We start from the raw sequence: 288,358 nt of genomic DNA on the forward strand, positions 1-288,358 counted from the left end.
GAGCTTGTTGAATATCTTGTGTCCCAGGAACTGTGCCATATGCGGTGTACAGAGCAGACATCAAGTGATTTTTTCAAAGTTGTTTTTTCATGACATTTTTTAAAATTAAACTTACTAATTTATTACTTTAAGACAAGGACTTAAATTTCAGGTTATAGACAGCAAATGCTGACTTATTATTTTGTTTGGGAGATGAACACGAAGCTAAGGTTGTAAGGAAGCACTTCTGTCTTTTTAGTTTTTCTGTCATAGTCCATTTTCATTAAGCATCAATTCCCCTATGTAAAAAAATTAAAATCCTACGTTGAACTTTCCTATGAGGTTCTATTCATTTGGTCCGGTTTTGTTTATTTTAATGGATTGTAAAACTGGGATGATTTAATTAGATTAAAATAATATACTCAAGAAGAAAATTACCAACAAAATAAAATCAGTTGTCTATAACTTGGTTTTATTTCCACAGAGTGAAACACGAAATGACTATTCTTTTAGGTCTTGCTGGGAAACACATGCACAAAAGCACAGAGAATAAGAATTTCATTATGTTGGAGAGACAAGGATATGTGTATGGAAGGGAAAATAGCAGGTTCTGAAGTGAAGATATGTGATCTGGAGGTATGAAAAACGTTTTAAGACATTTACAGATACTCATAATAATAATAATACAAAATAGAAGTATATGGAGACATGCCGTTTGATTCTATTTATATGACATTCTGGAAAAGACAAACTCAAAGGGACAGAGACTAGATCAGAGGCATCTGGGGCTGGATGTGGGGAAAGAGGTTGGTTACAAAGGAGCCACACAAGAAAAGTTTTGTGTTGATGGAACTGTTATATCCTTTATTGTTGGGGTGGTTATACTAGGTACTTGTCAAAACTCACACACCAGAACAACAAAAAAGAATGAATTTTACTGCATGTAAATTGAATGAATAAAAATTAAAGTAAATTTTTAAAGAACAGGGAACTCTCACCTATCATGTTGGCAAAAATTCAATACATGCCATCGTCAAGGCTGTGGGGAAACATGCACCCTTATACAATGCTTGTGGAAATGCAAACTGGCATATATATGGAGGGTAACCTGACAATATCTAGCAAAACTACATACATATTTATCCTCTGATCCAACAATCCCACTTCTAGGAATCTACTCCAAACAATAAGAATATATGTGCATAAAATTATTCATTTTAGCACTATTTATGATTGAAATATTCTCAGAAATACCCAAATTTGGATATTTGAGTATCTTTGGAGGTTCAAATACAGTTTCAAATGCAGGAGACTGATATATACTATGGTACATTATTGTTTTACACCCTGGCCCCTGTATCTACACAGCAAGGAGAGACCAAGGAGAGACTGAGGCAGACCACTTAGGTTTTTAAAGACAGATTTTTAAAAATTTTTATTTTTTTTATTTTTAAAGATTTTATTTATTTATTTGAGAGAGAGAGAGTGAGTGTGTGAGCATGAGCGGGGTAGGGGCAGAAGGAGAGAAAGAAGCTGACTCCCCACTGAATGCAGAGTCTGACCTGGGGTTCAATCCCAGGAGACTGAGATCATGACCTGAGCCAAAGTCAGATGCTTAACTGATTACACAATCCAGGAGCCCCTAAAATTTTTATTTTGTTTTTCTTCTTGAAGTATAGTTGACATACAATGTTATATTAGTTTCAAGCGTACAACATAGTGATTTTACAATTCTATACATTATGCACTGCTCACCACCATGAGTGTGGTCACCATCTGTCACCATACCACATTATAAAAATATTACTGACTGAATTCCCTATGCTGTCCTGCTTATCTCTATGACTTACTTATTTTACAACTGGAAAGTTGTACCTCTTAATCCTTTTTACCTATTTCACCTATCCTCCCTCCATCTGGCAACCACCACCTTGTATTTATGGGTCTGTTTCTGTTGTTGTTTTTTTAAAATTTATTTATTAATTTTTTTTAAGATTTTATTTATTTATTTGACAGAGAGAGATCACAAGTAGGCAGAGAGGCAGGCAGAGAGAGAGGAAGGGAAGCAGGCTCCCTGCTGAGCAGAGAACCCGATGCGGGACTTGATCCCAGGACCCTGAGATCATGACCTGAGCCGAAGGCAGCGGCTTAACCCACTGAGCCACCCAGGCGCCCCTCTGTTTCTGTTTTTTGCTTGTTAATTTATTTTGGCTTTTTTTAGATTCCACATATAAGTGAAATCATATGGTATTTGTCTTTCTCTATCTGACTTATTTTACTTAGTATATACCCTCTAGGTCCATCCATGTTGTCACAAGTGGCAAGATTTTATTCTTTTTATGGCTAAGTAATATTCCACACTTTACCCATTTATCTATCTATGGACACTTAGGTTGTGTTTTTAATAAGCAAGGAACTCAGGAGGCTTGTTTTGGGGAGCTGCAAAACGAGTACAAATTCCTAACTGCCCACCAGAATCTCAAAAGTTTGTATAGAGGCCTTAATTGGGTTCAGTCATGTGTGCTGTCCAGGTGATCTCAACAATAACTTACTTTCTCAAGGCTGTGTGGTTGGAATAGCTCCCACTTGGAAAAAGCAGGCAGAGTGTACATTCCCAGAATGGGGTTTGGGTGAGGAATATATGATTGCCTGGGTCCAGCTCACAGGTCAACTGGCAGTCAAGTCCTCTTTATTACCTCCTCCAATATATGTAAACACCATGGAGTATTTCACAGGTATAAAAAAGGGAATGAGGAAGTGTTGTTTAAATGATATGGGTTTTCAAGATCTATTGTTAAGTGAAAAAAACCAAAGTACAAAAGAATATACATGTTATGTTACATTTGTGTAAAATAGAATAGGAAATAAGAAAATATACACATATTTGTCCATTTTTGCAAAAGGAAACACAGAAAAAGTTAAGCCAGAAACTAATGAAATTGGTTATCTACGGGAGGTGAAGGAAATGCAGTGGAACAGTTATGGGAGGGAATGACACTTCTCTAAGTATACAAGTTTGTATAGTTTTGACTTTTGTAACAATGTAAACACTTCTAAAATAATCCAAATATAAAACCTAATCATCTGGTTTTTCAAGATGAAAAAAATTCTAAAGATGAATAGTGGTGATGATTGTACAAAAATGTGGATGTACTTAATGCTACTAGACTGTACACATAATTATTGATGGTAAATACTATGTTACATATATTTTACCACAATTTTTAAAATAATTAGGAAACCTGTCTTGCTTAGTTGGTAGAGCATGCAACTTTTGATCTCAGGGTTGTGAGTTTGAGCCCCACATTGGGTGTAGAGCTTACTTAAAAAATAAATAGATAAAAATTTAAAAAAATAAAATTAGAGAAAAATTTAAATCACATCAGTAAGAACGTGGTAGAACTGTAATTGAATATAAATGCAAAAAGGAAGCTTGACACTATTTCAAATGAAAAACAACCACACTAAAGAAAGAAACTAATCTGAACGATTTATGAACACACCACTTTGATTATATTCCATTAGTCTAAAGAAAAAAAAGTACAAGCAAATCTGAAATTCTACTAAGTAGGTTTGTTTTTCATGGTAATATGAGTATAACAATTCTGAAAATTTATTTTGTATAATATAATATGCATAAACACTGATATTATTGAAAGCAAGGACTCTCACTATGGAAGAAAGGAGATACAAATATGAAATGAGGGAAAGTAGAAAAGAACTTTTGGAGTTTGGACTATAATTGGAGGTGTTAGTATAAATTTTCTTTCATAACATATATTCCTAGCTCAATTTGCCGAAAGGACTAGAAGCAATGACACTCCAATATCAATGAGCACACCTGGGACTGAATATATATTGCTAAATGCCATTTCTAAAGATTTATTTTTTTTTTATTTTTTTATTTGACAGATCACAAGTAGGCAGAGAGGCAGGCAGAGAGAGAGGAGGAGGAGGCAGGCTCCCTGCTGAGCAGAGAGCCCGATGTGAGGCTCGATCCCAGGACCCTGAGATCATGACCTGAGCCGAAGGCAGAGGCTTTAACCACTGAGCCACCCAGGCGCCCTAAATGCCATTTCTAAAAGAAATTAGGGCTTCTTCCAGGAATGGCTGGTTCCAGTGCGGGTGCAGGGAAAAGTACAAGATGCACCCTGAACATCTTATGTCAGAAAATAAATACGTGCTCAAAAAAAAAAAAAATGAAGTCATATCAAAAAATACGCATGAGACAGCTTGAAGGGAATCCTACTGATCACATCTGGGACTACTGATTACTAAAATAAATCATGAAAGTAATGGATAATTACTGAATCCACATGTCCATATGATAATGAACAAATAAATTGGAGAGGGGATAAAATTCCTCCCTACAGTAGAACAACCACTATTAAATATAGAATAATGAGAGAATTAGGAAATCACCAAACTTTCAAACTAATAATTAATTGATTTAGGCAAAAATCAACAATGGATACAAAAACTAGTGGGTGAAATTTTTATGAAAAACAGGATATTCATATAGTCTCTATGTATTTTTCACATTACTTATTTTATTACAAAGGGAAAAAACAGTAACTTTAGGAACTTGTAAGCCACTCTTTGGACCAAAGGATTAAATTTGGCAATAATGAGACAATAATGGGATATTGCATGCTTCCTCATAAGATGCCGTAAGTGCATAAACTGAATTTAATTATGAGAAAATATCAAGCACACACAATTTGTGGGAACTTTTATAATATAACTGGTCTATACACTTCAAAAATATTACAGAGCACAGAGCTGTGGAGTCAGGAGGTCCATTACCAGTTCTTCCACTTACAAGGAACTGATCTTGATCTACTAGTCATTTAAGGATTCTGTACCTCACTTCTTTCATAGATAAAACTGAGAGAATAAAGGTTTTCTGTAGTGAGGAAAAAAAATAATGCCACCAAAGACTAAGAAATTTTGTGGAACTACTCAATTCTGAGGGAGGCTAAAGTTACATGACAACTAAATTCAATATGGGGATCTGGATTGAATTCTGGTTAGAGACAAGGGAACAGTTGACGCAATTGGAATTGCTGTGTTGTATCAGTATTAAAATTTCTTAATTTGGTAACTGTACTATGGTTATGTAAGAGAATATCTTACTCTCAGGAAATGAACCCTCAAGTATTAACAGGTGAAAGTACATAATGTGGGAGCCTGGGTGGCTCAGTTGGTTAAGCCACTGCCTTCACCATCGGCTCAGGTCATGATCCTGCAGTCCCGGGATAGAGCCCCACGTGAGGCTCCCGGCTCCGTGGGGAGTCTGCTTCTCCCTCTGACCTTCTCCTCTTTCCCTCTCTCTCTCAAATAAATAAATAAAATATTTTTTTAAAAAAGCACATAATGTTTGCAAGTTACTCTCAAATGGTTCAGAACTGCCCCCCCATACCCCCGTAGAGAGAGAGAAAGAGAGAACACGTGTGGCAAAATATTATCCAAGTGGTGAACCTTGGCAATAGGTGTTTAGGTGTTCTCCCTCCACCACCAATATTTTATAATGAAAATATCCAAACATACAGAAAAAGTGAAATAATTGTACTCTGAACACCACCATCAAGATCCTAAAATCGATTCATTGCATTTGCTTTATCACGTATTTACCCACATAATTACGATTTTATTTTACTATTCTCGCAACTTTTCTCTAAATCTCAAAATTAAAAGTTAAACAAATTAGTATACAGTAGTAGACAAAAAATTAGAGAAGCGAAAGAACTTCGGGGGACTCAAAAGAACTGGTAGTGTGGAGCGAGACACAAGTTCAGACCTCTAAAACACCAACTTGAAGCTACTGTCTTTGATGATTCCGTCTAAATCAGTGTATCGGCTGTCTCCTGTGCAACCCTAAACCTAGCTGCAAGGTTCTTCAGTAAATACAGACGTACCTCGCTTGCCAAGCGTGAAACTACATTTCCCAAAAAGCCTTTCTTTCCTGTCTGTAAAGAGGATTACAATTTTTATAGGCTGGAGTTGTTTTTTTTTTTTTTTAGAGGTCTCGCGATATTTCATTAAATCTCATTAAAGAGCCCGGCTGAAAGCCATTTTGTTTTTCAGGGCTTTTTGCAAGGAGACTTGGTACCAAGTTGTAGCAAAGCGGCAGCTGTAGTTGCTCGGTTCTGTTTTCAGCTTCAGGATGTTTCCTATGGCCAGAACCGCTCTAAGTCGTCTCCGAGGTAAGCAAAAATTGTAAGCAAATAATTTCCAGCCGCCTTTTACACTTTTGTCTTAGTGGTTTCTCGTTCCCTTTCCCTCCACCTGCATCCCGACTTTCTAATTCTAAATGCGCAGACTCCCGCCTCGCCCCGAGTAGTTGGGAAGCTGTCCTTAGCATTAACTTAATCACCCCGAGTTTCTGTTTTGGTTCCCAGCTCACTTTCTGTCACCAGAGTCGTAGCATAGCCCTGTTTTTTGTTTTTGCATTTTACGTTCACTTACCTACGATTTCAGGGAAGGAGGTTCTTCGTGGACACTATTCATTCCTTCAGTAATTTCATAAATTTTAGTTTTGAGAGTATATTTACCCCCAGTGAACTTCCTCTCCAATTCCTGTAACTAACGGAAAGAAACTGGAAATCTAGCTCTTTCATTGCAAGGAGACAACCCAGGTGGTGGCCCTGCAGCTTTTATGTTGTTTGTTCGTTATTAAATGAGTATTAGCTTATTCGAAAACAGTTGTAATTTTTTTCTTATCTAAGAGTTTGGCAGGTAAAAGGGAATTTTGAGACCAGCCTTATGTATTGAGAATGCACTAGATTGGAAAGAGGAAATTAATTTCCGTACTGGATTTGCAGTGAAGGTGACCTTGAGTAACGTGAGCAGTTTTACATTGAAAGTGACCTTAAGCAATTACCATTTAGCGTCCTTAAACCTGTTTTTATTTCTACAGAGACATTAGTGGTATTACTAGATTGTGTTCTAAACACTCAAGCAGCTTTGACAGTCACCAAAAAAATAGTTGCCCAACTGGGTTTTTAATATTCCAAAAGTCACATCTGTTATTTCTTTCCCTTTGGGCAAATAATTTTTCTCTGAACCTAATTTTCCTGCTCTGTAAAACAGAGGGTTAGTAAATATTTGTTAACCTCATACAATTCTTGATACCAGTAGGTTGTAACTAAACCATTTCTTGTTACAGAAGAGAAGTCTAAAGAAATCCACTTTGGTGATTGAATTTTGGTGAACTGAATTTTGAGGTCATGAGATGTTGCAGAATTGTTTGGTAATTTTAATTTATTTGCCCTTTGAGCAGGTAGGGCCTTGTACCTTAGGAAAGGGAATTTTTTTTTTTAACCAATGTGGAATTCACACGCTCACTTTTTAACTGCTCTAGAGCAGAACATATTGTGAAATGTTTGTAAATTTGCTCATCCCAAGTGTGTCTAAAGGTGAAAAGAAAACCTATAAGGCAGTTAAGAGAAGAAATCATTAATGGTCAAATAACTATTCTAAAATAACCCACTGTATCACATAGAAGCCATTATATTCTTAAATGCTAGGGAGTGGGCAACATTGCTCTTTCTGTCTGTCTGTCTGTCTTTCTTCCTTTTGCTGTTTTTTAAAAAACTATGCTTTCCATTACAGGGGCGCCTGGGTAGCTCAGTCCGTTAAGCTTCCAGTCTGAGGTTTCAGCTAGGGCTGTGGTCTCAAGGGTCCTGGGATCCTCTGAAGTTAGGCTCCTTTGAACTCAGCCAGGAGTCTGTTTCTCTCCCTCTGCACCTCCTCCTGAGTGCTCTTTCTTTCAAATAAATAAATCTTAAAAAAAAAGATACATGCTTTCCGTTACATAAGTACCATTTGGTCTCTAAAACAGGATCGGGTCGCCTAGGTGGCTCAGTGAGTTAAGTGTTTGCCTTCGGCGGAGGTCATGATCTCAGAGCCCTGGGATGGAGCCTCCAGTCCTGTTCCTTACTCGGTGGGGAGTCTGCTACTCTTCTCTGTCTCACCCCCACCCCCATCCCTGGCCACCGCGCCTTCTCTCTCTCTCTCAAATAAAGTCTTAAAAAATATAATAATCTGTTACTTAGGAAGGAAAAAAGAATCTTTTGAAATACGCATTTTTGCAGTCTTGGCTCTTTGCTAAGCCCTCCTGAGAGCCCAAGAGGCAGTTTGAAAAATCATTCTATTAAAATAATAGTAAAGCAAAGTTTTAATGTCATTCTGCTCAAAAACCTTTGCCTCAAACAAAAAAGTGGCCTTTCATTATCCTTTGTGGTTTTTTTTTTTAAGATTTTATTTATTTGACAGAGATCACAAGTAGGCAGAGAGGCAGGCAGAGAAAGAGGGGAGGAAGCAGGCTCCCTGCGGAGCAGAGAGCCTGACGCGGGGCTCGATCCCAGAACCCGGGGATCATGACCTGAGCCAAAGGCAGAGGCTTTAACCCACTGAGCCACCCAGGTGCCCCATCAGTAATTATTTTTTGAAGATTTTATTTATTTGGGAGAGCATGAGAGAGAGAGAGAGAGAAAGAGGGTGGTGAGGGGCAAAGGGAGCAGCAGAATCCCTGCTGAGCAGGGAGCCTGACTTGGGACTGGATCCCAGGATCATAGAACCCTAATCTGAGTTGAAGGCAGACACTTAGCCACCTGAGCCACCCAGGCACCCTCATTAGTAATTTTTTTTTTTTTAAATCAGCATTACTCTAGTTTTTGGAGGTGTTTTTTTTTTTTTTTGCAATTTTATGGTGATAAACATTTAGTATGCTTTAATTTGAAATTCTTTTGAGTTTACCCTTTTATGTTGTAAGTTGCTGAGCACTGCACAGTAAACTAATGAAAATTTAAGTCCTAAATATTCAAATTAATGAATAAGAGCCCAAGTTAAAGAGGTTTATATGAGTGTTACTGACGTCACCTTTTCTGTTTTATCCCCCAAGATTTATCACAAAAATTTTCAGACATAGAGAAAATTTGGAAGAATTGTATGATACACACACTGCACTGCATAGATACAAGTATTTTGATACGTTTGTTTCTCACATATCTATACATGTGTCAAATTATATTATTTTTGATGCATTTAAAATATACTACTTTGCTTTTAGCTACAGTATGTTTTAACATTGTGTTGAACCTCAGAGTACTATAAATTTAACATCCTGTTGCTTTCCTGATTTGCAGTATCAATTACATGTTCTTTTCCTTATAATTGATAGATATGCTTCTGTATTTCCTTTTTTTTTTCAGTTCAAAGCATCCCACAAACAGTGGCAAGGCAGAGCCACCAGAAAAGGACACCTGATTTCCATGACAAATATGGTAATGCCATATTAGCTAGTGGAGCCACTTTCTGTATTGCTGTGTGGGCATATGTAAGTACTGTTGATTGATAATATTCTATATTAGATATTTTTCATTCCTGTTTATTTTATGTATTCAAAATGCTTTCACAGAGTAGTAGTATACATTTCTAGTTGGGAGGGACTTCAGGGATTTTCTGATGTGATTACCCAGTGCAGGAATTTCTTCCATAGCATTAAGCATTCATTTTCTTTCTTTCTTTTTTTTTTTTTTTTAAGTAATCTGTACACCTAGCATGGAGTTTGAACTCACAACCTGAAATCAGGAGTTACAAGCTCCGCCATTTGAGCCAGCCAGATGCACTAACCATCATTTTCTTTCAACAAGAAATTCTGATTCCATTTCCATGTATCATCCATTAGATACTAGAAACCAAAGATACTAGAAAATTAGATACTACTTTCCTGGATCTTCCCTTTCAAATTAAACATCCTTAGTTCTGTTAATCACTTTTTCTTACATAATTTCACCATCTTGGGTCACCTTCTTTCACTTAATTGGTGTCTTTTCTAAAATTCTGCCCGCAGAACTGAGTAAATTTCTGATGGATGAGACATACAATGACTTGCTTTCATTTTTTTTAGTTTTTTACATCTTAACATTTAACAGTTTTCTTACCAGTTGATGTACTTATTGGTTAAAAGTAGGATAAATATATTAGTTGCTCTTAGAGATATCTTTTAATCTTGCCTTAATAAGCAAAAATATTTATTCATGGGACTTTTCATTCTTGTTTTAACCTTCCTTAAATACACAGGTAAAATAGGTGTATGTATTTAAAAGAGTGATTAGATGTTGAACAAATGTGTGGTCAGGGGCACTTTTGGAAGTTGTGTTCCTTGATGGAAGGATATTATAAAAGTGTTTTTTTGCAGTATTTAGATACTTGTGGAGTGAAGCAGTGTTTGAGGAGGTAGTAAGAGAAATGTGAAGTAAAAATTGGAATTAATGAAATTAAAAATTCAATTGTTCAGTCATACTGGCCACATTTCAGTTGCTCAGTAGCAATATTTGGCTCTTGTTTTAGACAGTGAAGATCTAGATATTTCTTGCATCTCAGGAAGTTCTATTAAACAGTACTGGTCTAGAGAATTAGGACAGCAATTAGCTTTGGCCTACATGGAAGAGGCACTATATCCCAGCTGAATTTCTGTGTGTTTTTAACCTGTAGGGAAGAATACCTTTGTTACTTTTAAGAAATAGTCTCCAAGGGAGAGTAGACTCTAGTTTAAACATTTATAACTAATAGCATTTTAATTCTTACAGACAGCAACACAAATTGGAATAGAATGGAACCTGTCCCCTGTTGGCAGAGTCACCCCAAAGGAATGGAGAGATCAGTAATCATCCCAGTTGGTGTAATAACTGAATTGTTTCAAAACCAACTCATAACTGATGCCAAGTAAAAACACTCTGCACCCATTAAAATATGGCATGATTGAAGAAATAAAGTACATTTGAAACCTTTGTTGTCGGTTTGTTTATTTCTTTTGTAATGAAACTAAGCCTGATCACTTTTCATTTATTTAACCTTAAGTGTTACTATTTAAGTCAGATGCTTTACAATTTCTTAAATAATTTTTCTTTCAGAGATAATATGAAAGTAAAATCTGGCTGTCACTTGGAAGTCAACTTTATAGTAGGCTGAAATTACAGTTCATGAATAACTGATCACAGAATTAATTTAGGTCATCTTTGAGTGTCCAGATATTGATTATGCCTATTACTTTCATCTCTAATCTCTGTTTATATTTGTAATTGGTATTAGGGCCTTTTTACTCCTGCCAAGAGAACTTGGGGTGTCACCAGACCCAAGGGAAGACTGGTCCTGTCAAATGAACTCTTAGGATGTCTGAAGATTAGCTAGCTCTTTGGCTCCATCGGCACATTTATCTTCGAGCTTTGGGTCTTTCATTATATTTATTTAGGATGCTTATGATGCTATTAAAGAAAGCATCTTTCAAATACAGTTTATTGGTGTTAACCTCTGCTGTTGACTTTGTTAATTACACCAACTTTTTGATGCATGTATTATCCTGAATTCAGTATGACTTTGGATTTTGTATGTAAGATGCTAAGTGAAGAAAACATCTACACCATGTACTTCAGTACTTCCTTGTCTGAAGGTGTAAAAAGCCTCATGTTTGTTGATAGCTCAAATATGCAGAAAATGAAATTTCAGTGGAGTAATCTATGTTAGCTGAATTAGAGATTCCTGAGTTCACTTAACATATACAACAAGTTATCAGGTAAATGGCTTTTAGGACTCTCCAAATGAACCTGGTATAGAAAGGATTTATGCATAACCAAACATTTGAAAGATTTTTACTTATTACATGAAATACTAGAAGAATGCTCTCATGGCAATATTTTTCTCATAAATGCATCAAAGCCAGTAAGTAATTTCACTGAGTAGGCAGTAAGTAATATCACTGAGTAGGAAAAGTTGAATGTCCTTGGGAAATAAGTGCATTGCAAGATTAGTAACTACACGACAGTGCTGATATTTGATAAAATTTGAACACTTTATATCATATTTAGAAAGTATGTTAAAATAGGACTGAGGTGTTCAAATGCATGTAATCCTGAGATGTGATTAAGCAAAAATAAACACTTGTCTTTAAGGAAGTTTCAATGTTTCATTAGATCATTTACCTTTTTATTCCTGAATTGGCATTACTAATGACTACAAGTGATTTTCAATATGATTTGTACCACTTCTGTCAGGTAAGTGATAATTGTCAGCTCTTATAGGCAAAAAAGTATGTATGACCTTTAAAATAGTCTCTTTGTCCATTTGCCAATATATATGTTGTTTTGTGTGATAAAACTTGGTGGTGGTAGTTGGTTTTTGAACAGGCTTTTAAAGCTTAATTTGTAGTTAATCTTGTCCTGATCAGTAATTCTAAAACTACCTCAGGCATGGCCAGAAATGAAGCAGTACTGTAAGTCTAAATTAGTGTCATCACAATGTTCTGACCTTGCAGTTTTCCTAGTGTACAGAGAGTCAAAATTTTATCCTTTCACAAATACACTCAATTTATCCCCAAACACATTGCTGAGAGTTTTAATATCTATGGTGGGAAGGTTGTCAAATTAGTCTTCCTATCAAAAATCTGTACATTTGAAGAATTTAGGTAAGTGACTTCAGAAGCATTGCCAATCCTTTAAATGTTACTTGTTGGAGGGCTATCATATTTTTTTTAAAGTAAGGGTGAATATCATAAATCCTATTCTTAACTAAGTTAAGTTACTATGTGTTTTCTGTTCTTTTAAATTAATTAAACTTGGCTCTTCGGTGGGTCAGTTGGGTGGCTGACTCAGGGTTGTGAGATCAAGTCCCAAATTGGGCTCTGCTCAGTTTGAAGTCTGCTTGAGGATTCTCTCCATTCCCTTCCTCAGGCTCACTTTGGGTGCTCACTCTCTCAAATCTTAAATTCATTAAACTTATTTAGCACTAGGTACTATAATAATTATAGAGGTACAGATAATGTGCCTTCACCCTTGTGACCGATAACTTCATTGGAGATATTTTTTTTAATTTTTTTTATTTTTTTATAAACATATAATGTATTTTTTTAAAGCTTTTATTTATTTATTTGACAGACAGAGAACACAAGTAGGCAGAGAAGCAGGCTCTGCACTGAGCAGAGAGCCCGATGCGGGGCTTCATCCCAGGACCCTGGGATCATGACCTGAGCCGAAGGCAGAGGCTTTAACCACTAACCACCCAGGCGCCCCCATATAACGTATTTTTATCCCCAGGGGTACAGATCTGTGAATCGCCAGGTTTACACACTTCACAGCACTCACCATAGCACATACCCTCCCCAGTGTCCATAACCCCACCCCCGCTCCCTCCCCTCCTCCCCCCAGCAACCCTCAGTTTGTTTTGTGAGATTAAGAGTCACTTATGGTATGTCTCCCTCCCAATCCCATCTTGTTTCATTTATTCTTCTACCCCCCCAACCCCCCACGTGCCATCTCCACTTCCTCATATCAGGGAGATCACATGATAGTTGTCTTTCTCCGATAGACTTATTTCACTAAGCATGATACCCTCTAGTTCCATCCACGTTGTCGCAAATGGCAAGATTTCATTTCTTTTGATGGCTGCATAGTATTCCATTGTGTATATATACCACATCTTCTTTATCCGTTCATCTGTTGATGGACATCTAGGTTCTTTCCATAGTTTGGCTATTGTAGACATTGCTGCTATAAACATTCTGGTGCACGTGCCCCTTCGGATCACTACGTTTGTATCTTTAGGGTAAATACCCAGTAGTGCAATCGCTGGGTCATAGGGTAGTTCTATTTTCAACATTTTGAGGAACCTCCATGCTGTTTTCCAGAGTGGCTGCACCAGCTTGCATTTCCACCAACAGTGTAGGAGGGTTCCCCTTTCTCCACATCCTCGCCAGCATCTGTCATTTCCTGACTTGTTAATTTTAGCCATTCTGACTGGTGTGAGGTGATATCTCATTGTGGTTTTGATTTGTATTTCCCTGATGCTGAGTGATGTGGAGCACTTTTTCATGTGTCTGTTGGCCATCTGGATGTCTTCTTTGCAGAAATGTCTGTTCATGTCTTCTGCCCATTTCTTTTTTTTTTTTTTAAGATTTTATTTATTTATTTGACAGACAGAGATCACAAGTAGGCAGAGAGGCAGGCAGAGAGAGAAGAGGAAGCAGGCTCCCCGCTGAGCAGAGAGCCTGATGCGGGGCTCGATCCCAGGACCCTGGGATCATGACCTGAGCCGAAGGCAGAGGCTTAACCCACTTAGCCACCCAGGCGCCCCTCTTCTGCCCATTTCTTGATTGGATTATTTGTTCTTTGGGTGTTGAGTTTGGTAAGTTCTTTATAGATTTTGTACACTAGCCCTTTATCTGATATGTCGTTTGCAAATATCTTCTCCCATTCTGTCAGTTGTCTTTTGGTTTTGTTAACTGTTTCCTTTGCTGTGCAAAAGGTTTTGATCTTCATGAAATCCCAATAGCTCATTTTTGCCTGAAGGCAAACATTTAACTGACAGAGCTATCCAGGTGTCCCATGTGATGTAATTTTTAAGATTTTAAATTTGGGGTTGAATTTGTGACTTAACGTTGTGCACTAATTGGGTAACATAGGCCATTGGATGACAATTACAACTTAATGGCTGGGAAATTTAGTAGTCCTGAAGATATGTATGTGGATGGGTACAGAGGGGAAAGGAATAATTCTTTGTGAAATACTTAATTGTAGGGGCACCTGGGTGGCTCAGTGGGTTAAGCCTCTGCCTTCGGCTCAGGTCATGATCTCAGGGTCCTGGGATCGAGCCCCGCATCGGGTTCTCTGCTCGGCAGTGAGCCTGCTTCTCCCTCTCTCTGCCTGCCTCTCTGTCTACTTGTGCTCTCTCTCTCTCTCTCTGTCAAATAAATAAATAAATAAAATCTTTAAAAAAAAAAGAAATACTTAATTGTAGGCCTAAACTTTAGATCTCTGGGCAATTTTAAATGTTGCCTGTCAAGGCTTAGGAATTTGACAATAGGTGGGGTATAACTGGTTTACTTAACACTTAAATATGGTTAGTGTGTGCCACTTTCCTAAGCCTTTTACAAATAGTATTTTAATATTTATCCTTTGTGTACGGTTTTGAGTTTGGCAACATTATTAGACTTGGGGGCGCCTGGGGCGTCTGCCTTAGGCTCAGTTCAGGACCACAGGGTCCTGGGATCCTGCCCTGCTCCTCGAGATGTCGGCTTTTGCTTCTCCTCCCTATGTCTCTATCAGAGCATGCCAGTGCTTGCTCTCTCTGTCTTTCTCTCTCACAAACAAAGTCTATGTAAAAAAGACTTGATACTTATGGCAACTGTGTTCAAACAGTTCCAGCTGAAAATATAATTAATTTCCCCATACATCTCATGACAGATATTCAATTTAAGGCAATGCGAAAAGACCGCATCTCACTTTTAATTTAGTGAGATGGAGCCTGTTCCTCTTAATGTTAATTGTTTTAAAAATCTTAGGATTTTGCTATTTTTTAAAATGGAAAATGGGAAGACAGGATTAAAAATATTTTTCTCAAATGCTTTCTGTATCATTTATTGCATCATATCATTTATTGCATCATTTAATGCATCTGTATCATTTATTGCATCATTTATTGTAGATACTCTAATAATTCTTTGCATCCTTGGAATCCTCTAGGTTTTTAAGATGATGGACAAGCGAATGGATAAATGGACAGGTGGTTCAAAGCTTTAGACTGGCGATATGAAGGTAGCGTGAAGTGAGATGCCGGCCCCAATTCCAATATATACATAAAGATTATGAATAAGAAGTCAAATTTTTTGAGATAATTTTTGAATGGAGGGACGAGTGCAAGTTCATAGTTCTGGCATTTGCATTTGGAGTTAGGCTACACAGTAACATCACCCCGTTAATTTCATGCCGAGAAAGGCTGAACTATGCAGAAGATGATTTACAAAGACGTCTATGGTACTTAATGGCTTGAGGTTGGGAAGCTACAGATGATACAGGTTTTGGTGGGATTTTGTTTTGTTTTGTTTTGTTTTTGGTGATGGGAGGAAGGAGGCTTCTCTGCCGCGCCAAAGGCTTCCACGCGAGGGTGCGTGTCAACTCAGGGGCAGCAGGGGGCGGGAGAAGCTCAACACCGGGGCTCTTGTCCCTCTTCACGTGACGCGTCCCTTTTTGCATCTCAGGCCCTGCTTCCGGCCTGGGCGTCACCCGGAAGTAGGGGGAGTGAGGAAAGGACGGGTAAAGGCCGCAGGCTCGGGCGGCGGTGGGTGGAGGAAGAGAAGCCGTGGGAGTGCCGCCGCCACCGCCGCTGCCGACGCCACCGCGGCCGCTGTCCCCGACGCCGCCGCCCCCCTCCCCACGCCACCACTACTGTTTCTTCTCCTTGTGTGTGAGATTGGAACCTGCGCGTGGATCTGCCGTTGCCACGGGCTGCGTAGCTCGCGAGGTTTCAGCATAGGAAAGAAAAACCAGGTACGTCCTATGTGGGCTTCTACTGGAGAGGTGTTCTGTACCGTCAATCTCTACTACCGAGTGTAGCGGGGTTATTTTAAACAGGGACAGTCTCCAAACTCTCACTTCTTCACAACTCTGGTATTTACCACACTTAGTTTTACCTTCCCAGCAGGGAATAATGGAGGGGAGAATGAGTCCTGACCCGTGTCACTTTTCTTGTACCCTTCTGGGAAAGTGCCCTGATGATCCAGTGGCCTATGTTACCCAATTAGTTGAAGGTACAAAAAGGTCCGTACTGGTATTGGAAGTCATATGGACTGAAGACCATTAATGAAATGATGTAAAGAAGTATATTTTGCTTTTTGCTTTCTCTTGGAGCATAAGCTAAACTGAGAGAACACTCTCTTTTCCATTTCATTTTGTTCATTCTGCCCCCTTCCCGGTAAAGTTATTCTCCATCCCTGTGGCACCTTTATCTTTGACACTTTGTTGTAGACGTTGGGTTTATCCTAAGCACCAATAGCTCTTTTATTGTTTCACAAGTTTGTATTTTTAGCATCTGATTTTTGTTTTAGAGTGTGTTCATCTACAGTAATAGGGTTTTGTATTGAGTCTTAATGTGTGCAGGACATTGAATTGGGTGATATTGAGGTGTGGGGTGGTAGGGGGTATGCACAAGAAACAGCACAGAGTCTCTGACCTCAAATGAGTTTGCAATCAAGTTAATTGAGTTCAGTTATGAATACAGTGGGTTCTAGCAGCCCCACTAATTGAATAGACTGCTTATTTCATCCTTTTTATTTATTAACTTTTAAAACGATTTATTTATTTGAGAGAGAGAGAGAGATTGAGCAAACATGCAAGCAGGGAGAGGAGTAGAGGGAGAGGGACCAGCAGATTCTGTGCTGAGTTCAGGGCCCAGCCTGAGGTGGGGCTGCATTTGTGACCCTGAGATCCTGACCTGAGCCAAAAATCAAGAGTCCATTGCTTAACCAAGTGATTCACCCAGGCGCCTCTCTCATCCTTTTTAAAGGATATTTTGAACAGAGATTTTATTTTTAAAACTTTCTTGTGTCTATGTTCATGATATAAGAGAGTGCTTTTTGACTTGAGGGTCTCACAGTGCAGTAGGAAAGACAGATACACCCTTCCAATCTCACTAACCTTGTATGTTAGAGAAAGTGTTATGAGAGTTCAGGGAAGGTAGCATTTGAGGTGGGCCTTGAAAATGGATAGGATTTAACTTTGTAGGAATGGACGTAGGGGAGGGCATCCCAAGTAGAAGAAAAAATATGAGCAAAGGCTTGGGGGCCTGGAAAATGCTGGACATGCAACAACACACTGTACATAAACACCCCTATTTCTAACACAGCCACAGCCTCTAAGATAGTACTATTAAAGGGAAAAAAAATACAGAATCTAAAACTGGTAAGCTTAGAACCATATCCAGCTACCCTCCAGCCAATAAAAAAAGCTTATATATAGAAAAAATACATGAAATGACAAAAACAGTGTTAATGTATGAGATTTAATTCTGATGTAAAATCAAATTAAAAAAAATAAAGCTTTCTATATATTTTTTATTTAGGCTTTTATTTTAATTCCAGTTAGTTAACATAAAGTAGTATATTAGTTTCAGGTGTATAATATAGTGATCCAGCACTTCCATACATCATCAAGACAAGTGCACTCCTTAATCCCCATTCTCTGTTTACCCCATTCCCTCACCTCCTCCCTTCTGGTAACCATCAGTTCTCTATAATTAAGATTTGTCTCTTCCTTTTTTCCTTTTAAGGTTAGTCTTAACCTTAGACAAACCCAAGATTTGTCTCTTGATTTGTCTCTCCCTTTTTCCTTTTAAATCTTGCTATATTTTAATTCTTATTGACTCTTATGACTTAAATGTAATTTGGAATCAATTTTTAAATTGCTGGGAATGAATAACATTATCTGACGCCAGAAGCTGTTCCAGCATTTTCTCAAGGAATTTATGCATTTCCTTTTCTCCTCCAAATTGATTTCTCTACTAGTCTTCTTAACCTGATAGAAACTATTCTTTTCCATTCTTAGTCTTAGAAAGATCTTGATTCTTGGCCTCTAGGTAGGGCTAGATTAAACACAAATCCCTCCAAAGGGTAGGTTAACATCTCTGATCTCTAATGCAGAAGGTTGTTTTTCTTTGAAAAATGCATGGAGAAGTAGTAGAATTTATCTGAAAATGAGAGAGCGTGATGAGCAAGAATAACCAACTAACACATTACAATCTTTACTTCCGTGAGCGCTTTAAGGCAACACATTCCTTTTGTAAATGCCTCATTATAGTTTCTTTTTCTTTTTTTTTTTAAAGATTTTTTTTATTTATTTATTTGACAGACAGATCACAAGTAGGCAGAGAGGCAGGCAGAGAGAGACAGGAGGAGGCAGGCTCCCTGCTGAGCAGAGAGCCCGATGCTGGGCTGGATCCCAGGACCCTGGGATCATGACCTGAGCTGAAGGCAGAGGTTTTAACCACTGAGCCACCCAGGCGCCCCTCATTATAGTTTTTTTTATCTATATATTTAAAAATACTTGAAAAACTTTAATCAAGACTTTTTACACATCCCAATGAGTGAAAATAATGTTCATTTGACAGTTGGGAAATTAAATTGTGAGGAGAGATTTGTCTGAGGTGATATAGGTACTGGAACAGGTGGGAATAATATATGGGAGTTTCGTCTTAAAATTCCCTCTACTCATCTTTGTTAAAGGTTTTTACGGAGTTTTGCTTTTAAATTGTGATCTTTCTTAGGACATAAATCAAAATATGGATGGGGGAGTGGGCAGGAAAGACAGGCCACAGGCCTATTTTGGTTTAATTTACTATCTCAGCAATCATGATTTTTACTTATAAATCTCAGTCTTCAGATTGATTGAATGTGATATAACTTGCTTACTTACTTGGTAAAGTAGTATGGCAAGAAAATTATCACAATACTTTTAGAATGTGTTTCTTTAAAGTGAAAGGGCAGGATCTCTCTGGTTTCATAAATATGTTGCTAGTTTCTCCAGCACTGTTAGAAAATTGAAGTGATTTTCATATCTTTGTGGGATTAAATGTGTGGGGTATTGATAGATTACACTAGTTTTCACAGATATTTCTTTCCTTGAAGGGAATGAGGATAAAATGTCCCCATTTTGAGCCAGTTTAATTTTGTTTCATGCTTTCTGTTCACATGTAGAATTACACAGCTATGTTTTTTAAAACCTATTTTTACTCCATAATTCTCTAGTGCAGAAGTTCAATTTTCCAGACCTATACTCAGGAGTACATTTTCATAATTTACTAATTGAAATTAATGGGTTATTTCACATCCTAGGGAAATTGTTTTAACTTGGCCATTTAACCTTAGTTGATTTTGTTTTGGTTTAAAAAAGTGTTTTGTTTTATCCTGTTGTAATTGTTGCTGATCCCGCTTGTGCATTTGATGTGCCAGCCAAAGACTGGGAGAGAGTAATACTGGAATTACTTCCCTGTTTTACTCTGACCTGTGAGTTTGCAGGGCATTGTATAAACTTGGAATTATGAAGAAGATGGTTTCTACTCTCTTGAGTGTTCACCTGAAGTGTGCTACCTGTCATTCAGGAGAAAACATTAAGAGGGCTTCTGTTGAGACCTGAGAAACTGTCATCAGACATAAAAGAACAGGAGAAAGAACTCCACAGTGAAGAGCCCTTTAAAGAAAATTCTCAGGACTGTTTAGGAAAAATTTGTAGCGGACTCTTAGGGTCGTGAGGATACTTGAGAGTTGATCCTTGAGCTAACAAAAGGTTACAAAGAGCTTGGTTATGAAGGAGTTCCAAGTGTTAATTTCCTTTGTTGATCCTTGTACTTAACAATGGTAAGCAAAAAAGGAGGTATCTATTTTTTTGGTGAAAATAAGATTATTTGCTCTAAGAATTCTTTTTTTAAAAGATTTTATTTATGTATTTGGCAGTGAGAGAGGGAACACAAGCAGGGGGCAGGGGAGAGGGAGAAGCAGGCTCTCCGTCAAGCAGGGAGCCCGATGTGGGGCTCGGTCCCAGGACTCTGGGATCATGACTGGAGCCGAAGGCAGATGTTTAACGACTGAGCCACAGAGGTGCCCCTGCTCTAAGAATTCTAATTGAATTATTAAATCAATTAATAATGCTCTTAAGACGTACCTGGGTGGCTTACTCAGTTAAATGTTTGACTCCTGATCTCAGCTCAGGTCTTGATCTCAGGGTGGTAAGTTTAAGCCTTGTGTTGGGCTCCATGCCCAGCATGGAGCCTACTTAAAAAAAAAAAGTTAACAATCTAACAGAAAAATGGAAAAATAGAAATAATAATAATGCTATTAATATAAAGGATATTGTATTGATTATTAATATATTACTAAAACACTACTATTAATATTAAAGTATTTGTATACAACCAGTTTCCTCTTGGCCAGTAAATTCTTTCTCTTCTTTTACTATGCCGTTTCACTGTTACCTCTGAATATCAGTTTTTAGTTCAGACTTACAGCCACAATAGGTTGATATTAATTTCTCTTTTTAAAAGATATTATTTACTTATTAGAGAGATTGAGGGAGCGAGTGGGAGGATGGTCAGAGGGAGAAGTGGACTCCCTTTGGAGCAGGGAGCCTGACTCTGGACTCGATTCCAGGACCCTGGGATCATGACCTGAACAGAAGGCAGATGCTTAACCGACTGAGCCACCCAGACACCCTTGGTATTATTTTCTAATCATACCTGTAAGTGGGTTTTTATGTATTAGCAATCAAATTAGTGTCCTGCGTCTTCAAGTATTGTCCGTCTAAAGCAAAGTGTTTTATCTGGCTTCTCTCTTTCTAGCTAGGTGTTAATAGGATGAGTTTTAGTAGCCTTAAATTCACTGTATGATGATTGGAAAAAAGAATAATTTATTTAGTGCAGTGTATTATTTGACCTTGAATTTAGGGTATGATTAGGATTGCATAAGAGTGTGTCCACTGTGTTTATTACAAAAATAACCCACAAGTGCCTGTTTCTTAACTTTAGGGGAAGTGTTAAGTCATGGGATCTTGAATCTTCTTTCTTTCTTTCTTTCTTTCTTTTTTTTTTTTTTTTGGTGCACGTAAATGAAGGAGACCTATCCTTCCTCTGGTATGAGAAAAAAAATCTAGGACTTTGTAGTTTGCACTTTGGTAGGAGTTGAAATATTCTTTCATAGGGCCCAATTTTATTTCTAGACATAGCAAGTGGCTAAGCTGAGATTTAAAGCCAGTCAGTCTGGTTTTAGAACCTTGTTCTCACCTTACCTTAAAGGAACTGTATTTTTTAAAGTACATAGACATTAGAACAAAGTTAGCTCTGTTGGAATTAAGTTCCTTATTTGTCCTAAAGGGAAAAATATTGATCTTCTTTGAAAGTATTAGCAAATAGATTTGATGATAAAATAAATTATAGTATTGGTAACTCAAAATTTCTTTGGTACATTCAAACTAAATTCATAAGTAAGGACTCATAGTTTTGTTTTAAGGTAATTACATTATTTAAAGATATTCTAAAGGACCTAATGTTTAAAATGCTGTTGGTCTTATTTTGTTTGTATTTTCTAGGTCTCCCAGGAAGAGAAAAGAAATGGTCTGTGTGTGTGTTTCTTTTTTTGTAAAAGAAAGAAAAAAAGAAAAAAATGTTTATTCAAAACATATATTTCAGACATTAGGTAAATACAAAATGATTTAACAGTACCTACCTCAGAGGATTGTCAGTGAGTTAATACATGTGAAGTCCTAATAGCAGTGCCTGGCAGGTAGTAAACACACAATAAAGTTTAGTTAACATCATTCTTTTAAAAATTATTTACAGTAAAAGTAATGTTAGCAACCTATGTAATAAAATTATAAATTATAGTTTTATGGTACTATAAATTGGGTGGACAGTAGGAGGAATATACTAATATACAATCAGTATCTGGAAGTAATATTTAGTTTCCAAATAACACCACAGAAAATGGAAAACTCAGATTAGGAAGACACAGTAGCCTACATTACACCTACATTTCTAAACTTATTCTGACAGCTAGCAATTCAGATCACCCTGATGTACTCTTTCTGCTTTACCACTGACAAAACTCATAACAGTCGGCTTGTATAATTAGTGAGCTACAAACTGTGGGGCCATTGAGCTTCTCTGGATTATTTCTCTAATTGCCAAATGCTGAAACATACTTTTGAATGATTTCTGAGAGAGCGCCGAATCCTAACCACTAGACCATCAGGGAGCGTCATGATTTCTGAAATACAAAATATAGGCAGAGGGAAAGGCTTTGTGTAGGTCTGACCTACTCTGCAAAATAGCTGCATTCTTACAAAGTTGTATGTAAGTTGAGTTTTTATAAATTACATCAGCACACCAAGGAATACATGTTTATTGTGTGCTCATTGTATGTCTGGTGTTTATGTGGGTTCTGTAAGATATGCCAAGAAGCATAAGGCATATGCTCCAATGTCTAACCAGAGAAAGAAACCCAATACCAAACAATTACAGAGAAATTAGGTACTAACCTATGATGCTGATTCCAAGGGTATTCAGAATTCAAAAAGAAAGTGGATATGAGTATTTGACATGTTTTTCATGGAGGAGGTGGGTTCATTTACTAAGTCAGCAGTTACTTGAGTAGCTGCCATTTGCAAGGTACTGGGGATATGACTTTGTATACAACAGATGTGGTCCTGCTTTTCTGGAGTTTACAGATGAGTGAGGTGATAGGATTTAAATATGTGGAAGAGAGCATTCCAGGTGAGGGGACCAATCTAAACAAAATCATAGAAAGAAATGGCAATCATGGGCTATATGGCAGTGAGGGAACTTGTCTGATTGTAGTAGAGATTTTATGTTGGGGAAGAGTATTGGAAGGGATAGATGAGGGCCATCATTTGAATGCTTTGATTAGCTATTTAAGTCTGGGGTAAGTAAGGTGGGAACAGTCTTGTGGGATTAAACCTTTGACCTGTGGGATCTGACCCTATCTCTAGGTAGATAGTGTCAGAATTGTGTTAAATTGTAGGACACCTAGCTGCTGTCACAGCAAATTGCTTGGTAGGGGAAAACTGTCACAAATCTGGTGCCGGAAGTGTTGTTGAGTGTGATAGTAGTAAGAGAGTTAAGGAGAAACATGAGAAGAAAGACTGGGTTTTTCTTTTTTAAAATTATTTGTCAGAGAGAGAGAGAGAGATAGCACACAGGCAGGCAGAGTGACAGGCAGAGGGAGAAGCAGGCTCCCTGCTGAGCAAGGAGCCAGATGTGGGACTTGATCCCAGGACGCTGGGATCATGACCTGAGCCGAAGGCAGCTGCTTAACCAACTGAGCCACCTAGACGTCTCTGGGTTTTTCTAATACAGCCAGTTTTTGAATGCTTTGAGCAGGTATTTAATCTGCGGTAAATTCCTTGGATATGGTATTTCGGAGAGAGTTAGCATGCATGGGTTTTGGAGTCATAGGCCTCAATTTGATCACATTTTCATTCTAATTTGTTCCCTGAATTTAGAAATTTTTTTTTTTTTGAGAGAGAGAGTGCACATGTGAGGGATGGGGCAGAGGGAGAGGGAGAGAGAAAGAATCTTAACCAGGCTCCATGCTCAGCTTAATCTCATGACCCTGAGATCATGACCTGAGCCAAAATCAAGAGTCTTGACGCTTAACCAACTGAGTCACTCAGGTGTCCTCCGAGTATAGAATTTTGTATTATGTTTTCTTTTCTTTTTAAGATTTTATTTATTTGACAGAGGTCAGAATTAGGCAGAGAGGCAGGCAGAGAGAGAGAAGGGGGAAGCAGGCTCCCCACTGAGCAGAGAGCCCCCTGCGGGGCTCGATCCCAGGACCCTGAGACCATGACCCGAGCCGAAGGCAGAGGTCCAACCCACTGAGCCACCCAGGTGCCCCTGTATTATGTTTTCTTAGTGGCACAACTATGTAAGCAACAAAATGATATTTACACAGAGCAGCTGGGATCAGTAACTGCTCGTAGCACCAAGTAGCACTAGAGAGCAATGTGTAAATGAAGTGCCAGTGGGAAGTCCAAGAAGTCAGAAGTAGAAAGAGGTTAGGCAAGGAAAGAGGAAGAGATACATTCTGTGATGGTTGATAGAATGCCATCAGAAATATCTTCAAGCAGGGACGCCTGGGTGGCTCAGTTGGTTGGACGACTGCCTTCGGCTCAGGTCATGATCCCGGGGTCCCAGGATCAAGTCCCACATCGGGCTCCCAGCTCCATGGGAAGTCTGCTTCTCCCTCTGACCTTCTCCTCGCTCATGCTCTCTCTCACTATCTCTCTCTCAAATAAATAAATAAAATCTTTAAAAAAAAAAAATATCTTCAAGCAAAATAGAATACATTTGTCTAGCCTTTGTTTTCAGTCATGTTTCTTTATGAATAGTGTGTTTCCTTTGTCCAAGTATGAGGAAAAGAAACTTAACTGAAGTTTTTTGACTCGGCCACTTGAAGACCGAGTGGTCATTTTAGGTTTTGTTCTACAGTTGAAGCATCTGACTAGACCAGTGTGTCCTAGTTTTGTATTTTACCTCATCACAACTTTGTCAAAAGCTTATATAGTAAGTTTTGTTTATAATCTGTGTTAGTATTCTCTCAAGGTATGAGTGGATTGCCAAATGAATGCCTGTTATGACCTGCCTTTTGTCTCTTGTTACCTTTGGGTTTAATGTAAGTATAATCATGTTCTAAGAAGGTTTAACCGTATTATTCTGATATTTTCTAGAGTTTTTTTCCATCAGATAAGTAGAAATGATCACAGAAGACCATTTTTGTCTCATCCAAATCCTTTATTAGGGTGATCTCCAACCTTATTTTATGGAGGACCTTCTTTTTCTTTCTTTTTTTTTTTTTAAGTAGGCTCCACGCCCAGCATGGGGCTTGAACTCCCAACCTTGAGATCAAGAGTCATGTGCTATACTGACTGAGCCAGCCAGGTGCCCCTGGAGGATCTTGTTTTAATCTGATTCTTGAGATCAGGGTGGATATAGTCACTGAGTTCCTGAGAAGTAGTTGCTGGCTATACTGTTCTTGCTTTCACTCTGGGAATGTTAGCTGGGATAGCTGGAATGTATAGCAGAAAGGGGATATAGCAGAGTGGAGAAAACATTTTTGGAAACCACCTTGGAGTTCCATGAAGCAAGGTTTCTAGACCTACCTGTAGATCCTGAACTGCAGGTTGGAGACTTCTACTTTATTTCATCTAGGGCTATTGTCTTACACAACTCCAGGGGCAGCAGCCACATTGTTAGTATATAAATATTTTAAATATATATAAGTCTGTAAATGTTGTGATGTGGAGTTATACAATATGGCTGGCTAGCCTGAAACCTACCCAAACCACTTCTATTTCTAGCCCCTTTCTCTTCTCAGTACCTACAACATTCAGGAGCCATGGTAGTCCCAAGTTCATCACTTGAATTTCACTTCCCACCTTAAGGCTCTTCTGTAATCCAACAGATGAAATTTAGATCTTTCAGGATTTTAAGAAGGTCCATCTATTTTCTTACTCTATTTAAGTGTACTCATCAGTAAAATGATGATAATACCTGCCCTAACTAATAGGTTGTTAAGAGTATCAAGTGAAATAATGTATGCAAAAGTTCTTTATAAATTATAGAGTGCTACACAAATATAATATTCTTCCTTGATGTGTTGTCTTATAGTGGAAAGAGTACTGACTTTGAGACAGGAGTCTAGAATTTAAGTTCCAAATTATGCTATTAAGAAACTGTACTTTGGACAAATTATTTTGTGTTTCTGGGCCTTTGCTTCTTTATCTATAAAAGGAAACTAATAATGCCACTCCTCTCCACCTAGAAATCCAAGAGTTATTTTTTTTTTCTTATCCCACAGTCAGTCAGTCACCAAGTCTGTTGTCTAGTTCTTCTTTTTTTTTTCTTTTCTTCTTCCTTTTTTAAAAAGTAAGCTCTATACTCAACATAGGATTGAATTTACAACCCTTAGGTCAAGAGTCACATGCTGTACCAACTGAGCCAGCCAGGCACCCCTGTTGTCTGGTTCTTGATATTTTTTCCTCCTCGCTATCTCCATTTAATCCCTAATCATTTCCCTTCTGGGCTATATCCTTTTAAGGAATTATGGTAAGGGCACCATGGGTGGCACAGTTGGTTAAGCATCAGGCTCTTGGTTTCAGCTCAGGTTGTGTTCTCAGGGATTGTGAGATCCAGCCCTGCTTTGGGCCCTTTGCTCAGTGGGAAGTTGGCTTGTCCCTCTCCCTCTGCTAATCTCCTCCCTCACAACCGCTGCCCACTCTTTCTCTCAAAAATAAAAGCACAGACTGGATCAGACTTACTGGGTTCAAATTTCAATTATGTCACATACAAGCTGTATGACCTTGGGAAAGTTCCTTACCCTCTCTCTCAATTTCATCATCTATAAAATGGATATAAAATTAGTACCTATCCCATTAAGTTGTGAAGATTAAAATAGTAAAAAATATTAGGTATTATTATATATTATTATTTACTGACAAAAATTTTCATTGTAAGTGTTGAATGAAAGGAAGCATGTAATAAAACATAGTACATAATTTTTATTAAAAATGTGTGTATTTATACATATATGCACATAAAATAATCTCCTAAATTTACACACACACACTCCCCTAACTCAAAATGTTCATTTAGTTATCTCTTGGTAGTGGAATGATTTGTTGCTCTTTTTTAAATTTTTAAAAAGATTTTATTTATTTATTTGACAGAGTGAGAGACAGAGAGAGCGCGTGCGCATGCGCGTGAGTGCTCGCATGAGCTGGGGAGGAACAGAGGGAGAAGCACACTCCCTACTGAGCAGGGAGCCTGACGTGACCTGTGGTTCAGTGCCGGGACTCCGGGATCATGACCTGAGCAGAAGGCAGATGCTTTACCGACTGAGCCACCCAGGTGTCCCTGATTTGTTGCTTATTATTTTATTTGCTTATCTGTTTTTTCTATTTTTCTCCAGTTGGTGTTTATTCCTTATATTTTAAAGGAAAGAAAGGCATAAAACGTCTCTTCTGTGAAGTCTTCACTGAACTCCCTTCCTTCATCCTTTAGATCACCAGTATAACATGTATTGCTGAACTCCTTGAAGGCAGAGCCCATATCATATTTATTTACCTTTGTATCCCCAGTTGGGCCTAGCACAGAACCTAGAAGACAATAGGAGCTTGGCAATATTAGTAAGGTGAAGAAGAGATGGAATTAGGTGCCCAGCACTTTACATGTCTTACCTCATAATATTCCTGTCAACAGTCCCATGAATAAAAGCCATCTGTACTTTTTAAATGAGAAAACTGCACATCAGAGAGATTAAACAATTTGCTGAAAGTCACACAGCTACTAAGGGGCAGAATTTGGATTCAAATCCAAGTCTGTCTGGTGCCAAGGATGTTCTCTTTAATGTATATCAAATTAATGAACTGCTTAATGAATATACTTACTGTCTCTAATGAAACTTATGAAGCACTCCTTTATAAATAGAAATGTGTTATGTGAATGTAAAGATACATTATTGTTGTTTCTTTTGTGATATTCTATTCCCACCTGCACCCTCAGTTTTGACTGGGCAAAACTGCTTTCCTGCTCCCACATAATTTTTCCTCTCTCTACCCATATTGTCTTTTTATATTTTGTCTTTGTATATTGCTCATGCTCTACCTACTTTTGATTAATTTGGCTTATAATTATGATATGAAGCTTGTCAGGTTAATCCATCCATTTCCATCAAACTCGTTATTGTGCATGCATGTTGAGGAGACTGATTTTGCAAGTATCTGGCCAGGTATAATTAAAAAAAATATTTTATTTATTTATTTGACAGACAGAGATCACAAGTAGACAGAGAGGTAGGCAGAGAGAGAGGGGGAAGCAGGATCCCTGCTGAGCAGAGAGCCCAATGTAGGACTCGATCTCAGGACTCTGGGATCATGACCTGAGCCGAAGGCAGAGGCTCTAACCCATTGAGCCACCCAGGCGCCCCTGGCCAAATATAATTTGTTTTATGCGAAAGTATGGCAGAATCATCTTTGAACATAGGTGCTTAAACTCTTCTTAATTTTATCTGTTTACCTTTCTCTGTTCTATGTCCAACTTTAATTTCCTACATTCATAGCCATGCCTTTTTCAAAAGGAGGTGGTGTTTTTAGCTGAAAGATGTTAGAAGTATCTGACTTATTTCTGGGGTGTGTGTGTGTGTCTATGTGTGTGTGTACACGTACATGAACCCTTCATTAAAAGTAGATAAAAAGGCAGGTGAGGCAAGAGAAGAAGCACTTTGATAATTTATTTCTAAGAACCAAGAGAATATACTAAACTGAAATTTAGAATTTAGTTGTAGCTTGACTTCCTACAGCTTTTTTCAGGATTAAAAAATTGAATCCACTTTAAAGCAAACTAACTGCATCCACTTTGTGAAAATTTCACATCTGAAATTGGGGAGGGGGAAGCTCCCTTGTGGGTAAAGCATGTTTTTACTCTACCAAAACCAGCTTTCTAAGGATTTCAGCCTATTTTTGAGTATTAGTTTTTTAAGATGATGAAGTTCATCCTAGTGCTTTCTAAGAGAGCACAGAACCCCAGAACAGAGAAATGAATTCTGGTGGTGGGGGGAACTTCCTGCAAATCATAATGGATTTGTATTTTAAATTCCCCAAATAGTAAATGTTGTTGGCTATTTGTCTTGATTTCTGTTCAACAAATGTGCATTGAATTCAAATTAATCTTTTCCCCCAGCAATTCTGTGGATTTGATTAGCTATCAGTATTAGGGATTCTGCTTGCTGGTGGTAACAAAGCACTTGGGGGGCTCAGGTTCGCCAGTTCAAACCCCCCCTTTTTTTCTTTTTTGTTTTTTGCTCTTTGTGGGTTTTTTTTTTGTTGTTTTTGTTTGTTTGTTTTGAGTTCAAGCCCCTTGTTGGGCTTTGTGGAGACTACTTAAAAAACAAAAAACATGAATGTAATTAAAGTGAATATATTTAAAAAAAAACTAAAAAAACCAATCAACTAAACAAAAAAGAAAACCCAAAAAACAAAGCACGTGAAACTTCCCAGTTAAAAACTCTAAGGATATGGAATGATGTAGGCCTTCTCTGAATTCATTCTCAATCATCTGTATAAAAGATACCTGGCTAAAACAGTTGGTGTTGACAATTTAGACTTGCTATTCCCTTTTTAAAAACTTTTTAAAAGCTGAATTCCCCATATATTCCTAGAACATAATTATTCATCCTTATCTGTTCTTTTCTTGTAATTAAAAAAAAAAGATTTTATTTATTTATTTGACAGAGAGAGAGCACAAGCAGGGGGAGCGGCAGGCAAAGGAAGGGGGAGAAGGAGGCCCACTCCTAAGCAGGGAGCCCGACCCTGGGATCATGACCCAAGCTGAATGCAGGCACTTAACTTACTAAGCCACCCAGGTGTCACAATCCTTATCTGTTCTGATGGTGGTTGAACTTTGAACAGGAAAGGATGTTATCAGATTTTCACCTTCTTTAACCGAAGTGTATAAAACAGGACATTAAAGGAATTGAGGGGTTGGGTGTAGGTGGGGCTATAGATCTGGACTGTATTTACAGAGTGTCTGCTTATTTCATGCTGAAAATTGTTCTTTGGACCTTTGTTTGGTAAAAAGAAAATTTATGAAAAATATAGATAGTAGAATTAGTTAAAGTATTCTGAAAAATAAATACATACATTATTTTTAGGTTTTGGTCATAGCATATAAATATTTCATCTCTAAGAATTAAGACAAAATAGTTTTTCTACCAGTATTTTAACTGCTTTTTCAAAAAGATTTTATTTATGTATTTGACACAGAGAGAGATCACAAGTAGGGAGAGAGGCAAGCAGAGAGAGAGGGGGAAGCAGGCTCCCCACTGAGCAGAGAGCCTGATGTAGGGCTCTATCCCAGGACCCTGAGAGCATGACCTGAGCGGAAGGCAGAGGTTTAAACCACCGAGCCATCCAGATGCCCTTAACTGCTTTTTTTAAGTCCTGGGAAGATTGATTATATTCTTACCTGATAAGAAAGATACTTCTGCATAATCAGCAAGATGAGTTACCAGGCTATACCACATATACTATTACAACTTCTTCCAATACAAGTCAAATGTTAGTGTGCATGGGATTGGTGGTATAAATCTACCTGTTACCTTTTTGGTTTGGCTGATTTAATAGTATTAATGAAGCCAAAGTTACAGATCTCATCTCTGTGTGTGTACTTGTCTTCTGGTGTCATTAGCTATACCTCTAACTCTGCTGCACAGTTTTATGAATGCAGTTTGTTAGTTAAGAAGGAAACTAGCCCAGGGAAGATGTCAGTCAGTAAGATAGCCATCACCAGTGGCCATACTTTTTTTTCTCTCCTGATAGGAGGATCTATAATATCTAGATGTGTTTGTAATTTCAAACACAACATATACATTTTCACTTATCAATGGAGACTGCACTTAGAAATTTATTCCTTTGGACTTTCAGGATATTCTGCTCATTTCTCTGTGGTTTCAACTCCAGATCCCTTTTTGCCTTTATTCCAGATTGTTTTGCCTTAAAAAGCTTAATGGTCTAGGAGCACCTGGGTGGCTCAGTCGATTATGCATCTGCCTTCAGTTCAGATCATGATCTCAGGATCCTGGGATCAAGACCTGAGTCAGGCTCCCTGCTCAGTGGGGGGGGGGGGTCTGCTTCTTCTTCTCCCTCTGCCCACCCCCTGCTCATGTGCCCTTGCTCTCTTTCTAACAAATAAATAAAATCTTTTAAACAGAACAAAACAAAAATAAAAAACTTCATGGTCTCAGAGAACCAAGGAAAGTCTTGGCTCACTATATACATTTGTGGAAAGTAATAGGACTTTTTTTTTTTCAGCTCCATAAAGTGATCTCAACAAATGTCTCTAGAGTTATAGATCTACAGTTTTGGAATTGAAACCAAACAACTTTTTGGAGTTTAACAGGCTTAACAGGTTTAACAGGCTCATCTGTATTGAATAGGGAAGTTTTAAGTGAGCCTCTGGGGATCCCATGAAATCGAGCCTGTGCAATCAGGGCCTTTTGTGATCTATAGTACTTTTTAATTAAGCATCAGGGAAGAATGAGAGATTTCACAGAAGTGAATTTTCCAGATAACTGAAGTCTACCCTTTAAATTTTAGTCATTCAGAGGTCTTAAATGTGTCTTGGTCCAGTCCCTTACCAATGTATGAATCCTCCAAAGGTGTCCCTGAAATACATTAACTTTTTCTAAAGTAAAAATACTTTTTTTTGCCTTATTAGAAAATTAGTAAATGGTCAATGTAAAAACAAAATCTAGGCAATATTTAGGTATCTCTCGTTCCTGGGTTTTGTTTTTTCTTTATAACATTTATCACTACTTGATTTTATTTATTTCTTTGTTGGCTTACTGTCTGTCTCTCTCATGAGAATGTAAGCCCCATGAGAGTGTGAACTGTCTCTGTTCTTCATTGCTGTATCACCAGCATCTGGAATAGTACTTGAAACATAGTAGGAATTTAATAAATATTTGCTGATTAAATGAATGAAGAAAGTAAAAATCACCCTAATTCCATCATCCAGGTATTAGCCATTGTTAAGATTATGATAGAAATTCTTCTAAAAGTGGAGCACCTGGATGGTTCAGTCCGTTAAGCGTCTCCCTTTTCTCTTTGGCTCAGGTCATGATCCCAGGATTCTAGAATTTGAGCCCTACATCAGGCTCCCTGCTCAGCAGGAACTGCTTCTCCTCCCTCTGCCCCTCCCCACTGCTCATGTTCTCTCTCTCCCTCCCTTCCTTCCCTCCCTCTTTCTCTTAAATAAATAAATAAAAATCTTAAAAAAACCAAATTCTTCCAAAAGTATTTTTCTCTTACATATATATTCTGTATAATAATATATAAAATAGGGGCAGCTGGGTGGCTCTGCTGTTAAGTGTCTGCCTTCAGCTCAGGTCATGATCCTGGGGTCCTGGGATCAAGCCCCACATCAGGCTCCCTGCTTGGTGGGAGGCCTGCTTCTCCCTCTCCCACTTCCCCTGCTTGAATTCCCTCTCTCGCTCTGTGTCAAATAAATACAATCTTTAAAAAAAAATAATCAGACCCTGCCATTCATTAGCTTCTTGGAATTAGGCAAAGGAGCTCTCATTATCTCTCTGAACTTGAATTTCATCTTCTCCAAAAGGAGGACAGTTTAACATGGTTGTTAGGATTAAAATATTTTAAAATCCCTGGCATATAATAGTAACTCAGTAACTCTTAATTCCTTTTGCCTTTTATTCTCTTTCCTTTTACTTCATATTTCCACCTACTATCAGCATCATCTTCCCATTTTAAAATCTTTATTTGAAAAAAATCTTAAAAGTAGTATATGGGGTTAAACATGGCCACCCAACCACACATATTTAGCTCTTGTCCTTCTCAAACTCCACTAATATGAAAATAAAGAAATTTTAAAAGGCTTAAACCCACAAGGACAAAAAGAACAAGAGAGGGACATCAGCAGAGGAGTGGTTTGAACACATCATTGAAAGCTAGGAAACAGAAGAAGAGGGGCAACTTGCACTGCCCGTAGAGAGGGATATCAATGGAAGTGAGGTCTTTTATCTCATATTCCTCATGAGAGGCTCAGAACTTGAAGGTGAGTGATTTTTTTCTGAAAGGTGAGGAGGAGACCCATGGCTGAAAATAAAGGAAATATTTTTAAAAACTGACAGAATAGATTTGGACCCCTCAGGTCTTTTCTGTCTCCTCCTACACTAAGGTGATCCTCTTGCTTGCTTCCCCATCCCACCCTGGGGAGTAATGTGACTGTGGACAAGTTAACCTGTTTCTACCTCAGTTTTCCCGTCTGTAAGATGGGGGTAATTGTAGTATTTACCTCAAGATTGTTATAAGCGTTACATGAATTAATACATGCAAAATACTGTTCATGGTAACCCCTTGATGAATGTCAGTTGAGGAAGGAGGTTGTGCCCAAGGACTTACCTAGCTGCCAAAAGCAGCTCTAGAATTTAGATCATGCCCCATGGTGATCTGCAGGCCTTAACACTTAGGGTGGAAGATGGGGTCTGAACAGAGGCTTTGATCCTGCAGAAAGCACCTTTTCCCAGTCCTTCTCCTTTGTTCTCAACTCTATCTTAAGGAATGTTCTTGAACTGTAAGACTGGCTTCAGTTGGAGCATTGAGCTCTTATGACTCCGTTACTTAGCAAATGTTTATTGGGTGCCTGCTTTGTGCCAAGCACTACTCAGGCTGCTGGAATGACAGTTAGGTCAATAATATGTTAGCATTTATTGAGTGCTTACTGTGTGTTAAATTTTGCTAAGTGCTTTATATATCTTTTTTTAAGATTTTATTTATTCATGAAAGACAGAGAGAGGCAGAGGCAATGGGAGAAGCAGGCTGGACTTGATCCCAGGACCCTGGGATCATGACCTGAGCCAAAAGCAGACACTTAACTGAGCCACCCAGGCACCCAAATTGCCTTATATATCTTAAGTCATTTAATTCTCATTACAACCCTGTGGAACAGATGTTATTATCCCTATTTTACAGATAAGGAAACAGGCACAGAACTTAACTAACATGCCGAAGGACACAGCAAGCAGCAGAGAATAGGAATCAAACCTAGTCTGGCTCTCAAGTCTGTTTTTTTTTTTAAAGATTTTATTTATTTGTTTGAGAGAGAACGAGAATGAGAGAGAGAGAGCATGAGAAGGGGGAGGGTCAGAGGGAGAAGCAGACTCCCTGCCGAGCAGGGAGCCAGATTTGGGATTCAATCCCGGGACTCCAGGATCATGACCTGAGCCGAAGGCAGTCGCTTAACCAACTGAGCCACCTAGCACCCCAAGTCTGTGTTTTTAACCATTATACCTCCCTACTCTTATGGAGCTTACATTTTGGAAGGGAAAGGCAGATAGTAAATAAGGTAAATAGTAAACTAAATATACTAATAAATAATAAATAATATTTATTATAATATAAATTATTATATTACATATTATATTACACACATATATGCAGTATATTGTATATATACATACAATATATTACATATATGACACACATTACATATATGTAACGATATAGTATATAATATACAATAAATAATAAATAATAATAAAATAGTAAAGTAGATATTAAGTTGTGACAAAAGGTATGATAAAATGTAAAACGAGAAGGTTGTGATATCAAGGGACTGGCAGAGGGTAGCTTTTAATGGAAAGGTCATTGTTTATGAATACCAAATAAGGGAAGTGACAGTTCTCTAAGAATGATTACTTAGAGTGCACCTGGGTGGCTCATATGGTTAAGCATCTGCCTTGGGATCAGGTCATGATCTCAGGGTCCTGGGATCGATCTCCATTGGGGCTTCCTGCTTCTCCCTCTGCCTTCTCCCCTCTCCCTAACTCATGCATGTGAACTCTCTCTCTCTCAAATGAATAAAATCTTTAAAAAAATGAATTGATTACTTAGAGTATTGCTGTCTCTGCAGATTTGCAAAATGCCCTTTGTATGATTTGATTCCTAATGCTATACCCACATTTTGATATTGCTAATAAAAAACAGTAACATTTCGTGTACACTCATGGCTTACTCTGTATGAAGGACTGTACTGAGCAGTTTGCATAGATTGTTTCATTTTATCCTCACAGCAATGGTGTAATAATTCTTATTTTCAGCTGTGGAAAACTGAAGCTTAATGAGACAAAGTAAGAGGTCCAGGGCTTTAAATTCAGCAAATGGCAGAGCCAGGATTCAAACCAAGGTAGATTGATTCCAGAGCCCTTGCTCTTAGATTCTTTCATTTTATAGATGAAATGATTTGTCTAAGGTAACTCTTTTTTATAAACAATGATGGCAAAAAACCCACAATAACTGCTAAATTTCATAGAGATTCAAAGTATTCTAAGCATTCCTAAGTCTTCACAGTATCAGTGACCTTATATTTTGTAGCTTCAAGATGAGAAAAGCAACACATTTGAGTGAACAAGTTTCTAGTGCTATGATTTTATCACCCATATTGGAAATTTCATTCATATGAACTAAAATGTGTAAGTTATTTCAGCACAAAGCCAGAGTCAGGATTTGACATGAGGCCATTTGACTTTAGATTAGAGCTGTTGGGGTGCCTGGGTGGCTCAGTGGGTTAAGGCCTCTGCCTTCGGCTCGGGTCATGATCCCAGGGTCCTGGGATCTAGCCCCGCATCGGGCTCTCTGTTCAGTGGGGAGCCTGCTTCCTCCTCTCTCTCTCTCTCTCTCTCTCTGCCTGCCTCTCTGCCTACTTGTGGTCTCTGTCCATCAAATGAATGGATAAAATCTTAAAAAAAAAAGATTAGAGCTGTTATCCACTCCACTGCAAAGTAAAAGATAATGTAGCTTATCTTTGTTCAATGTATTATGGGAAACCAATCTAGTGAAATTACATTTAACATTCCCCAAGAAATGTTTATTAAATTATTTGTAGTTTCTTGATTGGGATGGCATTGAAAGTATAGATTGCTCTAGGCAGTATAGACATTTGAACTATTTAATCTTATGATCCATGAGCATGGAATGTTCTTCCATCTTTTTGTATTTTCAGTTTCTTTCATGAGTGTTCTGTAGTTCCTCGAGTACAGATCCTTCACCTCTTTGGTTAGGTTTATTTCCAGGTATCTTATGGTTCTTGGTGCTATAGTAAATGGAATTGATTCTATAATTTCCCTTTCTGTATTTTCATTGTTAGTGTGTAAGAAAGCAACTGATTTCTGTACATTGATTTTGAATCCTGCCACATTTCTGAATTGCTGTATGAGTTATAGCAGTTTGGGGGTAGAGTCTTTTGGGTATTCCATATAAAGCATCATGTCATCTGAGAAGAGAGAGAGTTTGACTTCTTTGCCAATTTGAATACCTTTTATTCCTTTTTCTTGTCTGATTGCTCTTGCTAGGATTTCTAGTACTATGTTGAACAACAGTGGTGAGAGTGGACATCCTTGTTATGTTCCAGATCTCAAAGGGAAGGCTGTCAGCTTTTCCCAATTGAGGTTGATATTCGCTGTGGGTTTTTCATACGTAGATTTTATGAAGTTGAGGAATGTTCCCTCTATCCCTGTACTTTGAAGGGTTTTAATCAGGAATGGATGCTTTATCTTGTCAGATGCTTTTTCTGCATCAATTGAGAGGACCATGTGGTTCTTCTCTCTTCTCGTATTGATTTGTTCTATCACATTGATTGATTTGCGAATGTTGAACCACCCTTGCATCCCAGGGATAAATCCCACCTGGTTATGGGGGATAATCTTTTTAATGTACTGTTGGATCCTATTAACTAGGATCTTGTTGAGAATCGTGGCATCCATATTCATCAGGGATATTGGTCTGAAATTCTCCTTTTTGATGGGGTCTTTGCCTGGTTTGGGGATCAGATTAATGGTGGCTTCAAAAAAAGAATCTGGAAGTTTTCCTTCTGTTTCTGCTTTCTGAAGCAGCTTCAGGAGAATAGGTATTATTTCTTCTTTGAATGTTTGGTAGAATTCTCCAGGGAATCCATCAGGTCTTGGGCTCTTGTGATTTGGGAGGTTTTTGATCACTGCTTCAATCTTGTTATGAGATACTGGTCTATTCAGGTTGTCAATTTCTTCCTGATTCAGTTTTGGAAGTTTATAGGTTTCCAGGAATGTATCCATTTAATCTAGGTTGCTTCACTTATTGTCATATAACTGTTGATATTAATTTCTGATAATTGTTTTTATTTCCTTGGTGTTAATCATGATCTTATCCCTTTTCATTTTTAATTTTACTAATTTGGGTCCTCTCTCTTTTCTTTTGGATTACTTTGGCCCGTGGTTTATCAGTCTTATTGATTCTTTAAAAAAACCAGCTTCTAGTTTTGTTGACGTGTTTTACTGTATCTCTAGTTTCTATCTCATTGATCTCTACTCTAATCTTGATTATTTCCCTTCTTGTTTGTGGGGTTCGCTTCAAAGTGCTGGAACAAACAATCCTAAAATTTGTATGAAACCGAAGAGACCCCGAATTGCTAAGGAAATGTTGAAAAAGAAAAGCGGAACTGAGGGCATCACGCTGCCTGGTTTCAAGCTTTACTACAAAGCTGTGATCACTAAGACAGCATGGTACTGACAAAAAAACAGATACATAGACCAGTGGAACTGAGTAGAGAGCCCAGATATGGACCCGCAACTCTATGGTCAAATAATCTTTGACAGCAGGAAAAAACATCCAGTGGAAAAAAGACAGTCTCTTCATTAAATGGTGCTGGGAAAATTGGACAGCTGTGTATAGAAGAATGAAACTTGACCATTTTCTTACACCATACACACAGATAAACTTGAAATGGATAAAAGACCTCAACATGAGGCAGGAATCTATCAAAATCCTAGAGAGGAACATAGGCAGCAACCTCTTCGACACTGGCCACAAAACTTCTTTCAAGACATGTCCCCAAAGGCAAAGGAAACAAAAGCAAAAATGAACTTTTGGGACTTCAACAAGATTGAAAGTTTCTGCACAGCAAAGAAAACAGTCAACAAAACAAAGAGGCAACCCATGGAATGGGAGAAGATATTCCCAAATGACACTACAGACAGAGGGCTATTATCCAAGATCTATAAAGAACTCCTCAAACTCAACGCACACAAAACAGATAATCCCATCAAAAAATGGGCAGAAGACATGAACAGACCCTTCTCCAAAGAAGACATACAGATGGCTAACAGACACATGAAAAAATGTTCATCATCATTAGCCATCAGGGAGATTCAAATCAAAACCACGCTGAGATACCACCTTATACCAGTTAGAATGGCCAAAATCAACAAGACAATAAATGACAGTTGGAAAGGATATGCAGAAAGGGGAAGCCTCTTACATTGTTGGTGGGAATGCAAGTTGGTGCAGCCACTTTGGAAAACAGTGTGGAGATTCCTTAAGAAATTAAAAATAGAGCTACCCTATGACCCAATTGGGGACTACTGGGTATTTGGACTACTGGGTATTTACCCCAAAGATACAGATGTAGTGGAAAGAAGGGCCATCTGTACCCCAGTGTTCATAGCAGCAATAGCCACAGTGGAAAGAATCAAAATGCCCTTCAATAGATGAATGGATAAAGAGGATATGGTCCATTTATACAATGGAGTATTATGCTTCCATCAGAAAGGATGAATACCCAACTTTTGTATCAACATGTACAAGACTGGAGGAGATTATGCTGAGTGAAATAAGTCAAGCAGAGAGAGTCAATTATCATATGGTTTCACTTAGTTGTGGAGCATAAGGAATAACATGGAGGACATTGGGAGATGGAGAGGAGAAGTGAATTGGGGGAAATCGGAGGGGGAGACAAACCATGAGAGACTGTGAACTCTGAGAAACAAACTGAGGGTTTCAGAGGAAGGGGGTGGGGGATTGAGTGAGCCTGGTGTTGGGTATTAAGGAGGGCATGTATTGCATGGAACACTGGGTGAGATGCATAAACAATGAATTTTGGAACACACACAAAAATTAAATTAAAAATTCTTTGTAGTTTCTTAAAACTTTAAAATTTTTATTTTAAAATTTTGTTTTCATTTAGTATTTTACTATTCCATTTACAGCTCTGTAAGGGGAGAAATATATCAGAAAAAAATACAATTTTCTCATTCTGAAAATTCTGAATGATTCTGCTTTGCCATAAGGGATAAGAAAAGACAGAAAAATGTGTACAAACACACAGACAAATATTATCTTTGAAGCTAAAAAATACCATATTTCAGTATTAAATGATAGGGACTAGGGTGAAAGGGTGAGGGCATGTGAAAAGTAATTTATGCCAGCTGTTTCTTTCATTGAATTAGCACTTATCTTGGGTTTGATACCCAACTGCACTCATATTGGGAACTTAGTGAAAACTACCTAAAGATTCCACTTTGAAGTTACAACCCATGTATGACTAAGATTTTCTGAGTACAAGCTTATCTGTAGGTCAGATAAACTTTAGGAGCTCTTGATGTCTCTCCTTTTACATATATTTTCTATTTATCATAATATGGATAAAAAGGTAAAGAGATTTGGAGGGGAATGGTCTGGAGTGAGAGTTCTGGGGTCAGATTGTCTGGTAGCTTGTGCTCAACTTCACTCCTTGGTTTACTGACTCAAGCATGACCTTGAACAGGCAACTTTGCCCTCCAAGTCTCAGTTCTTTTTATTGTGAAAGAAGTGTAGTATACTATCTGCCTTATAAGTATGAGGACTGAAAGAGACAACCATTCTACAAAGTTCTGGGCATGGTCCATTTTGTCTGGCTACCTCTCGTCTTGAAAATGGATCCTCATTCATCTTCCATGGATCCAAAGTGAAGCTTTGGCTCCATTGCTTTGGTTTCAGTACTGCTTGAAGTATTCTAACAAATGTATGCGAGCTTTGGAACATAGACATCCCTGACATGTTTTTGCCTGGTGGTAGTTTTTTCTTTTCATTATGGTAAAATTATATTATTATAACAAAATTTTACCATTTTAACCATTTCTAAGTGTACAATTTAGTGGCATTAACTATATTCATGTTGTTAAGCAACCATCATCACCATCTCTCTCTTGAGCTTTTCTCATCTTCCCAGACTGAAACACTGTACCCATTAAACAATATTCATGGCAGTTTTTGTTTATTTGTTCTCAGTCTTTGTGACTGAGGCTGCTAATTAGGAGAAATATTACTCTATACAAAGAAAGACATAAACAAAGAAATGTGATTAGAAATATGTATTATTCCAAAAGCATAACCCATACATGAAAAATATGGTTATTTGGACTTTATTTATTAAAATTAAAAACTTTTGGGGGCACCTGGGTGGCTCAGTGGGTTAAAGCCTCTGCCTTCGGCTCAGGTCATGATCTCAGGGTCCTGGGATTGAGCCCCACATAGGGCTCTCTGCTTAGTGGGGAGCCTGCTTCTCCCTCTCTCTCTGCCTGCCTCTTTGCCTACTTGTGATCTCTGTCAAATAAATAAATAAAACCTTAAAAAATTAAAAACTTTTGTCCTATGAAAGAAAATGAAAAGACAAGTCACAGATGGAAAGTATTTATAAATAACATTTCTGACAAAAAGTTGTATCAGAATAAAATTTAAAAACCCTCAAACTTCAAAATTCAAAATGAGAAAATAACCCAGTAACAAAATGGGCAAAAGCTCTGAATAGACACTTCATCTAGAAGATATACAAATAGTAAATAAAGTAAATACAAATTAGGCAGATGCAAATGAAAACCATTAAAGAAATGCAAATTAAAACCACAGTGATGATTTAACAAATGTTGATAGTGGGCAAGGATGTTGTGCATGGGAGGGAAAGAGTATGTGGGATATCTTATACTTTCCATTCAATTTTGCTGTGACCCTACAAGTACTTTAAAAAATATTTTAAAAAATGATGTGAGATACCACCACTATACACCTATTAGAAAACTGCAATACCATGTGTTAGCAAGGCAAAACAACTGGAACTTTCAGATATTCCTAGTGGGAATGAAAAATAGTACAGCCACTTTTGGAGACAGTTTGCTAGTTTTTTATGAAATTAAACATATATTTACCATATGGTTCAGCAATTCTAGGTATGTAGCTAAGAGAAGTGAAACCTATGTTCACACAAAAACCTGTTCATGAGTATTTAGAGCAGCATTATTCAGTATTAATCACCAAAAACTGGAAGCTATCCAGTTATTTCAACTGATAGATAAACAGATTGTCCTATACCCATACCGTGAAATACTACTCCATGACAAAAGAGGAACTGCCTGGGGGCGCCCGGGTGGCTCAGTGGGTTAAAGCCTCTGCCTTCAGCTCAGGTCACAATCTCAGGGTCCTGGGATCGAGCCCCGCATCGGGCTCTCTGCTCAGAGGGGAACCTGCTTCCTCCTCCCTCTCTCTCTCTCTCTGCCTACTTGTGATCTGTCTGTCAAATAAATAAATAAAATCTTTAAAAAAAAGAGGAACTGCCTGTTGGATTCATGCAATAATATAGGTAAATCTTAAAATGCATGTAATTAAGTGAAAAGCCAGATTCAAAAGACTATATAATGTGATTCCATTTATATGACAATCTGAAAAAGCAAAAGTATAAGGAAGAAAACAGGGCAGTGGGTGCCAGGATTTAGAGATGTAAGAAAGTTATTAAGTAAATTGGTTATTAAGGGGCAGCATGAGGGAATTTTGGAAGTGGTTCTTGTGTCCTCCCAACTCCCAGCCTCTGTTGACCACTCTCACCAAAGTAATAGGCATTGCATGATGATTCAGTAGAATGTTTGGGTAAGTTAATGATAAATTTTGTGAGCCAACTACCTACTTGAGCTCTTCAGACTGTTAGGATAAAGCTTTTATCTGCAGTACAGGCAGCCCAGGATGGAAGTTGCTGAAACAAGGTAAATGCTTTCCTTTTTTTTTTTTTTTAAAGATTCTATTTATTTTCCTTTTATAAATATTAAAGTATAAGGGAACACATAAAAGTTGTAGGGAACAAGATTTTTTTCAGAGAATGCTTTCTTTCATGATTTTATTTAAATTCCAGTTAATATACAGTGTAATATTAGTTTCAGGTACAGGATTTAGTGATTCATCATTTAAATACAACAACCAGTGCTCATCACAAGTGCCCTCCCTCCTTAATACCCATCACCCATTTAACCCATGCACCCGCTCACCTCCCCTCCAGTAACCTTCAGTTTGTTCTCTATAGTTAAGAGTCTGTCTTCTGGTTTGCCTCTCTTCCCCAGCCCCCTGCCATGTTCATCTGTTTTATTTCTTAAATTCCACGTATTAGTGAAATTCTATGGTATTTGTCTTTCTCTGACTTATTTTGCTTAGCATAATACTCTCTAGCTCCATCCATGTCATTGCAATTTTCAAAAGGCTCATTCAGTTTCAGTGCCTTTTAAAAAAAGATTTAAAAAATTTTAATCTCTACATCCAACATGGGGTTTGAACCTATAATCCTGAGAACAAGAGTTGCATGCTCTTCCGCCTGAGCTAGCCAAGTGCCCCAGTTTTAATACATTTTAAAAAGTAAATTTAAATTTTCTCATAAACATCAGGTATCCTACAACTCTTGTGAGACAGCCTGCTAGCTCTAGACATATCCCAGAATTCTTATAGGATTGGGTTAACCAAAGTGGGATTTGAAGTTATTTAAGGAATAAACGTGGGCAGCAGGCTGAATCATCTGTTTCCTAGGATTTATGTGTGTAACCCCACATGGATTGTCAGTCACTCTGTTTCAATAAACTGTATGTTCATGCAGTAAACTTCATAAAGTACAGCAAAAAATCCTAACTACTATCAGAACTACTGCTCTTCAAGATAACTGTTTACTTGTTCTTCCAAACTTCTTCCTGTGCAAACATGCACACTTGTGTCTGTTTCTTTTTAAAAACAAAAAATTTATTATTCAATATATTATTGCCTGTTTTTGTATATAAGAAAATTTAACTTTAATAACTATATGGTATTCCATTGAATACATGGGCCATCATTTATTTTACCAGTCCTCATTTTTTTAGTCATTTAACTTGTATTCATATTTTTTTGTGAAGAGTATTCTTTTTTTTTTTTTAAAGATTTTTAAAAAAGATTTTATTTATTTATTTTGACAGACAGAGATCACAAGTAGGCAGAGAGGCAGGCAGAGAGAGAAGGGGAAGCAGGCTCCCCGCTGAGCAGAGAGCCCGATGCAGGGCTCAATCCCAGGACCCTGGGATCATGACCTGAGCCGAAGGCAGAGGCTTTAACCCACTGAGCCACCCAGGTGCCCCTGTGTAGAGTATTGTTATATTTATATCTTTGAATATCTTTCTATTTATTTCCTTAGGATCCTCAAGGCAGTACTTTCAGATCAGAGAGAGGTACTTTTTTTAAGCTTATTTTTTATATCAAAGGCTATATATATATATATATATATATATAGTGATAAAATGTTACAATACAAAAAAGCATATAAAGTGAAAAGTAAAATTTTCTGACTTCCCATCCCCCTTCTCTGAGGAACTGTTAGCAGATTCTTGTGTATTCTTCAAAAATCTTCAGTGCATTTTCAAGCCTATGTAATATCTACTTTTTTTCTCTTTACATACATGAAATCATACTATATATGATCAAAACATATATATACATACATAATATATATTACTCTCTCTATATATACACACTATTTTGCAATTTCTATTTTTCATTTAACACATCTTGTACATCTTATCAAGAAATATTGACCTACCTTATTTTATAAAATGGCTGTATGATATTCCATTGTGTGGATATGCTGTATTTTATTTAAATTAGTTCCTTTCTGATTAACATTTAGGTTGTTTTCAGTTCTGTGCTATAATAATAAATCGTGCTTCAATGAATATCCTTGTATATATATCTTTATGAGCGTATCTTTTAGATAAAATTCCTAGAAGTGGAGTTGCTATGTCATAGGGCATGTGCATTATACATTTTGGTAAATAGTGCCAAAATGGCCTCCAGAAAAGTTGTACAAATATATACTCTCACTACCAGTATATAAACATGGTTAATACTTTAAAAAAATTTATTTATTTATCTGATGGAGATTCCAACTAGTCCGAGAGGCAGGCAGGGAGAGAGAGGAGGAAGCAGGCTTCCTGTTGAGCAGAGAGCCCGATGTAGGACTCGATCCCAGGACCCTGGGATCATGACCTGAGCCGAATGCAGAGGCTTTAACCCACTGAGCCACCCAGGCACCCCAACATTGTTAATACTTTATAAGACTTTTGATAACATACTTCCAGATTTTCATCCAGAAAGCTATCGTTTCACGCTCCCACTAGCAGTGTAGGAGAGTGCCTATTTAACACTTAACACCAGATGTTATTAAAATTCTTTCTAAGCTTTGTCAGTCTGTTATGTGAAAATGATTATCTGTTTGTTTTTATCTTCCATGACTAGTGAGACTTTGTGACCATTTGTATTTTTTTCATTTCTGAGTTGCCTGTTTATTTCCATTGTACATTTTTTATTTTGGATGTTCGTCTTTTGTTATAGATATGTAAGAGGTAAGGTATTAATCACTTGCCTGTCATATATATTGCTAGTTCATTTTCACATTTTGTTGTTTATCTTATCTGTGTTTTTTTCCCTAAGCAAGAGCTTTAATTTTTTTGTATCTTGCCTTTCATATCATGCTTAGAAAAAGGCCTTCTTTACCCTTATTTGCACATTATACTAATTTTTGCTTATAATTTCTTTCAGTACCTTTTGTATTTTATGTTTAAATTTGCAATGCATCTAGAGTTTATTTTAGTTTAGATATATAACATGGGTAACTAACTTTACTTTTTTCTAAAACGATTAACCAGTTGTCCCAATACAATTTGTTAAGTGAGCCACTGTTTTTTCACCTACTTGAGATGCTGTCTTGGGGTGCCCGGCTGGCTCAGTCCATAGAGCATGTGACTTTTGATCTCGGGGTTGTGAGTTTGAGCCCCATATTGGGTGTAGAGATTACTTAAAAATAAAATCCTAATAAAAAAAAAGAAATGCTGTCTCTGTTTTTATATATAGTAATATATAGTAAGTCATATTTTGGTGTATAAATATATACATATATACACTTTCCCTCATCATTCTTTCACAGTTTGTGCATTCTTAGATGTTTATTCTGTCATACGGTCCTTAGGATCATGGTTTTGGGTTTTACCTCAAAATCCCACTGACTCTCTTAAATGTATAGATTAATTTGGGCAGAATTAACTTGTTTTCACAATATCTTCATACACATTTCTTATTAAGTTTATTACTAAATATTAAATTTTTTTTTCAGGGAGACATTGAGGTGTTTTATGAATGGGATCTTTTACCATTATATTTTCTAAGTGATTATTGTCAGTGAATGAACAGTTAATTTTGATATATTTAACTGCCACCTCATTCAGTTCTCTAATACCTCTCTGTATTAACTTAACCTTAATAAACTCTGTAACTAGAGTGAATAGTTCAGGAAAACAAGCATATTATCTAATACAAAAATTTTTCTATAAAACATAAATTAATATAGACTTATCTGCTTACTTTACTTGCTTTTTTCATTAGATTCATATAAGAACCCTAGCTAAATTAGCTATCCATATTCCTATAATATTTAGGACTATGTCACAGTATGGTCTCTGTCTTTTCTGCACAAGAATCCTCAAAGGTGCTTGTTAAAAATGCAGATTCCTGGACATCTCTGCTAATGAGTTAAGATCTTTGGGTATAGAGCTTGGGGACCTGGAGTTTTAAGAATCCCCCCTAAGTAATTCTTTTTTTTTTAAATTTTATTTTTATTTTTTATAAACATATATATATATTTTTTTCCCCAGGGGTACAGGTCTGTGAATTTCCAGGTTTACACACTTCACAGCACTCACCATAGCACATACCCTACCCAACGTCCATAACCCCACCCCCCCTCTCCCAACCCCCCTCCCCCCAGCAACCCTCAGTTTGTTTTGTGAGATTAAGAGTCACTTATGGTTTGTCTCCCTCCCAATCCCAACTTGTTTCATTTACTCTTCTCCTACCCCATTAACCCCCCATGTTGCATCTCCTCTCCCTCATATCAGGGAGATCATATGATAGTTGTCTTTCTCTGACTGACTTATTTCGCTAAGCATGATACCCTCTAGTTCCATCCACGTTGTCGCAAATGGCAAGATTTCATTTCTTTTGATGGCTGCATAGTATTCCATTGTATATATATACCACTTCTTCTTTATCCATTCGTCTGTTGATGGACATCTAGGTTCTTTCCATAGTTTGGCTATTGTAGACATTGCTGCTATAAACATTCGGGTGCACGTGCCCCTTCGGATCACTACGTTTGTATCTTTAGGGTAAATACCCAGCAGTGCAATTGCTGGGTCATAGGGTAGTTCTATTTTCAACATTTTGAGGAACCTCCATGCTGTTTTCCAGAGTGGTTGCACCAGCTTGCATTCCCACCAACAGTGTAGGAGGGTTCCCTCCCCACTAAGTAATTCTTAAGTACACTGAAGTTTGGGAACCATTGGAGTGAAAACTGATGCTCTGGGAACAATTAAGTGACTTACCCAAAATTCACATAGGTAATTTATTCTTTACCCCAGGTTTCCTGACTCCAGGTCGAGTGCTCACTACATGTCTGTCTCTGTCTCTCTCTGTATGATTCCTAAAATAATAACAAGACTTTCATTTATATCCTTAGAATATAATTCTGGAATTAATTCTTTTCACTTTTTTTTCTGATTGCCTTAAAAGTTCTGTTGAGTAGGTATGAGAACTAACATCACATGCTATATAAACTAAATTTAAAATATCTTTATATTAGACACCTTAAAGCTTATGAGCATAAATTACTATATTCCTCTGCTTATTAATTAAGTACACTGTATTAAGAGAATTTGTTTCTGTGGGAACATGTCAGTTTATAAGCCTCAGAGTGGAAGTGATGTGAAAAGGTAGGAAGCCAGGTCTTTTCAGCCTTTAGAGTAGAAAGAATGGTCAGAAAAGTGATTTATCAGTTTTACCATTTTTAGGCAGGTTGAAATGACTGTAATATCTTGATTATCAAGACAGTATGACTCTGTCTTGATAATCAAGATATTTAGTTATTTTGCCCAAGGCAGATTTATTTATTGGTCTTATTTGTTGTTGTTGAGTCTGAAAAAAAGATTCTCTCAACTCCAAACCACCATATTATCTCCTAATGTCAAAATCTTCATTTTATGTGCAACACTCTGTAATTGCTTATTTGTAGGGTTTTAATGTAATTTGTGTGTCTTATTCCTAATTTTATAGGCTTTCTATATTACTAGTTTTAGAGAAGATTTAATTAATTTTGGTTATGGAAATTTTAGAAATTCCTTTGTTCCAAATTCATCCCTAAAGTCAGATTATTAGATTAATGCTGTGTGTTTTCCTGGCTATTCCAAAGATTCTCAACCGGACACTTTGGAAACTGGTTTGTTCATTTTTTCTCTTGAGGCGTTGCATAATTTTCTGATTACAGCTGGATTTTCCTAGGCTTTTAAAACTAACTGTAGTGAGATTTTTTTTTTATTGCTGCTGTTTATTTTAAACTGTCCTTCTGTGACTAAGGAAACTATATCCCAGTTTTTTTTTTCTGCTTCTTTGCAGTTTAAGATTACAGAATCATATTCTGCTCATTTTTTTTTTTCATGCCCAGCACTAAGATAATTCCTTTTTCCCGTAGGTTTTCTGTCAGTCTTCTCTTACTCCTCTTTTCTTCACTTCCTTTATTTTTTACAATCTCTCTCTCTTTTTTTGGTCATCCTTAACCTTTGGTTATTTTTAAAAACAGGAACTGTATGTGACTTCCTTCCTCTTTTGTGCTTGCCAAAAAATCTATCTGCAAATGTCTAAAGCTCTGGGAAAAAAATTTATGCATCCATTTCCAGCAAGAAAGATATGCTTGGCCGGTTTCATTTTTTTTTCTTTATTATTTTTTTCTGAAATCTAAAGTAATACATGCTTATTTTCATGAAATTATAATACAGAAGTATATAAAGTAAAAGGTTACCTCCTCAAAGGGCAATTGTTTTTAATCGTATGTGTCTTTCTAGACCTTTTGACCCTTTTCTATTCATGTCTATGCTTTCGTGTCAGTATACAGATTTAGCTCATCCTCTTTAACTGCTGTATAGTCTTCTACATGAATGCATCACAATTTATCTATTTGTGTATTGACATACATTTAGAGAGTCTCCAAGTTCTGATTATTCTAAGTATGCTTACCCTATAGCTTTCTACATCTGTATATTTTTGTAGGTTAGATTCTTTTAAGTAAAATTACTGTGTCAAGGATTATGTACATGTCATATCTTGATAGGTATTGCAAAATTGCCCTCCAAAAAAGGCTGTAATGATTTATGCTTCACGGACAGTATGGTAGAATATTTTTCTGTACCCTTGACCGTATTGATTAGATACATTGGTCTTTTAAATTTTTGTTAACATGACCAGCAAAAATCATATCATTGTTTTAGTTTACATCTAATTTGTAGTTCTCAAATTTGTATTTTTAAGTAGTTTAAGCATCTTTTCACTCAACTAAATTAGTTGTTAAATAAAAAGGTTTGTAAGCTTGCACAAGCCTTCAGGAAGAAAAAAAATGCACACATTTAAAGAAAGTGGGTAATCTTTTTTTCCCCTCTTTTCATACATATGCTTGAAATAAAATAGCATAATGTACAAATTGATTATCTTTTCAGATGCATATAAAGAAGTCCCACCTGGTAGACTTTAGCATGTGTTGGGCTGATAAACTAAGTATCTCTTTCCTAGGCTGTTCTTACCTGTTACCTGCCTGAACAGGCCATTGCTCAAATCTGCCAGTGAGAATGATTTAGCTTTGTGGGCAATTAAGTCATTCCAGATGGCTGGCTACTTAGTTTTTACTTCATAAATCTTTTTAAATCTGTATTTTAGATGTCTCATTTAGCTTACTACTATTTAACATCAACCTGTCATGAGAACTCTTTACTTATTCTGCTTTATAGGTCAGAGTCCCTGTAGGCATATGCACTAAATTGTCCAGAATTACACAATAAAATCACAGAGCTAAATAGTAGCAGAGATCTAATTTGCCAAGCTATCTCAGTAGGTTAGTACTGAAATGATAAGTTGTGACTGACTAAGATATGTTATCGTCAATGAAATTTCAAAAACTGTGGAGATTCTTTTCTCTCCAGTGATTATATTACAATACTGCCTTCAAATGAGAGATCTTATTTCCTAACTTTATTAAGACATATAATATTCTATATTTCTAAGGGTTACAAATTATATTTTTTCAGAAGTACAGATAATAGACTTAATTCTGACTTTTCCTATCAAAGGTGTGATTAAAAATAAATTTACAAATATACTGAGGTGGACTGGAGTTAGTCTTTTTTTCTTTCAGTTTTATTGAGATATAATTGACATATAGCACCGTGTAAAATTAAGGTGTACAGAATAATGACTTCACTTATATACATTGTGAAATGACTACCACAATAATTTTAGTTAACATCTATCACCGTGCATAGATACAAAAAAAAGAAAAATTTTTTTCCTTGTGATAAGAACTTTTAGAATTTATTTACTCTCTTAGTAACTTTCAAATATACTATGCAGCAGTGTTAACTATAGTCATAATGTGTGTGTAACCAACATTTATTTATCTAATAATTGGAGGTTTGTAAATTTTAACCACTTTTATCCAATTCTCCATCTCTTGCCACTGCTAACCATGACTCTCATCTTTTTTGGTCAAGATTCCTCATAAAGTATTTGTCTTTCTCTGTCTGACTTACTTTAGTTAGCATGTCAGTCAGGGATGCCTCCAAGGTACCTCTATGTTGTTGCAGATGGCAAGAGTTCCTTCCTTTTTTATAGCTGAATAATATTCTTGTGTGTGTGTGTGTGTGTGTGTGTGTGTAAATAATGCTTTCATGAACATTAGAGTATTGATATCCCTTAGACATAGTGATTTCATTTACCTTTCCCTCTTTTTAAAATTTTTGTTAAATTCTGGTTAGTTAATATATAGTGTAATATTGGTTTCAGGAATAGAATTTAGAGATTCATCACTTATATATAACAACCAGTGCTCATCACAAGAGCCCTCCTTAACACCCATCACCCATTTAGCCCTTGCTTCAACCACCTCCCCTCCAGCAAACTTCAGTTTGTTTTCTATAGTTAAGAGTCTCTTATGGTTTGCCTTCCTCTCTGTTTTTCCCCTTTTCCTATGTTCATCTGTTTTGTTCTTAAGTTCTTAAACCATATGGTATTTGTCTTTCTCTGACTGAATTATTTTGCTTAACATGATACATTCTGGCTCCATCCATGTCATTGCAAATGGCAAGATTTCATTCTTTTTGATGACTGAATAATATTCCACTGTGTGTGTGTGTGTGTGTGTGTGTGTGTGTGTGTGAGAGAGACACATCTCCTACCTCTTCTATATCTGTTATCAGGTGATGGACATTTGGGCTATTTCTAAAATTTGGCTATTGTTGATAATGCTGCTCTAAACATCTGGGTGCACATGTCCCTTTGAATTAGTATTTTCATATTCTTTGGGTAAATACAGAGTAGTACAATTGCTGGGTCATAGGGTAGTTCTATTTTAACATTTTGAGGAACGAGTATATAAGATATTCATTGTACCTAGTAGTGCAATTGCTGTTTTTAACTTTTTTAAAAAGATTTTTTATTATTGATTTGACAGCATGAACGAGTGCAGAAGCAAGAGGAGCTGTAGGCAGAGGGAGAGTCAGTAGCAGCCTCCCCGCTGAGCAGGGAGCCCAATGCAGCCCTTGAGTCTGGGAGCCTGGGATCATGACCTGAGACCAAGGCACACACTTAACCAACTGAGCCACCCAGGCACCCCTCTATTTTTAACGTTTTGAGGAACCTACATAGTAGTTTGTTGAGAATTTTTGCATCCATGTTCATCAGGGATATTGTTCTCTAAATCTCCTTTTTAGTGGGGTCTTTGTCTGGTTTTGGAATCAAGGTAATGCTGGCCTCATAGAAGTTTAGAAGTTTTCCCTCCATTTTTTTCTTTCCCTTTTTTTTTTTTTTAACATTTTGAGAAGAATAGGTGGTAATTCTTTAAATCTTTGGTAGAGTTCTCCTGTGAAGCCATCTAGCCCTGAACTTTTGTTTGTTGGGAGATTTTTAAAAAAAGATTTTATTTATTTATTTATTTGAGAGAGAGAGAGAGAGAGCGCAGGAGTAGAGGGAGATAAAATCTCAAGAGGATTCTGTGCGCAGGGCGCCTGACATGAGGCTCAGTCTCATGAATGCATGATCCTGATCTGAACGGAAATCAGGAGTCAGATGCTCAACCGACTGAGCCACCGAAGCACCCTGTTTGTTGGGAGATTTTTGATTACTGATTCAACTTCTTTGTTGGTTATCAGTTGGTTCAAATTTTGTTTCTTCCTGTTTCAGTTTTGGTAGTTTATATGTTTCTAGAAATTTATCCATTTCTTTCAGCTTGCCCAATTTGTTGGCATATAATTTTTCATAATATTCTCTTACAGTTAGTATTTCTGTGGTGTTGTGATCGCTCCTCTCATTTGCGATTTTATTTATTTGAGTCCTTTCTCCTTTCTTTTTGGTAATTCTGACTAAGAGGTTCTTAATTTTTTCGAAGAACCAACTCCTAGTTCATTGATCCATTCTTGTTTTTCTTGTTTCTGTATCATTTATTTCTCCTCTTATCTTTATTATTTCTCTTTTTCTGCTGGCTTTAGGATTTGCTCTTCCTTTTCTAGTTCCTTTAGGTGTAAAGTTAGATGTGTATTTGAGGCTTTTCTTGCTTCTTGAGGTAGGACTCTAGTGTTATGTACTTACGTCTTATGACTGTTTATTTATTTGACAAAGATCACAAGTAGGCAGAGAGGCAGGCGGGGGCGGGGGGAAGCAGGCTCCCCGCTGAGCAGAGAGCCTGATGTGGGGCTTGATCCCAGGACCCTGAGATCATGACCTGAGCTGAAGGCAGAGGCTTAACCTACTGAGCCACCCAGGCGCCCTGACTGTTTTTTTTTTAAATTAAGATTTTATTTATTTAAGAGAGAGAGAGAGAGAGAGAGAGTGCACAAGTGGGGGAGAGGGGTAGAGGGAGAGGAATAAGCAGACTCCTTGCTGAGCAGGGAGCCTGACTTGGGGCTTGATCCCAGGATCCTTGGATTATGACCTGGGTATAGAAGGCACATGCTTAACCAACTGAGCCACCTGTGTTCCCCCCTACTCCTTTGCCATGACCACTTATGCTGCGTCCCAGGGGTTTTGGACTGTCATGTTTTCATACTCATTTGCTTCCATGTATTTTTTTTAATCTCTTCTTTTATTTACAGGTTGATCCATTATTTCTTTAATAGGATGTTATTTAACCTCCATATGTTTGTGGTCTTTCCAAATTTTTTCTTGTGGTTGACTTCAAGTTTCATAGTCTTGTGGTCTGAAAATCTGCGTGATATGATCTCCATCTTTTTGTTTTTGTGGAGGCCTGATTTGTGACCCAGCGTATGATCTATTCTGAAGAATGTTTCATGTGCACTTGAAGAGAATATGTATTCTGCTGCAGTAGGGTGAAATGTTCTTCAGAACATATATCTGTTTTGTCCATCTGTTCCAATGTGTTATTCAAAGCCATTGTTTCTTTGTTAATTTTCTGCTTAGAAGATCTCTCCACTGCTGTTGGTGGGATGTTAAAAGTCCCCTGCTATTATTGTATTATTATCAATGAGTTTATGTTTGTTATTATTTTATGTATTTGGGTGCTCCCAAGTTGGGGGCATAAATATTTATAATTGTTAGATCTTCTTGTTGGATAATCTCCTGTATTATGATATAGTGCCCTTTTTCATCTCTTTTCAGTATCTTTGGTTTAAATTCTAGTTTGTGTGATAGAAGTATGGCTACTTGGGCTTTCTCTTTTGACATCCATTAGCATGATAAAGGGATCACCATTCATCCCCTCTCTTTTAATCTTCAGGTGTCTAGGTCTAAAATGAGTCTCTTATAGGGAGCATATAAATGGGTCTTATATTTCTATCCATTCTGATGCCCTGTGTCTACTGATAGGAACATCTAGTCCATTTACATTCAGAGTGATTATTGATAGGTATGAATTTATTGCCATTGTATTACCTGTAAAGTTGATGTTTCTGGAGATTTTTTCTGTTCATTTCTCATCTTTATCACTTTTGGTCCTTCTTTCCTACTCAGTGAGTCCCCTTTAATATTTCTTTCAGGGCTAGTTTAATGGTCATGAACTCCTTTAGTTTTTGTTTGGGAAACTCTTTATATCTCCTTCTGTTTATAATGATGGTCTTGCTGGATAAAGTATTCCTGGCTGCATATTTTTCCCATTTAGTATGTTGAGCGTATCATGCCATTCCCTTCTGGCTTGCCACACTTCTTTGAAATGATCTTTTTTGTTTTGTTTTTAATTTAATTTTATTTTTTCAGTGTTCCAAGATTCATTGTTTATGCACCACACCTAGTGCTCCATGCACTACATGCCCTCCTTAATACTCACCAGCAGGCTCACTTAACCCCGCACCCCCTCCCCTCCAAAACCCTCAGTTTGCTTCCCAGAGTCCACAGTCTCTCATGATTCGTCTCTCCCTCCAATTTCCCCTAATTCACTTATCCTTTCCTTCTCCTAATGTCCTCCATGTTATTCCTTATGTTCCACAAGTAAGTGAAACCATATGATAATTGACTTTCTCTGCTTGACTTATTTCACTCAGCATAATCTCCTCCAATCCTGTCCATGCTGATACAGAAGTTAGGTATTCATCCTTTCTGATGGAGTCATAATACTCCATTGTATATATGGATTATATCTTCTTTATTCATTCGTCTGTTGAAGGGCATCATGGCTCTTTCCACAGTCTGGCGACTGTGACCATTGCTGCTATGAACACTGGGGTACAGATGGCCCTTCTTTTCACTACATTAGTCATCAGGGAGATTCAAATCAAAACCACATTGAGATACCACCTTACACCAGTTAGAATGGCCAAAATCAACAAGACAGGAAAGAACAAGTGTTGGAGAGGATGTGGAGAAAGGGGAACCCTCTTACACTGTTGGTGGGAATGCAAGTTGGTGCAACCACTTTGGAAAACAGTGTGGAAATTCCTTAAGAAATTAAAAATAGAGCTTCCTTATGACCCAGCAATTGGACTACTAGGTATTTACCCCAAAGATACAGATGTAGTGATCTTTTTTTTTTAAAGATTTTATTTATTTATTTGACAGATAGAGATCACAAGTAGGCAGAGAGAGAGGAGGGGAAGCAGGCTCCCTGCTGAGCAGAGAGCCTGATGTGGGGCTTGATCCCAGGATCCTGGGATCATGACCTGAGCCAAAGGAAGAGAATTTAACTCCCTGAGCCACCAAGGCGCCCCATTTTTTTAAAAATACAATTTGTGGGGAGATCTGTTGCTAATCTTATTTGTCTTTCCTTATAAGTCGGGACTTCTTTTGTCTTGTTACTTTTAGGATTTTTTTCTTTATCTGTATATTTTAGAAATTTAACTACAGTGTGTCGTGGTGTTCGCCTGCTTTTGTTGATTTTTTTTGTGAGTTCTCCTCTGTGCGTGCTGGATTTGGATGTCTTGTTTCCTTCCCCAGATTCAGGAGGTTTTCAGCTATGATTTTCTCAAATAAATTTTCTCACTCTTTTCCCCCCTCTCTTCTTCTGGGACTGCTGTGATATGAATGTTATTATGCTTTCTGGAGTCACTGAGTTAGGCCCTAATTCTACATTCTTGATCCAGTATTTTTCTTCCTCTCTTCATCTTCATTATTTTCTGTACTTTAATCATCTATATCACTTATTAATTTCTTGCTTTTTCTATCTTTGAGGTCATTATATCCAGTTGGTTTTGCATATTGGTTATTGCATTTTTAAATTTCATCCTGAGTAGTTTTTAGGTCTTTTATCTCTGCAGTAAAGGAACTCCTGGTGTCTTATACTTTTCTCAAGCCCAGCTAGTATCCATATGATTGTTGCTTTGAATTCTGGAGCAGGCATATTACTTATATCTGTTTTGGTTAGATCCTTGGCCATGACCTTTTTTTGTTCATTCTTTTGGAGTGAATTCCTCCATCTTGGCATTTTGTCTAGGTATTTGTCTTTTTCCAGTGTGTTAGGAAATCCCATTCCGTGTCTTGCTCCTGAGTGTAGTGGCTGTATTAAGAAGTCACATACTATCCAGATCCTGACGTTTCAGGAAGTGTTTCTGGTATATGCTGTGTGCATTCTGCTGTTTTGTTTTGGCTGCTCTTTCCCTCAGGTTAGTCCTCTACAGTTTCTCCTAGCCTGCAGTGGGGAGTGTTTGGAACTTAGCTAGTGTGTAGCTGGTTTTATCTAGATGTGCTCTGGTCTGCTTGTTCAAAGAGACCTGATGCTATTTCAACTTGAACTGAAGCTTTGCAGCTCTCTAAGGTCAGTAGACATGGTGTATGTTGGGAGGTTTGTGCTGGTCTTTGCAGGGAGGGCCCTGTTGCTCTACCTCTCAGGCATATTTTCCTGGAAAAGCAGCACTTCCCAAAGTGCAGGGGTGTGGGGCTTGTTGTAAATGATTTTGTCCACCACTGTTGGGGCTATGCTGCTTACCAAAGTTAGTATATGTTAAGGGGCAGGGTAGAGAAATGTTGCCAGTCCTCCTCCTTGTCCAGGAGAGGAGAGTTCCCCTCTGCTCTCCGGGAAGCCCTTCCAGCAGAGTGAGTAATAACCCCTTGTGTGTCCCAGGCATCCCTCAGATCTCTGCCTTCACCCTGTCTGTGTCTGGGCCATCTGCCCACTGGACAGTGCAGTGCACCTGTGTTCTATCCCAGGCAGGCCAGCTGAGTTTTAAAACCCCAAACTTTAGAGACCTGGCCTGGCCCCAACCTGCACTTGTTTCCTAGGGAGGGTGTCGCTACACTGGGGCTGATGGAAATTTGTCCCAGAAGGGTAGTTGCACCAAGGCACAGGTATTCGGAGTTTAGGTAAAGCACAGCAATGAGCCAGCATGTAGGTTAGGCACCCTCAGTAGGTGTCTCTGCACTGTTGCTGAGGGGTAGGGGATGGTGCCCACAGGTTTATTTGTCCCCAGAGAGAGAATGCTATCTCTCCCAGATGTGCTCTAAGAATGAGGAACCGTCTCTCCCAGTAAGTCCCAGGGGTTCTCTAATTACCTTGTCTGCTTCTGGGCTTTCACCCTCTTTCTCCATGGGAATACTGCAACACCCTCAGGGCTGCATACCCACTTGCCATGGACTCTAAAACTCCAGTCTTTGAGCCCTGCTGGTTGTAAAAATTCACAAAAATCAGCCCCTCTCATTTTCCCAGTGAATGGCTTTGAGGAAGTGTTTTCCTTGTACGATCTCCAGTGTGCTCCTCTCTCTCTCTCTCTCTCTCTCTCGTCTCTCACTGACCAGGGTTCCTTCCACTTTGCTTCCTTCCAATGGCATTTCCTTCCTTCTGTTCCTTCCACTGGCAGCCCTTTATTCCCTGAAATCACATCTCCATACCTCCTGCCTTCCACAGTGTGGCTTCTTCTCTCCCTCCAGTTGTACATTTTGTTCTGTCAGTCCTCATTGATTTCTTCAGTATTCAGAATGATTTAACATTTATCTAGCTGTGTTTCAGGGATGCAGCAAGCTTAGGGTCCTCCTACCATTCTGCCAGTTTAGCACCTCTCCTCAATTTATAATTTTTATTTTTTTGTATTTTTAAACTTTTATTTATTTATTTGAGAGAGAGAGAGGGAAGGAGAAGGGGGAAGGGCAAAGGGAGAGGGAGAAACAAACTTCCCACTGAGCAGGGAGCCTGACGTGGGACTCACACCAGGAGGCTGGGATATTGACCTGAGCCGAAGGTGGATGCTTAACTGGCTGAGCCACCCAGGCACCCTTAATTTATAATTTTTAAACATATATTTCCTGTTTATTGGTACAATGGATTTCTTATTTTGTCAATTGTCTGATATGTATTTTATATATATATATATATATTTGATATATATACTTGCATATGATGAAATTCACCCTATTGAAGTATATAATTTAATGGTTTTTAGTATATTCATAGATTTGTGCAGCCATTACTGCTATTTTCAGAACATTTCATCACCCACCAGAAGCTCCATGCATATATATTTCTGTAGTTTGTTTACATGGTGATCTTTTACCACCACAATTTTAAAATTTCATATAATTAAATTTAAAAATCTTTTCCTATATGGTTTCTGATTTTGCCTTATTCTTTAAAAGGCCTTCCCTACTCCAGGATTTATAGTTGCTGTTGTTAATTAGAATTCATTTTTATATCTTTGTGGCATTTTCTCTTTTCGTTTTTTTAAAAGATTTTATTTATTTATTTGACAGACAGAGATCACAAGTAGGCAGAGGGAGGAGGCAGGCAGAGAGAGGAGGAAGCAGGCTCCCCTCCAAGCAGAGAGCCCAACGTGGGGCTCAATCCCAGGACCCTGGGATTTTTACTCTATTATCATGACCTGGGCTGAAGGCAGAGGCTGAACCCATTGAGCCATCCAGGTGCCCCCATTTTCATTTTTTTAAAAACAATATCTAAACCCAGTGTGGGGCTTGAATTCACGACCCCAAGATCAAGAGTTGTATTCTCTACTGACTGAGCCACCCAGGTGCCCTAGTACAAGGTGCTTTTTTTTTTTAATTTTTAAATTTTTTAACAGTTGGTCAAGTGATTTATATATTACATTTAAACTGTCAAAATAAAAGATTTAATATATCCTGTGCAAAGTAAAGCTATTTTAGCTTCAAAACATATGTAATATGGTAAGCAATAACACAGGAGATAATAAATTTGTGTCTGAACAGTCTCACCTAAATATGCATTTCTTTTTTTCCCCCCAATATTTGGTGGAATCCTACAAGTGCAAAATGAGCTTTTATACCATCAAGACTATGATTGAGCCTTCATATCACACAATCATGGTCATCAGTTATTCGTGCTTACTACTCTTACTGTCCCAGTTATGTTTGGCCAGGTTTTAGAGCACCCACTCACAATATTGCATTTCTGTATAGAAAAAGCTACCTGGCATTCACCTTCATTTGATTGAATTGCTTTAAATCAATTAGTTATTGTTATATTTTCATAGTACACAGTGCTGACTGGAATTTGAAAATGTGGTATATTTAGGTACTGTTGTTAACAACAGTCGCAAAAAGGGAGAAATATTCTACATGGATGACTTGTTTAATAAACTACAATGAATATGTGAAACTGTAAACAGTGATGTGGAATAATATGTAATGACATAGAAAGATGTCTATGATATAAAGTTTAATGAAAAAGAAAGACACGGGATGCCTGGGTGGCTTAGGTTAAGCGGCTGCCCTCGGCTTGGGTCATGGTCCCAGCGTCCTGGGATCAATCAGGTCCCGTGATGGGCTCCTTGCTCTGCAGGGAGCCTGCTTCTCCCTCTGCCTCTGCCTGCCACTCTGCCTGCCTGTACTCTATCTCTCTGACAAATAAATAAAATCTTTAAAAAAATAAAAGAAAGAAAGACACTATAGAGTACTTAGATACCAGAATACCTGACTGACTATGATTAAAAAAAAAAAAAAGAGTGGAGGGGCACCTGAGTAGCTCAGTTGGTTAAGCTGCAGACTCTTGATTTTGGCTCAGGTCATGATCTGAGTGGTGGGATCCAGACCCACCCACTGGGCTCCCTCAGTAGGGAGTCTGCTTGAGAGTCTCCCTCTCTCTTCCTCTGCCCCTCTCTACACTCATGCTTGCTTACTCTCTCTCTCTAAAATAAATTTAAAAAATCTTAAAAAAAAAGGAAGAAGAAAGAGTAGACACAAATACATGGTCTAGAAATCTAATGGCTAATTTGAATGTATCCCCAAACTGTATTCCTGCCTGTAATTGAAAACCCCAATAACTGTGACTAAAATAAGATTTATTTCTCTTGTAAGAAGAGGGTTGCTTAGACAATCCAGTCCTGGTGAGGAATCATCATATAATTAGGGCCCACTCCACTTCTATCTTTACTTTTCATCATTATGATTTTTATCTTCAATGTAGTCTCATTTACCATATGTCTTCTGAAGCTCCAGTCGTCTTGTCCACATTTCAGATTACTGCATTGGAGAACATGTTTGAGTACTTTATCTTTCTTGGTCAAATAGATGCATAAACATTGGTTCCCACTGATTTCTTATGTGTCACATTTTTACTTTTTACTCTTTTACTTCTAGAGTCCCCTCTCTGTGGTGAAGTGAAGGAACATCTATTAAAAGTTACCACCAATAAAATACCACTGTGTTAATAGTAGCTGCTCTATCTACTTTGCCTTGGCAGTTCTGGAAGCAGAGGCAGCATTTTCCTTAATTATTGACGGAAGGAGCTTCTTCAGGCAGTGGACATTTAGCTAGATTAATTCAAGAGTTGTAGTGGCTTGTTAGACTACCATAATATGATAGACAGATTGGGTGGCTTAAACAACAAAAAAAGGTTTTCTCACAGTTGGGAAGCCTAGAAGTTCAAGATCAAGGTGCCAACATGGTTGGTTTCTGGTAAGATCCCTCTTTTTGGCTTGTAGATAGATATCTTCTTGCTGTGTCCTCACATGGCCTTTTTCTCTGTGTCTACAAGTTTTTTAATAACTAAAACTTTGAAAGACATTTTAATGACTGGTACGGTAACTAGCATCTTTATCCTTTTAGTGATGGTTTTTATAAAATTAAAGACCTACTTGAAAAATTTGGTCAAACTGAGTTGTCATATTCAGCCTTACCAAACTTGTATTTATAGCTTTCTTGTTCTTAATCAGTTGTAGCAAATATAAAATAAGTGCTTTTTCATAATGGTTAAATACCGACAATTGATTTTAGTTTTCATATATATTTATGTTTTTCATCATGGTTTGTGGCACTATTTTGTCTTAGAACTAAAATCGTAAAGTGGATTTTTCCTTATGAAGAAAGTGACGTCATTGCAAGCAGTCTGTTATTTACCTACAGACTATCTCACAAGCTTGAATCAGATGATTATTTTGACAGGGGAAAAAGGCATTCCAACCACCAAACAATCTTAGAATCTGAGTGACTGCTTTGCCAATACCATATTATCCCATAATATGGTTGAAAAGTATCTGACACATTTCAGTGTCAAATCATTAAATCCTACTACCCTCTAGTTTTCTGGGGTAACAATCCCTCCTTGTCTGAGGCAATGGAAGTTTTGTCTATACTAAAAACATGTTTTTTCCTCTAGTCCATTATTGACATGGCAGCAGATGCTCAGCCCCTGGTGGAAAGTCACCTAGTACCTTGAAGACTATTTCTCAGTTTTTTTAGAACCTGTCTCCACCTACCTAGGTGCATTGCAGGATACCAGTATTTTTCAAGGATTTTCCCACTCTACCCTGACCTTTGGCTGGTTTTATTTTATGTGTTTTGCAAATATTGCCCTATTAAGTTAATCCCTTTGAGGCTATTCTTAGCTCTGGACTCCAGCCTGAATTGTCTGTATAAGGGTGAGTAAGTCTGAGTGTTCGCTCCCTTAATTTTAAAAGGAGGCTATTATCTATTTTTATTGCAGGATTCTTGTGAAATTCATGTATATGGTACTTTTCTCAGCTATTCAGTGCTATAAGAAGTTGAAACATTGGTATTGTTATCATAAGGACAGCTCTTTTGTAGTGAGGCAGTGATTAGTCCAGGAGTCATAAAAACGACCAGCAAAACACATTGCCTTTTCTTAATTTGAATGTTCTGTTCTTTATTCGACCTTATTAATATGTCTTAAGTATTGACTTCTAATCTTTTGGGAGTGGTCAAATTATGTTTTGAAACACGCTTGTCTACTCCAGCAGTTTCATCTGGAATATTCATCCTCTGTTTATATAATGACATTTGTCTGATGAAAGAGATTAGGCATTCAGTATTTTGAAAATAGGTTAAAGAGTGAGATCAGTTTTAATTTTAAATGCTTACACAATTTAAATGAAAGCGGTGCCATTATATAAAACAATAGAGAAGTTAATGTTTTCCCTTTTTGTTTCCAATTTAGAGGTGGTAGTGATTTTATTTTGCTATTTTTTTTTCTCAACACAAGCTGTAGGCTCAATGTGGGGCTTGAACTCATGGCCCCATGATCAAGAGTTACATACTCTTACAGACTGAGGAGCCAAGCACCCCTAGAGGTGGTAGTGATTTTATATAGAAGCCAATGGGTAGGAAACTATTAAATTGATTTGGAAATATTATGTAGATACCTTGAAGGCAACTGGTTTAATGTTTGCATAGCTAGAAATTGTCAATTTGTTTAACAACACAGGGAAGTTTTTATGACCCTGGAATAATAGGGGGATTTTGGATGTTTATATGTTTGAGTTTATCATTGGTCTCACTTACTGAATTATTTCAATTTTAGTAACCCTTCTCTTAATTTCTGCACATTCCCTATATTGTTTTTCTTTATTTCCCCCTAAAATGAGCTGTTTTTTTCCTCAGCTTTGTCAAGGTATGACTAACAAATAAAAATTGTATATATTTAAGGTATATAACATGATGTTTTGATATACATATACATTGTGAAGTGATTACCACAGTCAAGCTAATTAATACATCCATCGCCCCACATAGTTAACACTTTTTGTTTTTGAGAAAAATTAAGATTTCTCTTAGTAGATTTCAAGTATACAGTATTTTTAGCTACAGTCACCATGCTGTAAATCTCCAGATAGTCATTCTACATAACTGAAACTTTTACCTTTTTTAAAAAGTTTTTTTTTTAAGATTTTATTTATTTGAAAGAGAGAGAGAGAGTGCATGAGCAGGGAGGAGAAACAGAGGGAGAGGGAGAAGCAGACTCCCCACTGAGCAGGGAGCCAATGCAGGGCTCAATCCCAGGACCCTGAGATCACAACCCAAGTCCAAGGCAGACGTTTAACTGGCTGAGCCACCCAGGTGTTCCCTAAAGTTTTTATTTAAATTCCAGTTAGTTGGGGCACCTGGGTGGCTCAGTGGGTTAAAGCCTCTGTCTTCAGCTCAGGTCATGATCCCAGGGTCCTGGGATCGAGCCCCGCATCGGGCTCTCTGCTCAGTGGGGAGCCTGCTTCCTCCTCTCTCTCTCTGCCTGCCTCTCTGCCTACTTGTGGTCTGTCAAATAAATAAATAAACATTAAAAAAATAAATTCCAGTTAGTTAACGTATAGTGTAATATTAGTTTCAGGTGTACAATATAGTGATTTAACACATATAACACCCGGTGCTCATCACAAAAAGTGCCTTCCTTAATCCCTGTCACCTATTCCCCCACCCACTTTCCTTCTGGTAAACATTAGTTCGTTTTCTACAGTTGAGTTTGTTGGTTTTTTTTTTTTCCACTCTGATCATTTGTTTCTTAAATTCCATCTCTGAGTGAAATCATTTTGTATTTATCTTTCTCTGACTAACTTATTTTGCTTGGCATAGTACACTCTAGCTCCATCCATGTTGTTGCAAATGGCAAGATTTCACTCTTTTTTTTAATGGCTGAGTAATATTCCTGTGTGTGTGTGTGTGTGTGTGTGTGTGTGTGTGTACACTATATCTTCTTTATCCATTCATCAGTTGATGGGCATTTGGACGTATTCCATAATTTGGATATTGTTGAGAATACTGCTGTCAACATTGGGGTGCATGTATCCCTTTGAATTAGTGTTTTTATATTCTTTGGGTAAATACCCAGTAGTGCGATTGTTGGATCATAGAGTAGTTCTGTTTTTAAGTTTTTGAGAAATCTCCATACTGTTTTCCAGAGTGGCTTCACCAGTTTGCATTCCCATCAACAGTTTCTCCATGTCCTCACCAATACCTATTGTTTCTTGAGTTAATTTTAGCCATTTTGACTTGTGTGCGGTGATATTTCATTGTAGTTTTATTTCAATTTCCCTGATGATGAATGAGAAACATTGTACCCTTTGACCAACATTTCTTCATTTCCCTCACCCCCTGGGCCCTGGGAATCACCCTTCTAGTCTCTACTTCTGAGTTAGACATTTTTAGTTTCCACATATAGGAGAGATCATGCAGTTTTTGTCTTTCTGTGTCTGGCTTATTTCACTTAGCATAATGTCTACCAGGTTCGTTCACTTATTTTCCTTTGAAAAATATTTTTAAGAAAAGATTTTATTTATTCGAGAAGGAGAGCAGAGCAAGAGAGAGAGAACAAGTACATGGGGGAGGGGCAGAGGGAGAGGGAGAAGCAGACTCCCCACTAAGCAGGGAGCCCAACGTGGGACTTAATCCCAGGACACTGGGATCATGACCTGAGCGGAGGGCAGATGCTTAACCGACTGCACCATTCAGGCATCCTTTAAAAATTCTTATAATAAAATAATTTAGTCCAACAAAGTGTATAGAGAACCCTATAACATAAGTATGTATCTATTACACAGCCTAAGAAGTTGAACAGTATATATATAGTTGAAATTCCCCTTCGTGCTCAGTTTCATCCCTTCCTCCTTCCCCAAACTCCTAAATTTGGCATTTGTCATTCCCATGCACATTTTTATATTTTGACTAACATTACTATATATGCATGCATACAGGAACAATATATGGTATTGTTTTAAGTTCCTAGACTTTTGTATTCTTGTGAAATCTTTTTTCAAAATTTTAAAAAATTTTTTTGAGATAGAGCGAGAGAGAGCATGAGTGGGGAGCAGGGGCAGAGGGAGAGGGAGAAGACTCCCCACTGAGTGGGGAGCCCAACTTGGGACTTGTTTGCAGGTCCCTGGGATGATGACCTGAGCCAAAGGCAGGTGTTAAACTGACTGAGCCACCCAGGTACTCTCTTGTGAAACTTTTCTTATTGCCTCAGCTATGTTAATTAGATTTATCTATGTTGTTGCTCATAGTTCTAGTTTCTCAACTTCTGTCCTATTGACATTTGGGGCTAGATAATTCTTTGTTGTCAGTGGGTTTAAAAAAAAATCTTTTTTTAAAGATTTACTTATTTTTGAGTGAGAGAGAGAGAGTGTTCATGTGTGAGCAGGGGGAGGGGCAGAAGAAGGGAGAAAGAATCTCAAGCAGACCCGCCCCCCCCTCCCCCGAGTGTGGAGCCCCATGCAGGGCTCTATTTCACAATGCTGAGATCATTACCTGAGCATAAATCAAGTCGGATGCCCACCTGACTGAGCCACCCAGGCGCCCCTGTGAATGGATTCTTGTCTATTAAGGATGTTTAGTGGTATCCCTGGCCTCTACCCACTAGATGCCAGTAGCAGCTCCCCCTAACTCCCCCTCGCCACCCAGTTATAACCAAAAATGTCTCCAGACTTTGCCAGGTGTCCTTTTGGTGGTAATCTCCCCTCCCCCTAGTGAGAACCGTTATTTTTAGTTCATTAATTTTAGCTACTGTATCATTCTTCACTACACACACACACACACACACACACACACTCTACCATCACCACCTATTTGTCTATTTTCTGATTGATAGACATTTAGGTTATTGCCAGAGTTTTAACTAATTAGGAACACTGTTGCAATGAGCATTCTTGTTCACGTTTTCTCTGCACATGTGTGAGACTTTGTGTATGGTGATATGCCTAGGAGTGAAAACGTTAAATTCTAGTATATGAATATCTTCAGCTCTACCAGATAATGCCAAACAGGTTCCCTAATAGTTGTACTAATTTACTCTCACCAGCTGAATAGGAAAGATCCTGTTGCTCCACATCCTTACTGACACATGATATTGCTAGATTTTGAAATTTTTATCTACCTGATGGCTGTAAATGATATTCATTGTGGTTTTAATTTGCATTATCTTAATTATAGTTTATTAATCCAGAAATCTTTCCAAAATTATGAAGACCAATTATTTTAGGGGGATTAAAAATAATATTTGAGCTTCTGTGATCAGCTTTAAGAAGTGGTTTTGAGCAGACTTCATATATATGTGTCATGTTTGTACTCAATTCATTGAGTTTCTGTTTCTAAACCAGACATGATGATCCAGTCATAATGCTGTTCTTCCTCTTAGGAAATGTTATTACTAATGGTGATTACCATGTGTGTTTAGGGAGTGGCTCCAAATACTTTAATAACCCTTATTTCCCGCACTATTATTCGTTGCTGTTGTTCTCAGAGTTACTGGATTCCTAATTGCTGCATGCCAGATTTGTTCTTTGATATTGTGATCTCCCAGAAGCCTATACGCTTTACTATACCATATGAATTGTTTATGCTCTTACTCTGTTTTCTGAGTCATTTTGCTAAATACAATGGGAGGTTACAAAAGATGTTCCTGACTTTGTACCTATCCTTGAGACATTTAAAATTCAAAAGATGGACATTGCATTTGTTACAAAATCAGTTAGAGTTGTATATATAGGAGTAGCATGAGGGAGATGGAATTCTTCTGAGCTTTTGTGTGTAAATGTCAGTTTAAGTAGAGTTTTGAAGAAAAAATTCAGGTGAATTATGAAGGTAGGAGAAAAAATATATTATTCATAGATGATTTAACATGCTTAAATTAGGATATAGCCATAAATGTGGCTGTATTAATGTAATTTTTATTTGTGCTCAGAAATTCCTTCTTCCCCAGTAAATACTTCCAGGTGAATTATTTTTTAAAAGATTTTATTAATTCATTTGCCAGAGAGAGAGAGAGTGTGTGTGCACAATCAGAGGGAGCAGCAGGCAAAGGGAGAAGCAGGAGAGAGAAGCAGGCTCCCTGCTGAGCAGGGAGCCCAATATGGGGCTTGATCCCAGGACCCTGAGATCATGACCTAAACTGAAGGCAGATGCTTAACCGACTGAGCCACCCAGGCATCCCTATCCAGTTACTTTAAAAGTGCCTTTCTGCTTAGTCTCTCTCAGTTCCTCAGTGAGCCTGAGAGTTGTTCCAGTACTTTGGTCTGGGACATACCCCATAAGAAAACTGTATTTTGGTTTTACATTTCTAAATAACCACACAAACTGGCCTTCATCTGCTGAATGTATTATAGTCCAAAAGTTTGTTACCAGGGGCGCCTGGGTGGCTCAGTGGTTAAAGCCTCTGCCTTCGGCTCAGGTCATGATCTCAGGGTCCTGGGATCGAGTTCTGCATCGGGCTCTCTGCTCAGCAGGGAGCCTGCCTCCTCCTCCTCTCTCTGCCTGCCTCTCTGCCTACTTGTGATCTGTCAAATAAAAAAAAAAAATCTTTAAAAAAAAAAGTTTGTTACCAGTTCTGTAGTTTGAACTTGACATTTTCCAGTAGAATAATTCAGTTTTGGTAGTATGCCTTGATCAACCTTCAAAAGCTCTGTTTGACCCATAACACATCTGAGTTATACAGTACTAAGTCTGAGTGTTCTGTCCTGGAGTCAGGCATCCATGTGCTACAAGAGGAAAGAGAGCGTCTCCTTTTTAAGACCGAGGGCTGACTGTGGACAGCATTTTGATAGGATATGTTTGTTTTAGACGTTACTCTACTTTCCATTTTATACCCATTACTGCTAAGAAGAGTGACCCTCTCCCTAGTCCCTGATACCTTTATGTTGGCCTTCAGTACCTCACCTTTGGACTTTTCACCGGCCCATGAGTTCTCTTCATCTGAGGTATAATTTGTTCATAATTACCTGTCTTTCCTGTATAATCTGGGCTTCACAGGTATTAGGAGGTATAATTCTAGCTATGAGTCCATTAAACTAGCAAAGTGGAACTTGTATTTTAAAAAGAGAATATAGTGTCTCTTAAGGCAACTGACCTGGATTCTTCAAAACTCATTTCATGGGGGGAAAACAGATAGGGGCGGGGCTGTTTTAGATTAAATGAGACTAAAAGAAACACAACCAAATTCAGTGTGTGAACTTTGTCTGGATCCTGATTTGGGAAAAATAAAAACTGTAAAAGATGTTCTTGGGACATTTGAGAAAATTTATTAGCACCACACTCTAACCAATTGAGCCATCCGGCCTCTTGGGAAAATTTAAATAGAGAATTTGTATTAGATGACATACAATCATTAATTCTCTTAGCTTTTTTTTTTTTTAAGATTTATTTATTTATTTGACAGACAGAGATCACAAGGAGGCAGAGAGGCAGGCAGAGAGAGAGGAGGAAGCAGGCTCCCTGCTCAGCAGAGAGCCCGATGCGGGGCTCGATCCCAGGACCCTGAGATCATGACCTGAGCCAAAGGCAGAGTCTTATTAACCCACTGAGCCACCCAGGCGCCCCCTCCTAGCTTTGATAGTAATAGTGTGGTTATGTAGGAGTTCTTATTCTTTGAAAGTGAATGCTGGAGTATTTTGATTTCTAAAACTTACATTCAAATGTTTTAGAAAAAACAAGGCAAATATAGCAAAATGTTAACCATTGTTGAATTCATGCAGAGGATATACAGATAGATGTTCATTGTACTATTACAGCTTTTATGTGTGGTTGAAATTTTTCATAATAAAAGTTCAGGGAAAAAGGGAATATATATATTAATATAATTTCTAAATCTTGAATATTCATGATAGTGAATTCAGGCATATGGAGAATTTTTTTTTTTGATCTGCAGTAGCTAGTTCTAGTTCCTCTAAACTAATTGAGATCTCCTATTCTTCCCTTATTTCACTTATCATTCATTCAAAGATTCAGATTTTGTCCTATTGGCAGCAGCTGCTCTGACTAGAGGAAGGAAGATAGAGTTTCATAAGGCAGTGACAACTTATTTTTACATGTAGATTGTAAATCATAGATTATCAGAATGTAAACATTTTTGGCAGTGTGCTTCATTAGAGATCATGATTTTTTTTGACCTTGAATAAAGCCTGCTTCATGTCATTAAAAACAAAAATCAGACAAAATGTATTTCTGTACATTGAATAACTATTATAAGTCTCTATAAAAATAGGTAATAATTTAATACTGGTTTAAGAAGTAGTAATGGACATACCTGAATTGTTAACTGTTGTGTTTGTAATAGCTTTAGCTGTAACTTTAAAAGCAAATAACATGGGGGTGCCTGGCTGGCTCAGTCAGTAGAGCATGTGACTCTTGACTTCAGGTTTGTGAGTTTGAGCCCCACGTTGGGTGTAGAGATTACAAAAATAAAAGAAATAAACTTACAAAAAATAAAAGTAAATAACACAAGGCTTCCAGTTATGGAATGAATAAGTGTTAGTGGATAAAAGTTATAGTATAAGGAATACAGTCAGTGGTATTATAATATTATTGTATGGTGACAAATTGTAGCTGCACTTGTGGTGAGCATAGCATAATGTATAGACCTGTTAAATCACTATGTTGTATACCTGAAACTAATGTGACATTGTGTGTTGATTATACTCCAATAAAAATAAATATAAAAGATAAACAAAGTAAATAATGCAAATAGGCTAATAATTATGAATCAATTTCACATAAAGTCACACTATAAATTATAACTATTCATAATTAATGCAAGTTGAATAAAATTAAGACAGAATGTGGGCTTAGTGATGAATTTTTCTTTCAGCTTTTCTTTAAAAAAATTATTTATTTATTTTTAGAGAGAAAGAGCATGTACTTGCAAGTGAGGGGAGGGGGAGATGGAGACGGAGGGGAAGAAAGAGAATCTCAGACTCCCCGCTGAGCATGGACCCAGAAGCAGGGCTTTATCTCATGACCCTGAGATCATGACCTGAGCAGAAATCAAGAGTTCGATGATTTTTTAAAAAAGATTTTATCTCTTTTATTTATTTGACAGAGAGGTAGAGCCAGAGAATACAAGCAGAGGGAATGGCAGGGGGAGAGGGATAAGCAGGCTCCATACTGAGCAGGGAGCCTGACGTGGGGCTCGATTGCAGGCCCCTGGGATCATGACCTGACCCAAAGGCAGATGCTTAACCATCTGAGCCACCCAGGCCCCCCAAGAGTCAGATGCTTAGCCAACTGAGCCACCTAGGTACCACTCTTTCAGATTTTCTATGTTTTTACATTTTAAAAATGAATATATAGAAAATAGTATGAAGGTGCCTCAAAAAATTAAAAATAGAACTACCATATTCAGCATTTCCACTTCTGGGTGTTTATCCAAAAGACATGAAATCACAGTTTCAAAGATATCTGCACCCTATATTCATTGCTGCATTATTTACAGTAGCTAAGGTATGGAAAATACCTAAGGGTCCCTCAATGGGTGAATGGATAAAGTAAATGTGGTGTATATATACATAATATTATTCAGCCATTAAAAAAGGAAATTTTGGTGGCGCCTGGGTGGCTCAGTGGGTTAAAGCCTCTGCCTTCGGCTCAGGACATGATCCCAGGGTCCTGGGATTGAGCCCCACATCAGGCTCTCTGCTCGGCCGGGAGCCTGCTTCCTCCTCTCTCTCTGCCTGCCTCTCTGCCTACTTGTGATCTCTCTCTGTCAAATAAATAAATAAAATCTTTTTATAAAAAAGGAAATTCTGTGATTTGCAGCAATATGGATTGAAGGCATTATGCGAAGTCAGAGGAAAGCAAATACTATATGAGCACACTTATATGTGGAATCTTCTGAAAAAAAACAAACTCATAGATAAAGAGAACAGATTGGTGGGTTGCCAGATGTGGGTGTTGGAGCTGGATGAAATGGGTGAAGGTGGTCAAAAGATAGAAACTTTAAGTTCTGGGGATATAATATATAGTATGGTGACTATTGTTAACAGTACTGCATTGTATATTTGAAAGCTGCTAAGAGAGTAGATTGTAAAGGTTTCTGCCATAAGAAAAAAAAATTTAACTTCATGGTAATTGATGTTAAACTTATTGTGGTAATCATTTCACAATGTATACATGTATCAAATCATTTTATTGTACACCTAAAACTAATATAATGCTATATATAAGTTATATCTCAATTAAAAAATGACTAGAAGCAACAAAAATGAAATACATTGGACTTCATCAAAATTAAACACTTTTGGGCACCAAAGGACTCTATCAAGATGGTGGAAAGATAACCCACAGAATAGGGAAAATATTTGGAAATCATATATGTGATTAGAGATTAATATCCAGAATATATAAATAAATCCTGTAACTCAACAAAAAACTCAAAAGCCCAATTAAAAAATGGGTAAAGGAAAAAAAAGGAGTGCCTGGGTGGCTCAGTTGGTTAAGTGTCTGCCTTCATCTCGTCATGATCCTGGGGTCCTGGGATCGAGCCCCATGTGGGGCTCCCTGCTGAGCAGGGAGCCCACTTCTCCCTCTCTGCTGCTCCCCCTCCCTCTGCTGCTCCCCCTCCCTCTGCTGCTCCCTCTGCTTATGCTCTCTCTCTCTGTCTCTCAAATAAATAAATAAAATCTTTTAAAAAATGGATAAAGGGCTCACACAGCCATTTCTCCAAAAAAGATATACAAATGGCCAGTAAGCACATGAAAAGATGCTCAAAATCACTAGTAATCAGGGACCTGCAAATCAAAACCACAGTGAGATACCACTTAACATTTACTAGAATGGTTAAAATAAAAAAAAATCAGATAATAACAAGTGTTGGTGAGGAGGTGGAGATATTGGAACCCTCATATGCTGCTAGTAGGAATGTAAAATGGCACAGTTGCTTTGGAAAACTATGGCATTTCCTCAGTTAAAACAGAGTTCTCGGACCTAGTAGTTCCACTCAAGTATTACCCAAGAAAAATGAAAACACAGAAATTTGTACATAAATATTTATAGGAGCCTTATTCTTAGTAGCCAAAAGACAGGGGCAACCTAAATGTCGACTGATGAATAGATAAACAAAAATAGTATATCCATACCATGGAATATAATTCAGCCATAAAAAGGAATGAAGCACTGACACATTCTACAACATGGATGAACCTTGAAAACATTATGCTAAGTGAAAGAATCCAGTGACAAAAGACCACATATTATATGTGATTTCATTCATATGAAATGTCCAAAAGCGAAAAATCTATACAGACACAGAGATTAATGGTTGCCTGGCAGTGGGGGTGGGGGCCTTAGGAGGTGGGAGGGTGATAGCTAAAGGGTATCAGGCTTCTTTTTGAGGTGACAGAAAGGTTCTAAAATTGACTGTGGTAATGGTGGCACATACCTGTGAATGTAACGCCTATTGAATTTTACACCTTAAATGTGTGAATTATATGCGAACTGTATTTCAGTAAAGCTGTTTAAAAAATGGTTCTGGGAGAAGCTGACATCCAATGTAAAAGAATGTAACTTGGATCCCTGCTGCACACCATGTACAACAATTAACTCAAATGGATTTAAAGACCTAAATGTAAGAGTGAAACTACCAAACTCTTAGAACATAGAAGTAAATATTCATGGCTTTCAGTGTGGCAGTGGTTTCTTATATATGGGACATCAAAAGCACAAACAACAAAAGAAAAATTGATAAATTTGGTTTCATAAAAATTAAGTTTTTTTTTGTTTCAAAGGATGCCATCAAGAAAGTGAAAAAAACGAAGTACAGATTGTTAAACCTTAAAAATATTATGCTAAGTGAAAGAATTTCAGACACAAAGGCCACACATAGTGAATGAATCCATTTTTATGAAATTACCAGGATGGACAAATCCATAGAGATAGGAAGTAGATTCATTTTTGCCAGTAGATGTAAGAGGACTGAGGAGTGACTGCTGATGATGGGTATGGAGTTTCTTTTGGGGGAAATGAAAATGTTCTGCAGTTACATAGTCATGATCGTTGCATATCCTTGTGAATATTACTAAAAAACACTGAATTGTTTGTCTTAGGGTGAATTTTATAGTGTGTGAATTATATCTCAAAGAAGAATATATATATAATGAAAAATACGTGCTAAAAACCAATTAACACTTGAAAACAATTTATCCCCAAGGAAATTCTGTGGTTTTAGATATTTGGAAATTATATTGGTGGTCCACCTGTTCAAAGCTCCAGCGAAATCAGTCAAAGTAAGAAGAATCTACTTATTTGCTTTGTTAGGAGCGGAGGATGAGATTCAGCAGCAATTTCTCTTTGTTTCTCTGAGCTTAGCAAAGCCGAGATGATGTAGTAATTATTTTTATTCCACGTGGAATAAATTTATTGCAAAGAAATGTTTTAATAATTGTTTTTTATAAATTTAATTTATTTTGAATTGGTTTTGTATTTACATAATTCAAAATGCAGAAGCATTAGTTACCTCTGGGAGGTAACTAATGTTACTGATTATTTGTGAGTCCTTCTAGAAATATTTTTACACAGTGTTTTGATTTTTTAAAAAAATTTCCCTCCTGTAGTTTAGCATTTTTCAAAGAAATGACTTTTAGGGCAAAATAGAGTCAATGTAAATCTTGGTATTTGTAAACCCCCTTTTGAGTTCTGTAGTTGGCCATTGTTAATTTTGACAAATAAGTCTAAGAGAAACACTTTGGTGTCTCTAATTTTTGATTATGGCCACACTACAGGATCTTTATCCAAGGGCATGGAGACCCCCTAATGAATACTGGATTAATTTTATTCGACCCAAGACTTGTATTTTTATTTGTACTTCAATTTTAGGTAATAGCAGCTTCATAATAACTGGTTACTTCCTGCTTATTGGTTTGGTAACAGTTTTACTTTACTTCAGTATTTCTCTTCTCCCTCTTATACAAAACGGTATTTTCTACATAATTTGTGATCTTTTCAAAAAGATTTTTTTTGCAAATCTATACAATTTGCAAATTCTTTACATTGAGCTAATATTCTTCCAAATAAAATTTTTCCAAATGTCCACATAATTAAACATCTTCTAATTAACACCCCCTAATTTACCTAAACATGAGTAATCTGTAGTGCTCTAAAAGAGGCCCTCAGATCTGCACTGGGCAGTCTTTCTTTTTTCCTTAATAATTTCTTTTTTTTTAAAGATTTTATTTATTTATTTGACAGACAGAGATCACAAGTAGGCAGAGAGGCAGGCAGAGAGAGAGGAAGGGAAGCAGGCTCCCTGCTGAGCAGAGAGCCCCATGTGGGGTTCGATCCCAAGACCCTGGGATCATGACCTGAGCTGAAGGCAGAGGCTTTAACCTACTGAGCCACCCAGGAGCCCTGAATAATTTCTTAAGCCTGAATCTAGTGCTGCTTTTATCATAATCATTTCACTTTACCCTTTAAACAAAAGAGTTTTATAAAAATATGTTCTTATTTCTTTTCTTGTAATTTTCATTAATCTTCCTTCCTGTCTAGTAGTTTGGTTTAATTTTCTTTATTCTCTTTCTTCTTCTACTGTTTTGGAAGCTTTATATTCTATTTCTAGTCTTCTACTGGTTACCTTTAAATGTTTAACATGTATTCTTTTTTTTAAATTAAATTTTTGTGTGTGTGTGTGTGTTCCAAAATTCATTGTTTATGCACCAAACTCAGTGTTCCATCATGCAATACATGCCCTCCTTAATGCCCACCACCAGGCTCACTCCACCCCCCACCCCTCTCCCCTCCAAAACCCTCAGTTTCAGTTTGTTTCTCAAAGTCCACAGTCTCTCATGGTTTGTCTCCCCCTCTGATTTCCCCCAACTCACTTCTCCTCTCCATCTCCCAGTGTCCTCCGTGTTATTCCTTATGCTCCACAAGTAAGTGAAACCATAATTGACTCTCTCTGCTTGAGTTATTTCACTCAAAATCTAAGGTTTATCTCTTTTTGAACATTCCAAATAAGAGCAGGATTCTCAGAATGCCTCAGCTATAAACTCCCTTCCCTATTATTGTTTTCTATTATTTCAGGTCTACTGTGTGTGTTTGAAAAAATATATCCTGTGTTACAAAATTTAAAAGATATAGAAGAGAGTAGATCTTAATGTTATCACCACAAAAAAAAAATGACAAGTGATGTGGTAGAGGTGTTAGCTAACGGTGGTAATCCTATCACTACACACACATGCGCGCGCACACACACACACACACACACACACGCACGTATCAAACCAACACATTGTACACCTTAAACTTATACCATGTTATGTCGATTATATCTCAACTTTAAAAAGAGGTATAAAAGGTTATATACTAAACATTCTTTTTTCCACCCTTATCCGCTAACCATTTATTTCCTCTCACCAGAGGAAAACACTGTTTCCATGGGATATATTAGGTTGATTTATATGAAAATGGCAGTATTTGACTATTTTGATATGCAACAATGGCAGTTTCACGTGATTCAAATTAGTTATCAGTGGGGACAAAAGATTCTTGCCTTCATACAATTTTCATTCCAGTGGTACATGTATTAGTTGATTATTGCAGTGTAAGAAATTACCTAAAAATTCAGTGGCTAGGGGTGCCTGGGTGGCTCCGTGGGTTAAGCCGCTGCCTTTGGCTCAGGTCATGATCTCAGGGTCCTGGGATCGAGTCCCGCATCAGGCTCTCTGCTCAGCAGGGAGCCTGCTACCCTCTCTCTCTTTCTCTCTGCCTGCCTCTCCGTCTACTTGTGATCTCTCTCTGTCAAATAAATAAATAAAATCTTAAAAAAAATTCAGTGGCTTGAAACAAAAGGCAGCTATTGTCTTGGAATATTTGTGAGTCATAAATTTGGGAGTGGTTTTGCTGGGTGGTTCTGGTTCAGGGTATTTCACGAGATTGTAGGCAGTATGTTGACTGGAGCCTCAGGCATCTAAAGGCTTAATTAAGTCTGAAATACCAGCTTCTAAGATGGTTCACTCACAAGGGCTATTGACAGGAGGCCTCAATTTCTTGCCACATGAACCACTCCCTAAGGCTGCTTGAGTGTCCTTATGATATGGCAGATGGCTTCCCCCAGCTCGGGCCATTCAAGAGAAAAGACAAGGAGGAATCCACAGTGACTTTTACCCCTCTCCCATAGTGCCTGCCTTTTATGATCCAGTCTTGGGAGTTACACCTTGCCTATTCCACCATATTCTGTTCAGAACCAAGTCATTGAGCACAGGTCACACTCAAGGGAAAGTAGTTAAATTCCACCTCATTTTTCTTTTTTTGAAGATTTTATTTATTTGCTAGAGAGAAAGTGAGCAAGTGAGAGAGAGGGAGAACACAAGCAGAGGGAGAGGGAGAAGCAGACTCCCTGCTGAGCAGAGAGCCTGATGTAGGGCTCGATCCCAGGAGAGCCGAAGGCAGATGCTTAACCAACTGAGCCACCCAGGCGCCCCAAATTCCGCCTTTTGAAAGAAGGAGTAACAAAGAATTTGTGAGCACATTTTGAAACCACCACAGGAAAGCAGATAATGAGCAATGAACACAGTAAGTAAATTATGGAGTATATTAGAAGATAAGTTCTATGAAAAAAAGACAAAATAGAGCAGATGTAAGGGGAATCAGAGTGGATATGTATGGAAGGGATGTGGATTACAATTTTAAGCAGGGTGGTCAGTGTAAAACTCATTATGGGGATTAGATTTGGGTAAAGGCTTGAAAGAGATGAAGTTAGCTAAGCAGGTATCTGGAAGAAGAAAGTCTATTCCAAGGGAATAGCTAAAGCAGTGGTCATGAGATGAGAGTGAAATGAGATGAGAGAAAAGAATGCTGACCATATTTTATTTGTAGAATAATTTCAGTTGAGAAATTGGGGGGAAAGTTGAGGAAGGATTATTTCCATGGCTGAAATTAGTGAGTTCATTGTTTCTAATAGGAATGTAAAGAAGAAATCAAGATGGATCAAAGTATGGGTGTGGATTCGGTCACCATCTCTGTTGAGGGGATGACATGTAGTTCCTGTGTTTGGACCATTGAGCAGCGGATTGGAAAACTGAATGGTGTACATCATATTAAAGTAAGTTAGTCTTTGGAAATAAGTAAAGTCAAATGTTGATTGGAATTCTAGAAAATTACTTTAAACACTGAGATAGAAGCAGATATACTGACACATTTGGCAATAAAGACTGAGAAGATTAATATATTTTCTTTGCCCCTTTAACTTTTCTTTTTATAAAAAATAAGAAATTGTAGTTTTAACTTAAAGACATCTGAAGATGTCTTGACATTACCATGGTTGTATATTTATAGATTTATGTTTTATAAGCATAAATAAATATATATTACTCTTAATTTCATACTAAACTAAAATATATGTTTTCAGAGAAAGGGTGCTGGGCTTTCTTCTCTTATATAGCATGACAGTTATTATGTGAAATAATAATGTAATCTTCCTTAAGCACATGCATACAAGGTGTAACAGTAATTTTCTAAGCTTTTTCACTTCAATTTTTAAAATGTTTCTAGTTAAATATATATAATACATATATATTTAAGTAGTGTGTACATTCAGTATGGGACTTGAACTCACAACCCTGAGATCAAGAGTCACATGCTCTACCAACTGAGCCAGTCAAGCACCCCTTTCACTTCAATTTTTTAAAAAAGGTTTATTTATTTACTTTAGAGAGAGAGTGGGGGTGATGAGGTGGTGGGACTGGGAGTCAGAGAGAGAAACGTAGGCACACTCCACACTGAACACAGAGCCCCATGCAGGGCTCAATTTCATGATCATGAGGTCATGACCTGAGCCGAAACCAAGAGTTGGATGCTTAACCTACTGTGCCACCCAGGTGCCCCTTCATTTCACTTATCAATTGCAAAAATAAAATTAACTTTTTTCAGACCACCTTAACACATTCCTGCTATAATTCATCTCAGAATGTTGATGAGAAGAGTGGTTTATAAATATATTCTAATTTGTCTGTAATGAACCTGAGTTAGTAATATAACTATTATAAATAAATATATAATAAATAAATAAATAATAAATATAACTATTATAACTAAATAAATTAAATGGCTTTGTTTCACACCTTCTAACCATAAGAACCAAAAGTCCCAAAGTCAATACAAGACTACCCTACAGGGAATATAGTGATGCCACCTCCCCTACTGTCTAATAAAAAATTTTTGAATGTTTCCCATGTTCATTTTTTGACATAGACATGTGTTAAAGCTACAGAGGGTCTTACATATGACTTCAATAGTCTAATCTCCTCATTTTACAGATTACCAAATGGAAGCTTAGATTAATGAAGTGACTTGTGACACAGCTACCTATTACCAAAGCAAAACTAGAACTGAAGTTGCATGATTCCTGGGCCAGTGTATTTTCTGGTCATATAGTGTCTACAGATACAATTTAATTTGCATATGGTTCTCAAACTTGTCATGTCCGAATTATTCTCTCATGTAAATTCTGAAAAAATTAATCATCATAAAGGTGCCTTTTACCATGAAATTGGGATTAGCTTTGTGTACCTAGTTATATAAATTCTTATCAGAGTAATTCTAGTATTTTCAGTATGAAAAACCTTGAATTATGTTTGGTCATTACTTTTTAAAACTTTTTATTTTCGTGTTGTTAAAAATGTCTTTGATTAGGGGTGCCTGGGTGGCTCAGTGGGTTAAGCCTCTGCCTTTGGCTCAGTTCATGGTCTCAGGGTCCTGGGATCGAGGCCCACATCGGGCTCTCTGCTCAGCAGGGAGCCTGCTTCCCCCCCACCTCCGCCTGTCTCTCTGCCTACTTGTGATCATCAAATAAGTAAATAAAATCTTTAAAAAATGTCTTTGATTTTAAAAATGTCTTTGATTTTAAAGCCTTTGGAGTAAAAAAATGTTTTGGTTAATCTTTACTCTGTAATCCAGCTTTCTCAACTCAGCCTTTTGAGTCTAGCTTCCTTCACTTAGCATTATGCATTTGAGATCTATTTATGTTGTTTTTTGTATCACTAGTTTTTTCCTTTTTATTGCTGAGGGGTATTCCGTTGTGTGGATGTCCAACAATTTGTTTGCCCATTCACTTATTGGGAAACATTTGGATTGTTGCCACTTTTTTGTAATTATGTAATACAGTGCTCTGAGTGTTCACATGGGAGTATTTGTTTAGACATAGGTTTTCTCTTGGGAAGATTCCTAGGATTGAATTTGTTCTATCATATGCTAAGTGTATGTATCATTTGTTGAGGTGTCCGCAAGTGATTTATCATAGTGACTGTACTATATTTTCTTCACCAGCAATGTTTGTGGGCTCTGCTTTTTTTAGATTCTCTCTTAACACTTGGTATATCAGTCTTTTTAGCTATAGACATTCTACTGGGTATGTAGTGGTATCACACTAATTGCCATTTCCTTAATGGCTAATGATGTTAAGCATTTTATGTGGTTGTTAGGTATTTGTATAACTTCTTTGGTCAAATGGCTGTAAAAACTTTTCTCAAATTTTTAGCCATTATCTTTTTTTGTTTCCTTATTCAATTTTGATTATCCTTTATGTATTCCAAATATAAATCTCTTTTAGATATGTGTTTTGCAAATATTTTATTCAGTCTGCAGCTTGTTTTCATTCATTTAAAAAATATTTTATTTATTTATTTATTTAAAATTTCATTTATTTGGGAGAGAGAGAGATCACAAGCTGGGTCTGGATAGAAGGAGCAGCAGACTCCCCACTGATCAGGGAGCCTGACTCCGGACTTGATCCCAGAACCCTGGGATCATGACCCAAACTAAAGCAGATGCTTAACTGACTGAGCCAACCAGGAGCCCCTTATTTATTCATTTTGGGGAGAGAGAGAGCATGCATAAGTGGGTGGTAGGGGCAGAGGGAAAGCCTCTTCAAGTACACTCCCAGCTGAGTGTGGAGCCCAACACAGGGATTGATCCCATGGCACGTGAGACCATGACCTGATCCGAAAACCAAGAGTCGGATGCTTAATAGACTGAGCCACCCAGGCACCTCTCATTCTGTTTTTTAAAACTAAGTTTTTATTTATTTATTTATGAAAGATTTTTATTTATTTATTTTGAGAGAGAGAGAGAGACAGAGTGAGAGAGAGCATGAGAGGGGATGTCAGAGGGAGAAGCAGACTCCCCATGGAGCTGGGAGCCCGATGTGGGACTCGATCCCAGGACTCTGGGACCATGACCTGAGCCGAAGGCAGTTGCTTAACCAACTGAGCCACCCAGGTGCCCAAGTTTTTATTTAAACTCCAGTTAGTGGGGTGCCTGGGTGGCTCAGTTGTTAAGTGTCTGCGTTTGGCTCAGGTCATGATCCCAGGCTGGGATCGAGCCCCGCATTGGGCTCCCTGCTTGGTGGGAAGCCTGCTTCTCCCTCTTCCACTTCCCTTGCTTGTGTTCTCTCTCTGGCTGTCTGTCTCTTTGTCAAATAAATAGATAAAATCTTTAAAAAAAAATAAAAATAAATAAATTCCAGTTAGTTAACCTACTTTATAATATTATTTCATGTGCACAATATAATGATTCAGCATTTACATGCAACACCCGGTGCTCATCACAAGTGTCCTCATTAATCCCTGTCATGCATTTAACCCATCCACCTCTGGTAACCATCAGTTTGTTCTATATGGTTAAGAGTCTGTTTCTTGGTTTTCCTCTCTTTTTTCCCACATTTCTTTCGTTTCTTAAATTCTGCATATGAATGAAATCATACAGTGTTTGTCTTTCTCTGACTTATTTCGTTTAGCATGATACTCTCTAGCTCCATCCACCTCATTGCAAATGGAAGATTTCATTCTTCTTTGGCTGATTAACATTCCTTTTGTACATTCCGTATACACAAAATGTATATACACAAATAGACACGCAAACACACACACACACACACACGCACATACACACACACTACATCTTCCTTATCCATTTATCAGTGGATGGATGTTTGTCTCTTTCCAAACTGGCTCTTGTTGATAATGCTGCTGTAAACACCAGGGAGCATGCATTCCTTGGAATTAGTATTTTTGTATCCTTTGGGTAAATACATAATAGTGCAATTGCTGGATCATAGGGTAGTTTTGTTTTTTTTTTTTTTTAAAGATTTTATTTATTTAAGGAGAGAGAAGGCACACAAGCAGGGTCAGGGGACAGCGGGAGAGGGGGAAGCAGGCTCAATCCCTGGACCCTGGGATCATGACCTAAGCCAATCAGGCACCCCAGGGTAGTTCTATTTTTACGTGTTTGAGGAACCTTCACACTGTTTTCCAGAGTGGCTGCACCAACTTTCCATTTCTACCAACAGTGTAAGAGGGTTCCCCTTCCCCTGTATCCTCACTAACACATGTTCTTTCCTGTGTTGTTAATTTTAGCCATTCTGGCAGGTGTGAGGTCATAGCTCATTGTAGTTTTGATTTGTATTTCCCTGATGATGAGTGATATTGAGCATGTTTTCATGTATCTGTTAGCCATCTGTAAGTCTTTGGAAAAATGTCTGTTCAGGTCTTTTGCCCATTTCTTAACTGGATTATTGTTTTTTCTTTGTTGAGTTTTAACTTCTTTATGTATTTTGGATACTAATCTTTTGGCAGATATATCACTTGCAAATATCTTCTCCCATTCCATAGGTTGCCTTTTTGTTTTGTTGTTGTTTGCCTTGTTAGTTTGCTGTGCAGAAGCTTTTTATCTTGATGACGTCCTATTAGTTCATTATTTGCTTTTGTTTCCCTTGCCTCAGGAGACATACCTAGTAAGAAGTCACTACAGCTGGTGTCAAAGAGATTATACCTGTGTTCTCTGGGATTTTAATGATTTCCTGTCTCACATTTCGGTCTTTAATCCATTTTGAATTTATTTTTATGTATGCTGTAAGAAAGTGCTCCAGTTTCATTCTTTTGCATGTTGCTGTCCAGTTTTCCCAACATAATTTGTTGAAGAGACTCTTTTTCCCATTGGATATTCTTTCCTGCTTTGTCAAAGATTAAATGACCATATAGTTGTGGGTTCATTTTTGGGTTTTCTATTCTGTTCCATTCATCTATGTATCTGCTTTTATGCCACTACGGTATTGTCTTGATCACTGCAGCTTTGCTTTTTTTAATTATTTAAAAAAAATTATTTAAATTCAATTAACTAAAATACAATGTATTATTAATTTCAGAGGTAAGATGCCAGTGATACATCAGTCTTATATAATACCCAGTGCTCATTATATTACATGCCCTCCTTAATGTCCATCACTCAGTTACCCCATCACCCCACTCCCCTCACCTCCAACAACCCACAGTTTGTTTCCTATAGTTAAGAGTCTCTTATGGTTTGTCTCTTTCTCTCTGATTTTGTCTTGTTTTATTTGTTTTCCTCTCTTCCCTGATGATCCTCTGCTTTGTTTCTTAAATTCCACATGAGTGAAACCATATGATAATTGTCTTTCTCTGACTGACTGACTTTGCTTAACATTGATACCCTCTGGTTCCATCCGTGTCATTGCAAATGGCAAGATTTCATTTTTTGGATGGCTGAGTAGTATACCATTGTATATATATACACCACATATCCTTTGTCCATTCATCTGTTGATGGATGTCTGGGGTCTTTCCATAGTTTGGCTATTGTGGACATTGCTGCTATAAACATTGTGGTGAGGGGCCCCTTTGGATCACTACATTTGTATGTTTGGGGTAAATACCCAGTAATGCAATTGCTGGGTCATAGGGTAGCTCTATTGTCAAATTTTGAGGAACCTCCATACTATTTTCCAGAGTGGCTTCACCAGCTTGCATTCCCACCAAAAGTATAAGAGGGTTCCCCTTTCTCCATGTCCTCGCCAACATCTGTCGTTTCCTGATTTGTTAATTTTAGCCATTCTGACTGGTGTGAGGTGGTATCTCATTGTGGTTTTAATTTGTATTTCCCTGATACTTAGTGATGTTGAGCAATTTATCATGTGTCTGTTGGCCATCTGGATGTCTTCTTTGCAGAAATGTCTGTTCATGTCTTCTGCCCATTTCTTCATTGGATTATTTGTTCTTTGGGGGTTAAATTTGATAAATTCTTTATCGATTTTGCATACTAGCCCTTTATCTGATAAGACATTTGCAGATACCATCTCCCTTTCTGCCATTTATCTTTTGGTTTTGTTGACTGTTTTCCTTTGCAGTGCAAAAGCCTTTTATCTTGATGAAGTACCAATAGTTCATTTTTGCCTTTGTTTCCTTGGCCTTTGAGATGTATCTAGCAAGAAGTTGGTACAGCCAAGGTCACAGAGGTTTCTGCCTGTATTCTCCTCTAGGATTTTGATGGATTCCTGTCTCACATTTAGGCCTTTCATCCATTTTGAGTCTATTTTTGTGTGTGGTGTAAGGAAAGGTCCAGTTTCAGTCTTCTGCATTTGGCTGTCTAATCTTCCTAATACCATTTGTTGAAGAGACCGTCTTTTTTCCATTGGATATTCTTTCCTGCTTTGTCAAAGATTAGTCGACCAGAGTTGAGGGTCCATTTCTGGGTTCTCCATTCTGTTCCACTGATCTGTGTGTTTGTTTTTGTGCCAGTATCATACTATCTTGATGATTACAGCTTTGTATAGAGCTTGAAGTCTGGAATTGTGATGCCCCCAGCTTTGATTTTCTTTTTCAACAATCCCCTGGCAATTTGGGGCCTTTTCTAGTTCCATACAAATATTAGGATTGTTTATTCCGGCTCTGTGAAAAACGTTAATGGTATTTTTTTTTTTTAGAATGAGAGAGAGAACGCAAGAGTGGCGAGGGGGGTTGGTTGCAGAGGGAGAGGGAGAAGCAGACTCCCCGCTGAGCAAGGAGCCCAATGTGGGGCTTGATCCCAGGACCGTGAGATCATGACCTGAGCCGATGGCAGATGCTTAACCAACTGAGCCACCCAGGTGCCCCAAGTTAATGGTATTTTGATAGGGATTGTATTGAATGTGTAGATTGCTCTAGGTAGCATAGATATTTTCACAGTATTTGTTCTTCCAATCCATGAGCATGGAATGTTTTTCCATTTCTTTGTGTCTTCCTCAATTTCTTTCATGAGTCTTCTATAGTTTCTGAGTATAGATCTTTTGCCTCTTGGGTTGGATTTATTTGTAGGTATCTTATGGGTTTTGGTGTAATTGTAAATGGGATCAACTCCTTATTTCTCTTTCTTTTGTTTTCATTGTTACTGCATGGAAATGCAACGGATTGCTGTGCCTTTGTTTTATATCCTGCCTCTTTGCTGAAAACCTGTATGAGTTCTTGCAATTTTGGGGTGGAGTCTTTGGGTTTTTAATATAGAATATCATGTCATGTGTGAAGAGTGAAAGTTTGACTTCTTCTTTGTTGATTCGGATGTGTTTCTTTAATTTTTTGGTAATTGGTTTACATAATTGGCTGCCCCCATGTTAGGGGCATAAATATTTACAATTGTTCAATCTTCTTGTTGGATAGATGGTGTAAGTATGGCATAGTGTCCTTCCTCATGTCTTATTACAATCTTTAGTTTAAAATATAATTTGTCTGATATAAAGGTTGCCATCCCAGCTTTCTTTTGATGTCCCTTAGCATGATAAATGGTTTTCCACTCCCTCACTTCCAATCTGGTGGTGTCCTTGGGTCTAAAGCGAATCTAGCAGACTGCATATTGATGGATTTTGCTTTTTTATCTAATCTCATACCCTATGTCTTTTGAATTGGATATTTCATCTATTTACATTCAGAGTAATTATTGAAAGATATGAATTTGGTGCCATTGTATTACCTGTAAAGTCACTGTTTCTGTATATTGTCTCTATTCCTTTCTGATCTTTGTTCCTTTTGGGCTCTGTCTTTGCTTAAAGGATCTAAAGGTATCCCTTGCAAGGCTGGGTTAATGATCACAAATTCTTTTAGTTTATGTTTGTCCTGGAGGCTTTTTATCTCTCTATTTTTAATAACATTCTAGCTGGAAAAAGTATTCTTGGCTGCATATTTTTCTCATTTAGCACCCTAAATATATCATGCCAGTCCTTTCTGACTTGCCATGCCTCTGTGCATACTTCTGCTTCCAGTCTAATGTTTCTGCCCGAGTAGGTTATGGACCTCTTATCCCCAGGATGCTTTCAAGATTTTCTCTTTGTCTCTGAGATTTGCAAGTTTCACTAATATATGTCAGAGTGTTGTCCTATTTTTATTGATTTTGAGGGGGGTTCTCTGTGCTTCCTGGACTTGGATGCCTATTTCCTTCCCCATATCAGGGAAGTTCTCTGCTATAATTTGCTCAAATATATTTTCTGCCCTACTCCCTAGCCTCTTCCTCTCAGATCCCAAGTATTCTAATATCGCTTTGCTTTATAGTATCACTTATCTATCAAATTCTCCCCTCGTGATTCAGTAGTTGTTTATCTCTTTTTCTCAGTTTCTTTATTCTTCTATCATTTTATCTTCTGTATCACTAATTCTCCTTTCTGCCTTATTTATCCTAGCAGTCGGAGCCTCCATTTTTGTTTGCGTCTCATTAATAGCCTTTTTTTATTTCAACTTGATTAGATTTTTGTTCTTTTATTTCTCCAGAAAGGGATTATCTACTGTCTTCTATGCTTTTGTCAAGCCCTGCTAGTATCTTTATAATAATTATTCTGAACTCTAGTGCTGATATCTTACTTATGTCCATACTGATTGGGTCCCTGGAAGTACTGCCTCTTGTTCTCTTTTTTGAGGTGAGTTTTTCTGTCTTGTCATTCTCCCATCTTGCAGAAAGTGATTCTTTTTCTCTTCGTAGAGTTATAGCTATTCTTTTATTAGATCACCTGTTGAATTCACAGGTGTTCAGAATGGTTGTAATATAACTTGAAGTCTGGCTTAGCTTTTCTTTTTCAAAATTGTTTTGGCTATTTGGGGTCTTTTGTGGTACCATATACATTTTAGGATTGTTTGTTCTAGCTTTGTGAAAAATGCTTGTGGTATTTTAATAGGGATTGTATTAAATGTGTAGATTGCTTTGAGTAATATAGACATTTTAATAGTACTGGTTCTTCCAATCCATGAACTTGAAATATTTTTCCATTTCTTTGTGTCCTCTTCAATTTTTTTCATAAGTGTTCTGTAGTTTTCAGAGTACAGACCCTTTACCCCATTGGTTAGGCTTATTCCTAGGTATCTTATGGTTTTGGGTGCAATTGAAGATGGGATTGATTTCTTGATTTCTCTTTCTGCTGCTTTATTATTGGTGAATAGAAATGCAACAGATTTCTGTATGTTGATTTTGTATCCTGCAGCTTCACTGAATTCATGTATCAATTCTGGTGGGGTTTTTTTTTTTGGTGTATCTTTCAGGTTTTCTATATAGTGCATCATGTCATCTGCAAATAGTGAAGGTTTTATTTCTTCCTTGCCAATTTGGATACCTTTTATTTCTTTTCACTGTCTGATTGCTGATGCTACGACTTCCAGTACTATGTTAAATAACAGTGGTGAGAGTGGACATCCCTGTCTTGTTCCTGACCATGAGGAAAAGCTCTCAGTTTTTTCCCCATTGAGAATTGTATTAGCTATGGGCTTTTCATAAATGAACTTTATTATGTTGAGGTATGTTCCATATAACCCTACTTTGTTGAGGGTTTTTTTTTTTTAAATCATGAATGGTTGTCGTACTTTGTTAAGTGCTTTTTCTGCATCTATTGAGAGGATCAGATGGTTCTTACCCTTCTTTTTATGAATGTGGTATATCACGTTGATTGATTTATGAATATTGAACCACTCCTGCAGACCAGGAATGAATTCTACTCAATTGTGTACAGTGAGTCTTTTAATATACTGTTGGATTAGATTTGATAGTAGTTTGTTGAGAATTTTTATATCCATGTTCATCAGAGATATTGTCCTATGTGTAATTCTCTTTTTTAGTGGAGTCTTTGTCTGGTTTTGCCCTGTTTGTTGGGAGATTTCGATTACTGACTCAGTTTCTTTTTTGGTTATTGGTCGGTTCAAATTTTGTTTTTTCCTGTTTCAATTTTGGTAGTTTATGTACTTCTAGGAATTTATCCATTTCTTTCAGATTGCCCAATTTGTTGGCATATAATTTTTCATAATATTCTCTTACAGTTAGTATTTCTCTGGTGTTAGTTGTGATTTCTTGTCCTTTGTTTGTGGTTTTATTTATTTGGGTCCTTTCTCTTTTGTTTAAAGGAAATTTTCAGCTGTTATTTCCTTAGATAAATTTTTTGCCTCCTTTACTCTCTCTTCTTTTTCTGGTACTCCTATAATGTGAATGTTATTATGTTTGATGGAGTTACTGAGTTCCCTAAGTCTGTTCTCATATCTATAATTCTTCTTTCTCTCTTTGGTTGAACTTCATTATATTCCATTGTTTTCTCTTCTACATCACTTACTCATTCCTCTGCTTCTTTACTCCTCCTGTTCATTTTATGTAGTCTCTTTCAAATAGCAGTTACTGCATTTTTCATTTCTTGTTTAAAAAGATTTATTTATTTACTTTAGAGAGAAGGAGAGGGAGGGAGGGAGGGGGAGATAGAAACTGAAGCAGACTCCACACTGAATGTGGAGCCTGATATGCGGCTTAAGATCATGACCTGAGCCGAAACCAAGAGTCAGATGCTCAACTGACTGCGCAACACAGGCATCCTACATTTTTCATTTCTGAGTTATTCTTTTTTAACTCTTTTATCTGGCTGTGAGGGGCTTGTTGCATTCTTCTATTTTTTTTTCCTCAGGCCCAGGGAATATCCTTATGATTATTGCTTTAAATTCTCCACCAGGCATATTACTTATATCTTTTTTGCTTAGATTTCTGGCTATCACCTTATCTTATTGTTTCATTTAGGATAAATTCCTCTGTCTTGGCATTTTGTCTGGGTCTCTGTCTTCTGTGTGCTAAAACATAAAAACTTAAAAACCTTTTTATATTTTGTGCTCTGGACATAATGGCTTTATGACGATGAGGTCATTTACTGTCAGGGCCTGGCACTTCAGGGAGTGTCTCTGGTGTGTGCTGTGTGCACTCTGCTGCTGTGTTTTGGCTGCTCTATCCTTCTGGCCAGTTGTCTGCAGAGGTTCTCCTTGCCTGCAGTGGGCAGCATTTGGTCCTTGGCCAGAGTGTGGAGACTTTTAACTTGGTGTGCTCTGGTCTTCTTATGACATGAGACCTGATAACTACTTATGCTGGCCCAGAAGCCTTACAGAACTCTCTGGTCAGGAGACCTACGGTGGGCAGGGGCTTCCACTGGTCTTCTAGGGAAGGGGTTTCCTGTGCAGGGACTGAGGCAGACTTGACTGGGAAGGGCAGTACTGGCACAGCACAGCAGTATGAGACCTAGTGCAAGCAGGTGTGACAACCAGTGTCAGTGCTGTGTTGTTTGCTGTCTGGCTGTGTGTTTATGCTGCTGGGGAGGGAAATGGTGCCAGACAGGTCCTTTTTCCCCTCAAGAGGGGTCTCTGTGCTTATTGTTTGAGGGAATCATTCCCAGAAGAACAAATAATCTCCCTCTTGTGTTGCCTAGGCATTTTCAGTCAATGTTTTCACACTGCTTCTGGTGTGTTTGCCTGCCTTCTTTCCAGGAGCAATGCAGTGGCCTCTGGGCTCTATGCCAGCCATGCTTGCCAACTTTTAAAACTTCAAGCTTTAGGGACATGTTGTGGTCTGGGGCCTACAGTGTTCTTCTGGGGGAGGGTCTCACCATGCTGGGCATGAAGGAGGTTTGACTGAGAGGGGCAGTTGTGCCAGAGCACAGGGGCATGGGGCTTGGATCAAGTATGCTAGGCAGCCAGTGTTGGGACCAAGCATCCCTGGTTGGGTGGCTCTGTGTTTATGGTGAGGGGCAGAGGAGAAAAGAGGCATCTATCAGCTCTTTTGTCTCTGAAGAGGTATCTCTGTGAAGGCTCCCTCTCACAGACGTGCTCCAAGGAGACTGAATAACTTTCCCATGTGTGCCCCAGGTGTTCCTCAGATTGTGGTGTTTGCTTCTGGGTTGTTCTCTGCTTGCCTTCTCTCCAGGAGTAGGGCAGTACCCTCAGAGCTCTATCCCAGCCAAGCCAGTGACCTTTAAAATTCCAGTCTTTTCAGCCTTGCTGGTTGCAGAAACTCATGAAGATCAGCCACTCTCATTTTCCTAGCCAACGGCTTTGAGGAAGTGTTCCTGTGCATTCCCCTGTGTGTTCTTCTTTCTTTTGCCTTTCTGCATGATGAGGGCTCCCTCATCTCTGCAGCACCCGCAATCCATTTCTCCCCCAAACCACATCTCCATACTTCCTACCTTCCTTCATGTAGCCTCTTCTCTCTCTCTATTTGTGGAATTTGTTCTTTCAGTCCTCAGATTGATTTCTTGGGTATTCAGAATGATTTGATAACTATCTAGTTGTGTTTTAGGAACTAGATGAGCCTAGAGTCCTCCTACTATACCACCATCTTAGCTCCCCCTGTCTTTTCATTCTTTTAAAAGTGTCTTTCCCAGAGCAGATGTTTTTACTTTTGATGAATTCCAGTTTATCTACTCTTTTTCTTTATAGGTCTTGTTTCTGGTGTCATATTTAAGAAATCTTACCCAAGGTCTTACACAAGGTCACAAAGATTTTTCTTCTATGTCATCTAAATTTTATCATTTTATGTTTTATATTTAAGTCTATGATTCAGTTTTGTTTGAGAGAGAGAGGGAGAAGGAGAGAAAGAGATCACAAATGCGGAAGGGGGTTCAGAGGGAAAGGGAGAGAGACTCTTAAACAGGTTCCTTCTCCACTGTGGAGCCCGACATGGAGCTTGATCTCCCGACACTGAGATCATGACCCGTGCTGAAATCAAGAGTCATATGCTTAAGCGAGTGAGCCACCCAGGTGCTCCTCATTTTAAATGAATGTGTACACATTTAAGATGTGGATTGAAATTACTTTTTTATATGCATATCTAGTTTTTCCAAGAAGTACTGTTTGTGCTTCTTGGAAGTCTATTCTTTACGCATTGAATTGCCTTTGTACCTTTGTTGAATATCAGTTGACCACATATTTATGGGTATATTTTTGTATGCTCTGTTCCATTGATCTGTGTTTCTATGCATTTGCCAATAAATACCATATAGTTTTGGTTATTGTAGCATTATAGAAAAAATCTTAAAATCAGTCTGTTTCCTCAACTTTTTTTTTTTGAAGATTGTTTTAACTATTCTAGTTCCTTTCCATTTCCATATAAATTTCTATCAAAATTTCTGCTGGGATTTTGATTTGGATTGTGTTGATTCTGTAGATCGCTTTGGATAGGATTAAGATCTTTATTTTTTTAAGATTATTTATTTATTTATTTATTTGACAGACAGAGATCACAAGTAGACAGAGACACAGGCAGAGAGAGAGAGGAGGAAGCAGGCTCCTGACTGAGCAGAAAACCCGATGTGGGGCTTGATCCTAGGACCTGATAATCTGAGCCAAAGCCAGAGGCTTTAACCCACTGAGCCACCCAGGTGCCCCTAAATTTTTTTAAAAAAGATTTTATGTATTTATTTGTGAGAGAGAGAGAGAGAAGAGCACATGAACAGGGGAGAGGGGAAGTGGGAGAGGGAGAAACAGACCCCTCGTTGAACAGGGAGCCTGATGCAGGGCTTGATCTCAGGACCCTAGGATCATGACCAGAGCTAAAGGAGGTGCTTAACCAGCTGAGCCACCTAGGTGCCCCAGGATTAACATTTTAACAATATTGAGTTTTCTAATCTGCATATGATATATATTTTCATATATTTAGGTATTCCTTGGTTTCTTTTACCAGGGATCTATAGTTTTCAGCATGCAGATCTTGAATATATATTTTTTAGATTTATATTTAAGTAATTCATGTTTTTAAATAATATTTAAATGATACTGTTTCTTAAATTTTAGTTTCATTTGTTCATTTTAAACTTACAGAAATGCAGCTCATTTTTGTATGTTGACTTTGTATCCTGAAGTTCACTAAACTATCTTATTAAATCTATTGGGTTTTTTGTAGACTCCTTGGGATTTTCTGCATACGCAATTATGTCATCAGTGCATAAAGATAATTTTATTTCTCTCTAGTATGTATGACTTTTTATTTCTTTTTCTTGCTTTATTGAACTGGGTAGAACCTCCATTACAATTTTGAATAGAAGTGTTAAAAATGGACATCTTTGTCTTTTTTCTGATAATGGGGGTGGGAAACGTTCAGTGATTCATCATTAAGTATTGTGTTGGGTTTTTGCAGATAGCCTATATCAAATTAAGGAAGTTTCTTTCCATTCCTAGTTTTCTGAGATTTTTTGTTTTTAATTATGAATAGATATTGAAGTTTTTCAACTGCTTTTTTTGCATATAGGGATGATCGTATTATTTTTCTTCTTTAGGCTGTTAATGTGGTGAATTATATTGATTCATTTTCAAATGTTGCACCAGCCATATAGTCATAGGATAAAGCCTACTTGGTCAAAGAGTACATACATTTTTAAAAGTTTTTATTTAAATTCCAGTTAGTCAACATACAGTGTAATAGTAGTTTCAGGTGTACAATATAGTGATTGAGCCCTTCCATACAACACCCAGTGCTCATCATAGCAAGTGCATCCCTTAGTCCCCATCAAGTATTTAACTCATTCCCCACCCACCTCCCTTCTGGTAACTATCTGTTTGTTCTCTATATTTAAGAGTTTGTTTCTTGGGACGCCTGGGTGGCTCAGTGGGTTAAAGCCTCTGCCTTCGGCTCAGGTCATGATCCCAGGGTCCTGGGATCGAGCTCCACATTGGGCTCTCTGCTCCGCAGGGAGCCTGCTTCCCCCTCTCTCTCTCTGCCTGCCTCTCTGCCTACTTGTGATCTCTGTCTGATAAATAAATAAAATCTTTTTAAAAAAAAGAGTTTGTTTCTTGGTTTGCCTTTATTGCTCTTTTTTCCTTGACACTTTGCTCATTTGTTTTGTTTCTTAAATTCCACATATGAGTGAAATCATATGGTATTTGTCTTTCTCTGACTTATTTCACTTAGCATAATACTTTTTAGCTCCATCCATGTCATTGCAAATGGCAAGATTTCATTCTTTTTGATGGCTCAGTAATATTCCATCATGTGTGCATATACATATATACATATACATACACATACACATAAACATATGTATATACCACATCTTCTTTATCCATTCATTAGTTGATTGCACTATTAGGTATTTACTCAAAGAGTACAAAAATACTAATTCAGAGGGATACATGCAGCCCAGTGTTCATAGCAGCTTTATCTATAATAGCTGAATTATAGAAACAACCCAAATGTCCGTTGACTGAGCACTTAAGTTTTATTTAATTTATTTATTTATTATTTTAAAAAGATTTTATTTATTTATTTAACAGAGAGAGACACAGTGAGGGAGGGAACACAAGCAGGGGGAGTGGGAGAGGGAGAAGCAGGCTTCCTGCCGAGCAGGGAACCTGACACCCGGGTCGCTCCCAGGACCCTGGGATCATGACCCGAGCAGAAGGCAGACACTTAATGACTGAGCCACCCAGGTGGTCCTATTTATTTATTTTAGAGAGAGCCTGTGCACTCAAGTGGGGGGAGGAGCAGAGGGGGAGAGAGAGAGAGAGAGAGAGAAAGAGAAAGAGAGAAGCAGACTTTGCACCCAGTGGGTGGCCTGATACGGGCTTGATTGCATTATCCTGAGATCATGATCTGAGCCCTAATCAAGAGGGGATGCCTGTAGGGCTAAGTCAGTTAAGCCGCTGCCTTCAGTTCAGGTCATGATTCCAGGATCCTGGGATCAAACCCCACACTGGTCTCCCTGCTCAGCGAAGAGCCTGCTTCTCCCTCTCTCTCAGCTGGCTGCTCTGCCTACTTGTACTCTCTGTGTCAAATAAATAAATAAACCTTAAAAAAAAGTCAGATGTTCAACCAACTGAAGCACACAAGCACCCTGAGTACTTTTTTTTTTTTTCTGAGTACTTGTAGTGAGAAATTTCAAACAGAGAGAAAAGTAGAGAGCCTGGTGCCTACTACAAAGAATCTCCCTGTACCTATCACCCAGGAGAGTCCTTGCTGTTTATTTTCATGACATTCTCATCATTTGAATTTGATAATGTATTTTGCTGATGCTTTTAAGAGTTGATCGAGGCCTTTTTGCCTATTGTACTTTGTTAAAGTAGAAGTCTCTGACTAGCTCATGGATTTTCCTAGTATATCTCAATACCATTTCCAAGCCTTTCTGCTGCCCACCCTTTTTTCCTTGTTACTCTTCAGGATTGTCAGCGTTGTTTGGAGTGTAGCTAATGTCCACACTTTCATGCTTCATTCAGTTTGGCTCTCCTCCTGTTCTCCCCTATTTCTTTCCAGTTTGTATCTAAGGGTCCAAAGGAATTAACAGTATTGCCTTCTTGCCAAAAGTTTAGGAATTCCTACTATAATGAAAGTAATATATGGATGCTTTTCTTAAATATTATACTATGAATTGCTGACTCTTGAGAATGTTTATTTTCAGTATTTTCATCAATCCCCAGATGTGTCATTTTTAACTGAGTTGTTTCCTCATTTGTGTAATGTACTGATTATTTTAATTTTTACTTATTTTTAAAATTTCTTTTCAGTGTTAAGAGTTCATTGTGTATGCATCACACCCACTGTTCCATGCAATACGTGCCCTCCACAATACCCACCACTGGGCTCACCCAACCTCCCACCCTCCGCCCCTCCAAAACCCTCAGTTAGTTCCTCAGAGTCCACAGTCTCTCATGGTTCATCTCCCCCTCCAATTTCCCCCAACTCCCTCCTCCTCTCCATCTTCCTATGTCCTCCATATTATTCGTTATGTTCCACAAATAAGCGAAAACATACTATAACTGATTCTCTCTGCTTGACTTATTTCACTCAGCATAATCTCTTCCAGACCCATCCATGTTGATACAAAAGTTGTGTATTTATCCTTTCTGATGGAAGCATAATACTCCATGGTATATATGGACCACATCTTCCTTATCCATTCGTCCATTGAAGGGCATCTTGGTTCTTTCCACAGTTTAGCGACTGTGGCCATTGCTGCTATGAACATTGGGGTACAGATGGCCCTTCTTTTCACTACATCTGAATCTTTGGGGTAAATATCCAGTAGTACAATTGCAGGGTCATAGGGAAGCTCTATTTTTAATTTCTTAAGGGATCTCTACACTGTTTTCCAAAGTGGCTGCACCAACTTGCATTCCCACCAACAGTGTAAGAGGGTTCCCCTTTCTACACATCCTCTCCAACACATGTTGTTTACTGTCTTGGTAATTTTGGCCATTCTGACTGGTGTAAGGTGGTATCTCCATGTGGCTTTGATTTGAATCTCCCTGATGGCTAATGATGATGAACATTTTTTCATGTGTCTGTTAGCCATTTATATGTCTTCATTTTTCAAAGAGCTGGAGCAAACAATCCTAAAATTTGTATGGAATCAGAAGAGACCCCAAATTGCTAAGGAAATGTTGAAAAAGAAAAACAAAACTGGGGGCATCACGTTGCCTGATTTTGACCTTTACTGATTATTTTAATGTATTATTTAAGTTTTTGGCATCATTAAAACAACATTGTATTGGTGATAGTTCTATTTATTGAAGGTTTTCTGTAATTTTGCTTTTATACAATATTTGATACAATGATGGTGGAAGTTAATACAACTTTGGAATTTGATCAGCTGCATCAATCTTAAAATGGTTTTCCTATGAGTAGTTCAGATCCACATGCAAAAGGTACATTTTTGGATACACTATCCAGAATAGATGTTAATATTGTAAAGGGAGTTTTGTCCAGCTGGACATCAGATTTAGCACAGCATTTAAACTCAGGGATCAATGGTTTCTTTCTAATAATCAGAAGTGCATTATATTTTTACATGCTTGAGTCATTAAATTTGGACTAGAATATCTGGCATATCTAGATCAGATAGATACTTATGAGAGCTCTACCTTTAATTAATCTAAACGTTAATTTTTACCTATTCACATTGATTTCACCCAATTATATTTTGTATTTTTTTCACTAATCATACTATCCAACAATTAGATGGATATTTTCCAGTTTGTTGATTAGAAAAAAAGGATGGCAAAAGTATTTCTGCACCCTTCAGTCCCGCATCTTTAAAAATTAGTTGTTTAATTTCATTGAGTAATAAGTATGATACCTGCATTTGATTTACCTTCAAATGAAAGCAGTTAAAACTCCTCCACTTGATCTAAGATGGCTGATGCTGGGGGGCCAGAATAGAAGCTGAATCTTACTAATTGTGCTATCTTCAGTAAAGCTATTTTAACCATCCAAAAACTAGTTTGTATACTTTTTCTCTAAATGACTTAGGTACTTACTGTCCACTGACAAGTTAGTGGATTTTCCAGAACCCCCAACTCCTTGTATGGCAAACTATCTTAGATTAATATTTGTTTTCCCCAACGTATTCATGTATAACTAAAGGAAAGGATTCTGCTTTCTGCTTTAACATTTGCAAGTATATTCCTGTATAGATTTTCCAAAAAAGTCTTTCACCCCATTCATATGTAAGGCTGCTACACTGTGTCTTCCTAGAATTCCCCTGTGCTTCATAAGGACTGTTTAAGATCAGAAAAGTGCAATTGAATTGGATTAACTTATAAAGGAAAAGTAGCAGTGATATAATTGGAAAGCACTTTGTATTATCAACAGTGATTTATGTGGATCCCAGTGACAGATACTTAAGGCTCTACTTTCCAGGGCACATTCATAATTTGACTGCTAAAAATAAAAAGACACTTACCTTTTCTGCCTTTCCCAGCTCTGCCTCTCCTTCTTCAGTCCAAGGCCCTTATGATATTAGTGTATATTAGTAACCTTTCTTCTTTTTTCTTTCCTTTAAAAAATATTTTACTAAGTGTTTAGTCTTCAGGCCCAGAGACAGATTTATTGTGAAGCTTATGTTTCATAGCCTCTTGTTTGCATTGACCCCTTCTGAGACTCTGGAAGGATACTTAAAAGTTTGTTCACATGGTTATGTGTTTTTGTAAAAGTAAAATATCTTATCCACAAGCATTTATTAAGTCCATTGTTTATTTATACTTAGCCCTCTGGTAGACTTTTTCTTTGTGTTGAGTGTTACTGGATTTGCCATGAGCATTTTGGGGGATCCGACTTAAGGGAAGGTTGAGTTGGGAATGTTTGATTTGGGTTTAGTAGGGTATTTGGCCAAATATGGTTCTTAGTTACTTCTGTGTATAGTGAAGTTTTTGCTAGGAATTCTGGTTTAGGAATGTCTTCCAGTAATAACCCTACCAACCATATTGCCAACTCAATCAGTGTTATGACACAAAGGTGTAGGGCCCTATGTATAAATGGTAAATGATTGCTATCAATTAAAAGAGTTGGGGCACCTTGGTGGCTTAGTCATTTAAGCATCTGCCTTCTGCTCCAGTCATGATCCCAGAGTTCTGGGATCAAGCCCTGCATTGGGCTCCCCACTCGGCAGAGAGCCTGCTTCTTCCTCTCTGCCTGCTGCTCCCCCTGCTTGTGCTCTTCATCTCTCTCAAATAGATAAATTAAAATCTTTATTTTAAAAAAACCCTAAACAGCATTTAATACTAATTTCTATACAAGTAAACTCTGAAATTCTCTGAAATTTTATAGTACATATATGAAAGAAAATAGTTTCCCCAAATTTGACAACAGCTCTAAAAATTTATTATCTAGTTGTGACATTAAAAGGAACTTTCCTAAGCTATCACTAATAAAAACATATTTTGACATACAGGAATACTTAAATTATCTTTATTTTTTCTATGTAGAAAATGCCTTTACAAAGTTATTATCAAATGAAGCAGGAGAGTGTACAGTGAAAATATAGGAAAAGAAAATATAGAGGTGTATCACGATTTTATTGTGTTTTGTTACTCGTTCAGAATATTTACTTTTGTACAGAATTTTGTTATATATAGTTTTATATTATTTTTCTTTTTTTTTTTAAGATTTTACTTATTTGAGAGCGAGAGAGCAGAGAGCATGAGAGCAGGGCAGAAGGAGAAGCAGATTCCGTGCTAAGCAGGGATCCCAGTGCAGGACTTAATCCCAGGACTCTGAGATCATGACCTGAGCCAAAGGAAGACACTTAACCGACTGAGCCACCCAGGCTCCCCTAGTTTTATATTATTTTTCTTAAAGAAAGCCCTTAAAATGTTTGTATTTCAGAGGCCACAAAAGGTAGATTCACTTCTTTCTAGGCATCACATAGAAAATTGTCCTGTGAAAACGTAATTTATAGTCAGAACGCAGCTAAATATGTTAATAATACATAAACATTGGTCGCTTTTTTTATTGGTCACTTTTTTATAAAGATTTTATTTATTTATTTGACAGAGAGAGAAATCACAAGTAGGCAGAGAGGAGGCAGGCAGAGAGAGGGGAGAAGCAGGCTCCCCACTGAGCAGAGAGCCCGATGCGGGGCTCGATCCCAGGACCCTGAGATCATGACCTGAGCCGAAGGCAGAGACTTAACCCACTGAGTGCCCCTATTGGTCACTTTTTAAAGACTGTTACGGTTTCAAATTTCTGGATCATAGTTACAGTTGAGATTATAGTTAAGACTAATATGCAGTCAATTTAGAAAACAGATTTGGAGGGGCAATTGGGTGGCTCAGTTGGTTAAGTGTCCAACTCTTGCTTTTGGCTCAGGTGGTGATCTCAGGGTCATGAGATACAGCCTTACCTCGGGCGGAGTCAGCTTGAGATTCCTTCCCCTCCTCACTCTCGCTCCCTCTCGGCTCCTTCCCTGGCTTGTTGGCACTTGTGCTCTCTCTCTCTAAAACAAATAAATATCTTTGTGTAAGAGAATGGTCGAGTTTCATTCTTCTATACATAGCTGACCTCAGTGTGACACAGGAATCCATCAAAATCCTAGAGAAGAACATAGGCAGTAACCTCTTTGACATCGGTCACAGCAACTTCTTTCAAGACAACATCTCCAAATGCAAAGGAAACAAAAGTGAAAATGAACTTTTGGGATTTCTTCAGGACAAAAAGCTTCTGCACAGCAAAGGAAAGAGTCAACAAAACAAAGAGGCAATCCACAGAATGGGAGAAGATATTTGCAAATGACACTACAGACAAAGGGCTGATATCCAAGCTCTATAAAGAACTCCTCAAACTCAACACCCCAAAAACAGATAATTATGTAAAAAAATGGGCAGAAGACATGAATAGACACTTTTCCAAAGAAGAGATACAAATGGCTAGCAGACACATGAAAAAATGTTCATCATCATTAGCCAATTCAAATCAAAACCACATTGAGATACCACATTACACCAGTTAGAATGGCTAAAATCAACAAGACAGGAAACAACAAGTGCTGGAGAGGATGTGGAGAAAGGGGAACACTCTTACACTGTTAGTGAGAATGCAAGTTGGTGTAGTCACTTGGGAAAACAGTGTAGAGATGCCTCAAAAAATTAAAAACAGAGCTACCCTATGACCCAGCAATTGCACTACTGGGTATTTAGCCAAAGATACAGATGTAGTGAAAAGAAGGGCCATCTGTCCCCCAGTGTTCATTGCAGCAATGGCCACAGTTGCTAAATGGTGGAAAGAACCAAGATGCCCTTCAACAGATGAGTGGATAAAGAAGATATGATCCATATATACAATGGAGTATTGTGCCACCTTCAGAAAGGATGAATACCCAACTTCTGTATCAACATGGATGGGACTGGAGGAGGTTATGCTAAGTGAAATAAATCAAGCAGAGAAAGTCAATTATCATGTGGTTTCACTTACTTGTGGAACATAAGGAATACCATGGAGGACATTAGGAGAAGGAAGGGAAAAGTGAATTGCGGCAAATCGGAGGGGAAGACAAACCGTAAGAGACTGTGGGCTCTGAGAAACAAACTGAGGGTTTTAGAGGGGAGGTGGTTGGAGGAATGGGTGAGCCTGGTGGTGGGTATTAAAGAAGGACTGTATTGCATGGAACACTGGTTGTGTTACTTAAACAATGAATCTTGGAACACTGAAAAAATAAAATTAAATTTAAAAAATAAAATCTTAAAAAAAAGAAAACAGATTTGGAGAGGACATTTTTTCAACTAAGTCAAGGAGCTCTTGTGTTTGAAGTAAAACTCTGAAATGAAGTAATGTAATTGTGATGTCGAGTAGGGTTGTTTTATTGAAAACATGCTGCAGTAGAACAGATTTGAGCTTTAATTAACAGAATTGAAGGAGAGTTGAATAGTTAAGATGTCTCTAATTTTGTAGTAAGTAGAATTAATGTGATTATTTCTCTTTGCTCCATCAGCATTTAAATACATTTTGGGAATTGTGTCTTACCTCATAAAGTTTGTAATTGAGTATAATACTCTTGTTTGTCTTCTCTTTGTGAAGACTGTAGACTTTAAAGAGATTAACCCAAGGTTTAATTTAATCACTCAGTGGTTTGTTCAGGGGAAAAGTAAAATGGGCAGATAATGTGAAGGTCTTTCTCTGGAATCATTTGGCCTTTTTGAAAAGGGAAATGTAAAAACAAATTTAATTAGATATAAGTACTAAATGACTCCAAAGATTAATGCCTTATTACTAAATTGCTTTTGTCCTTGAAATTTATACTGCTATCATTTTTTATTTATTTTATTTTATTTTATTTTTTTAAATCTTTTTTTTAAGATTTTTTTTACTTATTTGACAGACAGATCACAAGTAGGCAGAGAGGCAGGCAGAGGGGTTGGGGGAGCAGGCTCCCTGCTGAGCAGAGAGCCTGATATGGGACTCAATCCCAGGACCCTAAGATCATGACCTGAGCCGAAGGAAATAACGAGTGGGAAATAACCCACTGAGCCACCCAGGTGCCCACTGCTAACATTTTAAAAAATTTAATTTAGTTTAATTTTTTTTCAGTGTTCCAAAATTCATTGTTTATGTACCACACCCAGTGCTCCATGCAATACGTGCCCTCCACAATACCCACCACCAGGATCACCCAACCCCCCATCCCCTTCTCCTCCAAAACCCTGTTTGTTTCTCAGAGTATGCAGTCTCTCATGGTTTATCTCCCCCTCCGATATACTGCTAACATTTTGAGTGCTTTTTCCCTTTACTCAGAAAAAGGCTGCAGTCCTTTTGACTAATTTAGACTATGCTTTTTTAAAAAAATGGCCACTTAGATGCTAGCAGTTACCAAATTCATCCTGTGGACCAATACATTGCTTGCTCCCCTTAACTATTTTTTTTTAAGTTGAAGTATAGTTGATATACATAACTTTTTTATTATTATTGAAAAAGTAAAACAGAGTAAAATCCCCCTCCCAACAGAAACCAGTTATCAATTTGCTAATATATGTATCCTTCCAGAAATAGACTGCGAATGTAAAATGGTTTATATGTATATATGTGTATCTATCTAGACATCTATCTGTCTATCAATGGAAGCGTATGTCCACTGAGAAAGAAGAGCTGAAAGAAAACAAAAGCATTTATTTGGGGTCTCAGAATTACAATTAGGGAAGCACAGATTTAAGTAGCAACACAAATTGTGTTCCCCTTGGGAACAAAAGTCAGTGGTTGAATGAGCCAAGATGCCCTTCAACAGACGAATGGGTAAAGAAGATGTGGTCCATATATACAATGGAATATTACTCAGCCATCCCAAAGGATGAATACCCAACTTTTGCATCGATATGGATGGGACTGGAGGAGATTATGCTGAGTGAAATAAGTCAAGCAGAGAAAGTCAATTATCATGTGATTCACTTATTTGTGGAACATAAGGAATAATGTGGAGGACATCAGGAGAAGGAATGGAAAAGTGAATTGGGGCAAATCAGAGGGAAAGACGAACAATGAGAGACTTTGGGCTCTGAGAAACAAACTGAGGGTTTAAGAGGGGAGGGGTTTGGGGGGATGGGTGAGCCTGGTGGTGGGTATTAAGGAGGGCACGTATTGCATGGAGCACTGCTTGTGGTACATAAACAATGAATCTTGGAACACTGCATCAGAAACTAATGATGTATTTTATGGGGACTAACATAGCACAATAAAAAAACAAGAAACAAAACAAAAAAACCCCCCAAAAGTCAGTGGTTTTTAATGACCAAGAGGAATGCTTGTATATACTGTTTGTAAAGAATTTTAATTGGTATTGGTGGCAGAAAACTAATTTTGGCTAAATATTATTTATTATTAAGGCTATTACTAAGCAAAAATCTATTAATGTAGTAGGTTGCAGATGTTTGTGCATAGTCCTTGGAATATTTGTGGTTTGGCCCAGTTCAGAAGTTTATGGTTCCACCAGGTGAGGACATGTATAAGGCCCATCTCCTTAATGGCCTTCTGGCTCCATTTTAAAACCCCTTGACATAAGTGACTCCATTTTCTTTCACCTTTCACATACACTATATATATTATCTATGCCTTGCTTTTCTCACTTAGCAAATATATCTTAGAGATTGTTCCATATCAACAATAGAGATGATTTTTTAAATTTCTATTTGGAACTTTCTTCGTAACTTTTCCTATGGCAAATGATAGAGCATTTGAACATTCTGTTTTTCAAACGTTGTATTAGAGTAAAACAGGCATTTTGCCTAATTCCTGGGTAATAGTTATCCATCCATGAAGATGTGGAGTCTTCTTATTCAAGAAGAGTTTGGTTTCTGATTTAGTTGAACTTTACTCCAAATTTCAAAATAAGATCAAACTCAATATAAAAATCTAGCAGCTGGGACGCCTGGGTGGCTCAGTTGGTTGAGCAGCTGCCTTTAGCTCAGGTCATGATCCCGGTGTCCTGGGATCGAGTCCCACATCGGGCTCCTTGCTTGGCAGGGAGCCTGCTTCTCCCTCTGCCTCTGCCTGCCACTCTGTCTGCCTGTGCTCGCTCTAGCTCCTCTCTCTCTGACAAATAAATAAATAAAATCTTTAAAAAAAATAATAAAAAAAAATCTAGCAGTAAAGGAATGGTATGGATAGGGAGTTTCATTATTTCCTTTGTATAACTTTGTATTTAAATATTTCATAATTAATAACCATGCATTAGTTGAATAATTTTTGAACAAATGAGTGATAATAGTAAAAATTCTGCTGATGCACTCAAGTTTACAGATAGTTTAGTGTATGAAAAACAATACTGCAACAACAATAAAATCTCTGCATCTTTTTCATTTTAAGATATTTAGTTTTTGAATTTTTTTTGTAAAATAGAAACTTTTATCCATTTTAACATATGTATCACATTGAATGCAATACATTAAGCAATAATAGGGAATACTATAAAGTAAAAGAGTTTTAAGGGAAATCTGTACTATCTGTTTGGTATTCTTTTTTTTCCCAGTGTTTCTTCAAATTCTGGTTAGTTGGGGCATCTGGGTGGCTCAGCTGGTTAAGCAGCTGCCTTCAGCTCAGGTCATAATCCCAGGGTCTTGGGATTGAGCCCCACATCAGGCTCCCTGCTCAGTGGAGAGCCTGCTTCTGCCTCTCCCTCTGCCTGTCGCTCTGCCTACTTGTGCTCTCTATCTCTCTGAAAAATAAATAAATAAATAAATAAAATCTTTAAAAAAGAAATTCTGGTTAGTTAACAGTGTGTTATTAGTTTCAGGTGATTCAGCACTTCCATACAACACTTAGTGCTAATCCAAACAAGTGCACTCCTTAATCCATCATCTTTTTAACCCATCCCCCTACCCACCTACCCTCTGGTAACCATCTCTTTGTTCTCCATAGTTCTTGGTTTGCCTCTGTCTCTTTTTTCCCCTTTGCTCATTTCCTTTTCCCCCTTTGCTCATTTGTTTTGTTTCTTATATTCCACATATGAGTGAAGTCATATGGTATTTGTCTTTTTCTGACTTATTTCGCTTAGCATAATGTTCTCTAGCTCCATCCATATTGTAAATGGCAAGATTTCATTCTTTTTTTATGGCTGAGTGATATTCCATTGTTTCACATGTTTATCCATTCATCAGTCAGTGGACACTTGGGCTCCATAATTTAGCTAGTGCAGATAATGCTGCTGTAAGCATCGGGGTACATGTATCCCTTTGAATTAGTATTTTTGTATTGTTGGGGTAAATACTTAGTAGTACAATTGCTGGGTCATAGGGTAGTTCTATTTTTAACTTTTTGAGGAACCTCCATACTGTTTTCCAGAGTGGCGGCACCAGTTTGCATTCCCACCAATAATGCAAGAGGTTTTCCCTCTCTCCACATCCTCGCCAACAACCATTATTTCTAGTGTTGTTGATTTTAGCCATTCTGACAGGTAATACAATAAGGTGGTACCTTATTGTAGTTTTGATTTGCATTTCCCTGATGATAAATGATGTTGATCATCTTTTCATGTGTCTGTTGGCCATCTGTATGTCTTCTTTGGAAAAATACCTATTCATGTCTTCTGCCCATTTTTTGTGTGTTTTTTTTGTGTGTGTGTATGTGTTGAGTTTGGTAAGTTATTTATATATTTTGGATTCTAATGCTTTATCAGATATGTTATTTGCAAATATCTTCTCCCATCCATTAGTTTGTCCTTCTGTTTTATTGATGGTTTGTTTCCTTTGCTGTGTAAAAACTTTTCATTCTGGTGTAGTTCCAATAGTTTATTTTTGTTTTTGTTTCCCTTGCCTTAGGAGACATATCTAGAAAAATGTTGCGATGGCTGATGTCAGAGAAATGACTGCCTATGTTCTTTTCTAGGATTTTTATGGTTTCAGGTCACATGTTTAGGTCTTTAATCCATTTTGAGTTTATTTTTGTGTATGGTGTTATAAAGTGGTCCAGTTTCATTCTTTTACATGTTGTCCAGTTTTCCTAGCACCATTTATTGAAGACGCTCTTTCTTTCTCATCGTATATTCTTGCCTCCTTTGCCATAGACTTGACCATATATGTGTAAGTTTATTTCTGGGTTTTCTTTTTCTTTTTAAATTATAGTTATAAATTACAGTTTTACCATAATTTATAAATTACTACTACTAATAAATTTACTGTAATTTATAAATTGCTCTATAAATTACAATTAACCACTGTATAGTACATCAATAGTTTTTGATGTAGTGTTCAGTAATTCATTAGTTGTGTATAATACCCAGTGCTCATCACAGCACATGCTATTTCTGGGTTCTCTATCCTGTTCCATTGATCTATGTGTTTGTTTTTGTGCCAGTACCTTACAGTTTATATTAATGGCTTTTAATTTTCAATATCCTATATTGAAGCATCAGAGTAGAGTGTTACTTGATTATTATATACATGTTATTTTTTTCAACAAAGAGTAATACAATTTGTATTGTAAAATATGTAATCTATATTGGGTTCCTCATATGTATTTTAAATAGTTTTTAGTTGAGTTAAAACTATTTGTGGTTGGTGAATGAAACATGTTAGAAATTCAAGATAACTGATGCATCATTTCACTTTTCTGACTAAAGTCTATATAAAATGATAGAATCCTTTCAAGCTCTGAAAAACCTCTGATTACCTTTATGTTGAGTTGTTATGAAAATGTAAGAAAATGAGCTTTAAACCAGTCTCTTAAGAAAATGAAACTCTTTGAGTTAGGGTATTTGTCCAAGGTTCTAGCTTTCATCCTACTTAAGAGCAAATTATATAGAAATCATATGCAGATAAAGTATACTGTGCTTGAATTTCATATTTTAGGCATTTCAGTAGATAAAGAATACCATACCCATTAAAATAGTGGATCTTTATAATTCCTATGGACATTTAGCACGCTCTACTCCATTAATGCTATTGAGACCACAGAGTATTTTGACTTATTTTCTTTTTCTTCTCTTCCACTCCTGCCTTTATCTAAATACAGTGAATAGTCTTCCACCTTAAGTCCTTCCTATGAGTCACATTCATAATTTGTAGACTGGTATATGTTTATTTTTAGAGGAACTATTGATTTAATGGAAGAACAGTTCTTATGGAAAATAGAAGTAACAACATTGGTTCTTTTTAAAATGTTATTATTTAAATTCAGTTAGCTAACATAGAGAACATCATTAGTTTTAGATGTAGAGTTCAGTAATTCATCAGTTACATGTAACATCCAGTGCTCATTATTATCAGGTGTCCTCCTTAATGCCCATCACCCAGTTACCCCATCCTCCCACCTGCCTCCCCTCTAGCAACCCTCAGTTACTTTCCCATGGTTTCTTTTCCATAGTTAAGAGTCTCATATAGTTTTTCCCTCTCTGATTTCTTCCCATCCCTTTTTTCCCTCCCTTCCACTACGATCCTCTGCATTGTTTCTTATATTTCTTTATTTAGGATTTTATTTATTTGAGGGGAGGAGAGTGAGCATGAGTCAAGTGGAGGGGCAGAGGGAGGAGTAGACTTCCCGCTGGGTAGGGAACCCGACACAGGGTTTGATCCCAGGACCCTGAGATCATGACCTGAGCTGAAGGCAGACGCCTAACCAACTGAGCCACCCAGGTGCCCATGTTTCTTATAGTCTTCATATGAGTGAAACCATGTGATAACTCTCTTTCTCTAACTTCTTTTACTCAGCATAATAGCTTCCAGTTCCATCCATGCCAATGTAAATGGTAAGATTTCATCCTTTCTGATGGCTGAGTAATATTCCATTGTGTGTGTGTGTGTGTGTGTGTGTGTGTGTGTGTGTGTGTATCACATCTTCTTTATCCATTCATCTGTGGTGGACATCTCAGCTCTTTCTGCAGTTTGGCTGTTGTAGACATTGCTGCTATAAACACTGGGTGCAGGTGCCCCTTCAGATCACTACATTTGTATCTTTGGGATAGATACCTAGTAGTGCAATTAATAGCATTGGTTCTTAATGAAAGATTGAGAGAAAAAGATAAGCTGTTGAAACTTTGGAACAGTGTGGTGAATAGGTGGAGCTGGTTTTCATTGGTGGGGATAATGTGAAAGAGTTAAGTCGACCCAGAGTCATACTGCTACCAGCAATTTCCGGGTTTCCAGAGTCAGTGCTTGTTTTTGCTTACCATTCTATCCCTCCTAACAGCTAGCACAGTGCCAGGCACACAAGAGACACTCAATAAATATTTGTTGAATAAATAAACGTTATTTTAGCTTCCTGCTGAAGGATTTGATATCCAGAATGGTATTGTGATAATCACTGTGTGAATTTCCTCATAAAAGAAACAAAGGTACCACTTGTTTTTGTTTCCTTTGAGACTTTAGGCTTGAAAGGTCTCTTTGATATCTAACTCTTAGATATCCTTAGATATCTAACATTCAGAGGAAAAGTTGAATGATGTTACCTCAAAGGGGAACATTTTATTTGTGCTAAGTGTGGTTGGCAAGCTTTAAAGCACACAAAAAGAAGTTACTAAATGAGGAAGTGTTTTTAATCTTCAGCATGAAAACAGCATAGGGTAATATAACTTTTCTGTGTTGTATTTTATATACATAGTTTTCTTATTTCCTTATGTCTTTTATAATTAGAAGATAGGCTAGTGCAGTAGAAATTACAGCAAACCGTCTAGTGAGAAAATGATTTTTGCTTATCAAGTCAGTTTTAAGAACAGTTTCTCATTGGGTATGTTGGTTAATTAACGTTTTTTTTGGGAGGTGGAAATTAGCTCAAAACCAAATCTTTTTAAAAAGATACCATATACAGTGTATTTAAACATAAAGAGAAAGGAAGTGTCCACCCTTTCAAAAAAGCTTGGTACTTTCTTATAAAAAAGTGTAATAGTACCTGGAGCAGTACTGTCCTGCAATGTACTGCAATGATGGAAATGTGCTTTATATACCCAGAACCATACAGCAGCCACTTAGCCACAGTGGCTGTTGAACACTTGAAATGTAGCCAATACAACTAACTGAATTTTTTTATCTTAATTTTTTGTTTAAAATAATTATACAGTAAAATTGACTTCTTTTTGGCATATGATTCTTTTTTTTAGTTTGGTGAAGTTTAACACATGTATAGATTCATATAACCCCCACCACAGCCAGGGTACTATAGTCTTGTCATGCCAAAATTGCTCCTATGCTGTCCCTTCATAGTCACTCCTTTTCCACACCTCGTCTGTTCTCCAGCTTCTTCTTTGGTTTGAATTTTAAATTTTTTTATTTTTTAAAAGATATTTATTTATTTATTTATTTGAGAAAGAGAGAGCGCACAAGAGGAGAAGGGCCAGAAGGAGAGGGAGAAAGACTCCTCATTGAGCAGGGAGCCTGATGCAAGGCTTGATCTGAGGACCCTGGGATCATGACCTGAGCCAAAGGCAGATGCTTAACCAACTGAGCCACCTAGGTGCCCCTGTTTAAATTTTTTAAAAGATTTATTTATTTGAGAGAGAGAGAGAAAGTGCACATGAGTTGGGGGGAAAGGTAGAGGGATAGAAAGAAGTGGACTCCCTGCTGAGCAGGGAGCCCAGCTCTGGGCTCAATCCTAGGACCCCAAGATTATGACCTGAGCTGAAGCAGACACTTAACTGACTGAGCCAACCAGGTGCCCCTGAATATTTAAAATTTTTAAAGTAATTTTCTTAATCAGAAAATCATTGACTTCATTGGACTCAGATTAGAGTTTAAAAGAAAATCTCTTTAGAGATACAAAAACAGAAAGCCTTCATTTTATAGTGACTATATTTATATTGCATCTCTTTGAAAAGTATATGTCTGAACTACATGTGGTTTGGGTATACTGCAGCTTATTCATGAGAAATGTTATGTGGTGTATTCCAAGACAAAATTTAAATTATTTTCCCACTTTTGTTTTGGATCACTTATGCTAGTGATCTCTTCCATAACTAAGAACAAGCTGACCAACTAGAATTATCAGTCTTAGAATCTCTTTTTTTTCCATGGGTGGATTTTAAGATTCCACCAAATACCTGGCTATTGATTACCAAGCTAAAGGAAGAACTAAAAATATTAAGTTCATTAAAATAAGTGAAAGATTTTACTATATAACTTACAGACACTTTAGAGTGAGATTTCCTACTCTTAGTTACTTTTTTAAAAAAGATTTTATTTATTTATTTGACAGACAGAGATCACAAGGAGGCAGAGAGGCAGGCAGAGAGAGAGAGAGGGGGAAGCAGGCTCCTGCTGAGCAGAGAGCCCAATGTGGGGCTCGATCCCAGGACCCTGGAATCATGACCTGATCCGTAGGCAGAGGCTTTAACCCACTGAGCCACCCAAGTGCCCCTCTTAATTACTTTTTTAAGTAGACTCCACACCCAGTATGGAGCCTAATGCAGGGCCTCAACTCACGACCCTAAGATTAAGACCTGAGCCGAGATCAAGGGTCAGACACTTAACTGACTGAGCCACCCAGGTGCTCTGATTCTTAATTACTTTTAATTATATTTTGAGGTTGCTTTTATTTATGGAACAAATATTTTCAACAGGAATCCATACTACTACTACTGCTGCTGCTACTACTTCTACAACTAATAATAATAATAATAATACCCATATTTAAAAAAAAGATTTTATTTATTGATTTGACACAGAGAGAGATCACAGGTAGGCAGAAAGGCAGGCGTGGCAGGGGGGTGGAAGCAGGCTCCCTGCGGAGCAGAGAGCCCAATGTGGGGCTCAATCCCAGGACCCTGAGATCGCGAACCGAGCGGAAGGCAGAGGCTTAACCCACTGAGCCACCCAGGCGCCCCAATAATACCCATATTTTTAAGAAGATTTTATTTAGAGAGAGGAAGAGAGAGAGAGAGAATAAGAGAGAGAGAGAGAGAGAGAGAACACAAGTAGAGGGAGCAGCAGAGGGACAGGAAGAAGCAGGCTCCCCTGCCGAGCGGGGGAGTGGGATGTGGGACTTGACTCCAGGACCTTAGGATCATGACCTGAGCTGAAGGCAGACACTTGACTGAGCCACACAGGCATCCCAATAGTGCCCATATTTTAATGGCCTTTAGAACATTAATACCCTACCGCCTCTCAAAATCAATGGGTGTAAAACTAAATTTATCATGAGTGTTCTGTAGTTCCTCGAGTACACATCCTTTACTTCTTTGGTTAGGTTTATTCCCAGGTATCTTATGGTTCTTGGTGCTATAGTAAATGGAATCGATTCTCTAATTTCCCTTTCTGTATTTTCATTGTTAGTGTATAAGAAAGCCACTGATTTCTGTACATTGACTCTGTATCCTGCCACGTTACTGAATTGCTGTATGAGTTCTAGTAGTTTGGGGGTGGAGTCTTTTGGGTTTTCCATATAAAGAATCATGTCATCTGCGAAGAGAGAGAGTTTGACTTCTTCATTGCCAATTTGGATACCTTTTATTTCTCTTTGTTGCCTGATTGCTGTCGCTAGGACTTCTAATACTATGTTGAACAAGAATGGTGAGAGTGGGCATCCTTGTCGTGTTCCTGATCTCAACGGGAAGGCTGCAAGCTTTTTCCCATTGAGGATGATATTTGCTGTGGGTTTTTCATAGATAGATTTGATGAAGTTCAGGAATGTTCCCTCTATCCCTATACTTTGAAGCTTTTTAATCAGGAACAGATGCTGGATTTTGTCAAATGCTTTTTCTGCATCAATTGAGAAGACCATGTGGTTCTTCTCTCTTTTCTTATTAATTTGTTCTATCACATTGATTGATTTGCGAATGTTGAACCATCCTTGTAGCCCAGGAATGAATCCCACTTGGTCATGGTGGATAATCTTTTTAATGTGCTGTTGGATCCTGTTTGCTAGGATCTTGTTGAGAATCTTAGCATCCATATTCATCAGTGATATTGGTCTGAAATTCTCCTTTTTGGTAGGGTCTTTGCCTGGTTTGGGGATCAGGGTAATGCTGGCTTCATAGAAAGAGTCTGGAAGTTTTCCTTCTGCTTCAAATTTTTGAAACAGCTTCAGGAGAATAGGTGTTATTTCTTCTTTGAAAGTTTGGTAGAATTCCCCAGGGAATCCATCAGGTCATATCCAGGATCTATAAAGAACTCCTCAAATTCAACACACACAAAACAGATAATCATATAAAAAAATGGGCAGAAGATATGAACAGACACTTCTCCAATGAAGACATACAAATGGCTATCAGACACATGAAAAAATGTTCATCATCACTAGCCATCAGGGAGATTCAAATTAAAACCACATTGAGATATCACCTTACACCAGTTAGAATGGCCAAAATTAGCAAGACAGGAAACAACATGTGTTGGAGGGGATGTGTAGAAAGGGGAACCCTCTTACACTGTTGGTGGGAATGCAAGTTGGTGCATCCTCTTTGGAGAACAGTGTGGAGATTCCTCAAGAAATTAAAAATAGAGCTTCCCTATGACCCTGCCATTGAACTACTGGGTATTTACCCCAAAGATACAGATGTAGTGAAAAGAAGGGCCATCTGTACCCCAATGTTTATAGCAGCAATGGCCACGGTTGCCAAACTGTGGAAAGAACCAAGATGCCCTTCAAGGGATGAATGGATAAGGAAGATGTGGTCCATATACACTATGGAGTATGATGCCTCCCTCAGAAAGGATGAATACCCAACTTTTGTAGCAACATGGACGGGACTGGAAGAGATTATGCCGAGTGAAATAAGTCAAGCAGAGAGAGTCAATTATCATATGGTTTCACTTATTTGTGGAGCATAACAAATAGCATGGAGGACATGGGGAGTTAGTAGAAGGGAGTTGGGGGAAATTGGAAGGGGAGGTGAACAATGAGAGACTATGGAATCTGAAAAACAATCTGAAGGGTTTGAAGGGGTAGGGGGGTGGGAGGTTGGGGGAACCAGGTGGTGGGTATTAGAGAGGGCACGGATTGCATGGAGCACTGGGTGTGGTACAAAATCAATGAATACTGTTATGCTGAAAATAAATAAAAAAATGATTAAAAAAACCCTAAGTTTATCATCTTTCTTTTCCTTCCACTCCAACCTCTTAACTTCCTCCAGTTTTCCTCCTCTATCTCTGATAATGTTTAATAGCAACACCATCTGTACATTGGTCCAAACCATAAACATATAAGTCATTGTAATCATCTCCTTTTTTCTCTATAATCTCCTTACTAGTTCCTGTCCTCCCAAATATATGTTAAAACTGCCCCTTTTTCTTTATCCCCAGTGTCCATGCCTTAATTAAGATCTTCTGTGTACCACTATTGCAATTGCAGTAGTCTCCTAACTGATCTTCCATCCTGTGTCACTCCATTCCACCCCCAAATGTCTCCAAAATGATTCCTCTCTAAAATGCTAATACAATCATTCTTCTCTAAAATGCTAATACAACCATTCCCCTGCTTAACTTTTCCATAGCCCCCTATTACCAATAGGATAAATTGCATTATTGGCATGGAAGGGCCCCATGATACATCGGTTGCCTAATTCTCTTGCTTATGATCTTTTATCTACTTTATCATTTGTCTGGAATTCCTGCCTCATGTGTCCTTGCTGATTTCTGTTTGTCCGTTTATATTATGGTGTTATCTCCTCTAAGAAGGCTTTTCTAACTCATATTCCCAGAGATGAATACATGTTTGTTTTCTGTTCTAGTATTGCTGCCTTTGACTGTATCATGCTCAGCTTTGTGTCTTGAGAATCCTGGTTCCTAGCCCATATAGTAGGTGCTCAAAAAGTATTAGTTGTTCTGCATTTACCTTTAACTCACTGCTGTAAAGAACTACTTTCTCATCTATTTACATATATGATCCTTATAATAACCCTAGAAGATTATAGGGCATGGTAGATGGTAAAATTAATGAGTGTGATTGCTTAATAAGTGGAGAATTTTCAATGGAATGCAAATCTTCTGACTCCCAGCCCGGTAATTGTGTGTTTGTGCATATGTGTTTGTGTGTATGACTACATCATTAATTTTTGTAAGGTGCCAGCCAAAGATATGCATGTAATCATGGTAGTAGTTAAATCATATACAGTAGCTGAGCTTTAGGAATCCAGTCATTGTTTTTATCATTGAATCAGGTGAGACAATAAAGATGTTCTTATTTTGAATAAAAGTAATACTAGGCTGTAGTAACTTAGAAGGTTATGGGAATATATGCTACAAAATCCTACAATACTACCTTTAAAGATTTTTAAAAAGATTTTATTTAATTATTTGACAGACAGAGATCACAAGTAGGCAGAGAGGCAGGCAGAGAGTGAGGAGGAAGCATGCTCCCTGCGGAGCAGAGAGCCCAAAGTGGGGCTCGATCCCAGGACCCTGGGCCATGACCTGAGCCAAAGGCAGAAGCTTTAACCCACTGAGCCACCCAGGTGCCCCATTATACTACCTTTAATCATGAACTAGCATGCTTATGTCTTTTCTTCCAAACAAAGTTATCTTACCATCTTAAAATTTAAACTTCATGTCATCTTTTATTTTCTGCAGCTGATCCTGTTTCCTTTATTATCTTTTGAATTGGTAGAGTGTGAAGTATTGGAATAATTTGTGAAAGGAGATAGTGAAGAAGAGTTGTTTGTACTTGGTTGTGAAATTCTAGGGTGTGTTTGTCCATGTGTATATTTCAAATGCCTAATCAGTACTTGAGTCACATACACCTACATATAACTTTATCATTCCTGTAAGTACAGAAGATATTTTCTGTTTCTTTCCTAAGAGAATGAGATGAGAACTAATAGAGAAACTTCATTTGATTGGATTATTTGTTCCATTCTTCTTGAATGTGGTATGATGATTGCTAACTTTTAAGGTCTAAGTCATGAAATTTAATTGAACTGACTTTTGAAATTTTCTTCCAAAAGGTTTCACTGGAGGAAAAAAATGCAACTATTATTTATGACCCTAGACTACACACTCCAAAGACCCTACTGGAAGCTATTGATGACATGGGCTTTGATGCTATTCTCCACAATCCTAATCCTCTCCCTGTTTTAACTGAGACTGTGTTTCTGACTGTTGCTGCTTCACTGGCTATGCCATGTGACCATATCCAAAACACATTGCTCAAGACCAAGGGTGTGACAGACATTAAAATTTCCCCTCAGCAAAGAACTGTAGTGGTGACGGTAATCCCTTCTATAGTGAATGCCAATCAGATAATAGAGCTGCTTCCAGATCTAAGTTTAGATACTGGAACTCTGGAGAAAAAGTCAGGAACTTGTGAAGATTACAGTCTGGCTCAAGCAGGTGAAGTCATGCTGAAGATGAAAGTAGAAGGGATGACTTGCCATTCATGCACCAGCACCATTGAAGGGAAAATTGGGAAGCTGCAAGGTGTTCAGCGAATTAAAGGTAATGCATTTTGTGTTATTTGCATGATCGTTTTGTGAGCTTAGTTTTCTGTTTTGGTCTTTGAGTTGTTTGCTTTCTTCTTAAGCATGGGTTTTGAAAACACTGGACTAGAATACTTATTGTTTTGTTGAAGTCTGGGGATCAGTGTGGTATACCCAGGGTTAATATAGGTAAAATTAATGATTATAATTAAAAATTACATGAATCTTAAACAAGCAGAAAAGGTAGCAGGAGTGGCAGTTCATGGAGTTTAGGGTTTTTAATGCAACATACCTGGAGTCCTCTCTACCTCTAAGATATTTTTATTCAGGCATGTGGAAACTTGGAGACCATAGATACAGTGGTCATATTTTTTTAGTTTTTTCCAGTCTGTGTCAGTAACATTTTCTGAAAAGAACTAAATTAGCTTAAGAGAGGATACTGACAACAAAGATAGAGAAACAATTATGTGTGGTATTAATTTGGTCTATAGAATGTTTTCCAAAGTGGCCTAGGAATAACTGATAAAATATTTCTCTTTTTATTAACTAGTTTCCCTGGACAACCAAGAAGCTACTATTGTTTATCAGCCTCATCTTATCACAGTAGAGGAAATAAAAAAGCAGATTGAAGCTGTGGGCTTTCCAGCATTCATCAAAAAACAGCCCAAGTACCTCAAATTGGGGGCTATTGATATAGAACGCCTAAAGAACACACCAGTCAAATCCTCAGAAGGATCACAGCAAAGGAGTCCATCATATACCAGTGATTCAACAGTCACTTTCCTTATAGATGGCATGCATTGTAAATCATGTGTATTAAATATAGAAAGTACTTTATCTACACTCCAATATGTAAGCAGCGTCACAGTTTCTTTAGAGAAGAGATCTGCCATTGTAAAGTACAATGCAAGCTCAGTCACTCCAGAAACCCTCAGAAAAGCAATAGAAGCCGTGTTACCAGGGCAATATAGAGTTAGTATTACAAGTGAAGTTGAGAGTACCTCAAACTCTCCCTCTAGCTCATCCCTTCAAAAGATCCCTTTGAACATAGCTAGCCATCCTCTGACTCAACAAACTGTGATAAACATTGATGGCATGACTTGTAATTCTTGTGTTCAGTCTATTGAGAGTGTCATATTAAAAAAGGCAGGTGTAAAATCCATACAAGTATCTCTTGCAAATGGCAATGGGACTGTTGAATATGATCCTCTACTAACCACTCCAGAAACCTTGAGAGAAGCAATAGAAGACATGGGATTTGATGCTGCATTGTCAGGTAATTATCATCCTTTTCTCAGATTCTGCTAATGTTTTTTATTTCCTGTTTTGGATTCTTTGGCTTTCATCAATAATAAATGACTAATAAGCACTGCAATTCCAGTTTTTGGAAGTAAGACCTATAGAAGTAGTCAGTGATGTATACAAAGATGCATAAGGCTATTTGCATAATTATCTGTAATAATAAATAACTAGAAATATTAAATCATGATGCATCCATATGATGAAATGCTATAGAGGCATAATAAATTATAGTACTAAAGATACTTAATGCCACAGGAAAGTGTCTGAGATATCTTGTTAAATGGAAAAAATAAAAGCTTAAAAACTTGTATATTCAGTATGATCAAAATTTTATAAACACATGTGTAAGTATTTATACCATGTAAATGTTATTTATGTATATAAGTGAATAAAGTTCCTGGCAGGACATAAACTAAAATTTTAACAGTGGTTATTATATGAGTGGTAGGGTAAAGGTGATATTTATTTCCATTGTGCTTGCCTATGTACTTTGTTTTTTGTGACAAGGATGTATGTGTTCATGTATAATGGGAGAAGCAAATGCTATTTTGAAAAGAAAAAAAAGGTAGGAATAAATAATAGAATTTTAACTGTAGCTTTAAATTTGGACATTCAAATGAAACTGACTCTAGAACTGCCCCAAAGTCTATTTCCTGACAGCTCTTACTGTGAACTGAAACCAAAAATGAATGTTCAATGAATTCGCTTATGGCAACTTGTTTTTTTGAACTAGAGTTGAACCTAGCATTGAATTAAACTGGAAATGCCCTAATGAAATTCTTGCTGTAAATAAAATAGAAAAATTATATAACTAATTTCCAGACAGTGTTAACTTTTGCTATTCTGATCAGAATGAAGGATATCAAATAGCTATATTCTTTTCTCAAGCACACTAAAACTGAGAAGCATAAAAAATTAAACACATGCTCAAATTATTATGGTAGACAAATGTCAGTGGAAGAAGACCCAGAGACATACTAAATATTCTTAATTTTTACACTCATGACAAGTGGCAGATATTATAGAATTTTCTTTTTTTAAATTTTTTTAAGATTCTATTTATTTATTTGGCAGAGAGAGAGAGAGAGATCACAAGTAGGCAGAGAGGCAGGCGAAGAGGGAGGAGGAAGCAGGCTCCCTGCAGAGCACAGAGCCCGATGCGGGGCTCAATCCCAGGACCCTGAGATCATGACCTGCGCCAAAGGTAGAGGCTTAACCCACTGAGCCACCCAGGTGCCCCAGAAATTATAGAATTTTCAATTTTTTAATGTAAAGATGTAGTTTGCATACCATAAAATTCACCCTTTTATTTATTTTTTAATTTCTTAAAGTTTTTAACTTTTGGAGTTTTTATTTTTTTATTTTTAAGGATTTTATTTATTTATTTATTTAATCTAATTTTATTTTATTATATGCTATCCCAAGGATGGCAAATGTAAGACATCTGTGGCGCCATCTCCCACATCACTTGTAGCTCTTTTTTTTATGTTTAGTTAGCCTACATATAGTACATCATTAGTATCATTAGTTTTTGCTGTAGTGATCAACAGTTCATTAGTTGCATATAATACCCAGTGTTTATCACATGTACCCTCTCCTTAATAATAGGCACTACATGTTAATACAGTTAATACCCATTACCTGGCTACCCCATCCCTCCAACCCTCTCCCTTCTGCAAGCCTCAGTTTGTTTCCTGGAGTCCAGAATCTCTCATGGTTTATCTTCATGTCTGATTTCTTCCCATTCAGTTTTCTCTCCCTTCCCCTATGGTCCACCACGCTATTCCTTATGTTCCACATATAAGTGAAACTGTATGATAATTGTTTTTCTCTGCTTGACTTATTTCACTCAGCATAATCCCCTCCAGTTTCATCCATGTCACTGCAAATGGTAGATATTCATCCTTTCTGATGGCTGAGTAATATTCCATTGTATCTATGAACCATATCTTCTTTATCCATTCATCTGTTAAAGGACATCTCATCTCCTTCCACATTTTGGCTATCATGGATATTGCTGCTTTGAAAATTCACCCTTTTAATGTATATAGTCCAGTGGTTCTTAGTATATTCAGAGTTTTGGAGCTATTACCACTATCTAATTTTACAAGATTTTCATCACCCCCAAAAGAAACCCCGTGCCCATTAGTAGTCACTCCTCATTTCCCTTCCCTTTCCCTCAGCTCCTGTTATTTACTGTTCTGTTTTTTGTCTTTATGAATTTGACAACTCTAGGTACCATATAAGTGGAATCATAGAATATTTGTCCTTTTGTGTCTAACTTCTTTCATTTAGTATATTGTTTTCAAGGTACATAAATAGTATTCCATTGTGTATATACATATACACCTCATTTTGTTTCTCCACCTGTCAGTTCATGGAAATTTAGGTTGTTTCCACTTCTTGGCTTTTATGAATAATGCTGCTATGAACATTTGTGTATGAGTTTTTACATGAATAATGTTTTTGTTTCTTCTGGGTATATACCTAGGAGTGTAATTTCTGGGTCATAGGGTGAATACGTTTAACTTTTTCAGGAGCTGCCCTATGTTTCCAAAGTGGCTGAACCACTTTACATTGCCACCTAGAATTCTCACTTTAATAAAGACAATCTCAAAAGACCAAAATTCTTGTACTCAAGAAAAGAGACATATAATTCCTTATTAGAAAATTCACATAGGATACCAAAATATTAAAGGGCCTCTAGTACTAAATGTCTGAACAAAGTATGGGAGATCCATAATTACAAAAGGAAATGATTATGAAACAAGAAGAGGGGTGCCTGGGTGGCTCAGTGGGTTAAGCCTCTGCCTTCGGCTCAGGTCCTGATCTCAGGGTCCTGGGATCAAGCCCCACATCGGGCTCTCTGCTCAGCAGGGAGCCTGCTTCCTCCTCTCTCTCTGCCTGCCTCTCTGCCTACTTGTGATCTCTGTCTGTCAAATAAATAAATAAAATCTTTAAAAAAAGAAACAAGAAGAAAAATTTTAATTGAAATATTGAAGTGAAACTGTATCAGGTAGCCATAAAAATGAATAAAATTGGTTTCAGCAAAATTTTGTTGTATCTATCATTCCTTAAAATTTTTAATTATTTATTTAGAGAGCACAAGCAGTGGGGAGGGGCAGAGGGAGCAGGAGAGAATCTTAAGCAGGCTCCATGCCCAGCATGGAGCCTGATGTGGAGCTCAATCTCACAACCCTGAGCCAAAATCAAGAGTCAGACACTTAACCAACTCAGCCACCCAGGTGCCCCCATTGCTTATAATTTTTTAAAATTTTCAAAATGACAGTATTTGAGGGGTGCCTGGGTGGCTCAGTTGTTAAGCGTCTGCCTTCAGCTTAGGTCATGATCCTAGGGTCCTGGGATTGAGCCCTGCATTGGCCTCCCTATGCTTCTCCCTCTCCCACTCCCCCTGCTTGTGTTTCCTCTCTCGCTGTGTCTCTCTCTGTCAAATAAATAAATAAAAAATCTTTTTAAAAAAAAGACAGTATTTGAAACTGATTCACATTTTTGCTCATATAATGTTGAATTAATCTTCAGAGTTTCTATTAAATTAAAATACTTTGGCATACATAATGCATTATGAACACCACATAAGTTTAGTTTACATTAATATCAGCCAGACAAGTTACTTACACTGTGATATTCCTATGCTTCTTAAATACAGGAACTTAAATATAGGAACTAAAATCATATCAGTTTATATCACATATTATATGAAAGTGAAATATTTTTTAAAAATCAGATCTGGTATCTGACATTGTAAGCAAGAACCTCACAGACTTTCAGATTGTACCTCTACATTGGAATTTATCCTATTCATTTGGGTCTGTATTTTTGCAGCTTCAAGTATGGTTCACAGATCAGCGGTAGAAGCACCATCACTGGGAGCTTGTTAGAACTAGACTCTCTGACCCACTGCATATCCATTAAATAAAAATCTACATTTTAATTTTAATAAGCTCTCCAGGTAATTCATATGCACATTATAGTTTGAGAATCCCTGGTATAAAATAATTTGCCATGGTGACCTCTATAAATAAAGTCTCTGAATTAAATCTGTATTAACATTGTTTATTTGCTATAATGATAATATAGTCATAAATAATATAATTTAAAATGGCATTTAAGAGTTTTTATATACAGATGTGAGCAGAGTAAAAGTAACTTTCCAACTACCTCACATGGCTTCAAAGATGGACTTGAGCAGTAGGAGAAATTCTTTTTTTTTTAAATTAATTTATTTTTAAAAATAAACATATAATGTATTTTTATCCCCAGAGGTACACGTCTGTGAATCACCAGGTTTACACATTTCACAGCACTTATCATAGCACATACCCTCCCCAATGTCCATATCCCTACCACCCTCTCCCGTCCTCCCTCCCCCCAGCAACCCTCAGTCTGTTTTTTGAGATTGAGTCTTTTATGGTTTATCTCCCTCCCAATCCCACCTTCTTTCATTTTTTCTTTTCCTACCCCCCAACTCCCCCACACTGCATCTCCACTTCCTCATATCAGGGAGATCATATGATAGTTGTCTTTCTCCGATTGGCTTATTTCGCTAAGCATGATACCCTCTAGTTCTATCCACGTCGTTGCAAATGGCAAGATTTCATTTCTTTTGATGGCTGCATAGTATTCCATGTGTATATATACCACATCTTCTTTATCCATTCATCTGTTGATGGACATCTAGGTTCTTTCCATAGTTTGGCTATTGTGGACATTGCTGCTATAAAACATTCGGGTGCACGTGCCCCTTCGGAGCACCATGTTTGTATCTTTAGGATATATACCCAGTAGTGCAATCGCGGGGTCATAGGGTAGCTCTATTTTCAGTTTTTTGAGGAACCTCCACACTGTTTCCCAGAGTGGTTGCACCAGCTTGCATTCCCACCAACAGTGTAGGAGGGTTCCAGTAGGAGAAATTCTGGTCAGACTAGTAAGAGCACTTGATAGTCTCTCTCCATGTCTATCATCTACCTCGTTTTCAGGATCCATGAATGCAACATGTTCAGTAACTTTTAACAATGGATTTTACCTCCACCAACTGTTGTCAAGGGCCCCAGGAATAGACTGTTTGACAAATAATTACCAGGAGCCTGTTGTGTGTCCTACATCTGTGAGGGGTTAAAACAAACACATTAATGACCATGATGAATAGGTAAAAAACCTTGGCACAGTGAACATCACCATAAAAAAATTGATAGAGTTGTGACTACAGTGGCCCATATTATTTGGATAAAAGGTTGATATCAAATGATTGCATTTTGTATTTCTGGTAGAGATCATTTAGAGTTTAAGATGCTATCAGAATGGTGGCTACCCATTTTCTGAATATCCATGTCAATGCCGATTCTGGCCTCACAGCCTATCACTATAACCCCTTCCCAGAAAGAGAGGGGCTGGCATGATTTGTCTTTATGACATACTAATTTTGGGTGGGCTGTAAAAGTTAAAGGAGATAGAGAAATATCAGGTGCTTTTTTTCTTCATTGTTGAATCTTTTTTTAATTTTATTTTTTAACATTTTAATGCAGGTGTAGTTAACTTACAGTGATACATTAGTTTCAGGTGTACAATATAATGATTCATCACTTCCATACTTCACCCAGTGCTCATTACAAGTGCACTTCTTCTTTTTTTTTGTTGTTAAAGATTTTATTTATTTATTTAAGAGAGAGAGAGAGCGAGAGCGAGCACAAGCAGTGGGAACAGCAGGCAGAGCAGGCAGAGGGAGAAGCAAGCTCCCTGCAGAGCGAGGAGCCCGATGAGGGACTGACTGGATCCTAGGACCCTAGGATCATGACCTGAGTTGAAGGCAGCTGCTTAACCGACTGAGCCACCCAGGCGTCCCCACATGTGCACTTCTTAATCTCCATCACCTATTTAACCCATCCTCCAAACAGTTCCTCTGGTAACCATCTGTTTATCCTCTATAATTAAGAATCTCTTTGTTAATTTCTTTTTTGTCCCTTTGCTCATTTGTTTTGTTTCTTAAATTCCACATATGAGTGAACTGAGTATTTCTCTTTCTCTGACTGACTTATTTCACTTAGAATAATACATTCTATCTCCATTCTTATCATTGTAAATGGCAAGATTTCATTTTTTATGGCTAAATATTCCATTGTGTATATGTGTTCATGTATACATATGTATATGCACTACACTTTCTATCCATTTATCAATTGATGGACAATTGAACTGCTTTCATAATTTGGCTATTGTAAGTAATGCTTCTGTAAACATTGGAGTGTGTTTATCTCTTTGAATTAGTGTTTTGTATTTTTGGGTAAATACCCAGTAGTGTGATTGCTGGATCAGAGGGCAGTTCTATTTTTAACTTTTTGAAGAACCTCTGTAATATTTTCCATAGTGGCTGCACCAGTTTGCATTCCCACCAGCAGTTCAAGAGGGTTCTTTTTGCATCACCTTCTTGCCAAAACTTAGTGTTTGAGTTTTTATTTTAGATTAGCCATCCTGACAGATGTAAGTTGATATGTCATTGTAGTTTTCGTTTGTATTTTCCTGATGATCACTGGTGTTGAGCATCTTTTCATGTGTCTGTTGGCCATCTGTAAGTCTTTGGAGAAATGTCTGTTCAGGTCTTCTGCCCATTTTTAGATTGGATTATTTGTTTTTTGGTTGTCTAATTTGGTAAGTTCTTTATATATTTTGGATCCTAACCCTTTATTGGATATGTCATATGCAGTTATCTCCTCCTATTCAGTAGGTCGCCTTTTAGTTTTGTTGTTTCCTTTGCTGTGCAGAAGCTTTTTATTTTGATGTAGTCCCAATAGTTTATTGTTCTTTTGTTTCCCTTGCTTCAGGAGGCATATCTAGAGAAAAATTGCTATGACCAGTGTCAAAGAAGTTACTGCCTGGGTTCTTTTCTAGGACTATTGTGGTTCTTGTCTCACATTTAGGTGTTTAATTCATTTTGAATTTATTTTTGTGTATGGTGTAAGAAAGTGGTCTGGGTTCATTCTTTTGCATGTCGTTGTCCACTTCTCCCAGCAGCATGTGTTGAAGAGACGATTTTTTCCATTGCATATTCTTGCTGCCTCTGCCAAAGATTAATTGACCCATATAATTGTGGGTTTATTTCTGGGCTTTCTATTTTGTTCTATTGATCTATGTGTCTGTTTTTGTTCTAGAACCATACTATTTTGATTACTACAGCTTTGTAATATAATTTGATGTCTGGTATTGTGATACCTCCAGTTTTTCTTTTTCAAGATTGTTTTGATATTCAGGGTTTTTTGTGGTTCTACATAAATTTTAAGATTGTTTGTTCTAGTTCCGTGAAAAATGCTATTGGCATTTTGGTAGGGATTGCATTAAATGTATAGATTGCTTAGATTAAATGTATAATATAGACATTTTAATATTATTTGTTCTTCCAATCCATGAACATGCAATGTCTTTCCATTTCTTTGTGTTGTCTTCAGTTTCTTTCATCAGCGTTTTATAGTTTTCAGAGCACGGGTTTTTTACTTATTTGGTTAAGTTTATTCCTAGCTATTTTATTATTATTATTATTTTTAAAGATTTTATTTGTTTATTTGACAGACAGAGATCACAAGTAGGCAGAGAGGGAGGCAAAGAGAGAGGAAGGGAAGCAGGCTCCCTGCTGAGCAGAGAGCCTGATGCGGGGCTCGATCCCAGGACCCTGGGATCACGACCAGAGCCGAAGGCAGAGGCTTTAACCCACTGAGCCACCCAGGTGCCCCTATTTTATTATTTTTGATGCAATTATAAATGGAATTGCTTTTTCTTTTTCTGCTGCTTCATTATTGGTATGTAGAAATGCAACAGGTTTCTGTACATTGATTTTGTATCCTTTGACCTTACTGAATTCATTCATCAGTTCTAGTAGTTTTTTGGTGGACTCGGGTTTTCTATATAGTATCCTGTCATCTGCAAACAGTGAAAGTTTTATTTTTTCTTTGCAATTTGGATGCCTGTTATTTCTTTTTGTTGTCTGATTGCTGTGGCTAGGACTTCCAGTACTGTGTTGAATAAAAGTGGTGAGAACAGATATCCTTGTCTTGTTCCTGATCTTAGGGTAAAAACTCTGTTTTTCACCATAGACTATGATGTTGGCTGTGGGTTTTTCGTATAAAGCATTTATTATGTTGAGGTATGTTCTCACTAGGCTAACTTTTTTGGAGGGTTTTTACAATGAATGGATGTTGTAATTTGTCATGCTTTTTCTGAACCTATTGAAATAATCACATTTTTTCCTTTTTTTTTGTTGATGTGATGTATCACATTGGTTGTACAAATACTGAACCACCCTTGCATAATCCAATTTTATTGTGACCATCAATCTCATCATTATCTTAAAAAGATATATAATATATGAAGTTAAATAGTCAGTAACCAATTAAAGAAAAAAATACTCAAATTCTTCTCATTTTTGTAACTTTTTTAGTTTTAATTTCAAACTTATAGAGAAGCTGCAAGAGTAATATAAAGAATTCCTGTTTGCCAATTTCTCTCAGATTTCCTCATTTTTAATATTTTACCACATCTGTTTTATCATTCTCTCTGTTGACATACACACACACACACACACACACACACAGATGCACACATACTACCTTTTTCTGAATCATTTGAGAGTACATTTCAGGAACGATGTTTTTAATTCTTTTTAAATCCATTTTCTGGTTAGGTATTTCTTCTTCATATTACTTCAGACACTGAACCCTCCAATTTTGAGGATGATATTGGAAACCCTTTCTTGAAATTTTTGGAATCTTTTCTGCTTGTTGTCTCAAGTGCAGGAAAGTCAGCCTGCCTTCCTTTTGAATTCACTTAAGCATAGGTAGTGTTACTACAGCCTATAGAAAATCTAATTGAAGAAAAGTGGTCATTTAATCCAGTGTGGCTTTTTAACACCTGCCTTGCGTCTGTGGAAGATGGAAGCTTTTGCTCTTCTGGTTACCCCACTCACTGGGGTAAATGGCACAATTTTATGGATCTTTGTTGAGAGGTCATGCCAAGGTAGCTAAAAGGGACTATTTTTATGACTTATTTTAATTTAGTGTACTCTACTTCCAGAGTGTGAAAATTACAGATTGTATTATAGGTTAGCTCTGGTACCTGAAATAACTGAATACTGAGCCTAAAGTAATTAGCAGTATAAACTTTTTTTTTCAGTGTCTGATTGCAGAATGAAGTCTTGATAGTAATTGTGAGAGAATGAAGTAAGCTCCTGGATGGATTTATATATTTTTTCAAAGCCACAGCTATTTCCTTTGGGCAAATGAGCTTCCTTTTTGAATTCTTTAAGATCACAGTAGTATTTGGTAAATTTTACCATCCGTTTTCTAAATAATGCTCCCACAATCTGAATGAATAAATATAGTTTTCTAAATTGATTTTCTTATGATCAGAGACGACTAATTTTGTAATTCGGAGTATCTAGTCAATTGTGATCAAAGTGTCTTTTGCTGTAACCCAGATTGGCTGTAGTGCCATCGCCTGGAAGAATGGTGGAAATGCAGAATCTCAGGCCCCATCGTAAAAGTCCTGAACTATAATCTGCATTTTAACAAAATCCCCCAGGTTGTCGTATGTGCATTAAGAGTAAGTAACAGTAAGAGTTATTATACTGATCTGTGAAGTCTATATCATTATTTATGAGTTAAATGGTCAGGCTTCTATTAAAGTTTCTGCAAGAGATGCCCTCTTTAGCATCCTAAAAACCAGCTCTGATGCAGGGGTTCCTCTGTGGGTTAGCCAAGTAGACCTGAACCAGTTTCTTTTTGCCCAAGGGGAAGAAAGAACGAGTTAGGTGCCTGAAAATTACCACATCACCTCTTTTCCTCCTTATCTCTGCAGGAGAGTATAAAATCAATAGCTTTGCAAGTGCATGGATGTGCTAGAGAGGATAACTTCTCCCTTCTTGGAGATGATTCATACTGCAGTGGATAAACTAAAACAGAACGGCAGATTTTCTGAGACTGCAGGGGAACTTCTGGTTGATAGGAATTTCCCATTGTTCCACAGTCCATAAACATTCTCTGGAGAGATTTTCCAAATATTCCTTTTATTTTATTTTATTTTATTTTAATCTTTTTGCCTATACACAAATGCTTCTAGCAGTTTTATTTGTAATTGCCAAAAACTGGAAACAATCTAGATGACTTTATTTACTTATTTATTTTTGTTATGTTCAGTTAGCCATTGTGTAGTACATCATTAGTTTTTGATGTAGTGTTCAGTGATCCATTAGTTATGTATAACACCCGGTGCTCATCACACCACGTGCCCTCCATCACCCTGTTACTCCCTCCCCCAACCGCCTCCCTTCTGAAACCCTCAGTTTGTTTCCCGGAGTCCAGAGTCTCTTATAATCTGTCTCCCTCTCTGATTTCTCCCCCTTCAAATTTCCCTCCCTTCCCCTATGGTCCTCTGTGCTATTGCTTATGTTCCACATATGAGTGAAACCATATGATAATTGTCTTTCTCTGCTTGACTTACTTCACTTAGCATAATCCCCTCCAATTCCATCCATGTCGATGAAAATGGTAGATATTCATCCTTTCTGATGGCCGAGTAATATTCTGTGGTATATATGAACCCTATCTTCTTTATCCATTCATCTGTTGAATGACATCTCCGCTCCTTCCACAGTTTGGCTATTGTGGACATTGCTGCTATAAACACTGGGGTGCACATGTCCCTTCTTTTCACCACATCTATAATTTGGGGGCAAATACCTAGTAGTGCAATTGCTGGGTCACAGGGTAGCTCTATTTTTAACATTTTATTTAGGTTTTTGGAGCATGTGCCCATGCACCTGCAGCAGTGGGGAGAGGCAGAGGGAGAGTTGGAAAGAGAATCTTAAGCAGCCTCCACACCCAGCATGGAGCTAACATGGGGCTCAGTCTCACAACCCTGAGATCATGACCTGAGCCAAAATCAAGAGTTGGATCCTTAACCGACTGAGCCACTCAGGCACCACCCCCCAAATATTCCTTTGCACATAACAAAGATTACTGCTGACTTACTCCTTGCCTTTTCTTCAATTGTCCTCAAAGACATTTTAATGTAAAAATATATTGTTTTTAAAATTTAGAGAATATAGAAGTGTCTATAGAGAAAATGTGTTCATCTGTCATTCTATTCTTGCCTTAACCCCAATCGTCAGAAATAGCCACCATTAATATTTGACTTCCCTGTACATGGTCTCGTATATACATATACGCAATTTTTAAAATTAGTATATATATATATGTGTGTATATAGATAGATAGATAGATAGATAGATTTTATTTGAGAGAGAGCATGCATGCAAAAAAAAAGTGAGAGAGAGAGACAGCACATGTAGGGGGGAGGGGCAGAGGGAGAGGAAGAAACGGACTCCCCACTGAGCAGTGAGGTCACATGGGACTCAATCCCAAGACCCCGGGATCATGACTTGAGTGGAAGGCAGGTACTTAACTGACTGAGCCTCCCAGGTGCCACTACACAAAAAATTTTCAAATGACATCATACTGCAGTGCTGTTTTACAAATTCATTTTTGCTCTCCTTACTATATCATGAATTAGTTTAATGCCAGTATGCAAGTCATTAACATGATGATAACTATTCATTATAAAAATAAGAGCTTTCCATCAACAACCTACTCTCTAGCTGGGGTTTGCAATAGAGAAAATAGCTAGAAGAACTTGGTATAACCAAAGTTTTGTTTATTCAGTTAGTTCAGATTTTCCAGAGTACTGGCACGGGCAGTATTGAAATTTGAAGTCACTTTCTGGAAAGTGTAAAAAGCAGTGTTGAGAGTTCTAGGTACACGCTGGTTTTAAAGGAATGGTTTGACAGTGCCTGGAGGTATGGATTGTGATAAATGACCAGGATGCAGCTGAAGAATACCTCAAATGAAACAAATCTTTCCCTCTCCACCAGATACAAATGAGCCATTTGTAATAATAGCTCAGACCTCATCGGAAATGCCGCTTTTGACCTCAACAAATGAATTTTATACCAAAATGATGACACCAATTAATGACGTGGAAGCAAAGACTACATCTAAGTGTTACATACAGGTCACTGGTATGACTTGTGCTTCCTGTGTAGCAAACATTGAACGGAATTTAAGACGAGAAGAAGGTAAGACAGTCTTGGAGCCGGTTATTTTGTGTATTGATTTGAGGACTCTCTCCTGTTTGACCTCTTAGTTGTTTTATAACCATTTTTGTGGTTCTTGCTAGGGCTTTATGAAGTCCTGCATATGAGTGATGTGCAGGACAACCTTGACTTTCTGACAGCCAGTTTTTGGGTTTTGTTCCCAAGTTCCAATCTTGTTTATCTCGCGATCAATACATTTAATATCAATGAAATTTATAGGAAAATAACAGAAGGAAATGTATAAGGTTACTATTCTCTATAGACCTTGGTTGCAATCAATGTTAAGAAACATACAAATTTTCTGATAAAGCTATGCTTAAAACTAATAACCACAGTCCGTAAGTTTCAGTATTACTGTACCTGGACCAAGAACCAGACCAAAACCAAGTTTGTTTAAAATTATAGTGTTCACTGATATTTGCTTATAGCAAAAATGTTAAAAAGTTACTCAGTATCGCCTATAAATTTTAACTCTAGGTTACAAAATCTTAGAAAATTTACAGCATACTTTTTTTATTTAGTTATACTCAAATGTTTTACTTTACAAATTTGCGTTCATGTTAATAGACTTCACACTGTGGTATAATAGATTTGTTAACCATGTAGTTATGCAGTTATGTTTAATGAGACTGAAATCATAGGTTTGGTACTAGCCCCAATGTCTTAAATAATACATGCCCTTGGTCACAAGGGCCAAATAGGTAAGATTAGTATCAGCTTATCCCCTCTATTGTGGGGCAATAACTCAAAGTATATAATAATAATATAGGGCTGGGGTCCATAGGCCTTATATATAAAGGCCTTATAACACACACACACACACACACACACGCCTTACCTTATATATACAGGCCAGAAAGTTATAACAAAGTGTATGTTATACAGAGCCATCTTCAGTTATTCCCTTATCTGCATTGTGTCATTTTTGCATGTCATTTCAATCTCCATTATATCTAATTAGAATGCAGTTGAGGCTGAAGCTTATATTACAATTTGAATGATTAAAAGGGGAAAGGAGGGAGGTTACAAACAAATGAAAACAAAAGAAGTTTGTAAAGTTCTTGTTTAATTTTAGAACCAATAATTTTTTTGCAATTCAGAAGTAGCCTTTTTCGTAAGATAAGCAATGCCTATGCCAATCATGAATCTTTTTTTTTTTTTTTTTAAATCCATTCTGCTGATTGATCCTTCCTGTGCTTCCTACTATCTATCCCCTTTACTACCTCTTTACCCAATCAAGAATACCATTGGCCTAGCTGGGGTTACTATATTCACTTTTTAAAAAATTATGTAACACTCGCTGTCTCTTAGTTTAGTTTGCATTATATTTATAAAAATGAATAGAGTTTTAATTATAGTTTGAAGTAAGAGTTTAAAAAGTTAGCCATAATTTATGTAAGTATGAAACCTATGTTTGAGAGTCCAATTTTCCCTTCTATTTCTGTTTGGCTATAGATTACATCCAAATGAAGCAAAAAGATTTTTTCTACTTTCTCTGTACCCTACTCTTATTACTGATGCTTTCCTATGAACTGGTCCTCTGAATTATTTGGTATCCACAAAGCACAGAATGTAAGCATTTTATATAGAAAACTTAGATTATATAGGTACTTTGTTTTCTTATTAAAAACTATTATTAAGTTAATACTATTTTCTTTTCTTTTTATCCAACCGTAGAGTTGACCTGTTGATCCCCATTGCCTGTCAGGTAGCCGCCAAGAGCCATAGATAACCAGAAAGAGCTGACACTTATGCTATGCAGAATTAATTTTCTTCCTGGCAATGTTAGCAATAGCTGGCTTAGAGAAGTAGGATGGTTATTAATAAAAGGCTTGTGCTAGAGAACATGATGACTGTGATAAAATGAACTCCTTTGTTTAATTAACAAGTTGTATGGCACTCCCCCCCCATGAATAAGAGCACTTTATATTAGTGTGTACCAGACAGTAAAATTTGATAATTTTAAGAAATCACTATTATTTGATTATGTTATAATGTACATGTTGGTACGTCTTGGATTCTTTGCTGTAACTGCAGTGATTTCCTTAAGTGCTTAAGTTCCTTTCTCTCTAGGTCTCTGTCTTATTGGTTTCTACAAATGCTTTATATTTACATGATAAGGTCTCAGCCTATTGTAATTCATAGGCCTTACTTGGATCCCGATTCAAAAAAAAAGAAACTGTGTTAGGCAAACTAGTAAACAATTGTAAGACAACTATGGAAATGTGAATTCTGCCTGGATATTTGGTGATAATGAATTATTTTAGGTATGATAAGGTATTATATGTACTTTTTAAAGAGAAGAGTCTATCTTTAAGTGATATGTATTTAAATATTTACATACGAAATGTTATCTGGGTTTAGCTTCAAAATAATCAGGGTAGTGTACAGGAAATAAGAGGATAGGAATATAGATGAAACAAGAACAGCCCCAGTATTAATTTTTAAAAAAGATTTATTTATTTTAGAGAGAGAGAGAGAACAGGGGGAGGGGCAAAGGGAGAGGGAGAGGGTGAGAGAGAATCCTTAAGTAGACTCCTCGCTTAGCACAGAGCTCAATGTGGGGCTTGATCCCAGGACCCCCAAGATCGTGACCTGAGCCAAATCAAGAGTTGATCATCTAACCTACTGAGCTCCCCAGGCACCCCCAGCCCCAGTATTATTGATAATTGTTGAAACTGGGCAATGGTTGTATCAAGTTTATTATGTTGTTTTCTCTTTTGAGTATATATAAATCAAAAATTTCCATAATAAAAAGTTTAAGAAACTAAGGCCCCATTTCAAATAGTTTTATTTGGTTTGGGTTCAAGACTGTATAAAAGCTAACTAATAACTAATAAATAACTAGCAAATTTCTCTAGGTTCACTTTAATCCCTTTATACATGAAAAAATACTAATAACATCACTCTTTTTATAAGGGTATTATCTCAATTGCTTTTCTTATCAATGCTTCTAGGAATATATTCTGTACTTGTGGCTCTGATGGCTGGCAAGGCAGAAGTAAGGTATAATCCTGCTGTTATACAACCCCCAATGATAGCTGAATTCATCCGAGAGCTTGGATTTGGAGCCACTATGATAGAAAATGCTGATGAAGGAGATGGTGTTTTGGAACTTGTTGTAAGTAATCATTTCTGTGTGATTAATAAAATTTACAGAAAAAACATAGGGAGGATTCAGAAAATAGTTCCAAAGATATTTAAGGGTTGGGAAAATAAGACATAAAAGAAAAATTAAGGAAACTGGAAAATAGAAGGATAAGATATAACTTAAGCATGGAATGTAAGATAATCATCTCTCTATTAAGAAACAAAAAAGAAGATTTAGGTTTGAATAAATAAATGGAAATCAACTTTTAAAATATAGTATGATTCCTACCTAGTAGCTAGAGAATAAATTCCAGATGCATCAAAGACTTAAATTTTATAGATGAAGCTATAAAACCAGGTGAAGGCATGTTGGTTTTAAAATGGTCATTTTTGCCAATCTAGCAAATTGAGTTTTATTTATATAACTTAAACAAATAAAACAAAAAATGTAATACTGTACCAAAATTAGTTCCAGCTCAATAAAAAATTTAAATGTCAAAAAACATGAAATCACTAGGAGAAATATTTAGAGCTCTTTCCCCCAGTACTTTATTATAAAAACTTGAGACATCAGGAAAGTCAAAAGAATCATACAGTGGAAACCCTTATACCTACCACTAGATTCTCCATTAACATTTTAGCGTATCTCTTTTACTATACATAAGTCTGTTAATCCATTGTGTAAATAATTTTAGACTCACAAAGTGGCAAAATGAGTAGAGAATTTATATGAAGCTTCTACCCAGCTTTTCCCACTAATAACATTTAACCTATTACTTAAAAAGTAGTATTAGAGTGACAATGGCCTTTCTAACTATCCTATAAAACCTATAAAGAAAAGATTGATAAATTCATATATATGAAAATTTCTTTTTGGAAGGAAAATACCATAAACAAAGTCAAAAGACAAAAATTGAATTTATTTCTTATCATAGATGAAGGTTAATTTTCTTAATATATGAAGAGGTATTATAAATCAATAAAAAAGTACTAATAACCCAAAAGAGAGATAGTAGAGGATATGAACTGACAATTCACAGAAAATCCAGAATGTTACCACTTTAAGCATATGAAAAGATGTTCACCCTCATTTGTAATAAGAATAAAGCAAAATAAAACTGCATTGAAATGCCACTTTTCATATATTAGATTGGTAAAGATAATAACAATTTTGTTAATACCAATTGATACAGGTTCTCAACAGGGGAATTTGGCAATGTCTAACAAAAGTAAAATTGCACATACCCTTTGCTTTAAAAGTTCCGCTCACAGAAATTATCCAACAGACATAGATGCGTATGTATGAAATGACATACTATGTTCATTATACTATTTTTTATAATAGCAAAAAATAAGAAAAAAACTAAATGTTAATACGGGGGGCTAGATACATAAATTACAGTATATCCATATAATATGATACTAAGCAGCTATTAAAAGAATGGGTGGGGTTTTATTATTACTTATTTTTTTATATTAAAATTTAAAAAAAATTATTTTTATTTTCTTGTTTTTATTTTTTTTTATTATGGTATGTTATTCACTATACATTGCATCATTAGTTTTTGATGTAGTGTTACATGATTCATTATTTGTGTATAACACCCAGTACTCCATGCAATACATACCCTACTTAATACCTACCACCAGGCTAACCCATCCCCCCACCACCTCCCCTCTAAAACCCTCAGTTTGTTTCCTGGAGTCCACAGTCTCTTATGGTTTGTCTCCCCCTCTGATTCCACCCTTGTCATTTTTCAATTCCTTCTAACGTCCTCCATGCTATTCCTTATGTTCCACAAAGAAGTGAAACCATAAAATAATTGACTTTCTGTGCTTGACTTATTTCACTCAGCATAATCCCCTCCAGTCCCAACCAAGCTGATGTAAACAGTGGGTATTCATCCTTTCTGATGGCTGAGTAAAATTCCATTGTGTATATGGACCACATCCTCTTTATCCATTCATCTGTTGAAGGGCGTTTTGGCTCTTTCCACATTTTGGCTATTGTGGAAATTGATGCTATGAATATTGGGGTGCATATGGCCCTTCTTTTAACTACATCTCTATCTTTGGGGTAAATAGCCAGTAGGGCAATTGCTGGGTCATGGTTAGCTCTAAAGTTTTTGAGGAATCTCCACACTGTTTTCCAAAGTGGCTGCACCAACTTGCATTCCCACCAACAATGTAAGAGGGTTCCCCTTTCTCCACAACCTCTCCAATATTTGTTGTTTCTTGACTTGTAAAATTTTGTCATTCTATCTGGTGTAAGGTGATATTTCCATGTGGTTTTGATTTTAATTTCCCTAAAGGCTAATGATGAACATTTTTTCATGTGTCCATTAGCCACTTGTATATCTTCTTTGGAAAAGTGTCTGTTCATGTCTTTTGCCCATTTTTTGACATGATTATCTGTTTTTTTGGGTGTTGAGTTTGAGAAGTTCTTTATAGATCTTGGATATCAGCCCTTTATCTGTAGTGTCATTTGCAAATATCTTTTTGCATTCCGTGGGTTGCCTCTTTGTTTTGTTGACTGTTTCTTTTGCTGTGCAGAAGCTTTTGATCTTGATGAAGTCCCAAAAGTTCATTTTTGCTTTTGTTTCCCTTGCCTTTGGAAACCTGTCTTGAAAGAAGTTGCTGTGGCCAATGTCAAAGAGGTTACTGCCTATGTTCTTCTCTAGGACTTTGATGGATTCCTGTCTCACACTGAGGTCTTTCATCCATTTAGAGTTTATCTTTGTATATGGAGTAAGCATATGTCAACTTTCATTCTTCTGTATATAGCAGTCCAATTTTCCCAGCACCATTTATTGAAGAGACTCTCTTTTTATCCAGTGGATATTTTTTCCTGCTTTGTCAGAAATTAGTTGACCATAGAGTTGAGGGTCTATATCTGGGCTCTCTATTCTGTCCCATTAGTCTATGTGTCTGTTTTTATGCCAATACCATGCTGTCTTGGTGATCACAGCTTTGTAATATAGCTTGAAATCAGGCAGTGTGATGCCCCCAGCTTTGTTTTTTCTTTTTCATTGTTTCCTTGGTGATTCAGGGTCTTTTCTGGTTCCATACAAATTTTAGGATAGTTTGTTACAGCACTTTGAAAAATGCCATTGGTGTTGAAAGTATAGATTGAAAGTATAGATTGCTCTGGGCAGTATAGATATTTTAACAAGGTTATTCTTTTGATCCATGAGCATGGAATGTTTTTCCATCTTTTTGTGTCTTCTTCAATTCCTTTCATAAGTGTTCTGTAGTTTTCAGAGTATAGATCCTACACCTGTTTGGTTAGGTTTATTACAAGGTATCTTATGGTTTTTGGTGCTATCATAAATGGAATTGATTCCCTAATTTCTCTTTCTAGAGTTACATTGTTAGTGTATAGGAGAGCAACTGATTTCTGTGCCTTGATTTTGTATCCCGCCACATTACTGAATTGCTGTATGAGTTCTAGAAATTTAAGGGTGGAGTCTTTTGGTTTTCCACATAAAGTATCATTTCATCTGCGAAGAGAGAGTTTGACTTCTTCTTTGACAATTTGAATACCTTTTATTTTTGTTGTTGTTGTTGTTGTCTGATTGCTTTTGCTAGGACTTCTAGTACTATATTGAATAATAGTGGCAAGTGTGGGCATCCTTGTCTTGTTCTTCATCTTAAGAGAAAGGCTCTCAGCTTTTCCCCATTGAGAATGATGATCACTGTGGGCTTTTCATAGATTTTTTTTTTTATGAAAGAGGAATGTTCCCTCTATGCCTACACTCTGAAGAGTTTTAATTAGGAAAGGATGTTGTAGTTTGTCAAATGCTTTTTCTGTATCCATTGAGAGGACAATATGGTTCTTCTCTCTCCTCTTATTAATGTGTTATATCACTGATTAATTTGAAAATTTTGAACCACCCTTGCATCCCAGGGATAAAACCCACCTGGTTGTGATGGATAATCCTGTTAATGTACTGTTGGCTCCTATTAGCTAGGATCTTATTTCCATATTCATTGGGGATATTGGTCTGTAATTCTCCTTTTTGATGCGGTCTTTGCCTGGTTTTGGGAATCAAGGTACTGCTGGCCTCATAGAATGAGTCTGGAAGTTTTCCTTCTGTTTCTGTTTTTTGAGACAGCTTCAGGAGAGTAAATATTATTTCTTCTTTGAATGTGTGGTAGAATTCCCCAGGGAATCCATCAGGCCCTGGACTCTTGGTTTTTTTGAGTTTTTGAACGCTGCTGCTGTTTATTGGTCATTGGTCTATTCAGGTTGTGAATTTTTTCCTGTTTCAGTCTTGGTAGTTTAAAGGTTTTTAGGAAGGCATCCATTTCCTCCAGGTTGCTTAATTTATTGATACAGAGTTATTGATAATTTATGTAATTGTTTCTATTTCCTTGGTGTTAGTCATGATCTCTCCCCTTTCATTAATAATTTTATTAATTTTGGTTCTTTCTTTTTTCTTTTGGATAAGTCTGGCCAGTGGTTTATCGATGTTATTAATTCTTTCAGAGAACCAGCTTCTAGTTTCATTGATCTGCTCTACTGTATTTCTGGTATCTATTTCATTAACCTTTGCTCTACTCTTAATAATTTCTCTTCTTGTGCATGGCTTAGGCTTCATTTGTTTTTTTGTCTCCAGTTCTTTAAGGTGTAAAGTTAGTTGTTGAATTCAGGATTTTTCTGTTTCTTGTTTTGTTTTGTTTTGTTTTGAGTGAGGCTTGGATAGCTATGTATTTACCCCTTAGGACCACTTTTGCAGTATCCCATGGGTTTTGGACTGATGTGTTTTCATTCTCATTGGTTTCCATGAATTGTTTAAGTTCTTCTTTGATTTCCTGGTTGACTGAAACATTCTTCAGCAGGATGGTCTTTAGCTTCCAAGTGTTTGAATTTCTTCCAAATTTTTTCTTGTGATGGAGTTCCAGTTTCAAAGCGGTGGTCTTTGAATATACAGGGAATAATATAATAATAATATACACGGAATATAATTTATATGTTATACTACTTTATTAATATATAAATATAGTAAATTATTAATATGTTATATAAATATTACAATATATTAATATATATTAAATATTAATACATAATAAACAATCCACTATATTAATATATATTAATAATTAATATAATAATATATAACATATAATATATGATTACTATAATAATATATTAATATATAATGTATATTGATATATATTTATATATATAATATAATAATAATATGCAGGGGATAATCTCAATCTTTTGGTATTGTTTGAGACGTTTTTGTGACCCATTATACAGTCTATTCCATGTGCGCTCACGAAGAATGAGTATTCTGTTGTTTTAGGGTGGAGTGTTCTGTATATATCTATGAGGTCCATCTGGTCCAGTGTGTAATTCAAAGCTCTTGTTTTTTTGTTGATTTTTTGCTTAGATGATCTGTCTGTTGCTGAGTTGGGAGTGTTGAGGTCTCCTACTATTAATATATTATTATCAATATGTTTTCTTATTTTGGCTAATAGCTGGTTTATGTAGTTGGCTGCTCCCATTTTGGGGCCATAGATATTGATAGTTGTTACAGCCTGTTGTTAGATAGACCCTTAAAGAATGATATCATGTCCTTCTGTATCTCTAACTACAGTCTTTAGCTTAAAATCTAATTTTTTTAATATGAGAATTGCTACCTTAGCTATTTTTTGAAGTCTGTGAGCATGAAAGATGGTTCTCTATCCCTATACTTCCAGTCTGGATGTATCTTTGGGTTCAAAATCAGCCTCTTGTAGACAGCGTATGGATGGGTCCTGTCTTTTTATCCAGTCTGCAACCCTCTGCCGTTTCATGGGAGTATGTATGCCATTCACATTGAGAGTGATTATTGACAGATAAGATTTTGTTGTCATTATGTTGCCTATGAAGTCCTTGTTTCTATATATTGTCTCTAAATTTCTGTTATGTATCACTCTTGGGGTCTTTCTCCTTTTATAGACCCCCCCCAATAGTTCTTGCAGGACTGGCATAGTGGTCACATATTCTTTCATTTTCTGCTGGTCCTGGATGTTATCTCTTCATCCATTCTGAATGACAGTCTTGCTGGATAAAGTATTCTTGGCTGCATGTTCTTCTCCTTTAGTACCCTGAATATGTCTTGCCATCCCTTTCTATTTTGCCAGGTCTCTCTGGACAGGCCTAATGTTATTCTGATGTTCCTCCCTCTGTAGTTAAGAAATCCCTTCCCCGTCAACACTTTCAAGATTGTTTCCTTATATCTAAGATTTGCAAATTGTACTATTATATGTTGTGGTGTCAGTCTATTCTCATTAATCTTGGGAGGGGTCCTCTCTGCCCCTTGCATAGTAATGCTTGTGTTCTTTCCCAGATTAGGGAAGTTCTCAGCTATGATTTGCTCAAATATATCTTCTAGTTTTCTCTCTTTCTCCATGCCCTCAGGGATCCCAATAATTCTGACATTAGAACGTTTCATGGCCTCATTTATTTCCCTAATTCTGTTTTCGTGGATTTTAAGGTGTTCCAGGCCTCCTTCTGTTCCTTCCTTTCTAGCAGTTTGTCTTGTAGATCACTAATTTGTTCTTCTGCCTTGTTTACCCTAGCCATAGAGTATCTAGCTTAGATTGCATCTCATTCATAGCATTTTTATGTTCGGCCTGATTAGCTCTCATTTCTGCCCTTAGAGAATCTATGTTGCTGTAATGGTTTTCTGCAGCCTAGCTATTGTCTTCATAACTGTTACCCTGAAGTTTATTTCTGACTTCTTGTTTATATCTATATCCATTAGGTCTAAGGGAGATTGTCTCTGGTTCTTTTCTTTGTTGGGAGTTCTTCCTTCTAGTCATTCTGTTGAGGGATGGTTGAGGGAATGTATAGAGTCAAAAATATCAACCATAATCCAGGCAAGGTGCACCCTGGGAAAGTTCATACCGATTGGAAGCCACCACCAAGAAAACCCAGCCAAAATGAAACCCAAGAATAAGATTTATAATGTTAAGAACAAAAAAAAAGGGGGGTGAGGGAATGTGGGGGCTATAATCTCTTAATGTGGGTGAGGTAGGGTGTTTCAGTTCTTCCTGGATGTATGTTGTTCTCTTTGTTAGAGAGCACTACTTCCCAGTGTTACAGGGAAATTAAAACTGTATGTATACATATATATACATACATATATATATATATGTATATATATATATGTATATATATATATATATACATATATATATGTGTGTGTGTGTGTGTGTGTGTGTGTGTATAAAGGTAGTATTGAATAGGGAAAAAAGGACTACATTGAAGTGTGTGTGTGTATATATATATATATATATATATATATGGAAAAGAGAAAAAAGTATATGTGAAACAGTAGAAGTTAGAAAGTTACTATGGAATATGTTGTATTAAGCATCTAGTTGAAATGCTAAGTGGGTAAAAAGAAAAAACAGAGAAGAAACATGAGAAAGAATAAAAAAGTTGTATCTAAGAAATGCACAGGGCCGTGAGACAACACCCAAAGTTCAGGATACTATTTCCCCCTGGTGTTGGGGTTTTACAATTTTATGGGGACCCCTTGGGTTGTCCTCCTCTTGTTCTTCCAGCTTGTGTTCTGGGGGAGGGCCCTGCTGCATTGCTTTTCAGGTAACCCTGCTTGGGTGGAGTTACCCTGCCCCCTATCAAGGGGCTGGGCTCCATGGAAACTAGTTTTTTGGGCTTTTGTTCTCCAGGGGCTTTTTGTGCCTTTTCCAAGGGTTGGAGCAAAGGAAAATGTCCATAGCTGGACCTCTGCCCCAGAAGAGAAGCCACATTCTGCTCTTCTCTGAACCCTCTAGAACACACAGTATCCCCCTCTGTAAGCGCCACTGAAAACTGAAGCCTCCCATAGGCAGTGCTCACCCCCAGCGATCCTCTCAGTGGTTGACCCAGATGCCTGCATGTCTCTGCCCCCTGGCCCTCCAAAATGCTGAGCAATTCTGGTCTGGGCAGGTGTGGCTGGTGGCAGCAGTGATGGCGTCCCCCTCCACAAGCACAGGTCTGAGCAAGCAGCCACTGGTCCTGACATTTTCCCCTTAAGCCCCTGGATTCTCTTTGAGTGCTGTTATCAGGACCTTCCCTTTCTGCAGCCACCACTCTACAAGTTGTCGCTCTTCCTCAGGAGTAGGACGCTTTTGCCCTGGGGTTTTGTGTTATTTTCCAGTGGCTTGCTTCTTGTGGTTCCCTCCCCGTTCTGTTTATCCTCCAATATCTATCTGCACAATACCAACTCTGTCCTTTGTACCTCTTGACTGAAGAACCTCTGCCTCCATAGAGATCTTACATCTCAGGCTGATTTTGTGGGTGTTCAGACAGGCTTGTAGCTATCCAGCTAAATTCCGAGGACTGGTTGAAGCGGGGTCCCCCATGCCTCTGCCATCTCGAGTCCCAACCTAAAACAATTTTTATTTTTTAATTTATATAATTTTTTAAAAGAGATTTTATTTTTTTATTTGACAGAGAGAGACACAGCTAGAGAGGGAACACCAGCAGGGGGAGTGGGAGAGGGAGAAGCAGGCCTCCTGAGAAGCAGGGAGCCCAATGTGGGACTCAATCCCAGGACTCTAGGATCACGACCTGAATGGAAAGCAGACACTTGAAGACTGAGCCACCCAGGTGCCCAAAAACAATTTTATTTTTAATTAATTTCTACATCCAACATGGAGCTCAAACCCACAACCCCAAGATCAAGAGTCATGTGTTTCACCAGCTGATCCAGGTGGGCATCTCCATTGATTTTTATTTTTTAAAGACTTTTAAAAAAAGATTTATTTATTTATTTTAGACAGAGAGATGGGGGGAAGGGCAGAGGGCGAGGGAGAGAGAGTCTCAAGGAGACCTCATACTGAATGTAGGACCTGACATGGGCCTCGATCTCACTACCTGGAGATCATGGCCTGGAGATCATGACCGGAGCCAAAGCCAAGAGTGGGATGCTCAGTTGACTGCCACAAGTGCCCTTATGTTTTACAGATTTCTGGAACTTAGGGTAATCTGGGTAGCTCAGTTGGTTAAGCATCTGCCTTTCGCTCAGATCATGATTCTAGAGACCTGGGATTGAGCCCCATGTCAGGCTCCCTGCTTAGCATGGAGTCTACTTCTCCCTCTCCCTCTGCTATACCTCTCTTGTACTTGTGCTCTCTCCATCAAATAAATAAAATCTTTATAAAATAAATAAAACTTAATAGCTTTATTGAAATATAATTCACATACCATAAACCTTGCCCTTTTAGGGTGTACAATTCAGTGGTTTTTATATATCCTCAGATTTGTGCAACTATCACCATATCTAATTTTAAGAGATTTTCATTAACCCAAAAAAAAAGAAACGTCTTGCCTGTTAGCAGTCACTCCTCATTCTTGATAGTAAGCACTTGAGTCTTCTTTATTCCCTTGGTCAGTCTAGCCAAAAGTTTGTCAATTCTGTCAGTTTTTTCAGAAAAACAATTTTTGGTTTTGATTTTCTCTATTCTTTTGTTAATTTCCACTCTAATCTTCAATTTCTTTCCTTTTACCTGCTTTACATTTAGCTTGCTCTTCTTTTCTAGTATCTTTTTTTTTCTTTTCTAGTATCTTACCAGGAAAGTTACGTTATTTATTTGAAATCGTTCTTATTTGTTAATATTGAACTTTACAGCTACATATTTCCCTCTAAGTACTGCTTTCATTTCAGTTATTATACTTTTCAATTCCAGACTGTCCATTGGGTCTTTTTAATAATCTCTCTCTCTTTATTGATATCATTTATTTGGTGAGATAGTGTTCTCATATTTTCCTTTAATTCTTTTTAAAAAATTATTTTTATTAACATATAATGTATTATTTGCCGCAGGGGTACAGGTCTGTGAATGATCAATTTACACATTTCACAGCACTCACCATAGCACATACCCTCCCCAATGTCCATAACCCAACCACCCTGTCCCTACTCCCTCCCCGCACATCAACTCTGTTTGTTTCCTGAGATTAAGAGTCTTTTATGGTTTGTCTCCCTCCTGATCCCATCTTGTTTATTTTTCCCTTCCTTACCCCCCAACAACCTCTTGCCCTGCCTCTCAAATTCCTCATATCAGAGAGACCATATGATAATTGTCTTTCTCTGATTGAATTCTTTCGCTCAGCATAATGCCCTCTAGCTCTATCCATGTCACTGCAAATGGCAAGATTTCATTTCTTTTTTTTCAAGATTTTATTTATTCTTATTTGTCAGAGAAAGAGAGAGAGAGAAGAAGCAAGGGTAGCAGCAGGCAGAGAGAGAAGCAGGCTTCCCACTGAGCAAGGACACTGATGGGGGACTTGATTCTAGGACCCTGGGATCATGACCTGAGCCAAAGGCAGCCGCTGAACTGACTGAGCCATCCAGGTGTCCCAAATTTGCATTTTGTTTGATGGCTGCATAGTATTCCATTGTGTGTGTGTGTGTGTGTGTGTGTGTGTGTATACACACATATATATATGTGTGTGTGTGTGTATGTGTGTGTATACAAATACACACATACCACATCTTCTTTATCCATTCATCTGTTGATGGACATCTAGGTTCTTTCCATAGTTTGGCTATTGTGGACATTGCTGCTATAAACATTCTGGTGCATGTAGCCCTTTGGATCACTACATTTGTATCTTTAGGGTAAATACCCAGTAGTGCGATTTCTGTGTCGTAGGATTGCTCTGTTTTCAACTTTTTGAGGAACCTCCATGCTGTTTTCCAGAGTGGTTGCACCAGCTTGCATTCCCACCAACAGTGTAGGAGGGTTTGCCTTTTTTTGCCTCCTCGCCGACATGTTGCTTCCTGACTTGTTAATTTTAGCCATTCTGACTGGTGTGAGGTGGTATCTCATTATCTCATTATGGTTTTGTTTTGTATTTCCGTGATGCCAAGTGATGTGGAGCACTTTTTCATGTGTCTGTTGGCCATCTGGATGTCATCTTTGCAGAAATGTCTGTTCATGTCTTCTGCCCATTTCTTGATTGGATTATTTGTTTTTTGGGTGTTGAGATTGATAAGTTCTTTATAGATTTTGGATACTAGCCCTTTATCTGATACATAGTTTGCAAATATCTTCTCCCATTCTGTCAGTTGTCATTTGGTTTTGTTGACTGTTTCCTTTGCTGTGCAAAAGCTTTTGAGCTTGATGAAGTCCCAATAGTTCATTTTTGCCCTTGCTCCCCTTGCCTTTGGCGATGTTTCTAGGAAGAAGTTGCTGCGGCTGAGATCAAAGAGGTTGCTGCCTGTGTTCTCCTCAAGGATTTAGATGGATTCCTTTCTCACATTGAGGTCCTTCTTCCATTTTGAGTCTGTTTTTGTGTGTGGTGTAAGGAAGTGGTCCAGTTTCATTTTTCTGCATGTGGCTGTCCAATTTTCCCAACACCATTTATTGAGGAGACTGTCTTTTTTCCATTGGACATTCTTTCCTGCTTTGTCGAAGATTAGTTGACCATAGAGTTGAGGGTCTATTTCTGGGCTCTCTATTCTGTTCCATTGATCTATGGTTCTGTTTTTGTGCCAGTACCATACTGTCTTGATGATTACAGCTTTGTAATAGCACTTGAAGTCTGGAACTGTGATGCCACCAACTTTGGTTTTCTTTTTCAACATTCCTCTGGCTATTCGGGGTCTTTTCTGGTTCCATATAAATTTTAGGACTATTTGTTCCATTTCTTTGAAAAAAAAAAAAGGATGATATTTGGATAGGTATTGCTTTAAATGTGTAGATTGCTTTAGGTAGCATAGACATTTTCCAATATTTGTTCTTCCAATCCATGAGAATGGAACATTTTTCCATTTCTTTGTGTCTCCCTCAATTTCTTTCATGAGTACTTTATAGTTTTCTGAGTACAGATTCTTTGCCTCTTTGGTTAGGTTTATTCCTATTATCTTAGGGTTTTGGGTGCAATTGTAAATGGGATCGACTCCTTAATTTCTCTTTCTTCTGCCTTGTTGTTGATGTATAGAAATGCAACTGATTTCTATGCCTTGATCTTATATCCTCACACTTTACAGAATTCCTGTATGACTTCTAGCAGTTTTGGAGTGGAGTCATTTGGGTTTTCCACATAAAGTCTCATATCATCTGCAAAGAGTGAGAGTTTGAGTTCTTCTTTGCTGAATTCAGATGCCTTGTATTTCTTTTTGCTGTCCGATTGCTGAGGCTAGGACTTCTAGTACTATGTTGAATAGTAGTGGTGATAGTGGACATCCCTGCTGTGTTCCTGACCTTAGTGGAAAAACTCTCAGTTTTTCCCCATTGAGGATGATATTCACTGTGGGTTTTTCATAGATGGCTTTGATAATATTGAGGTATGTACCCTCTATCCCTACACTTTGAAGAGTTTTGATCAAGAATCAATGCTGTACTTTGTCAAATGCTTTTTCAGCATCTATTGGGTGTATCATATAGTTCTTGTTCTTTCTTTCATTAATTTTATATCACATTGATTGATTTGTAGATGTAGAACCAACCTTGCAGCCTAGGAATAAATCCCACTTGGTCGTGGTGAATAATCCTTTTAATGTACGGTTGGATCCAATTGTCTAGTATTTTGGTGAGAATTTTTGCATCTGTGTTCATAAAGGATATTGGTTTGTAATTCTCCTTTTTGATGGGGTCTTTGTCTGGTTTTGGGATCAAGGTAATGCTGGCCTTATAAAATGAGTTTGGAAGTTTTCCTTCCATTTCTAATTTTTGGAACAGTTTCAGGAGTATAGGTATTAATTCTTCTTTAAATGTTTGATAGAATTCCCCTGGGAAGCCATCTGGCCCTGGGCTCTCATTTCTTGGGAGATTTTGGATGAGTACTTCAATCTCCTTTCTGGTTATGGGTGGTTCATGTTTTCTATTTCTTCCTGATTCAGTTTTGGTAGTTTATATATCTCTAGGAATACATCCATTTCTTCCAGATTGTCAAACTTGCTGGCGTATAGTTGCTCATAATATGTTCTTATAATTGTTTGTATTTCTTTCATGTTGGTTGTGATCTCTCCTCTTTCATTCATGATTTTAGTAATTTGTGTCCTTTCTCTCTTCTTTTTGATAATTCTGGTCAGGGGTTTATCTAGCTTATTAATTCTTTCAAAGAACCAGCTCCTCATTTCTTTGATTTGTTCTACTCTTCTTTTGGTTTCTATTTCATTGATTTCTGCTCTGCTATTTATATTTCTCTTCTCCTGCTGGGTTTAGGCTTGATTTGCTGTTCTTTCTCCAGCTCCTTTAGGTGTGGGGTTAGGTTGTGTACTTGAGACCTTTCTTGTTTCCTGAGAAAGGCTTGTATCGCTATATACTTTCCTCTCAGGACCGCCTTTGCTGTGTCCCAACGATTTTGAACAGTTGTGTTTTCATTTTCATTTGTCTTCATGAATTTTTTCAATTCTTTTTTAATTTTCTGGTTGACCTGTTCATTCTTTAGTAGGATGCTCTTTAGCCTTCATGTATTTGAGTTCTTTCCAACTTTCCTCTTGTGATTGAGTTCTGGATTCAGAGCATTGTGGTCTGAAAATATGCAGGGAATGTTCCCAATCTTTTGGGACCGGTTGAAACCTGATTTACGACCCAGGATGTGATCTATTCTGGAGAATGTTCCATGTGCACTAGAGAAGAATGTGTATCCTGTTGCTTTTGGATAGAATGTTCTGAATATATATGTGATGTCCATCTGGTATACTGTGTCATTTAAAACCTTTATTTGCTTATTAATCTTTTGCTTTGATCTGTCCATTTCGGTGAGGGTAGTGTTAAAGTCTCCTACTATTATTGTATTATTGTCAATGTGTTTCTTTGATTTTGTTATTAATTGGTTTATGTAGTTGGCTGCTCCCTTGTTAGGGGCATAGATATTTAAAATTGTTAGATCTTCTTGTTGGACAGACCCTTTAAGTATGATATAGTGTCCTTCTTTATCTCTTATTATAGTCTTTGTCTTAAAATCTAATTTATCTAATATAAGGATTGCCACACCAGCTTTCTTTTGATGTCCATTAGCATGGTAGATTATTTTCCACCCCTTCACTTGAAATCTGGTGCTGTCTTTGGGTCTAAAATGAATTTCTTGCAGACAACATATCAATGGATCTTGTTTTTTTATCCTTTCTGATATTCTGTGTCTTTTGATTGGGACATATAGCCCATCTACATTCAGGATAACTATTGAAAGATATGAATTTAGTGCCATTGTATTGCCTGTAAGGTGACTGTTACTGTATATTGTCTCTGTTCCTTTCTGGTCTGTTATTTTTAGGCTTTCTCTTTGCTTAGAGGATGCCTTTCAATATTTCTCATAGGGCTGGTTTGGTGTTTGCAAATTTTTTAAATTTTTGTTTGTCGTGGAAGCTTTTTATATTTCCTATTTTCAATGACAGCCTAGCTGTATATAGTATTCTCGGCTGCATATTTTTCTCATTTAGTGCTCTGGATATATCATGCCATTCCTTTCTGGCCTTCCAGGTCTCTGTGGATAAGTCTGCTGCCAATCTAATATTTTTACCATTGTATGTTAGAGACCTCTTGTCCCAAGCTGCTTTCAGGATTTTCTCTTTGTCACTGAGACTTGTACGTTTTACTATTAGATGACGCAGTGTGGACCTATTTTTATTGATTTTGAGGGGGATTCTCTGTGCCTCCTGGATTTTGATGCTTGTTCCCTTTGCCATATTAGGGACATTCTCTATTATAATTTGCACCAATTTACCTTCTGCCCCTCTCTCTCTTTTTCCTCTGGGATCCCAATTATTCTAATATTGTTTCTTCATATGGTATCACTGATCTCTCAAATTCTCCTTTCGTTGTTCAGTAGTTATTTGTATCTCTTTTGCTTGTCTTCTTTATTCTCCATCATTCGGTCCTCTATATCACTAATTCTCTCTTCTGCCTCATTTATCCTAGCAGTAGGTGCCTCCATTTGTTTATTGCACCTCATTAATAGCTTTTTTGATTTCTACTTGGTTAGATTTTAGTTTTTTTATTTCTTCAGAAAGGGATTCTCTAATATCTTCCATGGCTCCTTTGAGCTGAGCTAGTACCTTGAGAATCATCATTCTGAACTCTAGTTCTGACATATTACCTATGTCCATGTTAATTAAATCCCTAGAGGTTGGTATTGCTTCTTGTTCTTTTTTCCATGGTGAGTTTTTCCACCTTCTCATTTTATCCAGATAAAAATATATGAAGGAGAGAGTAAAATACTAAAAGGGTGCCAAAACCCCCAGAAAAATATACGCTACACAAATCAGAAGAGACCTGAAACTGGGGGGAGAAGAAAGGGGAGAAAAATTAAAAAATAGAAAATAAAAATGCATATATATATATACACACATATATATATATTAGACTGTTGACTAGAACAGGGCCACCCACTTGATTTTGGGTATATTCTGGTCTCTTAATAGAAATTGCCTCCCAAATATTAAGGAAAGAAATACTTATGTATATACAAACATAAGGGTAAATATGATGAAGGGACAGAATATGAATATAAAGATGAAAATTTATAAAGATTCTAAAAAAGGAATTGATAAGAGAAGTTGGTTAGAAAATGAAAAAAAGAGGAGAGAATGTGATCAGGCTGGATGCTAGATTTAGTGTAAATTTTGATCTATTAGAAGAAATTGTATCCCAAAATTTTAAAGAAAAAAGAGCTATATGTATTAAAAAATAATTTTAAATACAATGAAGGGATAAAATATGAGTATAACTGAAAATTTAAAAAGATTTTTTAAAAAAGATATTGATAAGATAAAATAGTTTAAAAATATTAAAAGAGGAAAGAGGAAAAGTTATAAAAAGTAGAATCAGAAAAAAATAAAATAAAAAAAATTTAACTTTGCAAGTCTAAAAGATCATGGGGGAAAAAGCCATGAATTCTCTGTGTTGCTTTCCCCTAGCTCTGTAGTTCCACAGTTCTCATTGAATTCGGTCTTGGTTGGATGTTCTTTTTGATCTTTTTGGGGAGGGGCCTGTTGCAGTTATTCTCAAATGTCTTTGCCTGAAGCGGAATTGCACCACCCTTGGCAGGGGCCAGGCTAAGTAATCTGCTTGGGTTAGCTCTTGGAGCTTTTGTTACCTGATCACTTTTCATAAAGCTTTAGAGGATGGGAATGAAGATGGCAGGCTCCCAATCCCTGGCCCCAGAGGAGCCCAGAGCTCGGGCCCCCACTCTCAATGTGCCTTCCATGAGAAGCAGTCCCTCCAGTCTCCCTGGTCTCCGGCCACAGTCTGTGCTTACCTGGCCTGTGACTGAGCATTTCTGTCTCTGGCGCATGGCCCCGTTTGGAGTTTCCAAGCCCAGCAGATTCCTGCAGCATGCTCTCACGCTGCTCCTCCTGGAGGAGGAAGGAGGGGGTCTCTCTGGATCTGCCATTTGTGGTGTCCCTGCTCGAGGAGCAGTGGCCCAACTATGCCTTGCGTCACTGTTTAAGGTAACCCCGAGCTGAGATCTCACTCCTTGGCTCTGGCTCCATGTCTGTTGCCAGCTTCTCTGCTCTGATACCTGGCAGCCCTGCCACACTGAGACACCCCTGGTCTTTCTGTGGCCCCGTGTGTCCTGAGGTCACACTGCCCCCGTGAGGGCTCCACCCCCACTTAGCCTCTGGAGCGACATCCCTCAGTGGAGCAGACTTCTAAAAGTTCTGATTTTGTGCTCTGCTGATCCAACACTTGCAAGGAGCCAGCCCCTCCCCTACAGTTTATCTTCCGGTTGCTTTGGATTCACTTCTCCACACATCCTACCTTCCAGGAAGTGTTTGATTTTCTGTTCCTAGAATTGCTGCTCTTCTTCTCTTCTATCTCCTGTTGAGTTTGTAGGTGTTCAGAATGGTTTGATAACTATCTAGCTGAATTCCTGGGACCTCATGCTATTTCAGTCTCCTATTCCTCCTCCATCTTGCTTCCTTTCCTCCCTTTAATTCTTTTTTTTTTTTAACGATTTATTTATTTTAGAGAGTGCAAGTTGGGGGAAAAACCGAGGGAGGGGGAGAGAGAGAATCCTCACGTGGGCTGCCTGGTGAGTGTAGAGCCGGACATGGCACTCGATCCCAGGATCCTGAGTTCATGGCCTGAGCCAAAATCGAGTCAACCACTTAACTGACTGAGCCACCCAGGTGCCACCATCTGATTTTCTTGAATACATGCTTCCTGGATTGCCAAAATCTTTTATTTAATTTCCAAATTTCAAAAAAAGTTGGTTTTGTCAGTTTTTGCCAGTTTTCTCATTGTTTTTATGGAGTAGATAATTTTCAAAGGCCTTTAGTACACCATTACTTATATTCTTTCAGTAGATATTCTTGAATAAAAACTTTGTAATTTGTTATATATCCTTTAATTACTTCTCAGAGTCTTTAAAGGGCTGTTTTTTGAACTTTTGTTCAATTTATCATTGCTTTTGGGGGGAGGGATTTGCTGAGCTGTACACACAGTCATTCCAGAAGTGCTGCTATTCCATTTTAGAATTTTTAAAATATTTATTTATTTATTTATTTGAGAGACAGAGATCAGAAGTAGGCAGAGAGGCAGGGAGAGAGAGAGGAAGGGAAGCAGGCTCCCTGCTGAGCAGAGAACCCGAAGCGGGGCTCGATCCCAGGACCCTGGGATCACGACCTGAGCCAAAGGCAGAGGCTTTAACCCACTGAGCCACCCAGGCATCCCTCTATTTTAGAGTTTAATACTAAGCTGAACTATAACCTCACCCAAGACATAAGGCAAAATGCATTTTTAGACAAAGGTATAATACTTTTGTCATCAATTAAACTTTGATAAAAGTAATACTGAAGACTAAGAAATCTAGGGAGAAACAAGACATTCAGTACAAGAAATGATTGATCCTTTATCACTGAGTAGTGATAGAGTAGTGACAGGAAGAGAGAGACTGACTTAATGAGATCCTCTTCTATTTAACCTGTTGCGGCTGGACCATATCTTTGTTCAATGTAATTTTATACAAAAACAGCATTCTAGTGAACATATATGGAGGATATTAATAGTGCAGATAAGACCTTTTGTGTTCATCCCATGTTATAATTCATGTTTAATGGAGGAAAAGTAGATTTCTGAATAACAAAACCTTTGTCTTTAACAGGTAAGAGGAATGACATGTGCCTCCTGTGTACATAAAATAGAGTCTATCCTCACAAAACACAGAGGGATCTTCTATTGCTCTGTGGCCCTGGCAACCAACAAAGCACATATTAAATATGACCCGGAAATTATTGGTCCCAGGGATATTATCCATATAGTTGAAGTAAGTGGTAAGATTTTGGATTTCTGTGTTCTTACCTATTCAGTCAGCACTCTGCTGAATCACTTCTAGTTTGTATCAAAGACAATGAAAAAATATGGTTCCTTTGATTGTTCTCAATTAACATGTCCCAAATTTAATATGAATATGTTTACAACCTTTTTTTTTTCTTAGTCTTTGTCAGGAAGAGTTAGGCAAAGGCATATTGGCACTATTAATCAGGAGTTGATTGAAGGTAGAATCATAAATCCTTTAAAAATATTTAGAAAATGACAGTAAAGTACAATTTGTTGTAAGAGTAATTAATTATTTAAAAAGCAAGCATCATGCTAGATGCTTTATTGTACCTAGATCAAAGCAAACTGTAATTTTAAAAAATTTGTGTATAGTTGACACAACGATGTTATATAGTTTCAGGAATATAACATAGTGATTCAACAACTCAGTAGTTATGCATGCTCACCATAAGTGTAGCTCCCATCTTTCACCATACAACTCTATTAGAGTACCATTGTCTATATTTACCATGCTGTACCTTGTTTTCCCATGACTTAGTCATTCCATAACCAGCAACCTGTATTTCCCACTCCCCTTCACCCATTTTACCCATCTCCCATCTACCTCCCCTCTGGCAATCATCAGATTGTTTTCTGTATTTATAGATCTGATTCTGCTGACAAACGATGTATTTTTAAGTATGAAATTTAAAAGACCAAACCCTTTTATTTGTCACAGACTTATCTCATGTTCTTCAGTGAATCAAGTGGTAGTACATGTGACAATGCTTTAAAAGTTTTAATGTGGTATACCCTTGGTGTTATAATGCTTGGAGCATATTAATATTCAGATAAGATCCTATTAATATAGATAATAATGCCATTAACATCTTTGTGAAGCTAGCATTATTGAGTATTTACTATGAGCCAGTTACCAAGATTGCAAAGCTTCAGCTCTTAATTTAATCTCACAACAGTGCTGTCATCTTCATTTTAGAGATGACAAAACTCAGGTTCAGAGAAATTAAGGTACTTACCCAAAATCACATAACTAGTAAGTGTCATAGCTGAGATTTGAGTTTATTCTCTCTTTACAAAAATAAGTATTTATTTATTTGTTTGAAAAAGAGAGAAAGAGAGAGAGCAAGCAGGAGGCGGGAGAGGGAGAAGCAGACACCCTGGCAGTCTGACACAGGGCTCAATCCTGGGACTCTAGGATCATGACCTGACCTGAAGGCAGATGTTTGACTGAGCCACCCAGGCACCCCAAGCTTGTTCTTTCTGACTGTAAAATGCATGCTTGCTTTTTTCACTGTGCTGTGCTACACTGCCAACAAATACAAGATGGCAGCATTTTCCCTAGTAGCTGAAAATATAGAGTATGTTACTGTCTGTGTGCGTGTGAGTCTTACATGTGTGTAGTTTTCTTTAATACTTTGTTTTATTGGGGAAAATTTGTGTTCATGTTCTTTTTCTGATAGAAGAAGAGTAGAAACTGCATCTGCAAAGACTTCAATAACATATTTAGTATGGTGCTAACTTTTGTGGCCTATTATTCAGTTTTCTAAATTTGTTCAGGGGATAGATGGATAGATAGATGTCAAAGCTAAAATTTAATGTATGTCCATACTAGTGGATGATGCTTGTCTAAATGTAAGATTTATGATTTTATTATTGAATTCTGTCTTTATTAAGTCATCAACACCATCAGCCTGACCAACTAACAGATTATGCTTTTTTCTTTTCTTTTTTCTAAAATTACTTATTAGACACTTTAGTTTACTTTTTGATATATTAAGAATCTTAGTGAACTTGAGTTAAATCATTAGTTTGAGAACAGTAGGCTAGACATTAATTAGAGTAAAGGATCTATTCATTTCTTTGTTAAAAGATTATAAACAAAAGTAATTAAGGGAAGGGAGTATATCTTCACCTTTGCAATCATCAGAACGACTTGCTTTCAGTAATTGAGTTGAATTGTTCTTAATGACAGTACCATGTCTTAGAATTTCTCTATGTAGTAGTTTTATATTCAGTGAAATAATTGTTTTCTCATGAATTTGCTTAGAGCTTAGGTTTTGAAGCTTCTTTGGTCAAGAAGGATCGATCAGCAAGCCACTTGGACCATAAACGAGAAATAAGACAGTAAGTGCTTTTGGTGCATCAATGAAAAACAGATTTTGACTCTTTGTTACAAATTTCTTTTAAGAGAGAGAAAGAGTGGGGAAGAGGCAGAGGAAGAGGGAGAGAGAATCTTGAGCAGGCTCCACACTCAGCACAGAGCCTGATGCAGGGCTCGATCTCATGACCCTGAGATCATGACCTGAGCCGAAATCAAGAATTGGACGTTTAACTGACTGAGCCATCCAGGTGCCCCCTTTATTACAAATTTAACATCCTGTTGACATGTCAGTTTTTACAATGTCATCCTTATATAGGGTGAAGTGGTCACAATTTGTATTTCCCTATAGTGCATAGAATCTTTAACCACCAGCTACTTACTAAAATGATGTTTCTTTTTTTACGTAAGGTGGAGACGCTCCTTCCTTGTGAGCCTCTTTTTCTGTATTCCCGTAATGGGGCTGATGATATATATGATGGCTATGGATCACCATCTTGCAACTCTTCACCATAATAAGAACATGAGTCAAGAAGAAATGATCAAAATTCATTCTTCTATGTTCCTAGAGCGCCAGATCCTGCCAGGACTGTCCATTATGAATTTGCTATCCTTTCTATTGTGTGTACCTGTACAGGCAAGTGAAATGTCAGCAAGTGTATATGTTAATAACGAAAAATAGCAAAATGTGACAGGCAAGGCTATTTTCAATATCAAAACAGATATTAGCCAGAAGTTTGATCATTTTATGCTAGATGCTTTATAAAAATAATCTTAAATTGAGTGGTTAAAGTAGATAATAAATTCTACTTAACTCCTAAGGATATTGTTTTACAACAAAGCAGAGAGAAAGAGTTCAATTCATATTTAGATATGAATTTAGCATTCATATCTGCTGTTGTATATAACTTTGTTTAAAGTTATAATTAAAAATATTTTATTTATATTTGTATTTAATATTCTATATTAAATATATTAAAATTAATTATACTACTATTATATTAAGTATATTTATAAATATTTTAATTAATAACATATTATATAAAATAAAATGTTAATGATAATTATCATAATTGTAATTATATATTTTATATATGTAGTTATATTATTATATTATAATTATAAATGATAATTATAATATTATGTTATTATTTTAATTATTTCTCCCTGGTACTGGTGTCCATTACTTTCTGTATGTTTTCAACTCTTCTTTTCTTTTTCTTTTTAAAAGATTTTATTTATTTATTTGACAGAGAGAGAGAGATCACAAGTAGGTAGAGAGGTAGGCAGAGGGTGAGGGGGAAGCAGGCTCCCTGCTGAGCAGAGAGTCTGATGCAGGGCTCCATCCTAGGACCCTGAGATCATGACCTGAGCTGAAGGCAGAGGCTTAACCCACTGAGCCACCCAGGCGCCCCTCAACTCTTCTTTTCAAATAAACTTTTACTATGGAACACTTACATCTCATAAATCTATTCCTTTCTCTGATCCTTATAAAAGGCAATGATGCTTTTAAGAACATCTTAGTATGTTTCTTCATACTAATGAAAAATAAACTTTTCAGTTGTTTACCAATGAAAACAGCCAGCCAGCAGTTCCAATAGCTTGTAATATTCCACTTAGGTTGAATTTTAGGCAGGGGAGCTGAGTTTTATGTATACATATATTTAAAAAAGTAAAAAAAAAAATGTAATTGTTTTCTTAGTTCTTGTTTTTGCTAGCATCTAAAAGAAAAATCAGAGAATCATCTGACTTTGTTATACTACGGAATATCTCCTGGATCTTAGAGGACAGCTGCCAAGGACGACTTCTGCAGTTTGCCTCAACACACACAGACCTGCTAAAATACAGACATTGTTATTTCAGCTTAAAATATTTCCTTAGTGTTTCTGGTTTAGATAAAAGCCAAAGGAAATTAATATTGAGACTGTATCTTTGTTCCTGAGCTATATCTGTGAATTTCTGCATTTTATAAAAAAGCAATAATTATTGTTCCTCTGTTACAGTTTTTTGGAGGCTGGTACTTCTACATTCAGGCCTACAAAGCACTGAGGCATAAAACTGCAAATATGGATGTACTGATTGTGCTGGCGACCACCATTGCATTTGCCTACTCTCTGGTTATTCTTCTGGTTGCAATGTATGAAAGAGCCAAAGTAAACCCTATAACTTTCTTTGATACGCCTCCTATGCTATTTGTATTTATTGCCCTGGGCCGGTGGCTGGAACATATAGCAAAGGTACAGTAAGAAAGGGTGACATTTGTTAAAATCTTGGACGGATAAGTGATCATATTTTTTAGACCAGTAATTGTTGGAAATATACATAGATTTATATAGTTAACAAAAGAAGTGCTTCTATTTCATAATGTTTTAAGTTAAATATTCCTGTAGAAGGTTTATAAAATTTATGGAATTAAAACTGTAGATAGTATACTATATCCATGCTTATTTCAAGAGAGAAACATTTGCTAAGTACTTACTTATATCATATTTTTAATAGAAAAATTGATGTGACCACAGGATTTAAAATAATGATGGAAAAAATATTCACCTGTAATCCCATGCTATAATGGAAATTACTTTCCAATCCTGTTCTACATACCTTTATATTTTTACAGAGTGGCAAACATTGTATACATATTAGTTTATCCTTAACACTAGAAAGTTTTTTCCCCATTTTTCCAGTCCAGATATAATTATTTGGTATTTTCTAAATAACATTTTGTCAAATCATTGTGCTATAACCCACTAAACCATTTTGGTTTTGTTCCCAATTAGACTGTTTCCAGTTTTAAATTTTAGATAATCCTGCATTAAACATATTCGTGTTTAATAGTAATTTCTGTTGAATTAGTATCTTAGGATAAATTACAAAGTATGTGAGTAAAGGGCATAAATCTTTTCATGGCTCATGCAACAAATAACATTCTTTTGGCAGTAAGAATATGTTAGTGAAGTAGTTTTACTACAACTTCACCAGCATTAACTCCTGTATAAATTCTTGCTAAGTTGGTAGGCATTAAATAGTATCATAAAGGTGCTTTTGTTTTTATTTCTTCCATTAATAGGAGGAATAAACATTTTTCTCCACATCAGGTATTTTACATCTTAAATGAATTGCCTAATGATGTCCATAAGCAAAGGACTTATGTGCCTGGGTTCCTGTTGTTTTTCCTGTTAATTTACATCACTTATTTATAAATTATACCTAATAGTCCATTTTATATTTTGTAGACTTCATATTTTTGAAGTGAAACATTTGCTAATTTGAACTAATTAGTATTCCTAAAGCTATCTTTTTGGCAAATGTTAAGTTTTATATCTTTATTTTAGGTAGAACCTGAGCTTTTTACTTCCTTAGCATTGTTAACATGTTTGTTTTAATTTGTAGGGCAAAACATCAGAGGCTCTTGCCAAGCTAATTTCACTACAAGCTACAGAAGCAACTATTGTAACTCTTGACTCTGATAATGTTCTCTTAAGGTATTTATTTTCATTCTTTACCCTTATCTTTTTAACTTCTTACAAAAAATATCAAATATACCCAGAAGTAGAGAGAAGAGTATAATGAACTTACATCATCTGTCTCCCAGATTTAACAATTATTCACATTTTGCCCAGCTTATCTTTGCATTCTATCTTTATATTGTTGCAGTAGTATTTTAAGTTCCAGTCATGTTGGTTTATTGCTAAATGTTCCTGTAGTATCTCTAAAAATAGGACATATTCCTATGTAACTATAATGCCATATTGCACTTAACAAAATTAACAGTACCTTAATATCATCTAATATGTATGTAGTCTGTATTCTCATTTCTCCTGTTGTCCCTAAAAAGTTATTTATTTATTGTAGAGAGAGGGTGGAAAGAGAGAGAGATTGTGTGAGAGAGTGAGAGAGAGTGCTTCTGCATGAGTTGGGGGAGGAGCAAATGGGGAAGAACAGCTGGGGGGCGGGGCAGGGGGGTGGGAAGAATCTCAAGCTGATCTTATGGTGAGCACAGAGTCTAGAGCCTGTTCCAGGGCTTTGATCTCACCCTGATATCATGACCTGAGCAAAAACCAAGAGTTAGTTGCTTAACCGAATGAGCTATCCAGGTACCCCGTCTCCAAAAGTTTTGTTTCGTTGTTTGAAATGGAAATCAAACAAGGTCTATGTGTCAAAGCATTTGACTGACATGTTTCTTTTAATCTAGAGCAGCTCTTCCCTTCTGTTTGCCCTCCCTCCCCACCATGCCTCACCACTTACTTGTGACTTGTTAGAGAACCATCCATCAATTGTCCGGTAGAATATCACACAGTCTGAATTTAACTCTTTGCTCTTTGTGGCATCATCTAACTTGTTCTATAGCTCCTGTTACCTGTAAACTGGAAGTTAGAGCTAAAGACTTGATAAGATTTCATTCTATTTTAAAAATTTTCATTCTTTTGTATTTCTTATTTATATAGTCGTAAAATTATGTAGGCAAATTTACACAACAAATAAATTGTTTTTTAAGATTTTATTTATTTATTTGTCAGGGAGAGAGAATGAGCACAAGCAGGGGGAGCGGCAGGCAGAAGGAGAAGCAGGCTTCCCACTGAGCAAGGAGCCCAATGTGGGACTCCATTCCAGGACCCCGGGATCATGACCTGAGCCAAAGGCAGACACTTAACTGACTGAGCCACCCAGGCTTCCTATAAATTTTTTAGTTAAATAAAACCCCTTATATTATTTTCTAAAGCTTTCATTTATTTATTCAGTCACTATTCAACAAATATATCCTTTGTGCCAGGTACTGAGCTATTCCCCAGCAATAAACCAGACTGATACTGTAGCTCCCAGCTTAAATGTTAGTTCTAGTTGCCATTGGTAACAATTATGGAACGACAGGCTTGACATGAACCAATAAACTTGCATGGAAAGATCAGGGTGAGAAGCATATTTTCCTAGTGCTTTTTATTTTAACTCCGATCCAGTGAAGAACAAGTGGATGTGGAACTCGTACAACGTGGAGACATCATTAAAGTTGTTCCAGGAGGCAAATTTCCAGTGGATGGTCGTGTTATTGAAGGCCATTCTATGGTAGATGAGTCCCTTATCACAGGTATGTTCTTTCAGAGAATCATGACATGAAAGTAAAGTGCACCCAACGTGTTAATTAAAAGAAGAATAAAAAGTGGAGAGCTTTTTTAGAAATTATGGAATGAGTAAATGATGAGTAAAGAGAATAGGAATTCTTTTAAAAATGGTATTAAATCAATTTCTGTAGATTTGCTTTGTGTTTTTCATTATGCTACTGAAAGCTCTTTTTTTTTTTCCACTGAGTATTGTTAATGACTAGAATGTGTAAGCAAAACCCAAGAACCTGGCAGGTTTTCCTGAGCAAATACCTGTTTATTTTCCTGACCTAAAGATTGGTCTGGTCTGATCTGGGATATGACTCTAGATTTTCCACATCAGGGCCTGCTCTAAGAAATTAGGCCTTGGAGTAGTTTTAGAGATCTTAGATAACTAAGGGCAGTCTGGAGCAGAACCAAAAGAATGCCTTTGCTGCCTGAACCCTCAAGATAGTCCCAGGAGACGCTCAGCTTATGGACTATAAGGAAATAATTTTGGACTCTTGTGTTTCTCAACAGGGTGCTATTGCCAGTTCAGATGGGACAATTCTTCTGAGGGGACTGCTTGTGCATTGTAATACATTTAGTATCCCCCGACCCAAGCCCACTAAATTAAGAGTAGCAGCACCCCATGCTCCAGCAGTAGTTATAAACAAGAACTCCCACATTTCTAAATGCTCCTTGGGAACATATTGAGGACCAGTGATCCAAGACTAGGGTGCAACTTTAAAAGTGTCTGTATATAAGAGCTGACTTAATAGATTTTTCTAGTTTAAGGTATGTGTCCTTGGGGTTGGCCCAGAACTGACATAAGAGAAAAGGGAGGGTAAGTTTCACCTAGGGATTTATCCAGATTCTGTTTCATGAACTAAAAACCGCCTTTCTACATATTTTTGACAATTAATACATAATAGCATGTTTTAAGATAATATGTATTTATGCTCCCTAAATCTGACTTCACTCCTTCTACAGGGGAGGCAATGCCTGTGGCTAAGAAATCTGGCAGCACAGTAATCGCTGGTTCCATTAACCAGAATGGGTCGCTGCTTATCCGTGCAACCCATGTTGGAGCTGACACAACACTTTCTCAAATTGTCAAACTTGTGGAAGAGGCGCAAACATCAAAGGTAACTTAATTTCTTGGGAAAAACAAAGTATTTTTTTAAAAGACTGCTAAGAATAAATCCTGATCTAGTGTTTATATTTTCTTTTAACTCCAGTTATATTAATATGGAGATTATTAAAATATTTGTGTGTAATACCAAATATACCCTGTATTCATTATCAAAAAAAGGAGACTGATACATGTATTATTGTTATTATTGTTGTTCTAGGCTCCTATCCAGCAGTTTGCAGACAAACTCAGTGGCTACTTTGTTCCTTTTATTGTTATTGTTTCCATTGCTACTCTTTTGGTTTGGATTATAATTGGATTTCTGAATTTTGAAATTGTGGAAACCTACTTTCCTGTAAGTGACTTGTAACAACTCTTTACATAAAACAGTTTGTGAATCTTTTGCATAAACTATTATTTAGAAAATAGCTTTAGTAATTACTAGTATCTTTATGGGCCTAGAATGGGAGGGTGATAATAATATTTGCATTTCATAAATACAAAAATTTCCCTCTGGAAGATTTTTTTCATTATTTTCATTACTTTTTAAATTATTTTCATTATGATTGTCCCAAAGTCAGTACTGAACTTTTATATCTTATACCTAGTCTCATTCCCAATAAGACTGCTTTCTCAAAGGACTACAGATAATATTGAGGAAAACCTTGGGATCTCAGCTCTGCCATATACCATCAGGGTGATCTTAGGTCAACTTAATGTCTCTCTGAGCTTCAGTTTTCTCATTTATAAAGTGAGATTCTAATAATGCCCATCCTGCATAACTTGCAGTTGTTGTGAAAGTTAAATAAGATAATATATTGGAAATACTTTGTAATTTATTAAGTGCTTTATAAATATATGAAAATATTAGTGCCACTTCCTCTGTAGTTCTATGATAGTCTCTAAAGTATGGTGTTGTAAAGTGGTAAAGTAGACCTAGATTGTGCCTCTTATTAGAGATATAACCTTTTTTAAAAAAATGTTTTGTTTTTTAAAATTATTTTTATTAACATATAATGTATTATTTGCCCCAGGGGTACAGGTCTGTGAATCATCAGGCTTACACATTTCACAGCACTCACCATAGCACATATCCTGCCCAATGTTCATAATCCAACCACCCTATCCCTACCCCACCTCCCCTGAAGATACTGCACAGGTTTTGTGCCCATGTGCATTGGAGAAATATCTCCTACATGCCCTATGGTGTCAGGTGAGGGGGCTTTGGCATTCCCAACCAGCTAGGCATTGTTGTCAGGATTCTGATGGCTCACAATTTTGGTCTGAAATTCATGTTGGAGACTGAAGAGCTTTGGCCCCTGGTCTTGGGCTTCACCATCATTCTAGCTGTCCTACAAAGTATAGCCCTTCCATTTTGCCCTGAAAGTCCTAGATTTTTGGTCATTAACAGAAAGGAAGAAGAGAGTGCCAAGAAGATCTTCTAGTGATTGCAGGGCACCCAGAATCTGACCCAGACAGAACATAAGGGAGATGAAAGATGAGAGTGCTAGGATGGCCCAAGAAAAGCAAGTCATTGTGCTAGAGCTCTTCAGCATGCCCAGCTACTGACAGCATATTGTCATTTCCACCATGCTCCAGCTCTTCCAGCAGCTCTCTGGAATAAATGCTGTGTTCTGTTACTGAATAGGAATCTTCAAAGATGCAGCTGTTGGGGAGCTGTTGGTGTGGATGTGATGAATACTGTCTTCATGGTAGTTTCTCTGCTTTTGATGGAAAGAGCAGGGAGGAAGACTATATCTGATTGGTCTTGGAAGGATGGCTTTTTGTTCCATCCTCATGACCATTTCATTGCTATTAAAGGATGAGTATAACTGAATGGGCTTTGTCTGTATCGCAGCTGTCTTGGTCTTCATGCCCTTTTTTGAAACTGTTTTTTTGTGGCCAAACTCTTCGGCTGGGGACCCCACCCAGCTGCAATGGCAGAGGGCTTTGTTCCAGCTGGACTTCCAGCTTGTTGGTTGGGCAGCTCTTCCCCCTCAGCTGCATTCTATTTAGGAGTCTGCCTGTGTTTGTATTGTCTTCACCGGCTTCCTTGTTATCTTCTTGGTCTTTAGTCCCTGAAACCCATGGCAGAACTTTTGCGGAAATTACATGAGTCTTTGCAGGGCAGGTGGAAGAGGCCAGTAGAACTGACAAATGGCCCATTCTGGAGATAAACAGCATCCTTCCTACCACCAAGGTCTAAGCTGTGCATCCATACCAACATGAAAAAGCAAACTCTCCCTGAATGACAGAGAGAGAGAGAGAGAGAGAGAGAGAGAGAGAGACTTCATCAGGTTGTAACCCAGGACTGTTTCTGAATGCTGCTACTTGATTCTTTTCTCTTCCCACATACTTCATGAGCACTCGGAGGAACCCAATGCTGGAGTTAGTTGTATCTTCAATGGCTTCTTAAACATTTTATTACTTGGACATTCTCTTCTGTTTAGGAGAGACTAAGGGAAACTTCCTTTGTTTCAAAAGGAATTGGCTGCTTGGCACATGACAACTTTGCCAGCTTTTTCTCCTTTGGGTTGTGAGTTGAGTATTGCCTCACAAGGACATACAGGAGTGTAAGAGTAAGGTACAGTTTCCTCTATCCCAGACTTAACAGGAAGTAGATCTACATGAGTGTGGAGGGCAAAGAGGGGTTAAATAAGAGCACCTTCCTCACTTCTGTACAGCTCTGCAGAGAAAATTAACTTGAGTTTTATTTATCTTCTGGTTTTATTACACAAATATTTAGTTCTTTAAGTGTATAGCAATTTTACCAAATAATGAGAACATAAGGAAATTGAGTTTAGAGGGAGGTGCTTAAAGAGAGATTATAGGGTGGAAGATTTGATACTGGAAAAGTCAAGGTACAATAAGGGTCATATACATTTTGTAGAGACAAGAGTCTCTACATTTAGAGAGAAATGTAGTATGTCATTGAAGTGTGCATGAGGTGATGTGTGAGATTTGCACGTTGCCTCTTAACAATTTCTGTCCTTCAGGTGGAAACTCTCAAGTTTAACTTCTTAGAAAAGTCATGTGCCTATACTAAGAAGCTACTGGTTTCATTTGGAACTTTTTTCTTTGTTGAAGATTATACATAGTATTACTTGAAGTCTAGGATGATTATGAAAATAGGCATTGTAGTTAATGGTGGTTGATGGATTCTGATTTTGGATGGAGTCCAGAGAAGGGAAGTTTAATTCTAGAAATCCTTTCTCCCCTCACTGGACCAAAAAAGTTCTTCCCCATGTAGTGGACTCTTTTTTTTTAAACTACTCCTAACTACCCATCTGGTGGGGGAGCCCTCCAAATGGGCAACTCAGTTTTGTTTTTTGGATTTTAATTGCTGATTTTTATTTTTTTGAAAGTTTTAATTTTAATTCCAGCTAGTTAATATACAGTGTTATATTAGTTTCAGGTATACAATATAATGGTTCAGTAATTCCATACATCACCCAGTGCTCATCACAAGTCCACTCCTTAATCTCCATCACCTGTTTAACTCATCCCTCCATCTACCTACCCTCTGGTAACTATTTTCTATAGTTAAGACCCTGTTTCTTGGCTTGCCTCTCTCTCTCTCTCTCTCTCTCTCTCTCTCTCGCTTTCCCCTGCTTTGTTCATTTGTTTTGTAACTTAAATTCTACATATGAGTAAAATAATAATGGTATTTGTCTTTCTCTGACTAATTTTGCTTAGCATTATACTGTCTAGCTCCATCCATGTGGTTGTAAATGGCAAGAATTTATTCTTTTTGATGACTGAACAATATTCCATTATAAATATATGCCATATCTTCTTAATCATTCATCAACTGATGGACAGTTGGGCTGTTCCCATACCTTGGCTGTTATAAATAATGCTGCCATAAACACAGGGGTGCATGTATCCATTTGAATTAGTGGTTTTGTATTCTTTGGGTAAATACCCAGTAGTGTGACTGCTGGATCATAAGGTAGTTCTGTTTTTACTTTTTTGAGGAACCTCCATACTGCTTTCCAGAGTGGCTGTACCAGTTCCCTCCAACAATGTAAGAGGGATTGTTTTTCTCCACATACTCACCAACACCTGTTATTTCTTATGTTGTTGATTTTAGCCATTTGGTCAGGTATGAGGTGATATCTCATTGTGGTTTTGATTTGCATTTTCTTGATGATGAGTGATGTTGAGCATCTTCTCATGTGTCTCTTGGCCATCTGGATGTCTTCTTTGGGGAAATGTCTATTTATATCTTCTGCCCATTTCTTGACTGGATTTTTTGTTTTTTTTTTGGGGGGACGTTGTTGAGTTTGGTAAGTTCTTTATAGATTTTGGAAACTAACCCTTTACCAGATATGTAGTTTGCAGATATCTTCTTCCATTCCATAGGTTGCCTTTTAGTTTTGTTGATTGTTTCCTTCGCTGTGCAGAAGCTTTTTATCTTAATGAAGTCCCCATAGTTCATTTTTGCCCTTATCTCTGGAGACATGTCTAGTAAGAAGTTACTGTAGTCGAATCGCTTCTTGGCTTAAGATCAAGTGTAGAAGTTACTGTAGTCGAGGTCGAAGAGGTTGCTGCTTGTGTTGTCCTCTAGGATTTTGATGGTTTTCTGTCTCACATTTAGATCTTTCGTCCATTTTGGATTTATTTTTGTATGGTGTAAGAAAGTGGTCCAGTTTCCTCATTTAGCATATTGCTGTCCAGTTTTACCAACACCATTTGTTGAAGAGACTGTCTTTTTTTCCACTGGATATTCTTTCCTGCTTTGTTCAAGATTGATTGACCATATAATTGTGGGTTTATTTCTGGGTTTTCTGTTCTGTTCTATTGGTCTATATATCTATTTTTGTACCACTACTATACTGTTTTCATTCCTACAGCTTTGTAATGTAACTTAAAGCCTGTAATTGTGATGCCTGCAGCTTTGTTTTGCTTTTTCAATGTTGCTTTGACTATTCGGGGTCTTTTGTGGTTCCATATAAATTTTAGGATTGTTTGTTCTAGTTCTGTGAAAAATGTTGTTGGTGTTTTGATAGGTAGTACATTAAATTTGTAGATTGCTTTGAGTAGTATAGACTTTTTAAAAAAATATTTATTTTAGAGGGAGAAAGTGAGCACAAGCAAGGGGAGGGGCAGAGGAAGAGGGAGAGAATCCTTAAGCAGACTCCTTGCTGAGTGCAGAGCCCAACATGGGGCTTGATCCCAGGACCCTGAGATCACAGCCTGAGCTGAAATCAAGAGTCAGCCACCCAGCCGAGCCACACAGGTGTCCTGGGTAGTATAGACATTTTAATAATATTTGTTCTTCTAATCATGAGTATGGACTATTTTTCTCTTTCTTTGTGTCATCTTCAATTTCTTTCATTGGTGTTTTAAGTTTTCAGAGTACAGGTCTTTTATCTCTTTGGTTAGGTTTATTCCTAGGTATTTTATTGTTTTAGTGAAATTATAAGTGGGATTATTTTCTTAATTTCTCTTTCTGCTGCTTCATTATTGGTATATAGAAATGCAACAGATTTCTGTAGACTGATTATACTTTACTGAATTTGTTTATCATTCTAGCAGATTTTGGTGAAGTCTTTCAAAAGGTTTTCTATATATAGTATCCTGTCAAGTGCAGATAGTGAAAGTTTTACTTCTTCCTTATCAATTTGGATGCCTTTTATTTCTTTTTGTTGTCTAATTGCTGTGGCTAGGCCTTCTAGTACTATGTTGAATAAAAATGGTTCTGGTGGACATCCTTGTCCTGTTCCTGACCTTAGGGAAGAGCGCTCCATTTTTCTCTATTAAGGATGATGTTAGCTGGGGTTTTTCATAAATGGCTTTCATTATGTTGAGGTGTATTCTCTCTAAACCTACTTTGTTGAGTGTTTTTATCGTGAATGGATGTTGCATTTTGTCAAATGTTTTTTCTGCATCTATTGAAATGATGGTATGATTCTTATCCTCTCTCTTATTGACGTGGATTTTTATTTTGTTGTAAGCCATAGCTTTTAAAGAATTCAGAGAATGTTCATAGCTAATTTTGAATTGGTAACCTCAGCTCTGGGAGAGGACTTTTCCTGAATGATTATTATCTTGTTGATGTATTTTGTTGCTTTGGCATCATCATATTAGTGTTCATCTGTTACTATGTCAGGTTACCCTTGTTACCATGTTTCCATTGTATTAGGTCAAGTGCCCTTAGGAGTCATACATTTGAGATAATGTGAGTAAATGTGCAGTGTAGCCCACTGCAGAGAGTATGAATGTATATGTACTGTCACTTTGCTCTAGTTGGAAGTAGTTTATTTGTAGCTTGCTTCCTCTATGTTCCTGCAGCCTCCTTTTGGATAGAACCTGTTAAACATCTCAGTGTGTATAAATACCACTGCCTTTGCTTTGCAGAATTTGTGTCTATGGCTTTTTTCCAAACATTAGTGTTCTGTCTCTTGCTACTTTTCCTTGTTGGAGATTTGGGGGAGAACTCCTTAAACCCTGAGATTGAGGGTGGAGGACTCTTTCTCACTCTAGACCCAGACAATGGAAATAGTTAAGAAGAATGTGAAATCAGGACATGTGGCTTCTTGGGGGTGTAGGAGGGGAATTGTGGGGGAAAGGGAGACTTTCTTTAAAGGGGATAGAAACAAATAGAGCACTTGATGTGGTGCGTAAACAATGAATTTTGGAACACTGAAAAGAAATAAAATAAAATGAAAAAAAAAAAAAGAAACAACAACAACAACAAAACAAATTGAAGACTCCTAACTCTGGAACATTTGTGAGAGTTAGATGAGATGGAGGGATTTACACTTGCCACAGGTCACAGACACCTCCACAAATCATCTAGTTTCCTGGTATTTTTTATGAATGGAAATTGGGCCCCATGACAGTTACCGCCTTTTCCCCTTTTCACATGTTGCTTGATCTCCCTTTCTGTCCTTTGTGCTCACACACTTAAGGCCCTTTAGCCAAACCCTTGCCTATAACAGTATTTTAGTTACCAGCTATCACTGTTCCCTCTGGTTGTTGAGCCTTGAGATAAATACTGACAGAGCTATGAAATTGGGGAGGGACTTTGTTGGAACAGGTGACTTCTAATCGTATCTGTGCTTCTGGTTCCTTAAAAACAGTGGGTTGCGAATAATGCAGTGTGGACATCTTGCCATTTCTCAGTGACCAGATTGTGAATACTTCCAAGTGTATTTTTCTGTTATAATGTGACTGTGGGTCTTTGTTTTTGAGATAAAAAGTTCTGAGTGTAAAAAAAAAAAAACAGAACAGGTAGAATCATAAAAACTATGTATCTATTTCATGATATATGGTCATTAGTATAATATAAAATTTTAGGAAAATGATTCACCTTGGTTAATTACACATTGAACCAGAAGATTGCTGAGAAGTATTTTGGAATGTGTATCCCTTAGGGATTTTTCTCATGAGTTCAGGGGGTGCTTAGGAGCTTTCCCCTAATACTGTCAATTGTATTTACTCACACAAGCAAGTATTCAGTGTCACTAAGAACTGTGCACTACCTTATAGACTCAGTTCAACTGTTATGTTCAAAAGAATTTTCCTGAAATAAGATTAATCTTCCTTTGTATGCTGGGTGATTTTTCCCTTGTCTTTAAAGTATAATGTGAAAGGCAGATTTATGGTCTTGGTATACAGAGATTCAAAATTCATTTTCTTCAGGATCAGATTTGCTGAGAATTAGGTCCCATGTGTGCAGCTATTTTTTGAAAGTCCTTAGGAAAAAACACTTATTCTCAATGTAGAGGTAAAAAGCTGACTTTCATGTTCTTTAGATTAATTAACATAGTTTGTAACTCTGGAATCTGCAAAACTGAATTCCTGATTTTAGGACTATGGCTTATTTAACAGTAATGTTACAATTTCTTATATTGATACAAAAAGAAAAAAAATTTTCTTCCTAGTAACCAAAATGTGTATGTTGGAAGCTAAATAGGATTCAGTGTGACTTAAAAAAGGTGGTTTTATTTAAATAGAGTTAAGCTTTGTTCCTTTTGTTTTATACAGCTCTAGATCAATAACCAAAATTCATGCCTTTCTTCTAAAGGGATATAACAGAAGTATCTCCCGAACAGAAACGATAATACGCTTTGCTTTCCAAGCCTCTATCACAGTTCTGTGCATTGCATGCCCCTGTTCACTGGGACTAGCCACTCCAACTGCCGTGATGGTGGGTACAGGAGTAGGAGCTCAAAATGGCATACTAATCAAAGGTGGCGAGCCACTGGAGATGGCTCATAAGGTAAGATAGTCCCTGGAACAAAGAATTGTCCCATCTAACCTGGCAATAGCACCCGTATTGAGAGACAGAATCCAAAATTATTTCTACATGGTCCATAAACTGAGCTTCTTCTGGGACTATCCTGAGGGTTGAGGTAGGAAAGGTGTTATTTTAGTTCTGTTCTGGATTGGTCTCAAGTTACCTAAGATCTCTAAAACTACTCTGGGCCTACTTTCTTAGAGCAGACCCTGATGTGGAAAACTTGGAGTCCTATTCCAGCTTAGATTAGAAATGTTGTTGTGTCAGGAAGAAAGAAGGGGTATTTGCCCAGGAAAAATGTGACTCCATGTTTGTGTTCTTCATTGTGAGACAGTGCTTATAGTAACATTGCAGTTCCTTTGCCTTTGCCACTAGCTGGCAGTTTGCAGCTATGACTCCAAAAATATAATCATCCCTCATCTCTCTCATATTAGGATTTCCAAAACAATTTCAATCAAGGCTATTTGACTTCACCTAAAACCATGTTCCTTCTGATATGTTCTTATTATTGAGGATTTAAACTGTATACAGATGTATGTAGTAAACACAGAACATAGCTTAAAATGGATTTGGAACCTCATTTAACCAGTGAATACAAGCTGTTAGTGTTTATAGTAACTTTTTATTTACTTTGATAAATTTCAAACTTAAGAATTAAAAGAGCAGCATAAAGAACTCATATATACCCTTTACTGCAGATGTCGGGCTCCTTTCCTAACAACAAGGACATTCTTTTTCATAATCATAGTACAGAGATCAAAATCAAGAAACTGACATTGCTGTGATACTGTTACCTAACCTTTAGTCTATATTCTAGTTTCCTCAGTTGTTTCCATAATACTCTTTATAGCTATTTTTTCTCTTGTTCAAAATTATGCTTTGTATTTAGTTGTTGTATCTCTTTTCATCTTGGTTCCTCAAGCTATTCATTTTTCAAGGTTTGTATTCCAAGTTTACTGTGGGGTGACTGTGTTCTCTAATTCCAGGTTCTTCCTGTTTCCTGTCTGGGCTCAATTTCCCTTATGGGTTCACAGAGCTATCTCTTCTCAGACCATGCTTCTCATTTAGACCCAATAAAGTCAAAGCAAACCAGCAGGTCTTGTCTGGTGCTCACTTCAACTTAATTACTTACCCTTCTCTTATAATAATATGCCTACTGCCTAGATTTCCACTACAGTTCTGGAATTCATTAGTATCGAAAGCCTTTCTCTTTCCCTGAGGCACTGAGTCATCTCTTAAGTACTTATTAACAGTCAACTATTAACAATTAGTTCTAGTTGTTTAACATATATTTACAGTATGGTTGAACATTTGCAAGGGAGGGCTATTAGATGTCACCAGAGTATTTTTTCCCTTATTCTCCTTTACTTTTGCTCACTCAAAGACAGTTTAATTTATCAAGAAACAAAATATTCATCTGTTGAAGTAAACCTTTTTCTTATTTTTGGAAAGGTAGTATTAAGGATTATGAAGTCATATAGGTGCAGTGTATTTTAATTTTCTTACAGGTAAAGGTAGTGGTGTTTGATAAGACTGGAACGATTACCCATGGAACCCCAGTAGTGAATCAAGTAAAGGTTCTAGTGGAAAGTAACAGAATATCACGCAGTAAGATCCTGGCCATCATGGGAACTGCTGAAAGTAACAGTGAACATCCCCTGGGAGCAGCCATAACCAAATACTGCAAGCAGGTACCGTTTTTCCTTTGTTTATTAATGGAGTTGTCTTCTACAGGAATTACACAGACCAAATCCAAACTGGTGTTTGACTATGATTTACATATATAATTGGTAGAAGGCTAAAGAGTCTTGTATTTTCTCATTTTATTTTTTATTTTTTTTTAAATCTTAAAGCCCTAATTTTATTTCTTTTTTTTTTAAATTTTTTATAAACATATAATATATTTTTATCCCCAGGGGTACAGGTCTGTGAATCGCCAGGTTTACACACTTCACAGCACTCACCATAGCACATACCCTCCCCAATGTCCATGACCCCACCCCCTTTCTCCCAATCTCATTTTATTTTATAATATGTGTTAGTTTCTTCATACAGAAGAGTATAAAGATGAAAACAGAAATTAACTATAATTTTATCACACAGATAACCCCTGTTGACTAAAAAATTAAAATGTAATTCATATTTATGATAGGAAAATTCAGATAGTTCAGAGAGTTACATAATGAAAAAAGAAAGCCTCATTCCCTACCCCCTTTCATAATTCCTCTCTCCAGAGTTTACAGTGTTAATCTGTTAACAGTCTTTTAAAATATAGTGGTCTTCCCTTATCTGCAGGGTATATGGTCCAAGACCCGAGTGGACGCTTGAAACTGCAGAGCACTGAATCCTATATATACATGTTTTCTTCTATACATACATACCTATGATAAAGTTTAATTTATAAATTAGTCACAGTAAGAGATTAACAATAACTTATAATAAAATAGAATAATTATAACAACATACTGTAATAAAAGTTATGTGAATGTGGTCTCTCTCTCTCAAAATTACTTGCTGTACTGTACTCACCCTTCTTGTGATGATGTGAGATGGTAAAATGCCTGTGTGATGAGATGAAATGAGATGAATGATTTAGGCATTTTGACTTGGCACTAGGCTACAATTGACCTTCTGACGCTATGTGAGAAAGAGGATTGGCTACTTTCAGACTAGAGTTGACCACGAGTAACCAAATCCAAGGAAATGTGAAACCGTTGATGGGGGAGGGAGGACTACTGTAGCAGCTTTAGTGAGATACAATTCGCATACTCCAAAGTTCATTATAGATTGTACAATTCAATAATTTTTAGTATAGTCCCCAAAGTTTGCATTTGTTAACCATTTTAAATGCATATCTGAACATATATGCATTTATTTCTTTTTAGACTTTATGTAGAAAGATCACAGAGTGACCAATCTTTGATACCTTGTTTTTTTTTTTATTGAGTGATTTTTCCCATATTAGGACATATAGATCCGCTGCATTATGTTAATGGCTATATTATGTTCTGTATGATTTTTTTGTTTCTTACAGTGTACAGTTAATGTTCTTGTCAGCTTTTACAAGTTTACCTTTATGTTAAATGCCTATCAGTGCAATTGCTAGTTCAAAGGATATATGCAGTTAAATTTTGATGAATTTTACCAATGCCCACATAGCAAATATTACCAATACCCACATAAAGGGTCGTACCAGTTTATACTTTCACCAAACGTTATTTGTGCTTATTTCCCCACATTCTTACTTTATTTTTTCCAGTTTAATAAATAAAAAATATTTACTCATTGATGGTTTGCTTTACATTTCCATAATTATAAATCAGGTTGAACATCTTTTCATTGGCTGTTTGAATTGCTTATTGTGTAACTTTTCTGCTTGTATCCTTTGCCTGTTTTTTTTTTATGGGATTGTTTACCTTTTTTTCATTGATTTGTGTAAGTTCTTTATAAATTATCCAATTTTACAGTTTTGATGTGGTAATTCCTATCATTGGTGTTCTTTCCTTTTTACCAATTTACTATTACTGACCTGGCTTCTTTACACCCAAACCAAACAACAGAGAGGATGAAGATATAAAGTCAGGAAAACAATGATGGCCACCAAAATTCTTTGGCTTACTAAGGACACAGAATCATACTAGAGAGGCACTCTGGTAACTAAAGGCCCTGTTCTTTGTTACCCTTTGCCCTGTACTGAATAGAAAATCTGACTTGACAATAGAATTAAATATTTAACTTGTAATTCTCTACTGGAAAGGGCAGAGAATATTGGTAAACTTTCCGTTTTTTCTTTCTCTAAACTTGGTATGAATTTTAGAAAGTGGGATTAAAGTAAACAATTCTGATGTTTTGTTCTAAACATTTAGAAATAACTGGGCATGTAACATGTATCTAAACATTTAGAATTAACCAGCAGTATGCTCTGATCGTGCTATTGATGACCTTGGATTATTAGAACAGCAGAAGAAATCCTTCTGTTTCTGTTTGTTAGGAGCTGGACACTGAGACCTTGGGTACCTGCGTAGATTTCCAGGTTGTGCCAGGCTGTGGTATTAGCTGTAAAGTCATCAATATTGAAGGCTTGCTACATAAGAATAACTGGAAGATAGAGGAAAATAATATTAAAAATGCATCCCTGGTTCAAATTGGTGCAAGTAATGAACAGTCATCAACTTCATCTTCCATGATTATTGATGCCCAGCTCTCAAGTAAGCTAATTTTCTTCATGGTACCAATTACGGGACAAATATTAAGAGATGTCTAACTTTATAATCCTGAACTGTTAGATCAGAAGCAAAAATTGACATCATGGTTTCATTCTGTCAAATAATTTTACCATAGGCCTTCTTCACTTCACTTGAGTTACTCGAAAACATTTCCCAGTTGTGCTCCTGTGATTCTACCATAGGGTGATGAATTCTAGTCTTAGCTGATCTTCCATATTAGTTCATCTATCTTTCTTTTATTTCGTACCACAGCTACTCTACACTTTTTATATCTTTCATGGGCTACTGTGGCCTTCTCCCTAGTTCCCTAAGCGAATTATCAGGTTTATTTTTCACATAGAAAATTAAGGTTCTCAGGCATTTGTTCTTTCTGCTTTTTGCCCAGAATGATTCCTCTTTCAGGGGAAAAGATATCCCGCATCTTGCATAATGAATCCTCTCATCTTTGTTCTAGATCCCACCCTCTCTTGATTCTTCAGGGACCTTACTCTGTTACATCCCCTCACTTCTTTATTTTCCAGCTGTGTATACTGGCTCCTTCTCCTAAACATATAAACATTTCTTCCATCAATATCACTATAATCCCTTCTAGATTGTATCCTGTCTCTTTTTTTCCTTTATATCTAACCTTCTAGAAAGAGTAGTCTCAGTTTGCTGAATTCACTTATTCACTGTGCAGCCTTGCTTCTGCCCTGTCCATACTACTGAAACTATTTTTTCTAAGCACATTAATGACCTTATTCAGTACTCATTCCAGTGGTTTCTTCTCAGTCTGCCTCTGGCATTTGAGATTTGAGAATATTGACCATTTTGTCTTTCCTAAAGCTCTTTCTTCTCTTAATTTCATGACCATTTATTCTCTAGATTATCCTCTCACCTACCTGGCTGTTGCTTCTGGTCCTTCTCTGATTCCTCTTTTCTCCTGCTCTCAGATATTTGGTATACCCAGGGTTTTGTTTTTTTGTCTTTTTCTTCTTTTATATGCTCTCTGTACAACCTCATTCATGTCTATTGCCTGTTCTGCCTTTCGTAGGCTTCTACTACCACTCTAAAATCCACATCTCTAGCCAAAGCCTGTTTTCTGAGTTTCTGGTTGGTCTATCCATCTGCCCCAGAACATAATATACCCACCTAAGTGTTCTAGCACCTCCCTACCCATTTGCACTTGAGAGTAATTTTGCTAACCTACAAATATGATTATATATAACTGTCTGACTAGTACCTTTTGTTATAGTGGTTTATAACTTATTTTTGAATCGTGAACCTTTGGAGGAACGTGATAAAAGTTATGTGCACGCCTCAGAAAATTTTTGTTTTGGAGGTTTGCTTGTACCCTAAACCCTATCAGTGTGATTTTGTTAGGGATCCTGGCTTTGTTCACTGTCTCTTGTGGGATGAAGACTAGTCTCTCTGGACTTTGTTCCAGGTCCATTCCCCATGATATGTCTTCTGCCTGCCTATACCACCCATTTTGTATTTTTCCACTGACCTCCATGTACTCTGTGTTCCATTCATACAGAACTACCTACAGTTCCTTTTTACATTGTGTCATTTCATGCTTATTAGATCATTTCATTTACTGTTTTCTCTGGGTAATGTTGTTGTCTCAGTGGCATCTACCTCATGGACTTATTTTCATCTTTCATCTTTCAAAACTCAGCTCACATCTCTCTTCAGCGAAGCCTTTGCTGACTGACATGTACAGGCAGATATATTTGCTCTTTTTTTAAAATCATAACTGTACTTCATCTTTGTTTTTTTGTGCTAGGTACACTGCATGATAATACTTTATTGACCTGTGTGATTCTACCAAACTATAATTTATTATTTGCAAACTTCTAGTGTCAAGCATACTGACACATAGTAATTTTGTTCATTTGACACCTTTTATTAAGCTCTTTCAAGACACTAAAGAATCAGCAGTAAGCAGAAAAGATAAAGTCACTATCTATTGGAGCTTCTATTTGTGGTGGGAGAACACAAAACAGTGAGCAAATAGATAAGAAAATATAAGATGTCTGATGGAGATAATGCTGTAGAGTAGAGGGGTATAGGGATTACCCTATTTTATATAGGGTAATCAGGATAGGCCTCATTGAGAAGTTGGTGCTGGAGCAAAAACCTGAGAAGGGGGAGGGATAAAGCTATGTGAATATCTATGACAAGAGCATTTTAGGTAGGAGGGATGTTAAGTACCCAAGCCTAGTTTGAGAAACAGCAAGGAGAACAGTATGCCTAGGGCAGAGTAAATGAGTGGCAAGGGGGTAAGAGACGAGGTTAGAGAGTAGTACAGGACTAGATTAAGGTCATTAAGGAATTTTGGCTTTTACCCTTGAGACAGGAAGCCATCGAAGAGTTTTGTGTATAGGAGTGACGGAATCCAACCTATAAGTATTACCCTGGCTGCTCTGATAAAAATGCACTGTGGAAGGAATGGGGAGGGGAGGACAGAAGCAGGGAGATGAGTTAGTAGGTTGTTGCCATAATCCAGGTGAAAGATAAGAGTGGTTTGGACCAATGTGGTAACAGTGGAGGTCATAAGAAGTGGTCAAAATCTGAATGTGTTTTGAAGGGAGAGCTGGCTGACAAATTTTCTCACAGATTGGGTATGGGGTATGAGAGAAACAGGAGTCAAGAATTATGCCAAGGTTTGTGGCCTAAATGTTTATTTTAGAAGGATGAAGTTACCATTTAAATAGAATGGGGAACTGGGGCGCCTGGGTGGCTCAGTGGGTTAAAGCCTCTGCCTTCGGCTCGGGTCATGATCCCAGTGTCCTTGGATCGAGCCCCACATCGGGCTCTCTGCTCCGTGGGGAGCCTGCTTCCTCCTCTCTCTCTCTGCCTGCCTCTCTCTGCCTACTTGTGATCTCTGTCTGTCAAATGAATAAATAAAATCTTAAAAAAAAAAAGAATGGGGAAGACCATTGGAAGAGCAATATTGAAGAGAACTCCCCAGGAGATCAGTTTTTTACACGTAAAATTTGATTGCCTACTAGATAATTCAAGTGGAGTTGCCATGTAAATGGACATAACAAGTAGGCAGTTAGCTGCACAAGTCTGGAGTTGAAGGAAACAGAGTAGGTTGGAGATGTAGATTTGTGAGTCAACCACCTATAGATCTGTGCCTTCCAATATGATAGCCATTCAGTACATGTGACTACTGAAACTTAAATTACTTAAATTTAATTTAAAATTCAGGACTGCCTGGCTAGCTCAGTCAGAAAAGCATGCGACTCTTTTTTTTTTTAATTTTATTTATTTATTTGACAGACAGAGATCACAAGTAGGCAGAGAGGCAGGCAGAGAGAGATGAGGAAGCAGGATCTCTGCTGAGCTGAGAGCCTGATGCAGGGCTCCATCCCAGGACCCTGGGATCGTGATCTGAGCTGAAGGCAGAGGCTTTAACCCACTAAGCCACCCAGGCACCCTGAGCATGCGACTCTTGATCTTGGGGTCATGAGTTTGAGCCCCATGGTGGATGTACAGATTACTTAAAATAAATACATAAATAAACTTTAAAAAATAAATTTAATTTAAAATTTACCCCTTCAGCCATACTAGCCACCTTTCACTGCTCATATAGCCACATATTGTTAATGGCTACTGGATTAAACAGCAGATACAGAACATTTCCAAATTCTGTTGGACAAAGCTGGTATAGATTATATTTAAAGCTATGAGACTGGTTAAGATCACCAAGGAGTGAGACTAGATTGAGGGGGCGGGGAGAAAGGCTTTAAGGATTGAACCCAGCAATACAGTACGTTAAGAGATCAGGGAGATCAGCAAAGAAGACTGAGAAGTGATGAGCGAGGAGGTAACTCAAGAATTTGGTGTCCTAGAAGCCAAGGACAGAAATTATTTCAGGAAGGAGGGAGTGATTAACTGTGTTAAAAGCTGCTGATAGGGCAAGTAAGATAAGGAACAAGAATTAGCCATTAGGTTTATGAAAATAAGGGTCACTGGTATACCTCGTGAATAATTCTTTGGAGTAGTAGACACAAAAGCTTTATTGGAGTGGGTTCACAAGAGAATGGGAAGATATGACTTGGAAATAATCAAGTGAGACAACACTTCCAAGAAGTTTTACTGTGTACAGAAGCAGAAATTTGGGGCAGTAGTAAAGAGGTAAGTGAACTCAAGAGGGGTGTTTTGTTTTGTTATGTTTTGCTTTGTTTTTAAAGATAAGGCTATGTGCAACAGAGATACAAAATGTGGTTATGCAGGAGGAAGAGGAGAGTTTTTTTTTTTTTAAGATTTTATTTATTTATTTGTCAGAGTGAGCACAGGCAGACAGAGTGGCAGGCAGAGGCAGATGGAGAAGCAGGCTCCCGCTGAGCAAGGAGCCCGATGTGCGACTCGATCTCAGGATGCTGGGATCATGACCTGAGCCAAAGGCAGCCGCTTAACCAAGTGAGCCACCCAGGCGTCCCAGAGGAGAGAATTGTAGGAGAGATGTTCTAGAATAAGCAAAGGAAGAGGGTTTACTGCCTAAGTGGAGAGGTTGGCCTTAAATAGGAACAGGGGCAGTTTATAATAACAGGTGAGAAGCTAGATTGGTGGGTACATAGGCACAGGTAGTTGGTTAGATGTGGCAGTGAGAGCTTGCAGAAGTTCTCTTCTGATTGCTTTTAATTCTTTCTGAAGTAGGAAGCAGATTCATCATCTGGTCATAGGTAAGAGTGGGAGAAGAGAAGGTATAAAATAGCCCTCTAGAAGGAATGGAAAACGAATGGACTAGGGAAGTATAGAATTGCCAGAAAACACCAAGGACCTGCATAAAGTTAGTGGTCACATGTTTAAAATGAGACATCTCTACAGTTGTATGTTTTCATCCAACCATATTAAGCTGCTGATGCACGATAAATATTTCAAATTTAATTCAGTTGTGTGGAAGATCAAAGAGAAAGCTTCACCAAGAAAGTATCATTTGAGTTGACTCTTGAAGAATATGATGGAGTTTGATAATTGGAGAATAGGGGTAAGGACATTCCAGGTGGAGACAGCAATATGTGCAAAGGCCCAAAGGCATAGAAGAGCAGAGTATTTTCCTTGAAAATTTGGAAATCACTGTTGTAGGCTGTGGTCTACCAAAAATACAACATAGTGACTGTGTAAGGTTAGACAGGAAGAACGTGCCTCATAGCATTGTTATAAATATTAAACAGTCTCACTAAATGTTCTTTCTGTACTTTATTTCAGGTGCTCTTAATGCCCAGCAGTACAAAGTCCTCATTGGTAACCGGGAGTGGATGATTAGAAATGGTCTTGTTATTAATAATGATGTAGATGATTACATGACTGAGCATGAAAGAAAAGGTCGGACTGCTGTATTGGTGGCAGTTGATGGTAAGGTTTTCCCTAAGTACCCTATGACTCAATGTTGCGATCTCAGTTATTATTTTATGTATATATTTTTAAGATTTTTTTATTTATTTGATACAGAGAGAGAGACAGTGAGAGAGGGAATACAAGCATGGGGAGTGGGAGAGGGAGAAGCAGGCTTCCCACTGAGCAGGGAGCCTGATGTTGGGCTCCATCCCAGGATACTGAGATCATGACCTGAGCTGAAGGCAGACGCTTAACGACTGAGACACCCAGGTGCCCCTATTTTATGTATATTTTTGAGAGACTTCTGAACTTGAGGGCTTTTGAAAAGAAGCCTGAATGCAAAAAGAAAATGTTAGCAATACGTAATTGTTACTGATTAATTTAGAATTCTCTTGCATTTGCCTGGCTTTGTTATTTTCCTCCATAGCCTATGCTTTTTTTTTTTTTTAAAAAAGCTAATCGGTAGTTGTATGTAACACCCAGTGCTCATCACCACGTGTGCTGTCCTGAATACCTATCACCCAGTGTTATAAGCAGCTAATGAATCGTTGAACACTACATCAAAAACTAATGATGTACTGTATGCTGGCTAATTGAAGATAACAGTAAAAAATAAATAAAAATAAATAAAGGTTTTGTTTTTAGTGATTACACCACCCCAAAATAAAAAAAGCAAATCAAGAATTTTTTTAAAACCTAAAAATAACAAAACATTAAAGGAATAGGCAAGGGCACCTGGGTGGCTCAGTGGGTTAGGCCTCTGCCTTCGGTTCAGGTCATGGTCTCAGGGTCCTGGGATCTAGTCCCGCATCGGGCTCTCTGCTCAGCGGGGAGCCTGCTTCCTCCTCTCTCTCTCTGCCTGCCTCTCTGCCTACTTGTGATCTCTGTCTGTCAAATAAATAAATAAAATATTTAAAAAAAATAAAAAAATAAAGGAATAGGCAAAATAATATCCATAATCTCATCATCCTAACTCAGTGTCAGTTTTAATTGCATGTATTCCATTTCTGTTTTTGTGTGTGTATGTATATTTATATATATAAATATATATTTAATATAAAGTTAAATGTATATTTATATATATTAAATATTTATAACACATAATATATTAAATTATTAAATATTTATATGTAATATATTATATATTTAATTTTATATAAAATATATACAAACATATTTATATATGTATATATGTTATATACAATATATGTACAGAATTATAGGATTAGTATATATTGTTTTTAAGTGGTTGTATTTTGCATATAAATTTTACCTCAATAATTTGAGTAAAAATTTAAAATCCCTGTATACCTATTATATTTTGCTCTATGCATTATTTGCTATATTCATAGTATTTTCTAATTTTATTTTACTTCCAATTAATTTATTATATACTTTAACTAACTTAATAATTCCCTCATTGGAAATTTAAGCTATTCCTAATATTTCATCATTATAAATAATGCTATGATAAATATCTATGAGGTTTTAGGTGCTTTCTTTTGTTAAATTTTTTCTTGGGTAAATTTCTAGCTGTGAGATTAACTAGTCAACATTTATAATCCTTGCTAAGCATGAAGGGAGTATCTTAACTATGATGTTTTTAGGCCCAGGAAGAAGCAAAAAATGCCATTTACTTTTGTTTTTTTAAAATAAAATAACTGCTTGCAGTGATTTTCCCCCTCAGTTTAAAATGCTGGTTTTGTCTCAATCCACCCTGTTCACCTTAAAAAGAAAAGAAAAAAAAAGTATCAGTTTTCAGTTTCATTTGCCTTTAAATGAACTAAAGTGTTTGGGAGGATTAACCAGTACTTCTCAAAGGAAAAAAAGAGTCTTTAAGTCTGCAATAAAGAGCTCTCTTTTCATTTTCCAATTACTGCTTTTATTAGTAACCCTACCTCACTCTGAAATTTTCATAATGAAACATGGAGGTTTGTTGCAGATTTTGTAGAGTATAGCCTGTGTGGCCTTGGAGACATTCTGAGTTAAGCTTAAGCCCCGAACAACTTTGCTTAACAAGATTAATTTCTTTCTCAAGTTTTAAGTTAGAATATTATTCCTGCTTTCACCATATTCCAAACTCTCTCCTTTTCTGGTGCTCCTATAATAGATGAACTGTGCGGCTTGATAGCTATTGCTGATACAGTGAAGCCGGAAGCAGAATTGGCTGTCCATATTTTGCAGTCTATGGGCTTAGAAGTAGTTCTGATGACTGGAGACAACAGTAAAACAGCTCGATCTATTGCTTCTCAGGTAATTGGTTTACTTAGTTGTTGGGGTGTGGGCAGGGTCTGTGGTAACTTCTGATTTTTTTAAAAGATTTTATTTATTTATTTGAGAGAGAGAGAGAGAATGAGAGAGCAAGAGAGCATGAGAGGAGAGGGGTCAGCAGGAGAAGCAGACTCCCTGCTGAGCAGGGAGCCCAATGTAGGACTTGATCCCAGGACTCCAGGATTATGTACCAAGCCAAAGGCACTCATTTAACCAACTGAGCCACCCAGGTGCCCATTTCTAAATTTTTTTTTCTTTTAAGATTTTATTTATTTATTTGAGAGAGAGAAAAAGAATGAGAGAGACTTCTAATTCCTCATATACATTTTGTTTCTTGCTTTCAAGTGCTAAAGATTCATATTACCTATTATGTTCCTTATCACTGAATATTGATATCTGGTTCTTTCAAGAACAGTTGGCATGCTGTGTTAGAAGGCGTTTGGGCTTTGTGTTACTGTTACAACCAAAAAACCATTTACTTACTTCCTGAAATGCTTCTGTGACACCATATACCAGTCTTTGTTGATACTTCTTTGAAATGTTGCTCAGATTCTTTACCAGTGCTGCCAGCCTAAGTCGGGCACTCAGGCGTCCAATCTCTCTTGCCTAAATTACAGCAAGAGCTCCAGGCACTTCCCTCCCTAGTCCATCCTGAACATCACTGGTGGAACCATCGCCTAATGCACCACTTTGACATATTTTTCTGCTCCTGACCCCCATGATTGCCTTACCTACAAAACTTTTCTCATATTGGTCTTTTCTACTTCAGAATGCCTCCTCCCTCTTCTATTAAATAACATGAGTGATATATGAGTAAATTCTTATATAAAAATGCAGAAGGATGTAAAGTAAAAAGTTGAAGTCACCTTTTCCCCAAGCTCCCTGTCTAGTCCTATCCCCAGTTTTTCATAGGCATGTGTGTTCATACACAAATGTAGAGTTCTGGTATTTTTCAACATAAATTACATCACTTTTCTAAAGATTGCTCATTCAGTAGTTTGCTTTTTATTTTTTATTTATTGTATTTTGTTTTTTAAAGATTTTATTTATTTGAGAGAGAGAGCACAAGCAAGGGGGAGGGCACAGGCAGAGGGAGCAGCAGACTCCCTGCTAAGCAGGGGCCCTGATACAGGACTCGATCCCAGGACCCCTAGGATCATGACCTGCGCCAAAGGCAGACGCTTAACTGACTGAGCCACCTAGGAGCCCCAGCAGTTTGCTTTTTATACATAATAACATATATGTCTTTGTCCATATCTGAACATACAAATTTATGTTAGCCTTTGAACATTACTACATGGAATTCTGTGGTATGGATGTATCATAATTTACTTAAACATTCTTCTAAAGATGGGTATTTAGGTGGTTTTGAAGGTTTTGTTACAAACAGGCAGTGATGTAAATCTTTGGACATACAAATCTTTTTTTGGGGGGGACTGGTTTTCAAAGACCTTTCATTTTTCATTTTTTATTTATTTATTTTTAAAATTTTATTTTAGTTCCAGTATAGTTAACAATACAGTGTTATATTAGACTCAGGTCTACAACACAGTGATTCAACAGTTTTATACATTACTCAGCACTCATCATGGTAAGTGTACTCTTAATCCCCTTCACGTATTTTATTCATCTTCCCACCTAACTCTTCACTAGTAACCATCAGTTTGTTAGCTATAGTTCAAGAGTCTGGTTTTTGGCTTGTCTCTCTGTCTTCTTTTGTTTGTTTGTTTTGTTTCTTAAATTCCACGTATGAATGAAATCATATGGTATTCGTCTTACTCTGACTTATTTCCCTTAGCATTATACCCTCTATATCCATCCATGTTGTTTTAAATGGCAAGATTTCATTCTTTTTATGGCTGAGTAATATTCCATTGTATAAATATACTACATTATATATATACACACACAAACACACATTATCCATTCATCTATCAATGGATACTTGTATTGCTTCCATATCTTGGCTATTGTAAATAACATTACAGTAAACACAGCAGTGCATATATTTTTTTGAATTAGTGTTTTCATATTCTTTGTGTGAATACCTAGTAATGGAATTACTGGATCATATGGTAACTCTATTTCTAACTTTTTGAAGAACCTCCATACTGTTTTTCAGAGTGGCTGCACCAGTTTGCATTCCCACCAACAGTGTAAGAGCGTTCCCCTTTTTCCACGTCCTTGCTAGCACCTGTTTCTTGAATTTTTTATTTTAGCCATTCTGACAGGTATGAGATGATATCTCATTATGGTTTTGATTTGCATTTCCCTCATGATGAGTAATGTTGAACATCTTTTCACGTGTCTGGTGGCCAATCTGTATATCATCTTTGGAGAAATGTCTGTTCATGTCTTCTGCCCATTTTATTATTGGATTATTTGTTTTCTGGGTGTTAAATTTGATAAGTTCTTTATATATTTTGGATACCAACCCTTTATCAGCTGTGTTATAGACAAATACCTTCTCCCATTCTGTAAGTTATTTTTTAGTTTTGCTGATTGTTTGCTGTACAGAAGCTTTTGTATTTTGATGTTATCCCAATAGTTTATTTTTGCTTTTGTTTCCCTTGCCTCAGCAGACCTATCTAGAGAGATGTTGCTACGCCCAAAGTTAGAAAAATTACTGCCTGTGTTCTCTGCTGGGAGTTTTATGGTTTCCTGTCTCACATTTAGTTCTTTAATCCATTTTGAGTTTATTTTATTTTAGTGTAAGAAAGTGGTCCAGTTTAATTCTTTTATACATAACTGTTCAGTTTTTCTAACACCATTTGTTGAAGAGACTTTATCTATGGCATAGTCTCACCTCTTTTTTTCAAAGACTAATTGGCCATATAATCCTGGGTTTTTTTTGGACTCCATTCTGTTCCATTGATCTGTGTTTCTGTTTTTGTGCCAGTACCATACTTTTGATTACCACACCTTGGTAGTATATAGCTTGAAATCTGGGATTGTGATACCTCCGATTTTGTTCTTCTTTTTCAAGACTGCTTTGGCTATTCAGTGTGTTTTGTGGTTCCATACAAATGTTAAGATTATTTGTTCCAGTTCTGTGAAAAATGCTGTTGGCATGTTGATAGTGACTGCATTAAATCTGTATATTGCTTTGGGTTGTATGGACATTTTAACACCTGTTCTTCCAATCCATGAGCATGGAGTATCTTCCCATTTGTTTGTGTCATCTTCGATGGCTTTCATTGGAATTTTATAGTTTTCAGAGTACTAATCTTTCAGCTCTGTTGTTAAACTTATTCCTAGGTATTTCATTATTTCTGGTATAATTGTAAATGCTATTGTTTTCTTAATTTCTCTTTCTACTACTTCATAATTAGTATTTAGAAATGCAGTGAATTTCCGTATATTGATTTTGTATCCTATGACTTTACTGAATTCCCTTATCAGTTCTAGTAGTTTCTCGGTGAAGTCCTTAGGGCTTTGTATGTATAGTATGTCATCTACAGGTAGTCAAAGTTTTACTTCTTCCTCACCAATTTGGATGCCTTTTCTTTCTTTTTTTAAGGATTTTTTTAATTTATTGGGTGTAAGTAAGGGGCAGAGGCAGAGGGAGAGGGAGAAGCCGACTCCCCGCTAAGCAAGGAACACAGTGCAGGGCTCTATCCCAGGACCCTGGGATCATGACCTGAGCTGAAGGCAGATGCTTAACCGACTGAGCCACCCATGTGCTCCAGATGCCTTTTATTTCTTCTTGTTATCTGATTGCTGTGGCTGTGATATCCAGTACTATGTTAACTAAAAGTGGTGAGTGGACATCCTTGTTCTGTTCCTGACCTTAGGGGAAAAGATCGCTGTTTTTCACCATTGAGGATGATGTTTGCTGTGGGTCCTCTAGTCTCCTGTTTATTCTCTCTAGCATATTTTTAATTTCAGCTGTTGAGTTCTTCAGCTCCATTTGCTTCTTTTTTTGTTTTCTGTCTCTTTGTTGATGGTCATCCTGAAGTCTCCACTGTTTTCTTAAGTCCTGTGAGTATCCTTATGACCATTACGTTGGGTTATGTATCAGGGATATTATTTATTTTCATTTCTTCTAGCTCTCTTGCTGTGATTTTGCCCTGTTCTTTCATTTGGGCAATAGTCCTCTGTCTCCTCATTCCAACTTTCTTCTTTGAGTCTATGTGTTAGAAAAGTCACCTACATCTCCTGCACTTGAAACTGATGTCCTTATGAAGAAAAGCTCATTTAGTACCCTGCAGTGCAGTATGCCCCTCCTCCCCCTGTTCACTAGATTCTGGCACTTCATGGGTGTCTCCTATCCATATTGCATGCACCAGACTATTTTGGCTGAGCCACTTTTGCCTTTGTCCAGTTGTCTACAACGTCTCTTTTTGCTTTTTGGCAGCAAGATTTAGTCCCCGTGGCATTAGTGGGCCAGTCTGGGGCTGCCTTGACATGAGTTGAGTCAGACCAGTTTTTTGCCAGAGATGTGCTAGCACCAACCTATAGGGTGTTCTCCCCGTTATTGTCCCCTGAGAAGCTTGCTTTGGTGGGTAGAGCCTGCCACCAGACCCCATTATTGACCTCCAGCACACTGCTGGGCCCACAGTTAGTCTTGGGTGTGTGATTGTCTTCCCCTCTGCCTGGGGCCAGAGCTACGTTGGTAAGGTTCTGACCCCTTTCAGGGCTGCTTATGCACTGCCAGGCTGTGGCACTGCTCTGGAAGGGCTCCGGCCAAGGGCATGCTAGAGGGGGCAAGTCTATGGGAGAGAGTGTGGGCAGGGTGTGGGGTTCCAGCAGGGTCTGTGCTAGCCTGCTGTGGGAAGGTACCTGTAGCCACTAAGGAAAACTGCTGTCGGAGGGGGTGGATCTGCAGGATTGTCTGGCAGCAGGGCACACTGTTGGTAATCTATGTGGAGAGAGTTGGCACTGGGCTAGTTACCACAGGTGTTGGTGTATCTTGGCTGGGGGCAGGGGAGGGAAATGCTGCCTACCAGGTCTTTTGTTCTTGGAGCAGTCTCTCAAAGATCCCTGCCCCTACTGCACACACTCTGAGATTAGTAAACAAATCTCTGTCCTGTATACCCCAGGCATTTTTCAAACTGCTGTTTCTATGCTGTTGAAGCTGTTTGTTGTGCTGTCTGCATGGGATGGCCGCGGGGAGCGGCGGGGCTCACTTTCTTATTGCCATCTGGCTCTCCCAGAGCTGAACTAGCTGATTTTTGAAGTGCCAGGTGTTAAGCCCCACTGATTGTAAGAACTTGCAAAGCCAGGCCCATCTGGTTCTCAAAGCCAACCTCTGCGGGGACTTGCCTTCCCTCTGCAGGCCCCTGTACCTGGGGCACCCACTGTAGGGGTCTATTCCTCTCCCCTCCCAGGCCCACTACACTCTTCCTTCTCACAGACTGTCCCATGAGTCCACCCGGCTCCAGACCTTATCTCCCCCTCCACACCTTCCTCAACATGGCCTCTTTTCTATACCTAACTGTGGAGAGTCTGTTCCACCAGTCCTTAGACCATTCTCTGAGCCATTCATACTGATGTGGGTGCATCCAGTTGTGTCTATGGGACAAGGTGAGCCCACTTTGCCATCTTCCCTGGAAGTCAAACGTATGTCTCTTTATACTTGTATAAATATGTCCAGAATATGGCTGGAAGTGGAACTGTGCAATCAAATGATGTGTGCACTTTGATAGATCCTACCAAATGCCTTCCAAAAAGACAATAACAGTTTACACAACCACCAAGAATATATAAGAGAGCTCACTTCTCCATATCCTTCCTATCACTGGATATTATCAATTTTTGAAATTTTGGACCTCTGGTGGGTGGAAAATTATGGTCATCATTGCTGTGTTATATTTAAGGGACCAGTAATGTTTCTTCAAATGAATTGAGTTTATTTTTCTCCCTATAGGTTGGCATTACAAAGGTGTTCGCTGAAGTTCTCCCTTCTCATAAGGTTGCTAAGGTGAAGCAACTTCAGGAGGAGGGGAAACGGGTTGCAATGGTAGGAGATGGAATCAATGACTCTCCAGCTCTGGCAATGGCTAATGTTGGGATTGCCATTGGCACAGGTACAGATGTAGCCATTGAAGCAGCTGATGTGGTTTTGATAAGGGTAAGTCCTGTGGCCTGAACCTTGAGGTCTGTGATAATGGTACACATGGTCAGGGATAGTGTTGTAAAGTATTTCGAGTAGGACATTCTTTTCCTTCTAATTCCTGTCCTCCCAGCCTTTGAGACTAGGAGAATTCGGGATGGGAGTATGAGAAGGAATACTAATTTCTTCCAGATTTTCTCAATCAAGCAAAGCAGATGAGAATGACAAGCTTCTAAAGGAAAGAATAAGATTGGGGGATATACTTATAATAAAACTATCTTCAACAAACCCTTGCTGAGATTGTTTTATGTGTGGTAACCTATATAGCAGCATATAACCCAAAAAGTGTTTTTAGATCCCTGAGAAAAATTCCTGGAAAAGCATCTTACAAAGCTGACTGAAATTTTTAGCAATATTTGAAATTTATTGTCAATCCATATTACCCACCCTAAGGTACACATGATCTTCAAAATTGCAGTGTCAAATATAAAGTATTCATTAATTTAGAGTTTCTCACTAATATTACAAATATTTCTGTTTTCAGAATGATCTTCTGGATGTAGTGGCAAGTATTGACTTATCAAGGAAGACAGTCAAGAGGATTCGGATAAATTTTATTTTCGCTCTGATTTATAATCTAGTTGGAATTCCCATAGCTGCTGGTATGTGACTATTAGCTAGTGTTACTTTCTCCTCTGAAGTCATTAGAGACCTATCATATTGGAAGGTTTAGTCTTATTAGCTTTGAGCTCAGTTTTTATATGTAGCTTGCTGGTGTGGTGAAAGGTAATATTAAAATCAATAATTGTAATTTTGAGCAATGTTCATTATAGCATAAAATGTATATGCATTCTGATAGGTTTATTTTAATTTATTTTCCCCTCAAACTTTATATTTTGAAAAATTTGAAAGCTATATATAACCAGGGTCAAAGATACAATGAAAACCTATATAATCTTCATTTAAGTTAACCAATGAGTAGTACTTTCCCACATTGTTTCATCTCTTTCTCCATATGCTCTCACATTTATATTTATGTTTTTATTTATTTATTTATCTTTTGCTGAAGAGAACAAATTTAATTTTAAAGATTTATTTATTTATTTGGGAGAGAGAGAGAGAAAGTTAGCATGAGCAGGGGGAAGAGCATAGGGAGAGAGAATCTACATCTGACTTCCTGCTGAGCAGGGAGCCCAATTCAGGGCTCAATCTCAGTGAGATCATGACCTGAGCCAGAATCAAGAGTCAGATGCTTAGCCGACTGAGCCACCCAGGTGCCCCAAGAACAAATTTACTTTTAATCTCACTACCCAAACACAAGTACTGTTAACATTTTAGTGTATTTACTTCCAGTCTTTTTTTACTTTGCATCAGTTTTTCTGTCTTGTTACATAGTTATAATTATAGCATGCAGAGAATGTTTGGCTCTTCACTTAAAATTCTAATAGCCAACAGGGTTTATTTTTTAAGTTTGGGTACCAGGAGAGAGAGACAGGGAGAGACAGAGAAAGAGGGAAGGGGTGGGGGAAGGGAGAGAGCGAGAGGAAAAAAGCAGGGGAGAAGGAGGGAGATTGATGGATTGAGTAAAGGAATATGACCAAGCAAAAGCAATTTAGAATTTTTAAACAAACATTTGATAATGTCTTGTACTTAGAGACTTTGTGGGAGTTAGTAATAAATTGTATTTTTTTTTTAGAGAAAGAGAGTGCAGGGGGAGGGGCAGAGGGAGAGGGAGAGAGAGAATCTTAAGCAGGCTCCACACCTGCTCAGAGTCCAGTGCTGGACTTGAGCTTATGACCCTGAGACCGACCCTGAGATCATGACCTGAGCCGAAAGCAAGAGTTGGATGCTTAACAAACTGAGCTACTCAGGCACCCCAGGAATTAGTAATAGGAGAGTTATCACTTTTTTCTTGTTATCTCTGATTTGAGAGCCAAAGAAGGACATGAAATGATGTAAGAACAATTACAAACCTGTTTATAAACAAGAACACAAAATGCTGAGGAACAAAAAATAAAAGAACAATCAAAATCCAGAAAGATTAATTCATAGAGCAAGTGATTTTTTAAAAATTATGTAAGTAGTTTGGGGGTGGAGTCTTTGGGTTTTCCATATGAAGAACCATGTCATCTGCGAAGAGAGAGTTTGACTTCTTCATTGCCAATTTGGATACCTTTTATTTCTCATTGTTGTCTGCTTGCTGTTGCTAGGACTTCTAATACTATGTTGAACAAGAGTGGTGAGAGTGGGCATCCTTGTTGTGTTCCTGATCTCAACGGGAAGGCTGCAAGCTTTTTCCCATTGAGGATGATATTTGCTGTGGGTCTTTCATAGATTTTCTGAAGTTGAGGAATGTTCCCTCTATCCCTATACTTTGAAGCCTTTTCATCAGGAACGGATGCTGGATTTTGTCAAATGCTTTTTCTGCATCCTTTGAGAGGACCATATGGTTCTTCTCTCTTCTCTTACTGATTTGTTCTACAACATTGATTGATTTGTGAATGTTGAACCATCCTTGTAACCAAGGGATGAATCCCACTTGGTCATGGTGGATAATCTTTTTAATGTGCCTTTGGATCCTGTTTGCTAGGATTTTGTTGAGAATCTTAGCATCCATATTCATCAGTGATATTGGTCTGAAATTCTCCTTTTTGGTAGGGTCTTTGCCTGGTTTGGGGATCAGGGTAATGCTTGCTTCATAGAAAGAGTCTGGAAGTTTTCCTTCTGCTTCAATTTTTTGAAACAGCTTCAGGAGAATAGGTGTTAATTTCTTCTTTGAAAGTTTGGTAGAATTCCCCAAGGGAATCCATCAGGTCCTGGGCTCTTGTTTTTTGGGAGGTTTTTGATCACTGCTTCAATCTTGTTACTAGATGTCTATTCAGGTTGTTAATTTCTTCCTGATTCAATTTTGGGAGTTTATAGTTTTCCAGGAATGCATCCATTTCATCTAGGTTGCTTAGCTTATTGGCATATAACTGTTGATAATAACTTCTGATGATTATTTCTACTTTCTTGGTGTTAGTTGTGATCTCTCCCTTTTCATTCATAATTTTATTAATTTGGGCTTTCATCATCACTAGCCATCAGGGAGATTCAAATTAAAACCACGTTGAGATACCACCTTACCCCAGTTAGAATGGCCAAAATTAGCAGGACAGGAAACAACATGTTTTGGAGAGGATGTGGAGAAAGGGGAACCCTCTTACACTGTTGGTGGGAATGCAAGTTGGTGCAGCCACTTTGGAGAACAGTGTGGAGATTCCTCAAGGAATTAAAAATAGAGCTTCCCTATGACCCTGCAATTGCACTACTGGGTATTTACCCCAAAGATACCGACGTAGTGAAAAGAAGGGCCATCTGTACCCCAATGTTTATAGCAGCAATGGTCACGGTTGCCAAACTGTGGAAAGAACCAAGATGCCCTTCAATGGATGAATGGATAAGGAAGATGTGGTCCATATACACTATGGAGTATTATGCCTCCATCAGAAAGGATGAACACCCAACTTTTGTGTCAACATGGACAGGACTGGAAGAGATTATGCTGAGTGAAATAAGTCAAGCAGAGAGAATCAGTTATCATATGGTTTCACTTATTTGTGGAGCATAACAAATAACATGGAGGACATGGGGAGATGGAGAGGAGAAGGGAGTTGAGGGAAATTGGAAGAGAGGTGAACCATGAGAGACTATGGATCCTGAAAAACAACCTGAGGGTTTTGAAGGGGCGGGGGGTGGGAGGTTGGGGGAGTCAGGTGGTAGGTATTGTGGAGGGCACGTATTGCATGGAGCACTGGGTGTGGTGCAAAAACAATGAATACTGTTACGCTGAAAAGAAATTTAAAAAATTATGTAAGTAGGGGCAGAGTGGAAAAATTATGCAAGTAATATATGATCACTGTAGAAAAAAGAAAACTAGATAAGCACATAAAAAGTTATAAGTACAATAAGTCTATCTTATCCCTGTCATATAAGCCAAATATTCAAATGTCTGTCAAATTCATATGCTATTCATTCACTCTTGGTGGGATTATATGGTGCAAGGCACTCTGGAGAACTGAGGAATATCCACTTAAAGTTGAAGATGTGCCCATGTCATAATCCAGTTTCATCTCTAGGTATGACCCTACAGAAGTTCTCAAACATGTGCACAGGGAGACATGTACAAGGATGTTCACAACAGCACTCTATCCTCCTATTGGTGGAGACTTATGTCGCTGCCAATTTTTCCACATAGAAAGTACTGAATAAATATCAAACAAGGAAATGTGTATGTATGTATTAGAAACACATTAATAATCTGTTTAATGCTCTTTGCTCTAACTAATCCACACTTGTTTCCTAGGAGTTTTTATGCCCATTGGTTTGGTTTTGCAGCCCTGGATGGGATCTGCTGCAATGGCTGCTTCATCTGTTTCAGTAGTACTTTCCTCTCTCTTCCTTAAACTGTAAGTATGATGGCTCACTCATGTTTGTATTTTTTATTCCCTTAATCATCCACAGTCAGTCTTGGTAGGTCTCATTCTTATAGGATGGGCCCCAACTGTTCTTAATAATAAATGTTAGCTATGTGATTATCATCTTATGTAGTCTCTACCTAGCCACTACAGCACTGAGTGGGGTAAAATGTAGCACATTGGCTCTGAGAAGTAGAATTTCTCACCATGTGACTCTATACAATTTTAGGGGGGTGAATTTCCTAGCAGGAACCACCTTTGTAGATTTCATACCAGGCAAATAGATTTGCAGGTTTGACTGTAACAAGTGTCTAGTTCAACATTTGCTTATTTCACACTAGTGTATTTTGCATGTGTTCAGTTACAGAAAACCAACTTATGAGAATTATGAACTGCATGCCCGAAGCCAGATGGGACAGAAGAGGCCTTCAGAGATCAGCGTTCATGTTGGAATAGATGACACCTTGAGAAACTCCCCTAAACTGGGTTTGCTGGACCGGATTGTTAATTACAGCAGAGCCTCCATAAATTCACTACTGTCTGATAAACGGTCCCTCAACAGCATTGGTACCAGTGAACCTGATAAGCATTCACTTCTGGTGGGAGACAGTAGGGAAGATGATGACACCGCATTGTAACAGGCCGCACAGAGTACTACTAGCAGATGTTGTAACGTGCTGATACAGCATTAACGATATCTCCTTAACTTCTCGAAATATTGTGGAAGGACTTTCTGTTGGTCTCATGCCCTTATGTTAGGGAATATCTTTGAATTGCACTTGTCTAATGGCAAAAATATCTTTTTTTCAGAGCATTAGCTCTCAACCTAGCTTTATTTAAGGTGAATTGCCAATACTTTTTGTTTTCACTAGGAACAGATAAGGTAGGCCAGTGAGGTTTACAACAAGCCCCACAATTGAAGATTGCGGAATTGCTGCTAAAGTGACAGATGACTTTTTCTTTGACCAAAAAGAAAAAGCTCAAGAAAAAGGATACTTAAAAGTTTGAAGATCTGAGACCATGATCTTGAGGACATTCTTGAGCTCTCAGCCCTGCCAGGTTGGGGAACAAGGGCTTTTAAAATACTGTATAAAGCATCTGGTTTTAGACGGAAAACAGTAGAAACTGTTTAAAAATAGACGTGCCTTATTTATTACAGGCTTTCTTCTCCCCTGATTGTCCCTGCATCTTTGTCTTTGCAGTTGTTTTCTTAGATGCCTTAGTATGATTCTTTATTGTTGTTGTTGTTCTTTCCAGTGAGTTAAGTGTAGGTGATTTTTGATTGATAAAAATAACTGATAACTTTTCCAATATCATCTTCCTTTATTTCTCTTGTAGCCCAAAAGACCGTAAAGGTCCAGAGGGTTCCTTGTTTCCTATCTTTCCACTGTAAAAAGAAAATGGATTGGATTCTTCTTTCATTGACACCCTAGCTCTGTACAAACCTTCAATTCACTGCTGACTTTCACTATAAATTGTTCTTAATCTATCAGCCTCAGTCCAGAAACTTAAGATTTTTTTTATTAACATATATTATTTGCCCCAGGGGTACAGGTCTGTGAATCATCAGGTGTACACATTTCACAGCACTCACCATAGCCCATACCCTCCCCAATGTCCATCACCCAGCCACCCCATCTCTACCACCACTCCCCAGCAACCCTCAGTTTGTTTTGTGAGATTAAGAGTCTCTTATGGTTTGTCTCCCTCCTGATCAAAACTTAAGATTTTGAGCATCTTCCACAATTGACTTTTTCAAAGATTAATATCTTACCATCTTTAACATATACAGGTCATATGAAATTACCTGGACTCATTAAATTTGTCCTTCTTTTGGAGAGAATACAAGGACTTTAGCTGGTATATATAATTTAATATATTTTAATGATATTTTAGTATTTTAGATGACTTCTCAAAATGACTTTAAAATAATACTATTATACAAAGCGGCACTTACCAAAAAACACAATAAGTTGTAATACAGAAATGAGAATTTCCCTAGGTTGTGATACCTTTTAGTCAAATTTCTAATTTTCTCTAGTATAAAACATTTGCTCTTGCTAGTTAGCGTGGGTTGTAAATTCAGGGGCTATTCTCAGTGCCATATACATTTAGAAATCCCCTTCTGAGTGCCTAAGAGTTAACACACTGGTCAGAGATCTGGCACTTGCATCACTATCTAAATTCCTTGTTAATTGCAAGATGGATTTCATATGCAGAACATGGAAGTGAAAATAAATAAATAAATTCCTAACATTTTGTTCCTATCACCATATGTAAAGCTGTTAGCACAATGCCTAGCACATAGGATTTACACTTAGTACTTTTTTCCCCTTGAGGTCTGTAATGAATATTAATAATCAATTTTTTTAGGGGAGAGTCTACAATTAGGTGAGAGTGGGGGGATGGGTTTCTTCCTCTCCTATTTCCTTTCTCTCTTATCCTTTCATACACACAGAAAAAGTTTACCACATTATTCCATTTTGTCTTTAAAGATTTGGAAAAAAACTTATTTTTATCTCCACTATCTTAAAGAGAGAACTGAAACTACTGATGAAGGTGCTATTAATCTAGAAAGGCAAAACCATCCTAATGAAATATGAATGTGTTTGTATGTCTAGGCTCTTAAAATGCCTCTGCCATCTTCCATGCTTCCACTTTGAATTTTAATATTTGTTTTTTATTTTTAATTCTAGTGGTTCATCATACCACAACTTGTTTCTTCTAGAAGAAACAGCTAATAAGACAAATGTATAATAGACTTTTGAAAAAAGAAGCACCTCTCTTTCTTTCTCCCCTACTCTTTCTCTGTCTTTGAAACACTTGAACATAGTCAGTTACTACTTTGATTTCCATGTGTGTTTGTGAATTGTCGTTTTGGCTCCCACTTGCCAAGGGACCCACGTGTCCTAGGACAGTGAGAAGAGCAGCCTATAGTCTGGGAATAATGAAGGATCTAATTTCAACCCTTACTATTAGAACAGAAAACATGTTTAGAAAGAATCCTGTTTTAAGTATCTGTAACCATCTTTGAATTCTCTACCACAAGTCTCTTTTGTAATCCTGACCCAATTAGCTTCATAGAGCAGCTGTATTCACAGGAGAGAGAGAGAGAGAGAGAGAGATGATAATCAGGATTAAAAACATTGGTTTTAGTTAGTAAGTAGCTTTAAGTAACTAGTGACTAGTGAGAACAAATGTTATAAATGTATATGTGTGTATGTGTATGTCTGTACATACATATGTACACACACATATTTACCATATAGAAGTAAAATGGATTTATATTTGAATTTGATATTTGACTATCTGAAGATCTTTATTTGTCCTTCCTTTATCACTCTTCTATATTCACTCAGTAACCATGCTGTCAGTCTGAAGATAACAAGGATGTTTTGATATCCAGTGCTGGTTCTTACTCAACTATGGGGCACCTTTTATCTTGAATATCCAAAGATGCCTTTTGAATTTCAAAGGTTAAAACACAACTAGAGTATTTAGTGTCCTAGTCTAAAGAAGTATGGTGGTCAGTTGTGAAAATAGAGATGTTCTTAGTTTAGTATCAGCATTTTAGAGTGTTAAATTTGATGCCTTGTGAACAAAAAATTTTATATTGTGCTTTAACTTTTTAAAAGTTTATTTTTTTCTTTTTTCAGATGTCTTCTTCAGAATGCTTGAAATAGCACTGTAGACAAGATGTTTCCAAAAATTTAAGTGTGCATCTCTTTTATGTACACAGCTTAAAATCAAGAATATATGTTCTTTGAGAAATTTTTTCCCATTTCTTGTGAATCTTGCTTTAAAATTATTTTTCTTAATATTTATTTTACTCTATTTTGTTACTTTCTTTGGGTGAGGCATCTGGTTATTGGTTGTTTTAACAAGAATAAAAACATTCCTAGAATCACTCCCTTTGGATTTTTTGCTTGCTTATTTCTTACTTTTCTATATTTAAAAATCTTATCTTACCAAATACAGAAAATATGGATTCGTGCTGAATTATTAGCTGTTTTTGACACTAAGTTTCTGTAGTCCCTCTGGAAGTTTATCTGGTGTAAATAACCAGGTATAGCACAAAAACATGAAATCTCGTTCTTCAATTAAAAGAGCTTCTATCATGGCATTGATAATAGATACCTTTTGTAGCCAAAACCAGGCGTCTCAACCATATGTTTTTAGTTAAGTGTTTAACTAATCATTGTTAAACATTGGTTGGTACCCAAAACAGGACAATGTGCAATAATCGTCTACTACAGTTAAAATATTCAGTAGTTTTTCCATAAGCATGTAATTGATCATATTTCTGCCAGGGATGTGCCTTCAATTTTATAATTATAGTATTGTAGAGAAATGTTTTTTGTCAGTGTCTCTTTTGTTAAACCATCCAACTCTTCTTCTGGCAGTTGCAAACTACCCTGGTTTAGTTATTATTATTATTTTTTTTTACTGTTCATCAATGATGGGGCAGGATTGGAGGCAGCATTACACATTAACTAAGAGTGGGAGAAAAGAAAACTCTGGTTTCCTTCAGTTCCATCCCACCTGCTGTATTGTTTTAGTGAGGGTCAAAAACAAAGGAAGGAATATAGTTGTCCTCAAAAGGGGTTTTGTGCTCTCTAATACATTCTTGAGATTGTCTACCCCAAATGGGTTTAATGGAGACAAGAGGTTTTCTTGCATTTGGGCATCCCTATACAGTGTTTGAGGATCCCACCGAAAATATATTCCCGCACCAAGCACTTTTGTGGGCTAAGGAAAGGGTTTTAAACTTACTGTAAGGAAAACCTCGTTTTCATTTCTCTCCCCCAGTCTTGAGACTATTCTGGTTGATGAGATAGGATTGGAAGTGGAAACAGAAGAGTAAAATTCCTGAACCATCCACTTAGCTGCTCAGCTCCCCCTCTTCTATTGGGGTCTTGACTAACCTCCAAGAAGGGTGTTCAGGATAGCAACATCCCAGGAGAGGTTTCAAAACCTTCCAGACAAAAAATAAAACAAAAAAACCAGAAAAACCTTCCTATTAGGGAATGCTTGCTAGGTCAAGACATTGAAGTCCCTGCTAAAATTCAGACAGATGAGAGAGGGAGAGCTGTTATCTTTCCCAAAGCTGACCAGAACCCACCAATCCTACTTGCTTAATAGCTTCCTCTTCGTAGACATGACTACTGGTTATGGAGATGAGTTAGAAGTGAGGGGTGAAAGGCAAGACTCCAGGACAAGGTTTAAGTGAAGATGCTATTATAAATAGGATCTCATGCAATTTAAGAAATCTGAGAACTTCCATGCAGTCTTCTCTCTGGAAAAGTTTGAAATAGGCTGTGTAGCCTTTTGCATAATGTACCCATGGCCCTGGAGTGGCCCCCAGCTTTTCACTGTCAGCATCCAGCTCCATGGCCCCAGGCCTATCAATAAGTTGAAATGCTGCCATTACTTTAACATTACTTGCTTCACCTCATCCAAGCAAAACTTCCATTTCCTCACTGCAGTTTTATCACCCAGTAATAAGACAAAAACGGAGATTAATTTCACCCGTCCTAAAATGCCAGTGGCCTTTAAATCTGGCCAGAAGTATTTGCAATTATTTGGAAAGATTATTCTTAATCCATATAACTTTATTGAAATGAAAAACATCTGGCCATGTAGAAGTTTGGGGGAAAGTAGAGCCCAGGATCAACTCTCTTAAGCTCTTCTTCTTGCAGCTTTTTTTAAAACCTTCCACTTTACTTTTTAAAAGATTTTATTTATTTATTTGAGAAAGAGAGTGAGTGAGCATGGAGGGGGGCAGGGGGAGGCAGATTCCCCACTGAGCAGGGAGCCCAGCCTGGGGCTCCATCCAAGGACCCCACGATCATGACCTGAGCGGAAGGCAGCTGCTTAACCAATTGAGCCACCCAGGCACCCCTACCCTTCCACTTTTCTATCCACCATTTCTTTATTTTTTTTTATTTCTTTTCAGCGTAACAGTATTCATTGTTTTTGCACCACACCCAGTGCTCCATGCAATCCATGCCCTCTCTAATACCCACCACCTGGTTCCCCCAACCTCCCACCCCCCGCCCCTTCAAAACACTCAGATTGTTTTTCAGCGTCCATAGTCTCTCATGGTTCACCTCCCCTTCCAATTTCCCTCAACTCCACCATTTCTTTAAAAAGCATCATATCTCCCATAGTAACGGGAAGAGCACTGATTTTGTAGCCTACGGGACCTTTTTGCAAACTCACAGTTCTGCCGCTTACCACCTAGGTGACTATTAGTTTCCTCTTGATGCTGTAACAAATTACAGCAAGCTTTGTGTCTTTTTTTTTAAGATTTTATTTATTTATTTGACAGACAGAGATCACAAGTAGGCAGAGAGGCAGGCAGAGAGAGAGAGGAAGGGAAGCAGGCTCCTTGCTGAGCAGAGAGCCTGATGTGGGGCTTGATCCCAGGACCCTGAGATCATGACCCGAGCCGAAGGCAGAGGCTTTAACCCACTGAGCCACCCACGCGCCCCAAGCTTTGTGTCTTAATACAAATTTATTATCTGGAGTTCTGGAAGTCAGAGTCTGAAATGGGTCTCAATGGGTCAAAGTGTCAGCAAGTCTGTATTACTTCTATAGGCTTTAGGAGAAATCCGGTTCCTTGCTTTTTTCAGTTTCTGGAGGCTACCTCCATTTGTTGGCTCAGAGCCCCTTCTTCCTATCACTCCCAACCTCTTGCTTCCTTCATCCCATTTTCTCATATTACCTCTGACCCTTCTGCATCCCTCTTATAAAGACCTGTGTCATTGCACTGGGTCCACTCTGATAATCCAGAATAATTTCTTCATGGCAACACCCTTAATTGTATCTTGCCAGGTAAAGTAACATTATTCTGCCTACCACAGTGAGCAAGGACAAGTTGCTTAATCTAACTGAACCTCAGTTCCTACGAGGGCAAAGTGAGGATAAGAATACCTACCTTAAATAATTGTGAGACTCGCTAGTGATGGAGAGAATATTTCGAAAACACCAAAACCACTATGGAAAATGCTGCCGTTTCCTCAGCCTGAGTGTGGGGATAGAAAGACAAACTGGCCACAACCACTTGGGTCTGTAGATCAGTCTTTGGTCTGGAGCTGCCCGAGATGCTAATGCCCCATTTTGAAGAGAGCTTCTTTTGCCTGTAGGAAGGCCTCATCTGAGGTTACTGAAGGAGCATCAATATAGCAGCCTGCATGACCCAAACGTTGCCGATACCAATCCCATTCTTTCGAGTCCTTAAACTTGGCAATGTTAGCCTTTCCTTTTCCTCCACAATTGTTACTCTTCATCTTCTTGCCAGTTCAACTAGAATAACACTCCTACGCTGAGTAGCTAAGCACGTTCTTAAATTTAGGACCATGGCTGTCAGACAGTCCTTTCACATAGTCACAATGAACCAGCTGTCTCTGTTCAAAATAAATTACTCTGTATGTGTTGTAATGAGCACTGGGTATTATATAAGACTGACAAACCACAGACCTTTACCCCTGAAGCAAATAATACCCTATACGTTAATTAATTGAATTTAAATACAAAAAAATTTACTCTGTTCCTTATTAGGTTGAACCACTGGTTCCGCTTTTGGGAAATGCAAACTCTCAGCTTTCCCGCTCCAGATCAGATAAACCAGAACCTGCATGTTAACAGGATCTGTTTTTATGTGTGTTATAATATAAAAAACACAACCTTGAAAACTGAACTGCTTTGGAGTAAGTTGGAAATGCCTACAAATCTGTCAAAGAGTCTTCCAAACTGTAATCATTTGAAGACAACCTTCATAATTGTTTGTTTTGCTGTTAAGGAATGTTTAAAAAATTAAAAATTAGGATGAGGATAAGATGGCTGAGGAGTAGGTGGACCACAAACTTGCCTTGCCACCCCCCCAACACAGCTAGATAAACAGCAAATCTTTCTGAACAACCAAGAAATCCATCCAAGGTCTGAGAGAACAAACTGCACAACAGCAGATTTAAAACAACAACAACAAAAGAAACAAACAAATACAGAAAAACAATCCCTGCCACATCAGGGAAGAGGTAGGAGCTGAAGAGAGTTAATTGTGTGGAGAAAAGAGCCTTGGGCACTGCAGAGGGGAGGGAGCCCTGATCACAGAGAGGGGAGCAAGAGAGAAAGAGAGAGAGAGTGCAAACACGCGCAGGGGACTGCACAAGAAAAACTTTTCCCCAAAACCATGACTAGGAAAAGGAGGGGGGCCCCCGAATACTGCAAGATTTTAGAAGCCATGGAGTCAAAGTCTCAAGTTTTAGAGGTCGGCGCCGTTGTCAGGGCCTTGACTGGCAGGCTTAGGGGATCTCTGGAGGGGAAGGAGGGCGGCCCCCTGGTGTGGACAGCCTGGTCTGAGGATCCCCTGGGTCGCCCGGGAAGAAACCGGTCCCCTTATTGGAGTGCGTTTGGGGAGGTGGCAGGGCCTTTCTGGGGACAAAAGACCTGACAGGCTCCTTCCAGGCTCCTTCGAGCTGCTCCGTGCACTAACAGGACGGGGATGCCGGCTGACGGGCAACCTCGGCGCTGGCTCTTTGCTGTGCTTTGCCCTGAACTCTGAGAGGAGATGCCGCTACGTGGGCCAGTTTTTGGGATATGCTGGCACCTGGCAACGGGAAGCGACACCCTCCCCCAGAGGATCAACAAGGGCCTGTGCCATGCCAATCTCTCAAATTTGGGGTTTTGAAAGCCAGCCACATGCTGGAGATAAAACACAGGAATACCGTGCTGCCTGGCAAACACTCAGACTCAGGCTGGGTGAAGGCAGAGATCTGGTGGCAGCAGAGGAGGAAAGGCGGGTGATTACTCTTCCGTGAGGGCTTCCTGAAGACTGGCAGGTGCAAACATCCCGCTCCAGGACCCAGGTGGCAAAGCAACGACATTCCTGCCCCTCATCCCCCAAGCCGCCCATCAGCACCACCAACTTAAGTGGAGGCCAGAGGTGCTTAAACCAAACCCTGACCCCCTGAGCCCTGCAGGTGCATTTCCACTAGGGTAAGTCAGACCGAGAACTAGCACCCACCAAGTCCCACCCCCCAGGCGACCAAAATGAACTTCTCCCACACCCCGCAGGCTGTGGTGATCATATTGTGATCACCAATATGAACTCTTCCCACACACCAAGTCTGCTGATCATAGAGTGCTCCAAAGCTTCAGCTCTGGGGAAAATAGGATCCAGTTTCCTTTTTTTGTTTTGTTTTGTTTTAGAGAGGGAGACAAGTGTGGGGAGGGACAGAGGGAGAGGGAAAGAATCTTAAGCAGGTTCCATGCCCCTAGCTGAGCCCTAGGAGGGGCTCAATCTCACAACCCTGAGATCTTGACAGCTAAAATCAAGAGTTGGACCTTAACTAACTGAGCCACTCATTTGCCCCCCATGGACAGATGGACTTAACAGATATATTCAGAACATTTCATCCTAAAGCAGCAGAATACAGATTCTTTTCCAGTGCACATGGAATAGTCTCCAGAATAGATTATAGACTGGGTCATGAATCAGCCCTTAAGTACAAAAAGATTGAGATCATACTATACATATGTTCAGATGATAATGATGTGAAACTTGAAGTCAACCACAAGAAAAAATTAGGAAAGACCACAAATACATGAAGATTAAAGAACATCATAATAAAGAATGAATGGGTTAACCAGGAAATTAAAGAAGAAGTAAAAAAAAAATATGGAAGCAAATAAGGATGAAAACACAAAATTCCAAAAACCTTTGAGATGTGGCAAAATCTATCCTAGGAGGGAAGTATATTGCACCACAGGCAAGGATCAAGAAACAAGAAAAGTCTCAAATGCACAACCCAACCTTACACTTAAAGGAGCTAGACATGGAAAAGCAAATAAAGCCTAAAGCCAGCAGGAGAAGGGAAACAATAAAAAGTAGAACAGAAATAAATGATATGGAAAGACACATAAAAGCCAGTAGAACAGATCAATGAACTTAAGAGCTGATTCTTTGAGGCTTACTAAAACTGAAAAACCCCTATACAGACTTATGGAAAAGAAAAAAGAAAGGAACCAAATAAATAAAATCTCGAATGAAAGAGGAAAGATTACAAAAACACCACAGAAATACAAGCAATTATAAGAGAATATTATGGAAAATTATATGCCAACAAACTGAGAAATCTGGAAGAAATGGATACATTCCTAGAAACATACAAACTGCCAAAACTGGAACAGGAGGAAATAGAAAATTTGAGCAGACCCATAACTGGCAAAGAAATGGATTCAGTCATCAAAAATCTCCCAGAAAACAAAAACAAAAACCAAAAACCAGGGCCAGATGGCTCCCTGGAGGAATTCTACCAGACATTTACAGAAGAGTTAATACTGGCTCTTCTCAAACTGTTCCAAAAAATAGAAATGGAAGGAAAACCTTCAAACTCCTTCTCTGAGGCCAGCATTACCTTGATTCCCAAACCAGACAAAGATTCCACTATAAAGGAGAATTAGAGACCGATATCCCTGATGAACATGGATGCAAAAGTTCTCAACAAGATACTGGCAAATCCAATCCACAGTATATTAAAAGAATTACTCACCATGACCAAATGGGTTCTATTCATGGGCTTCAGGGGTAGTTCAATATCTGCAAATATATCAGAGTGATACACCACATTAATAAAAGAAGGGTTAAGATCCTCTCATAGATGCAGAAAAAGCATGTGACAAAATACATGCTCAACAAAGGAGGGAGGGAGGGAGAGAGAGAGAGAGAGAGAGAGAGAAGCAGATTCCTTGCTGAACAGGAACCTCAATGCGGGGCTCAATCCCAGGACCCTGAGATCATGACCTGAGCTGAAGGCAGACACTTAAACAACTGAGCCACCCAGGCACCCTTTCATTTTTATTTCTTTGATGCCAGTGAGGTAGGACTACTTCATAAATTTAAAAGTCATTTTGTGTGTGTGTTTATAGGATGTCTGTTCATTTTCATTACCAATATACCTATTTTGGTCTTAGTGTATTTTGCTTAACAATTTGTTGATAAATTTATTTTCAAGATCAATTTATTTTCCTATTAAGACAATTAACCTTTTGGTATGTTTTTTACTAATATTTTTGTTTTTTTTTTTTGTTGTTGTTTTCTGCCATAGTTTAAGTTGTTGTACATTTACCACGGTGAAATTTGGCAATATACCTCAAAAGGAGAGTTTACCAGTGTTCAAACATTTAGATCCAAGGATTCCATTTCTAGAAATCTATTTGAAGAATAGATTTAGACAAACATTTACTCTCAAAGATGTTCTTTGTGAGATTCCCAGGGCTTATCATTCTTGAGTTATTAGTCATAATCCAGAAAATCAAATCCTCTGTTTTTTTATTTTTAAAAAAATTGTGATAAAGTATAAATACATAAAATTTTCCATTTTATGAGATTAAGGTTCTCTTATGGTTTGTCTCCCTCCTGATCCCATCTTGTTTCATTTATTCCTTTCTTACCTGCCAAACCCCCCACATTGCCTCTCAACTTCCTCATATCAGGGAGATCATATGATAATTGTCTTTCTCTGATTGACTTATTTCGCTAAGCATAATACCCTCTAGTTCCATCCACATCATCACAAATGGCAAGATTTCATTTCTTTTGATGGCTACATAGTATTCCATTTATATAAAATGGAATACTATATATATATATATATATACACACACACACTATATATACTATACTATATAGTATATACTATATATATACTATATATACTATACTAATGAAATCTTGCCATTGTGATATATAAATATATAGTATTCTGTTATATATATATATATATACACATTCCATTATATATAGATATAATAGAATACTATGCAGCCATCAAAAGAAATGAAATCTTGCCATTTGTGATATATATATAGTCTATATATATATAGACTATATATATATCACATCTTCTTTATCCATTCATCTGTTGATGAACATCTAGGTTCTTTTCATAGCTTGGCTATTGTGGACATTGCTGCTATAAACATTCGGGTGCACGTGCTCTTTCGGATCACTACATTTGTATCTTTAGGGTAAATACCCAATAGTGCAATTGCTGGGTCGTAGAGTAGCTCTAATTTCAACTTTTTGAGGAACCTCCATGCTGTTTTCCAAAGTGGTTGCACCAGCTTGCATTCCCACCAACAGTGTAGGAGGGTTCCCCTTTCTCCACATCCTCGCCAGCATCTGTCATTCCCTGACTTGTTAATTATAGTCATTCTGACTGGTGTGAGGTGGTATCTCATTGTGGTTTTCATTTGTATTTCCTTGATGCCGAGTGATGTGGAGCATTTTTTCATGTGTCTGTTGGCCATCTGGATGTCTTCTTTGCAGAAATGTCTGTTCATGTCCTCTGCCCATTTCTTGATTGGATTATTTGTTCTTTGGGTGTTGAGTTTGGTAAGTTCTTTATAGATTTTGGATACTAACCCTTTATGTGATATGTTGTTTGCAAATATCTTCTCCCATTCTGTCAGTTGTCTTTTGGTTTTGTTGACTATTTCCTTTGCTGTGCAAAAGCTTTTGATCTTGATGAAGTCCCTATAGTTCATTTTTGCCCTTGCTTCCCTTGCCTTTGGCAATGTTCCTAGGAAGAAGTTGCTGCAGCTGAGGTCGAAGAGGTTGCTGCCTGTGTTCTCCTCAAGCATTTGGATGGATTCCTTTCTCACATTGAGGTCCTTCAACCATTTTGAGTCTATTTTTTTGTGTGGTGTAAGGAAGTGGTCCAGTTTCATTTTTCTGCATGTGGCTGTCCAATATTCCCAACACCATTTGTTGAAGAGACTGTCTTTTTTCCATTGGACATTCTTTCCTGCTTTGTCAAAAAAATTTGCTATTTTAACCATTTTAAGTGTATGATTCAATAGCATTAAGTGCATTCATATTGTGCAACCATTACCACCTACCATATCCAGAACTTAACATCTTGCAAAACTGAAGTATGTACTCCTTAAAGAATAAGTCCCAGTTCTTTCCCACTCTTAGCCCCTAGAAACCATCATTTTACTTTCTGTCCCTATGAATTTGACTACATTATATACTGATGTAGATGGAATCCTATAGCATTTGTTTTTTTTGCGATTGGCTCATTTCATACTATCCTCAAAGTTCATCCACGTTATGAGTATGTGTCAGAATTTCCTTCCTTTTTAAGGCTGAATAAATAATCTATTGTATGCACATACCACGTTTCATGTATCCATTCACTCTTCAGTAGACACTTGGCTTGCTTCTACCTTTTATTTTTATTTTTTTTAATTTTTTAAATTTATTTGAGAGAAAGAGAGCACAAGCAGGGGGAACAGTAGGCAGAGGGAGAGGGAGAGGCAGGCTCCCCACTGAGCAGGGAGCTGGACGCGTTTCAATCTCAGGACCCCAGGATCATGACCTGAGCCAAAGGCAGATGCTTAACTAACTGAGTCACCCAGGGGCCATGCTTCCACCTTTTAGCTATGGTGAGTAATGCTGCTCTGGACCTGGGTGGGCAAATATATGTTTAAGTCCCTGTTTTCAATTCTTTTGGGTATATAACAAGAAGTGGAGTTGTTGAATCATATGTTGATTCGATGTTTAATTTTTTGAAGAACTGCCAGACTGTTTCCTATAGTGGCTATACCATTTTACATTCCAACAGTGCACAAGGTTTCTAATTTCTCCACATCTTCTTCAACAGTTGTTATCTTTTGTATTTTTTAAAAGATTTTTTATTTATTTTTTTTGACGGAGATCACAAGTAGGCAGAGAGGCAGGCAGAGAGAGAGGAGGAAGCAGGATCCATACTGAGCAGAGAGCCCAATGTGGGGCTCCATCCCAGGACCCCGGGATCATGACCTGAGCTGAAAGCAGAGGCTTTAACCCACTGAGCCACCCAGGCGCCCCTGTTTTGTATTTTTTATAATAGCTATCTTAACGGGTGTTAGATGGTAACTCATTATAATTTTGAGTTGTATTTCCCCAGTGATTGGTGATGTTGAGGTCAAATCCTGGTGTTTAATACCATCTATGTAACCAGCTATTACTTCACAGATCTTCCTCTCTCTTTCAGAGTCAGGAAGGGTATGAGAGCATAATCTGTGTCCCTGTTTAATTTCCTTCTAAGGTTTTCAGGATCTTTTACTACCTATTTCATGTTTCTTTGCCTTTTTTTTTTTAATTTTTTGAGGACTCTTTCACCATCTCCTCTTGGAAGGAGAGGATGTCTCAAAGTTATCAGCAGGTACTAGAACATTAATTGCGGCAATAAGAGGTACAGTCAACCTTTTTAAAAATACAAAGGCAGACATGTATAGATCTGATTGGTGACTCAAAAGTTATAATGTCCAAAAAAGTTGTACTGTCCTCCTGTTACATATTACATCCTGTACCCATCCAGAGCAAGTCCTGTCAGGTCTGCCCCTTGACGTACATTCAGACACTTATGCCTCACTACTGCCACTGTTCCCACTTGGGGCCAATCAGTCCAACATCATTTTTTACCTGTCCTGCAACAATAATCCCCAGTGGGTCCCCCTGCTTCCACAAGTAGGCCTCAAGTTTAACCTGTGCCCCGTCCACCTTCCTATCTTACTTCCTATACTTTTCCCTCTTGCTCCTTCAAACCCAGCCACACTGGCTCCCTTGCCTTTTTTTTAAATAAACATATAATGTATTATTAGCCCCAGGGGTACAGGTCTGTGAATCAGCAGATTTACACACTTCACAGCACTCACCATAGCACATACCCTCCCCAACGTCCATAACCCCACCCCCCTTCAACCAACCCCCCTCCCCCAAGCAACCCTGTTTGTTTTGTGAGGTTAAGAGTCACTTATGGTTTGTCTCTCTCCCAATCCCATCTTGTTTCATTTATTCTTCTCCTACTCCCTTAACCCCCCATGTTGCAACTCTACCTCCTCATATCAGAGAGATCATATGATAGTTGTCTTTCTCCGATTGACTTATTTCGCTAAGCATGATACCCTCTAGTTCCATCCACGTCATCGCAAATGGCAAGATTTCATTTCTTTTGATGGCTGCATAGTATTCCATTGTGTATATATACCACTTCTTCTTTATCCATTCGTGTGTTGATGGACATCTAGGTTCTTTCCATAGTTTGGCTATTGTAGATGTTGCTGCTATAAACATTTGGGTGCACATGCCCCTTCGGATCACTACGTTTGTATCTTTAGGGTAAATACCCAGTAGTGCAATCGCTGGGTCATAGGGTAGTTCTATTTTCAACATTTTGAGGAAGCTCCATGCTGTTTTCCAAAGTGGTTGCACCAGCTTGCATTCCCACCAACAGTGTAGGAGGGTTCCCCTTTCTCCGCATCCTCACCAGCATCTGTCATTTCCTGACTTGCTAATTTTAGCCATTCTGACTGGTGTGACATGATATCTCATTGTGGTTTTGATTTGTGTTTCCCTGATGCTGAGTGATATGGAGCACTTTTTCATGTGTCTGTTGGCCATCTGGATGTCTTCTTTGCAGAAATGTCTGTTCATGTCTTCTGCCCATTTCTTGATTGGATTATTTGTTCTTTGGGTGTTGAGTTTGCTAAGTTCTTTATAGATTTTGGACACTAGCCCTTTATCTGATATGTCATTTGCAAATATCTTCTCCCATTCTGTCAGTTGTATTTTGGTTTTGTTAACTGTTTCCTTTGCTGTGCAAAAGCTTTTGATCTTGATAAAATCCCAATAGTTCATTTTTGCCCTTGCTTCCCTTGCCTTTGGCGATGTTCCTAGGAAGATGTTGCTGCGGCTGAGGTCAAAGAGGTTGCTGCCTGTGTTCTCCTCAAGGATGTTGATGGATTCCTTTCTCACATTTTGGTCCTTCATCCATTTTGAGTCTATCCTCGTGTGTGGTGTAAGGAAATGGTCCAATTTCATTTTTCTGCATGTGGCTGTCCAGTTTTCCCAACACCATTTATTAAAGAGGCTGTCTTTTTTCCATTGGACATTCTTTCCTGCTTCGTCGAAGATTAGTTGACCATAGAGTTGAGGGTCTATTTCTGGGCTCTTTATTCTGTTCCATTGGTCTATGTGTCTGTTTTTGTGCCAGTACCATGCTGTCTTGATGATGACAGCTTTGTAATAGAGCTTCAAGTCTGGAATTGTGATGCCACCCACTTTGGCTTTCTTTTTCAATATTCCTTTGGCTATTCGAGGTCTTTTCTGGTTCCATATAAATTTTAGGATTATTTGTTCCATTTCTTTGAAAAAAATGGATGGTACTTTGATAGGAATTGCATTAAATATCTAGATTGCTTTAGGTATCATAGACATTTTCACAATGTTTATTCTTCCAATCCAGGAGCATGGAACATTTTTCCATTTCTTTGTGTCTTCCTCAATTTCTTTCATGAGTACTTTATAGTTTTCTGAGTGTAGATTCTTAGCCTCTTTGGTTAGGTTTATTCCTAGGTATCTTATAGTTTTGGGTGCAATTGTAAATGGGATTGACTCCTTAATTTCTCTTTCTTCTGTCTTGTTGTTGGTGTAGAGAAATGCAACTGATTTCTGTGCATTGATTTTATATCCTGACACTTTACTGAATTCCTGTACAAGTTCTAGCAGATTTGGAGTGGAGTCTTTTGGGTTTTCCACATATAGTATCATATCATCTGCGAAGAGTGATAGTTTGACTTCTTCTTTGCCGATTTGGATGCCTTTAATTTCCTTTTGTTGTCTGATTGCTGAGGCTAGGACTTCTAATACTATGTTGAATAGCAGTGGTGATAACGGACATCCCTGCCATGTTCCTGACCTTAGAGGAAAAGCTTTTAGTTTTTCTCCATTGAGAATGATATTTGTGGTGGGTTTTTCATAGATGGCTTTGATAATATTGAGGTATGTGCCCTCTATCCCTACATTTTGAAGATATTTGATCAGGAAGGGATGCTGTACTTTGTCAAATGCTTTTTTTTAGCATCTATTGAGAGTATCATATGGTTCTTGTTCTTTCTTTTATTAATGTATTGTATCACATTGATTGATTTGCAGATGTTGAACCAACCTTGCAGCCCTGGAATAAATCCCGCTTGGTCATGGTGAATAATCCTTTTAATGTACTGTTGAATCCTATTGGCTAGTATTTTGGTGAGAATTTTCGCATCTGTGTTCATCAAGGATATTGGTCTGTGTTCTCTTTTTTGATGGGATCCTTGTCTGGTTTTGGGATCAAGGTGATGCTGGCCTCATAAAATAAGTTTGGAAGTTTTCCTTCCATTTCTATTTTTTGGAACAGTTTCAGGAGAATAGGAATTAGTTCTTCTTTAACTGTTTGGTAGAATTCCCCCGGGAAGCCGTCTGGCCCTGGGCTTTTGTTTGTTTGTAGATTTTTGATGACTGTTTCAATCTCCTTACTGGTTATGGGTCTGTTCAGGTTTTCTATTTCTTCCTGGTTCAGTTGTGGTAGATTATATGTCTCTAGGAATGCATCCATTTCTTCCAGATTGTCAAATTTGTTGGTGTAGAGTTGCTCATAGTATGTTCTTATAATTGTCTGTATTTCTTTGGTGTTAGTTGTGATCTCTCCTCTTTCATTCATGATTTTATTTATTTGGGTCCTTTCTCTTTTGTTTTTGATAAGTCTGGCCAGGGGTTTATCAATCTTATTAATTCTTTCAAAGAACCAGCTCCTAGTTTCGTTGATTTGTTCTATTGTTTTTTTTTTTTTTTGGTTTCTATTTCATTGATTTCTGCTCTGATCTTTATGATTTCTCTTCTCCTGCTGGGTTTAGGCTTTCTTTCTTGTTCTTTCTCCAGCTCCTTTAGGTGTAGGGTTAGGTTGTGTACCTGAGACCTTCCTTGTTTCTTGAGAAAGGCTTGTACCGCTATATATTTTCCTCTCAGGACTGCCTTTGTTGTGTCCCACAGATTTTGAACCGTTGTGTTTTCATTATCATTTGTTTCCGTGAATTTTTTCAATTCTTCTTTAATTTCCTGGTTGACCCATTCATTCTTTAGAAGGATGCTGTTTAGTCTCCATGTATTTGGGTTCTTCCCAAATTTCCTCTTGTGATTGAGTTCTAGCTTCAGAGCATTGTGGTCTGAAAATATGCAGGGAATGATCCCAATCTTTTGATACCAGTTGAGACCTGATTTAGGACTGAGGATGTGATCCATTCTGGAGAATGTTCCATGTGCACTAGAGAAGAATGTGTATTCTGTTGCTTTGGGATGAAATGTTCTGAATATATCTGTGATGTCCATCTGGTCCAGTGTGTCATTTAAGGCCTTTATTTCCTTGTTGATCTTTTGCTTGGATCATCTGTCCATTTCAGTGAGGGGAGTGTTATAGTCCCCTACTATTATTGTATTATTGTTGATGTGTTTCTTTGATTTTGTTATTAATTGGTTTATATAGTTGGCTGCTCCCACGTTAGGGGCATAGATATTTAAAATTGTTAGATCTTCTTGTTGGACAGATCCTTTGAGTATGATATAGTGTCCTTCCTCATCTCTTATTATAGTCTTTGGCTTAAAATCTAATTGATCTGATATAAGGATTGCCACTCCTGCTTTCTTCTGATGTCCATTAGCATGGTGAATTCTTTTCCACCTCCTCACTTTAAATCTGGAGGTGTCTTTGGGTTTAAAATGAGTTTCTTGGGACACCTGGGTGGTTCAGTTGGTTAAGCAGCTGCCTTCGGCTCAGGTCATGATCCCAGCATCCTGGGATCGAGTCCCACATCGGGCTCCTTGCTCGGCGGGGAGCCTGCTTCTCCCTCTGCCTCTGCCTGCCATTCTGTCTGCCTGTGCTCATTCTCTCTCCCTCTCTCTCTCTGACAAATAAATAAAATCTTTAAAAAAAATAAAAAATAAAATAAGTTTCTTGTAGGCAACATATAGATGGGTTTTGTTTTTTTATCCATTCTGATACCCTGTGTCTTTTGATTGGGGCATTTAGCCCATTAACATTCAGGGTAACTATTGAGAGATATGAATTTAGTGCCATTGTATTGACTGTAGGGTGACTGTTATTGTATATTGTCTCTGTTCCTTTCTGATCTACTACTTTTAGGCTCTCTCTTTGCTTAGAGGACCCCTTTCAATATTTCCTGTAGAGCTGGTTTGGTGTTTGCAAATTCTTTCAGTTTTTGTTTGTTCTGGAAGCTTTTAATCTCTCCTTCTATTTTCAATGATAGCCTAGCTGGATATAGTATTCTTGGCTGCATGTTTTTCTTGTTTAGTGCTCTGAATATATCATGCCAGCTCTTTCTGTCCTGCCAGGTCTCTGTGGATAAGTGTGCTGCCAATCTAATATTTTTACCATTGTATGTTACAGAGTTCTTTTCCCGGGCTGCTTTCAGGATTTTCCCTTTGTCACTAAAACTTGTAAATTTTACTATTAGGTGACGGGGTGTGGACCTATTCTTATTGATTTTGAGGGGCGTTCTCTGCACCTCCTGGATTTTGATGCTTGTTCCCTTTGCCATATTGGAGAAATTCTCTCCAATAATTCTCTCCAATATACCTTCTGCTCCCCTCTTTCTTCTTCTTCTGGAATCCCAATTATTCTAATGTTGTTTCATCTTATGGTGTCACTTATCTCTCGAATTCTGCCCTCGTGGTCCAGTAGTTGTTTGTCCCTCTTTTGCTCAGCTTCTTTATTCTCTGTCATTTGGTCTTCTATATCACTAATTCTTTCTTCTGCCTCATTTATCCTAGCAGTGAGAACCTCCATTTTTGATTGCACCTCATTAATAGCTTTTTTGATTTCAACTTGGTTAGATTTTAGTTCTTTTATTTCTCCAGAAAGGGCTTTTATATCTCCCGAGAGGGTTTCTCTAATATCTTCCATGCCTTTTTCGAGCCCGGCTAGAACCTTGAGAATCGTCATTCTGAACTCTAGATCTGACATATTACCAATGTCTGTATTGATTAGGTCCCTAGCCTTTGGTACTGCCTCTCGTTCTTTTTTTTTTGTGGTGAATTTTTCTGCCTTGTCATTTTGTCCAGATAAGAGTATATGAAGGAGCAAATAAAATAATAAAAGGGTGGCAAAGACCCCAGGAAAATATGCTTTAACCAAATCAGAAGAGATCCCAAATTGTGAGAGGGGAGCAAGGGGATAAAAAGAGGTTCAGAAAGAAAAAAAAAATTAAAAAATGAAAACGAATAAAGAAATAATATAAAAAAGAAATATATATGTATATTAGATAAACTAGTTAAAAAATGTTAAAAAAAAGAAAAGGGTAAAAGTTAAAAAAAATTAGCAGAAGAAGAGAGAAAAAAAATTGAAAAAGAAAAGAAATTAAATTAACTGCAAGACTAAAGAATCATGGGGAGAAAGCCATGAGTTCCGTGCTTTGATTTCTCCTCCTCTGGAATTCCGCTGCTCTCCTTGGTATTGAAACTGTACTCCTTGTTAGGTGAACTTGGTCCCGGCTGGATTTCTTGTTGATCTTCTCAGGGAGGGGCCTGTTGTAGTGATTCTCAAGTGTCTTTGCCCCAGGTGGAATTGCACCGCCTTTATCAGGGGCCCGGCTGAGTAATCCGCTCGGGTTTGCTTTCGGGAGCTTTTGTTCCCTGAGTGCTTTCCATAGAGTTCTGGAGGACTGGAATGAAAATGGCGGCCTCCCGGTCTCTGGCCCGGAGGAGCCGAGAGCTCGGGGCCTCCCTCCTCAGTGCGCCTTCAGACAACAGCTCCCATTTACTCCCGTCTCCCTGGCCTCCGGCCGCGCTCCGAGCTCACCGAGCCTGCGACCAGTTCAAGGTAACCCTGAGCTTAGAGCTCACTCCTTGGCTTTGTCTCTGTAGCCGGCTTCCCCGTCTAATACCTGCAAACTCTGCGACACTCAGACACCCCCGATCCTTCTGTGACCCTGCAGGACCTGAGGCCACGCTGACCCCGTGTGGGCTTCACCCCGGTTTAGCCTCTGTAGCCTCTGGAGCGATGTCCCTCGGCGGAACAGACTTTTAAAAGTCCTGATTTTGTGCTCCGTTGCTCCGCCACTTGCCGGGAGCCTGCCCCTCCCCCCACAGTCTATCTTCCTGTCGCTTTGGATTCACTTCTCTGCCAGTCCTACCTCTCAGAAAGTGGTTGATTTTCTGTTTCTAGAATTGCTGTTCTTCTTCTCTTCGATCTCCTATTGGATTTGTATGTGTTTGCAATCTTTAGATAAGCTATCTAGCTGATCTCCTGCTACCTGAATTAGTCTCAGCCTGCTACTTCTCCGCCATCTTGACTCCTCCCCCTCCCTTGCCGGGTTTTTTTTTTTTGTTGTTGTTGTTGTTGTTTTAAAGATTTTATTTATTTATTTGACAGAGAGAAATCACAAGTAGGCAGAGAGGCAGGCAGAGAGAGGAGGAAGCAGGCTTCCCGCTGAGCAGAGAGCCCGATGCAGGGCTCGATCCCAGGACCCTGAGATCATGACCTGAGCTGAAGGCAGAGGCTTTAACCCACTGAGCCACCCAGGCACTCCCTTGCCATTTTTTTGAGCATACCAAACACAGTGCTGTCTCAGGGTCTTTGCACTCTCCGCTCCGTCTACCTTTCCCCGCCCCCTCCCTTTCCTTAAACTCTTTCACCTTACCCTCTAAGAAGGAGATACTTCCTTCAGGTCTGTACTAATTGCCGCTTCCCTGTGTGTCTACTGTAGTGTATTCTCAGTCCAATAGCCAGAGTGATCCTTGGAATCAGTTCATGCCATTCCCCTGCTCAGAAGCCTCTAATGGTTTTCTGTCTCACTCAGAAAAAAACAACAACAACACACACACCCACACACACCAAAAAAACTACTCACAGTGGCCTCCTCTATCCAGAAATACTTACTCCCGCACACTCCTACAATAAATTTGCACCATTAGTTACTCTTTTATGTTAAGGTATTGACCATAAACATGTTACCTATCTCACATTTACAGAGTATGTGTTCACCTCTAAAATGTGATAAATGATGCCTGCCATGGGATAAATGATGCCTGCCTCCCTCATAGGGTATCAGTAGGAGAAAGTGAAGTGGTGCATGTAAAGATGCTTTTGAGATGTAAAAAGCTGGGTTGATGTGAGGAGTTATTAAGGTTCTATCATACATCTTTTTAATTAAAAAACCTTCTAGATTGTTCTCCATTAATATTGCATTTAATTATTTCAATATAACTTATTAGAGGTTCAGTGTTTACTTTTTAAAAACCAAATGAAGGGCGCCTGGGTGGCTCAGTTGGTTAAATGATTGCTTTCAGCTCAGGTCATGAACCTGGAGTCCCAGGATGGAGTCCCACATCAGGCTCACAGCTCCATGGGGAGTCTGCTTCTCCCTCTGACCTTCTCCCCTTTCATGCTCTCTCTCACTCTGTCTCTCAAATGGATAAATAAAATCTTTTTAAAAAATGGAACGTTAACGTGTCAACGAATAACAACATTTAACATCTATTTGTGAGGAATGCTTTTAGCTACAAGTAACAGGAAATTAAAGCGGAAGTGGCTTTCAGGATAAGGGAAACATTATCTCACGCAAAAAGAAGTCCCAAGAGGGGCAGTTCCAGTGTTGATTGTCACTGACATTAGCAAGGCCAGCATGGCCATAGCAGCTGCTGGAATCACATCTTCATTTAATAGCATCCAGAAACTTTGTGTCATGTTTTTTTAACCTTCTTATTTTAAAAAATTTTACTTCTTAAATGAACATGTAATAAAATTGGTTCTTTTGATGTACAGTTCTATAAGCTTTGATACATGTGAAAACCACTGTAATCAGTATACAGATGAGTTCTACCACCCCCACCCCAAATTCCCTCATGTTATCCCTTTGTCACACCTTTCCTTCATTCCTAATTTCTGGTAACCACTGATCTGCTTTCTGTACTTACAATTTCGTCTTTTCAAGAATGCCATATAAATAGAATCATACAGTACATAATGTTGTGAGACTGACTTCTTTCACTCAACATAATACCTTTGAGATCCATTGAATTTACTGGGTATATTAATGACCCTTTCCCTTTTACTGCAGATTAGTATTCCACTGCATATCTTTGGCAGTGTTTGAAGTTCATTTGCCTAATGAAAGGCATTTGAGGGGTGCTGGGGTGTCTCAGTCAGTTAAGCTTCTGCCTTTGGCTAAGACCCTGGTTCCAGGGTCCTGGGATCGAGCCCCAGATCGGGCTCCCTGCTCAACATCCCTGCTGAGCTCTCCCTCTCCCCCTATTCATTCTCTCTCTCTCTCTCTCTCTCTTTCTTTCACTATCTCTCTTTCAAATAAATAAAATCTTTAAAAAACAAAAAGAAAGACATTTGAGTTGTTTCTAGTTTTTGGCAATTATGAATAAAACCTCCATAAACATTTGGGTACAGGTTTTTAGACAAACATGTTTCATTTCTCCAGGGACATGGTTCTCAACCAGGGGCAATTTTGACCTGCCCCCTGCCAAGAGATGCTTGGCAATATCTGGAGGCATTTTCATTGTCTCAACCTGGGGGGTGGGGGAGTGCTACTGGCATCTATGGAGAGGCATCTACCAAGGATGCTGCTAAACTTTCTACAATGCATAGACTAGCTCCCCACAGCCCAGAGTTAGTAGGTCTGAGATGTCAATAGTGCTGAGGCTGAGAAACCCTGGTCTAGGGTAAATGCCCAAGAATATGATTTCTGAGTCAAACAGTAAATGTATGTTAATAAGAAATGGCCAAACTCTTGTCCAGAGTGGTTGTGCCAGTTTACATTCCTACCAGCAATATAATAGAGTTCCAGTTGCTCCACATCTTTGCTAGTGGATTGGGATGGTTTGAATAGGGAGGTAGTGATATTTCACTTGTGTCACTTTTTGAGAGTGAGGAAACATTTCTAGAAGTCCCAGGCAGAATCCACTCCATGTCTCATTGATTAAAATTACATCTCCTTCTGTTTCCTAAATCAGTCACATGCCAGGGGAATGAAATTATCACTGGTATAGCCACAGAACAGAGCCATAGAACAGGTTACACGAGGTAGTACCTCTGATTTGATTAAAGTTTCTTTCATGTACATTGACATCGTATAATGAATGTGCTAAGTTGGTTATGTGCACTTTCTACCCTGGAATGGGATGTATAAACTTTCCTCTTGGCTTTGTATCATGTCCTAAGAGATACTGTTGGGTTGGTGTATACCTGCAATAGAGAGGAAATAGCTATTTGGTTTGGCAAATGCTTCAGAAGCGAGAGGGATAGAACGATGGCAGATACCTGCTGGGAGGGATCAGAAACTATCTGTGCTGAAATGCTATTATCCTTATGTTTATCTCCAACCAATCTCGGGCTTCTCCTTTCATTGGCTTTGTTTGACCCTCTTTCTATTTCCCTTGAGGGAAATAAGTTCATCCGTATTCTGTCACTGTTCCAGTTTTACAGTGGGATCTTGTATTTCTGGTTCATCATAACAAGAAAGAATTCTCAAAAAACAAAAAAACCCCACACCTTGACCCTGTTCTTGAAAGAACATGCAGTGACACCTTTAATGTGTGTGAATTTTGTGGGCGAGGAGTTGAGACTCAGCCATCTCCCATGCCCATCCCTATTCCTTGGAGGGGTTATGGCAGTTAACATAAGCAAATTACTCACTCCTAAATATGCTTCTCCTTCCTCCCTTCAACCTTCCTCCCAGTGTTTCTCCAGTAGCTCTGACTGGGAAATTGGGTGGCCTCATGTCAGATCCAAGAGAAGTGGGAGAGAATTGTGAACTGATTTAAGAAAAGCATCTGACAAAAATATAGTTCTTTTTAAAAAACTTTCAAGGAGTTATTAAAGTACATAAAAATAAACGTTCCTTCTTTGTAGAATCACACTTCATTGGTTTGTAGGCTGTGTTTGGTTAGAGGAGCTTGTGTAAATCAGAGTGTCCAGATCAGTATATTTGTCCACAAACATAGCACTCACTAGCATCATGAATTTCTCCCATAAATTGCTTATGTGATGAGTCAGAGTATGGCTTTGACCTTGTCCTTCTTGCTGCTCAGTTGGAAGAGCTAATCACAAATGGTTTCTGGAAAGAAAATGTAAAGAAGCCATCTCTGAGTGGCAAGGAAAGGGAGGATGTCTTGCTGTTTTAGGAGTGGTGTCACTTAGTGTGACTTATCATTTAAACTTTTTTTTGTTGTTTTCTAAATTGTCTCAGTCAAAATAAATAATTTTTCACGAAGGTAGAGGCTCAGAACATATGCAGTGTTCAGAATCGCTGGCAGTGGCTTGAGTAAGAAAGATCCAGGATCTCAACGAGGAGGAGACACTAGCCCAACCCACCAGCAGAAAGTACTTTGGATCAAGGGAAGCCACACAGGTGCCTGGGTGAACAGAGATACCATCACAGCTCTGTTCCTTACTGGATGGGTGACCTTGGGCTACTTAATTATTCAGTGTCTCAGTATCCTCATCTAAAACCTGGGGCAGTAATAATATTTCCTTCATAGAGTTGTTTGTTAGTTGCATAAATACATCTACAGTACTTATTACAATGCCGGGCACGTAATTGCTCTAATTTTTGTCATTATCTATTGTTATTATTATAAAACAAGCTAGGGTACATGATATGAATAAGAATATTGAAAAAGTCAAAAGAGAGTATTACCCAGCACCCTGACCCCAACCCCCTCACTCCTGCCAAGAAGGCATTGCCACAAACCTCAGGAATCATGCTAGGGGATGTGTCCTCACACACACATACACAGAAAGACTTTGTCCAGGGGTATCCCAACCCCTCCTCACTATGATGTTATTGCAAAATATATTATTCTGCTTTTACCTTTATTTCTGAGCTACAGCTCTTCTGAAACCTTTAGTACATAAAAGGGAAGAGCACTGGACTATCAAAGGAGGGTGGACCCCCAAGTTTCTGGAGTGTGACACATACAATAGAAGGCAATCTTGGCCCCTGATACTCTAGAGATGTGTGAAGAAGAGAGCACTAGGGTTAAACTACCAAAACCTGGCTAGAAATCCCTCAGTTCGGCCAAGGGCTGGCCTGGTGAATGGGTTTTTGTGGTGTTTCTTCTTCCTATCCTCTTGTAATCATTTTGAATCAGTTCTTAATAGTGTGGCAGCTTCAGGATTCAGTCTCTTCACAAACTTCTCTTGGCCATCATTAGGGGAAAGAAACCAATTCTGCACCTCAAAAGAAAGAAACTGCAGGACAACATGGAGATCCCTTCAAGTGGGCAACCAAGTTTATGGTAGAAAAGAGTCAGAGCGGGAGGAAGCAGGATCAGATAGCCCAACCACAAGGTTCAAACACAATTGGGACCTAGAGGAAGATTAAACATGGCAGTTCCAGGAGGGAAAAAGAAGAGAAGCTTCGCCTTACCAAGCCACAGGTGTCATTCCAGGCATGCTGGCTGGAATTGTTTCCAACATAGGGCTTGAACCAGCTGAATGACCCCAGGAGCTCCCAGGAAGCAAGCAATCTGGAGGAACTTGTGATGGACAGAAGGTGAAATCTCACTAAAAACCTGCTTGCTTCCCAACACACACCAAGCAGGATTTTGGCACTTCTGAGGAAACTCGATCTGTTCCCAGACACACATACAAAAGGATGAGGTCTGAAGAGGAAGAAAATGCTTTTAGCTTTTGGTAACATATCCTAAGAGCTCAGAACAATCATCTTGAGATTTTGAAGCTTCCTGAAAGAGAAGTTGATTATTTTAAGGAAAATCTGAATGCAGAAAGTGAGCAATAGGAACATGTACCAAGGGCTTCTCAGTTATGTTGTTTTCTTTGACCCTTGATTACATCCCAGCAATAGACAAGGAATTATGGAAAGGAATAATGTCTCAGAATAATACCAAGACACGGATGGCTTTACTAGAGACTGAGACATTAATAATTTTTTCTTCAAAGAAACTTATGCAGAAATTCCACCACAGACAGTGGTATTACATGGAGGAAGCAAAGCATTCATCTTCATATCATCCAACGAGTCTTGTTCCCTACTGCTTACACCTTTCCACCTACATATCCAATGACTTAAGCAGCTGTTAAGAATTTGGGATCAGAAATATTACATATCTTTACATTCATTTCAGAATTAGTACAATAGCGAAGACATGGAAACATCCTAAATGTCCATCCATGGATGAACAGACAAAATATGATATATATATCACATTTATATATATGTATATGTACACACACACATATATATATATATTCACACACATACACACACATAGTGTGTGTATATATATATATACACATGTGGTGTATGTGTGTATAGATATATATGTATATAATGTATTATTACTCAGCCATAAAAAATAAAGAAATCCTGTCTGCCATTTGCAACAACACAGATGGACTTTGAGGGCATTATTCTAAGTGAAGTAAGTCAGACCAAGAGACAAATACTGTATGCATGATCTCACTTTTATGTGGAATCTAAAAGGATCAAACTCACAGTAACAGATTAGATTTGTTGTTGCCACAGGTCGGTTGCAGTGGGGGAATTGGGTGAAGGGGGTCAAAAGGAACAAACCTCCAGTTGTAAGATAAATAAGTTCTGGGGGTGCAAGATACTACATGATGACTATAGCTAACAATTCTTTGTATATCGTTAAGTTGCTAAGAGAGTACATCTTTTATTTATGTACTTATATTTAGTTAACTGTTGTATAGTACTTAGTCCTTGATGTAGTGCTCAACAGTTCCTTAGTTAAGTATAACACCTAGTGCTCATCATAGCACATGCCCTCCTCAATACTTATCACCTCGTTACCCCCTCCTCCCACCCTCTTCCCCTCTGAGCCCCCAGATTGTTTCTCACAGTCAGTGGTCTTTCATGGTTCATCTTCTTCTCTGATTTCTCCTCCTTTGGATTTCCCTCCCTTCCCCCGTGGTCCTCTGTGCTATTGCTTATGTTCTAAGAGAGTAGACCTTAAAAGATCTCATGACAAGGAGAAAAAACTTTGTAAGTATGTGAAGTGATAGATGTTAACTAAACTTATTGTGGTAATCATTTCGCAATATATACATTAGCAAATTATTGTGTTGTACACCTTAAACTTACATAATGTTATATGTCAATCATATCTTTTTTTAATTAAAAGATTTTATTTATTTATTTGACAGAGAGATCACAAGTAGGCAGAGAGGCAGGCAGAGAGAGAGAGGGGGAAGCAGGCTCCCTGCCGAGCAGAGAGCCCGATGCGGGACTCGATCCCAGGACTCTGAGATCATGACCTGAGCCAATGGCAGAGGCTTTAACCCACTGAGCCACCCAGGCACCCAATCATATCTTTTTTTAAGGTTCTATTTATTTGTTTGAAAGGGAGAGAGAGAGAGAGAGAGAGAGAGAGAGAGAGAGAGAACAAGCGAGGAGGACAGGCAGAGGGAGAGGGAGAAGCAGACTCCCCGTTGAGCAGGGAGCCTGATGTGGGGCTCAATCCCAGGACTAGGGATCATGACATGAGCCTAAGGCAGATGCTTAACGACTGAGCCACCCAGGTGCCCCTGTTGATTATATCTTAATAAAACTGGGAAAATAAGAATATGGGCTTCCCATGTGCATCCTAAGCTAGGTGAGTTGTACTACACTGTGCCCCTTGTCACAGTGCCTTAAAAACATACTTCCACTCTCAGCTTAGTAATCTCTCTAAAATAACATATGCGAGTTTAGAGTGAATTTTCATTTTGACCACTATAATGGTTCTTGATTACGTTTCACCACACCTCAGAAGTGCCAGGAGTAAGTAGTTGGAAGGAGGTAGAACTATAGATAGCGGTTTTGGCTCCCCTCACCCATAGGTCATGCAGTAGCCTTTGGGGAACAGGCATCAAGTTCCATGTTTGCACCACCTGCGCTGAAGGGGCAAAAGCACTGGATTTGAGATAAAGAGGCCTGAGTTTGAATCTCCGTTATATATACCACTTACCAGCTGAGTGCAAAGTCAGGCTACTTCTCTTCTGTAAAACTTTCCTTTCCTGTAAAACTTTCCTCTTCTATAAAACTTCACTGCAAGTTATGGAATAGGATTTTTATGATAATGTGCTAAGCAATTTTGAGGCATCTCCTCTGGGCCTCAAGTCCTGTTGACCCCCCTCAGACTAGAGCACACACTGTGTATCACCTTCTCATTCATCTTCCCCATCCCCAGCTGAATTTTCAAATACTAGCACTATAAAGAAACTTCCAAGAGTAGAAGTGGAAGCAAACATTCTTCCCAATTTTACAAAGAAAGCTTAGAAAAACAACAGCAACAACAAGGTCTGTACAGTTTGATTTGCAGCAAACTTTCAACCGAGATTGTTTGTTAGAGTGCCTTTTTGGGATGTGGGGTGTTATTTGTTATTTGGGATTTTTAAAAAAGATTTTATTTATTTATTTGAGAAAGTGACAGCAAAAGAGCATGAGTGGGGGGAGTGGCAGAGGGAGAATCAGACTTCCCGCTGGGCAGATGCTTAACTGACTGAGCCACCCAGGTGCCCCATGGAGTGTTATTTGAAGGAGTGTCACACGCTTTGGTTTCATGTGATTCATGAAACCCTGTTTTCTAAAAACCCTCCCCAGGACTTTTCCCCACATCTTAGGGGTAAAGTCCTTTAGTCTCTGCTCTTTGTGCAAGCTTGGGAATGCCTTTGAAGGATAAGGGGGGTACAGTTGGGGGTAGAGGAGTGGGAGTAAAAGCAAAAGGTCATCGGCCTTGGAAAAGAAGCTTGAAAGTTCTCCTGAGGCAGTGATAAACCTTGTAATTGTGGTAGGATTAGGCTTCTGTTCTCAGAGTTATGTCCTGCTGGAAAATTGTTTTATTTGGTTGTAGACACATCTGCCTGGAAACTGAGGTCCCTTGGTTGCACTCCGAATTAGGTAGACCCCAGCAAAACATTGAGGTCACGGATGGCTGTTCCCTGTTGGGCCAGCTGTGCCCTTCAGGGGCCAGCAGTTGTTGAGAAATTTGATATTATGCAGCAGGTGGCCTGAGGTGTGTTTATGTCTGTCATACTGACAACCTTGAGAGGCTTGTGACTGATTGTTTTCTGTAGTGATACACAGGGTAAAGATTGTCTTGCTAACTGAGAGTTTGCTTAGCTCTAATTCCCTCTACACTTATTTGGTGGAGGGGCAGAATGAGGAAGAGGCTGTGGGAATTGTTTGATATCAAGGCCAAACTCACACAGGCTTTGCCAGTTGTTCCGAGTGTGGTCCTTGGACCAGTAACATCGACATTACCTGGGAAATTGGAGGAAATTCAAATTCTTGGGCCCTTCTCCAGACTGAATGAATTGAAAACTCTGGGGCCGGGGCCCAGCAATCTGTTTTTAAAAGCTTTCCAGGTAAGTCAGATTCATGCTTACACTTGAAAACTACTGCATTAATAACTCATCCCTGACTACACATCTAAGGCATTTGTTTAAAACACAGAATTTTAATTTTTTTCTTCCAAGTTTTTATTTAAATTCTAGTTAGTTGGCATATAGTGTCATATTGGTTTCGGGAGTAGAATTTTGGGATTCATCACTTACATATAACACCCAGTGCTCATCACAATGTGTGCCCTCCTTAATACCCATCGCCCATTTAACACCTCCCCCCATTACCCCTCAGTTTGTTTTTAAGAGTGTCTTATGGTTTACCACTCCCTCTCTCCTCCTTTTTTTCCCCTTCCCATGCATTCATCTGTTTTGTTTCCTAAATTCCACATACAAGTGAAATTGTATGCTGTTTGACTTTCTCTGGCTATTTCTCTTAGCATAATACTCTCTAGCCCCATCCACATCATTGCAAATGAAAAGATTTCATTCTTTTTGATGGCTGAGTAATATTCTATTCTTTCCATAGTTTGGCTATTTTGATAATGCTGCTATAAACATCGGGGTGCATGTGCCCATTCAAATCAGTACTTTTGTATCCTTTGGGTAAGTACCCAGTAAAGTAATTGATGGCTCATAGGTTAGTTCTATTTTTAGCTTTTTGAGGAATCTCCACACTGTTTTCCAGAGTGGCTGCACCAGCTTGCATTCTCGCCAACAGTGTAAAAATGTTCCCCTTTCTCCACTTCCTCACCAACATCTGTTTTTTCCTGTGTTAATTTTAGCCACTCTGATAGGCATAAAACACAGAATCTTTAGAGGGTCCCAGGAAATCTCTTTAATCCACAGGTGATTCTGTTGCTTAAGCAGGATTGAGAACCACAAATGCATTCTCTCCTTATGGACAAGTTACTCAGGAATATGCTGAGTTTTTGTCATGGGCCTTCTATCCTCTTGTCTGGATTATAGATTAGATTTTTGGGATTAGATGACAGTTCCAGGCTCAGGGCCTATCTCTGATGGAACTGAGGTCTAGGCAGAAAGTCATGCTTGTGTTTTTTGGTAGGTAAGCTAGAGTGTCTCTGCCTATTAGTTCCCTCTCACTTCTTTAAAGGTCTAGAAGAAGTAATTAGCTGCTTCCTGGATAGAGGTCTGGAAATAGAGGCTCTGGAAAAAGAGTGAATGGGGACAGTGCTTGTTAAAATTCAGGTACTCTAGACCCTGGATCTTTTCTATTTCAAACTAGACATCTCTAGTTCCTTCAGTCCTTTTATCTTCTCCCAATTATTCCTAGCTCCACTAGACCCATATTTTATAACCTTTCATTTCTCCATTTTAGAAGTGGGACTAATGTCTGTAGTCATCCAAAGTAGGAAGGCAGGGAGGGCTGAGGGAAGGACCAATGGAGGGACACTACCTATATTTGTCAATGTATAAAATGCATAAGACAATAAATCGTTTCTATTACACAGTGAAATGTTTTTGGGGGAAGAAGTCTGAACTCATCATACTTGTTTTGAAAAAGTGGTTTTCATGAGCAAAAACTATTTCATTCATGTAAACATTGAATACTGGTGTAGTAGTGAAATAATGTGAACTTCTGTTTGCAGTTAAGTCAATCTATTATTTCACAGCACCTTCTCTTGGCTTTCTGTTATAATAGGGGTATATAGAAACAGGGTAATGTTCATACACATGTGGGGGAATGTATGTTGAAAACAGGTAAATGTGGTTATATTAACTGAGGGTCTATGTGAGGAACATTTTACTCTCATCTCTATTTTTAATCCTTACAATAACCTTGTGAAATTATTATTGCCTTTTACAGAAGAGATAGCTGACATGATCTGACTTCCCAACGGAAGCACAGTCTCAGGCAGAGCCTTGATTTGAATACCAGTTTGCATTCCAACTAACAGGGCAAGAAGTGTCCCCTTTCTCTGTATCCTCACCAAACCTGTTGTGTTGTTTCTTTTCCTTTCCTTCTTGTTTTGGAGTTAAGATTATGTTCCCACTCAGATATTGAAATAAAGCACTATGATAGGGGCGGCGAGGAAGATGGCGTCGGCCATGCTGGTGTTCATTTTTCCGCCGTGGCCGGCCGCCCGGGGACTCCTCCGGAGCTGTTGGGAACTGCTACAGCGGAAACTTCAGCAGACCGGGCCAGGTTTACCCAGTCCTCCGTGGGGGCCAGCATTAGCAATCCAAGGTCCAGCTGTATTTACAGAACCAGCAAATGATACCAACGGAAGTAAGGAGATTCCCAGCCTTTCAGATAGTATCTTTTGGATGGCAGCTCCGAAGAACAGACGCAGCATTGAAGTTAACCGCTGTAGGAGAAGAAACCCTCAGAAACTTATTAAAGTTAAGAACAATATTGATGTTTGTCCTGAATGTGGTCACCTGAAACTGAAGCACGTCCTTTGTGGCTATTGCTATGAAAAGGTGTGCAAGGAGACTGCAGAAATCAGAAGACAGATGGGGAAACTAGAAGGTGGCCCTTTTAAGGCTCCTTCTGTGGAGACTGTGGTGCTGTACGCAGGAGAGGTACCATCTGAACAAGATCGTGGTAAGAGAATCATTGAACGAGACAGGAAGCGACCGTCCTGGTTCACCCAGAATTAAGACCAAAGGTGTTGGAAGAGGATAACTTCATATAAAACATTTAGCCTGAAAGAGAGGAAAATTCTTTGTTTTCACATTAGTTTGCACTTGTTTTTAAATTACCAGTCTAGTTTAAAACGTTCTCTCAAAGCAGTTAATTTTGTGTGGGCAATTTGAAGAAAATACCAGGAGTAAACTTTAAAAATATTTGTTTATACGGAGGCACAATGGACTAACATGTCTGTTTCTGTTATATTGTAAGGTTTTAAGTAAATGTAAAATTTCCAATACAGGAAAATAAAAACAAATGATTCAAAATTCAAAAAAAAAAAAAATAAAGCACTATGATAGTCATTAAGAGTCTGCCTTCAGCTCCGGCCATGATCCCAGGGTCCTGGGATTGAGCCACACACTGGGCTCCCTGCTTGGCAGGAACCCTGCTTTCCCTCTCTTACTCTACCTGCTTGTGTTCCTGCTCTCACTCTCTCTCTCTCTCACATAAATAAATAAAATCTTTAAAAAAATAAAAAAAGATTTAAAACATAAAGCACTTCCTAATTTTCATTGTTTACTTTTTTTCCTAGTTACTTTTTTTTCTTTTTTGGTTAGGTAACATATAGTGTAATATTGGTTTCAGGAGTAGAATTTAGTGATTCATCACTTACATATAATACCCAGTGCTCATCACAACAAGTGTCTTCCTTAATACCCATTACCCACTTAGCCCATCCCCCACCCAACCTTCCCTCCAGCAAGCCTCAGTTTGTTCTCTATAGTTAAGAGGTTCTTGTGGCTTTCTTCCCACTCTTTTTATTCTCCCTTCCCCTATGTTCATCTGATTTATTTCTTAAATATCACATATGAGTGAAATCCTATGGTATTTGTCTCTCTCTGACTGACTTGTTTCACTTAGCATAATATACTCTCGCTCCACTGATGCCATTACAAATGGCAAAATTTCATTCTTTTTGATGGCTGAGTAATATTCTGTTTTATATGTGTGTGTGTATATATATATATATATATATATAAATAAATATATATAACAACTTCTTTATCCATTCATCATGTGATGGGTATTTTGGCTCTTTCCATAATTTGGCTATTTTTTATACCAGTGCTATAAATATCAGGGTGCATGTGTTCCCTTAAATCAGTATTTTTGTATTCTTTGAGTAAATATATAGTAGTGTAATTACTGGGTCATAAGGTAGCTCTACTTTTAAGTTTTTGAGGAACCTCCATACTGTAGTCCAGAGTGGCTGCACCATATTTCATTCCCACCAGCAGTGTTAGAGCGTTCCCATTTCTCTGCATCCTCACCAACATCTGTTGTTTCCTGAATAGTTAATTTTAGCCCTTTTGAGTGGTCTGAGGTCAAATCTCATTGTGGCTTTGATTTGTATTTCCCTGATGCTGACTGATGCGGAGCATTTTTTCCTGTGTCTGTTGGCTATGTGTAGGTCTTCTGTGGAGAAACGTCTGTGTCTTCTGCCCATTTCTTGACTGGATTTTTTGCTTTTTGGGTATTGAGTTTGATAAATTCTTTTTTTTTTTAAAGATTTTATTTATTTATTTGACAGACAGAGATCACAAGTAGGCAGAGAGGTAGGCAGAGAGAGAGGAGAAGCAAGCTCCTGCTGAGCAGAGATCCTGATGTGGGGCTCGATCCCAGGACCCTGGGATCATGACCTGAGCCAAAGGCAGAGGCTTTAACCCACTGAGCCACCCAGGCGCCCTGAATTTGATAAATTCTTTATAGATTTTGCATTTTAGACATTTATCTGATAAGACAATTGCAAATATCTTCTCCAGTTCCGTAGGTTACCTTTCAGCTTTGTTGACTGTTTCCTTTGCTGGGCAAGAGCTTTTCATCTTAATGAAGTCCCAATAGTTCATTTTTGTGGTTGTTTCTCTTGTCTTTCAAGATGGGTTGAGCAAGAATTTGTTGTGGCTGAGATCAAAGGAGTTGCGGCCTGTGTTCTCTAGGATTTTGATGGATTCCTCTCTCACATTTAATTCTTTCATCTAAGAATTTTAAGTTTATTTTTGTGTATGGTGTAAGAAAGTGGTCCAATTTCATATTTCTGCATGTGACTGTCCAATTTTCCTGGGAGGCCATCTGGCCCTGGACTCTTGTTTGTTGGGAGATTTTTGATGCCTGATTCAATTTCTTTGCTGGTCATGAGGTCTGTTCGGGTTTTCTATTTCTTCCTGTCTTGAAAGTTTATATGTTTCTAGGAATACATCAATTTCTTCTAGATTGCCTAATTTGTTGGCATATTATGTCTCATAATGTTCTCTTAAAATTGTATTTCTTCAGTGTTGGTTGTGGTCTCTCCTCTTTCATTCATGATTTTATTTATTTGGGTCCTTTCTCTTTTCTTTTTCATAAGTCTGAATAGGGATTTATCAATCTTATTAATTCTTTTTTTTAAAGATTTTGTTTATTTATTTGAGAGGAAGAGAGCAAGAGCAGGGGGAGAGGGAGAAGTCTCCCTGCTGAGGAGGGAGCCCAACGTGGGTCTTGACCCTAGTACCCTAGGATTATGACCTGAGCCAAAGGCAGATGCTTAACCGAGTCACCCAGGTACACCTCAATCTTATTAATTCTTTCAAACAACCAGCTCCTAGTTTTGTTGATCTGTTTTACCGTTTTTAAAATTTCTGCTCTAATGCTTATTATTTCTGTTCTCCTGATGGGTTTAGGCTTTCTTTGCTGTTCTTTTTCCAGCTCCTTTAGGTATAAGGTTAGGTTGTGTAGTTCAGACTTCCCTTGTTTCTTGAGAAAGGCTTGTATTGCTATATACTTCCCTCCTAGGACCATTCTTCCTGCATCTCAGAGGTTCTGAATTGTTGTGTTTTCATTTTCATTTGTTTCCATGTATTTTTTAAAATTCTTCCTTAATTTCCTGGTTGACCTATTCATTCTTTAGTAGAATGCTCTTTAACCTCCATGTATTTGTGTTCTTTCCACATTTTCTATAGTGATTGAGTTCAAGTTTTAAAGCATTGTGGTCTGAAAATATGCACAGAACAATCTCAGTCTTTTTGTACTGGTTGAGACCTGATTTGTGACCCTGTATGTCATCTCCTCTGGAGAATGTTCTATGTGTACTTGAGAAGAATGTGTATTCTGCTGCTTTATGATGTAATGCTCTGCATGTATCTATGAAGTCCATCTGGTCCAGGGTGTCATTCAAAGCCCTTGTTTTCTTGTTGATCTTCTGATCTGATGATCTGTCCACTGCTGTGAGTGGGATGTTAAAGTTCCCTACTATTATTGTATTATTATCAATGAGTCTCTTTAAATTTGTTATTAATTGATTTATATATTTGGGTACTTCCAAGTAGGGGCATAAATACTTATAATTGTTAGATATTCTTGTAAGATGAACAATTTTATTATGATATAGGGTCCTTCTTCATTTCTTATTACAGTCTGGTTTAAAATCCAGTTTGCCTGATATAAGGATGCTACTGCAGCTTTCTTTTGATGCCCATTGGCATGATAAATATTTCTCCACCTCCTCACTTTCAATCTGGAGATGTCTTTGGGTCTAAAATGAATCTCTTGTAAACAGCATATTGATGGATCTTGTTCATTTATCCATTCTGATACCCTATGTCTTTTGATTGGCACATTTAGTCCATTTACATTCAGAGTAATTATTGAAAAATATGAATTTAGTGCCATTTTATTACCTGTAAAGTTGCTGTTCCTGTACATTGTCTGTGATCCTTTTTGGTCTTTTTTGCTTTTGGGCTCTCTTTGCTCAAAGGATCCCCTTTAATATTTCTTTCAGGGCTGGTTCAGTGATCACAAATTCCTTCACTTTTTGTTTGTCCTAGAAACTATCTCTCCTATTCTGAATGACAGCCTTGTTGGATCAAGTATTCTTGGCTGTGTATTTTTCCCATTTATCACACTAAATATATCATGCCAGTCCTTTCTGGTCTGCCAGGTCTCTTTGGACAGTTTTGTTGCCAGCCTTATGTGTCTATCCTTGTAAGTTAAAGAATTCTTGTCTCAAGCTGCTTTCAGGATTTTCTCTTTATCTTTGAAATTTTCAAACTTCACTATTACCTGTCAAGATGTTGACCTATTTTTGTTGATTTTGAGGGTGTTCTCTGTGCCTCCTGGACTTAATGTCTATTTACTTCCCCAAATTATGGAATTTCTCAGCTATGATTTATTCAAATAAGCCTTCTGTTCCTCTCTCCCTCTCTTCCTCTTCTGGGACCCCTATTATCTGGACATTATTTTGCTTTATGGAATCACTCAGTTCTCTAAGTCTCTCTTCATGATCCAGTAGTTTTCTTCCTCTCTTCTTTTCAGTTTCCTTATTTTCCACCATTTTATCTTTTATATCACTTACTCTCTTCTGCCTCATTTATCCTCCTTTTTAGAGTCTCCATTTGGGATCACATCTTGGTAATAGCATTTTTAATTTAGGCCTGACTAGATTTTAGTGTTTTTATTTCTACAATAAGGAATTCTCTAGGGTCTTCTATGTCTTTTTAAAGTTCAGCTAGTATCTTTATAATCATTGTTTTAAAATTCTAGTTCATACATCTTACTTATATCTGTATTGATTAAATCCTTGGGAGTGAGTACTACCTCCTATTCTCTCTCTTGGGATGAATTTTTCCATTTCATGATTTTGTTCAGAAAAGAAGAAAGAAAAAGACAACAATAACAACAATGACAACAGAAAAAAACACAAAACAAACCAGAAAAAAAAAAACCCAAAAACAATTAGAAAAAAACAAACCAGAAACAAAACAAAATACTAGATTCTGGGTGTGTTTTGGTCTGCTTGTTAAAAGAAATTAGATCCAAAATAAGAGAGAAAGAAACACACACACACTAAATTAAAATATAGAGACAGGAAACAAAAGATAATATATAGAACGTATATATAAAAATAAAAAATTTTAAAAAGAATACAAATAGAATTGAAAAAATAAAATAATTGAAAAAATAAAACTGAAAGACTTAATAATAATAATAAAACCCACAGATGCTATATACTGTTTTGCCCAAGAGCTGATGCTTTACAGCTCTGATTGGTAAACTTGGTGTGGACCAGTTATTTCTGTTGGTCTTCCAGGGGAGGGGCCTGTTGTGCTGATTCTCCTGTGCCCTTGCCCTGCTGGAAATGTGCTTCTCTTGCCAGGGACTCGAGCTTAGTGTAAGTGGCTCCGGATTCTACCATGTGGCACTGTTTTGCTCCCTGAAGGCCTTCAGCACCAATGGGCAGAATGAAAAGGGCAGCATCCCATACTCTAGCCCCAGAGCTGAAAGTTCATGCCCCTCACTCTTTAGCAATCCCTCCCAGAAAAGTAGTCAATCACTCTTGCCTTCAGAGTTTCCATCTGAACTCTGTATTCAGCCAGGCTTTGACTGCCCAGGCCTTTTTTCTCAGGCAGGCAGCTAAGTTTCAAATCTCCAAACTTTACAGACTCCTGTGGTGTGAACCCATGCTGTTCCTCCCCAGCAAGGGAGGGGGATCTCACCATGGTTCTGTCTTTTGCTGGACCCCTGGGGGTAAAGTGGTCCCTCAAATGTGTAGCAGTACACAGTTTATGGCAGCACAGAACAGAAAGCCAGCACCTGGACTCACTGTTTGAGTCCGCTTCCTGACTCCTATGCCTGGGAACTCTGCCACAATCAGGCACCCTTGTTCTTCTTGTGACCACGGGGATCCTGAGACAATACTGCCCCACCTGGGATTTCACCCTACTTCACCACCTGAGCATCTTTAAGCCAGGGACATCCCCCACTCTAGCAGACTTCTAAAAGTTCCAATTTTGCACTCCACTGCTTCTAATACTTTGCAATAGCCTCCTTAAGCAGGCTCCCTCCCCTCTGCTATATCCTCCAATAGAATACTTCAGATTCAAGTCTCTGCTCGTCCTACCTTCCAAAAAGTGGTCACAGTTCTATCTGTAGAATTGTAGCATTTCTTTTCTCAGATCTCTGATTGCGTTCACAGGTATTCAGAATGATTTGATAACTATCTATACGTATTTGAGGGACTAGAAAAACTTAGGGTCCCCTACTCCTCCACCATCTTCAGTGTATCTCCCACATATATTTTAAAATATCAACATAAAGGTCACCTGGGTGGCTCAGTTGTTAAGCATCTGCCTTCAGCTCAGGTCATGATCCCAGGGTCCTGGGATTGATCTCCACTCTGCAGGAAGCCTGCTTCTCTCTCTCCCTCCGCCTGCTTGTTTTTCCCCCCTCACTGTGTCTCTCTCTGTCAAATAAATAAATAAAAATCTTAAAAATAAAATATTAACATAAGAGCATCTTTCTATATTGACCTTAATTGAGGTTTCTGCCATGAATTCACTTTAAGCACTTTAGATTAATGGACAAAATGTTCTGTTAAGAAGTCTCATCAGGGGGCACCAGGGTGGCTCAGTGGGTTAAAGCCTCTACCTCCGGCTCAGGTCATGATCTCAGGGTCCTGGGATCAGCCCCACATGGGGCTCTCTGCTCAGCAGGGAGTCTGCTTCCCCCTCTCTCTCTGCCTGCCTCTCTGCCTACTTGTGATTTCTGTCTGTCAGATAAATAAATAAAATCTTTAAAAAAAAGCTTAAAAAAAAAAAGAAGTCTCATCAGGGGGCACCTGGCTGGCTCAGTTGGTAGAGCATGTGACTCTTGATCTCAGAGTCATGAGTCTGAGCCCCATTTTGGGCATAGAGATTAGTTTTTAAAAAAGGTTTTATTTATTTATTTGACACACAGAGAGAGAGAACGCACAAGCAGGGGGAGTGGCAGTCAGAGGAAGAAGCAGGCTTCCTGCAGAGGACGGGGAGCCCAATGTGAGACTCTATCCCAGGACCCCTGGATCATGACCTGGGTCAAAGGCAGTTGCTTATCCAACTGAGCCACCCAGGCACCCAGAGATTACTTAAAAAAATAAGTAAAATTTAAAAATATATAAATAAATGTAAAAAAAGAAGTCTCAAAAAAAAAAAAAAGAAGTCTCATCTGTATCATGACTAAAATCTAAAATCCAAGTACCATGAGTTCTAGGACCAGCGGCAGTGCTGCCACTCTATTGGGTTCTGTCCAAGTCCCTTACAGCCTTTAGGGACAAGGGCATCCACCCACATTCACTCCATTTACAGCTGCAGTTTCTATAGCAATTCAGCATGTGTCACAGATTCATTGTATATCTACAAATCTTTAAGTATAACTTCTTGGGAACAAAAGTTGACCTAAACATAGAGGGAAAATATTTAGCTTCAAGAGACAAAATTTTACTGAGCTAGGGAAGTACAAAGATAAAAGAAATGATATGATGTTTATGCTTCTTAATAAAGTTGTTATGCCATATAAATATTTATGCACAATTTCTGAGAGTTCAGTATGTATGAATGGGTATAAAGATGTTATTTATATGTATTTTTTGAAATCTTGAATCAATCTAGAATTAAGATTTGTACAGTGTGCATATATATAAATAATTCCTACTCTTCATAAACATACTTTTTCATGACTGTAAAATATTCCATCATAGATTAACCATGATTCGTTCAACTATGACTCTAAAGGTAAACATTCGAGTTGTTTTCAACACTCAAGAGTACCATAAAAAATGCTATGTATAAAACTTCCAGTATTCTGATTATTTCCTTTTTAAAAAAAGATTTTATTTATTTATTTGACAGAGAGAGATCACAAGTAGGCAGAGAGGCAGGCAGAGAGAGAGGGGGAAGCAGGCTCCCTGCTGAGCAGAGAGCCCGATGCTGGGCTCAATCCCAGAACCCTGAGATCATGACCTGAGCCAAAGGCAGAGGCTTAACCCACAGAGCCACTCAGGTGCCCCTCAGATTATTTCCTTAAAACAGATTTCTAGAGGTAAAATTACTGGATAGAAGTATATGATATATACTTCTTATATATCGTATACAATTGTATATATCATATACAATTATATGTATATATGTATATATAATTATATGTGTATATATATATATATGTATATATAATTGTTCTCCCTAAAAAGATTTTACTAGCTCTATCAGTCTCACCAGCAATGTTCAAGAGTACCCATTTCCTTATAGAAGATTTGGAGGCTGAGAGCCACTCACATTCTGTGTATTAAAAACAACAAAAATTAAGTATTGGCTCACCAGCCCTTTCTTATCCTTTGTTATATATTCTCTCTTCTATACCTACATGCTCAAGGTCCTATCTGTGATATCATGACCACCGGGCAGCAAGTAGGTCTTACATATTAATTACCAACAATGAATTTTAAGAGAATAAAGAACAGATGTGAGTGTTAGGCCAAAATTTGTCCTCAAGAGATATCCACATCAAAATCCCTGGAATCAATGAATGTAACCCTATTTGGAAAAGAATCTTCGCAGATGCCAACTGAGTGAAGCATCTTAAAATGAAGAGAAACCTTAGATTTTTTTCCAAGCAGGCCCTAAATGCCATTACAAGTGTCCCTATAAGAGAGAGAGAGAAGAAGATCAGACACACAGAAGAGGAGAAGGCCATGTAAAGAGGGAGGCACAGATTGGGGCAACGTGGCCGCAAGCTCAGGGACGGTGGCCATCAGCCACCAGAATCTGGAGAAGGCAATAACAGATTATCCCCCATGGTTTTGGGATCATGCCCTCCCCCACACCTTGATTTTGGACTTCTGGCCTCCAGCACTGTGGGAGAATACATTTCTGTTGTTTTAAGCCACCATTTTTGTAATAATTTGCTACAGCAGCCACAGGAAATGAATACAATGTGTCACTGTGTTCTCTCAGCACTAGGCTGTGCCATTAAGACAAGACCTTTGATGGGGGCGAGGGTGGGGAGGTGGTGGTGGTGAAAGTATGATTCATTAGGGGTGCCTGGGTGGCTCAGCTGGTTAAGCCTCTGCCTTTGGCTCAGGTCATGATCTCAGGGTCCTGGAATCGAGCCCCGCATCGGGCTCTCTGCTCAGCGGGGAGCCTGCTTCCTCCTCTCTCTCTCTCTGCCTGCCTCTCTGCCTGCTTGCGATCTCACTCTGTCAAATAAATAAATAAAATATTAAAAAAAAAGAAAAGAAAAGAAAAGAAAGTATGATTCATTAGATAACCACCAGGTGGCAGTGCTATGTAGGAGTGAGTGAGGAAACAGCTACTTCCCTTCTCTCTTCCCCTTGGATATGGACTTTCCTTTCATGACTCCATCCCACTAACTTGGAATCTTCTTTCTGGACCTAAAACACTGCAGGCTTGGGCCTTGGACATCCACAGGTAGTTTAGATTATAAAGAAATTAGGTTGGGCGTATCAAGCGGTGGTAAGCAATGAAATGAAAATCTGGCTTTCAGTACTCTACATAGTAAAGCTTGAAGTATCAACAAAGCTGTAAACTTTGGGGCAAATAACGCAAGTCTCCCTTTAGGGATATCTTTGGTCGAATAGTGAAGTAGTCAAAGCTGGTGGCCTCTGTATTTCTAGCGGCTTCTCTTCAGCAAAAGCCCATTCTCAGACACCCATTGCTCCTTCTGCCCTAGGTCTTTCAATCATAAGGAAGGTGAATTTCTTAGCTAACATCTATGGGTCATGCATCCTACCGAGCCCTTCCATACATCATGAAATTTAATCCTTGAAGCAGCCTAGAAAAAGCTATTACAATTTTCCTGATTTTACAGAATGGCAAACTGAGGTTTGGAGAGGTTGAGTAACAGAGTTGCCGTTACTAAGAGGTCGAGTCAAGCCTCAAACCTTGGTCATCTCATATTGATTGCCATATCTTTTTTTTTAAGATTTTATTTATTTGACAGAGAGAGATCACAAGTAGGCAGAGAGGCAGGCAGAGAGAGAGGGGGAAGCAGGCTCCCCGCTGAGCAGAGAGCCCTAAGCGGGGCTTGATCCCAGGACTCTGAGATCACGACCGGAATTGAAAGTAGAGGCCCCAACCCACTGAGCCACCCAGGCACCCCTGATTGCCATGTCTTACTGCCTCTTGGGCTTCTGGCTATCTTTCCCTTCTCTAGTTAATTGAGCATTTACTGTCTGTATCAATCATTTGACATTTTAACCCCACCATTGCCTAACATTTTAATTATCTTTTTATATGAATATGTTATCTAATTAGACAGCAAACTCCATTAAGCTAGGGGCTATACTTAGCTATGTTTGTAGCCCACCCAGCCCTGTGGCACTGAGCCTGAAAGTTGTAGCTTTTCACTAAATGCTTATTAACATCTTTCACCTTGGGAAACAGTTTCCCCCAGTTAGAATCCTGTCCCATCACTTTGTTTAATAATTTTCCATTTAGAAAGATTCTATTGAGAACTTTATCTGATAACTACAATATTGTTAGGACTAGATTTAGAACTACCATAATCCGTAATAGCTTTATCCCCATTCTTCCTAAATGCTTTAGGATGCAATAGGCCACGTAGCAAAGGTTTAAGCTCCTCCTGGAGGTACAATATAGGGAAATCAAAGATAATTGTAGGAAGTGACATTATTGGGTCAACGTCAGCTTTTTAAGGTTTTTTGTTTTGTTTTGTTTTGTTTTAAGATATTTGTTTGTTTGTTTGTTTGATTTGACAGACAGAGATCACAAGTAGGCAAAGAGGCAGGCAGAAAGAGAGGAGGAAGCAGGCTTCCTGCTGAGCAGAGAGCCCGATAAGGGGCTTGATCCCAGGATCCCAAGATCATGACCTGAGCTGAAGGCAGAGGCTTAACCCACTGAGCCACCCAGGTGCCCCTAAAAGTGAAACTTTAAAAATATCTTTTTGTTCATGTTTTAGTTTGATTTTTTTTTTCAAATTAATGACCTGGTTTTATATTTAGACTTCTTCCCAAGCACTTCTGCATTTGTAAAATGCAGACTGAATTTACTTCATAATATTGCAGGATAAATTACATAATATATGAATATATATGAATGGCTGAAATGTGTTCCTCCAGACTTCATACCTTGAAGCCCTAGCCACCAATACCTTAGAATGTGAATATATTTGGTGATAGTTCCAGGAGGGAAGTTTATAGCAATATGGGCTTGCCTTAAGCAGTAAGAAAAAATCTCAAATAAACAACTTAACCTTATAAATAAAGAAGCTCGAGCAAGAAGAATAAACAAAACCCAAAACCAGCAGAAGGAAGGAAATAATAAAGATTAGAACAGAGATAAATGCTATAGAGACTGAAAACAAACCAATAGAACAGATCAGTGAAACCAGGGCCTTGTTCTCTGATAAGATCACTGAAATTGATAAGCCCTCTGGCCAGACTCATCAGAAGAAAAAGAGAGAGGACTCAAGCAAACAAAATCACAAATGGAAGAGGAGAAATGACAACCAACACCATAGAAATACAATTATAAGAGAATATTATGAAAAATTATCTGCGAACAAATTGGACTAACTGGAAGAGGTGGGATGAATTCCTAGAAGCATATAACATGCCAGGGCTAAAGCAGGAAGCGGTAAAGGGATTTAACAGACCAATTGCCAGTGGTGAAATTGAATCAGTAGTCAAGGAACTCCCAACCAGCAAAAGTCCAGGACCAGTGGCTTTGCAGGTGAGTCCTACTAAATGTTTATTTTTTTTCAAAGATTTTATTCATTTATTTGACACACACACATACACACACACAGTGGGGGGAAAGCAGTAGGCAGGGAACCCGCTGCATGGCTTGATCCCAGGACTCTGGGATCATGACCTGCGCTGAAGGCAGATGCTTAACCAACTGACCCACCCAGTTGTCCCTCTACTGAATGTTTAGAGAGGGTTGGTGCCTGTTCTTAAAGTATTCCAGAGGGTAGAGGAGGAATTTCATTCTGTGGGACTGGTATCACGCTGATGCCAAAACCAGATGGAGACACCATGGAAAGGGCAAACTATAGGCTGGTATCTCTTGTAAACATGGATGTGGGTATCCTCAATAGGATGTTAGCGAACTAAAACCCACAATACATTGAAAAAATTCACAATGATTGGATGGGATTTATTCCTGTGATGCAAGTCAATATTCACAAATCATTCAATTTGATACATCACATCAATAAGGGAAAGGATAAAAACCATATTACCATTTCAATAGATGCAGAAAAAGCATCTGACAAAGTACAAGATCCATTCATAGTGAAAACCCTCAGTAAAGTAGTTCTAGAGGAAACACACCTCAACATAATGGAGGTCTTATATGAAGAACTCACAGATAGCATCATAGTCAATGGTGAAAACCTGAGAGCATTTCCCCTAGGGTCAGGAACAAGACAGGGATGTCCACTCTCACCACATTTGTTCAGCATGGTACCACTAGAAGCCCTGGGTACAGCAATTAGACAATAAGAAGGAATGGAGGGCATCCAAATTAGTAAGGAAGGGCTAGAACTTTCACTATTTGCAGAGGACATATTACTATATATAGAAAACACTAAGGTCTCTACAGGAAAACTACTGGAACCGATAAATGGATCCAGTTGAGTTTCAGGATACAAAGAGTGCAATGCTGGGCAAAATAAGTGAGAGAAAATACCATATGATTTCACTTATATGTGGAATTCAAGAAGTGAGGCAAACACATAGAAAAGTGGGAGAGAGAGACAAACCAAGTAATAGACTCTAACCTATGGAGAGCAAACTGAAATAGGTGATTGGAATTTAAGAGTCCACTTATGATGAGCACTGAGTGATGTGTGGAATTGTTGAAACACTGTATTGTATACTTAAGGCTGGTATGGCACACTATGTTGTGTATACTGGGATTAAAATAGAGAACTTAATTAAAAAATAAAGAAATAAAAGTTGGTAGAGTAGGCCCTAACTCAGTCTGACTGGTGTCCTTAGAAGAACAGGAAATGTGTGCACATAGAGAAAAACACTAGGGATGAAAATGTGCAGAGAAAAGACCATGTGAGGACACAGTGAGAAGATGTTGGTCTACAAGCTAAGGAGAGAGGCATCAGAAGAAACCTTGATCTCAAACTTCTAGACCCCAGAACTGTGAGACAATAAAGTTCTGTTGTTTAAGCCACCCAGACTGTGATATTTTGTTATGGCAGCCCTAGATAACTAATACAGTATGTAAAACTCAATGCCTGTCCCATGATAAGTACTCAATAATCGTCTCTAGTTCAATTAGAGCTCTTGATATAGAAAACTATCCTTGCCAGCCTGGCAAGGGTAATGTAAAATACAATTCTTAATGTAAAATACAATTCTTGTCAAAATGTAAAAGTTTTTTGAAATCCAATCATGCTTCACTTACTGAGCAGAAAGCATGATTTTAAACTCTCATCTAGAAAGAATTGACCTGGCATAGTGGACTAGCAGAAATATACTTCATGAAACCAATTCTCTTTTCCCTTCACTTGAAAATATTAGCTACAGTTCAGTCTTTTCCAATGATACTATTTTGCATTATGAATTGCCTAGGACTATTAAAAATTTTTGGTCATTGTAGAAAATTTAGAAACAAAAAATAATTAAAAAATAAATATTAATTGATAAGGGAAGAGTGCAGACACATTTTGACTTACATCCTTCCTTTTCTTTCTGTGGGCACCTGGGTGGCTCAGTGGGTTAAGCCTCTGCCTTGGCTTAGGTCATGATCTCAGGGTCTTGGGATGGAGTCCCGCATCGCTTTGGGTTCTCTGCTCAGCAGGGAGCCTGATTCCCCTCTCTCTCTGCCTGTCTTTCTGCCTACTTGTGATCTCTCTCTCTCTGTCAAATAAATAAATAAAAATCTTTAAAAAAATTTACCAGTTAAAATACTATTAATACAATCATGTATGTTTCTTTTTATGTTTAACTTTGGATGATAAACATTTCCTTGTTTTATATACATTATATATACATTTTATACATTTATATACATTTTATATACATTATATACATTTATATACAAGTGCAATGTAAAAATAATTTTTATCAGTGTAAGAATCCATCATATAGCAGTATCATAATTTATTCAACCTCTCTAATCTTGAGCATTTAGTTTATTTCTATTATAATAGGGCTGTCATTTGCTATGATGTGGATGGAACTAGAGTGTATTATGCTAAGTGAAATAAGTCAGTCAGAGAAAGACAAATACCATACAATTTCACTCATATGTGGAATTTAAGAAACAAAACAGATGAACATAGGGGAAGGGAAGGAAAAGTAAAATAAGACGAAATCAGAGGAGACAAACCACAAGAGACTCTTAACAATAGGGAACAAACTGAGGATTGCTGGAGGGGAGGTGGGTGGGGGGAATGGGGTAACTGGGCGATGGGCATTAAGGAGAGCACTTGATGTAATGAGCACTGGGTGTTACATGCAACTGTAGAATTACTAAATTTACCCTGAAACTAATACTACACTAAATGTGAACTAACTTGAATTTAAATAAAATTTTGAAAAAGAAAAAATAGGGTTGTGATGAACATCTTTGTAAAAAAACCTGTCTTTTCTCATTTTTTCTGATTACAAAGTAATATATGTTTATTATGAAGTATTCAAACATTATAGAAATGTATAATTTAGCACATGAATTAACATATATACATCACTTGGATATTTTTTTTTACTTTGTATTCACTTTTTAAAATTTATGTGTACTAAAATTCACTCTTTTTGGTGTATTGTTCCATGAGTTAAGACAAATGCATACAATCATGTAACCACCACCACGATCAGGTGACATTCTATCACTCCTCCCAAAATTCCATTATTTTGCTCCTTTGTAGTCAACCCTTTCTCCATCCCAACCATGGCAAGCACTCACTTGCTTTGGCTGTCTTCCTTTTTCCCTTCCCTTCCCTTCCTCTGCCCTCCCCTCCCATCCCCACTCCCTTCCCCCATTTTCTTTCTTTCTTTCCTTCTATCTTTATTTCTTTCTTTCACCTTTTCCAGAATGTGATATAAAAGACATGAGGGCCAGAACTAAGATGAGGCAAGTGATGTGTCCATGGTACAGAATATAAGGAGGCACCCACTCTGTTTCTGACCCTGCACTTACACAGCTCTGAGCACTGACTTGGCCTTATCCTACTCTAACCCTAGGAATCAGATACCATGTGCCTTTTTAACTTAACATAATGCATTAGAGAGTCATCATGCTGTTGCACTTAACAATGGTTGTTTATCCCCTTATATTGCTGTGTATTATTCCATTGTACCCCATTTTAAAAAATGCCATTGTCAATTGACAGATATTTAGGTTATTACCACTTTTTGGCTATTATGAGTAAAACTGCTAAGAACATTCATGTGAATGTCTTTGTGTAGATGTATGTTCTCATTTATCTTGAGTATATACCTAAGAGTGGGATTGTTGGGTCATATGGTAAGTGTATCTTTAACTTTATGAGAAATGGCTAAAGTGTTTTCCAGAGAGGCTTTACCATTTGGTATTCTTACCAGCAATATATGAGAGTTTCAATACTCTGTACCCTCACCAACTCTTGGTATTGTCAGTTTTTGAAATACCCATGTAATAGGTGTGTTCATCACTTAGATTTAAGAATGGCTAACATTTTGTCATGTTAATCATCCATTTGAAGTATTTTAAATGATCATGTCATTCCATCCTTAAAAACTTTACTATGGATTTCTAAAATATAAGAATATTTCCTCACATAACCTCAATATCATTATTACACCTAACAAAGAATTAACAAAAATTCCTTAATATCATCTAAAACCCAGTCATATTCAAATTTCCCCAATTGTCACTAAATTTCTCTAAAGCATTCCGCATGAAAACATGAGCTAGGATATAAAATGTTACAGTCTGGATGTAGAAAGGGTAAGTATTGTTTCTTGAATATTTGTGTGTGTGTGTGTGTGTGTGTGTGTGTGTGTGTGTACGTGTACTAGATCGCAAAATAACTATTTTTTACTGTGGGATATGGTCCAAAAAGTTGAAAAGCTTTGATATCAAAGGCAAAAGTTTCAATAAAGTCAGAAACAAAAGCAGATGTTCGATAGCATTGCTTCTTGTCAATGTTTTTCTGAAGGTCCCGGTCAATGAGACAAAGAAAGAAAAATGCATAAATATAGTAAAGGAAGAGACAAAACTGTTATTGTTGGCAGATCATATAATTTTCTTCTAAAAATGTGAGAATATAGATAGCCAAAAAGTTTTGTCTCATTGTTTTTTAAAGCTATCACAAAAATTTAATTCGCATATATTCAACCATCCACATCCATATCCAAATCTTCTCCCCTGTGTAATTTCCAGTTATTCATAGATTGGTGAGTGGTCAGAGTTGTGTGGTTCTGATCAATCCCACAGGAAAATGAGAGACAGTATCTGTTAAGTTTAGGTTCAATGCACTAGCATTGTTTATTTCTTGTTGTGTATTATGTTTGCTTTCCTGGCATACTTCCCCTTCCTTTTATTTTTTTAACCTTTCAATTGAAGTATACATACAGAAAACTGCAAATATCATAAATCTTATGAAAATTCATGAACTGAATACACTCAAGTAATGAGCAGCCCATCAACTAACAGAGTATTGATTGTTAGCATCCCAAAGCTCCCCTGTGTCCTTTTCAGTCACTACTTACAAGCGCCCCCAGATAATTAAAACAAATTTAACAACGGACTTAAAGTGCTACCTATTATTATGCTAAATGATACAATCAGAGAAAGACAATTATCATATGGTTTTACTCATATGTGGAATATAATGAATAGCGCAGAGGATCAAAGGGACAGGGAAGGAAAACTGAATGGGAAGAAATCAGAGAGGGAGACAAACCATAAGAGACCCTGGACTCTGGGAAACAAACTGAGGGTTGTGGAAAGGCAGGTGGGTGGATTCATGGGATAACTGGATGATGGGCATTGAGGAGGACACATGATGTAATGAGCACTGGGTGTTATACACAACTAACAAACCACTGAACACTACATCAAAAACTAAGGATGTACTATATGTTGGCTGATTAAATTTAAATAAAAAATTAAAGTGTTACCTATAAGTTGAATTAATGTAAACAAAATCATACTCTAACCACACCTGCTACAAAACAATCTCCTGTAATGCAAGTAATCACTTGTTATTTGTTATCATCTGAACTTTGATATATATTTGGTTTTGTTAAAGCAGAGCACACTGTAAAATGTATTCCACAGACAAACTGGTATTACTTTTGAATTATTTGATAGCTAAAATGATCTATGACACTTCACCATCAATGGTGAAAGTAACTAAATTATCTATGTATTTACAATGTGTTGTCCTTTATGTTTAATGATAAAATGGCTAATAGTAATAGAAATGTGGTTGAGTTCATAGTGTGATCAATTATTATTCTAGTACTGTGTATATGTGAACATTAGTCTTTAGTTTGTAACCATAAGAGTAGAATCTGCTGGAACTTGTGGGTTTGTCTCTTTATCTTATGACTAGGCAAATATTTTTGCTCACACTTGCCTTGCTTCAAACTTTTCTTAAAACATTTATCTTGCCCTCTCTTCTTTCACTTGCCTTAGTTCCAGTCTTTGATCATGAGCTATTTGGGTACCCTACTGTCATTGGACATTAGGCATGTCCTAGGGTTGACCTCATGTGCAATTGTCAAAAAATGTTAATTATTTGCAGTGAGAAATGCAACTGCCATGGTGAATACATACCAGAAAGCTGCAGTTCTCAAAATTTATTGTGCATTAGATTCACCTGGGGTGCTTAATAAAATTTTATAGTCCCTCTTTCATTTGCATTATAGTTTTGCATCATATTGAATTTCATCTGCCATATGATTTAGTAACTCTCAGTGTGGCTCAGACATCTGTGTGGCAAGCCACATGGGACTAGATGGGGTTTTTGTCATGGTCCCTCCATTTCTCTGTCTACCCTGACATTTCCCAGACTCTTATGTTTCATCTTCTCTCCCCAACTTCTGTTATTGAAGGCTCATCCAAACCTGCCCTCTTCTGATGGTGTTCATTGCATTATTCCTTTGAGCTTTCTTTTCAGAATGAAAATCTAATAATTTCTTGTTCCCATTTCTCAGGACCCTAGATGACTGGTTAATTCATAAGAAGACATTACTGGATGGTGGGCAACACTCTCGGGTCCCCTCCCTCCTCTGGAGCTTTGTACTATCACTGTGCTATTGTTAAATAAAACTTGCTTTGCTGCAAAAAAAAAAAAACATAAACAAAAACAAATAAAGACATTACTGGGTGGTAATCAACTAATATAACTCTCCAACTCCCTATTTAGCGAATGATTTCCATACCCAAGCCTTAACAATTTAATTGCCTTAAACAGTAGTGTTTATGTATATGTAGTTTCTTTTTTTTAAATTTTTTATTTCTTTTCAGCGTAACAGTATTCATTGTTTTTGCACCACACCCAGTGCTCCATGCAATCCATGCCCTCTCTAATACCCACCACCTGGTTCCCCCAACCTCCCACCTCCCACCTCTTCAAAACCCTCAGATTGTTTTTCAGAGTCCATAGTCTCTCATGGTTCACCTCCCCTTCCAATTTCCCTCAACTCCCTTCTCCTCTCCATCTCCCCTTGTCCTCCATGTTATTTGCTATGCTCCACAAATAAGTGAAACCATATGATACTTGACTCTCTCTGCTGGACTTATTTCACTCAACATAATCTCTTCCAGTCCCGTCCATGTTGCTACAAAAGTTGGGTATTCATCCTTTCTGATGGAGGCGTAATACTCCATAGTGTATACGGATCACATCTTCCTTATCCGTTCGTCCATTGAAGGGCATCTTGGTTCTTTCCACAGTTTGGCGACAGTGGCCATTGCTGCTATAAACACTGGGGGTACAGATGGCCCTTCTTTTCACTACGTCGGTATCTTTGGGGTAAATACCCAGTAGTGCAATTACAGGGTCATAGGGAAGCTCTGTTTTTAATTTCTTGAGGAATCTCCACACTGTTCTCCAAAGTGGCTGCACCAACTTGCATTCCCACCAACAGTATAAGAGGGTTCCCCTTTCTCCACATCCTCTTCAACACACGTTGTTTCCTGTCTTGCTAAATTTGGCCATTCTAACAGGTGTAAGTTGGTATCTCAATGTGGCTTTAATTTGAATCTCCCTGATGGCTAGTGATGATGAACATTTTTTCATGTGTCTGAGAGCCACTTGTATATCTTCATTGGAGAAGTGTCTGTTCATATCTTCTGCCCATTTTTTGATATGATTGTCTGTTTTGTGTGTGTTGATTTTGAGGAGTTCTTTATAGATCCTGGATATCAACCTTTTGTCTGTACTGTCATTTGCAAATATCTTCTCCCATTCTGTGGGTTTCCTCTTTGTTTTGTTGACTGTTTCCTTTGCTGTACAGAAGCTTTTGATTTTGATGAAGTCCCAAAAGTTTATTTTCGCTTTTGTTTCCTTTGCCTTTAGAGACATATCTTGAAAGAAGTTGCTGTGGCTGATATCGAAGAGGTTACTGCCTATATTCTCCTCTAGGATTCTGATGGATTCCTGTCTCATGTTGAGGTCTTTTATCCATTTTGAGTTTATCTTTGTGTACGGTGTAAGAGAATGGTCAAGTTTCATTCTTCTACATATAGCTGTCCAGTTTTCCCAGCACCATTTATTGAAGAGACTGTCTTTTTTCCACTGGATATTTTTTCCTGTTTTGTCGAAGATTATTTGCCCATAGAGTTGAGGGTCCATATCTGGGCTCTCTACTCTGTTCCACTGGTCTATGTGTCTGTTTTTATGCCAGTTATGTATGTGTAGTTTCAATGCATGTGGGAAATCAGAGCAAGGGCACCACTTAGCTCACCCTGAAGCTGTTTGAAATTCTCTTTATATAGCTGTCTTTATATATGACCCAGTGGCTAAATGATTCCATAAAAATTCCTTGTGTGCTGTGATCTCACTGTTGATGATCCTCTCTGTCATTTTCCTATGTGGCCTAAAGTGACTGTTCATAAAACTATATGTGATGATCAGAAGAAAACCAGGAAGAGGTCTCACTGTCATAGAGAAGGCTGAATGCATGAACTTTTCTGTGATTTTTACTGTGGTTTCATGGTATCTGGATTCTCCAGCCATTTTACTGCCCCCAGTCATGCCAGTTTTCTTGATTTCCTTCTCCACATATTCATTGGTGGCATGCTGGTATTCAGTGAGTATGCAGGTAATAGAATTTAGTGATAACTTTGGCCTTTGAGTCAATAAAAATCTTGGGCTTTTCTGATAAGAGTTTATGGGTGATCTTGCTCCTCCCACCCCCATTTTTTTTTCTTTTAAAGTTGTACTTATTTGTTTGGATTAGTGTATATATTCACATGGTTCAAAAATAAAAAAAAATAACAAGGTTTACATTTAGAACTCCCACACCCACTCCTGTCCCCATCTACCCTATCCTTTCAATCTTCATAAACATTTATTAATTTCTTATGTATCTTCTCAGTCTTTCTTTATGCAGATACACACAAAAATAAGTACAGAGATTCTTCATTTTATTGTGCTTCACTTTATTGCATTTTGCAAATATTTTATTTCTTTTGTATTTTTGAATTGATGATTTTGGCAACCCTGTGTCAAGGACGTCTATTGGTACCATTTTCCCAAGAGTATTTGCTCACTCTATGTCTCTATGTCATAGTTTGATAATAATTGCAATATTTCAAACTTTTTTATTATTAACTTATTTGTTATGGTGATCTGTGACCAGTGAAATTTGATGTTACTCTGGTATTTGTTTTGGGGTGCCACAAATCACGCCCATACAAGATAACAAACTTAATGTGTGTGTGTGTTCTGACTGCTCTCTCTACTGGCTGTTCCTCCATCTCTGTCCTTCTCCTTGGGCCTCCTTATTCCATGAGACATAACAATACTGAAATTGGGCCAACTAATAACTGCACAACGGCCTCCAAGTGTTCAAGTGAAAGTAATAGTCATACATTTCTCTCTTTAAATCAAAAGCTAGAAATGATTAAGCTTAGTGAGGAAGGCATGTTAACGGGTGAGATAGGTCAAAAGCTAGGCAAACAGTTATCAGAGTTGTGAATGCAAAGGAAATGTTTATGAAGGAAATTAAAAGTGCTACTCCAGTGAATACATGAATGATAAAAAAGAAAAGCAGCATTATTGCTGATATGGAGAAAGTTGTAGAAGTCTGAATACAAGACCAAACCAGCCACAGCATTCCCTTAAACCAAAGTTTAATCCAGAGCAAGGCCCCAATTCTCTTTAATTCTATGAAGACTAAGAGAGGTGAGGAAGCTGCAGAAGAAAAGTTCAAAGCTAGCAGACATTGGTTCATGAAGTTTAAGTAAAAAAGCCATCTCCATAAAATAAAAATGCAAGGTGAAGCAGCAAGTGTTGATGTAGAAGCTGCAGCAGGTTCTTCAGAGGATCTAGGTAAGATCATTAATGCAGACAGCTACACTAAATAACACATTTTTTAAAAGATTTTATTTATCTATTTGACAGACAGAGATCACAAATAGGCAGAGAGGCAGGCAGAGAGAGAGAGAGAGAGAGAGGAGGAAGCAGGCTCCCTGCCGAAGAGAGAGCCCGATGTAGGGCTTGATCCCAGGACCCTGGGATCATGACCTGAGCTGAAGGCAGAGGCTTTAACCCACTGAGCCACCCAGGCACCCCTAAATAACACATTTTCAATGTAGGTAAAGCATCCTTCTATTAGAAGGTGCCATCTAGAACTTTCATAGCTAGAGAGAAGTCAATGTGTGGCTTCAAAACTTCAAAATGCAGGCTGACTCTCTTGTTAGGGGATAATGCAGCTGATGACTTTAAACTGAAGCCAATACTCATTCACCATCTCAAAAATTCTAAGGCCCATAAGAATTATGCTAAATATACTCTGCTTGTGCTCTATAAAGGGAACAACAAAAGCTGAAGTGACAGCACATCTGTCTACAACATGGTTTCCCAAATATTTTAAGCCCACTATTGAGACCTACTGCTCAGAAATAAAAGATTCCTTTCAGAATATGACTGCTAATTGACAGTGCACCCTAGATTAATATTGTTTTCATGCCTGCTAATATATTAGCATCCATTCTGCAGCCCATGAATCAAGGAGTAATTTTAACTTTTAAGTCTTCTTTTTTAAAAAAGATTTTATTTATTTATTTGAGAGAGAGAGAGCATGAGTGGGGGTAGGGGAAGGGCAGAGGGAGGAGAGGGAGAAGCAGGCTCCCTGTTGCTCACGGAGCTGACACTGGGTTAGGTTCCAGGACCCTGGGATCATGATCTGAGCAGAAGACAGATGTTTAACCGACTGAGCCACCCAGGTACCCTGACTTTTAAGTCTTCTTATTTAAGAAATACATTTCATAAGGCTATAGCTGCCATAGATAGTGATTCCTCTGATGACTCTGGGCAAAGTAAACTAAAAAACACTGGAAAGGATTCACTGTTCTAAATGCCATTAAGAGCAATCATGATTCATGGGAAGAGGTCAAAACATCAACATTAACATGAGCTTGGAAGAAGTTGATTTCAGCTCTCATGGATTACTTTGAGGGGTTCAAGACTTCAGCTGCTGTAACTGGATGTGGTTAAAATAACAAGAGGATTAGAATTAGAAGTGGATCCTAAAGATAAGACTGAATTGTTGCAATGTCATGATACAGCTTGAATGGGGGGCACCTGGGTATCACAGTAGGTTAAGCGTCCCACTCTTGGTTTCAACTCAGGTCATGATCTTTGGGTTGTGAGATTGAGCCCTGATAGGGCTCTGCACTCAGCGAAGAGTCTGCTTAAGTTTCTCTCTTCCTCTCCTTCTGTCCACCCCTCCCTCCTGCTGTCTCTCTTTCTCTAAAATAAATAAATAAATCTTTAAATAAAAACCTTGAATGTATGAGGAGTTGCTTTTTATGGATGGGCAAAGAAAGTGGCTTCTTGAGAGGAAATCTACTCCTGGTGGAGATGCTGTGAAGACTGTTGAAATGAGAACAAAAGATTTAGAATATTATATAAACTTATTTGATAAAATATTGACAGGATGTGAAGGATTGAAGGAAGTTCTGCTGTGGGTAAAATGCTATCAGTCAGCCTTGCCCTCTGCAGAGCAATTATTTGTGAAAGGAATAGTCAACTGATGCACAAAACTACATTGCTATCTTATTGTAAGAAATTGCCACAGCTACCACAACCTTCACCAACTACCACCCTGATCAGTCAGCTACCATTAACACTGAAACAAGACCCTCCACCAGCCAAAGGAATACAACTTGCTGAAAGATCAGATGATGGTTAATATTTTTTAGCAGTAAAGTATTTTTAAATTATGTACATTGCTTTTCTTTTCTATTTTTAAAAAAATTTATTTTATTTTTTCAGTATTCCAAGGTTCATTGTTTATGCACCACATCCAGTGCTCCATGCAGTACGTGCCCTTCACAATACCCACCACCAGGTTCACCCAATCCCCCACCCCTCTCCCCTCCAAAACCCTCAGTTTTTTTTCTCAGAGTCCACAGTTTCTCATTGCTTTTTAAGGCATAATGCTGTTGCATACTTACTAGACTCAGTAGAGTGTAAATATAACTTTTATATGCACTTGGAAAACAAAAAATTCATCTGACTCACTTTATTACAATATTTGCTTTATTGCAGTGTTCTGAAACTAAACCTGTAATCTCTCCAAAGTATGCTTGTATTTATTCTAATTTTCTCCCTTTCTTACACAAAAGGTAACATATTACTATATGCAATTCTGCATCTTGCTTTCTTAACCTAAGTACATCCTGGAAACTATATCAGTGCTTACAGAACTCTCTCATTCTTTCTTACAACTATTCACTTATATCAATGTGTCATAGTTTATCTAGCACCTATTGATAGACACTTGGGATTTTTTTCTTGTCTTTTGTTCCACTTAGACTTTAACCTATCATCTGGTGTATGAAGGCATTGAACTTTATCTTTTGTTAATATAGCTACCTAGTTGTCTTAACACCATTCATTAAAAATAATGTTTTTGAGGAAATACTCTACAGGAGAGGAAAAAATTTCTACTAAATTCTTAACGCTAATCTCTTTTTATTAAAAATCTACATATATTTCAGATCAAGTATATTCACAGGTTCTGTTTTTATGCCTCCATCCAGAGTACCTCTCCTTGACTAATGTTTTTTATGACACAATTTGTCCAATAAGTTATCTCTATTTTTAATTCTTTTCACTATTCTGATAAGGTTACTGCGAAATCTTTGGATGTCCCAATTTCGTTCCATTCTGAAGCAGAATATCAATGTATCTAATTAAAATTTAAATCCCTATCAAAAGATTTTGCCCAGAAGTTGAGATCTCTCTAAGGCTAATTAATTTCAAAATTAAAATGTACACCACGCAGGTTTCTCAGACTCCAATCTTTCTTGACTACTTTTTTACAAGCATATGTGTTACTTCTTGGTATCATACGTTGGTATACTAGTTTTTATTGCTGTGTAACAAATTTAAGATCTTCAAGCAATACACATTTATTATCTCACAGTTTCTATAAGTCAAGAGTCTGAGCACATCTTGGCTGTGTGATCTGCTCACAGTCTCACTAAACTACAATATAGGTGTTGGCCAGGGTGACAGTCTCATCAGAGTTTCAACTATGGAAAGATTCACTTTTCTTAGAGTGTTGGCAGGCTTCATCTCCATGAAGACTTCATCTTTGTGTCCATATATATATATATATGGACAGATGGTATATGAGGATTCTTTGTATTATTTATGCAACTTTTCTCTAAATTTGAAAGTATTTTCAGGAGAAAGTTAAAAACATTTCAGTATGTATGTTTAATTCTCTTCAAAAAATAACTGTGATATCATTATCATACCTAAAAGTTTTTTTAATTCAAATACTTTGAGACTATCAAATATCCAGTGTTCAAATTTTCTATGTTGTCCCATAAATGTGTGTGTGTGTGTGTGTGTGTGTGTTTACAGCTGGTTTGTTTGAACTATAATTCTAATAGGAACCACACTTGTTTGATATGTCTGTTTCTGTTAACCTATGGATTATTTCACCTTCTACATTTTCTTCAAATTATTTTGCTGATTGTATCCCAGATCACAATTCAATACATAGATATCCTGGGATACCTGGGTGGCTCAGTAGGTTAAGCATCTGCCTTCAACTCAGGTCATGATCTCAGGGTCTTGGGATGGAGTCCCCATCAGGCTTCCTGCTCAGCAAGGAGCCTACTTCTCCCTCTGCCCCTGGCTTCTGCTTTCTCTCTGACAAAGAAACAAACAAAAACCAATAAACAAAAAAAACCCCCAATACATAGATATCCTAATAACTATATCATCCAATAATATAACTAAATGCCCTTTAATATAATACCCATTGTTGAATACTCAAAATAGAAGCTAGATGTTTAAAAGCCATTTTTTCTAGTACAAGAGGTAGGAGTTTGGACCTGTGGAACCTTCAAATTGCTACCAACTGTTTAATTTTTATAAGTACATGAAAATATAAGCATAGGCAAGACATGGACAGAAGTCTAGGCAGTGGCTGATATCTGTCTTTAATATTCCTCAAAATTGCTATGTTTATCTCTTCATGGGCTGAAGAATGTGTTGTAGGATATCATCAGGTCTAGGACTCAGCAAAATTAGGACCCAGGCAAAGTATATGTAGTTGTTTTATTTTATTCATTTTTAAAGATTTTATTTATTTATTTGACAGAGAGAGACACAGCGAGAGAGAGAACAGAAGCACGGGGAGTGGGAGAAGCAGGCTTCCCGCTGAGCAGGGAGCCCGATGTGAGGCTCAATCCCTGGACTCTGGGATCATGACCTGAGCCAAAGACAGATGCTTAACGACTGAGCCACCGAGGCGCTCCTATGTAATTGTTTTAACATATGTCCATTCCTCTATATTTCTCCCTTCAAGAGGTAAAACCCAATTCTTCTATCCCCAAATGTGGGCTGGACTAGTGTTTACTTCTAATGAATAGAATATGGCTGAAATGATGGTGTGTGACTTCTGAGACTAGGTCATAAAAGGCATGATGGCTTCTTCCTCTTTCTCTCTTTTAGCACTCATTCTGGGGGAAGTTAGTTGCCTTGTCATAAGGACACTCAAACAGCACTATGAAGAGACCATGTGGTGAGAAACAAGGTGCCCAGGTTGGCAGGGGTTCCCTGCCAACAACCATGAGAGTGCATCATCTTGAAAGCAGATCCTCCAGTTCCAGTCAAGCCTTCAGATAACTGCAATGTCATGAGTGACCCAGAGTGAGAACCACCCAGCTTTGTTCTTGAATTCAAGACCCACAGAAACTGAGATTTTTTTTTTTGTTTTTAGGTGCTGAATTTTGGGACAAATAACATTAGATAAGTAATACAGTTTATAATCTTTAAAAAGATTATTTATTTATTTATTTATTTTAGATAGAGAGAGAGACAGACACAGAGAGAGAGCGAGGGGAGGGGCAGAGGCAGAGAATCCAAGCAGACCCCCTACTGAGCATGGATCCTGATGCAGGGCTTGATCTTATGATCCATGAGTTCATGACCTGAGCCAAAATCAAAAGTTGGATGCTTAATCCACTGAGCCCCCAAGTACCGCTGTATTTTGTTTTTTTTAAGTAGGTTCCATGCCCAGCATAGAGCCCAACAAGGGGCTTGAACTCATGACCCTGAAATTGAGACATGAGCTGAGAGAGACATCAGTAGTTGGCTGCTTAACCAGCCAAGACACCCAGGCTTCCCTATATGTTGCAACTTTTACTTGTGTATGAAAGATGTAGTAATAATTTGAGGCTTTTGATAATGTTGTCTTCCTTCAGAAAGTGTTTATATTTGTTTCTTCCTGGTGGACTACTAAGCTAGAGGTATTAGAAATTCCAAGTCACTTTATTCAGTCATGGATTGAGGTAATAAGAATCTGGGCTTCATGTGAAAGCTGATCTATTTCCTATTCACTGTTATTCTTAAGGTGCCTTTCAAGGTCACAATCCAAAGCCTGATGTTTTGTGAAAGTCCCCTTTCCTTGGTAGGCCTTGAATTCTAATTTTTCCTCTATATTCCCCTGAACCTAACCAACGTTATGCTAGGTCTCTTCTCTGCTTCTTCTGGAATTGGTAGATGTCCTTATGGGGAAAATAGCCCCAAATATAGACTTAACTTCTCTAGGTTTCATTTTTCTCTTGAATCTTGACTTCATAATTCTTCATTACACTTCACTAACCTTGATAGTTCTCTAATACCTTGAATGGATGCTTTTAGAATTTGTCCAGATTTTCTGTTTCTCGATGGGAGGATTAGTTCCAATTACCGAGTCCAAGATAACCCCAGTAGTGGGGGTGAAACCTCCCCCAAGAATGAACTTTTAAAAATGTAAACTTGATCATACCACTCTTGCTTAAATCCCTTCAACAGTGTAGAAGGATATTTTCAGCTGCAAGCAACAGTATACTCAGTGAAATGTGGCTTAAAGTATAGAGTTTGTTAATCTCAATGATAAGAAATTGGGTAATAGTAATGCAAGCAGGCTAGGTCTGAGGATGCAGAGTGGGTACCACAGGACCAGCAAGAGGGTCCTTGGCTTTGCTCAGGATAGAAATAAGATGGGAGCCAGAAGGAAGTGAGAGCACAGTTTATTGAAGACAGAGCAGATACAGACAAAGCATTTGGGAGACTTAGAAAGGAAAGGAGCATGATTCTTTCTTTGGGGTCTGGGGGTTTTTACTGGGAATGATGGTCTGGCGTACATGTCCTTTCAGGCATCCAGGAACTGGTTGAACAAGGATTAGTGCTCAGGTGTCCTCTGTAAGTCACTTATACCCTGGAGCAAGGGGTCTTGGTGTCAAGGTATTTAGAGTAGGTAGTCTTGGGGAATGTTCATGAAGACCTTGCTTGTTCACTCCTTAGGTGTTACCTATTGTGCTGAAAGAAGTCATTAACTCCTTGTCCTTTACAAGGAGGACATACATCAAGGCATGTGTAAGGCAGGCAGGGGTGGTTTCTAACAAGAATAAAAGCAGGAAAAGGAGCAAAGAAATGAAAGAAGTGTTTTTTTTTTTTTTTTAATGGGATCCTTCAGTCTCCCTGTCTGATTAGGGCAGAGCCATGGTTGGTTAATTCAGTAGGTCACTGATGTCATCAAGGACCCAGGCTCAGTAATAAAACACCTCAAAATTTAATACCTTAAAACAACAAATAGTTAATTGAATTGAAATTAATAGTTAATTAACTATTAACAAATAGTTAATCGAATTTAAAAAACAACAAATATTTATTATTTCACAATTTCTGTGTGTCATGAATTTGGAAACAGCTAACTTTATTCTGGTTCAAAGTCTCTCATGAGATTGTAGTAAGGATGTTGGCCAGAACTTCAGGTATCTGAAGGCTTACGTGGCCCTGCAGGATCCATTTCTAAGATGGCTCATTCACATGGCTACGGGAAGGAAGCCTTTGTTCTTTGCTGACTGTTGATAAGAGCTTCAGTTTGTAACCACATGAACCTCTTCATCAGGCTGTTTGAATGTCCTCATGACATGGCAGCTGGTTTCCCCAGACTGAATGATCTAAGAAAGAGTAAGGAAAAATCCACAATGTCTTTTAAGACCTAGTCTTGGAAATCACATGTAGTCATTTCTATCACATTCTGTTTGTAACTGGGGTGAAGGTACAAGAACACCTGGGTCTGGGGGTCCCAAATACATCAGATTCAGCCACTCATCACTGACAAAATCCAAAGGCAGAGAGATGAGTGATGGTGAGACAAGAAAGGAATTTATTTCAGTGAAGCCAACGCTGGTAAAACAGTGGACTAACATCTCAAAGACTGTCTCCCAAATGCTGAACATGCTTCTGGGTTTATATAAGGATATGTGGGACAAAGATCTTATACTGTACACAAAGATAAACTTAAAATGGATGAAAGACCTAAATGTGAGACAGGAATCCATCAAAATCCTAGAGGAGAACACAGGCAGTAACCTCTTTGACTTTGGCTGCAGCAACTTCTTACAAGACACGTCTCCAAAGGCAAGGGAAACAATGGCAAAAATAAGCTATTGGGACTTCATCAAGATAAAAAGCTTCTGCACAGCAAAGGATGCAATCAAGAAAACTAAAAGGCAACCTACAGAATGAAAGAAGATATTTGCAAATGACATATCAGATAAAGGGCTGGTATCCAAGATCTATAAAGAATTTCTCAAACTCAATACTCAAAAAACCCAAATAATCCAGTCAAGAAATGGGCAGAAGATATGAACAGACACTTCTCCAAGGAAGACATACAAATGGCCAACAGACACATGAAAAAATGCTGCATGTCACTTGCCATCAGGGAAATAAAAATCAAAACCACAATGAGATATCACCTTACACAAGCTAGAATGGCTAAAATTAACAAGAGAGGGAAAAACAAATGTTGGCAAGGATGTGGAGAAAGGGGAACCCTCTAACACTGTTGGTGGGAATGCAAGCTGGTACAGCTACTCTGGAAAACAGTATGGAGGTTCCTGAAGAAGTCAAGAATAGAGCTATCCTGCGACCCAACAATTACATTTCTGAGTATTTACCCCAAAGATATAGATGTATGAAAAGAAGGGGCACATGCACCCCAATGTTCACAGCAGCAATGTCCCCAATAGGCAAACTATGGAAGGAGCCCAGATGTCCTTCAACAGATGAATGGCTAAAGAAGATGTGGTTCATATATACAATGGAATATTCATCAGCCATCAGAAAAGATGAATACCCACCATTTGCATTGACATGGATGGAACTAGAGGGTATTATGCTAAGTGAAATAAGTCAGTCAGAGAAAGACAGTCACATGGTTTCACTTATATATGGAATATAAGGAATAGCACAGAGGATCATAAGGACAAGGAGGGAAAGTTGAATGGGAGGAAATCAGAGAGGGAGACAATCGATGAGAGACTCTTGACTCCAGGAAAAAACTGAAGGCTGCGGAAAGGTTGGTGGGTGGGTTGATGGGGTAACTGGGCGATGGGCATTAAGGAGGGCATGTGGTGAGATGAGCACTGGGTATTATACACAACTAATAAATCATTGAACGTTACATCAAAAGAAAAGAGATAAGCTGGAAAGAACACAATCAATTAGGAAGCATAGAGTGAGGTCAAAAGTGTGGTAGTTTAAGTCCTCTTTCATGTTCATCAAAAGTGAGCAAGTATAGACCACATTCAAGAATAGGGAATTGGACTCTACTTTATTGAAAGGATGAGTATCTAATAATTTGTGGACACATTTTAAAAGTACCATGAATTGCAAACATAATATTCTCATGGGACGGCATCCCAAGCAAGAAGTTGGGAGTAGGGGCTTGCTCCTATAGCTGCTCTCTCTTTTATCAGAGAGCAAAGTCCTTCCCAGAAAGTGTTAGCTGACTTCTTTTAGTTTTTTGAGTAGGTTCCACTGTTCAACATAGGGCATGAACTCACAACCCTGTGATCAAGAGTCATGTACTCTAACCACTGAGCCAACCAAATTCCCCTGACTTCTTTTTTTTTTTTTTAAAGATTTCATTCATTTATTTGACAGACAGAAATCACAAGTAGGCAGAGAGGCAGGCAGAGAGAGAGGAAGGGAAGCAGGCTCCCCGCTGAACAGAGAGCCGGATGTGGGGCTTGATCCCAGGACCCTGGGATCATGACCTGGGCCAAAGGCAGAGGCTTAACCCACTGAGCCACCCAGGTGCCCCTTCCCCTGACTTCTTATATATCATTTGCCTAAATTCAGTAAATGCACATTCCCAGGCCAATTCATGACAAAGGGGAATGGGATACCAGGCTTAGTTTAGGCTCAGCTGGGATTCATCCCTTGAGGCTGAGAGATTAGTTTACCTTTCCTGAGTACTTGTCTTGGGCCCACTAATCAAATCAGGTTTCTGTTAGGAAGGAAGATGGTGGCTGGGGAATGGCTGTTGGGTGGCTTCAGTGACTTCAAAAAATGGATTCTCATTGCTCTTAAGATAAAAGTTGCATCTTTATTATGGTTATAAGTGTGGAGTTATTCTTAGAAAATATATTACAAGCCCCAAGGAGTGACTGTGGAAACAGCTGAAACATCACCAGCATTTGGGCTCTCAGGCTGTTGAATGCAATGGCTCAGTAGGAGCAGGATCCCATGATCCCCAGGGACAGGGCATAAGTGAGAAGCTATGAAAGAATGTGACCCTTATTCTCCCCTTTCTGCACCTGGTGACTGCCAGCCCAAACATCCCACCCCTCACTTATCCCATGACTGCCTCCCTGCGTGCCTATGTAGGGGAAAACGCAAGCCTGCTTCAAGATATTTGCCATCCCTTTGTACTCCTTTCCCATGCTTGGAGGCATCTCTCCTTGCTTTTCTGATAAAAACAAAAGAAAACAAAATAAAAACTGTGCAGGATTCAGCTGCAGTGGCTCTCCCTTGCAGAGGCAGCCCTGCACGGCTGCTTAGATTGGTATCTGAGAACTTTATTTCAGTGCATTATGACATATAAGGCCCAAAGGATCTGGTCCCTGCTTACCTTGTCTTTGATTTTTTTTTTTCAAATTTTTATTTGAATTCTAGTTTGGTGGGGTGCCTGGGTGGCTCAGTGGGTTAAGCTTCTGCCTTTGGCTCAGGTCATGGTCTCAGGGTCCTGGGATTGAGCCCCGCATCAGGCTCTCTGCTCAGCAGGGAGCCTCCTTCCCCGCCTACCTCCCAACCCCTGCCTCTCTGCCTACTTGTTATCTCTCCCCTCTCTGTCAAATAAATAAAATCTTTAAAAAAATTCTAGTTAGTTAACATATAGTGTAATATTGGTTTCAGGAGTAGAATTCAGTAATTAATCACTTAAATATAATACCCAATGCTCATCACAATAAGTACCTCATCACTACCCATCACCCATTCAGCGCATCCCCTGCCCACCTCCCCTTCATCAACGCTCAGTTTGATTTCTATAGTTAAGAGTCTCTTGTGGTGTCCTTCCCTCTCTTTTCTTCCTCTATGTTCATCTGTTTTGTTTCTTAACTTCCACATATGACGGAAATCCTATGGTATTTGTCATTCTCTGACGGACTTATTTCACTTAGCATAATACACTCTAACTCCATCCATGTATCTAGTAAGAAGTTGCTAAGGCTGATGTCACAGAGGTTAGTGCCTGTGTTCTACTCTAGGATTTTGGCGGTTTCCTATCTCACATTTAGGTCATTCATCAATTTTGAATGCATTTTTGTGTATGGTATAAGAGAGAGGTCCAGTTTCATTCTTTTGCATGCACTTTTCCAGTTTTCCCAATACCATTTGCCGAAGAGACTGTCTTTTTTCCACTGGATCATCTTTCCTACTTTATCAAAGATTAGTTGACCATATATTTGTGGGTCCATTTCTGGGTTTTCTATTCTGTTCCATTTCATCTATGTGTCTGTTTTTGTGCCAGCTCCATACTGTCTTGATCTCTACAGCTTTGTCATATAGCTTGAAGTCTGGAATTGTTATGCCCCCAGCTTTGCTTTGCTTTTTCAAGATTGCTTTGGCTCTTTGGTGTCTTTTGTGGATCCATACAAACTTTAGTATTGTTTGTTCTAGCTCTGAGAAAAATGCTGGTGTTATTTTGATAGTTATTTCATTAAATGTGTAGATTGCTTTGGGTAGTATAGTTCTTGGGGTCTAGTTGGTGACATCTCATTTTATCTGGACCTTAAGTGCCATGTGTGGAAAACATTTATGTTTCTGACTCGAATTACTTCATTCTGTTACCTGAAACTGGGTTTGCCTCTTGGTGGGTGTGGAGCCAAAAAACACAACCAAGCCAAATAATAGGAAAAACAAGAGTTTTACTTTCTGCAAGTAAAGGAGAACACCAGGGATATTTCCCACAGCAGTATCAAACAGCTCAAACAGCAAAACTGGGGAAGTTTTTTTTTTTTTAATTTTTAAAATTTATTTTCAGCGTAACAGTATTCATTGTTTTTGCACCAAACTGGGGAAGTTTTAAGCTGAGGGTTCACACAAATTCATAAAGGGGCTTGTGCAATGGGGAATTCAGCATGGAATTGGAGGCAAAAGTCATTTCAAGGTGACAGAGTCCTGGTCAAAGTTATGAGGGCCAGCAAGGGTCAGTATCATCAGTTCTTTGGCTTTTCTTGGTCGGTATCTGAATGCTCAAAAGGATTTAGATCCTGCGAAGATAATTCAAGAACATATGTCCTGCATATGAGTGAAATCATATGATATTGTCTTTCTCTGCTTGACTTACTTCACTTAGCATAATCCCCTCCAGTTCCATCCATGTTGATGCAAATGATGGGTATTCATCCTTTCTGATGGTTGAGTAATATTCCACTATATGTATGTACCACATCTTCTCTATCCACTCATCTGTTGAAGGGCATCTTGGCTCCTTTTACAGTTTGGCTATTGTGGACATCGCTGCTAAGAACACTGGGGTGCATGTGCCCCTTCTTTTCACTACATATGTATCTTTGGGGTAAATACCTAGTGGTGCAATTGCTGGGTTGTAGGGTAGCTCTATTCACTCATATGTGGAACATATGCAATAGCACAGAGGACAATAGTGGAAGAGAGGGAAATCTGAAGGGGAGGAAATCATAGAGGGAGAGGAACCATGAGTGTCTATGGACCCCGGGAAACAAACTGAGGATTTCAGAGGGGAGGGGTGGGGGGGGGTAACAGGGTGATGGGTATTAAGGAGGGCATGTGTTGTGACGAGCACTGGGTGTTATACATAACTAATGAATGAACACTACATCAAAAACCAATGAGGTACTATATAGTGGCTAACTGAACATAATAAAAAAAAAAACCTTTTCAGCCTATAAAAAAAAAGAATGTATGTCAAGGTCAATCTTTACTTTTGAATCAGCATTGAGAGTTTTACCATTGTATTACTGTCCTGGATATGATTAGGTTATCTCTTGGCCTGAGAGTAGCTGTTTGTTCTTACATTCTTTCACAAGATGGCCAAGCGCCTAAAATGACTTTTCTTTGTAAGAAAGCTATTGAAACAAGGAAACTGAAGGACTCCATAAAAATCTGGTTTTGTTCCTTCTCCTGTTTCGCTTAGTCCTAGGCCCTGCACCTCCACCTGACTTTAGACATGCCTTGTAATGTAAATAGAGTATGTGCTCCTGGCAAGAGACAAAGAGTTAATGATTTCTCTAGAATAGATAACGTCTAAAGACCAGGTGAGAGTGAACAGAAGCAGCTATCATATCCATATTACAGACCACTGGCCCTAGAAATCTTGCTCCCATACTCTAAGGAATGCTAAGACTCCCTTGCTCTAAGGAGTAACACCTGGTCTTTGTTCTAACCCGTTCCTGGATGCCTGAGGGGACACATACACCAGGCAGTCACCCTCAATTAAAAACCCCAGGCCCCAAAGACAAGACTCGCTTTTTTCCTTTTCAAGACCTCCGGATGCTTCGCCTGTACCTGCTGTCTTTGATAACTCTGCTTTAACTTCCTGCAGCCTTGCGTTTGATGTCTACCCTCAGCACAGCCAAGGACCCTCTTGGTTGGGCGTGAGGGACTCCCTCTGGTTCCTAGGACTGGTCTGTAGGCATGCCTATATCTGGTTTTTCTTTTCCAGGGAACCCCTAACGCTGTTTACAATTCCAGCCAACTCTGCAAACGTGTGGGGCATGGAGTCCCCATTTTCTGTCTGTAGTACAGTATAATATGTATGGACTCTTCATCTGCCCTGCCTGCGTTTGAATCCACCACTTAACAAGGCCTAAATCCCTAAGCAACCCACTAAAGCTCTTTCTGCATCATTTACTTAATCTGCAAAGTGAGGAAGGCAATACTTACCTCCGAGTTTTGTGACAATTATTAGTGCATATATGAAAAATGCTATCTGCTTGTCATTAGCGTTATGTCAAAACCAGAACAATTACATAACACTTTTTATTATAAGAGATGGGGACCTGGGCCTTTCCCGGATTCTGAGAGGTCTCAGTAATTAGCAGCCTTGCTTAGAATTCCATTTTGGGGAGCCAGGAAACCCAATTAGTTTTCCAGAGGGAAGCGCCTTTTGCATCAATCCTGGCAGGGTTGCCAAGAAATCCCTGGGTTTGGGGGGCGGGGGGCGATGCTTTTCTTCTTGCCATTGTGTCTGTGCACCGCGCTGCAGCGGCTCCGGGCACCGGGGCGGAGGCGCGGAACCTCTCGCGCTCTCCTTGTCCTTCCCGAGGCACCACCCCGAGCCCTTCCCTGCCCCCTGCCCACCCCGCGGCCCCGCCTCCTGCTCCCACCCTCAAGTCACGAAGGTCTGGGGCGGCTCGCTGCGTGCCGGACGTGACAAATGAAAACCGCACGTCCCACCAGTGTTCTCGCAGACAGACAGCGCCTCGGAGGCAATGGCGGAGTGCCGGCGCGTCGCGGCCGCGTCCAATAGCAACGGCCGGGCGCTGCGCGAGGGAGAAGGGGAGGAGCGGTAGGCGGGGCGGTGTGGCCCGAGCAGCTTTCGGCATTCAGCACGCAACTGGAGCGCGAGTCAGACGCATTCTTCTCCAGTGTTTCGGCTCTCAGCCTCGTGGCCCTTGTATTGCCAGGATGTCGCTTTCTAACAAGCTGACTCTGGACAAGCTGGACGTGAAGGGGAAGCGGGTCGTCATGAGGTAATTCTACACGTCTGCTCGTGCTTCCCTCAAGGGCTTGGCCGCAGTCTCTTCGGCCCGAGCCAACTTGCTTCCGCTCCTGCCCAAAGTTGCTCTTAGTCGTCCGCTCGGCCCCGTGGGTTCTGAGCCTTCAGAGTGAGGCTTTCCACCATTGTGGTCGAGGCTTTGCCCCAATTTCACAGTTTCTGACTTCCTCGTCTTCGCCCGGAAATGGAGCCGTTTTTGCCCTTTGCTGGTGGATCCGCCGAGGAAGGGCTCAGTTCTGGCTCAAATGACCCGTTTTGCCCTATTTCCTATTCCTGAAATGCAGTTCTGTCGCCTCCAGCTCCCACCAGGCGAGGTGAGGCCTAATCCTTAGCCTTCAAATCCCTAGGCCCCAAAGAAGGGACCTTGAAAGGTCATTTGGTTACTTTCCCTTCCCCCACCGCCCTGGATCATCCTAGAGAGATGAGAAATGGCACAGATTTCGAAGGTCCCTGCACAAAAGGGAGGTTTTCCCCAAAAGATGTTGATTTCGATGTTCAGGAGTAGGACCCCCTAAAACATGGGGGATGGGAGGGTGAGGAGGGGTGGGGCACACTGAAGGATACTCTGCAGAGCTTACGTAACAGGCGGCACCGTTGGACTACAGGGCATGGGGTTTACATCAGAATGGTGACACATACTGGCTAGTGGTAGAGCAGCAGGGCGTGGGTGCTTTACCGTGCTGTTCTTCAACCTCACCTCACAGAAGGCAAGAGAAGCAGGATAGTGGAGGTGAGGATAAGCTACCCATGCATTTGGGGGTCTTTTACTCTGCACGTGTGGATCCTGGTCACTTACCATGGGACTTGTCCCTTACATGCCAAAATTAGCAGTGTGGTGTATGGAGTTTTTACATTTATCATTTTGGTAACGTGTGGTACATTTGCAAGCTAGGAGCAAAGTGCAGGACAGTTGGGTATGGAACTGATGGGTCAACTGTTAAACCTTGATAGGATCCAAGGGTGGCATGTTTTCTGGGTGGCAGGGCTTGATTGATAGCCTTGTGCAGCCCTGTCCTTTTTGGGAAGTGGTTGATAGATGGACAGGCATGTGAATGGTGTGATCCAGCCCCTTTGCCAATTGGGCTGGTTCAAGTGAGGGCATCTTTTGGATATTAACAGACACACAAGGTTGTAGGGAATCTCCCTTCACCCTAGGTTTAAACATAGGAGGGCACTCTGAATTTCAGAACTGTGGGCACTGTAAAAGTTAATGCAGTTCTACCCTTTTCTCTGATTTTATCATGGACACTTTTAGTTTTGCATGTCGCTGCCTCTGCCTTGGTGTGGAAATAGAACAACTCCGCAGCTTATGGCCCTGAGAAGCACTTAGTGTCTACATTTTCCCAAATGACCTAGGTATTTGCAATCTGGATGTAGTAGTAATCAAAGCCATCCTAGTACTAGAAAAGGGCCCTTTCTACCCCTCAGGTGACCTTAAGAGAGGGGATAGATTCTGTGAAAAACAGGCCAGGTGGACATTGCCATGTGACTGGATTTTAGGTCTTTAAATTATCTCCTCCCATCTTTACTGGGCTCAATGCTGACCTGTCCAGATACACCTGCTGAAAGACCAGAGGTGGGGCATCACGCTGGTCACCTTCCTGCAATTGCAGTCTTGGGCTTTATCTTCTCAGGGGAACTGGTTTGAGGAATTAACTAGGCTGACTGGGAGTGGGACTTGAGGTGGTGCTTATCTTTTTTCTTCCTCTGTACTTAATATGAAATACCTTGCTGTCCAAGGGCTCAAAGTTTCATTTAACTCAGATTAACCTTGAGACTTGAAATGATTGGCCAGTCCTCTTTTGCCGTTGGAAAGTTACCTGTTCAGGGTCACCAGACTAGCGAATTGGTGGCAGAGCTAGGACTAGAATTTGGGTCTCTTTGACTTCCAGCCAGATCCTCTAATTACTCAACATTGTAAAAAGGGCAGTCTAAAAAAGACTTTTTGTCTGCTGAAGGTTGCAATCAATAATTTTTCCCCTGAAATCTGGATAAATTCTGTTTATTTTGCCTGGGGACAGGGAGTTATTTTTTCCCCTGATAATGTATCTCTTTTGAACAGAGTCACATTTGTAGGATTTTTTTGGAAGAGCCTAGGCAGCTATACCTTGTCAGCACAAATTTCTTTTTGTTTCAGTGCCTTTATGTGGTGGTTGCTGGCAATGTTTCAGAAATGGGGTCTCCTGAGTAATGGCTACTTCACTTGTTTCCTTTTCGTCCTACAAAAGAGAACTCTGATATCTCTGATGTTGGTGTTAGCCAAGTCTTCAGGATCCTGCTTTGAATTGCCAAGGGAAACAGACTGATTGGTTGAGGGAACTTTAGTCAGAAACCTCCGACTGGGTAATTAACCAGGTTCCACCTCCATTTTTTTTTTTTTTTTTTTGGATTCCAGTTGACTTTACCGCCTTTTCAGTATAACTTCCGGCTTATTTTTGCAATGTCATTTCCTTCCATCCCAGCACGGATTGCCAGTCTTACTCCTTTGGTGACTGGTGAAGCACTTCCCTTTTTGCTTGCTTCCTCCACCAGTCTTCTGTTTTAAACCTCACTGCTTTTCTCTAACCTGTTCTAACCTGTTAAGCAGCAGCTCTTGATGCAGTGGAAAAAAAAATGAGAGGAAAAACTGAGCAGAGAAGTCCTTAAGACACCCATAATACCCCAGTCTTCCAGTTGGGGGCAGTGACCCAAGGGTGGGCATGGTACTTTTGAGAGCTTTTAATGGGAGTGGGTCTGGACCCCTGAGATTTCAGGTGACAGAGACTTGATATTCTAACTAAATCAGTGTTTTTAACAATTTGTTTTAAGGTAATTACAGATTCACAGGAGGTTGCAAAGTTAGTACAGAGAAGTTTGTTCACCCAGTTTCCCCCAAAGGATACATCTTACAAAATTAAGGAGGTTGCAGAGATAGTACAGAGAAGTCTTTGTTCCCTCAGTTTCCCCCAGTGGATACATCTTACAAAATTAGAGTACAATATCAGAAGTAGGAAGTTGACATTGGGACAAAGTGTATAGTTCTGTGCTGTTTTATCACATGTATAGATCGGTGTAATTTCTACCACAAGTTACAAAACTTTTCGTTTGAGCATCACCAAGACCTTCCTCTTTCTGCCTCTGCAGAGTCATTCCCCTGCCCTCAACTCCCTTCATTCCAACCCCTGGTAACTACTGATCTGTTTCCTGCCCCTAAAGTTTTGTCATTGCAAAAATGTTACATAAGTGGTATCACAGTATATAACCTTTTGGATTGGCTTTTTTTTTCCCCCACTCAATTTAATGCCCTCTAGATTTATGCAAGTTGTCACTTCTCTATATTGCTGAGAGTACTTCATGATATGAATGTTGCACAGTTTGTTAAGCCATTCACCCAGTGATGGACATCCAATTTGTTTCTAGTTTGGGGCTATTAACAAATAAAGCTGTTGTGCACATTGAGTATTCATGGACAGGTCTTGATATGGACAAATGCTGTCATTTCTCTTGGATTAACACCTAGGAGTGAAATCACTGGATCATATGCTGAATTCCCAGACTGGTTTCCAAAGCAGGCACACTATTTTACACGAGTGATCAGTTTTTCTGCATCTTTACCAGCATTCGGTATTGCCATTATTTTTTTTATTTCAGCCATTCTGATAGCTGTGTAGTGAAATCTGAGTTCATGCCTGAAGCTAAGGCTCACCAGTGTTTAAGGAAGTGGAAAAGGAAGGGGTACAGATTTTGTATAGAATATAAGAAGTAGAATGTGTAGGCAAGGGCAGTTTCTGTGGCAGAGTCCTCAGGAAGGAGAAGCTAAAAGCAGCACTGTTGTTGAGAGTCTAGGAGGTGATGAAGGGAGGTAAAGCACAGGCAAAGAGAAGTCCAGTTCTCATCAGTAAGGTATGTTATATCGGCTTGCATAGATGTCACAGATTCTTGACTTTTTCTGCACATAGAATTTCCTCCCTGTAAGGGCTTGGGAGTAGGGAATACTGAAAATGGTGGCTTGTGCTCAGCCTGTCGCCATTAGCCCTTTTGACAATGGGCTTTTCTGGGAGGCTGCAAGGGGGAAAATGACAAGTAATGGGATACTCTGTTCTCTTCAGAATGTACTTGAAGGCTGGCAGGGGCCTTGTTTGGGATATTTAGAGGAGATGCTTAGAATCAGAGTGGGGTAGCCTGAAACTGAAGAGTGTATTTCTTCAGAGGCATACTGCTTTTATTTTTGAAGACTTAATTAAAATGTTTGAATATAGACTTATTCCCTCAGCCCGTCTTTAGAAAGGCATCTCTTCAATGAGGTAGGTTGGAGTAGGGATATAGGAGATTGGTGGTTGTCTTTATAGGTCTAAGTAAGGATGTTGTAACTGTCTGCTAGGCCTCGAGCATTGGCAGCAGTCTTCTCGACTAGGTCATATCTTCCCTTAGTCCCCTTAACATGTGACTGTGCTAGCTGTTTTTGTAACAGTGGATTAAATTTTCAAAGGCAGATTGATGCCTTTTAAAACACAAATTACATTTTGGAGAAGCATTAACACATATAATAGCTGCCATTTGTATGGCACTTATTGTGTACCAGGTACTCTTTTAAGTCCTTTACAGATCACGCTAACTCATTTAATAATCACAGTAACACCGTGAGGTAGATAATATCATCCCCATTCTGCAGATGAGAAAGAAAGCATTTAAACAGGATCTTGGCAGGCAGCTCTTAGCCCTAGCAACTAGCTATCACACATTGTTTTCAGTTAGATTGAAATAGGCTGGGCTTCCAAGGAGTTCAGAAGGGGGAAGGAAATTACTGGTTCTTAAAAAATGGTAAAAGTCAGGTGAGAAAGGAGAGACTGCAATAAATTACTTGCTTGTGCCATCCTGATCACTTCTCTGCTAAATTGTTTGTCAGGTAGGCAGGGTCACATGTTCCACCCTCTCCTCTCAGGTTTTATGAAAGAAGCTATCTTGTTTTTATAGCCTGTGTTTTGCTTGAAGAGTACTGTGTGAACTTGGTCTTGGACACTGGTTTTTTTTTTTTTTTTTTTTGGTCATGAGGCCCCAGGCTTTCTTCAGAAAGAATGATAATCTGTTGATATGTTTTATTTTCTAGTCATTTTTTTTCTTTTGAGTAATATTAGTTAGCTTCACTAGGACCCAGAATAATACCAAAGGAATCACAATCAAGATAATGTTCCGTAATTACCCCTTATCCATTCGGCCTCCATTATTAGTATCTAATAATAATAGTATCTAATAATAATAAACATACTAGGTCCACATGAAAATCTTTTTAGGTGGAAGTGGTTTTCCCAGGTTTTGAGGGCTAGTTCCTGGGAAGTCAGGTTTGTTTTTTATTTTTAAAAATTTTTCTTTTAAAGTATGAGGTACATACCTAAAAGGACACAGATCATAAGCTCAAAGAATTACCACAGAATGAACATATTTGTGTAATCACCCAGGTCAGGAAATACAAGACAACCCCAGAAGCACCTTCTGGTGTCCTCTCCCAGTCCTCTCTCTCCCTCCTCCCACTGGCCTCCCCATGGCTAACCACTGTGACTTCTAATACCACTGATGATTATTAAGGTGGTTTTTGAACACCCATCATATTTAACTGGTTCACTAAAAATGCTTCTCCTAATCTTTGAGGGAATCTGAAACTTTGCTTCTTTTTTAGAGTGGACTTCAACGTTCCTATGAAGAACAACCAGATAACAAACAACCAGAGGTAAGGTCTCTGCTAAAACTTGAGTTTGGTTTAAGATGTGTGTGCCTGTGGGTATGTAGGATAAAATGGTTTTCCTTTCTTAGGTAGAACTGTGTGGTAGCTTAAGCCATATATAGTCTTGGTCTTCCACAAACACACTATGTGGTCTGCTTTCTTATGAGAATGTAGAAATTGAAAAAAGTCATTTTAAGTGATTTATTTTCTCTCCCTATTTTTTGAAAATTTGAAGAATTTGGGGTTACGTATTTTTAAAGAATATCAGCTGATATTTGCTTCCCTTGCAAAATGAAGAACTGTGCAAGAGGATATTTTAATATTAGTAATTTTAAGCTTATATGTTTTTTTACAAGCCTTTCTACTTAATATGGCTCAGATAAAATCAGTTTTGGGGAATTTCAATACAAGGGAAAAGATTTCAGAAGTAGTATTTTCAGTCAGTTTAGGCTGTTCTAAATACCTTGACTCCAAAATCAGAAGCAGAAATTTTAAGTGATAGTATACTCTTGCTTTTGACTAGATTGTAAAGAAGGTCAGATGAGGGGTTTGAGCTGGAAAGGTGTGCTTTCTAATGATCTAGAGCAGTGTTGTCTAATAGAAATAGAATATAAGCCACATATAATACAGAATTTTCTAGTTGCCACATTAAAAAGGTAAAAAGAAGTGGGTGAACTTAATTTTAAGTAAACATTTTATTTAATTCAGTTAAGTCCAAAATAATCATTCAGTAGTTACTCAGGAAAAAATTAAAGGGACATAAAACTTTTTTGGTATTAAGTCTTCAAGATCCAGCATGTATCTTCACAAAGCACATCGCCATCTGGACTAGTCATTATTCCTAGTATTTAAGAGGCACACATAGCTAATGGCTGCCTTATTGTACGGTGTAGGTCTAGACCCAGAACATTTTCAGATACTGGTCCCAGGGTAGAGAATGGCATTTTACCAAGTACATCCCTGCTGCAGCGTAGTGGAAGGTCTGTGTTTTGTACAAGGCATCTCTTTTTCATTATTTTCTGCAGCACACAGAAGAAATTGGAAATATGCCTATCAAGGTGTTTCATGAATTAAAAGCAGAGAAGCAGGTCTGAGTACATTTTTTTCATTTTCAGAAATCCATGGAGTTAACAAAAGGAAGCATTAAAAATAATAGAACTTGCTGATAAGGGATATCCCTGAAGAATAATTTTGTTTCTTTGGGCAAACTTTGTGCCTAATGAAGGTTTCTTCTTTATTTGGAATTAGTGAGTTTTTATATATGTCAAATAGCATAAGATATTTTAGAAACCTAACTTGGTTTTTTATTGTTCATTGTCTGCTGAAATGTCACCTAATCAGAGACTTCCCTGGTCACACTATCTAAAATCCCCTTCACTGGGGCGCCTGGGTGGCTCAGTGGGTTAAAGCCTCTGCCTTTGGCTCAGGTCATGGTCCCAGGATCCTGGGATCGAGCCCCACGTCAGGCTCTCTGCTCAGCGGGGAGCCTGCTTCTTCCTCACTCTCTGCCTGCTTCTTCCTCACTCTTGCCTGCTTCTCTGCCTGCTTGTGATCTCTGTCAAATGGATAAAATCTTTAAAAAAAAAAAATCCCCTTCACCGCTATTCCTCATTCTTGTCTCTCTACCTTTTTTCTATAGCTCTTACTACCACCTGATGACAGACACACACATACCCATATTTATGTGTATATACACATACATATGTATGTTTTTTATTGTCTCTCTCCATTAGAATTATACTTCATGAGAGCAGAGACTGTTTCATTTACTGTTGTATTCTCAGAATCTGGAAAGGTACCTGGCATAAGAAGCATTCAATAAGTATTTGTGGAATAAATGAATGATTTCTTTATTATCAATTTCAGTTTCTTAAAGACTGGCAAAAATGGGGACGCCTGGGTGGCTCAGTGGGTTAAGCCGCTGCCTTTGGTTCAGGTTGTGATTTCAGGATCCTGGGATCGAGTCCTGCATTGGGCCGAGCAGGGAGCCTGCTTCTCTTTCTGCCTCTGCCCGCCACTCTGCCTGCTTGTGCTCTTTCTCTCTCTTACAAATAAGTAAAATCTTCAAAAAAGAAAAAGGGCACCTAGGTGGCTCAGTCGGTTAAGTGGCTGCCTTAGCTCTGGTCATGATCCCAGAGTCCAGGGATCGAGCCCCACATTGGGCTCCCTGCTCAGTGGAGAGCCTGCTTCTCCCTCTCCCTCTGCCTGCTGCACTGCCTACTTGTGCTTTCCCTCTCTCTGTCAAATAAAAAAAATCTTAAAAAAATCTTCAAAAAAGACTGGCAAAAATGGAAAGTTAGTATCAAGGTTATAACAAAAGTTTGACATGTTTAAAGGAAGTTTAATAATTTTTTAAACTATAATGTAGATAATACGACATTATTTAAAGCATGTTCTATATAATGTATTTTTTCCTACCAGGAAATGTGCCTTAGGATCTATAATGGGTGCAAAAAAGTTACTACATATTTTTAAGTTTTTCCTGTATTTCCTTTAATGGTGTCAGGATTGGGGAATTTTAGATTTCTTCCTCAGTCACATAAGAGGGATGTTTCAGGGGTCCCCAAGACACCTTTATAACTTATTCACTAGAAGGACTCACAGGACAGGATGTAGCATAGAGTTCTCACTGCCAAAGTTTATTATTACAGGGTACATGACAAGATCAGCAAGGGGAAAAGACACATAAAATCTGGAGAAATCTATGCATGGGCTTCCAGTGCTCGCCCTTCAGCAGTGGAAACTGCAGAAGTTGCATGCATTGTGTTCGCCCAGAGAAGCTATTAGAGATTTGGCTTCCAGGATTTTTACTGGGAGCTGGTCAGTGGGTACCCTCTGCATTGGAACCAACAAAATTCTAGACTATTCGAAGAAAGTAAGTGTTCAGTATAAATCACTTTGTACAGTCTTGGAGCAGTGTCCATTAGAACAGCGCATGTCAGATTTGAGGGACGACTTTGGAAGCCCGGTTCACAGACACTGGCCAAGGGCCAACCTTGCAAGCAAGTCCTTCTAAAGATAGCAGCTTCAGTCCTGCTCTGGTAGATCTTCTCTGCATAAGCGGCAAAACGTGATGAGATTGAATAATCCTTGGTGGAGGGTTGGCATCATAACTGACTTCTTCCTCTGAACCTGAACCTGAGGACCATCACTGAGTTCCCAACAGTAAATCTGAGGGAATTTAGAGAAGAAAAGGGGCTTCATAGTTCATGAGGCCATAAATAAAACCATTCCCACTAATTCCTAGGAGTAACCTTGATCCCTGTCCCTTTTTCATTGCAGAATCAAGGCTGCCATCCCAAGCATCAAATTCTGCTTGGACAGTGGAGCTAAGTCAGTTGTTCTTATGAGCCATCTCGGCCGGCCAGATGGTGTCCCTATGCCTGAGAAGTACTCTTTGGAGCCAGTTGCTGTAGAACTTAAATCTCTGCTGGGCAAGTAAGTGCCAGACTCTGGAGCTGGTAGACTCTATGACAGGAGATGGCTGTGAAGCATGTACTGGTTCTTTCAGACTTTTCAGTTGTCTCCATCTCCTGCTCTCCCCAGGGATGTTTTGTTCTTAAAGGACTGTGTGGGCCAAGAAGTGGAGAAAGCTTGTGCTAATCCAGCTGCTGGGTCTGTCATCCTGCTGGAGAACCTTCGCTTTCATGTGGAGGAAGAAGGGAAGGGAAAAGATGCTTCTGGGAATAAGGTAGGGCCTGTGACTTCAGACATTTTTAGGGGTGAGGGGGACTGAGTCCATGAGAGATTGAAGAATAGAGGTAGTTCATGTTTATTTTTTCCTTAGATACCTTTTTATTGAAGTATAGCATAAATATATATGTATGAGATAAGGTTTATGTTTATTCATATAAAGGTTATTTTATTCATACATATGAATATTCATATATGAATAAATTAAAATACCTTTTATTCATATATTAAAGGTTATTTTAATATATATGAAAATCTTTAATATAAATGAATATGAATATATATGGGTATATATGAATATATAGTCAAGCTATACGTTTATATAAATTTATTTATATTTATATCTATCTATCTATAGATGCATGACCTGATAAATTATCAGAGTACACGCACACCTGCTATGTAACCACCACCTAGGTCAAGGAATAGAATATTGGCTAGTGTCCCAGAAGCCCTTCTCATGCTCAGATGTTTTGTAATACCTTTGAAAAATAAGTGAATACCATTTGGGTATAAGAGTATTTAGTGGATGTGCTTTTGCAGTTGTTACTTTGTTCCCCACTTGGCCTATGATACATGAGGATTTTTTTTTCCTGACAGTGTGTGGTAATCCTAGTTGAAGGGTAGGCTATGATTCCCAAGTGCTGAGAGCAGATGTTCATAGGCACTTGTCGGGGGTGGGTGTCCATGCTATACTAGGGGTTCTTCCCGCAGAGCCAGTTTCAGATTTTTTTTTTCCGTCAAGGCTGAAAGAGTTTTTCTAAGCAACAGACCATGGTGTGTTATAGAAGGACAGTAATAATTCTTATTTAAAAGGGGAATTAACTTAATAGTTGAGCTTGGCACTCTTAAAACCATAAATTGAAATTTAGTGTGATAGAATTGGAATTTCCTTACAAAAGAATTAAGTGAGCAGAAAAAGTACTTTGTACTAAGTCAAGTGGAAAGGGACTCTGGGGAAATTGTAGTTGGGCAAATGATGGTCATGATGATATTGCCTTGGATTTGAGACTTTTTTTTAATGAAGTATAAAACATTTTTTTGAATTCCCTTTAAAATAAGGAAGTGCACGTGTTGTCATCATTTTATAAAGAAATTTAAGTTTCTGAAAGGCAGTCATTTTACTAGGGTTAGAGGCAGTAGTGGTGTTGCTGGACTTCATATATAGCTCAGTCCATTAGATCAGTAAACTTCTATAAAGGGTGAAACAGTAAAATACTTCAGGCTTTGTAGGCAGTATAGTCACAACTGCATATGGTCTCTGTTGGAACTGCTCAGCTACACTGTTGTCATGCCAAAGTGACCATAGAAAAAACCCACCCAAAACAAAAAAGAGCAACCATAGATAATCCACAAAGTAGATTACTATGACCTGACAGCCAGAATTCAAATATTAAATGATAAAGCTGGTTCTTTGAGGATGATGTAGGATTTGCCTATGGGTAAAAGAGAAGCTGAAGTCATCCTTTAGAACTTTCTACCCTTAGGTGTTTTGTGTCTTGGGGAATAAGATTCTTTGAAGCTAGTATCTCAGTCTCCTGTTGTGCTTCTGGTGTTTCTTAAGGTCATTGGAGTACCTGCTTACAAGCAGTTTCTTTTCTTAGCACCTTAGGCCCTGGTCTTGCCTTACCCTGCCTTTGGCATAATCTTGGTACAGTGGTAGGAGTCAGGTGCTGATCTCAAATTTGGTGCCTGTTCAGAGTGAAACTTACTTGCACAGACTCTAGGACTTAGAAATGGTAGCAGATTGAGACAAAACCACCTATTCAGGAAGTGATGAACTAACAGTTCTAGTCTGTGACTTTTTTAGTGAACTTTACATTTAGTGTCCAGTGGCTTTTGATGCTTGGAATTTCTTGAGTGATAAGTTCAAAATAGATTAAAAAAAAAAAACAAGGACATAAAATACTTCCTTTTTCCAGTGTGCTCACATTGGTCTTTTAGGAATATTTTCTTTCTTCTAGTTATTGGCAGAACAAAACTGAGAAGTGGGTTCTGGTTATTAATTTCTGTAGTGCCTGTTTTGTGAAGAGCTTCAGTTTGCCCCATTTTTCCTTTGACAATTCTTCAAGGGGTTATCATGCCTTTTTAATAGGTGGGAAGATTTCAGGGACAGAGATCTACTTGCCAAAGGTTACACAGTGAATTAGTGTTGGAGTTGGGCCTAGAACCCAGGTGTTCTGCCATTTGGGCAGTATTTTCATAATAACACGGATTATTTTAGTCACCAGTGGCAGATGATATTCCATTATGGAAAGATTATGTAGGTTCTACAGTCTTTAGTTTTAGCATTAGTTCCCCTGCATTCTTAAGGTCATTAGAAGAAAACCCCTGTCTTCGTGGCAACCTCCTTCACCTTGAAATGCAGGAGGATGGGAGTGGGCAGTGACTAAAAGGAACATTAGTTCTGTCCTGTATATTTTTCTGTGATGTGTTCCCCCCATGCATCTTTGCTTGGTTTCTTTCTGGAGGTTTTTTGTTTATCCTGCCATCCTGCTTTATGTCCCCTTTTGGGTCGGGGGGATGCTGGAGAGTGAGCAGACATTTCAAAGCCATAATGTTTTACTACTACTTTTTGTTTCTCTTTCTTTTTGGAGAAGTGTATTTCTTGTTTTCTTAGATGCCTAACTTCTAGGGAATGTTACATAGAATATGTAGAATAACTTCCCTCTCTCTCTCCATATATATATATGTATATATATATATAAATAAAATGTTTCTGAGGTCCTTTTCTGTTGCCATGTTTCCACCTGCCCTCTCTGTTCCAGCCTCATGAAGAACGTATGTGAGGGCCACTTTCCCTTTGGAAAAAGACCTTGGTAGCTAGAAGCTTGAGTCAAGTATAATCCTAACTTTTGCAAGGAGAATATGTTGAAATGAGGCTATGAGGCAAGCTAAGGAAAGGAAAAGATAATCTTAGGACTTGGGGAGAGGTCAGTGGGTTGTGATTAGCTTTGTGTGATTAGAGGTTAAGCCATGGTTAGGAATCTTCTTCGCAATTTGAGGCAGGATGAAGGAGAGCAGAACGTAGAAGGGACCAAAAGACCTAGACTATTTGGAAGAAGAAATAGATCCTGTTGCTAGTTGTAAAAATTGCTGTCCCACTGACTCTGGGTCTTTAGAGATACTCAGGAGGACTCTTGGTATGAATTGCCTTTACAGTTGTCTTCCTTGAAGCCATTAGCATTTTCTGTGTTGGTTTTCTTTCTTTTTTTTTCCTGCAGGTTAAAGCTGAGCCAGCCAAAGTAGAAGCCTTCCGAGCTTCCCTTTCCAAGCTAGGAGATGTTTATGTCAATGATGCTTTTGGCACTGCTCACCGAGCTCACAGGTACTAAGAGTCTTTTTTGACATTGAGCTAGGAGTATTCCTCTGTTTACTCAAGCAGCCCAAGCTCTTAGAACATCATACTTTGAGCTTCTATCTCTAATTGGAGCTGCCAGTTAAGACTGCGGTTCCTGTTGAATATTCTTGGTCCTTATTGAGGAAATAAAAGGGAAAAATGTGGAGAATTGTAGAGCTTTTTGTTGAGCTTCAGGAAGAGGTTGCTCTTAGGAAATTTCGGGTAGAGCCCTCCCTTTGTTAACATTGTAGGGTCAGAATCTTATGCTGTCTCTAGGAAGCAAAGTGAGGAGTCTTCTTTGGCCATTAGCTAACTGGCTGATTGTTTATTATGGTTAAACCCTTGGCTTGAAGACTCAGTTGGGTTTCTCCAATCCTACTCAGGTTTGTTGCTTTTTACTTGTTCCTCTAGGCCGTGCCCTGTTAGTCAAAAACCTCGTTTTGTACCTCTATATTTTTGTTGGAATTTAGGGATGAAAACCGTGGTCTCCTGGAATCTCAGAAGTGAAAGTATTTCAGCGACAGGGAGATGGACTCTAGAATTGGGAGAATTGTTAAGGATTGATCAAAATTTCAGTGTCTCTGGTCTTTTCTAGTTCCATGGTGGGAGTCAGTCTGCCACAGAAGGCTGGAGGTTTCTTAATGAAGAAGGAGCTGAACTACTTTGCCAAGGCCTTGGAATGCCCAGAGCGACCCTTCCTGGCCATCCTGGGCGGGTATGAAGAATTCTTCAAGATCATGCTTTAAATAGCATGTTTGCCTGATAGTAGGCCATGACTTGCGTGGCTTATTATGGTCAGAAAGCATAATCGGATGGGGTAAATAAGGAGAGTTTAATAAAGAGACTATGTGCAAATGTGTGGGTAGGGTTCAGGGACATCCAGAAAGTACAGCTTAGTAGTCTGGGGCTAGCAACAGCTATCACCTTCCCTAGGCCTGAAGGGACAAAAGGAAGGAATGGTTACCAGAATCCAGGGCCCTCTGAGAGAAACTATAGCCTTGTTCAGGGAACATAGGGATAGGCAGGGAGGCATCTGGCAAGGAGGGAGCCAGGGAAAGAAATACTCTGATCTCCCTTCAGTCTTCTATTGATGTTCCCCCTCCCTCGCCCCCTCCCAGTTGCCTGCAACCCAACTGGAAGCCCAAGGGCAAGTGATGTGCTTTCATGCAGGTCAGCCTCCTGGGATAAAGCAGGGCCAAGAAGGATAGCAAGTGGTTTTGGAAGGAAGAATGGGAAAGATTCACCATAAGTGCTCATCTTACAATTTCTGAAGCACTTTAGCCTTTCATGTACATACAGTCTGGCAAGAATATGAACATCTCTTCATATGTATGTATTTAATTTATCATTTAGAACTCATTTCTCCAGATTATATACCTTTTTACAGTTTTTCCTGTGGGGAAAGGTACCATGTGGATAATGATATTCCAGTGGCTTAGTTAGAATAGAAATTTCAGAATTGCAGGTTAAGAGTCTAGGAAGAGAAATTTTAGAGTGGGGACAGGGACCTAGTGCTGCTTGAATAAGAGGACTTGCTATCACTTGGCATGGATATCTAGGTAGCACCCTCTTGATGGCTGAATGCTACTGGCCCTTTTATAAACATGTTTGTTTTTCCCCATGGGATTGAGCACACTCGGCATTTTCCTATGAAAGCTTACTCTGGAGTTGGATGTCAATTTCAGGTAGCATAGTTACTCAGGATTCATGAGCCCAGTATCAGGGTCCTAAAAATAATTCAGGTGGGTATAGGTTGTTTTCTGCATTCTAGAAGCATTGCCCCTCTTGTGCACTGTGTTACAAAGGTCAGACTCTCATCCTCATCTCTGGAGAGAAGGATTCGAGCTGCTTTTGCTTTCCATCCTTCTGTAGATCTGGAATATGTGAGTACCACATGGTTACCATCAGATTTAAGGCTTAGCTGGAAATAACTGTTCGTGGGAAGTTGATGTGGAGGGTTTTTTTTGGTGTGGTGTTCTTGTTTTTGCCAGCTTTCTTCCAGTGTAGTCTCAGACCAGTAACAGTTTGGGGGCAAATTTTACATTTTATTAAAGAAAACATTATTGTGGAAACACTGAAGCATGTACAGAAGTTGAGAGAACAGTATAATAAGCCCCCAGACACCTAGTATACTGCTTCACAATCACATTTTTTATCAGGAGTGCTTTTAAGCAAGTCTTAGACATAATTTCACTTAGTAGTACTGTATGTATCTCATAATTGATAAAGAGATTTCTTTTTAAATAACCACCACGTTATACCTAACACATTTTAACAGCTTCGTTCGTCATCTAATATCTAGTCTGTATTCAGAAGTTTTTTTGTCATCTCAGAAATGTCATTTTATAATTGGCTTCATGGAATAAGGATCCATATGATGTTCATGTGTTGTATTTGGTTGTTAGGCATTTTCTGTTCTGTAATAGTCCCTTTTTATTACTATTTTCTTTCCATTGATTTGTTGAAGAAGCAGGGCATGTGAGGTGTAGAGTATTCCGTTCAACATTTTTTTTAAATTTTTTTAAAGATTTTATTTATTTGACAGAGATCACAAGTAGGCAGAGAGGCAGGCAGAGAGAGGGGGAAGCAGGCTCCCCGCTGAGCAGAGAGCCTGATGTGGGGCTCGATCCCAGGACTCTGGGATCATGACTCGAGCCGCAGGCAGAGGCTTTAACACACTGAGCCACCTTGGTGCCCCATCCCACATTTTTTTAAGATTGTTTTATTTTAGAGAGAGCATACGAGTGCATGCACAAGCAGGAGGGGCAGAGGGAGAGAGAATTTGAAGCAGACTCTGTGCTGAGCACAGAGCCTGACACTAGCCTGACACTGGGCTCGATCTCATGACCCTGAGATCATGACTGGAGCTGAAACCAGGTGTCAGATATTTAACTTAACTATGCCACCCAAGTGCCCTGGCCTGGGACAGTTTTGAGTGGGTTCAGGGATCCCATAATTAACTGTCTTGCTCAGGTATAACTACCTGTCTTGACTCTGGTTTTTGTGGGGAGAAGGGGCAAAGTAGAGATGTATTTGGTTCTCATGGTTTCTATAGACAGTAGTAGGTATTCTCAGTTCTTTTTGTTCTAGAACCACACCATTAAGGGGTTTTCTTAGAAACAGATTGGACATTTGGGTTGAAGAAACATAGGGCAATGTTAGCCAGTACTTTTTTTGTTCCTTCCAAGTATTTATTTAAAATCCAGTTAGTTAACATACAGTGTAATACTGGTTTTAGGTGTAGGATTTAATGATTTATCACTTAACGTGCACAGCCAGTTCTCATGATAACAAGTGCCCCCCTCCTTACCCATTATCCATTTAACCCATCCCCATACCCACCAACCCTCAGTCTGAGTCTGTTCTATGGTTTGCCTCTTTTTTTACCCCTTGTGTTCATCTGTTTTGTTTTTTAAATTCCACATACAAGTGAAATCATACGGTATTTGTCTTTCCCTGACTGACTTGACTTCACTTAGCATAATAACATTCTGGCTCCATCCATATTGTTGAGCAGTGGCAAGGTTTCTTTTTATGGCTGAGTAATAGTCTGCTGTGTGTGTGTGTACACCACAGGTTCTTTATCCATTCATCAGTCGATGGACATTTGGGCCTTTTCATAACTTGGTTATTATTGACAGTGCTGATAAACATTGGGGCATGTGTATCCCTTTGAATCAGTATTTTTGTGTATTTTGGGTAAATACCTAGTAGTACAATTGCTGGATCATAGAGTAGTTATATTTTTAACTTCTACAGGAGCTTCCATACTGTTTTCCAGAGTAGTTAGCCAGTACATTTGTCACTTGTTGGACATTTCTCTGTGCCTTGATGTAAAAACTCAGACACTATGTAATATCACTTCCTTAGTCCACCATTTATTCTTTTGGTGATGATTCTTGCTTTCTCTTCTAGAGCTAAAGTTGCAGACAAGATCCAGCTCATCAGTAATATGCTGGACAAAGTCAATGAGATGATTATTGGTGGTGGAATGGCTTTTACCTTCCTAAAGGTGCTCAACAACATGGAGGTAGGATACCAGTGCCAAGTAGACATGAAGTGGTTCTCCATCAGAAGTAGTACGTTACATAAATTTAAAAAGAAAATCAGCTTCTGACATGAGCCCTCGAAACTCCCCCCCTTTTTTTTTTTTTTTTGGAAAGTTGCCTTTTGTCTTGGAATTGCTCTTCACACTGCATTGTTACTCCTGTCTGCTTTGTGAGGTAATCATGTTCTTAGTATAGAGGCTGATCTTTATTTTGGCTCCTGTGTATAGATTGGCACTTCTCTATTTGATGAAGAGGGAGCCAAGATAGTCAAAGACCTGATGTCCAAAGCTGAGAAGAATGGTGTAAAAATTACCTTGCCTGTTGACTTTGTCACTGCTGAAAAGTTTGATGAGAATGCCAAGACTGGCCAAGCCACTGTGGCCTCTGGCATACCTGCTGGCTGGATGGTGAGTCAATTGGGTGGGTGGTGGTAGGAGTGAACAAAAGCATTTTAATTTCTTTCTTTCTATCTTTCTTTCCTCCTTCCTTCTTTCCTTCCTTCCATTCATTCATTCAACCAGCCAGCATTTTAAAAGAATCTCTACAGGAGATTGTCAGAAAGGGCTCCAAATGCAGCAGCGAGGCCCTCCTCAGGAGAGAATCCATGGGGGGGAAAGTATGATTGCTGCTGTCTTCATCGGTAATAAGGGGGCAAAACTATGTTTTGTTTCTTCATTTATTTAATATTTGTTGTTAAGACTTAACTGTGTGCTGGGGTTGGTGCTAAATATTTTTATGATTTGGGCTGTTCTGGATTATGTTGTTACCTAAAAACCTGTATAAGAACTCTTACATAAAAACATTAAGGGTAGCAGAAGTGTACTGATTATAAACAGGAAAAAATGTATGTGTATATTAAAGACTAAATATTTCATTTTAGTGTTCGCCACATATTATTGTAATAGCTGTATAAAGCTGTATCATGTTGACATACTAGTTTGCTTACTTATTTTCCTCTGTTAAGCATGTGGGTATTATTCAGTGTTTCTCAGAGTGTGGTTCTAAGAACAATAGCATCAGAAGATGGAAGTTTCTGGGCCCTATCCCAGACTTAATGTATCAGAAACTCTGGGGGTTGGGCCCAGGAATTTTTTGCTAGAACAAGCCCTCTTGGTGATTCCAGTACATGCCAAAGTTTGAGAACCACTAAATCTAGGTCATTGTCTCAACCTTGGCATTGTTGGCATCTCAGGTAGTTTTGCTGGGGGGTGTTGTCTTGCACTTCACAGGGTGTTGAGCAGCATCCCTGACTTCCGCCTCCTAGATGTCAGTAGATATCCCCTTCCCAAGTTGGGACAACCAAAATAACCCCAGATACTGCTACAGGACCCCTGGGGAGGGATAGAAATGACCCCTGTTGAAAACTACTGATTCAGTTCTTCACGGTCATAGTGTGGTTAAGAATGTTTTTATCAAATAACCTGGTTTTCCCTTCCATTTGATCTTCCATAAGGGACATGAGCAGGTTTATACTTCTTAAGACTGAAGGGTGTCTTTTGGTTCTACAAGAAGCTGGTGTTCAGCCTTGAGTTCAGCTCTTGGTGAAGGTGGTGTGTGTTACTTTCAGAGCAACTTTCTTGGTAGGTCATCTTCTTTTTTAATTCTGCCCCTTAGGGCTTGGACTGTGGTCCTGAGAGCAGCAAGAAGTATGCTGAGGCAGTTGCTCGGGCTAAGCAGATCGTGTGGAATGGACCTGTGGGCGTATTTGAATGGGATGCTTTTGCCCAAGGAACTAAAGCTCTCATGGATGAGGTGGTGAAAGCCACTGCCAGGGGCTGCATCACCATCATAGGTAAAGGGTCCTTTACAAAGTAATGCCAGGGTAGTCTGGTAGAATTCTGATCAGAGAAAAGTTGAAGGGAAATGATGAACTTTTACTAGGTTTCTTGGTGCTGGTTGAGTCTTGAGAGCTGAACCAGTGTACATTTCATGGAGGACCCTCTTAATGAGAGGGAATTGGGGGTTCATCATCTACCTTTTGGGCTTAAGAGCATATTGCCTTACAGTTTGGTGCCAGTCCTTTTTATTTCTTTTCTTTTTAACTTGGCTTTCATTCAACAGGTGGTGGAGACACTGCTACTTGCTGTGCCAAATGGAACACAGAGGATAAAGTCAGCCATGTGAGCACTGGGGGTGGTGCCAGTTTAGAGCTCCTGGAAGGTGAGATTCTTCCCTATTTGACTTGGCTGGGGGTAAGGCTGGGGGTTATGCAGTGACAGGTGGGTAGAGTAGAGTGGAGATAGTATGTGGTATTGTCATTGGTGTTCATTATTACCTGGGCATTACAAATGGAGGAACTTCAAATAACACTCTTGGCATCCATTTTGGGTGGGGAGGGGCAGAGAGGAAGACTTACTCCAGACGGGTGACACTTTAGTAGACCTGGGACCCAGAATGTGAAAGTTACCCAACTCTTGGTCATGTGTTCTAAGGAAGAGCAGACATGTTACTGGGACATGTTACTGGGAAGATAGGTGTATCTGGCTTAGTGGGTCTTGTAGTAATGCTGTCTGTGTATGTGTGCTTTCTCAAAAACAGGTAAAGTCCTTCCTGGGGTGGATGCTCTCAGCAGTGTTTAGTACTTTCCTGCCTTTTGGTTCCTGTGCTCAGCCCCTAAGTCAACTTAGCCCTTGCCGTATCTCTACTTGGCATTAGCTAAAATCTTCCCCCATGTCAAGATTCAGCTAGTGGCCAAGAGATGCAGCACCAGGAACCCTTAAGCAGTTGCACAGCATCTCAGCTCCTCTTTACTGCACCCTGGATTTGCCTACATTCTTCAAGATCCCCTTTGAATTTCCTAGCAACTAAACCATTATGCATTCTAGAGTGCATATATTTATATTTTGCCTGTTAAAAGAAAATGAGCTGTGTTAGCTTCTCTTTTTGAAGTAGCTTATTCTGACTAGCTTTGTCATTGTTTCGCTTCTCAGCATGGAAATAAGATGAAATTCCAATTATAGGTAGGTAAGGAGGCAAAGTTGGTGAACTATGAAATAAATAAAAGTACCCATTGAAACTGGGATTTTATTTTCCTGTCATACTTTATTAGGGTGAGGACAGACTCTGTGGAAGGGATCGAATCAGCTACATTTTGAATGCAAGAAATGGGGCAACATTGGTCGGGGAGGTAGGGGAGATTAGATAAATGTCTACTCTTTTATTGAGGGCATGCTTTATGACAGATAATGTGACAGATGCTTTAAGTTTCATTTTTATCTGTTAAAAACACATGACCATAGTTGAAAATAAAAGTTAAGGCTTAGAACAACAAAATAGAGGCTTCAGCCTCTTCCTCACATTTTCCCATTCCCCAGAGATTTTTACATCTTTGGTTTTTTTTGGGCATTTACCCTCCATGTTTCTAAGTCACATACTTACACTTTGAATTTCTTGATTTTTATAAAAAGCTATATATCAGTTTCCTAATGGAAAGATTGAGCTCTCTTCTGGCCTCTGTTCCACATTTACTTTCCTTCTTCATTTTTCCCAGTATAGTTCTGTTAAAGATTAGGTGAGTAGTCTGTATTATGATTATGAATACTATTCACAGCTGAGCTATGTTGTATGCTATGATTCCATTATGTACCTTTCTAAGTTTTCTTTGGAGTTAGTTTTGAAAGTTTTTTTTTTTCTCCTATGTACTTAACACCGATTGTTCCCAGTGTGTTCAAACTTCTGAGATAAATCTGTTCATCTTTATTAGAGATAATCCCCTCCTGGAGTCCTCATGCTTCACTCCAGTTTTCCCTGCCTTCCAGGTTTGCTGTAGAGCTGTTCTGGGATTTCCTCTTTCGGAAGAAACTGCTTTGGGGTAACCCTGTAGGGGATTCCTTTTACCTCCTGTGAAGTGATTCTGATGTCCTTCTGATTGATTTATTGTCCTTGTAACTTTCCCTTCTTTTCTCTTCCCTGCCATTTTAATGGAGTTTTGGGAGTGAGCAAAGGTAAACATGGGATTTCAAAAGGCCACGTTTAATCAGAATTTCTCTGCTGGACATTTTACATACTAGATGTTATTTCACCTTTATGAAGAGAAATAAATTCTTGGAGGATCTCAGAGCTACGCAGGCCACAGCAGGGATTCAAGTAGTCCAAGTGTGTCTGATTCCAGGCTGCTTTTTCATTGTGCCTCACTCCCACAAAATTGATCCATCTAGCCTAGGATTATTTGATTAACTCCAGAAAGAAGAGCAGAAGAAATTTCTGGTGGTTGCTTTAAACAAAACCATTCTGAAGGCTTGAACTAAAAAAAAAAAATTCATTTGGATTTTAATTAAAACTATCCCCATAATTATAGATAATTTTAAAACGTACCATGTTTCTGCATACCCCTAATGGTACACTGTACCTTGGTATGAGAAGCAGGAATTCTAGTCTGTTCTTTTTAGAGGAGGCCCAGAGGTGCTACCCATAGATCGGCAAATTAATGTCGCAGCCTGGCTAGAACTCTAGCATACTAATGATCAACTTTCTTCCCCTACTGATTAGCTTTCCCCCAATATTTTATTATTTCATATGTACAGAGGGATTAAAAGAATTGTATAAATACCATAAACCTGCCAAGTCATCCATCCATCTCTGATTGTACCTTTTAAATACTTTCTCCTAGACCCTGCTTCTAGGATCATTCCCCATTTATTTGGGTTATTAATTGAGAAAATAAATGGGGAAGCACAACATTTGAATACCTGTGATATGCTTAGGACATAATGGGGGAAATCTAAGAAAGCATTTATGTCCTGAAGGAATTTACAACCTTTACAATCTAGTTGACAAAGATAACCTATAACAACTTGTGAGTACATGAACTAGAATAGTACAAGGATGTGCTTCCTGATTTAATACAGAACTAAGAATTACTGATAAAAGACTACAGAGACTTAGGCAGGCATAAGTGTAGCAAATTCAGTTTTAACCTCCAGATAATAGATGTGTATGACTGTTCAGAGAAATTACAGTCTTTCTGTCATGACTAATTCAGTCTGTTAAGCTCAGTGTTCCTGTTTCCCTTGTTTTCCTTTTTTACGTCCAAAACTTCCCTCTAGCACATGATACAAATGTCAGAAAGGGGTATAAAATGAGAAGACACCTTTCTCCTTCCTCAGTCCTCTAGGTACCAGTTTCCCTCTTTAGAAACCACCACCGTAAGACTGGTTTCCCTCAGTCTAGGGCTCCATAATGCATATAAAAACATTTCCATGTATGTATATACATATGAATTAAAATATATATGGCAGTATATTATACACTGCTTTGTACCTGCTGTTCTGATTAGTGTTGTCTTTCCTAACTCTTTGAGTACTCCCTTCACTCTGGACTCCTTTAGGATCAGTGTCCATTATGTTTTCTCTTTTCTCAACATACTGGCTGTATTCCTATATTCATAATCAGATAAAACACACTTTTTTCCTACTTGTAAAAGTAAGAACTTGGGACCACAATGTTCTTCCCACATTTACCATCAGGACCTCTTTAAAATAATTCCACCTGGAAGCTGGAGGACAAGAATGGCCTTGAGTCATTCTAGAAGCTATTTTAGGTAGACATAACTAGGGAAGGGAGTTCTGCAAGATAAAGCAGTCTTTGTTTGAAGACTGGCTGACCTAGCAAGTGCCTCAGTTACATGTACGGATTCTTACAAAGCCAGCATGTAATGTTTTTAACAGACTTAACCCATACTCCTTTTACTTTGCTTTACTGTGAGTCACATGCTGCTTCCAAATAAAGGCAGGCAATTCCCTGATTTATGATTTAAGTCACCCATTAAATCTTAATTGCTTCTGGCACCTCAGAATTACTGGATCTTACTCATTTTCCTTGAATCCCTTAAATCAAAAATGAAAGATAAATGGTAAGTTCAACTTTTTATTAATAATCTTGGAACAAATACATTAACAATTTCTTAGAGTTACAAACCATTTTACAGTTCTGAAGGGAATTTTCACATACACCAATTAAACCCTCACAACATCCCTGTGAGGTAGGCAAGGTCGGTGTTGTTTCCCTATTACTGAGAACGAGGCTCAGAGGTGAAGTAAGGTCACATAGTTGGTAAATGATGGAGCCAGGAGTAGAACCTAGGCTTTTTGACATGCTGCTTCCCTGAGAACATTCAAGTAATGATACCCTACGCTATATAATGAACATTTTTCTCCTATGATGTTCAGATCCGTTTCTGTAAGTTTGATAACACCTTTTTTCTACTATCCAAAAAACTCAAACTGTGATGAGACATGTGTTTTCTGTCACTGGACTCTTTCAATGTGTCAAGCACCATTCCAGCATGAAACGTTCTTGTGTTTTAAGTTTTGAGGATCCTTGGCTGTAAGTTCTAAATTATGATATGATATGAAAAATTTTTTAGAAAATTCTGCAAAAGTAATTTCCTATATTGAATGTCAAACTTACTTAAAAACAAGAAGCCTGTTTATATTTTTGAAAGCTTTGCAGTCTTTCCCACTAAGATGTTTATATGTGTACACATGGAAAATAGGGAAAGGTATTTAGCAACATTACTGGGAAACTACGCGTAGTACACCTAAGTGCAGGTCACATTATATTGACTTGTTTTTGTTGTTGGCCTTCTAGAGGAAGGAAAACCATTACAGGACTTCCAGATCTGCTCCCATCTCATATAGGATATCCTCAGCAACAAGCTAGAAAAATGAATTATACCAGTAGAAGGGTTCAAGCAGTAGTGATCGTAGCATCTATGTATGTGGTAGAATGGAAGAAAAAAACTTGCTCTTCAGTGGTTTTTGCCTAGATCCAGTGTAATTATACTTATCAAGGCAGATTTTAAGCTATAGCATCATCTTTGCTAAATTTAGAAATGTTAACTTTAGAAACGTGAAATAGAATTACAGACTTGGAATATAAGATAAACTGTAACTGACCCCAAACTACGTGTTAAAGGCAGAGTTAAGCTCAGCATAAAAGGCAATGGATAAAACTCAACTCCTCTGGTATAAAGAGAAAAACAGCAAAGGCATGTAAAGCAGGTTTTAAAAATAGGAAAATGACACTGAACTGTATAACTGTACTATCTGGAGTTACACTTTTAAAACTCCGGTTTTAGCCTTCTGAGAGTATTGGGAGAAACTTAAGCCTCTGGGGAAGAGGTGGTACAGAAAATGAATGGGATCTAGAAATGGGGTTGAGGACATGGGAGGTTAGGGAACACCAAGAAACAAATATTCCAAATGAATATAGAATCCCTTCAAAATCCATCCTTTCCAAAAACATACTTCCTAAATTTAGAGGTTTGGTCAAAAAAGTTGGTGAAAAAAACTATGACTATTTTACCCTATAAGAGAAAGTAGTATTTAAATGTGTATTAGAAATTATGCTGTTAAAAGACTAGTCCACTGATCAGGCTGTAGAAACTGAAAACAATCATAATATTAATCAAAATACCAAGAAACATTTTTTTTACTTGAATCCTAATGAGAAAACATTGGTATGGTTACCTAAGATACCTAACAATTTAAAAAAATTAACAGTTTAAGCTAATAGGAAAAATACATCTACATTTAAGTTTTCTAAGATAAAACTTGAGAAGATAGAGAATATTCTAGTTCAGTACAGTGGGCTCCAAACCAATTACACTTCTGAAATACATCTTGATTGTACTCCCTACATAGTATCATTATCATCATCATCTTCATGTTTTCTCTTCAGTGGGTTTGATTCATTGGGCATGTTCTGTGATGAAACCATGTTGGTAATAAGAATATTTTTGGGCCCAATTATTGAAGGATTAATCAGAACATTCTGAACTGCAGTTGTTGTAGGAACTGTAAACAGGAGAAAACACTCTCAAACTGAATCACCCAAAATCAGAAACATGGTAAATAGTATTCAACAAGGCTAACTATAATTCTGATAATCAATTTTAATAGCATGAATTGCAACCACATCATAGAAACTTGGGTATTTATGCTGCATTAAAAGTTGAATGAAGTTTTTTTAGTACTTTAAAATACTTAAACTAGTATCTAGACACATTAAAGTTTTTTTTAACTACCTAAAATTTTAGTTAGTACTTAGCCATGGGAAGCAGTGCATGGGACTCACCATGGAACATACTTAAGGCACATGTTCAGGGTCAGGAATCACATTTCCCTTAATATGCCAATATTTTATGTAAGTTTACTATGTACAGTTAGGTGTTACAAGATGTAAAATGAAATACATGCAGTAATAAACTATGGTATAACAGTTATATATTATTCCAACTTTACTCCTTCCATGAAGTGAGTAAAGGTATAATTTTTGTCTGGTGTACACTGTGATTTTCTTGAGCTTTATCCTTAAGTGCTTTTCCCTGCAGATGCCTTAGATTTGTGGACCCCAGCTTATTTTAATTCAGTGTTCTTTGAGAATCTGATGGTCATACTGAATACTGTTCCCCTCCCAAAACATTACATATATGTAAAATTTCATACAATTTTAGTAGTGGGCTCATTGACCCTTTTGAAGAACCCTGATGTGGAACATAACTGCCATCTTCTGGGATGCAATTAAAACAACTCTTGCTGTAGGAATACAAACTGTTCTATAATCACAAGTTACTCTCAAATTTTAAAATTAAAAAAAAACTTACAAAAGAACCACTTTCAAATCCCCCCCATGCCATGCCCATCATGTTACCTGATTTGACAGGTGTGGACTGAGAGGGTGGAATCTGCACTGTGTATCTTTGGCTTGTCACTGACACTGGAGGTACAGCTTTATTTGGGACAGACGCTGTTTGCGGGGTTGCTGTGGTTGTAATTAACAGACCATGTTAGTTACATGACTTCCATTATATGGGTTTATATTCTGCACTCCTTAGCTTATTAGAAACTACCTTCAAAGTACAGGGAACTGATGAAAGGTGAGAAAAAAAACATCCAAAATAAGCAAAGTACAAGCTCAATAAATTAGATGCTAAAAGTTCAGGATAGCATAGTGGTAAAGAATGTAGGCTCTGGAGCCTACCTACTTGAGTTTGAATCTGGGCTTTATCGCCTACTAGCTGGATGTCTTTGGGAAAGTTACTTAATCTTGTAGTACTTAAGTTTTCTCACCTGTCAAATGGGATAACAGTACCTGTTACTTGGATTGTTGTGAAAATTAAAATAATTTCTGTAAAGCTCTTCAAACAGCATCTGACACTGAATTTTAGCTGTATGAAGTTGTGAAATTAAGTGTCTAAGCTAGCAGAATAAAGACCCAAGTTTGGTATTCATTATGTTAAATGGCACTTTTAATCTCTGTCTTTTATGAGAATTAGAAGATGTCTACTAGGCTTGTGAAGCTAAATCAACATATATCTAACAAAAGCCTATCAAATATACCCACTTATGGTACCCATGTGGGTACCAAGTATTTTTTTAAGCAAAAAGGGATGTTGGAGATAATTTAGTCCACTCCGCCATCTTAATTCTACCCATTATTCCAGGTAGAACTCAGATACCACCCCATTTTATATAATTCCCTTGATTTGCTCAGAAGTCATTGCCTGCCTCTGAAATTCCCTTGTCATAGAAGCCTTTATCAGTATCTTACCCTGTTCACTAAATTACAAGCCTTGGCTGACACTTTTTTATCCATATGAGCATATGGATTTTGTTCCTTAACTCCTAATAGGCACACAACAAATTTCTGCTTAATGAATGAATTCTGCAAGACTCAAAGACCTACACAGACATCATAGCTCTCTTAAAAAATGCATTTATGGAAACATGTCTGTTCTAGTTTTTCCTTTGGGGATACAGGCTTTCCATACATCCCTTTCCCCTGGAACCAGCAGTCTGCCCAGGGAAGATCTGCCGAAAAAAAGTACAACTATCCTTCCTAGGGACAGAGAAAGCCTAAATGGGGGAAGAAAGCTCACAGGTACCCAGGAATCTGGCTTTAGTGCTTTCTCTCCCCAGCTCAGGAGGGTGAGGCCTTACTCTAACATACCTTCATTCCTAGGCACTTCTGACGCATTAAGGGTCAGTTCGAAGAATTAGGTCAAGGTTAGTGAAACAATACTCTATTTTATTTTGTCAAGGTAATTCACAATAGGTAGATGTTTTCTTGGCCATTACCGCAAGGATTTGTTGACATTTAAGTAAGTATGGACTTTCATCTTTAAAATGGAATACAGCAGATGCTCAGATCTCGAATGCTTTATAAAATTCATTTTTTTAAGTTTAAAACTACTATCTTTAATGCTAGATTTCAGCAGCTCATTATAGATTTTAAAAAAATCTCTAAAATACGCATAGTAAATGTCTAATTGGGATAAAAATCACAACTGACAACTAAAATTGGTTTACTTGTCAACATGTGTAATGGTTTACCACAGCCTAGAATTTTTTAAAAAACTGGTATTTGCTGAAGTAGTATGAATCTGCAGATAAAAAGTATATGACCAAAGTCACACAAATTATATATGCAAATTTCTGTCCACAAAGATAATGTGCGGGTAAATTAGAAGTGTACAACTAATACTAAACCAGGTTGGTTTTAGAATGTTGACATGAGAATATGAAGAGATTTTCTACACACTGCAAAAAATCAAATGCTGCTTACATTAGAGCTATATGACATTTGTAGGACTCAAGCTGTAAGCCAAAAGAGCCAAAAAAAAAAAAAAAAACCCAAAACAAAACATGTCAAAGAGAAGGATTCTTTCTGAAAATACTTTGATTATGAAAGAAATCTGGCAGGAATAATAGGACCAAAAACGTCAGGAAATCTAAATCCATTTTGTTTTCCTTATTCCCTAAACCCATAATGGTTTCTAAATACCATTCTTCTTTAAAAGGAATCAGGGCTCTTAGGAGAAGTGGCTAGTAGGGCTGGGGTAAGGAAAATTAAGGGGAGCTTAGAGCATCTTGTGCCAGGAAACAAATACTCAAAAGAATGATAGAGACCTGTCACAAAGGGCACAGGAGACAGCTTGAAGGGGCAATAGAGTTGACAATCTTTTGAAAAAATTAGTATTAAAAACAATGATTTTTTTCTTTGAAATACTTAAACTTTTTGTACATTTTAAACTTCTTTTTTTTGGTTGCATTCTCTTGCCAGCTTACTCAAATTAATTTCTCATAACAAGCAGGCTATTGCCATGAGTGTTTGGAAACTTGATTTGTATAGAAGGCAGAAAAAAACACAGCTTGAACGGTTTTTGGTACCTAATTTACACCAACAACAATGCTGGGTAATGTCTAGTTCTGTACTCATTTGGGATAAGATACTCACTGTGGCTTTCTCATTTTGAAATCTGATAAAAATACATATTTATAGTTTTACTAGAGGATGAGTAAATGTATCAATGTCAACACACATTTGGGAATTTCTGACTCAGCTTTTGACTTGGATTATAGTTCAAGACCAAGTGCTGAGGCACTTCACCAGACAGAAAAGGCATTTCCTTCTCTCACTTACCTACAGTAGGAGTGGAAGGTCTGCTACTAACAGCACCAACACTTAACCGCGGTACTAGTCTTCCCTGGTTCGGTCCCTAGGGGATTTAAAAAACTATTTTTAATGTTTAGATCTGACCCCTAAACTTAACAGGAATGAAGTTAAGATTGTGGATGTGAGTTATTAATGGATAACCCTTGGCAAGAATGTACTGTTTTTGTTCCATTAGTGTTCTAAATCCAACATTTAAACTAGGGTCTTCACAAACATACGTATTTCTACAGAAATATGGATATGAGCACACAAACATAAAATTTTTTATAGTATTTAGGTTTAGGGTAGAGTCTTAACTTGGGGATGACAGCTAATATCCTTTATGATTTTTAATCTTAACTAGTTAATATCTTAACCTAAAAAGAAAGATACTCTCTTATGGCAGAATGTCAGACAACAAAGGCAGCTGGCTGAATGTGGGGAAAACTTTTTCATTGGTGGGAGAGCCTTAGGTCATATTTCAGAAAGCGAGTCCAATTCCTCATGATATACCATTTACTCTGTTACCAGGTGCCACAAACAACTGAAAAATACGTAAATACTGGGAGTTAACGTAAGATTGTGCAGTTCCTAGTGACAGTTGCCAAGAGGTTTCTTGGGTCTGATGTACAGTATGAATAAATGCTTGGTTGCAGCTCTTAGCCTCTTTCGATCAATGAAGCACTTTTTTATTAATATTTTTCTTTGTAATGTAACGTTACAATGTTACTCCTATAGGCACGCAACGTAAATACAGGGAGTTAACGAGGCCTGGGAATCAGTACCAGATTTGCCACTAATTCCATAGGTGAACTGAGGATTAGTTCCCTGATGGGAAAATTAATTGTTGAGTTAGATGGACACTAAAGTTCCTTTTCGCTCTAAAAATCTTGCACCTTGTATTTTAACGAAGTAGCTAATTGCAGACATGGTATTTTCAAGGCTATACATGTAAAAAATCCTAGTAAATCATCTTAGTCTTTAACCTACTAATCCATTTACAGGACTATGCATTTTACAAATTCCCCTAACACATCTCACCTTTTAAAAAAACTAAGCTGACCAGAAATTCTTACCTTTTTAATTAAGGACTTCAGCCTGTAGTTTGGAGCTGTTAAGCAGTATCTGTCAGGTGGCAGTCTGGGTCCTGCATATGGCTTAATCAGTGGTAAAGGGGTTTGATTTTTCTGCCTTGCAATATCGAGTAAAAACTAAAAAAAAAAAAGTCCTTATTAGAACTACAATGTAAGAAATTTTATGTAAAATGAACTTCAAATAAGTTTGCTCACATCTCTCGGAGGAGGAGAAGTAAAAGACTGATCAGCCCGACACTGGATTGCCAGTCTCACATCATCTGCATCAACATTAGGTTTCTTAGCATGGCTTGAATAAATTTTTGCATCATCCAGAATTGTAGTCACATATCCTTTAAGAACAAAACATTATGAAGCATTAAAACAGCTTAATATTTAAGGTCACTTTTCTTAACGGGAGGTTCTACTAACTTCTAGAAAGTTTATGAATTTTGCTTCTAGTATCTAATTGTCCTATCTACATGGCCAATTTTAAACAGATAGCACGGTATAAATACTACTGTCCCCTTAGCTTGAGCTCTCTTACTGCTTTAGGCTGCATTCTGTGATACTGTTCAAGCAATTTAGTTGAAAATGTTCTTAAGATAAAACAGTGTTTTCAAATTCACAAGTTAGGCAAATTTTTGTTTTGTTAACTTACGGAAAGCAAATTCCAACATTTGATTTATAACCCTTGGTTCATACTCCGTAATTCCCATATCCTTCAGGATTTGTGCCATCACCTGTGGATTCGAATAAAAATGCCAGATGCATAATCTAGGTACTGGAAAGCAAGACTGGACCAAAGGTAGTATTTATGATAAAAGTTCCCCCTTCTCTGGGCTCCATACTTTTCCTCTCCAGTGTCAGGGTCACACCAAAAGCCATCCTAACTAACCTCTGCTGAAAACTTTATTTTTTGGCCGGGGGTGGGGGGGGTGGGACGGGGGCAGAGACACCAAAAAGGTCCGGGTTGGCTTTCCCCAAGAAAAGAGAGGGGAGGCTACAGCTGGTTGTCATTTTCCGATGCGGCAATGGGGGAAGCTCGCAGCAGATACTGGACGCTAGAGTCAGGGCTCACAGACCTGGTGAGACGACAAAGCGTCTGGGGCCCAAGGCCCAGGAGACAAAGCTGGGTGGCTGGACTAAGCACTCCCGCGGGCCTTAAGCCACCCCCTAAGCGGGTCTGCCGGGGTTGCGAGAGAAGTGCCCCGGGGTCCAGGGCACCCCCGTATCCCACTCCTCCTGGTCGCCCCGATTGGGCTGAAGCGGGCGCGCGAGCCCGTCCTGAAGCCCTCCGCCAGGGCCTGCCTCCCGAGACCCTAGCCGTACCTACCTTCCTGCCCGCCTCTCATCCTTTGCACTTACCAAGGCATCTCTCGGAGCGTTCTTAGGAGGCGCCATCTTGCCGGACTCCATGTTATCCTGCCCCTCGTCATCTGGGGAGAGAGGGCTTCTCGCCGGCTCCTCGCTCAGGCTCCACCCCTGCGGGGTGTGGAAGGAGGGGTTACAGCGCCGGGCCGGCGGGCTGCTACTTTTAAGCTGCTACTCAACCGGGTGGAGTTTGAGGGTATCAGGGCTATGGGTGGAGCGCGGGCTCAGGAGGATTGGAATAGACAGGTGAGTCTTCCCTGAGGAACCCTCGGCCAACACTTGGAACAGCCAAGAAGCTCATTTTTCTAGAGCAGTTCTCCGGGAAAATGTACCAAATGGGTCACCTTTGTCTTTTCTGGGACCCCTCCTCACACCTTCGCTGCTGCTACTCTGGCCCTTTCCATTTCCCTGCAATGCCCGCAGGGGCTCCCTCCACCTGCCCCTGTAATAGGGTTGGGGGGGGGGACACACCCAGTTAAATTTGTCAGATCCACGACGAATACATTTTTAGCTATAGTCTATCTCCAGTATTACATGGGCTATACTTACCTACAAAATTATTTGTGGTTGATCTCACATTTAAGTTTAACTTGGCATTCTGTATTTTTCTTCAGTAATCTGGCAACTCTACTGTATAGCCTGCTCTCCACACAGCAGGCCTTTGGTCAGCTCTCACTATACTCGAAGCCCTGCTATTGCCTCCCATTTCATACTGATGAAAAGCTTAAAGCCTTTGTGGGCCTGCAAGATTCTCTGCTAGAGCCTCACCAGCCTTGTCCCTTGGCCCTGAGTAGTTTCCTTTCTCTCCCTGCTGAGGCCCTCCAAGGGCTGTCACTTTGCCTCACAGATGCCCTTCTCTCCCCAGTCTCCACACAATAACCTGAGTGACTTAAAAACAAAACAACAACAACAACAACAACAACAAAAAACCCAAACGTACATCAGTTAAGCATCTCTGGCTTAAAGTGTCCCTTAAAGTATTCTTTCTTATTGCTCCACAATCCACCAATGCCCTAGTGTTCTCCGTCACAGGAAGAGGCACTCTGAGCTACCCAGACCAGAAACAGCAGTTATCCATGTTATGCAGACCCCCTCCCCGCAATCCACACTCATTCTATAGCAGGTCTAATCAGGGCCATCTCCCAAAGTCAAGCCATGTCAGTCTGTGCCTCCACATCCTCATTCAGTGCTACCACGCGAACAGTCCAAACCAACAGCCGTACTCACGCAAGACTATAGAAATAGGTCCTTGTAATAGGGCTACCCTACATTCTTCACACAACCAAAGGGATCTCTTAGTCGTAAATCACATAATTATATTCCTTTCTTTAAAACCTTCTAATGGCTTCCTTCACAAAACAAATTTGCACTCATTTCAGGGGGTTAGCAGACCTTTCAGTTTTGGGCACCAGCTTACCTCATCAGGGTTATCTGAATCAGTCATCCACCAGGCAGCCATCTTGAATTTTGGGCAGCAGCCCCAAGAACCACGTGTTCTTTAACAAATTGTTTCTGTTGGGAACCCTGAACCTTCCTGCAAACACCTTTCTCAGCTCACTTTGAGCAATTACTGTGTAAGACTAATAATGATTTTCTCCCTTTGGACTACGTAGTACATGCACAAGGTACAAAGTTCTAAAAAATACATGTAGAAAATAAAAAGAAACCCCCTCTGGCTTATTCCACCCACTAATTTATCTTTCATAGAAGGCACCACAGTTTACCAGTATCTTGTCTATGTAATTTACAAATATCACCTTTTTTATATTTTGTTCCCCCATCCAAATGGTACTATACTGTTGGGGTGTCCAACCTTTAGAGCGCCAAAGGATACAGCTATACTAGATGAAAAGACCTATAATATGTAATAAGCAATTGTGCAGAAGTGTTATTACTTTAAATAAAAATACGAAAATAAATGTTACTTAAATTATGTTTCTCTGTATTATTTTTCTGTTACATGCTATTATTTAAACAAAACAGTAGGACTAGTTAACAGTTAAACAATTAGTATGAATAGTAGGACTAAGTACTTTGTACGTTTCTATCCCATTACAGCAATTTAGTTCTTGAATATTTAAATTTTATAAGTTGTAGTGTATATTCTTAGTATACATAAATGTAAGACTTTTAAAAAGGGGAATGTAAACACAATATGTATGAAGATTTAGACATATCTGTAGCCCATATTTAGTGAAAAATAACAAAATGGTTTTTTTGACTCCGTGGTACAGTAGGATATTTTTACTCTTTCTGTTTCTTTTCCAATAATATTTCTCTGAACTGCCTGCAGCCATTAGGACATCCTTGTTTTCTTTTATGTAGTGGTAAAACTGCATGTAGTCTAACATAATATTCACTTTGATATGCATCTCTGGTCTTAATTGAGCCCACATTAGACTGATTCTTGGTGTCAGTCCAGTGTGGTGCCATAAACCTACACTTGATCTTAGCCAAAGGCCGAGAAGCGATGTGGTGGTGCCATAAACCTAAATGACCTTTCAAAAAAAAGTGTTTGAGAATGTAATATTCCTCAGTAGTACTTACAGGAATAGCAGGTTTTTACATATGTAGGAGTTAGTTTTCATTTCTCCAGAAATGTCTATTCACTTAGTACTAGAGGCTGGTCTTGGTAGACCAGCTATTTGTCAGTCAGTTAGGCCCTTTGCATCTATACATTCATCCTATGGGCTGTCCATGACTAATATGTTCACCACTTTTTAACATTCCAAAGCACATTAGATGTCATCATAAATTAAACCTTTTTTTTAACCCCCTCAGGGAAAAAGGTTTTAAAGCACAGAGGTAATTTCAACTTATGAAATCGAAGTTAGATTCCAAGTAAGTTAAAATTTTAGTAAAGAAATGAGAGTCCTGTTTAACTTGGGTGCCTTTCTGGCGAGTTTTTGTTTTTGTTCTGAAGTAGTCTTATTTCCAAAAACTGAGTCTTTTTTTTTTTTCCTGTATGAGTTTTTGTTGTAGCCTACACATAACATCAGGCAGCTTAGACACAGTTAGTTCTTTTCAAGTCTCCATATGGCCTCTTTAAAGATTACCAAGCAGTTTTAGAGAGACAGCATATACATCTCTGTTTTACTGTAATCCTTTCGCCATTCTCATCCTCAGTATATTTACAAATTAAAGGACGTTTTCCTTGTCCCGCATTTTGAAAGCAAGTTTACAGCAGGCCAACATTTTTAACACCTTTTCTATGGCCAGTAACAATAATAAGCATCATGTAAGGCACATGTTTTATGGAGAGTATTCCTTCCATTTCAGTACAGTAAAAAAGTCTCATTAGGTGCTTTTATATATTTTGAGAGAACTTAAAAGTGGACAAAACTTCATTATGAAATCTTCAATAGCCCAGGTAAGAAATCATGTTCCTTTTTTTTTATTTTAAGCGGTATTGTGTACAAGATGTATGTATACTTAGCAGATAAGATCTTTTCATTTTCTTGGGTCAAAGTTTATAGACTGGAATATGTCAAACTTTATATTTACATCTATGCTTGAATATGAACATAGATGAGAAAAATATAGTTTGTATTTGGACAAGATATCAATATTCTTTTGTTTTGGGGCACCTAGGTGGCTCAGTCAGTTGAGCATCCGACTTTTGAGTTCAGCTTTGGCCCTGATCTCGGGGTTGTGAGATCAAGCCCTGCATTGGGCTCTCTGCATTGGGTGTGGAGCCTGCTTAAGATTCTCTTTCTCCCTCTTCCTCTGTTCCTTCCCTCCCAGAAATACTCTTTTATTTTTTTATAGTATTCTAAAAATTAAGGTAGAGTTGACATACAGTATTAGTTTCAGGTACACAATGTAGTGATTAGATATTTTTAAACATTATGAAATGATGAACATGACAAATCTAGTTACCATCTGTTACCATACATAGTTATTCCAGTGTTATTGGCTATATTCCCTATACTGTACTTTACATCCCAGTTACTTATTTTGTGCTGGAAGTTTGTACCTCTTAATCTTCTTCACCTATTTTACTCATCCCTCCCAACCCTTCCCCTTTGGCAACCACCAATTTGTTCTCTGTATTTATGAGTCTGTTTCTGTTTTTTTTTAATAATATTCCACATGTAAGTGAAATT

General features: G+C 38.3%; 5 protein-coding genes and 1 pseudogene across 6 annotated transcripts; 5 read left to right on the forward strand and 1 right to left on the reverse strand.

Moving 5' to 3' along the window:
- The first annotated feature begins 6,015 nt into the window (after nt 1-6,015).
- On the forward strand, nt 6,016-10,776 carry LOC116856918 (cytochrome c oxidase subunit 7B, mitochondrial). Its single transcript, XM_032840641.1, has 3 exons — nt 6,016-6,185; nt 9,195-9,319; nt 10,575-10,776. Exons 1-3 carry the CDS (start codon nt 6,146-6,148, stop codon nt 10,650-10,652), a joined length of 243 nt encoding a protein of 80 aa, XP_032696532.1. The 5' UTR covers nt 6,016-6,145; the 3' UTR covers nt 10,653-10,776.
- Nucleotides 10,777-16,039: 5,263 nt separating this feature from the next.
- ATP7A (ATPase copper transporting alpha) lies at nt 16,040-186,814 on the forward strand. Its single transcript, XM_032840640.1, has 23 exons — nt 16,040-16,301; nt 75,388-75,528; nt 111,075-111,564; nt 112,096-112,821; nt 124,777-124,980; nt 127,956-128,119; nt 146,150-146,311; nt 148,373-148,449; nt 148,835-149,060; nt 150,427-150,660; nt 151,814-151,905; nt 153,379-153,506; nt 154,492-154,646; nt 154,854-154,988; nt 162,669-162,863; nt 164,390-164,572; nt 166,873-167,089; nt 172,310-172,456; nt 174,549-174,691; nt 180,579-180,782; nt 181,309-181,426; nt 185,110-185,212; nt 185,583-186,814. The coding sequence occupies exons 2-23, from the start codon at nt 75,409-75,411 to the stop codon at nt 185,857-185,859; spliced, it is 4,500 nt and encodes a 1,499-aa protein (XP_032696531.1). The 5' UTR covers nt 16,040-16,301; nt 75,388-75,408; the 3' UTR covers nt 185,860-186,814.
- Nucleotides 155,097-158,013, forward strand: LOC116856921 (annotated as a pseudogene).
- Nucleotides 186,815-217,482: 30,668 nt separating the features above from the next.
- LOC116856894 (39S ribosomal protein L32, mitochondrial-like) lies at nt 217,483-218,343 on the forward strand. Its single transcript, XM_032840599.1, has one exon. It carries the CDS (start codon nt 217,483-217,485, stop codon nt 218,047-218,049), a length of 567 nt encoding a protein of 188 aa, XP_032696490.1. The 3' UTR covers nt 218,050-218,343.
- A 35,051-nt stretch (nt 218,344-253,394) lies between these two features.
- On the forward strand, nt 253,395-273,391 carry PGK1 (phosphoglycerate kinase 1). The gene is made up of 11 exons (XM_032840648.1): nt 253,395-253,563; nt 259,243-259,293; nt 262,570-262,725; nt 262,834-262,978; nt 266,205-266,308; nt 266,916-267,035; nt 270,236-270,350; nt 270,597-270,776; nt 271,984-272,161; nt 272,431-272,529; nt 272,908-273,391. The coding sequence occupies exons 1-11, from the start codon at nt 253,499-253,501 to the stop codon at nt 272,946-272,948; spliced, it is 1,254 nt and encodes a 417-aa protein (XP_032696539.1). The 5' UTR covers nt 253,395-253,498; the 3' UTR covers nt 272,949-273,391.
- A 2,829-nt stretch (nt 273,392-276,220) lies between these two features.
- On the reverse strand, nt 276,221-284,346 carry TAF9B (TATA-box binding protein associated factor 9b). 2 transcript variants are annotated; one of them, XM_032840649.1, is made up of 7 exons: nt 284,247-284,346; nt 283,540-283,621; nt 283,095-283,231; nt 282,882-283,016; nt 281,794-281,869; nt 279,022-279,132; nt 276,221-278,165 (listed from the first exon to the last, which is right to left on the reverse strand). In XM_032840649.1, the coding sequence occupies exons 1-7, from the start codon at nt 284,295-284,297 to the stop codon at nt 278,005-278,007; spliced, it is 753 nt and encodes a 250-aa protein (XP_032696540.1). In that variant the 5' UTR covers nt 284,298-284,346; the 3' UTR covers nt 276,221-278,004. The 2 variants fall into 2 exon arrangements, with proteins under 2 accessions (XP_032696540.1, XP_032696541.1); XM_032840650.1 differs by lacking the exon at nt 279,022-279,132.
- Nucleotides 284,347-288,358: the final 4,012 nt, after the last annotated feature.

The sequence above is a fragment of the Lontra canadensis genome, unplaced genomic scaffold, assembly GCF_010015895.1.
Source record: "Lontra canadensis isolate GAN:19392208 unplaced genomic scaffold, GSC_riverotter_1.0 scaffold114, whole genome shotgun sequence".
Taxonomy (NCBI): domain Eukaryota; kingdom Metazoa; phylum Chordata; class Mammalia; order Carnivora; family Mustelidae; genus Lontra; species Lontra canadensis.

Coding starts and splice junctions, on each gene's coding strand:
- LOC116856918 (XM_032840641.1), top strand. CDS start 6,146: ATGTTTCCTATGGCCAGAACCGCTCTAAGTCGTCTCCGAG. Junction 6,186..9,194: donor CGCTCTAAGTCGTCTCCGAG/GTAAGCAAAAAT, acceptor TTTTTTTTTCAG/TTCAAAGCATCCCACAAACA. Junction 9,320..10,574: donor GTATTGCTGTGTGGGCATAT/GTAAGTACTGTT, acceptor TAATTCTTACAG/ACAGCAACACAAATTGGAAT.
- LOC116856894 (XM_032840599.1), top strand. CDS start 217,483: ATGGCGTCGGCCATGCTGGTGTTCATTTTTCCGCCGTGGCCGGCCGCC.
- ATP7A (XM_032840640.1), top strand. CDS start 75,409: ATGGATCAAAGTATGGGTGTGGATTCGGTCACCATCTCTGTTGAGGGG. Junction 111,565..112,095: donor AGGTGTTCAGCGAATTAAAG/GTAATGCATTTT, acceptor TTTATTAACTAG/TTTCCCTGGACAACCAAGAA. Junction 148,450..148,834: donor CATAAACGAGAAATAAGACA/GTAAGTGCTTTT, acceptor TTTTTACGTAAG/GTGGAGACGCTCCTTCCTTG.
- PGK1 (XM_032840648.1), top strand. CDS start 253,499: ATGTCGCTTTCTAACAAGCTGACTCTGGACAAGCTGGACGTGAAGGGG. Junction 259,294..262,569: donor CAGATAACAAACAACCAGAG/GTAAGGTCTCTG, acceptor TTTTCATTGCAG/AATCAAGGCTGCCATCCCAA. Junction 270,351..270,596: donor AGGTGCTCAACAACATGGAG/GTAGGATACCAG, acceptor TCCTGTGTATAG/ATTGGCACTTCTCTATTTGA.
- TAF9B (XM_032840649.1), bottom strand. CDS start 284,297: ATGGAGTCCGGCAAGATGGCGCCTCCTAAGAACGCTCCGAGAGATGCC. Junction 283,232..283,539: donor AATGTTGGAATTTGCTTTCC/GTAAGTTAACAA, acceptor TTGTTCTTAAAG/GATATGTGACTACAATTCTG. Junction 281,870..282,881: donor TGAAGTCCTTAATTAAAAAG/GTAAGAATTTCT, acceptor TAAATCCCCTAG/GGACCGAACCAGGGAAGACT.